Source organism: Diadema antillarum, unplaced genomic scaffold (genome assembly GCF_040938485.1).
Source record: "Diadema antillarum isolate AM-2024a unplaced genomic scaffold, OU_Dant_1.0 scf00000183, whole genome shotgun sequence".
NCBI classification, from domain to species: Eukaryota; Metazoa; Echinodermata; class Echinoidea; order Diadematoida; family Diadematidae; genus Diadema; species Diadema antillarum.
The window spans coordinates 1,905,591-2,193,948 of NW_027271072.1; the positions used below are offsets into that span (position 1 = coordinate 1,905,591).

General features: G+C 39.4%; 11 protein-coding genes and 1 pseudogene across 11 annotated transcripts; 5 read left to right on the plus strand and 7 right to left on the minus strand.

Moving 5' to 3' along the window:
* Positions 1-3,779: 3,779 nt before the first annotated feature.
* Positions 3,780-8,741, minus strand: LOC139723208 (serine hydrolase RBBP9-like). Its single transcript, XM_071634469.1, has 5 exons — positions 8,335-8,741; positions 6,855-6,894; positions 5,998-6,103; positions 5,227-5,312; positions 3,780-4,316 (listed from the first exon to the last, which is right to left on the minus strand). The coding sequence occupies exons 1-5, from the start codon at positions 8,434-8,436 to the stop codon at positions 4,090-4,092; spliced, it is 561 nt and encodes a 186-aa protein (XP_071490570.1). The 5' UTR covers positions 8,437-8,741; the 3' UTR covers positions 3,780-4,089.
* A 2,453-nt stretch (positions 8,742-11,194) lies between these two features.
* LOC139723257 (actin-related protein 2-A) lies at positions 11,195-40,994 on the minus strand. The gene is made up of 10 exons (XM_071634516.1): positions 40,878-40,994; positions 35,487-35,597; positions 30,044-30,259; positions 26,941-27,013; positions 26,205-26,341; positions 20,957-21,042; positions 19,984-20,047; positions 18,838-18,963; positions 16,174-16,326; positions 11,195-14,477 (listed from the first exon to the last, which is right to left on the minus strand). The coding sequence occupies exons 1-10, from the start codon at positions 40,923-40,925 to the stop codon at positions 14,307-14,309; spliced, it is 1,185 nt and encodes a 394-aa protein (XP_071490617.1). The 5' UTR covers positions 40,926-40,994; the 3' UTR covers positions 11,195-14,306.
* A 225-nt stretch (positions 40,995-41,219) lies between these two features.
* LOC139723209 (neudesin-like) lies at positions 41,220-44,105 on the plus strand. The gene is made up of 4 exons (XM_071634470.1): positions 41,220-41,378; positions 42,401-42,461; positions 43,075-43,178; positions 43,983-44,105. Exons 1-4 carry the CDS (start codon positions 41,220-41,222, stop codon positions 44,103-44,105), a joined length of 447 nt encoding a protein of 148 aa, XP_071490571.1.
* Positions 44,106-49,225: 5,120 nt separating this feature from the next.
* On the minus strand, positions 49,226-59,813 carry LOC139723236 (JNK1/MAPK8-associated membrane protein-like). Its single transcript, XM_071634495.1, has 8 exons — positions 59,644-59,813; positions 58,354-58,454; positions 56,296-56,450; positions 54,351-54,433; positions 51,590-51,710; positions 50,453-50,622; positions 50,028-50,104; positions 49,226-49,426 (listed from the first exon to the last, which is right to left on the minus strand). The coding sequence occupies exons 1-8, from the start codon at positions 59,759-59,761 to the stop codon at positions 49,226-49,228; spliced, it is 1,026 nt and encodes a 341-aa protein (XP_071490596.1). The 5' UTR covers positions 59,762-59,813.
* A 5,906-nt stretch (positions 59,814-65,719) lies between these two features.
* Positions 65,720-80,398, plus strand: LOC139723258 (protein yippee-like 5). The gene is made up of 3 exons (XM_071634517.1): positions 65,720-65,813; positions 67,683-67,846; positions 77,145-80,398. Exons 2-3 carry the CDS (start codon positions 67,706-67,708, stop codon positions 77,373-77,375), a joined length of 372 nt encoding a protein of 123 aa, XP_071490618.1. The 5' UTR covers positions 65,720-65,813; positions 67,683-67,705; the 3' UTR covers positions 77,376-80,398.
* Positions 80,399-83,403: 3,005 nt separating this feature from the next.
* LOC139723210 (protein yippee-like 5) lies at positions 83,404-87,943 on the plus strand. The gene is made up of 2 exons (XM_071634471.1): positions 83,404-83,504; positions 86,942-87,943. The coding sequence occupies exon 2, from the start codon at positions 86,976-86,978 to the stop codon at positions 87,339-87,341; it is 366 nt and encodes a 121-aa protein (XP_071490572.1). The 5' UTR covers positions 83,404-83,504; positions 86,942-86,975; the 3' UTR covers positions 87,342-87,943.
* Positions 87,944-97,265: 9,322 nt separating this feature from the next.
* On the minus strand, positions 97,266-178,896 carry LOC139723259 (uncharacterized). Its single transcript, XM_071634518.1, has 15 exons — positions 177,598-178,896; positions 171,669-171,769; positions 162,466-162,535; positions 157,101-157,298; positions 150,903-151,061; positions 135,439-135,474; positions 133,915-134,034; positions 129,687-129,782; positions 128,400-128,511; positions 123,521-123,682; positions 116,115-116,138; positions 111,946-111,974; positions 109,226-109,324; positions 105,569-105,647; positions 97,266-105,024 (listed from the first exon to the last, which is right to left on the minus strand). Exons 1-15 carry the CDS (start codon positions 178,816-178,818, stop codon positions 102,323-102,325), a joined length of 5,208 nt encoding a protein of 1,735 aa, XP_071490619.1. The 5' UTR covers positions 178,819-178,896; the 3' UTR covers positions 97,266-102,322.
* Positions 178,897-189,144: 10,248 nt separating this feature from the next.
* On the plus strand, positions 189,145-190,940 carry LOC139723237 (P2X purinoceptor 7-like). The gene is made up of 2 exons (XM_071634496.1): positions 189,145-189,288; positions 190,668-190,940. The coding sequence occupies exons 1-2, from the start codon at positions 189,145-189,147 to the stop codon at positions 190,938-190,940; spliced, it is 417 nt and encodes a 138-aa protein (XP_071490597.1).
* A 14,495-nt stretch (positions 190,941-205,435) lies between these two features.
* Positions 205,436-222,032, minus strand: LOC139723238 (uncharacterized). The gene is made up of 9 exons (XM_071634497.1): positions 221,788-222,032; positions 218,499-218,603; positions 217,915-218,013; positions 210,383-210,487; positions 209,806-209,856; positions 209,385-209,432; positions 207,659-207,775; positions 207,295-207,464; positions 205,436-205,542 (listed from the first exon to the last, which is right to left on the minus strand). Exons 1-9 carry the CDS (start codon positions 222,030-222,032, stop codon positions 205,436-205,438), a joined length of 1,047 nt encoding a protein of 348 aa, XP_071490598.1.
* A 24,378-nt stretch (positions 222,033-246,410) lies between these two features.
* On the plus strand, positions 246,411-247,739 carry LOC139723240 (uncharacterized protein F54H12.2-like). Its single transcript, XM_071634498.1, has one exon. It carries the CDS (start codon positions 246,411-246,413, stop codon positions 247,737-247,739), a length of 1,329 nt encoding a protein of 442 aa, XP_071490599.1.
* Positions 247,740-251,943: 4,204 nt separating this feature from the next.
* LOC139723241 (uncharacterized) lies at positions 251,944-254,010 on the minus strand. The gene has a single exon (XM_071634499.1). The coding sequence runs from the start codon at positions 254,008-254,010 to the stop codon at positions 251,944-251,946; it is 2,067 nt and encodes a 688-aa protein (XP_071490600.1).
* Positions 254,011-255,487: 1,477 nt separating this feature from the next.
* LOC139723212 (uncharacterized) lies at positions 255,488-256,866 on the minus strand (annotated as a pseudogene).
* Positions 256,867-288,358: the final 31,492 nt, after the last annotated feature.

Below are 288,358 nucleotides of genomic sequence, written 5' to 3' on the forward strand. Positions count from 1 at the left end.
TGCAACATGATAGGTTATTCATGAAGGTGCTTAGTTTTGTACAAGCCAAATTTGTATAAAGTAAAAAATGGTCATATGTGTTAGTTTTTTGATAGATATATTGATGATATGATTCTGTTATGAAAATGATTTTGTGAACAAAACTTATGTTTTGGAATATAGTCATATCACTTTAAGAAAAACACAGCAGGAAACTCAAAATAGTTATGTTTAGCATTTAATAGGTACATGTATAATAAAGACATTCAGGATTACAAAATAAGTTAATTCGAATAACTGAGTTCATATTTTGAACAGTGTACATGTACATATAAGTGGAGTAAGCCAGTAATACATACCTGTAGTGTGCATTATGTATACATTTATGGAAGCAAGTTAAAGAGAACAAAGTTAATATTTGGAACTACTTATTAACCAATACCAAAGTTATGGTTATTTGTTATATTGCCCAGCCGGCAAGTATTTTGAACCCTTCCATTCATTTAAAGGGGAGGGATGCTATGTATCGACTTGAATGTAGACTATTGTGACGCATCCTATGTAACACACATGTTGCGTGAGTTGTTCGTGATCGTCAGACGCCGACCGAACCGAGTAGAATAGAAGTTATGTTTCAACCTTACTTCTTTGTGTTCTTGCAATTATTGGAGTGAGCCTCCACAAAAGTAATTAAAGAACATAACAAACAATGAAACCCATCCTAGGAAAAACACGAGACGATGGCAAGAAGAAACCGGCAATCTACAAATTGTACGATTTCACAAAAGGTGGGACCGGCATAATCGATCAGCGAGCACAGAGCTACTCAAGTAAGGCAAAGTCCAAGAAATGGACCATGGTAGCATTCGCCTTCCTACTTGACACCTGCCGTGTGAATATAATGTAGTGCCACTATTCATGCAATGAACAATGGCCAGGATCCACAGAGAGTCGACTCATTCGACTATGGATGGTCCCTCTGTAAGAGCCTTACTGTCCCGTACATTCAACAACGGTCACTTCGAGGCCTGCAAGTGTCAGTTGTGAGAAAGGTACATGTCATGACTGGACAGCCTCTGCGTCAACTTCTAGAGCGCCTCCTGGAAAGCAAAGCCGATGAACGACGAAGATGTAGACAGTGTCTTGTCGAATCACATGGTGATGGACACAAGCGCACTAAGAGAAACATGAACAAAGTCAGCACTAGATGCCAACACTGGTGAGGCCTATGTGTCCCACCCATGCAGTCCTCATGTGCATGTCGTGCTATTCGGAGTAGACTCTACATGGATAACTATGATGTGGAACTTAAGTTTGAAACATGGTATTCAAAGGACTGTCAGTAATGATCATAATTGTGTCATCATGCTTACTGATTTGAATTTCAGGTGGGTTTTTTGTTTGTTTGTTTGTTTGTTTGTTTGTTGCTTTATTGGGCAGGATTGCTTTATGATTATGCCATCTTTTTTTTTAGTTGACTTATTTTAGTTCTGTTTTTACCCAAACAATAACATTGATGACTGTCTTGAGAGCATATGTGACAGTATGTGGTGTAACTGCATATAGATCTAAAACTGATCCATCATTTATTGATTCATGTTACAAACCTACAATGCAGAGATTTGTGTTGAGGTAAGAAGTACATAAAGGTGTGCCTATGATAGTACATCCTTTTGAAAGTTTTCATGTGTGTATGACCCACACAATGGTATGCAGTGTAATTGGTAGATAATTAACACATTTACATAATAAATAAATCCAAGGAGAAGTTTAGAGCATTTTTGCTAGTCAGGTAGAAATTTCTGTCCTTACATTTTCCATATAAATTCTCCTATTCATGACTCCATAGGTAAAGTGGTAGGGAATGCAATACTGATGTAATAGGACCTACACAAGTTTGTGGTTGATTAGCATATTTGCATAATTAATGACTCATTAGAAAGGTAAAATATCTTTGCTGCAAGAAATTTCTGTTCCATACATACAAGTACTATGTTCACAGGGTATGCCATTTGTATACTGAGGGAATACACAGGTCTCTTTATTATAGGTACTGGCATGTATAAAATTATTCATGCTTTCAGTATAATTTATGCAAATTACATGCAGAATCATCTTGAATCCTGAGAGACAGATCATGGTAATAGCATAAAAACATGGAATTCTATGTATGTGTTCCGGTTCAGTGAGAAATTGTGTGTACTTATGAACAGCTCATCAGAATCATACTTTATGTTGATGCATACTCATCTCATTTGCATAATGAATGATATGACTGTATTTTGTTAATTAGAAGAAAAGAAGAGACTCAAATGTCATTAGAAGTATATCATGACAACTCTTACTGTGTCTATTTAGCTCAAAGATTTGCTTGGCTAACAGAATAAACACGGTTTTTCAATGTCTTCATTCCCATGTGTGTATGGCAATATATGCAAATTTTATGCATATTCATGTAAATATGTAAAAAGATGACACCATGGTAAACAATATAAATACCTTAATGTCAAAATTATCTATGTCCATGATTCATTTGAGTCCGTGTGAAACTTTTTACCCATTTTCTTTGCAAAATAGCAAAAATTACCATACTTCGCTAATTAATATGCATATAATTTGCATATTTTACATTCTATCTTCTAAACGAAAACATGAATGCCTTCCTAACACTTAAATGTATGTCCATGCAAAATTTCGCGTGAATCGGACAATCGGTCTCCGAGATCTTGGGGGGGGGGGTCAAATTGACCCCCACCCCCAGTAAAAACTTGGTCTGAAATAGCCCAGTTAAAACAGGGTTAAGTTATTGTGTTTGTTTTTCCTTTTGCAAAGTCAGAATGATATGGAACTGTTTATCACATGAATATCGATATCCTACTGGAGGCTGAAATTAAATATCTTCATGTACACTATAAATCAAGAGATATTTAAATCTATTACAGAAGAACCTCAATTGTAGTACATGTACGTATATTTCACTGCAGTGATACTTTTTATAGAGAATTTGTGATTAGTGTAATGTCGTATATGTACATATGATGTTTTCATTTATTTGTGCCATTTCAATAGTAATCCAATACCTGTACAGTGCACTCCCGTTATAACGAACACGGTTATAACAAAATTCTGGTTACAACGAAGTAAAAATTTAGGCCGAAACATTATCTGCTCTTATGTATTTTTATTGTTTATCTGTTCGATATGACGAAAGGAAACTGCCGGTCCCGAGGACTTTGTTATAATGGGAGTGCACTGTATTTCTGCATCTGGTAAATGCAGACTGAAACCAGGACTGCCCTTCAAAGTCAAAAGGACACTGGTAACAAGAAAAAAGATTTTCTGTATCTGGAGTCTATCAGCCTGGTACCATCATTAAGTGGCATTTGGATGCCTTAATTTAAGCTTAAATTTTGCATTGGAACTGACAACAGCAAAGTCATCAGCAAAGTGGAGCACATTCCTCAGAACAGAGATGGAAGTAGATTGACAGTCTAGGAACAAAGCACACAGATTCCATGTCGTCATGGCAAATAGAGTTCACCTCATCCCACACCTCTGTCTGGGATGGCATTATGGGGTCATCCCACAAGACCGACACCCATGAGTCATACAGCCCACGAGTTCGACGCTATAGGCAAATAGGCAAATAAAGCCCATGAGACCGACACTAGGTAAAAACAGCCCACAAGTTCGACAGATACAACATGGGGTTTAATGTGTCGGTCTCGTGGGCTTTGTTTGCATAGTGTCAAACTCATAGGCTGTATGACTCGTGGGCTGTATTACTCGTAGGATGTATGACTCGAGAGTGTCGGTCTCGTGACGTACACCTGGCATTACATCCAACAAGAAAGAACTGTGGAAAGGCAAGAGAGATATTGCAAGATTTGTACACAGTTGTACCTGCATTTAGATATTGTGTTCATCCCCTTCCATGCATTTCATGAAAGTCATATGTTTCTACTCTGGATACATGTATTTGAACACATAGTCCTTCTACACACACACACACACACACACACACACACATACACATACAAATACACACACAAAATGAATTATATCAAAATATCTATATATTGATGTAAATGTCTTCTAGTGCTCATAATCCTATACAGTCTGTAGGAATTTTCTCACAACATCCAAAAGTTCAGGAAATGTACGCTCCATGAAATGACCACGGTGCGGAATTATGTGTGTTTCGTCAGGTTGGAGATTGTCCACCACCTCCTGAATTTCTCTCAGAGGAATGAAGGGGTCCGTGTCTGATCCAAAGACGGCGATGCAGTTTGTATTTTCCTTGATACTCTGCCACTCCCAAGGGCGACTGTAATACCCTAAAAGTCACATGAGATGAAAGTAGTTCCAACTTTGGTTACTTGATCATGATACATTTTAGACGAGTTGAAGAAATTCAATGCTCTCATATATAGTAATCTATCCATCAAAGTAACTGAAAGCCCTGATATCAAAAGCAGTAAAGACAATATCTGACTATGTAACAGAAGAAAATATCTCAATGCAACGATTAGAATATTCATAGGCGTAAAAGGTCAAAACCACTAAAGGTGAAGACATAAATATACATTTATCTGTTGGCTAACCTATCATCAATATTGTTCTGGCAGAATTTTATATGCATAAATTTGTTAAAATTGCATCAGCAAATCTTGACATTTTGATTGTAAAATTTGACCAAGTACCATACACTTGAGCTGTTCTGCTCAATGTGATATGAATGAAACTATGTTGCAGTGTTTTATGAAAAATGTCCTTATTTACAGATGCTTGCTCTAATTACACAAGTCTGAATCTATAAACTATTAAACATGCACCTTCATAATGTCTTTGACTGACAAAACAATTAACAAATAAGCACAAATGTCTACATGAACTTTATCTCTAAGCAATACCTACCCCTGCCCCCAAACAATAATAAAATGTATGTACAATATAATTTACAGTACTCTTGAGTGTGATATTCTACAATACTCTTTACTGCCGTGCAATTTTACCTGAATATATAAGGGTGGTATTCATGATCCTTTTTGTCTCTTATGTTTCGAATCCACATCATTAAAGGATATTTCATAGACTGATATGACTGGAAAGCAAATATACTGACCTCACCGCTTTATCATTGTCCACTTACTTTATAAATAAGGAGCATTTTAACATTTATAAACATATCTTAACTGATTATTCTTGGATGAATTCATAGAGACATTCCTTCACTTTTCAACTTACCACTCGCCCTTTCGTTCTCATCTCCAAGATCTGTCACACAGGGGGACACCACCACAATCCCATGCACTTTGTATTTCTCAGCATACCTGAAAACAGAGAAAGAGAACAGTTTTAGTTTTCTTCCATCCCTTGAAAATGGGCATTCCACTACTCCTTTTAGTATCATAAGGACATTGACTCTCAGTGGAGACAACAGCCTTTTGCTTCTCAGCTGACATGCTTTTATGAACTTATATTTAATCAGTATATTTACGCAAACAGAAAGAAAACAAGTTGTTCAATACGCCTCCATAAGAAATCTGTTTGTTCGTAAATGAAACAAGATGAACATATGCCTTCTACTCAAAACTTAGGAAGTTGAAATGAATGGTACATTGTAATATCACACTACTAATCAACGGATGATGTAGTAATGCCACTTCAAAGGTGCACAACTTTCACTCTCATTTCAATCTCTTGCAAACAAAGTCATGCACTTCCATGCATGCCCTACCAAGCAGTTATATACATTCAAGGTTAGGCTGCAGTGTTGCCATTAAACCATGAACAAATGGACAATGCTGACAAGCACTATAGGAAGATCACTACCCATGACTGAAAATTACATGTTTAAAACCAAAGTCCCACAACACCAGAGCATATAATTACAATTCTTTGTCATTTTCGTCTCAAACTATGAAAAAGTGTGATTAAAAATATCATCTAAAGAATGACTGAGAGAAAAAAAAAATTGGGAAGAAGATCAGAAAGAAAGAGAGACAAAGGACTTGCCTGTTTGCAGCAACTGCTCCAGAACTGTGACCAACAATCACAGTCTTTTCATCACATCCCATCTCCTTATGCATAAAAGGAATCCAGATGCTCTCCCTGGCTACTTCTGGTAAAGGATTAAAGAAGAATTGCGATTTATAGGATGACTATCGAAAAGATATTCGAAGTCAAAGGTTGCATTATCTTTTGTAAGATATAAATATTTCTTCAAAGGAATTTACTACGGTCACCTAATGTTGTTGCACCTGCTCACTTCATGTTTTACTCACAGGTTGATGACTTACACATCCACTACCCAAACAAACAAACAAACAGGCAAACTGGATAACTGAACAATGTGTGCTGGTGATATACTGAAAGAGTGATATCTAAAATTTTACATTATTTTCTTTACCTTACATGTCAGTTTATTAGAAGAAAATAATTTCACTATTTCTTACCACTTGTCCCTTATTATCCAGAATTGTATGCTTTAACATGAACATTCCATAGATTATTCACCCAAGTAATGTATTGAATACGTACACATAAGAATGGGAAACTTCATGTATGTTGACATCGCATTAAAAATCCAAAAACAAACAAAAACAAAAACAAAAAACAAAACAAAATCACAGAAGTCGATGTAATGAAGAAAGTCCAGAATTTTCCTTTCTTTTCTTTCGTGATTTTGTTGATTTCCATGTAAGTCAACATTCACAGCAGTCAACAGATTTTTCTCTGGTCCTTTTTCTCTAAATTTAATGTACATACATACAACTTGTATTATATTATGAAGTCCATACTTGACATTTTGAGCAAAACTCTTGTACCTAAGTGAAATCTAGAAACATAACTACAATTAGTATATATCCCACCTGGATCTGGCATTGACCTCAGTATCACTTGAATTCCTTCCTGTTGGTAAAATATAAAGGAACGTAATATAACAAATCATATCTTCAAATGCTCAATACCCTTGACAACATATTTTAGTTCACAAAGGCTGAAAGCTGATGCCAAACAGATTTGCAGGATTGACCCGTGCACAAGGAGTACATGCATTAGCACCACCAAAATATTAACTTTGTCATTATCTTTAGTACTGGTATTTTTGTGTATGTATGCAATATGCGTATAAAAGGTTATTAGGTAATGTTAGGTTAGATTGGGTTAGGTGGGTAGTAACTATACACAGCTCAGTGCTTCACACAGCGTCTGTTCAGGCTACTAGGTGGGTAGTTATACATTTAACAGTACAGCAAAGTCCTCATACAATGAAAGAATTACATTGAATGATCATGTCTTACAAATTGATTGATTTTTAGATTGTGTGTGTGCACGAGAAATAATTCACCCTTTGCAATTTTTAGTTCACCAAGGCTGAAAGCTGATGCCAAACAGATTTGCAGGATTGACCCGTGCACAAGGAGTACATGCATTAGCACCACCAAAATATTAACTTTGTCATTAATTGACATTTTTAAAAATAAATGGATTACTGATTGAAATCTTTATAAATACACACACACACATAACAAATACACACACAAACAAGTGTTTTCTGTGTCAAAATAAATTCAGTCTAGTTAATCGCAAACATTGCATTGTACAGGACCTCAAAGAGTATGTCTGCTTAATCATTTTACCGGTATTTAAATTATCTTCTAAGAAAGTTCATTACCGGTATATGTTGGGGCGGAGATCTGGAAGTGTAAGCCGCCAGATATTCTGCTTAATTATCTCATAATAAATTATCAATTATCTGCTTAATTATTTTACAATGTTGGGGCAGGGATCTGGAAGTGGAAACCGCCAGATATTCCTGGGTTAATTGTAATCTAGCTTAAGGCATTTGTATTGTGACAAATTTCTTCTTCTTCTATTAAATTCTTCTTCCGTGAGAGTGACCACAATAAACTTGCTGATTATTCTGTCACTTTCAGGGAGGTCCAAGTTATGTGAGTCTTCAAAGCATCCAATATAGCTGCAGAAAATGATCATCCAAATAAGTAGAACTCTAAATAAATAAATAATGAATAAACTGGCAAGTCCATAAAATAATACTAATAATAATTACAAAAATGAAAATAATAATTTGGAACATGTGACATTGTTGATGTGTTCCTCTTGAACCTTGTAAAAATTATGAATAATCCCTGCAGCAGCTAGTAGAAAGCTAAGCCGATCTTTATTATAATACTCAATCTTGAGTGATACACGCCATTAAAACCAGAACAACAACAACAACAACAACAACAACAATTATGCATGTCAATACAGCAATACAGGTGTATGTTGTCTTACCACGAAGATAACATAGGCTAATGTCCAGTAATGAAAGAAACACTGACTTACCTTCAACAGCTGGTCCCTCAACCATGCATACCAGTTTGCATTCTCAACATCTCCACACCCATTTCCCGGTACTATGACCACCTTGGCATCAGAAGACGACATTTTGGCTCTGTGACACAACACAGGATGAAGCAACGCTTATACGCTGACGTATGCGGCGACTAGTGCTGCAGCAGTGGTGGTGGTGCGTGGTGAATAGTCTCGATCGGTGGATAACACCAATATGTACGCGTGGGTCATGCATGTATAGCTCCAAAGTCCAAATGATGAGGAATGCATGCAATCATTCTATAACTCTGTCCTACCACAAGATTGAATTACATGAAATCAATAGCTAAAAGATAGCTGTACAAGTCAAATGTCACTGATACAGTTTGGCTTTTCCTGGGTATATAGTAAGGACGATATTAAAAGAGTAAGTTTGCGTTCTGCATACAGCAGCCGAAAATTAGTCTTGAACCCAGACGTACATGTGCATTGTTTAGTGAATGCAGGGAGGTACAGGTGGAAGACATCAGAGACGACCACTCCTTGGTGAATGTATGAGAACTCACTTCATTCATGATATTATGGGAAAAAAGAATGGTTTATGTCCAGCTACATGTATATAACAAAGCTTGATGCTATGCTTTCTCTTTTCTTTTCTTTTAAAACTTTGTTGATTTGGCCTAAACATATTTACTGGTGTTGCAGCAACTAGTGAAACACTTCTACCGTTGACAAAATTGACAACATCGTGAAAGATATATCGTTTATGTTTGTTACTTTTCTGCTGTCTCAAAAATATTGCAAGCACATGACTGGCATACTTTCAATTCTTAGCTGTACTCTCACAATCACAAGCTGTAGACCTATATGGTTGTTATGGTGAAAGAGTAGCAAGATTTTTTTTTTTTTTTTTTTTTTTTTTTTAAACCTGGAAAGCTGTTAATGGCTGGTTCTTCAGTATTGACTGTGGTTGATTTGATTTCTGAATACATCTTCCCTCTAGAAATCTCTGATCACATTGGTGTGGCATGTTGGTTCCACACAACAAATCAAATCATATGTTGGAAATAGAGCATTTGTTGCATTTGCTCCTGTCTTGTGGAATTTGATGTCCTCCAGAGTATGCAATCAAGGCCCATATGATCATGTATTTCAGACAGCTTTGAAAACATTATTTTTTCCTTTACATATAATTAATTACTGAAACAGATGTATCAATTTGTGTTGGTTCATCATGTTGAGTACCCCTCTGTTCCTCAGAATAGAGACACTAGAGTTATGGCACATTATCAAGTGATTTGTATTACTATCATTATCATTACATGGAGATTAATATGCAAATGATACATATCAGCCAGAGCATTAGTTGGAATCACCCACTCAAGGTACCTTTGTTAACAGTCTAACACGCACATTAAGGCGATAGCTGAGGGCATTTGGACTGTTTTGAAGGGACAGATATTGGGTAATTATACTTAGGACCAAACAAAGTGTGTTATTTACTTTATAAAATGATGATACAGATCCTTGTATGATAAATTACCCTCATCGCAATCAAATAAAACATCATTATAATTCACTAACGACCAGTCATAAGTAAAATTACGTGCTAGGCAAAATGAATGCCTGGTGATATGTGTGCTCTCATCAACCAATCATCCAATTAGAATGTGCTCCATTTTTTCATAACAAAAAGTTCCACCCCAAAATGGTGTTCCTCAAAATGTAATCTGTTGCTCCGACACAAACCCAAACTCAAACACAAACACACACTAACAAAGATGCACTCATACATGCAAAAATACACCAACACAAAATGAAACTCCAGTTGGTTCAAGGTAATTTACTGCTTTTCTTTTCTTTCTCTTTTTTTTTAATCATTAATATACTTCTGCAATATGAATAATATTCTACATGATCGTACAAGGACAGAGGTAACTATACTACATAATGAAGTAATTTGTTTGGTAGTGTATTTAACCTTCTCCTTTTTTTCCCCCTCAAATTTTCCTGCTTGGTGGCTATGGTGATGTTGTACAGAGCATCAAGCTCGTGTTAATAAACCTGATACAATACCAAATCTTCTTTCTACCTACACCACTGGACTCCTCTCGCCACTGGTGAAGGCACATTTCACTCCTAGCATAATACTTTAGAGTAAAAATCAATAATGTATAAAAACACCATATATGATCTCGAGACAAAAATCAAGAACAAATACACACAAAACAAATCTGTAATATGCTGAAAAGGAAAAGGGAAAAATAAGAGGGAAGAGCAAAAGGAATTTGTCATACATAATCTACATTTTCCCCATTTTGCAGGGAAAGACACTTTACAAATAAACAATCTATGTGCAAAATATATAGCAAAAGATTTACATTTATTTCATAAAGATTTACTATATTTCTACTAAAATGCCACACAATTATCACTCGAGTATAATCCATCAGTGGTTTGGTGAAAATTTCTCATCATGTAGTGAGATATAAGAATGAAAGAATGTTTTGCTGACGAGAAATTCCACGCAATACTGTCGGGAATTACCATTACAGATGATTTGGCAAGTAGTAAATATAGTATGCAGGGAGTGTAAATGATCTTTAGAATTACCTGATGAGAACCTTTACAAAAGAAGTCCTTAATATAGTGTTAATATCTTGCCTTTTTCATGGCTAGGCTGCATCAAAATACATTTCAACCACCTTTTGTTGTTATTGTTGAGGAAAACGTGTTGCACATGTTCAGGGAATGTGTTGATGGGTGAACAATGCCACCTCACTGGTACACACCACATGTAGCCTGGTCCACAGTTGTTGCACTTGGTGATAACCATCCAAGCACCTGCGAGTATTGATAAATGTGCTAGCAGTGAGGCACACAGTAGATAAATAGCCGGGTAAAATCACAGGAGACAGGATAGATGCATTAATTGAAAAATTGAGTAGGTACACACATAATTCTTCCTCCCTCCCCGAATGGAACATAGTGCCAATAGTGATTATTGTTTCAACATACAGTCAACCTCGCCTAGGCCGAATCCAAAGGGACCAAAGAACATTCATCGACTTACATGAATTTCATTCACACAATAGAATAAACACATGTTTATGTTTATATCCATCCAGGATAATTATTATTTTTTTTTTTTTGACTTAGCCAATTATCCCACTTGTGCGATGTCGACGTAGGTTGACTGTATTTTCTCTACTAACAACAATCTTTGATTTCTTTCCCTGTCAAAGTCTCAACCTAAAATGATTACAGACTTCTTGTCTTCCTCCAATCCCTCTGCTAAACTGTTGAGGAAGGACGTAGACTCTGGCCTTCGGTATCTCCAACAAGCTAAGGAATCCATGCATATGCTTGTAAGACCAGAAATGTTTGCAGGCATTTTGATTTTGCAAATTTGCGAAAGCAAAGATCTGCAAAATTAAAATGGCCATAAAAGTTCCTGTCTACATTCATTAAATATGCATTGATTGCCAGTTGGCAATTCGTGAAAATGTCATGCTGTCAAAAAGGCCGTCACCTCAAATTCATGAAAATTTCATGCTGCGAAAATCACTTGCTTTACAGTAGTCCAGTCTTTTTTACAGTATATGCCATAGCCACAAAAGGCAGGGGAGGGTCACACAATAAATTCTGTGTAGCAGCCCCAGAGACAGGAGGGAAACATGAGATTGTATGTATGGGACTGGTGATTACAGCAAAGACACACAAAGGAATGCCTAGATAAAGAACTATGTCCCTCTCATCTATACCTGTGCAATATCACATCTCATCCAAGATGAAGACCAGACTGTCTTCTACTACCAAAGTCCCATAAAGACTCACCATCATAATGGCTATAAACTTGAGCAATGTTTCAAACATGTCCCACATACAAATCTCTGATACAAAATTATTGAGCAATTTTTTTTTTCTTTTGATCTGATGACATTAGTTTTATTTTGTTTTGCTTAAGCTTTGTTTGTTGGTTTTTGGTACAATTCCCAGGTATCAAAACATACATAATTCCAACTTCTACAATTTACATTGTGGGGGGGGGGGGGCATTTGAACCATGAATTTGCTTACATGCATTAATTCACAGATATAAATTCATTGATTCACCAATCAAAAAAAAAAAAAAAAAAAATCAAGATTATCTCTCAGTATGAACATAGTTACCACCATCTGACTCAATAGACATGTGAAACAATTACAGACAATGCATAGATTTAAATGTTCAAAGGTTTCCATTACACAGGACTCACAATATTTTGCCTTGCACGTATCATTTTCACATCTTATACTCGGCAGAAAGTGCTGCCTTTAAAAAATGTGGCAAATTGCAGGTTCACACATGTACATAAAACTGAAGAGAAATAAGAGAAGCCATATCTTTTTTTTAAATACAAAAACTTCAACGCCCGCCATCTTTGGTGAAAATGCATCACTCCGAGTGCACGTGAGAAAAGTAGCTTTTTGTGTATTTGTTTGTTTGTTTTTTTACAATCTGTACAGCAGAAATGCAAGGAAGCAAAAGTTTGACCCTCTTCTAGATCACTGCAGTGGTGTGCTTCACAAGCCATGTGAAACACAAGAACAACAGAGGGCGCTACAGCTGTCTATTTCTTTCAAGTCTCCCCCAAACAGCCTGGCTCTGGTAAATTTTCCTACCTAAATATGCTCTGTCCACGTAACTTCTACACCGAGTAAAGTGAGCATTACCAATCATCATTTGCAATTATCATATGTGCTATCTTCTGATCTATCCACACTATTATTCCTTTATGCAGAGAAACAAGAAATTGTTCATTTTGTGATTTTCATCAAACAAAACCAAAATGAGACTGCAAAATTACAGTCACTTTCTGACATCTTTCCAACAGAAGTTTGTGTGAATGCACTAGCATGTTTGTATAATAAAATAGAGCTATAAGATCCATCGAGCCCACAGCAAAAAAGGAGTGTCTAGAGAAGCAAACCAAGACAAGCAATTTCTTTTCTTGTCATACGTATCGTGTCTCAATGGTTTCAGGCACTGCCACAGAGCTACAACTGCCTACTGTACAACAGAGCCTCACACAATGGAAGTAACAAATAAATTCCCAGCGATGCTGACATGAAAAAAAAAGAAGGTAAATAGAGTTAGCAATCTTCCCACACTCCCGAACAAACATTATCCATGGAATGCTGAACATGTGTGGCACGATGCGTCGTGTGCCTATAATCAACGCAAGGGTGGCAAGAACGTCAGGAACTTCCCCTACAACGCTCACTGAAAGAGAGCATCAGCGTCAGAGCTTGATGCCGAAGACTGTTTGAAGAACGACGAACGTCAATGTAACATGCATCTCGGAGATTTTTTGTTTTTTGTGACCATACACGGGGGAAAAACCATCCCTTCGTTCTCCTTGAGCAAAGATGTTTTGTACTTCTTTCAATAACCTTTCCTGCAAGATGGGCAAAGCAAGGGATCACTGCTTTGTGGGTAAGTATGCATCCCTTCTAAACAGCAATGTGTGGAATTGCCACCCTCACATGCCATAAACAATATCACAAATCAAACTGTAATGTAATACATTAACTGACATAAGAATCACTAACAATCTCAGTGACAGATGAAAAGATATCGTCACCAGTTGAGAAGCAAAAGAGTTCATATATTTGTACAAAGTTCATGCTCTTTGGCCTCTATGCTGATGACCTAATACAGTAATTCCCCTGCAAACAGAACAAAACTAATCTTTAAGATCTTCCATTGATCTCCGCTGTGCATTTATTCTCATCACATGAAATTGATCAAATCCCATGGACCTTGAAAGTTGATAAATGACTCTGAAGAGCCCTTTTTTTGTGTGTTTTCTTCTGTGGTTCCTTTCTGTTAAATATTCTATCTTCTTTTTGTCCGTCCTGTGTTTTTTCCTCCTTTCTACACTCGCTCATCGCGACAGGCTAGGCTGGACTGTCTGTCTGTCTGACCGTCCCGACTCGACCTCATTTTGGGCTGACTCCTAGCTTCTCCAGACAGCGGACTCCCTTCTCCTCGTACTCCTGTCGACTGATCCAGAACGAGTCCTTGTCTTTCATGATGTCGGCCAGCACGGCTCCACCCAGGAACACCATGTGCTTACGGCGGGGAGGGTCCTCAATTCTCAACTTGAATTTCTGGGGGTGGATGTCGGAGATTTGGAAGAAAAAAATAAACAAGACAATAAAGAAAGAATTATAACAGATGCCGGTAAAGAGGTGACTTCAAAACATTCTGCTACTTGGGCTAGAAAGTTTGTGAAGGCACTACTCAAACAGTTGGGGTGAACTAACTATGTACATCTAAAACAAAGTGGAACTAAACTATACATTACATGATAGTTGAAGTGGTAATCCACTGTACTATGCCAAGGTGCACTAAGTGTTTCTTCGTTGATCCAGAAATATGGACAATGTTTGCAGAAAATTACAGCGATGGGGGATTAAAAACTCCCTTACTTTGCACTGCTACATTTAATGCTTCATTGTCAAAGACATGCAAATAAAAACAAAACAAAACAAAACAAAATAAAAACATAGTAACTTACTGCAACCATAGGCGCAGTCAGACTGGCAAAAGATCAAGAAGTTTAGGATCGCAATCTTTAAAGGTTGTATCTCATCAACGGAGACGTCTCTGCGACGTCTCCATCTATCAGTCGCAGCAGTCGCGGAGACGTCTCCAACAAAAAAATGACTTGTGGTCTCACCAAGGAGACGTCTCTGAGACGAGTTACGACAGGTGTCAAAAAATTTCAAATATGATAGAGCCGTTGCAGGATCCCCTGACTTGATCTAGGCAGGATGTCAGCACGCAGATGGTCGCATGGTTTCTAAAAGTAAGTCAAACAGCGTCAAATAGAGTCGCGGAGACGTCTCTGCCAATTCTCAAACCAGTTTTTCTGGTCTCCAGCAGGTCTTGGCAACGTCTCGGAGACATCGCAGAGACGTCTCAGCAGTCGCGGACATAATTAGTCTCCGCGACGTCACAGAGACTTCGCGAAAAAATCAAACATGTTTAAATTTCTTGCGACTCCTCAGAGACATTTTCAGGAGACGTCTCTGCAACTAGCAAAACTTGGAGTCGCGAGCTAGTTTCAAGCCCGGTGAGATACCCCCATAAGATCTTGAAGTTTTGCCAGTGTGACTGCAAACTTCCTGCGAAACCTCTTGATCTGTTTGCGAGCGGTGCCTCTGAAGCTCGAGGCCATTGTCATGTACAGATGTGCATTGTTACGTCACAAACACTAGCCATCGGACGGCGCACTCTTGCTTGCGCGCGTACCAATGGCCCAAACTTCGCGATCTTAAACTTCTCGATCTTTGCCAGTCTGACCCACTCATTTCATTAACATCCACAAAATAAATCTCTTGCCAAGAGGAATTTTCACTGAGTAGCATCCCCAAAACCTGCATTCGAATCTTCATCACCAAAGTATCAGCAAGGCGTCACAAAATCAGGAAGTGGCCTACCAAATCAAAGGAAATTAAGGCCACATGCAATTCCAAAGCTCCTGAAGAGTACAAGTTCTGGTGACTCTTAGTACTTTGTAGACCAAGACAATCACCTAATGATTGACGAATGGTCATGAAGGTTACTTTCAAAATTTTATTGTATACCTGGTGTTCTTTGGTACTAGGAAAGAAATGATGTGACTCTCCTGTGAAGAACAGGGTAGTTCTTGGGAATTTCTTTATCTTAATACACTGCAAAGGGTATGAGGCAGGTTTTTTTTTGTTTTTTTAAAGCTTTGATAGTAGTTTTCATGGGGTAGAGAAATGAAGCTTGACGAAATAAATAAATGATGGATAATTAGCTATGAGTAGAACTTACCGATAATCTTGACGTGTCACCCTTCAACACTCTCTCAAGGTAAAGCTGCTTAATCTCCCTCTCCAGCCTGGAGGGGAATCCAGGGTACATGGTGGACCCGCCCGAGAGCACGATGTGTTTGTAGAACTCTGACCTGGTATCAATGTCTGCGGCCTATTGCATGAGAGATAAATGATTCGTGGGACAGAGGAAAAATGCAATTAGACATTTATCATGGCGATCATAAAGGCAAGTCATTGCTTGCAGTCATGGAAACCAATTTTGTGCTAATAATTATCATAATTACCCATCATTATAGTCCCCAAAGTTGTGAAGCTTTCTACAGCCAATTACACACAGTAACTTGGCCAGTATGTTTGTTCAAACACAGCTGGCAAGGCATGGGAGGTCTATTTTCATCCCATCAAAAAGCAATAGCTTAACCCTAAAAAGAATGGGGGGGGGGGGGGGCCTAAAAGGCCCCCCCTCTACATTTCGCGCGATTACTCTGCAACACGCAATGCTCTCGCCGCGATGCTCTATGACTTTTTTCTTTCGAGTTTCCCGCACATTTTGACACCAAATTTGTGACGCCCGGGGGTACGGTTATGAAGTTACATAGCTTTTTTTACATGCACATGAGGCCGAAAATGACTCAAAAACATGATTTTGTGTACAAAGTCAATGCAAATTGAGTTTTTTCACATGGTTCATACAAATATACTTATTTTTACTCTCAATGGCTAAAATTAATTTGTTTTAGGAGTATTATACTTCAAAAAGTGTCTGTCACAAATTTTGTTAAAAAAAACAACAAAAACAAAAGGTCGAAAAAACAAGGAAATACATAAGAAATTCATAAAACAATAAAATAAATAAGAAATTAATTTTGATACCAAATTTTTTTTCAAGTACATTTGCTAAGAATGCCACAAAGAATAATTAGACCAAAAATGAGCACTTTTGGAGCTTTATTTACTTATTTAGATCAAAGAGTCTGATTTCTTGCATAAATTAGCATAATTAATCAAAATAAGATAAAAGAAGACTATTTTGGAAAATTGAAATATACAATCTTGTAGATTACATCGCACACTACCATTGTGCAAATTTCCGCGGCGATCGCGCGACCCACGGCCGAGATCTTAAGGGGGGGGGGGGCCCTTTAGGCCCCCCCCCAGTCTTTCGAGCTACCAAAATAGCCCAGTCTTTTTAGGGTTAATACAAAGATTGCCAGAAAAACTAGAAACGTGGCTATGGCGACTGGTATGCCTCCGCCATAATGCATGATTCTCCCAATAGGTGTATAGTACAATGTCTTCACAATGTGTGAGGACAGTTTCACACAACTGGCAAAATATTGAAATGACAGGTTTGTCAGAAATGTCTTGAATGTTCACTTTCCTTGAACTAGGTTTGCTATAATTGTCTAAGAGTGCAGGTACATGTATTGGGGGAATTGAGGAATTTTACTAGACTTTTGAGCGACCCTTTTATAAATTTATGCATTGAGTAGGCCTAATTTTCAAGGTATGAAGAAAAAGTGTAATTACAGTATAGAATGTAATTTTTTATTTTGCATATTTGCCTGGCCTTTGACCCTTAACCTTTGACCAGGCAGGAAATTTCCCAGAGAATCTCCATTAGGTAATACATGTATATATTAAGTTTCAAAAATAATCCTGCAAACATTAACATATACTAGTACATGAGGGAAATAGTGAAATTTTGAGGTGTTGACCTTGACCTTTGACCCCCTGACTATTGACCCATGACCCCTAAATTCCATAAATAATCCCTGCCAGTCAGTACATGCCTATGTACCAAGTTCCATGCCTATGTACCAAGTTCCATGAAGATGCACTGAATTGTAACATTTTCACCTGACCTTTGACCTTATGACATGAAACTCTCTCTGGAGAATCTTTACACAGTAGCACATATCTACACTGAGTTTCAAGAAAACACCTTTAGGCATTGCATAGATATGGGGTAAATAGCAACATTTTCACCATTTGACCTTGACTTTTTGACCTTTGACCTCTTGCCAATTTCACAAAAAAAACTACTCAACTAATGGCCCCATCATATGTCATCCTTGGACCAAGTTTGGTGAAAGCTGGTTCATCCAGGTTTGAGTTATCACATAAACAGATAAATTTTAGGATTTGACCATGATCTTGGACCTTTGACCTCTGATTTCACTCAAAAAGTAATTAAGTAATTGTCCCATCATACATCATCCTCGGACAAAGTTTGGCAAAATTTGCTTGATCCAGTCTTGAGTTATGGCGTAAACAGATATAATTTCATGATTTGACCTTGACCTTTGACCTCTGGCCTTTAGCCGATTTCACCCAAAATCTAATCAAGTAATTGCCCCAGCATACTTTATGCTTGGACCAAGTTTGGTAAAATTCCAGTTAATATTACTCAAGTTATTGTGTAAACGATTGCAGACAGACGTACGGACGGACGGACAACCAAAAAACAATGCCTCCAGCACTTCGTGGCGGAGGCATAAAACAGTGATTATGGCTAATGATCATGGCTGAAGAGCTATGAACAGCTGCAATAGTGTTGTGGATAGTGTGGCTACAGACAAAAAGACCTCCATCGGCTTTCGCTGCATGCTAAAACAAGACCGCTTGGAGTCCATCATTATAGATAAGGGTGTGGTCTAACCTGGATGGTGTTAAAGAGAAGTTCTGAGATGCCCACTCCCTCCAGGTTGATGAGATGGGGCTGGAAGAGGGCTTCAGGGGCACCAAACCGCTCCCCTCCGACCTTGATCACACGGCCATCAGGAAGCTGGAAATAAGACAAGAACATTCATCACCATGTACTGAATGTAATACACATAATCTGGAATACAAAAACACTTGCAAACTGAAGCCTGATTCATGGTGTCAAAGGCAGATTTTTAACACAATTCCACAAGAAGTTTCCCTTCCTTTTCAACTGAGCGAAAAAAAAATGTAATATTGATAGCGAGCTCAACATTAGTGGTGGCCCTGGACCACTAAAAATCGGTGTCGGGCCATGAAATTTACCATTTGGTGGCCCAATCTGACAACCGAGACTCCAAATGGATTGTTATGCTTGTTTATTTTTGGCTAAAACATATCCTTTTTGGGCCATCAAAATTTTAGATTTAAAGATTTAAGTGGCCCAAATGGGCCACCAGAGAGAAAAGTGAATGTCTAGCCTTGTGTTAATAATAAAAATAAAAAAAAGTTTAGAGGTGTTCATGGATTAATCTGAATTAAACTGTACAAAACTTTTTCTGCACCTCGTACAGTGCTTTAGACTAATTCAACAGGAATTTGAAACATTATTCATGATGATGGCAAAACATGAAGCCTGGTCATTTTTTCCTTTTCCATTATGAACAAAGAGAGACAAGGCAAGACCAAAATATACTCGAACAAAATTAGGATTTCATAAACTACTTTTATACACTTAGTCCACTTTACGTAATCTTTCTTCCTTGCAGCAAACATTCAGAACTTCTTAGAGGTATTCCATTTATTCACCACACATGATCGTCTGGGAAGATAGAAAGGTCATCCTCATGTCTGCACAGAGCAAGGGCTAAGAATATGAACAACTAAAATAAAGTAATAGACTTGCCCCTCAAATAAAAATCTCAAATCCAGCACAGTGTAAGTGCATTTGATTGCACAAACATTACAAGTTAGTAGGTGTGTTAGATAATTAATCAACAATGTGGTGGAAAACTGGTCACTCAAAAGTAAAATCTTTCACACATATGGACAGAATTTGTTTGTTCTGAAATGGTAAAGACAAAAAGACAATTTGTTCACTCACCGTGTAGTTTTCAACCAGTACTGTGGTCTCATTTGCCAAGATCTGCTCTTGCTCAACATTGTATCTGCAGATTAACCAAGAAAATATTGCTAATTTATATTAATTAAACTCTTGTTGTAAACCTGAACTAGATTAGAATGTTGAAAACCTGTACTAGATTAGAATATACAGTATATGAGTAATACATGCTTCCTGTAACAAAGGAGTACGTCACATCAAGAAGAGCTGAAGCTAACAAAAATATAAATCATGTCCTCTTTGAACTTCCAATACTTGCAATGACTAAACTGTACATGGAAGAGAGAATATAATCTAGAGATCATTTGGGAGTAATATAATGATAATTACCTCCCACAAGGAAGGAGTTTATGATTTCCTTGGTGTTGGTTTGTTTGTTTGTCTGTTTGCAAAATAACTCAAAAAGCTGTGAACGGATTTGAATGACACTTGTATGAAAAGTTGATAATGACACAAGGAACAGATGATCAAACTTTGGCAGTGATCCAGGAATTTTTATGGAGTTTTGAAGGATTCAAGGATTTTTGATCCTTTGGCAAACAGGGTCAATGAACTTGGAAGTTCAAGCTGCGCATATTTGAGGTTTGCTCACACGCACTAAAGCATGTACTCTGCTAAAGGTGCCACGCAACATGCAGGAAGCTTTGTGATGTAAACAAAAGGTTTCTACATTGGAAAAGTTAGCAATTCTCAGCATGCGAGTATGGATGAAAATGAGCTGCTTGGCGGGGGTCAATGCTCTCTGAGTGCTTTTCTAGTTTTTGATGTTATCTTTCTTCATGGTTCAAACTTTTTTTCTCTCTCTCTAAAGAAAGCATTTCCTGAATCTAAGTTTATCTCTGTGACTACATCATGCAAATGACAATGATGAAAACATATCATGATTTTGAATAACAACATTTGCAATAACAAGGTTCATGTAACTAAGTACAATGAATTCAAGACACAGTCTTACCCAACATAGCACAATTTCTCCTTCATCTTGCGGACAGTCTCAAAGTCAGCGGAGTGGTTGAAGGCATACCCCCTCAGGAGCAGAAGCTGTGTACAAAAAAGAAAAAAAAACTCTCAGTTTCAATCAATGCACTCCAATATTTTGAGTTTAATTCATCAGACACCTATCCTTTATAAGGGAATTCAAGGCCAGTTACAAGTTACTTAGGAAAGAAAGAGTAAAATGTCACAAGCAAAAGAGTGAACATTTCAGCAAAATCAGAGAAAAATTAGGGAAGTTCTGAAATTTTTAAGGTATGCCCTTTTTCACGAAAACAGTTCTTGAACAGTCAATATGAATATGCAATAGAAAGGTTATGATGTCATCACCTCACAACTTGCCCGTTTTTTGGTTCAAAATAGATAAGCCACAGTGTCAAATCCTAAATATATCTAACTGATCACAAATTTTGAAGTTATTCAACCAGGAATATTTTACACTTTTATGGCAGAACAAATTCAATTTTTGTCATTCTTTCTTTTTTTGATATATGATCAACAGGAAATTGTGAGGTAATGACATCATAAGCTCACTTATTTGCTTATTCATATTGAAATGTAATACTGATAATAACACTCCTAGTTATATTCAAGAGTATGATGCTCGTATTGATGACCCCATAGATATAGCCAAAGTTTTTAATGATATTTTTTGTGAACATTGGGCCAAATCTGGCTGATAAAATCCCTGAAGCGCAGCGGGAACTTCGCTCTTTTCTGGGTGATAGGAATATGGAATTTTTATTTTTTGTACCGATTGTTGGAGATGAAATAATAAAGATTGTTGATAGGTTGAACAATAGAAACAGTTCGGGATATGATGGAATCACAAATTTTTTGGTAAAAAATGTGATTCATGAAATAATTTTGCCTCTTACTTTTATTTTCAATCAGTCTTTATCTAGTGGTAAAGTTCCTCACAAAATGAAAGTAGCAAGACTTGTTCCCATTTTCAAAAATGGAGGAAAAAGACCTTTTAATAATTATCACCCCATTTCTCGTTTAACTTCCTTTTCAAAGATACATGTACTTGAAAGACTTTTATATAGATGTACCCTTAATTTTCTTCTTTAGGCAAAGATATTTACTGAATCTCAATTTGGATTTCAGAAAAAATATAGTACAACTCGTGCATTACTCAAGTTTATTGATAAGATAGCTCATGCTATAGATGATGTGTCTCATACAGTTGGTGTTTTTCTTGACTTCTCCAAAGCGTTTGATACAATAGATCTGATATTTTACTTTTGGATTTCGGAAAAAATATAGTACAACTCACGCATTACTCAAGTTTAATGATAAGATAGCTCATGCTATAGATGATGTTTCTCATACAGTTGGTGTTTTTCTTGACTTCTCCAAGGCATTTGATACAATAGATCTGATATTTTACTTTACAAGTTAGATCATTACGGAATCCGGGGAAGGGCTCTAGAATGGTTCACTGATTATTTAACAAATAGAGAACAATTTGTAAGTATCCACGGTCACTACTCCCAGCCAAAACTGATTTCTTGCAGTGTTCCACAGGGTTCCTTGTTAGGCTCACTTCTCTTTATTTTATATATTAACGATATCCAGCACTCATCTAAGATTCTTTCTTTCGCTTGTTTTGCAGATGATACAAATTTGCTCTTTTCTCATCACAATCCTGATGCACTTATAAACATAATAAATAAAGAACCTGTTTCTGTTTAATCTTGGATTTTTGCAAACAAATTATCCTTAAACATTGATAAAACTCATTATATGTTGTTTAGTAATTCGCCACCTATTTTACCTCTCTGTCAAGATAAACGACATTGATTTGTCACAGGTCAATAGTACAAAATTTTGGGGTCTTATACTCTTTATATCGATAGTGATTTATCTTGGAGAACCCATGTTACTTATGTAAGCAGAATCATTGCTAGAAATACCAGGGTTCTTGACAAACTTAGCTATTTATTTTCCATGTAATGTTCTACAGAGTATATATTCAACTTTGATATCTCCCTATCTTAATTATGGGATTCTGGCCTGGGGAAATGCTTCGAAAGACCTTATTGTTTCGTCATTGATTGTGCAAAAATGGGCTGTTAGAATTGTAAATCATACTGGATATATATCCCACATGAATAAACTTTTTGTGAGTAACAAAATTTTGATAATTCCCGAGTTATTTCACTACAACATTGACCCGTTTATGTTTCAATTCTCAACTGGCCAATTACCAGATGTATTTTCCCAAATGTTTAAAAGAAATTATACAGTTCATGATTATCCAACCCGTCAACGTTATGCGTATCACCTTCCACGTACCCGAACAATTTTTGCGAAAAAAACCATTATGTTCACTGGGCCCAAGTATTGGAATGAACTCCCCGCGGAACTTATAAGTTGTACCACTGTAACCTCATTCAAACGAAAATTAAAGCAATGTCTTCTTTAATAGCAGCTACGGCATGCATAGTGTATAGTACTTGTTGCTCTTTATTTTACCCCTTGTCTATCCGTTATTAGTAGTCCAACAGGATCCTAACCATGAACACTATTTTTGATCAGTCTGCCTGTTGCACTTTTCAGGCAACTATTGTTCCACTTGATTATCGAAATTCTCGCGCGCGACGGTTACCATGGTCACATGGCTTGCATGGTTTTAGGACCCAAGCTGGAATGTGACTCATGAGCCCTATTGCCTTTGTACGTATTGTTTACATTTACGACAAATTTCATTATTATCCCACCTTCTACTTATGTATTTATGCCATATTGTTACGCCATTATTTATACCTTTACACCCCCTGAATCTCTACAATCTAAGTCATTGTTCTCCCAATGTCCTTACTTGTAGTAGGTTATAATATTGTTGCAACATGTGACCTTTCTGTATTCTATTTAGTAACACTTATCTGGTTGGACTTTTTTTTTTTTAATCGGTTCCCTCAGTGTAGTTTGGTCTTAAAAAATATCTGTATTTCAAACTTCCCCTAATCTGATTTATCAGAGGACCTGCGACTGTACAAGCTAATGCTTTTACGCAGGCCCCATCATATTTTTTCACATCACGATCTCAGTTCAATTCGCATGTATACAGACCTTGTGTTATACCAAAACAAACTTTTGTACATTCTGATGAAGTTTCATCTTATCTATGTTTTGTATGATTTTTGTATCTATATACTTTATTGTGATATATGTGAGAAATATGAAAATAAATTGAAATGAAAATGAAATATTAACTGTAAAATTATTCTGCAAAAGTTAGGAAATCCATTTCTCACCTTTAATCCAATTTTGATCAAATTTTCACTTTTGTGCTTGACCTTTATACCAAATTATTCCTTGATGGTGTATAAAGTTAATCACTGGAAAATTATTAAAAAGCAGGTACAGAGAGATGATTCACAATATCTTTTACTTTCAGAGTACTACTGACTTTGTCTAATGTCTTTTTTTGTCTAATCCAACATCCTCTCGTCCTGTGTAGATGAATGGGTTCAGCTGCACTGATATAAGACAATTTGGGAACTAGAGCACCCGCAATCGAGCACATGTATCCCCCGAACCCGTCTCCCATACCCCATCTGGATTACTTTTCAGGCCAGAATGCCGTATAATATGGCGACTGTCGCAGGATACTATAACATCCGACAAGAAATGAGGCTAGTATATACAGCACATACAAGGAATATGACATGTCATCCTATAAAAGTTTGAACAATGAGAGCACTGGCAATGAAAACTTTTGTTACCTAGAAAACTCCCCATAAACCTCCATAGCAAGTTTGAATGAAATCCGACAAGAAATGTGACTTATACAGCATATACAAGAAATGTGACATGGCCTCCAAGTCGGAATACTGAGGGCGCTGTCACCACAAACTGTTGTGTCCTTCATGTAGAATGACCATCCACACACCTCTTTAGCAAGTCTGAGTAAAATCCAGTAACAATCAAGTTATTGCCTAAATAAGCATGCATTTTTGCAAATTTTGACATCAGGGTGACCTTTGACCCTGTAAAAGGTAGAACAGTGAGGGCAGCATAATCAATAAGTATAGGTGTATAGATTTGACTGTGATACATAATTACAAACAAAATTTGAAAAAAATTGGTCGAGAAACAAGGCCAGCGTCGCACACACAAGCAGACCCTGTTAAATTTACCTTTTCATGTATAAAGACGGAACAAGCGAGGGCACCACCACCAAAAACAATATAGGCATCTTCATTTCACTATAATGCACCTCTTTGCCAAATTTGAAGAAAATCTGATAAGAAATGTGGCTGATAGGGCACACACAAGAAATGTGCATTGGCATCCAAGTCGGAACACTGAGGGCGCCATCACCACAAACTGTTGTGTCCTTCATGTAGAATGACCACCCATACATCTCCTTAGCAAGTCTGAATAAAATCCACTGAGTAACAATAAAGTTATTGCATAAATAAGCACTTCTGCAAATTTTGACATGATCAGGGTGACCTTAGACCCTGTAAAAGGTGGAACAGTGAGGGCAGCATTATCAATAGGTATAGGTGTATAGTTTTGACTTTGATACATTTACACACCAAATTTGAAAAAAATCGGTCGAGAAACAAGGCCAGCGTCGCACACACAAACAGACCCTATTTACTTTACCTTTTCATGTATAAAGACGGAACAAGCAAGGGCGCCATCACCAAAAAACAATAGGCTTCTTCATCTTACCATAATACACCTTCATGCCAAATTTGAAGATGATCGAAGAAGAACTGCAGCCAGTAGAGCGCTCACAAGAAAATCTCTGTGGCTGACGCAGACGCGGGGCAACGAGGCCAAATCCATACTGCAAAAGTGGAAATTTTCACGGTGTTGAAATTTTCATGGATTTCGCGCAACCAGAAGCTAGCGCGAAAATTAAAGCACGCAAATATTTTTGCATGCCATATGTTCCAGTAGCTGATGTCTTGATTTTGCGAAATTAAAAACACGCGAAACTCTTCTTATCTGGCCAAGCGCGGAAAATTAGTCATGCGAAAATACCCACTTTTACAGTAGTATCCTCCGAACTCTGTTCGGGGGATACAATTAGACCAACTGGTATTAGACCAAGTGACAAGGAACCCTTTCAATAGACGTTTTAAAGCCTCAAGGAAAACAGACATTGTATAACTTGCTTGGGGCTCCCTCCCCCCCCCCCCCCCCCCCCACTCCTCCCCTGCCATGGTGGTCCTCCCTGAGCTCACCTTGATGAGGTACCTGGTGATGTCCCGCCCGGCGATGTCCAACCTCCTGGTGAGATGTGGGAGGGCGAAACCCTCATAAACGGGACAGATGTGAGTGACACCATCACCGGAGTCTATCACCACACCAGTAAGGAGACCTGTGTGATGCCAAGACGACAGGTGTATTAAAGTTTTCTTGTACAGTTCAGCAGCAAAACTGAAATATCATCCTTTTGGTAATTTCAAAGTTGGCAATTAACAACACACAATTCCATGTTTTCTAGTGTAAGGTTGTCTTTGATAGAGCCCAAACTGATTGCCAAAGTAGTATACTGTAAAACAATTAATTTTCATGTGCATGGAACTTCTGTAAATTTTGCAAAGGAGCAAGAATTTATGAAAGTAAAATGCATGCGAAAGTAAATTGTCGCGCATGTCTGTCTCGGCTCTTTTGTGTAACGTACCCCCCCCCCTCCCCCAAATTAGTGAAATTGGGAATTCTAAGCATTCATAAAGGTTTGAGAAATCATTCTCCTATCCCCCCCACACACACACTCACGATATTTCCACACACTCTGCATGTGTCAAAACAGGCATTCTTTCAAAATTCCTCCACACATGTACAATGTACTTCTTCCACATGTTCTCCCCCCCCCCCCCCCCAGTGATGACATACTACTTCAGTACATTGTATTGTGATTATCACATCTACTCAGTTGTGTAAAGAACTGACGGTTCCCCTACCAAACCAACTCACCTTGAGCGTACAGAGTTAGCACTGCCTGGATTGCAATGAAGAGTCCACTAAACTGATAGGTTTCAAACATTACCTGCCGCAGGAAGATGAAAAAACAGAAACAGAATAAAGTTTGCAGCATTTTTCTTGAAAAATAAAGACAAATGCAAGTAAAGATAGAGTGAGTATATATATATATATATAATATATACTCTATCTAAAAAGGAATGAAAGGTTTGTAAAGCAGGTACATTCAGAACTTCTTAGAGGATTAGATACTTAACTCCTCATTGATTTTCGGGAGTAAAAAGGAAGTCATCCTTATGTACTGCTTTGTATGCACACAAGCCTCATACTTAACAGACAATGTACATGAATATTTACTGTAAGAGCAGGTGCAGCAATTTTTTTTTTTTTTCAATACAAATTTTGCAAGTCCATTGACATCAACACTATTATATGTATGAGAACATGACAACTTGCAAAAATTTTGCTTCCAGTAAACATTAAATGCAATGTGAATCATTCTCAGGACAGGCATTGCTAAGTTTTCTCTTAAAATGGTAATACTTATCCCTAATCCCCTTGCAGCAGATTTCAATGGCAAAGTTCAGCACTCACAACACTTAGACCCCGTTTACAGTGCGAGGCTCGGCCGCGGCTCTGCCGCGGCCCAGCCCACCTTCATTTCGGTGTAAACGCGCAAAAGGCCAAATGCGAGGCCAAAATTGGCCTCGCATTTGGCCACGCTCTGGAGGTGGTCTCGGCCGCGGCCGAGCCCGGCCTTTTCTCAGTGTAAACACAAACTGGGCCAAATGCGCGGCCAATTTTAGTCTGGCTTCCAAACCCTCTGCCTGTACTACATGTATTTCGCTATTCAGGATATTAACCCCCTCAACGTCGAAAACTAGTATAGTTTAAGGTGGTTTTGTCTTGCAAAGGATTTTTTCCTTCGGCAAAGGCCTTTGCCTGAACGGCGACTTCGTCGCCACGGAATTCAGTTGGCACAGGGTCTGAAAACCAGACAATACCAAATTGCGTTTGTTTACAAGCAGAGCGCCACTACGACAAAATATTGAAAGGTTTGAATCAAAAGCGCGGCCGAGCCCAGCAGTGTAAACGGACAAAATTGCGGGGCTCGGCCGCGCAATTGAGGTCGGGCCACAAGAGTTCTGTGGGCCGGGCTTGGTCGAGCCCGGCCCCGCACTGTAAACGGGGTCCTTGAAGTCCCAGTTCGGGAACAATCATACAGTGTACGCTCACAAAATATATGGCCTAGTATATAACATACAATACAAACGGAAGGTAATCAATAGCTTGTGAGAAACATCACTATTTTTTATATCACTGTAATGAGAAAGAACTACAACACATAACTGCAGAATGATAAATGGCCAAACATTCCTTGGGAACAATAAATCATAATTATCGTCAGTCAAGCCAACCTTGTAAAACAGCCTTGCAGAATTCTGAGGCCTGAAATGGCATTTTTGGGGTTTGTGGAAAAATACAGATTTTTACCTTTCCTGCAATGGACATATGTGTAGTAACACATTGTGGAAAAAACAACAACAGTATAATCTATGAAACCTGCAGTATTGTTTGCCAAAAACGCTGCCACAAAATAACACTTGGACTCTGTTTTATACTAACATCGCAAACCATTAAATTTAGAACAAATTAAAAAGAAGAAACACATGCATGTACACCGAATAAGACTGAATAGACCAATGTATACATTTGTATGTATCATCACTATTGATGTGACAACAAAAATCATGTGGAGTTCCCTGTATATCATGCTCTAGTCGCCATATCATATCAAAGCCATACATGCTACACACATAGATGGAACACACTGTACTGTAAATCAGGGCTGTTCACACCTATTTTTATTTCTTTCTTTTTTCTTGCCAAGCACTTCCTCATTCTATGTCTGCGAGAGTAGCAGGAAGTACATTGTAAATCACAGGAGACATATGGCAGGGCAAGGCCCGAGAGCTGCCTACATGCCTTGCCAGCATTCACTTTCACAGACTGATCACTTCCCACAAATCTTTCTCTTTCCAAATGTTTACTGTACAAATTATGCAGGAACTGTTTTGAACAAGAGCTTCGAGAGAGACCACAGACATGGACTGACCATACAGTCTTGTCAAGGCCGGAGTCTGACCCGAAACCTGCACATGGACTAGACTCTGCCATGGTGGGGAGTGTGGCACTTTTGGAAAATGAAGTAACAAAATCCTTGAATCTAAACTTACATGAACATGTAATCATTCACTAAGGACAGGTACATTGTATATGAACTTGATAGAAAAACAAAGATAAAACAACAACAAGTGCTACAGTGTAAGTTTAGTTTAGTGCTTGCTTATTCTTAAATGCATAATTCTATTCGTTTCTTTTTTTCTTTCTTCTTTTAAAGAGCAAAGATTAATCAGGGAAAAAGAAACTGAGGATGACACTTGGCACCCAAACTGCAAGTACATAATTTCTATTCAACTTTCATGGGAGCTGTGCAGAATGAGCACTCCTTGAATCTGTGTTCACCTTCTTTGCACACATTGCCAAAATTTTGCTGCCTTCAGAGAAAAGAGTTTATTTTGTCAAGACTGATTCAACTACGACCATAATACTGAGAGATGTACAATGTAACATCTTGCAAACACGGGTTGCCCTAAGAAGCTGCAATGACCAAAGTTCTATTCAAGACCCCCTTCCCGCATTTGGCAAATAAGAGTATATTACATTAGTATAACACACTACATCACTTGGACACATGTTTCACATGATCCCATCTCCAGGAATCCTTTCTTCATATTTATTGCTATAGAGCAAATGTCTTGAGATGGACATATTCATGTTTGTATTAACTGGTCTATGCCTTAAACCAGGGCCTGACATTAACTCATTTTTTTCTCTGGTGGCCCACTAAGACCACTATAATCTTTACATTTGACAGTTTGGTTGCCCAAAATAAAAGGAAATGTACAACAATCCACTATAAAACTTTGTTGCCTGATCAGGCCACCAAAAGATAACCTTTTTCGAAATTTGTTGGCCCGATATCAATTTTTAGTTAGTGTCGAGCCCTGCCCAAACCGTGTATACTAGTACTCACTTCAACCATCTTTTCCCTGTTCTTCATGGGATTCATGGGCGGTTCTGTCAGCAGGAGCTTGCACTCCCGCGGGTTGATGTTTAGCCGCTGCTCACCGAATGTGTAGTCCCATACATGTTTCATGTCGTCCCAGTTCCTGACGATCCCATTCTCCATCGGGTAGTTGACCTCGAGCATTGATCGAAGCTGGCTGGCCTCATCTCCAACCATCAAGTCCTGAGTGATCGGACAGAAGAGGAGTATTACATACAACTCATTCAAAAAATCGAATTCACCCAGGAATGTAAAGTTTTCCTCTTTAACATATCGTACAATGTATGTCACATTATTTCAGTGAAGTGAAAAACATGAAACATAAAAAAAAATTCCAAGGAAATACTTTTCCCCCCTCCTTTGGTTGTCTCTGCACACGTACTGTACAATGTAAGATGTTTGTGTGTGTGTGTGTGGCGCTGAACTTCCTCATAAACAAGCCACAAGTAACATACAAAACATCCGCAAATAATGTCCTCACTTGTATAGAGGAAACTGTTTGAATGGATTTTAATTGCAAGGATATGCTACACTGTACATTTAATTATTTTTTTAAACATAATTTTCATGATATTCTTCTCCTATAAATGGCCCATATTTGTTGGTACATGTATTACATTCTTTCAATATGAAATATTTTCTTTCCTAAACAGAGCCAGCATACACATGATGTGCTTTTCATAGCAGAGAAACCTAAATATCTAAGAAATCTTCAGTTCACTGGTAGAACAAATCTTGGGTGGAATTTACTGTCTTTTGAGGTTAGTTGAAATTAAATTTATTATTAAAGCTTTTAAAGGCACAAAGTACTTTCATCCTGAATTCATTGTCCTGATGCATCTTTTTACATATGTTTTGTCATTGTAGCCATACCATAAAAAAGACACCCTAAAAAAGAAAACATGCATTGTACCACGCATTAGTCAAATACTCCTACCCAACGTCATAAAAATTCACTTTTGAAAGGGGAAAATACCACATAATTTCAGTACAATTTTATAGCATAGACAGCTATTACCTTTACTGTCACTCTTGTAATACATGTATACATATACTGATTTCAAATTTTTTTCACATCACTGACAGTAAAACTGCAAGAATACACAGTGTACATTGTATATTCCTTGATATGCTTTGGATGTTTTTAATTAGAATTGATAAAAGGAAAGAAGCTACACCGCATTCTCACTGGACATGTTTTCTTTGAAACAGCCTCGTATTTAAAGAGCAAAGATACAAACATATCCAATACAATGCTTAATGCTTCTTTGTTTAAATAGCTTGGCATTTCCTAAAACCTGTTGACACGAGGCTCTTCAAAATTAATTTTGATGACAAAGTTACACTTCCTAGCTACATTGTATGTACGATACTGCACAGGTGTCAAAAACTTCAATATTAGTTGTGTATACTCATGGTATGCCAGCCACACTGGAGGATTTGTTGAGCACTAAAATTGTACAATTTTGTACAATCATGTAGTTTGCAGGGCATCAGTATGCACTTATTTTCCCTCTGACGTAAGTCTGTCATTTGTCAAAAGTAAAATATACCAGTCCTGTATGAGATCAAATTGCGTACATATATAATACAGCATTATAGGGAAGTGTTGGTTACTAAACCGGTTGCAATTAACAATTAATTACAAGAGGAAGCAAACACTTGTGCAGGGAGAACCAAAAGTCACGCCGACAGAATAAAAATCTGAAGATTTGCACATCGCAGAATATTACAGCAATAAATCACAGCACACTATTAGGAAACTCCACTAGACTGAAACTCATGCACGTTGTAAGCTGTTAAAAAGGGCAAAACTACAGAGCAGGACAAGTGACTGTTCTGATAGTGCCAAAAAAAAAGGGGGGAACAGAGAAGAAAAGACATAAGGCTATAATGTTGTGCAGGCTTGTGTATTGCTTCGTAGGAGCAAACACATTACAACTTCCTCTTACAACAAAAGTACATGGGTTCTGCATTAGGCAAATACAGTATAAAAAAGTAATATATCATTAGCAAACACGGCTGGTGTGAAACTGAGCAGCAAACAGTTGCAACTGTATGTGGATCACTATTTAAACTTGGCTTACATATTTCTTCTTTTTTTTTAATTCTTACCTCTGACATGTGTGAATAAATACAAAAATATCAACACTGCTACAACACAATCAACTGTTAAAATTTACTTCATACATTAATGCAGTGACTGTACCATGTGTTATAAATGAGGTACAGTAGCAACTGTTTATGAACATGCCATACATTCGTTTCCAAGACTCAGAACAGTCATCCAATTGATGTGCAGGTACATGTACACAGAGATCATTCCATTATGATTGCAATACATTCGTGTAAGCAAATACATGTAGTGTTGCTACTTCAGAGTCTTGTCTTCTTGTTATAGTCTTCTTCTTCTTTTTTTTCTTTTGTGGGGGGGGGGGGAGGGAGGGTAGTGTACCTTTGTACATTGTACATGTACATTCAAACCATGAAACTGGATCAGTAAATTATGCCAAGTTTTACTCTCACCTTTTTTACAACTACATTGTATGTGCTTGCCCCAAAAGATAATTATCTAAATAAAGTTATTCAAAGAAATCTGTGAAGCCCTTGGGCTTCAGAAAAATACAAATTGGCAAATTTTGCATGTAAATTGCTTGTTCCCTTTTCCCTGTTCCCAATAAACTTCTGCTCATGGTAACGGAGAATCAAATTGCACCACACTGAACAATGTGATTGAATTTGGTCTGAAACAATCATTTATCAGGCACTGACAAAAGCCTATTTATAGCAAACTAGACTATGCTAAGACGAGTGATGGAACTTTTAGTTCAGATTTCAGCCAAAGTGAGATACAGGAGGAAAGAAGGTTTTGTTGGGGAATGCTCAGCTAATGATTCAAGTGTAGCAATATATGTACATTGTACATACTGTTAAACACTCAAAATATGAGTCACACAACTATTTTTAGTGCCATCTACACAGTGTACTTCCTTGTATTAAAAAGTCTGACTTTGGATGTCGGGTAAAAGTTTCAAAGGCAAAATAACCATAAATAAACAAACCAAAATGCACTCTTCAACTTTTCAATGTCATTGACAGGGAAGGTTGAAAACTATAGGTATGTAAAGCCAATACAACTGGATTAAGCATACAGTCCAAATATGTATTTTTTTCATGAGATGTACAATTATCTTAACATTTTGTTCTGTGAATGGTTCATAACATGGGTATACTTTGTGTGTCTCACAATCTGAAAAATAATAATAGAACTGTTCTGAAATGCATGAAATGAAAACACAATAAAACATTTATATTAAATGAAATATGAAAAGAGATACACTTTGTATGTTGCGTAAGAAAAGAAGACAAAAAAATCAAGAACATTGGAAAGAGATGTTGGTTATGCTGTTGACCAACCCTCTTTGTTTAGACAAGTGACAGGAAAAGCTGTCATATTGAATATATTCTTATTACTTGTACGAGTCAAATTTGGGGAGGGCGGCATCTTCAAGAAGAGGAAACAGTAACGGATGGTAAAATGTATACTGTAAAACACAATATTTTCGCGGCATGACATTTTCGCGAATTGCCTCTAACATTTAACGCATACAAGAACTTTCGCATGCATTTTAATTTCGCGAATTTTGGCTTTCGCGAAATTCGCGAAATTAAAATGCACGCGAACATTCCTTGTTTTACAGTACTTGTATCCACAAAAATGAGATAATAGAGATAGTTGCCATGTACTTAGTTTACAAGGGTCCAGCACATTGTCCAACAAATTTTGTTTTCAAGCAATTCAGACAAGTGCATATTGGTTTACACCCAGAACAATTTGTTGACACTAGCATGCTACACATTCAATTCGACCAACGGCTTCATGCATTTAAAAGCAACGAACACCAAATGATGACACATGCTTAGACTCAGTCATACATTATGTAGTACTGAAATCTGCTCATCTGTACAAGGAAGATTACTTTTAAGGGATACAAGTGTATTATACTGCACATGTACAATGTATGAAATGAACCGTATTTTGAACAACTGTAGTGCCAACTGGCAAAAATAATGTTCAGTGAGCATGGGACAGCAACAAGGGGATATGTCCAGTATTACAAATAGCATTAAAAAAAAAAAGAAAAGAAAGGAGACATCATTGACAGCAAAAAAAAAAGAACAAAAAAGACAGCCAACAATAACGCTATGAAAAGAGATTGTTCCAACACCACAAAAAAAAAAACACCAAGAAAAACAAATCAAACAGAAAACCAAATGAAATAAACCAAGTAACTATACCTTATTAAGCTGAAAGTGATGAGAAATGATAGCAACAAGAGTTGGTTAAGAAATCATGAAGAAATCAAAGGATGATTTTATGATGTTTGATGACAGACAAGACTTATCAGAGCACAAAAGTTATATCAGCATGAATTTCTGGAAAGATACCTATTCCACTGTTATTCCATTCTAAAGAAATGTACAAGATACAAAACACATATTGTGAAGAATGTAGAACTAGAGTAAACTTTATCCAAACATCTGTGGAAAAAGTGACAAGATATATAACTTGAAATACTACTTTTTTGTCAACATTTTACTCCTTCTCATACAAGCTGTCCTTTCTTCCCTCAGATAACAGGTGCACCCATTAATTACTACACACAACAGGTCACATATTTTCATGGGTCATTTACAGAAGAAAGCCACAATGTACCCAAGACCCTGTCAGTAAATCAGTTCAAACATGTTTAATACAAGCACAGGATTCATCTTCAAATCGATTTACAGCACAAATTCCACACCATTTTCATGTTGACTTTGATATCAAGAGTTGGTGAAACTGACAAATTGATATCTAGAGGTTTTATGAAAATCAAACCTTCAATGTAAAATAAGACTAGATGTCTACATGGAATTTTAAAATTCTTTTACAAATCACAAAGAGAAAAGGCAGGTGGTGACGATATCATTTTAAAAGTCTCTCTTTTACCTATACATGAATATTTTTTTTGGCTAAATATTGACCCCGAACCGAACTTTGACAACATTTTTGTGTATTATAAAACCAATTTCACTTTGTAGAAGTGGCAGCAAAATACCACCAGTTAAGAGAAAACTTGAGGAACTTTGAATTTCTGAAAGTTTTTGTCTCTGGTTTTAATGAGTCCTCTACTATTCTGTTTGCTTAATTTTGATCTACATAGTATCTATTAGTCAACATGAAAATGTTGTGGAGTTGCATTTTCCAGAAATATCTGTATCTTAAGATGCCGCAGAAGCAGTCAACAATTACTGAAATGCTATCTGCTGGCCTATATTGAGATAGACACTTACATGGAAAAAGAAAAATCCAATTCATAATTTCTAGGCATCATTCACATGCTTTCTCATGTACTCTTCCACTTACCTTGATTTCTATATCTCCTATTTTGGCTGAAGATCTGATGATGGGACGGCCCACCAGTGATGGAAATATATGGGAAGGAAAGTTGGTGCCAGCAAAACCACACTTGACAAACTGCAATGGGATATTGAAAAAACAAAATATGTACAGTGTATTGTGAATAAACTACAATTCTGTATGTTCATTTCAAATGTATTTACCCTGCTTATTATGGCATGAACTAATGGAATCAAGTAGAAATTTTTTTGGATGATCCAGCCAGCTTTCTCTGCTCGGTCCAGCAAAACAAACTCACACAAGTTGCAAATTCATGCTTTCTATGACTGTCAAACGCCAGTGCAAATTCATGTGGACAAAATAGACATGTTCAACCCAAGTCACATCATTAAGAAACTAGATATATCGCTACGGCTACTGATATGCCTCCGCCATAATGCATGGTTCTCCTAATAGGTCTATAGTACAATGTCTTGACAATGTGTGATGACAGTTTCACACAATTGGCAAAATATTAAAATGACAGGTTTGACACAAATGTGCTGAATGTTCACTTTCCTAGAACTAGGTTCAATTGGATGAATGATTAAAATGTCAGAGTGCAGGTATTTGGGGAACTGATAATTTTTACTTGACTTTTGACCCTTTTATAAGTTTATGCATTGAGTAATTTTCAAGGTATTGAGAAAAAGTATAATTTCAGTATCAAATGGGAAAATAGCATTATCTAAACCTGGCCTTTGACCTTTGACCTCACAGTTCCAAAGAGAATCACTGTTAGGTTGAACACGCATAAATATGTAAGTTTCATGATGATACCTTGAGTTACTTTCGAGATATGGAGGAAAAAGTGCAATTTAGCACTTTCACTTGACCTTTTAACCTTTGACCTTTTGGCAAGAAACTTCCCCAAAAATATATATTGGGTAATACATGCCATACATCAAGTTTAAAAAAAAAAACCCTTCAGCCTATTGCATTTTAAGGAAAGTAGTGATATTTTGAGGAGTTGACCTTGACCTTTGACCCCCTGACCTTTGACCCATGACCCCCAACTTCCCTAGATAATCACTGCCCATCAGTACAAGCATATATACTAAGTTCCATGAAGATACCTTGAACCATTTGCGAGATATGGAGAAAAACATGAAATTTCAAATTTTTTTTCACAAAATAAACCTGTGACCTTTGACCTTTGACCCTGTGACCCTAAAATACACACAAAGTATTATCCCCCAAGGATATACCCTCATACCAAGTTTGATGTAAAACCACCACACGGTTCTTGAGATATCGACAAAAACAAAACGGGACGGACGGACGTACGGACAGACGGACGGACGGACGGACGGACGGACGGACGACCCGAAAACATAATGCCTCCGGCCACTTCGTGGCGGAGGCATAAAAATAATAATAATAATTCGCTTAATTTCAATTTTACACTGGTATCACGGAGTGTGAAATGAAAAACATATTTCTGCATTGTGATATATTCCATGTTTACTCCTCTCTCCTTAATGTATGATATAATTTTTTTTTTGTTTTTTTGATGCTGTAAATGATACAACTACTGGTATGTTTTTTTGAGGTGTACATGTACATGTATGTTAATGGCATTAGATCTACTCTAAATCCCACACCTGTACACGTACATGTATGTAATTTTAGTATGACAATGTTTAATTTTTGATTTACAGTTCTGTCACGTCATGTACATTTGAGTTCAGAGAGCTAAATCAAGCATTGAGTATATTTCCTAAATTACCCTCTAGAGCTTTCATCCTATCCCTACTCCACCCTAAATCTTTGCTGGTTGAGGAAGTAACCCACAGAACTAGCAGAATGGAGAACCTCCACATCATCTGGTGTAATTGCATAGGCCCTATACAAAATGGGATTTCAAGAACTATTTTATAGTGGTGCAGTACTTCAGAAGAATGAGTTATCTACATTAGTACAATACAAGTATTAAAAAAAACAATAAAAGGAGGACATGCTGTTTATCAATTCTTGATGGTATGTTTTTACTTTCTGGTGCTTGAGCCTTTATGCACATCAGTTCCATGTAATCTGCACTTCCTCATTGCACGGAACCCTTCTATCAGATAAATCATGCATGTTTCTCAAGCCCCACTTAAATACAGTAGAACCATCTGAATCTCACAACTCAGGAGGATCAGGTTTATATTGTAGAATGTGTGCTAATGACCACTGGTTTAAAAAAAAAAGAGTCTTACTGTGGGAAGGGGAAAGAAACTTGGCTAAATCTATGCAGATGCTGTGATGAACACACAGCTACCATTTGCATACACATGTATCACAGTGGGGGAACAAATGGATGCTGTGATGAAACCTGTATGTGAGCATTATATAATATTTGGGCATTCAGTACGGGTAAGTGTGGAATATCTGGCAGTGATTTCTTCTTTTTTTTCTGAATTTCATGTTTTATTTATCAAGTGCACATGCAATTATTGTAATATCTTTTTTTTTTCATTCAGTATTTATTGGTAAAAATTATATACACAATGTATATTTGATATGGATACAATGAATATGCAGAAATACTCTGAACTGCAGTCAGAAGTGAGTGAATTTCCTTGAACTTCTCCAAGCACATATTACACACACATACAATGTACAGTATATGAATTACAGTAAGTGGGCAATATTTTCCACTTTCACGGTACAGGTTGAATTGTAAATCTAGAAAGTCTCTGTATCTTTTGTAGGTAGGCAAAAACAAAATGATAATCTCAAGCAGTTTTTTTCAACTTGCATTACTCATTGTAAAGTGATCTTTTAGCTCCCAGGATACTTGAAAGATATCACATATTTATTTAGATGGCTAAATTCTTTGGGAATTGAAGGGACTTGCGAAGAGAGAGTTGTTTTTGAGCGGCAATGTGAAAGTTGATGTTGATACAGTGCAGTCCCATTATAATGAACACAATTATACTGAAATTCAAGTTACAATGAAGTATAAATTCAGGCTGGAGCATTATCCAGTTATTTTCATTGTTTATTTGTTCGGTTATAACAAAATTTTGATATAACGAAAGAAAACTGCTGGTCCTGAGGACTTTTTTATAACGGGAGTCCACTGTATCAATCCTTTAATCCTGGAAACTGATTTGACCAGTTCAAATTTATGTGAATGATTGGAAATATACTGCTATCAGGTGTTTCCCATGGTTTTATAAATGTGTGGTAATGACACAAACACAAAAGTACATTTATAGCACTTGCACCCAGAGGTGCTGCATGCGACAAAGACATGTGACATTAGAATAGAAACATCACATGCATATGATAGTGCCTACACAATTGAAATCACGTAAATTTGGTTTCAATTATACAAATCACTCTATAAATTTGGCAATCCAGGAGTTTTGGGCCACCATACACAGTTTTGACCCCTAAATGAGTCTACATAGTTGATATTTTGGGTGTACATAATTCTCCCATGCTTCAGCTTGTCTATGATGTACAGTGTACATATATGATGCAACTGTGGACAAGAGTAATTAAATTATTGTACTAAACATTGCAGAGTACCAGAGACTCCAACCCCAAGCACCTTCTGATCTGGAGATTCTCCCGCCGGAAACCCCTAGCAAACGGGAGACTCCAAGTTGACGTGTGTGAAGCGCGAAGTTCCTAGGATTCTAGATGTTCTCTTGTGCTATCTAAGGCTTATTTTTTCAACATACTATAGAAGTAAGTAAGAAATCCTTTCCACCGGGAGACACAGAGCCAGGGCGGGAGAAATCAAATCTCAAACGGGAGAACGGGAGATTGTGCAAAAATAGGCTTTCGGCGGGAGATCTCCCGTCGAAAACGGGAGAGTTGGAGTCTCTGGAGTACATGCAGAAATAATGAATACCAGTTCCAGACTTGCTCACTACTCATCGTATGCGCATGCGCATACAGTTAGCCTGGTGGAGGTGATGTTCTGCTGAAATTAGCCAGCAAATGACATGGGGAAAAATCAGGGTACAGTGCATGCTGGCTTCTGCTAATAGTAATATAACACTTCTGGTACATGTATGGGCCCCATGGTGTTGCTGGAAACTTGAAATGCAATCAGATCAAACACAACTTCACATCAAATGCAAGTATTGGCCACAACTTTGCATATGATCACAATCAAACGCAAAGTTGCATTAGATATTTGCGTACAAAGTCAAACGCAAGTCCTTTCAGCAGCAGACTTGCGTATGATTCGGGGGACTCGCGTTTGATATACAGTCAACCTTGTCTAAGCCAAATCTATTTGGACTGAAGAAATAGCTTCGACTTAGAGAAAATTTGACTTATGAGGGGTTAAAATCAATAGAATATAAAGGGAAGAGGACATGAAAAGACCTTAGACTTAGGCAATTATTTGACTTATGCGTGGTTGACTATAAGCAAGGTTGAGTGTATTTCAAGTTGTGTTTAAATGATCAGTTTCTAATTCTAGCATCAAGGTCAAACCGACTTAGGAGCATTAAATTTATATGATACTGTAGCTTTCCATCAGAGTGTATGGCTGGCTAATTTCAGCAGATGATGTGTTTACGCAAGACGTTCGCGCATTCGTATCAGGGCGGGGAGTAGGCCTAGTGACAGTAGTGTCACTGTCAGTAGTGACTGAAGTGAGCGAGTAGTGAATCGGTACCACTACGTCTACAGTGTGATTTCTTGCATCCATATCCAGCAATATATAGTCAGACCAGACCCCATGGCAATTCTTTCATTGATTGCCAAAGCTGGTTCTCAGTGAGTAGCTTCGCTGAGAAGCTGAAATGTATCAGAATACATTTCTGTGAGAGTGTAAAACAAAATGTAAAAACCTAAAGTAAAATATCAATGTGCAATTGTATTGTTTGTATGGAATGTCAGGTCATAACACTACCACTAAAATTACCATTACCAGTGTGTCAGTGGTCCCTACGTACAATTTGTATCAGTCTATCAGTTCCCCTTTTGCCTTGGCCAGTCCATGATGGCCCTGGATGAGCCGAGCTGGATTGCTTTAACTCTAAATTTAGTGTAATTTTACTGGTTAGTAGGGACAGTTAGTTTAATCGTCTTGATCTTCAGTAGCTAGCCGGCCGATTCCTAGCCTTGTAACATGTGAAAGGTGCCTTATTCAAGTTATTGCAATGTAATGCTGCCGAGGGTCGTTTAGGAAGAGAGGCTAAAACTAAAAGCCAGCTATCACTGTACAGGTCCCCCGGTGGCCCGCCTGTCGCGCGTCGGTGGCCGCCTCATACCCTCGCTCTGGCAGAGCTCATCCTCTCCACTTCAGTTCACTTCCTGTTTAAGTTCACAAATTTATACGACGATTTACATTCCAATTCGTACAAAAGACAATAAAATACTGAGCAAAATCACATAAGTACTTACTCCTGTGCCATTATCACACACTACGACTTTCCTTCCTTGGCTATCCATTTTGGATTTGGGTCGATATTCTGCCCAGTTCGGCAGCCCTCCCTGTCACAAAATTACACCAGGAAGAATATTCTGTAAGCAAGGCACCGCCTATCCGTATTTCCTTGTTGAACAATTTGAGTGTAGATAAGATAGTATCTAATTTTTAGAAGTAAAGAGAAAAATAAAATAAAAAATTACTTTAAATATTTCTAAAATTGTAGTTTAAATTTTTAAAGTGCTATTCAGAGAACACGTATTTTAGTACATCAGTTTTATACTCTATAGCGCACGAAATATAATTTTATTTTCAAAATGGCTGCGCCCATTGCCATTTTTGGATTGGTTACGTGTGTGGTTTTCAACAGTGTTTTGTGCGAAAACCATGATGGCGAAAGCAAAATTAAGGTATCAGTAGGGAGTCCCATGAAGGTTTTCACAAACAAGGAGATATCCCGATATGACGGCACAAATGTGAGTACATCATACTTCACCCCATGGTTCCCCATTCAACATGTTCAACAGCCTCTGCTCTTCAGCTGGACTCGACTGCAGGGCCGGGCGGCGCCGCGCCTCTTAGCTTGCCGTGGGTGGTGCGGTGTCTCACCGGCAGCGCGGTGTCAGCATCACGGTCGACGGGGCGGGGTCCAGGGACTTTGAAATTGTGTGAACACGACCCGAACGGCATAGTTTTATTACATGCATGTGTTACCATCACCATTACCTTATAAAACAACAACAACAACAACAACAAAAAGCAAAACAACACGAAACAAAACAAAAACCTAACTGGGCCGGGTACAGTGTACGCTTTGTAGATCACTCCACCACGGTATCTCATTGTCTACAAAATTCATCATTCTAAATCCCTTCACCAAAATAAAATGATAACTTGTTATCAATTTTAAGTATTTCATAGTGTAGAGTCATGAGAGTGAACAATCATCCAATTTCCTGTCAATAAAGGCCTATGGCATTTCACATTATTAATTGCTTACCAGTTGCAGAATATTTCTACACCTAAGTACCGGTAGTAAGTTCTCTGACTATGCTAAATGGGTCTAGCTAATCCCTGAATTGAAAAAAAAAAAATCCAAGCAGTTTGAGATTAATGTAATCTGTTTCTCATATTGGCAAATTTGCACATATTTTCCCTGAATATTGTGTAAATTTCATGAATATAACCAGTTCCATCTGATCGAATTCGAATTCTCCCAAGAATTTGATGGGTTGAATTAATAATAATAGTGGATATTAACACTCTGCTAATCATATTATGTTGAGATTGATATGTTCTTACATTCTTGCTAAATGAAACGATACTGATGAAAATCGCAATAAAACTTATAATCACAATAATGTCTAATGTCTTGTCATAGAATGTCTTGAGTTTTTAACTTTCATATCATGACATCACACTTGAATTATGTGCATTCTAGGCATTCTCATTCTTCAACGATTGTGGTGATGTCGTTTGTCCTCTGTTTTGTTTGCAGCCTGATCTTCCAATATATATGGCAGTCAAAGGGGTTGTGTTTGATGTCTCCACAGGAAAAGGTATTCTGTTAAATATGAATGTTTAACACTGTGATAAAAAAAAATAAAAAACTCACAAAAAAAAAAATAGAGATGAATATTTTTGTTTAACTCTCTCTCTCTCTCTCTCTCACTACAGTGTATCTTACAATGGACAGATAGAAGTTATGCAAAAAGTTTTGTGCATATTACCAGCCAAGCAATGTCAGATATCTTCAGTCATAGAATGAATCTTCTTAACCATGATTATTGTTACGATACCACAATTTTTATCAATATTATTGGTCAATACACTCTAACAATAAAATGGCAGAATAATACATGCTACGGTGTACATTCATCTCTGTATTGGACTGCCTCGATAGAGTGTCGTCAAACATAGACATAAGTCCCATATAATCTCATAACAAAGTGGCGGCACATTGTGAACGTCATACAAATGCCTGAGATCGTCATTGCCTGCTTCATAGTCGTATGCAATGTATCTTCATCATTTGACTCAACATTTTGTCCACCACAAACAAAATATGTATTTTGAGATTCACATCAGTGTTGTCAAAGATTGGCTTTGTCTTACCTTTTACCTCTAAGCCATAGCAGTCATTTGTTGTTCACATTTCTTTCTTACATTCAGAATTTTATGGCAAAGAAGCCCCTTACAATGTTCTTGTTGGGAAAGACTCTACCAGGGCAGTCGCAAAGATGTCTTTGAAACCTGAAGATCTTACTTCAGATGTTGTAAGTATCGTATATGTGAGTTACTTTTCATTTGAGCATGTCGTCCGTACATGTACTACAGATTCATGAAGTATACAGGTAGACATGAGGTAGGTTGTGCAAGTCTGCATGATGGTAATAAAGCTCCCTCTGTTGTTGGTATCAGAACAGTTACACTGTTAGTCCTGTAGTAATTAGGCTTGGCAAACAGACATGAGAAAACCATTGTATGTCACATTCATAACAGCTGAAGATGAGCTTAGTGTTTTAACCCGTTGAGGACGGGCTGATTTTGCTACAACACGCATTTCCCATAGACACCTGCCCGAGTATGCTCGGGACTCGTCTTCAACGGGTTAATGTGTGTTGAATGTCATGCTCCCCCCCCCCCCCCCCCCCCCCCCCCCACTGTGATATCTGTCAAAATTGTCTGTGAAATTGATATGTATAGCAATCCTCATAGTCTCAGTGCATATCCCAGGTGGTCCCTTTACCATGGGGTAATTTACTCATCATATTACAAGTACATAGCTTTTCTTTTGCCAAGTGCCTTTTCCCTCACTCTCTTCCAAACTGTGATACATGTACAGTAGAAACGCAATGTAAAGAGATCTGATGAAATACCTGATATAACAAACTGACTTCCCCTGTCCAAATGAATTTATTTCCTTTGTTTTGTATTGTTTATTGACTACTGATGTTACAAAATATCTGATATAAAGAACAAATTGTCTTGGTCCCAAGGATCTTGTTTACTGAGTTTCCACTGTATTTATGTATTATGGTAATGTTCTAGCGTTTTGTATCACTTTGTTTTTAATGCAGACGGGCTTGAATGACGCAGAGCTGAAGTCCCTCGAGGACACGTTCCGAGACGTCTACAAGGCCAAATATCCCATAGTAGGCCACATGGATTTCAACAAAGTTCACAGACACAGCGACCTGTGACACAGTTTAGTGAAGTTTAATATGTGTCAATCTAAAGCCTCAAGTTTTCCTGATCTTGCAAATTATTTTTTTTTCCTGTTCTTTTTGCTGTTTTTTATTGAATTGGATTTATTCCCAAGATCTCGTAGAAGACTCCCTGGAGCTGCTCTGCTAGAAAACACAGAACATTATTTTTGTGGTGGCGGTGACTCGTTGGAAAATGCATACAAACCTGATGTAATGTTACACATTGATAAAATGCATTGTGCAAATATCCATCTACAGCTGTAGCAATGAATTCCAACATTTTTTTTTGATACAGTCTTTAAAAGATTTATCATTTGTCTGCCTTACACTCGTCATTTATCGTTTTCTGAATATCCTCTTGAATTATATTTGTAGAGATGATGCACAAGCTAATTGAGTTGCCAACGATCTAGTCATGTGTTGATACATGTACATGTATTTTGTTAATGGTAGTGCAAATCAATTTTTGTTTTCATTCTAAGAAAGATATGAAATTAAGTACACTGTACTGTATAATACTAGGAGAGATACATTGTTATACAGTGGATTTTTGCCATAACAACTCATTAGGACCAATGAATTACAGTGTATGTTACATCAAACTTTTGTTCTACCTACTTTACAATTGGGCCCCCCACTTGTTTTACCCCGGAAGAATAAAAACCTTGAAGTGAGCGTGGTGAGTCCTTTGTTTTTGCGCTGGAGACCTTTTTTTTTTTTTTTTTTTTTGCTTAGCAGCTGAGGAAACCCGGAAGTGCTGCAGACCTTTTTTTTTTTTTCTTCTTTTGCTTGTTAGCTGATGAAACCCGGAAGTGGCACCAGAAGTCTGAAGTACACCCCCCCCCCCCCATTTTGCACACGTGGCGCCGGCCATGAGACAGACAATCAAACAAACAAGCAACAAACGGGAAAAATCCACTCTGGTCCAGTGTATTTGCTTGTGCATTTTTGTGGTTTTAAACTTCTTCTTTTTTTTCATAAATGTACTGTATTCAAAACACCTCACTCGTCAGTGGATATGGCCACTAGTGATTTTCATATCAATCAGAAATCATGATGCCTTTCCTGTACATAAATGGCTACAGGGTACTCTTCCTGATCTGTTTGATCTATGTCATATGTATATTTTTGCTAGGAAATGTTTCTATAAAATTTTGCAGGCCATTCATGTAAGTAGATTGTGATTTAAGACATTCATATTGATGACAATTTTGTTGACAATGTATTTTTTTTTTCTGTCTCTTTTGTTGCATGCACAAAGCACAGAGTAATGCATGAGGTACACAGAACATGTATTGGCAGAATGATATTACAATTGTACTGCAGTACTGCTGCTTAAAGTGACAATGGGAATAGAATACCAGGTACACTGTACATGTGTATGTGTATGATAATTCAGTACATGTGTGACATGCAGATGGCTGTAACTTTATCGCCATTTGTGATTGCCCCCCCCCCCCCCCCATCAAAATCTTGATTACTCCTGAAAACCTAAGGAAGGATGTTGGAGGAAGTGAGTCAGGATTTGCCAAAGGGCCAAAAACTTGTGTGTGTGTGTGTATCCATGCTGGCACCCTGTATAAAGGTTCTCTGACATACAAATGTAAGTTGATTTGTGTTGATTTATGATACCCTCAAGATCACTTTTGAGGTGAAACGAATATCTAAAAACATGCCATATATGTACATATTTTAAACTAATTTTTCGTCAGATTACTTGGATACGCCCAAAAAAATCCTTCCAAAGCAATATTCCTGTTGTGACCTCATCTGTCAACCATTGATAAAATACTGATATGTTTAACAAAAGACATTGGAATGCACCTTCCCCTCGACTCAGCATAACTTGCATGTTTCTGTGATATCAATGTGACTAACAAAAAACGTGGCGAGGGAACATGCGAGTTATGCTCGGTCTCGGGGAGGGTGCATTCCAATGTTTTTTGTAAATCATATTACGTGTAGTACTGGTACTTAAACAATGATTGACAGATGAGGTCACAACAGTAATATTGGTATGGAAGGATTTTTTTGGGGGGCGTATCCAAGTAATTTGCAGAAATATAGAAGAAAAATTGGTTAAAAACATATGGAATGTTTCTAGATACTGTATTCGTTTCACCGCAAAAGTGATGTTGAGGGTATCATAAATCAACACAAATCAACATGCATTTGTATGTCAGAGAACCTTTAAGATTAAATCTGTTTATTTAAGGGCATCAGCCTTGATAATATGTTAAACAGTACAGTGTACACTGTATCAGTTTCCTTTGGAATCCCACAGCCACTCTGTCCCTTGGACGACGGTGCCACCTCATTCTAGTTTACTCAGCAATTGTCATATTTTTTTTTTCCTACGATAAAGTGAAATACATGTACATGTACATATACAACAGTGTCTCGCTCACTGGCTGGACACATCACCATGCCCAGCATCAATTCACAACCATCAAATCAGTAGTCAACATGGCAACATGCTTTTTAATATACACTGTATTTTCCATCCTGTGGAACATCTTTAATGTACATTGTATCAGTATTCAAAGATACCATACTCATTTATACAAAATTTAAGCTAAAGATAGTGATGAATTTAATACATTAATTGCAGTCTCTCCCTCTCTCTCTCTCTCTCGTTTTTTTTTTTTTGTGTGTGTCTAAAATGTCAATTGTGGTTCCTTTTCATTGTGAGCTCAGCAATATGGAGTTTTGGGAACATCTACCAGTATACCAACTAACTTTAACATACCTTACCATATTTGAAACATGAACATAGGGTCTACAGTGCACTCTCATTATAACAAAGTCCTTGGGACCGCGCGGTTTTCTTTCATTATACATTGCATGTATTGAAATTTTATTATAACAAAACAGTAAAGCATATAAAGATATATAGACGATAATTTTCGGACCTGAATCTTCATCTCATTGTAACAAATTTTGTTATAACCATGTTCCTTATAACAGGAGTGCACTGTAAGTTTGCTACATGCATTAAAATGTTTTAGCCTACATGATGAAATCTCAGAAAACATATTCTCTTTCTTTTAAAAATTGTTAAATGAATACAGTCGACCTTGCTTAAAGGACAAGTTCACCTTCATAAACATAAGGATTGAGAGAATGCAACAATATTAGTAGAACACATCAGTGAAAGTTTGAGGAAAATTGGACAATCGATGCAAAAGTTATGAATTTTTAAAATTTTTGTGTTGGAACCGCTGGATGAGGAGACTACTACAGCTTGTGAGTCATATGCGTACAACAGTATAAAGAAAATGTAAAAGAAAATTCAACATATTTTCACTTTTTTCGCATAATAAAAGAGCTCTTGACTTGCCTCTTTCTAAAGGCAGGGGGAATAATATTACCCATAACATTTGTCGGTAACGAGTCAGGGGAATGTGCACTTTTTTCAAAAGATGGCATTTTGTGAAATTCTCTTTATATTTTCCTTATATTGTTGTACGCATGTGACATCTAAGTTATTCATACACTGGAGTAGTCTTCTCATCCAGCGGTTACTGCACAAAAACTTCAAAAAATTCATAACTTTTGAACGGATTGTCTGATTTCCCTCAAACTTTCAATGATGTGTTCTACTAATATTGCTACATTCTCTCAATCCTTATGTTTATGAAGGTGAACTTGTCCTTTAAGTCAACCTCTTCGCTTTATATTTTATTGATTTCAATCCTTCATAAGTTTAATTTTCTCTAAGTCAAAGCTATTTCTTCGGTCCAAATAGATTTGACTTAGGCAAAGTTGATAAATTTCTTGGGATTTTCACAAAAATCACACTTAAATGCAGCAAAAAGAGAGAAACAGTCCTGAAAGCTTTATACCTGTTGCCATGGTTACTCCAGTAGTAATTTCACCTGGCATTCAAGTCAAAACTGAATGGACAAGTCAACACTGAATTTACACTCATTGTCTTCATGGTAAGATTTTCATTCTGCCACAATCCTGGAAATAGTCACATTCTTTCTATTTCAAAAGCCTAAAAAAACAACACACACACACACACACAAAAAAAAACAGTTCGTAATGTGGGTCCTGTTCATTGAGCCCAGAACCATTTTTGCAGTACTGACTACTTTACAGAAATGTACACAGTCAAAGAAGAAAATCAATACACTGTATCAAGAAACGATTCTGGCAAGTTTGATAGATGGACTGATTTACAGGGTTTTCAATCATCCTGAAATAATAACCCTAGCTGGTGTAGTTTCTAGCCAGTTAGTTTTTCTTTTCTTATTCTGGGGTACCTGGTGCATGACCAAATTCTATGAAAAACCCTTGGTCTCCAAGGCTTCAATTTTAAACATAAATACATTGTACATGACATAAACTTCCTGTTTCAATGCATGTCTCTTTCAGTGTACAAAATACGTCAGAGATATGCACTCGAGGGAACCCATGTTCTTTGGTTCCCTCCTGAGTGTATATGAAGGGTTTGTTCACGAAACGACTAACTCCATTCTTGCTTATTTGAGATACATATTTGCGATTAAAGCTGCTAAAAAACAAGGAAAATGATAAGAGAATATGGGACATTTTTCGCCAGCCAAGTAAGGTAATATTTTTGTGATCTCCTGACTCTTTTAGACTCATTAATCAGATGAATTCTCTCATACAGGATGCAATGTTTGTTAATGTTGTAACATACATTTTCACATAAGGACAAATAAGAAAAAAAAAATGCTCCAACACCCTTTGGGTGAAGGCATTGGAAAAAAGTGACTATGAACATGCTAACATTCTGAGTTGATCTTTAGATAAACAACACATATTCAAGGTCATCTTAATCGTTAAATGTTCATGCCACCAGAACTTAACAAACAAAACAATATCAAAACCACAAGGAGAACAAGTCTGTGCAGTAATAAAATTGTTCTCTGGCTCCATCAATTCATGTGTAGAGCCTCAAAAGTATTGCATCTGCCATACTATTTACACAAATGTGTCTATTGCAAGTTAGTATTAAAAAAAAATAGTGACTTCTCTGACTTTATTCTTCCAGTGCATCGAACTTTCATTTTCAGTTCTGAGTTGCACCTGAAAAAAAAAAAAAAAAGAACAAGAAAAAAGAAAAGAAAAGGTGGAGCTAGAAGCTATACGTGCAGCCTGCTTGGGTGGGTGAACTGTGCCGTTACAATGTAAAAGACAGCTGGGGCTGGAATGAAGGCTAGCATTGGACCATAGATGACAGGGTTCTCCAGCGTTGTCAGGGCAACGATCCCGTAGGCGTGTATCAACCAGTGGGAGAAAAGGATGATCAGGTTGCGTTTCTTTGACACCAGCAATTTGGGCGTCTACAGCGATTGTGATGTAAGAAAAGGGAAAGCATATATGTAGCTCTTTGAAAATATGCATCCTTTATTTATCACACAATTGTATTTGACTATCTTGAACTACATAAGACTGAATGCGATTCCCTTGTCATGTTCAAATGGGCTTTTAGAAATACGTGTACAGTAAAATGAAACAAACAGGAGAGCAAGGTTTCACCAACATCAGACCTACAGTAATGGTATATCATCATTGTTTGCTTTAGTCACCTTAAATATGCATTCTGGATCAATGTTCATTTGGAAGTATATCTTGTTGGTATATTTCATATTTTCTTGCCAATGTGCATCTAAAAACACTACAAAATATACACATCTGACAAAATTAACACATCTGCCAATGCAGAGATGGACAGTGGCAGTTTGAAGCTTCACCACGAACCAAGGCCATTATTATGGACCATTATTATGAACTGATTTATTATTTGACAAAGAAAGAGAAAGTAGGATTAAGATTGAGCTCCATTCACAGATTTGTTAACAGGTAGCAGTCCTAAATGTTCCTCTGTTCAAATGCTCTAGACATTCTAGTCATCAATTTGCATACTACATCAATCAGCCTTACCTCAATCTCTTCTTTCGCAAAGTGGACAGCATGCGTCACCAACGATATGATGAGTGTCAGGTATGGATACGAATAATCTGAAAATCAAAAGTAAAAATTCTGTAAAGTTAAAAACAACTAAAAAAGATACCAATAGACTCTGTCAAAAGAACGAGCAATTCTAAAAAGACTGGATATAATTCATCCCTCATCTCCATCAAAGCAATTTTTTTTAAAAAGTGATATTGAATTCATATCTAACCACTCGTAAAGCAGAAACCCTCCTCTAGAAACCAATAAATATTACATTTGATTCTGCATGCATTCCAATTTTCAATTTTCAGGAATGAACTGAACATGGTGTCACAATGCCAGCAACATGCTGAAAGCTGTTGCACAAAAAGCTACACACGCATTTAAACAAAAATGATGTTGTCACTACTCACAAATCAGTCCTGCAAGGACAGCATGTGCCACGGTCAAAATGGGTATGAAGTATAGGGCCGCGTAAATGGAACTTCTGCCGAGGTTGTCAGACAGCTTGACCGACAGGGCAGGCCGGACAATCATCATAAGGAGGAGATGGATACTGTAGTAGATGAAGACGGCTGTGTACCTGTTGGGCCAAGGGAAACATAATATATGGAGTTGAAGAGACTGTTCTCTGTCACAAAATGTTCTAATAGTAGTACCATCCTGGTCGCAGCAATAACCATGGTCCATAGTCATCATCAAATAAAAATGTTCCTCTATCTATCCATTTTCCCACAACTAAAATGCGGTATTTTGCTTTTTGATTAACATATTCCCAAAACACTGAATGAAGAATTGAAAAAATTCTGTACACCTGAAAATGTGAGGAATGTTTCTTTTCACATTCATGCCTGCCTCCATCAATCCTACAATGAATAGAGGCATGGAGTGTGATGTTAGCATCATGTATGCTAGTCCATACACATTTGTGTTTTTTTTTCCAAGGATCTCTCATCATAGCATTGGCTCTTATGATGAAAGGCTCATCTGTGTTCTCTGTTGTAACTTGAAAGGCTGCCAGTATCCTGGCTCTCGATGTACAACAAGCAAATGCAGAACTAGAAAACCACTTGGAGAGTGCCAACCTCTGTCAAGCAGCTCATTTACATCCATATACACATTTTTTTTTTTTTTTAAATGGCCCTATTTCTCAATGATAAAGAATCCTTTCTAGTGTTTCACTACCTCAGCTTCCTGCTGCGCATTGAGCACATGCTCAGTGTGGGTATACGCACCTTCAATCCCCTCATTTGTTTGCCTATTTCCAAATGATAAACAATCCTTCAGAAAATTCAAAAACATTCCTGGAACCAAACAGTGACCCGGATAACTACCAAAATTTAATCATCTCTTCTTTGATTCATTATCAACTATTCTTGAAAATTTCATCCAAATCCTTTCATAACTTTCTGGGTTATTTTGCAAACAGATGAACAAACAAACAAACAAACAGACATACCAACACCAACAAAAAAAAACACAAACTCCTTGGCGAAGGTAATAGGAACCGCATAAAGCCATGTCACTCTAGTACCCCATGAAATGCTTACAGGGGGAAGACGGCCTCCTGAGTGCAGTGTAGTGTGGTGCTATACTGGGGCTGGGGGTTCTTCAGCATGGTGTACCAATCAGACAGCTGGAGCACTTGGCAGGATCGGAGCTGGGGTGTGCCTGACAACAAAAATTGAGAATCGGTGATGCCAGTTAGAACAAAATCACAACTGCAGCACTGAAATCTGAAGAGATTGACCAATAACCCAAAGGATAGTGTTTTGCTTTGGTTTTTTTTTATAGTTTTTTTTTTTTAATAGAGAATTCAGAGTAGTAAAATAAGCAAATAAATGAAGTTATGATCACAATCTGGCAGATGATATGCAAGTTAGAGCTGGGGTGTGCCTGACAACAAAGATTGAGAATCGGTGATGCCAGTTAGAACAAAATCACAACTGCAGCACTGAAATCTGAAGAGATTAATCAATAACCCAAAGGATAGTGTTTTGCTTTGTTTTTTGTTTTTTGTTTTTTTTTAATAGAGAAATCAGAGTAGTAAAATAAGCAAATAAGTGAAGTTATGCTCACAATCTGGCAGATGATATGCAAGTTAGAACCACTTAAAAATCAGGCATTTATCAACATAGCATCCTGAAGTCATTGGTCATCCTCGACACAAGTCTCAAAACATTCATTTTCACTATACATTGCAACAAATGTTTAGACCTATATTTATATACACATTGTATTCATAACTACATAAAGACAAAGTTATACAGTTAAACTCGCATAAGTCGATCTTCTCGGGACTGAGCAAAACACATCGACTTAGGCGAGTTTCGACTTGTGCGTAAGTCGAAAAAAAAATCGACTTACAGTTACACCACGCGTACACGTGTATAATGTACATGTATGTTGTCTACTTTGGAGCCGAGACCTGGAGCGGTGTGCCCGATATTTGCCCTTCAGCAAGACGCTTTATCCACATTGAATATTACCGTTATTCATTTCTAAAATTAAGAGCAAACATCTGACATTTATTCTAGCATCTTATGGAGCCAAGTGTTACCGCTGTTCATTTCCAAAACTGAAGGCAAACATCCGGCTTTTTTGTTGTTGTTGGCACGGCGTGCGTTTTTGGTGACCCCGGTCGCATATTAACCATTAGCGAAATCGTGATACGATTCGCGAAAAGACTCCGTCAAGTATATAAGGCATAGATCGCTACACTCGGCAGAGGCGTGCCGTCGTCCTTTCACCAGGTCTGGGTAACAGAAACCAAATTCTCGCGTGAGTTCTTGTGTTACTATCGTTAATGTCAACGAAACATCGTTAATTTGCGCTTGGGATCGTTACTCATCGTTACTACAAACGTTAATTTTCCCGCTCGTTAGTTTGCGTTAATAACGATTCAGGTGAAACCGCTTGCGTAAATGAAACGTTAATGTTTTTAACGCAAAGTTTCTTTTGGTATATACTGTATGTAAACAAAAACTGGCGTCTCATGATTTTGACAGTGACTTATTACACAATAAACTTTTCTTCGACTTAGGCACAGTGAATTCAATGGTTTTTCCGTGAAAGTGTTCTTAGAATTTCATCGACTTAGGCGAGTATTCGACTTTAAAAATTCGACTTGTGAGTGAATTAATACACGTAAGTCAATGGGGAAAAATCAGGACTTTTTAAAATCTTCGACTTGCGCGATTATTCGACATATGCGACGTCGACTTAGGCGAGTTTAACTGTATTCACATCTGTATTCACTATGAACAATTTTCACACACTGTTGGTTTTCAGGTCATTGTTCAGGTCATTACATGACAGGGAGAAAAAGTTACATGCATGAACTTTCTCAAAGCTCTACAAGTACAGTAATTTTAACTTCATAAGCCTACATTCTATGAAACATCAGATTAATGTTCTTGTCACTCAGTGAGATGCTATGCTCTTTAAACTTTTTCGCTAATGTACCATAGGATCTGGTCAGCAGAAGTTTGTAGCACTGATACCCCATTTATGAATAGTCCGGAACAGGAGCAGTCCTATAATATACAAATGATGCACAGGATCGAGTGCGTTAGTGGAGATCCACTAACGCCACGAAATAATCCTGTGCATCATTTGTTTTATAAAATGGGTCGAAAACTAACAGCATTTTTCACATACCTTTGTGGATCAAGATGTCCAAAGATGTTCGTCCCAAACATTTACGCACGTCGCACTCGGAAATCCCGCACATATAAGTACTGTACGTATAAGAGTATACGTACGCCACACATTACGTTATGCACACAAGAAAGGCCGGCCGGCAGCCCGAACTAGAAGTTGTTTACAGGATTGACAGCGCGTATAGTAGCGCGCGACGCACTTGTAACAACTGATTGAGTGCGCACTGCTAATGCAAACATTGTGACGTCGGCCGTGGATGTTAGTGAGAAATTAATACAAGCACACGTGACTCATTTCAGCGCTTCCAATTAGCTACATTCTTGAACCCATTTTATAATGCTTTATAACTCATGCTTTGGTGAGTTTGTTCAGACATGTGAGTCACCAACCGCCATGACCGAACATGAATAGGCCGAGAGAGGAATAACCATCATGGTAACCTTCACACATGCAGGAACTTCGGACATACAATTTATGTATACTGCATACTACTTCCAGAGCACTCTAAACATTGGTAACTGTTAATGCAGGAGTTAGAGTGCTTCAGAGCCACTCTGTCTGTTCATACAGAGTTCAGAGCACTAGCACTCTAAATGTCCTGTGTAAATGGGGTATGAGTTATGACTCCACCTGATTCTAAGAGCTTACCCATGGGATCAAGCACTAGGAGTGTGATGATGCTGGCGATGCAGCACTCCAAGGCAGCTGAGATGTGCAGAGTGATGACCTTACTGTCAAAGGGAAAAAAGGAGAGTCAATACAAGATGATTACCTATTCCACTTTATACCCTTTCTGAGAATTCACCACTACAGATTTGTTCATGTAAAGCACATTAACTAGCATCTATTTTCCAGACATTCTGACTCTTACAGTATAAAGCATAGAATCATTGAACAAGCTTGCAGTGCTTGAAATGAAAACTATGTAAGAGAATAAAGACATTAACTTTGTGGCAGGAAAAAATAAATAGTGAAGTGGTAAAGTAGTAGAGTACATAGAAGGGACAGTTGAATTAAAGCTCGGTCCAGAAAGTGATACTGGCATTAAAACAAAATCTCTTGATCATGTCATACATGTATGTAGATCTTTTACACTATGCAGAAACCCATTATGAAAACAATGATCTATTCACAGCCCAATAAGGCAATGAAACGAAGGAAAATAGTTCTGAACAAAATCAGAAGTGGCAATAACCCTAGAGTGCTGAAGAATGAATTGTCAAAAGAACTAGATTGTTGATCAGTTGCAATCTTCCTCTCCTAACTCAATTCAGCATCAGCACTCAAAACAAGCATTATGCTGAGCACCGTATAATCAATGAGAATGCACGTTGTGTGCCCAGTGAGCGCTAGATGAAAGCTTGTGTTATTGCATTAAAGGGTGTGGACAGTTCTGATTGAGGTGAGGATTTAGCTTTTAACGTTTTGCAAGATATTCAGAAACCACTCTCTGAGATGTCAAAGAGCATGCAATTCTAAGGGGTACGGTATCAAAAGTTTATTTGATGAAAATCGGTTTTGAAATGGCTGAGATATCCAAAAACAAGGTGAAACAAAGAGATCCTAATAAAAGGCGTGGCCTGTTGCCTTTTATTATTATCACTTTTTTGGAAATCTCAGCCATTTGAAAACCAATTTTCATCAAATAAACGTTGAATCCTTCTTAAAATTACATGCTCTTTCATATTTCATTAGAGGTTTCTCATTATCTCACTTAGGAATGTTATAAACCTGAATCCCCACCTCAACCAGTACTGTACAGTCCCTTTAACTATATAAACTTCTACATATTTCTTCTGCAAACTGATCCCATTGGGCAAAGACTTTCTAATGGTTTTCTTGTTTATGGTTTTCTAGTGGGAACAAATGAATAGACAGTTTACAAGGTCCTTGATGGAAAATATCCATTAACTTTTATACATAAGGACACTGTATCCAATTCATAGTTTTAGGCAAGTATAAGATAGCATGATCATCCAGGTACTTTATCCAGTAGTGACCAAATGACTCCTTTTCAAAAAGCCGGTAGGCAGACCATCATGCACCTGGTTTCATCTCTCTTTTTTTGTTTTTCCAGACTACATTTGTTCTTGGTAAGATCATGTCTTTGACAATGATGTCATTACAAATGAAGTGTTTACACACATAAAATCTGGATGAAATTACTTGCAAGAGTATTTATTGAAAGAGGGTAAGCACTAGTCAGGAATAACTATAGCACAGAACTTATCAAGACCCCACTCCCCTAAAAAAAAACAAAAAAAAAAACAGAAAAACAGAAAAAGAAACCAAGAACACATTCATATGGATGACAACAGGGCGGCCATCCTCTGCAGATTTAAAAAAAAATCCCAAAATATCAATGAACAGTACACAAAAAATAATTTTCTAGTTTAAAAAGAAAGAAAGAAAATTGCACATATCAAGCATGCGATAATCAAAGGTCATGAAAAAAAAAATATTTCATCACCCCCCCCCCCTCTGAATTGTTCTGTGTCAAAAGAAAACACACACACCCACACACACAAAAAAAACATACCATGTAGAACTTTGCTGGCTATGTGACCAGAAACGAATAATCTACAAATTGTACCTCTTGCCATCAGAGAAGTAGTCGATGAAGAAGATGTGGAGTGTGAGAGAGAGGAGGACCATGAAGCCAAGATACATCCAGTCATAGAGGTCAGGAGCCCATTCACACGGCGTGCAGATGGAAGAGTTGTTTGGGCGCTCCCCTCGTCCGCATGCCTGACAGTGCAGTGCAGTGGAGAGAATGAAACTTACAAGTGTGCATACAGATTCGAAGTCTTCACAACATTAGTGTTCTTGAGGCACTGTCAATCAACACACCTTCTTTTGATTTGACTACTAAAGATCTTTACTTACTGACAGTTTTCCTTACATCATTACCCCCCGACAGGGAAGTTAGGAAGGGCTGCAAACTAACCCATTTTTTCTACTGGTCTGACCTGTCTGTCGAACCAATAGGTACCCAGTTTTTATGCCTCCGCCACAAAGTGGTGCCGGAGGCATTATGTTTTCGGGTTGTCCGTCCGTCCGTCCGTCCTTCCGTCCGTCCGTCTGTCCGTCCGTCCGTCCTTCCGTCTGTCCGTCCGTCCTTCCGTCCGTCCGTAATAAATTTTGTGGACAGGGTAACTATCAAAACCTTTTAAGGTATCCTAATGAAACTTGGCATGTATGTGTATTAGGGGGTGAAGTTGTGCCTATCAACTTTTGGGTGCACATGGTCGAGGTCAAAGGTCAAAAGGTCAAGGTCAAATACGTAAAATTTCACTATTTCCTCCATACAGTGTGTATCTATGCAATGCCGGAAGATATTTTCTTGAAACTTAGTGTATACATGTATTACCCAATTAAGATTCCCTGGTGAAAGTTTTGGGTCATGAGGTCAAAGGTCAAAGGTCAAAAGGTCAAGTCAAAATATTAAAACTTCGCTTTTTTCTCTGTACCTTGGAAATTGTTCAAGGTATCTTCATGGAACATAGTATATGTACATGTACTGACTGGCAGTTATCATCTAGATAATCTAGGGTTCATAGGGTCAAAGGTCAGGGGTCAAAGGTCAAGTGCAACACTTCAAATTTGTACTATTTCCCTCATACATATGTATTTATGTAATGCCTTTTTTTTTGCACTTGGTGTATGCATGTATAACCTAGATTATGTGGAAATTTTCTTTTTCTCTTTTTTTTTTGGGGGGGGGGGATTTGCCTCAAAGGTCAAAAGGTCAAAGATCAAGGGAAAGTGCTGAACTAACTTTTTCCTCCATATCTCAGAAGTTGCTCAAGTTATCTTGAAACTTACTACATATTTATGCATGTTCTGCCTGACAGTGATTATCCTATGAATTTTAGGGTTAAAGGCCAAAAGAAAATGGTAACAGTGTACTTTTCATTACAGAAATTACACTTTTTCTCCATACCTTGAAAATTACAGTATTCATACACTTATGAATGGGTCAAAGTCAAGTTAAAGTCCTTGAATCCCCAAATACATGCTCTCCTATTCATCTAATTAAACCTAGGTAAAGGAAGGTGAACATTCAACACATTTGTGACAAACATGTAATTTCAATATTTTGCCAGTATTGTGAAAATGTAATTATACATTGTCCACATGTACTATAGACCTATTAGGAGAACCATGCATTATGGCGCAGGCATAGCAGTCGCCTTAGCGACATTTCTAGTTCTATTTTTTGCTTGTCCATTCCTGGAAACGTTACTGGTCTGACAGTGATTTTTACTGGTCCTGGACCGCCGAACCAGTGCCAGTGTGCAGCATTGAGTTAGGGTTCGCCAGAGTTTGCTTGTTTGTCTGTTGGCAATGTTATTCAATGTTTGAATGAATTTAGATGAAATTCCAAGAATAGCTTCATTGTGATGAAAAGAATATGACAATAGTTTCTCTTTGTTGCCATTTTTGGTGGTGGTGGTGGTGGTGGTGGTGATCCACATTATGACCCAGATCCAGGATTTGTTGAAAGGGTGTACATTTCTGGAGTGTCACCCTTTGCAGCACTCCTAATGCCTCCAATGTTGTGCTGAAATCTGGTTCGTCACTCAGACCTCACTGCCTTTACAATATATACAATGAGTAAAATAGTTCCAGTAGATACTCTAGTACTCACCCCACAAGCACTGTATGTAATATTTCCAGCATCATCTTGGATTACAGTCCTGCCACAGTACAATCCGGGGCAAGTCTTCTGATCAGGAACAACTCTGTGGACTAGTTCAGATTAGGGTAGATTGTCAGAACATTTATCAAGTAAAACTGTCAAAGTACGCATCTCTAAAACAAAAATTAATAATAAATTAATAGGGTCTATACCTGCACCAAAGACTAAAACCCTCTCTTTGCTACCAGCGCAAAAATTGGAGGTAGATATTGTTTAAATGCATGTTACTTTAGATGAAATTTTGATGTAAATGTATGCTAATTATGTTAGGAATAATATGTACATTGTAAATTCATGTGGGTTTGTCTAGGAATTTTGTACTACAGTGTAGTTTTAAATCCCCCTTTTCCTATAATAATTAGATAGAAAACAAGAAAATCACAGCAAGAATGCATCTGGATAATAGAGAGATCTGGATAAAGGGAGGCCGGATAAAAGAGGTCGGATTGTACGTTATTTCCAATCGCTATTTAAATTTGAACCATATCAATCATCAGGAAGCATCGATATGGACGTCAGCTTTCATATCATTTCAAAACCACTCGCTCTTCTTGGGCAATCGAGGCATATACACTTGCGTTGCCTGCCGTCATTATCATCAATATGCGACGAATCTTTCAAGTTACCAAGAGCACAAGATGAATGTTCAAATGATTTGGCACGTTGAATGAAATGGGATGAGAAATCCAGTTCCTAGACCTAAAAGATCACAGACAGACACACACATGCATTTCTTCAATTACCGACTTCTTTCAACATACACAGTGATACAAACAATCATTGCAAATATGGCATACTCGTGAAATAGGCCCAGCCACTACGTGTCCATACTAAGTAATACTACGGCATCTCACCTGTTTATACTCGTGAATTCAGCCCCACCATGTGGGGTTCATCCAGGGAGGTGTCCCACCTCCCTGGGTTCATCGGTACATAAGCACGGCTTCCACGGCTAACTAACTTCAGTTCTCTAGATTGTGCAGGCAGCGTAAACTGCAATCTCTCGCGAAGAGCGAGTTTATTTTGAGCGACCAAATCTTACTCTACACCTGTTGACCATTGTTGACACTTTCCACGGACCGAAATGGTGCAATTCGGAACAGTGGAATTTGAGATCTCTAAAGTGGGCCCTAAAGTGTAATTTACGTGGACACGAAAGTATACATTAGCATCCCCCTTGTTTTAACTTCTACTAACAATGTTTTAGGTTTTTAGGGACCATACCAATTACAAACTTACGTGGTTCGAAGGGGCTGACTACGCCGGTTCCTTGTACCAATACACACCAAGTTACAATCAGTATCAAAACGAAAGCTACTCTGCTTGGTGGCTGATGCGACTTTCCATTTGGATCCATAGTCGTTTCTCGTGACCATTGACAGGGCAGAGTTCCCAAAGCAGTTAACTACTTATCTGGTTCGTAGATGTATTCACAAATCTATTTCCTCTCTTTCAGTGACCACCGTTCGCGTTCCCCAGTTCCACAAACCACAATAATAGTCAACAGCAAGCACAGAGTCCTTTGCGTGCGTGTGATTGAATGAAATGAATGCGACACAGGATTGCGATCCCGTCGATCCGAGTGCAGTGTGGCATCAATCGACGGAAGAGGGCGGGCATCGTCGTCCAGAAGATGGCAAGGGAAGGGGAGCCAGGGATGTTGGACAGAGCAACATTTCAATAGAACAATGTAGAACATTTATTTCCAGATCAATTCGTGTAACAGCAGTAACAATTCAGTAATGACAAACTGGAGGTGACAACTCAGAAAGCACAGCTTGAAGTGAGTGCACCTTTAACATTTGAAAATGTAGTTGAATCTGATTGAAACATAGCTAAAAAGACATTTTTGTTTAAAATACACATATTTACAAGACGAAGTACAGATACACAAGAGACTAAAGCTAGGGATGCAGGAGGGAAAACAGATAGGAAGAAGGAAAAAAAGAAAGAAAAGAAAAGAGAAGAAAGAAAAAAAAATACATTAAGGAGAGGTAAAGAGAACCTAAAACACACACTTGTAATACTATAACAAACAAGGCAACATTGTACATACATGTACATGTATTTCATTTTAGTATAATCAAGAGAAATTTAGCAGCCCTCACTATAAACTATATGGATGAATACAACTTTCTCTTGAGTCTTATTTTAAAACAATTTTGAGATGGTGCATTTCTTATGTCTTTAGATAAATTGTTCCATTTCTTGGGGCCCACAAAACGAATATTATGTTGGTAAGACATGGTTCTGGGTCTGGGCAAATGCATTAATGACGAGGAGCGTGTATTGTAATTATGCACATTCTGATTGATATCAAACAATTGAACAAAATGGTCAGGCATAAGTTTGTTGACACACTGATGGTGGTGATATTTTTCAAAGTAAGCAATTTTAGTTTTGAATATAAGGGGCCTGCTTTAGATTTCGGGTTCGCTCCATGTATAACTCTTACTATTTTATTTTGCTTTGAAGTCAATTTCTTTAGACTGGACTGAAAAGTACTTCCCCACACCATGTTGCAATAAGACAAATAGGGCAAAACAAGAGTGGAGTATAACATCCGTAATACATCAGTAGGTAACATATAGCTTAGTCTGGATATAATACCAATGCTCTTTGATATTTTTTTCTCTGTCTCTTGTATATGAGGCTTCCATGTTAATTTGGAATCTAAAATAACACCAAGAAATTTAGTTTTCTCTACCCTGGGAATTTGAACATCATTCAATTCCACTTTAACAAAATCAGTGTCGTATGATTTGTTACGATTACTAAAAACAATAAAGTCACATTTGCGGGGGTTAACAGATAATCGATTTGCCTGAAACCATGTACACAATTTTGAAAGGCTACTATTTACTTGATCTTGCAAAATCTCTCTCAAATCTCAATAATATTTTTATGTAAATGAAATACATAATTGATAGGTTGACTAATAACTAATCAGTCAACCTGACTAATCAACCTATGAATTATGTATTTCATTTACATGAAATTATTTAGAGGGATATGGTATGAAACTTGTGCACTTGGGTAGAATATCATCTGGAAATTTTCGACGAAAAAAGTAAGATGATGAGTTGGTTAAAAAACGACGACCTAAATTCTATAAATGCTGCTTGCACTCACTCACTAATGAATAGGTCCTATAGTAAAGAATTTGAAAACGTATTACATGATTATATCTAAAGCGCATGCAACCCTCCTTGGGGGGGGGGGGGTGGTATAGGTCCTATCCTTTCCACGCGAGGGCACCATTGCATTCTTAGAACCATGCTTGGAACTGAAATTCAAGGATCTGATCATGGACCTATGGGTCCATGATCTGATGCACATTTTAGAGAAATCTTTGATTTTTTTTTTTTTTAAGTAAGAAGATAAGATGATTAATCGTTTAAACTGCAAGAAAATTGCGCCACTGGTATAAATGCTGCATGATATAATATGAAAATCTTAGTAGCACAGCAACCAAGTGGGAATTGGGGAGTATCTCCCCACACCCACATTGAAAATGCTGCATGGAGCTATTGCATCATTAGAATAATAATAATTACTAAAATTCAGCGATCGGGATCACTCACAACAGTCACTTTGTTGAAATAATTAATGGAAAGTTTCAGTCAAAAAGTAAAAAAGATATATAATCAGGGATCAAAAATTCAGGGAAAACATATGAGATTGGTAATCGTAATAGCTGTTGCCTTTATTATTCCACGTGTGCGTCTTCATTGCAATTTGTGTGTGTGTGTGTGTGTGTGTGTGTGTGTGTTAGTCTTACTGGGTGTGGCATGTACTGGGGTATTATTATCCTCTTCCCCCCACTCGGGAACTTCTGCATTTTTATGATTTAAGTTCAAAGATCTGGTGTACACTTTTGTTTAAATGTTGGATTTTTCTATTTTCGTTATTTTTTCAATATTTTTTTTAGTTAAGAAAAACAAACATTCTGGAAAAATGTGAATAGCTAAATCGTATATTGGTGGTATAGGCCTGTCAGCTCTTGCTCCGTGTGCGCATCTGCACTGTGTATAAGTCTCTGGTCATGGATAGCGCTGACCTGCTGTATAGTACAAAACAAAGAGCAGTGAATGTAGATGGAGAGGTGACAGATTTCTTGACAATACCACTTTTCGCACTAAGAAGGAATGTAATAATTAGCAAAATATAAGAAATAAAGGAAATCAATATACAATTAAATAATTCTTTTATTGTTAAGCGATTTGCATTTACTGATCATAAACATATTTGAAAATGTGACATACCAACAACCACCCACCTGACATGTAATTTCCACCAACTGCAGCTCCATTCTAATTCGTGTGTGTGTGTAAATTTCACTTCATTTTTGCTTCAAGTCATTCACTTTTCCCAGGGAGGTGGCCACCTCCCTGCTTTTCCCACCCTGCATATAATAAAGAGGTAAATAAGCCTACTTTGAATATTCAGGTTCTATCAAAGATCCCATGATTACACTATACATAGTCTATAGGAACTAATTTGGTTATAATATGGGAGAAAGACATGGTGAACAAACAGGGCATGGCACCTTCTACAGAAATATTGAACCCAAAAGACAACTGATTAGGCATTTTTTTTTCGGGGTCGGGAGACTTGAAGAAGATGAATAAAGTCTAACTAAACAATAATAATTATTTCGAAAGCAAAATCATCGAGAGGGAACCGGCATCTTGAAAAGAAAGCACTGCAGTGAAAAGAAAGAGGGAGTGCGGTGAGATCATTATGTTATAGAAGTTGAAGTTGCACTATAATAGTGGAGACGGAAGAAAAGGGGACAATGAAAGTTGCTAGAAAATGAGTAAAAATAAGGTGATTCAGGGCCTGGAAATCGTTGGGAGACGAAAGATGACAAAGGAAGAAGGGGAGAGGGAGAATTGAAGGTTGTATTATGGAGATATACAAGAGAGAGAAGTGATAATAACTTATATAGATGTGGAATTCCGACATGCGAATGGACTGCATGCAATCAAAACGACAAAATGAGGAAATAAAAGAGAATAAAAGAGCTAAAAAGTCGAAGAGAGATGACAATAACTGTAAAAACATTCAAACAACACATAGGAAAAGGAGTACCTATAAGCTTATTATTAGTTCAAATAACAATTAAACGGCGGAAAGTGTATAGATGCTATATACGCAATTAAGATATTTTAGCATTAATGCACCCGGCACCTTTTAATCACAGTTTATATGGAGTTTAAAGACCCTGTCACACCTTTCCGGGCAAGCCTTGCGTGTGATTTGCGGAAAGCAATTTTTGCTACCCGGAGATCTCCTCAGATGGCCCGTATAGTAGGCATGACAGTATCTAGCACGTATCTCGCCCGTAGTTGCCCGGAGGTGCGGACGAAAATCCTATTTACCCGCATATTACCCATGTTTAGGCCCTGTCACAGCACCTTTCCGGGCAAGCTACGCGGGTTTGTTGCGTGTGGGGATTTTCCAGCATACCGGGCAATTTCTGAGGGCGGACCAAGGATTTGGGCGAATTTTGCATGCGTCTTACCTACTGGATGCATGCTGCTTGAGTTCTGCTTGCGGGTATTTTGAGTGACCTGCGTGCCAGGCGCGTGGGGGCTGACAATAATGAAGGAATTCCTCTAAAGGGCAATCTCCGCCACTCACCCAGAAATGAGTTTTGGTCATGCTCAAAACTTGGCTGCGAGTAAATATGACTTGCGTGCGCATCTCCGGGCAACTACGGGTGAGATACGTGCTAGGTAGGCTACTGTCAGGTGCGGGCCAACTGCCGGGAGGTCCGAGTATAGATAGCATTTTTTTACCCCCGCAAGTTAACCCGCAAGGATTCCCGAGACACGGTGTGACAAGGCCTTGAGCATGCTAAAAACTCGTTCCGGGTGTGTCGCAGGGGTTTTCCCGAAGAGGTACACGCAGAACACCCGTAGGGGGCACTTAGCGACATCACCTTGCAGGTAACTCCCACGCAGGTACTTCGCAGCTGTAACGCAGGTATACTTCGCAGTCCCCGCTTGTCGCTCGTAACTGAAAACGAATCGGTTTCGAAGCTCTCACATTGCACAGGTCACACGGAAGAGGCCTACACGCAAGTAGCAGGTTAGGCAAGTAGCACGCGTCTAGCAGGTACGCACCACGTACGGAACTCGCCAACATCCTTGTCCATCCGCAGAAAATTCTCCTGCGTGCTGGAAAATCCCTACATAAGGAGGTTCAAGAGCTGTAGATTTCCAAGATGGCTATGATTTTTCAAACAGCGGACAAAAACATTCACAGGTAGGGCTACATTCAGTGGCGGATCCAGGGGACGCACCTGGCGCGCCCCCATATTTTTCGTTTAAAAAAAAAAAAAATAAGATAAGAAAAAAATGAAAGAAAAATTGATTTTTTTTTTTTTTTTTTTTTTTTAAAGAAGCCATTAATTGCGCTGGCCTTTTTTCTTTCTTTCTTTTTTTTCTTTTTTTGCTTGTCAGCCGGAAAATTGCGCCGAAGCGTTTTCTATTTCTTTTTCTTTTTTTGCTTGTCAGCCGATAAAACAACGGAAAAAAACCCCGGAAAAACCGCGCTGAAGCGAAGCATTTTTTCTTTTTCTTTTTTTCCCCCTTTGCTTGTTACTTTTCAGTTTTGATTCCGGCAAATGTCTGAAACTGATCAAGCATATAATTCTCTATAAATGTCAGACCCCTGAGGGCACGTCCGTTTCATGAAAGTCTTATAAGAGACTTTTCACTCCCTAAGACACACTTATGAGAGACTTCATGAAATGGATTTGAATATTTATTTTGTGTAATCTCTATAGCTACTATGAGCGATTTTTGCCATCTGAGATTTGTGTAAAGACTTTTATGTGGTTACTATTGTTCACATTTTGTATATTTAACAATACTTATTTGATCATATTCAATAGCTTTTTTACATTGGTTGTTTCTATTCCTAACTGACCGTGCACTAAAACTGGGTTTTATTCATAGAGTTGGATTATTAATAATACAGCTCTATGGTTTTATTTCATCTGAAAGGTAAATGATAAGTGCAGAGTGTTACATTTTACACTACACAATATTCATAATGAGCGCGCTCAGCTGATCCCATGGGCCCATGGGCCATGCACCACAACTCTCGAGGGAGATCGCTGGGCTGGACGCTGGTCACATGCACATCATGCGCGCGCTCGAGCCTCCACTGTGTTTTTGTTTTGATGGCTCAGCCGTCAGTGCGATAACTCCCCCTCAACTCTGTGCTCTGCAGGTGCTTATGCTGTGCAGTGGTTACGTGTGTTCTCTGAACGACGTGTATCACGTATAAGTACGTGCGAATGCGCTTCAAAGAAAATACGGCAACTTCGGAGCTTCGTGAAATACAGGATCGGGACTGTCTGCAACGTCAGCTTATTAGAAATTCATCTTAATGTGGTATGTTTCCTTTCACATATTGTTACCATGCTGTTTTGCGTATGGATGGCTCTTGTAATCATTTTTAAAGGGGAAATGTGATGTGATTTGTTTTGGAAAGTGTCATACATAAGTTCGACTCCATGACCATGTGCATTTTGTTTTGTTGTCATTGGCCGCCATGATGAATATTAAATGCCCCATGGTGAGACGTTTGGACAAGGAGAAGACACCTACAGACCGCTTTTAAAGTATGATAACCACATGGATTTAGTCTAACAACCCTTCGTTTATTGTGTGATAATAATGACACGAAGCTACACGGCGTATTTTTAGATCTATCCTTGGCACGACGTGTTAAATAGGGTAACCGAGTACACCGAGCGTAGCGTAAGGGAATGCAATGCCAAAGCTATGCATGGTGTCTTGGTGAAGTCGCGGACATAATCGAGCAGCGGCATGTAAATGTAAACACACTGCAATAAAACGCCCATCGCATCGTTCCCTCCCCCTTTTAATTCCGCCGTAACTGTTAGACTTCTACTTCTTATTACTGTACCTTCTTTGATACTCGACAGGATTCATCACTAACTACTGAATGTGTGAAGGAGTTCACATTTTTGTAGTCTAAATTTACACTGTAGACATAAAAGTGTATCTCATGAACAATTTAAGCAACCAACAAGCAAGAATCCAAGGCAATCCAATTGGCAATAGACATGATTTTTAACACCGAGTGCAGCCTTTGCAGGGCTGAACACTATCCAATTTTCTTGACTGGTCCATCCTGACTATGTTGCCGTGTTGGGCCAGTATATACCCAGTTTTTCCTTTTTCACTGGTTAGAACTTTAAAAATTTACTAGTCGTTTTTTTTTTTTTTTTACTGGCCCCGACAATTTTACTATGACAACACAAATGCCCACTGCACCGGCCATAGGCAATTTGCCACCAAGCCCCTCCCAATGGTTGGAATGCACCTCTCAAAATCAAATTGTTCACGGCCACAATATTTTGTTACTTGTGCTCCTTTTTTGAGTGGATATTTGCGCCCTCAAAAATAGTGGTCTTGATCCAACTTTGATGAAATTTGAGGCCTGCTATTACAAAATACCGTACTATTTTGACTATATTGACAATGTTTATTTTGTTGTTTGGTAAATGAATTTCATTTGATTTCATTATCATTAATATTACATTAATTTACCTGTCATGTCGGGCCAGTATCAAATTGGGCAATTCCTGAAAAGTTACTGGCCTGACTGACAGTGACTTTAACAGGTCTGGGGGGTACCATTGACCTTGACCCCCTCTCCAGTCCAACAGCCCTCTCACCCTGAAAAACATTTTGTAGCCCCTGGATATTTGTGGAGAGTTGGACTAGCTTTTGTTTAGTTAATAATACTCTTCTTGACAATGATTTTTTTTTTTTTCAACAGACGATTGCATTTAGATCTTGGTCATTAGCTATGAATGAATTGCAAGTACCTTCATGATGGAACTTCTAAAAGAGCTAAAATCAATGAGAAATAGCTCTTTATGTGATATTTCATTCAAGAAATCATGAATTCAGATGTTTTGATACAATAATGGTAGGGTTGCTGAAAAGATGATTTTTTGGTCATTCTAGTTGTGGATCATACTTGATAGCACTGAGCTCATTCTTGTGATAGCACTGACTGGTGTACAGGAAGTATAGAGACCATTTTCTGTGTGATCGGAAATACTGTAAGCACAAACAGGCCTACTGGCATACTGTGAATATGCTGTAGAGCTTGACAGCTTTCCAGTTGGTAAGTTATTCCATGAAAGCCCGACAGGAGATCAAATGACGGAAAGGTACAGTGTACTGTTAAGTGTTATGTCTGTTATTTATTTATTCCCTTTGCAGATTTGACGATCTCTCCAGCCAAGATGGGTCGCGTGTTTCTCGATCATATGGGTGGCACCAGGCTCTATTCTTGCGCAAACTGTGACTCTAATCTCACCAATCGAGCTGAACTCCTGTCCACACGGTTCACCGGGTCAACAGGCAGAGCTTTCCTCTTCAATAAGGTAGCAATTTCGACTGATTTTGAATTTGATATTGCATCAGCAGTAAAGTTTGTTTCTTGATAATGTAAGATAGCTACAGGGTTAGGGACACAGACTGTAAACATGAGGCCTGCATGCTTCAAGTCCTGAGGAGCACACTGCTTTATTATCAGGCTGACCTGCCCTCAGCAAAACTCAACATCATGAACATGATCTGCATAAACTGTATTTACATATTTACATATTTAAATGAACTAAGAGGACCAATAGGAGTAGCAGAAATGGAAGAGACCAACTAAAATGAAGGAACCCTATTCATGAAGACAACCAATGAAAACACACTGGATGACTGTGGCTAGAAGCTGGGGTGAGAACTGCAGACATGGAATAATAAACAAAAGGATCAGATGTGACAACAAGCAAGGGTGATAACTGTAAACATGAATGGGGAAGGAATAACATGGATGGGAAAGGAATGAGAATGGTGGGACAGAAATAGAATACAAGTTAATGAGATGTGGGACTGTCTAAGAACCTAACCCAACTGAGGTACATGTACATAACAAACTTATACTGGAAAGAAGGAGATAGACTTTGCTGTCTCACATAAACATTCTCCTTTCAAAAAATTGTCCTCAATTTTAACGACAAATATCAATCAAATGTAACTGTGATCAGGCAAAAAATGCTCAACTATGGGCAAACTACATTTTATACCATTTCTTGTGAACTGGAAACTAAAAAAAAATGCCTTCTGCTGTACTCTCTTAAAACTAAAACAAAAAATACAAATGTTTGTACAAACTACTATGGAATAGACTAAGAAATTGTAATACTGACATATACACTGTACCCTCTGTACCTCTGTATTTGCCTATCTGTAACAAATTTCTCTCTTTTTTTTCACTTTTGAACAACATATCATATTGATGGTAAATTTTCTTTGAAACAAATGAACACATATCCGAGCATACAACTACTTAAAATATTTAACTTAAAGGAATTACCTTATCCCCAATTATACACTCTGTTTCCAGTGTATCTAAATATCACATGTGCACACTGTATCCACATACACTATATACTCGATATGACCAATCTATCATTTTAACAACATTTGCCCTTTGCCATTCTCTCAAACCCATAAACAATATTCAAACTTGTTCAAACAGGATTCACCTTTTCGAAATTATATACCTCCTATCTATTCTTTTTTTCTTTCTTTTTTTTAACAATTACTCATCAATAAAGTCTACAACTTCATTACACTGAAAATGTTTTTACTCAATGAAAGTTGCCAAAACCTTATAACATGAATACACAAAATAATCATTATCAAAATTTATGACACACTCAATTCAAAACACAAAAATGTATAACTTAAAAAAATAATAAATACAAAAACTGTTGACATAATAACAATGATAATAATAAACCCCTTTGTAGAGCGCAAATTACATTCAAATCTCTAAGCGCTTGTTTTGAAATGAGAAAAGGCAAATACGTGTGTAAGAACACCCAAAAACAAAACACAAAATTACATGATATCAACCTAAAACACATCAACTAAACCAATTTACAAAACAATAACAATTACTTTACAAACAAATAAAGCGTCCATAAAAACATAAACTGATCTGATGATGAACATTCTCTGATATCATTAGGGAGCTAATTCCAAAATTGAGGGAAAAAATTTTTTTTTGACAATATAACATAGTGGTTACACTAAACGGTTTTAACAATTGTTTGATGCTTGAACAAAATTGTCTAAGAAATTGATATTCCTGAAAAAGTGAACATTGCAAATAATGAGAAGCTAACTGATGTTAACATTTATATGCAATTAAAAATAACTTATGAACTGACCTGTCTGCTGAAATTTACTCTTTCAATTTTTTTTTTAAACACTTATGAACTTATAAAATTCCCTTTTTTTTTCCAAAAAACCTAATAATGCTGTGTTTCAAATACTGCATCCCACATTCAACTACATTGTAAGTGTCTTCTACAAAATAATATATATAATTCGTTCACATTTCTCTCAAAAAAATGTTCTTCATACTACTACAAAATACTACCCAGATGCATTTATACCAGGTGTGATGAATTTAACCTTTTTGCCAAAACAACATATATAACACTTTGCTATACTTTTATGCTTATGATCACAATCACAAACTCAAAACATTTTCTCTCTTCTCTTTTTTTTTTTTTTATGTACATGGGTGTCTTTCCCAAAGGCCTAAAATACTTGTTGGTATCTTCTCAGTCTCTACAATTTGTAGTCCTTCAATTTCGATGGCAATTTGATTTGTCGGCCATATCTAGAGTGAATTTCTTGCCTGCTTTGATTGTTCTCTGGCAATTGTTCACTGTCATTTACTTGTTCACTCTGTTGCTGTTGTTGTTGATGACTGCCAGGTTGCGAGCTACTAATTTGGGAGTCCGATGGGGTAATTTGTCGTGATGACCCAGGTTGGTATTGCTCAGCAGATGACGACGAACGGAGTTGATAATGTGGTCTGAGTTGGAGTTGGTCAATCGATGATGGCCTGTGACTGGGTTGATGTCGGGGATGGGGTTGGTCAGCTGATGATATTGGCTGCTGGTCAGTCGGCGATGACCCATGGGAACAGCTGGTCTGGTTCAGCTGCCGCTGGCATGGGGCTGCTGCATCTGACCGTGGCTGGTGGTCAGAATTCGATGACTGCTGCCGGGGTGGGGCTGCTGCATCTGACCGTGGCTGGTGGTCAGACTTCGTGGAGTGCTGCCGGGGTGGGGCTGCTGCATCTGACCATGGCTGGTGGTCAGAATTCGTCGACTGCCGCCGGGGTGGGGCTGCTGCATCTGACCGTGGCTGTTGGTCAGATTTCGTTGACGACTGCTGCTGGGCACCATAGGGTTGGTTGGAGGTCTGGTACCTAACAGACAAACCTGACCGTGGCTGTTGGTCTTGGTTTGACTGTCGTTGATGGACGTGGTTTGGTGGTCGGGGTGACCACATGACGTACGAAGGGCCATAAGAGGCTGGCTGGGGTGGAAACATCTGCCTCTTAGTCCCATCTGCTACTGGTGGGTGTGGCGTTGAACCTTTTCCAGGCCCATCTGCTGGTGATGACGATGGTGGTGCTGTAGGGCGGGGTGCAGACAGGGATGGTGAAGTCTCATGTGAGGCTCGAACTCGATACATTTTCAGGCGATTATGATGTACAGTTCGCTTGGTCTTTTCATCCTGGTTGTTGACGATGGTGTAATTCAATCCATCTTCAGATGAGGAAATTACCGTGAAAGGACCTTTCCAGTTCGGTTCCAACTTTTTTCTGCTGTTGGTCGGGTCGTCTAACCAGACAAGGTCACCGATGTTGTACCTAGATGTGCGAGTTCTTTTGTCATAATGCTGTTTCTGTTGTTGTTGCTGCTGTTCAGTTTTCTCTCTTGTGAACTCCCATGCTTTCCTGAGTCTATCGGTCAGGTTGGCGGTGTATTCCAGCATGGAGCTTCCCATTGATGGAGGGGGAGCTGAGCAGGTGATGCTAGCTGGAATGCGGGCTTCCCTTCCGTGCATTATGAAGTAGGGGGTGAGACCTGTTGTAGAATGGGTGCTTGTATTGTATGCTAACTGGAGCTGGTTGATGTGGGTGTCCCATTCTCCTCCCTGGTCAGAAATGTACTTCGCCAATTGATCTTTGATGGTGCGATTACATCGTTCAACTATACCTGCACCTTGTGGATGGTATGACGTTGATCGAGATTTCTTAATGCCCAATTTGTTGCATAGTTCTTGAACCAATCTCGACTCGAATTGTCTCCCCTGGTCGGTATGTAGAATCTCTGGTACACCATGTTCTTTCACATAGTCCTCAAACAGGTGCTTGCCAATGGTTGAGGCTGTCTGATCTTTCATCGGGTAGATATTGACGTATTTGCTGAAATGATCTGTTACAACCAATATGTAGCGAAAGCCTCGTCTTGTGATGGGTAGCTCGGCGATATCCGCGAAGACCATCTCTAGAGGGCGTGTAGTAGAAATTGGCTGTAGTGGTGCTTGGTATTTCGGGTTTGGTAACCGGAACGACTCACAAGCAGTGCATGTGTTGCAGAAATCAGTTATTTCCTTGTTCATAAATGGCCAGTAGCACATAGATTCTGCTCTCTGAAGTGTTCTGTGTGCACCAAAATGTCCGGATGATGGATCACCGTGCAATTCTTGGAGTACTCTGGGGACAAGTGAGCTTGGCACCACGAGTTGGAGCCTGTAGTTGCCTAACTTGTCTTTCTTCTTTCGGTAGAGGATGTCATTGTGAAGAACTAGCTTGGGGTACTGCCACAGCAAACGTCTGATTCGAGGGTTGTGACGACGAATCTGTCGCTCACTTGGTCGCTTGCCTTGGTTGACAAACTTGATGACTGTTCTGATGTCATTGTCTAGTTGCTGCTCATGTTGTACATCGACATCACTGTTGAGGATTACACCACTGTAAGGCTGGGGTGATTGCACTTTTGAGAGATCTGATGGATGGTTGTGCAACGGGTGACTTGGCGTTGGTGCTGATTTTTGTGAACGGGTTTCAACTGCACTGCACTTGGGCTGGGCGAGGATAGACTTAATTGGCTGTTGACTTGTTGGTGTGGAGGTGGCTTGGATGTCTCCTGGTCGTCGAGATAGTGCATCAGCGTTCCCATGTGATTGACCCTTCTTGTGTATTAAGCTGAATGTATACACATGGAGTTCCACTATCCACCTAGTTCTCCTCCCTGATGTATCGTCTTGGATGGGAAATTTCGTCAGAGCCAGGAGAGGCTTGTGATCAGTCTGGATTGTGAAGTGCTGATATCGGAGGAAATGACGAAAATGGCGAACTGATGAAACGATGGCCCACAGTTCACGATCATATGTTGACCATTTCTTCTGGGAGGTGGAGAGCGTCTGGCTGAAATAGGAGATAACTCGTTCCTTGCCATGCTGAATTTGTGAGAGGACTGCCCCAACTGCATCAATGGAAGCATCAGTTGATAAAATGAACTCCTTGTCAAAATCTGGATAAGCGAGTAGTGGTGGATTGGTTAGTGCCTCTTTCAGGTGAAGAAAGGCTGTTTCACACTCTGCTGTCCAGACAAACCGTTGACCTTTGTGTGTTAGGGTCGTCAGGGGGGATGCAACCTTGGAGAAACTTGGAATGAATCGTCGGTAGAATGACGCTAGACCGAGGAAAGAGCGTACCTGTGTTGGAGTTCTTGGCTGGGGCCAGGACTTGACTTTGTCAATGTTGTTTGGATCTGGTGTAACTCCATTGGAGGTGATTACATAACCAAGGTATGTGACCTCTTTCCTGAACAGGCTGCACTTTGATGGTTTGAGTTTAAGTCCAGCATCTCTGAAGCGTTGAAATACTTCTTGGAGGTTTTTGAGGTGATCGTCAAAGTTCTTGCCCATGACTATACAGTCGTCGAGATATACCAGACATCTGGACCAGTGCAGGCCGTGGAGGACAACTTCCATAAGACGCTGGAACGTCATCGGTGCATTGACCAATCCGAATGGCATTACCGTGAATTGGTAGAGTCCTGTGCCTGTGGTGAAAGCAGTCTTTTCCTTGTCTTCTGGGTGGAGCTTAACCTGCCAATATCCACTTGACAGGTCCATGACACTGAAGTACAAGTATGTAGATGATGAAAGAGAGTCAATCGTGTCATCTTGCCGTGGGATAGGATGTGAATCCCTGACCGTCACTGCATTAAGCTTCCGATAATCAATGCAAAATCGGTAAGTATTGTCTTTCTTTCTCACCATTACTATCGGGCTAGCCCACGGGCTGTAGCTTTCTTCAATGATGCCTCTTTGAAGGAGATCGTCGACTTGCTTCTGAATTTCTACTCTCATGGCTGGGGAAGTTCTGTAGGCTCTCTGTCGTATTGGAGTTTCGGTGGACGTGTTGATTTGGTGATGAAGGAGATCAGTCTGGCCTATGTCATGGGGAGTTGCACTAAAAATGTCACTATAGGCTTGGAGTAGGTGCTCGGCTTTCTTGTACTCTGACTTAGAGAGGTCAGAAGAAGGGAGAACACTGGGTGCTAGTGATTTGTCACTCAGTTGTGTTTCTCCATCAGCAGCTACATTCATGATCTCATACTCCTCTTCCTTGTTTCCCGTCACGGAGAAAAACTGTCCAAGGCATGTATCCGCAGACAAATCCACTGCTTCATTAGAGGGGTTAATAAGACGTACCAGAATAAGACCATCCTGAGGCTTAAACAAAGATCTGGCACCAATGACAGGAATGTGATCTTGGGTAGCCAGTTCAAAGTAGCCCTCATAGTCTCTAGGTATGATGTCAAACTGCGGAGAAGCCAATTTTCCCTGGACATGGATTTCACACATAGGTGGAATATGTGAGTGTCCCACAAGAGAAACTTTACACTTCAGTGGGGCTTGGTACTGCTGCCGATCGATGAAAGGGATGGTGGAACCAGGCATGTTGAATGATGCAGAGGATATTGATGCATTCTGGTTGGTGATGAAATCCCATCCGAGGATGACTGGATGCGTGATGTTCCTCGCAACAAAGAATTGGTGTTGAGTTGCCTTGTTCCCTAAATGTACTGATGCTACCACTGTTCCAATGTTGTCTACTGGCTCACCAGTGACGGAGGATGCTATGATCGTGGACTTTTCGAGTGGGCTCCTTTGTGATGCAGGAATAGATGATAGAAAATCGGCACTCAAGAGAGAGATGTGAGCTCCGGTATCTATGAAGGCAAGTGCATAGACATTGTCGATGATGACTGGGATGTAGGGTGAGTTCAATGAAGAAACTGAGTCTACAGGAATTTGGTTTTGGGCCTTGGCAGGTGGAGTTGATGAGTGGCCCTCCTCGTCAACTACCAGAAGTTTTCCGACGGTGTATCGTCAAAGCGAACTTGATGATAGGGAGCATGTCTAGGAGAGTCGGCTTCACGGGAGGGATGGAGATGTTGATATTGTCGAGCATACTGAGGACTTGGAGATCTGTTATTACGTCTCCATTCTTGGCTGTGTGGATGTGGAGACTGGTACCGGTTTTGTTCCCTCGAGCGGTACACATGCCGGGTTGGTGAAGGAGAGTCGTGGCGACGGTGATATCTGTCATCGAATCTCGCTTCTGGGCTGTTGAGATGTTGTGAGGCACGCTGAGGACTTGGCGATCTATGACGACGTTGCCATTCTCGTCTGTGTGGGCTTGAAGACTGGTAGCGATTTGGTTCCCTTGAACGGTACATAGAACGGGTTGGTGATCGGGAATCATGGCGTCTCTGATATCTGTCATCGAACCTCTCTTCCCGGCTGTTATGACGTTGTGGAGATCCGGGCTTCGATCTGGGATGGATATTTGACTTGGAAGCAGTTTCTAATTTCAAGTTCATCCTTTCAAATTTCTGCTCCATTTCATTCAGCCTTTGTAGGATGAGCTGCATTTCTGGTGACTGTGCCAGCATTGTGTCATTGGTTGGTTGGCTTGTCACTGCTACTTGTACGCTGACGTCTTGTTGTGACTGACTTGCTCTTTCTACTCGAAGAGCAATTTTCAGGGCCTCCTCAAAGTTGCTGCCTCCTAGTTCACACACCTTGACCTGGAGAGTCTTTTCGATCCCTGCAATGAAGCGCCTAAATTTTTCTCCAGCTTTGGCTGCATCGTCGTAGGCAGGAAAGGCTTCCTCGACCATCGACGCTATAGCTGCTGCAAAAACTTCAAGCGGTTCACCTGGTCGGCGAGTGCGGGCAGTGATACAGGACTTGAAAGTATCTAAGAATTGTGTTCGACCAAAAACTTGCGAGAGTTTATCCTTCACCTTCTTGAAATCCTTCTTCTCGGAGTCAGGTATGCTCTCCCAAACAGTAAATGCTGATCCAGCAAGTCTTGCTGGAAGAAGGGAGTGTAGCTTAGTTGAGCTATCCGGAAATGCTTGTGCTGCTACTTCAAATCGACGTACCCACTGGTGGAAGTCTTTTCCATCTTCTCCGGTAAACACTTCGGGTAGCTCAAGGCGAAAGGATGTCATGTTGTGAAGATGATAATCCAGTTAATAATCCAGAGTTTTAAATGAATCCACATATATCAATCAGATATCACCACATGAATCCACTCATTGACCAGATATTAACACAGCTAACTTCAAACAACAGATGTGAAGGAGGGTGAACAATTCTCATGCAGGTCACACAAACTTGTTAAAGCTTGATCCAATTAGTACTGCTTGATCCCACCTGTATTACTTAGCTATCCCACCGCTGCCACCAGTTGTAAGATAGCTACAGGGTTAGGGACACAGACTGTAAACATGAGGCCTGCATGCTTCAAGTCCTGAGGAGCACACTGCTTTATTATCAGGCTGACCTGCCCTCAGCAAAACTCAACATCATGAACATGATCTGCATAAACTGTATTTACATATTTACATATTTAAATGAACTAAGAGGACCAATAGGAGTAGCAGAAATGGAAGAGACCAACTAAAATGAAGGAACCCTATTCATGAAGACAACCAATGAAAACACACTGGATGACTGTGGCTAGAAGCTGGGGTGAGAACTGCAGACATGGAATAATAAACAAAAGGATCAGATGTGACAACAAGCAAGGGTGATAACTGTAAACATGAATGGGGAAGGAATAACATGGATGGGAAAGGAATGAGAATGGTGGGACAGAAATAGAATACAAGTTAATGAGATGTGGGACTGTCTAAGAACCTAACCCAACTGAGGTACATGTACATAACAAACTTATACTGGAAAGAAGGAGATAGACTTTGCTGTCTCACAATAATAAGTTGCACAGTGAACATTATATACTGGTACACACCAGTTTTCGTGAAGTGAACCTCAGACATACTGTTCAGTAATAAGTGAGTTCAAAGAACATTTTGATAACACTGCATTTGTATATTTCAAACATTATGTCAGTTTGAGTTGAATCGTTTTTGTATACTGGAGCACAGATGTCTGAAAGTGACCTGTACTCAGTATTTGCCTTTTACAATTACTCTTAAACCTTGAAATTATTTTTCTCATTGCAGTTATCACTATATATACTTTCTTCTTCAGAAAATTCAGAGTATGTTTATGATAATTCAATATGAAGTACTAAAAATATAATTTGAATAATGACAAGCCACAATGGTATATGTACATGTACGTGTATGTAATGTGTTGTTCTAAACAAACAAAATACAGAGAAATGGAATAGAAATAAGTAGAGGAAAGAGAAAGTTACATGTTTGAGGTTACAATGACCACCATAGCAATGAATGACCTGTGGTGCCTCTTTGCGATGCGCAGGTGGTGAACTTGTCGTACAGCGAGGTGCAGGACCGCATGATGATCACTGGCCGCCACATGGTGCGAGACGTCTTCTGCAAGAACTGCGACACCAAGCTGGGCTGGATGTACGAGTTTGCCACCGAGGACAATCAGCGCTACAAGGAGGGCCGCACCATCCTAGAGAGGGCGCTGATCACGGAACGAGATGGCTTTGAAGAGCCCAACACGAGCGACACAAGCAGCAACTGAAGAGGACGCGAGTGGGGAAAGTGGATTCTAGCTGAGCTATAAATCCAGTGACGTGTGTACTATACAAAAGGAGGATACAATACATAGGTGGAAATCTGAGTGTGAAAAAAAAAGAACAACAAAAGACATGGTTTCACCATGAAACTAGTAGTACTATGGCCTGAACAGATGTTGCCAAAGTACATGTACATCACGAGCAGATAACCAAACGGCAGACTATGTAAACAAATGAAAGTTTGATGGCAACATTGTACTTGGTCTATGTACTTGCCTCAGTAAGAGAAGGCATGGTACTTTTCATGCATACAGGAAGGGACAATGAGGCTGTAAATAGTTTATGGTCTTGCATGGTGGTCGTATACTAGTAAGAGAATATCCCAAAGATGTTATCCTGTAGCAGGTATCAAGTTCATGGTATTGTAGTGAAAGGCCTAAAAAAAAAGAGCTGCTTCGGGGGTAAAGATATTGGGTCAGAATTGATGAGATGTGCCGCTGGAAGGTCATCTGCTGAGTGGTTAATGAATAGATAGTATTGATACTGGATAAGTGATTAATTATTGTTTAATAGGGGAACATGCAAGTGTGACTAAAAACTACAGGACTGTGATTACTGCAGAGTGTCTTAGATGGAAATGGCATCATGAGTTTGGTTGATATACAGTAACATGTCCTACATGTACAAGAGGAGTGCAAGATAGTGTGATTTTTTTTAATGGCCGAGTGTTCAAGTCCCCATATGTATATCAGAGATGTACACATACCTTTTGACAGAAATCCCTGTCACATATTCCACAGCTCCTGTTAGCAGGCAAATGTTAATAAAATCAGAGAAAATATAAAAATGTGTGCTTTAAGAGGTCTATATACTACTTGGACCAGTGTGAAAGAGGGCCTTGTTCCCCTGTTTTGAATAGTTACCATCAGACACTCATGTCCTTATTTAATCATTTTTCCCCCTTTTTTGTACTACCCTCACATGTTCCAGGTGATTTCTTCTCTCTCTCTTTTTTTTATGTGGTTGTGAAATAAAAGCTTTTATTGGTGATATTCTGATAATCTTCTAAAACTCTCCTCACCTATGTATTTAATGGATTGAAAAAACGAACAATAACGGCAACAAAAACATAGACCACTGAAAGCTGTGATGGCTGTTTCAGTCTCATTTCATTTACTAGCAAAGATCTGAATTGATCTACATACATGTATATTTACATGTATATTTACATGTATATTGAACTGTAAGGTGATGGTTTCAGGGGCATACTCCTTGAAAGAAAAAAAAAATGAAAGTAAACGAGCTGTAATACCAAGTGATTGCTTGAAGCTGATCTTGAGTTAGAACAGCAAAGTTGAGTTTATGTTCAGTGGACAATACAGTGAAATTGCTATTGATGTTATTGATTCATTAATTCAAATATGATTTGAAATGATTAGAGGAGAGAAGTGAGTGATGAAAAAGGAATGAAAGGAGACTAGAATGTATACTTTATTTTCTTATTTCTCTGTAGATATATATATTTTTATGGAAAGGATGAAGCATTGTTCCAAGAAAATGACTTCAGGCAAGTAAAAGTTCATTGAGGCATTCAACTTAATTTGCATATTGATCTTACAGGGTTTCACAGTGCAGCCACTAAAAGCTACCAATACTTGAGATATGTAACAATTCATCCTCTGTCTCGAAAATGAAAATAATTATTCATTTCCAAATCCAGTACTTAAAGCTATGACCACATACAGTGAAAAGTGGCTTCTGAACATGGTGGAATAAACACAACCATTTGCACGCACCCAACAGTGTGATTCTCTCTGTACAGTTAAATGTTGACAGTTGCACATAAATGTAAACATTCGTTACTTAGATGATGTTAAACATTGTTTAAGACAAGCTCTTCTACTTTTACTCCGTGTACCATGGCATCTACACAATGTATGTACAGTGTACATATGAAATCTTGTAGTCCAGAAGTTGTAATCTATTCAGGAAGTGAGGAAATGTTGCCAATAAGGATATGAAATATACAAAGAAGCCAGTGGATACAAATGAGCGGCACAGCATTGCATGTCCATTGCAGAGAAGTACATATGAGAGTCACCAGTGGTACATGTATATGATTGTACCATGCGGGAAAACTTCAAGCAACTCAATAAATTTCCACACATCCCCATTAACAACCTTCACAAAAATGATGCTTGAGCTTATACAAGAATGCTGGCTTTACACACGAAATATTTTTGTAAATACAATGTACCGTGTATATCATTGGACATGAGCTATGCTGATATTCACACGTCTCATCAATGCAGGGGACGTGTAGATTACATCATTCGAAATACATTGTACATGTAAGTTCTGTCGTGTGGTGACGTCAAAGTTCAAGCATCTTCTGTGTATCATGATTGTGTGCCCTCTACCTGCACATAATTTCGCAAATCGTGTTAAGATGAACTGATTTTGCATTTTCCATAGACACATGACTGAGTATACTCAAGACTAGTCTTCAATGGACTACGGTATTGCTGGTATACATCTGTAGATAAGGAAAATGACTGATGTGCAGAGCCTTTAACAAGACATCATCACATTTTGGCGCAGAGAGTACTGAAAGAGTATTGGTAAACATGATACATAGCCAAACTCTCCTGTGTGAAAGAAGTCGGAAGCGTAAACTGATGACGTACATGTACAATGTACCTGGTATTTTGCTCCGCATGTTAGCTCCCTTCAATCTCACAAGTAGCTAACCAAGAATTTTTCTTCTCTGCAGGAATTCTTACAAAATACATGTACCTTTATATTAATGTGAACATTTTGAGATGTGCCTTATCATTCCCCATGAAATTTGTTAGACATTGTGGAAACTATAGTAACTCCATTTCAGCATAGAATGACTTTTTCACATTTGCATTTGAATTCATCTATTTCTGTGCTAAAGCAAGTATCTTGAAAAAAAGGGGAAACATAAAGAAATACTCTGAATATTCCCAACTTTATGTTCTGGATTTTCATCATGTAATCAGAATTAATGGCCACACACACTTTTTGGGAGGATGACCCTGCCAAGTGGTTCTTGGGACCAGAATGTAATCCAACTCCAGTCCCACCCCCCCCCCCCCCCCCCCCCAGTATGTGAACTGATGTACATGTTTTCCAGTTTCAAGCAGCAACGGCAAAAGGCTTACATGTAAATATCCTGTTATAAGTTATGTCTGGCACACACTCTACATTTAACAGCAATATCCCTACTTGGTACATATTTCTTTTGTCCTGCTGTAGTTCAGCAATGTATTCCTTTCTTCCACAGAGTTGGTGATACAGAATGTATTTAACAAACCAATTTTTGCATTGTTGAACACTGCTTGTCAATTTTCTGTAACCACAAAGACCAATAGCTTGGTAAACGGGAGTGATTTTGTATTGAAGCACAAATCTTTTTATAAAAAAAAATGCAGGAGCCATTACTTTTAAATTTTCATCATTTTTTTTTTCCTGATTAGAATTTTATTCATTCTAGTCAGTACACACAAAAGCACAAGATTCTTTTAGATACAGAAATTAGCTGATCAAATACAATGTGTATGATGCATGGTACATTTCTGCATGATAATACTGCTTTGTGTTCACTGTTTTTTGAAGCAGCAAAGCTATCTCATTATTAATCAGTGGCACATTCTTGGGTTCACAACATCATGGGGAGTACATGTAGGTCTGCTTTGAGACTTGTACATTGACACAAAATGTGTTTTTGTGTTGTGACCTTCCTAAAATAGGATATGATGCTCATTGATCTGTAAGTGGTTTATTGTGCTCTTTGTCATAAATTATGGTATGTGCCTCCTCGTTACAGCGAATGTGTATTTTGGAAAGGATGAAAATGTGTTGGTTTATTGGGATGAACAAAAATGGCATGATGTACCGCTGGTGTGAAGCAGTGCAGACATACATTGTACAGGGTTATGCTATAAAGAGAAGCCACACTGTTTTTGTGTGCATGTTGACGACATGTTGACAATAATACCATATTTATCGTAATAATAAGGACATCAGTGCGTAAGGTTGACTTTGTGTTCCCTTTCACATGCTCACACTTGTGATGTAGGGAGTGGGAGGTGGCCACAGCCCCACTTGGTTACCTGTAACGTGTGATTGCGATGTTGTTTGTCTATCAACGAATGTAAAATGAGCTTGTACATACCATTTCTCTTGACCTTTGCTTCAGAAATAAACATAACTTGCAGCAGTAATGTTACTTGTTAAGTTGGAAGTTGTTGCCAGTAGTTTTGTTTTCTTTGTCTTGGTTTGTGTGTGTGTATGTGTGTATCATGTGTATCTGCGTACACAATGTATGTCAGTTTAATACTGAAAGAGAAAGATGGACAGACAGAAAGATTGACAGATTCCACTATTTTACTTTTGTGACACATCTTTAAAAGTGGATTGCATAAGATTTGACTGACTAGATGTGAGAGTTTTGTGATGAGAGCAAATAATGTTTGCATTACAAACAGTGTGTGTCTTTTGCAAATCATTTCATAATACATGTATGTTATGAAACTTGTACTTCATAAAGAAAAATGTTGAGATAAAGTACTTCAGTGACTATTGAATGAAGCACTGCATGCAAATAACCAGACAATAATGATATTCATCATTCTTATCATACATGGTACAGTTTCACTTTAACCTTTTGTGTATGTTGATGCCAAATAAAGGGAATGCACTCTGGGAGTCCATTATTCCATTGTAGAATCGGAGATAGTTTAACATTTTGATGGAGATAAGAGTTTTGAAAAAGTGACCATTATGAGGATTGGTACACCATCTCTTATGGCACTATTAAAAAAATATATATATATATATTTTTCACTGTGACAATTCGAGCATATTACATATCCTTGGTTTAATATTATCTATTTTATCGTTGAATGAAACATTGTCTTTTTGTATTCTTTTGCAAATTACTGCACAATATTTGCCAGTACATGCATATCAAAAAGAAAAAAAAAAAGGGGGGGGGGTCATTTTTCGGACAAAGGAAAAAGGCACTCTTTTAACCTATTGTCTGTAAAACACATGATGAGTTCTAGTTCAGTAAAGATCGTAGGAATGTGACAAAGACAACTATACTGGATATGGTAGTGGGGATTGAATGACATTTTAATCTATGAAACTATCTTATTTTTCAGAGAATAGTATAATTCTTCATCTTAAGGTTTAATGTATGTTGGATCCAGTTCCCAAAAGCTATGAATTCATTGCTACCAAGCTGTTCATAATATTCTTGAATACCTGTGTGAGTTTGACCATGTGTTTGTTTCAATGATGTCACTGAGAATAATTTCTTGGATATCATGACCCTTAAATGGTGCTTAAATTTTATTCTTAACAAATTTTGAGAGGAAAATATTATGTAGGGCTACTGATATCAAATTAATGTGTGAAAAAACCCTTCTTTTTTCTTTTGTTTCCATATTCCATTAAAAAAAAAAGTTTTCATATAATGTAAAATACAGTTATCAAGTATTTGACTGGAGTGATAAAAAAAGATACTGCATATGACTTCTGGCAATCAGAATTATTAGGCAAGCAGAGTTTGAAAAATAGAATTGAATACATTGATTTTTCATTCTTACAAAACAGCCATTTGCTCTGTTTGTACTACTAATAAACCGTATCAACTGTTATACATTGTGCAGCCATTTATTTTGTGTTATCTGCAAGTTCAGATTACCTAGATAGATGCGGCAGAGGCATATAGTGAGGCATACACATGTGGTTGTTCTGAGAAAAGAAAGGCAACAAAAATAATTAGTGGACTGTACTATATAATAGAGAAGAAGAAAAGAAAAATAGTGGGAGTCGTGTAGTATACAGTAGTACACCAGAATTTAAAGGCTTTTGTGTGCATGTCAATTAGCCATTTAAACGCGCGCTATCATGCTGCTATTGGCGCGCCAATGCACGTGGTATTGTTATTAGTCGAGCAATGATGACGTCAGACTTTGTTTTCTATGCGGAAGAGCTCCTTCGGCCAGAGGACGGGAAATTCCGTGGACACAGATAATCACGAAAACAGAGACGAAAGCTAAACAAATTCCTTGCTTTGATCTGGCGTAGACATCGATAGGGTGAGTATGATATACTTCTCTACATGGTTAGGAAAAATATGTTTTCTGTTTATGGAGATTAAGGGTGTATTTAACGTGGCAACTTTTACGGGGTACAAAATTTGAGAGAGACCATCGGAAATAGTGCATAGCTGTACACTCGCTTCGCCCGCACTCTAATGCACACGGCACTAGCTAGCTGCGGACTGAGCTGAAGCAGCTGATCGCTCGACCTCCCAACTCCGTAATCGTGTCAACCCGGCGCATTTCCATAGTTGCCTACACGTACCACCTCGCTTTTAACAAAGGACAGGCATGATCGATATGATGAAAGACGTTTTTCCTACCGCAACCTATAATACACCCAACAGTATAGTGAATCCTCAAATGTTCTGTCGAGTTATATATCATATACTAGTAGACTGAAACCTGTAGGCCTCTGGCTCTGTTAGTGTTAAATCTTGTAATTTCCAATGAGGCAATTTGCCATCGTTAGAATGTATATAATATATATATATATATATATATATATATATATATATATATATATAATATAATTAATATGCTGATTGCATGCTGAACATGTTGAATTTTGTGTCTCCAACAGCAACACCCAGTCTCAAACCATATGAAACATTTTTCTTTTTTTAAATTGTGTTTGCATCAAATTATTGAACTTATCACAAGCAGAATGTAACACTATCCTGTGTATACACCGAAAGACTTGATTAGATTCTTCTTCTACTTCTGCCTTCTTTCTTTCTTTCTTAGAAATTCTTTTTTAACTTGCTCAAGAGAAGACTGTTTATCATATAGTTTTGGTTGAGATCTAACTTCAGGTTTCTAACATTTTTGGGTGAGATAATGAGAAACCTCTTATGAAATTTGAAAGAGCATGTAATTCTAAGAGGAATTCAACGTTTATTTGATGAAAATTGTTTTGAAACGGCTGAGATACACAAAATAGAGCAATCCTAATAAAAGGCAGGGATGCCAGGTTAAAAAAAAAACTTATGAGTGAGATTTTCATGACTCAACGTCTCGGCGCTCGCACGTGCGCACGAGCGAGGGTGTGGGAGGGGTTAGTAGGGAGCTTTTTTAATTTTTAGCTATTAATGGTGCGATCAGGTGCATACTTAAGTGACTATTTTTTACTTATTTTGAAAGACAAAAGGGAAGTATACCTTGAATTGCAACTATTCCTTTAATCCTTTGAGCTGTGCTCATTATTAATAGGCCCAAGTTGCAGATGCACCCAATGCGTGAGAAAAATGGGTGCCATGCGTGAGATCGTGAGACAGACCCTAAATGCTTGAGTCTCACGCAGAATGCGTAAGACTTGGTAGCTCTGAAAGGGTGGGACCCACTTTTATTATGATCACTTTATTTTACTTTGTTTTTGGATGTCTCAGCCATTCCAAAACCGATTTTCATCTAATAAACTTTGAATTCGTCTTATTAGAATATAATGCTCTGAACTATTTCATAAGTGGTTTCTTGGTATCTCACAAAAAGTTAAAAGCCTAATCCTTGCCTCCACCAATACTGTACCATCCTTTCAACACCAAACATTATCGGGAATATAAATTGAAATACTGTAGGTCTATATGAAAGAGCCAAAAAAGATTATCACCTTCTGAGGTGGTTGTTTCTTGCATGAATAATTAAAAGTTAAAAGATGGGAAATCCTGGGGTTTACATCACTTTATGTTTATATTTATGTTAAGGGCATATTTAGCATCATAAACTGATTAGATTTGCTAAATAGTCCTCTGGTTTACTCTTTGCAACATTATTATATGGTCATCCCTTTATGACAATCTAATTATCCTGAAAGAGACTCTCAACTCAATTTCTTAAATTTATGCAGCCTCTTTATATACAAAACTAGACATAACCCAATTTTAGCATTTGCTCCATCTGGTTTGTGCTGTCCATTTGTGTCACTAGATATAGCTTTCCTCATGCTATTCTGTTGGAAATTGCAGAGAACTCACAAGTTGTATTTCAAGCACAGCATTCTATAGCAGCAGTAAAGAAGAATTAAGGAAGAAATTGACCAAGATGCTGGTGATATTGGTATACTGTAATTGCTAGCATTTGTGTAAATGGTTGCGTTGAAAAAAAGAATCAACAGAACTAGTTAAAATTATCTTATATCATTCTTACACCATGTTAACAAGTACATAGCACATGGGCATGAACACTGTATGCAGGCAGACATACAGAAATACACACATAGTACAATTCCAACAGCAATATTAAGTGTTTAAGACATACACTTGTAAATGTAACTGAGTAAACATGTCAGATCAGAGGTGCACCTGTTTCATTCTCATACACCCACTCTTAAGAAGCAACAGTACCCTGTAAGGACTTTAACTTGGCACCATTGTACCCTGAAAGAAGGTAATTGATCGGTACACTTGTATGATCCTTAATGCAGATTAAAGGGACTGGTTAGTTCCGAACAAAACCAGGGGGACATCAATAGTCATTGTTTTCTACAGAGCTTATTCAGACTGGTGGTGGTAGCAGCAGCAGTGTATTTAGTTGTGTTTGTGTCTGTGTGTGTAGGGGGTTGGGGGTGGGGATTGAAACAAAAGCAAGCTTTGAGTTCAAGAGTCAACCCTCTTTACCCTACTGTCAATGCCAATCAATATTCTGTACCACCAGAAGCAGAGACTCCAACCCTAAGCACCTTCTGATCTGGAGATTCTTCCGCCTGAAACCCCTCGCAAACGGGAGACTCCAACTTGATGTGCACGAAGGGCATATCATGAGCACAAAGTTCCTTAATTGTGCCATGGCCGGGGTCCAGGGTCCACTTGGGCCCTGGAAGCTCTAATAATTAGGGTTCTTGATGCTCTTTCGTGCTATCTAAGGCTAATTTTTCAACATACGAAGACAAAAAGTAAGAAATCATTTCAAACGGGAGACACAGAGCCAGGGCGGGAGAAATTAGATCTCAAGTGGGAGAACGGGAAATTTGGCAAAAGTGGGCTTTCTGCGGGAGATCTCCCGTTGAAAGTGGGAGAGTTGGAGTCTCTGCAGAAGCACATAAGTGTCATCTTTACAGGGTTGTTACATTTTTTCTCATTGGTATATGTAGTTTTGCTAATACTGGCTGTGGTTTCGTGGAGGCAGTGTATCTATGAAATGCAATTGAAGATACATGTGCTCCCTCAGATCATGTAGGACCTATGCAACAGCTTATAATGACAATATAAACCAATCTGACATGAATACTGGATGGAATCCATGCTCCTTTTTTATTTTTATTTTTTAAAGAAATTCAGTTTATTCATAGGTAGATCTTAATTGGTGTTTAGTTTTGCCTATTGGTTTTCCCAGAGTTTTTGTATATATTCTAACATTATAACATTCTTTCATATTCTGTTTTTCTGTGGAGAACAAGTTGGATGATATCAAGTAGAAATCCTTCCTCTTTTTCACAGAAATCCTGGGCTCAGCTTTAGACATTGCTGCACCATGGGTCGAGTCTTTTTGGAGCACATCGGGGGCACGCGCCTCTTCTCCTGTGCCAACTGCGACACCGTGCTGACCAACCGGGCGGAGCTCATGTCCACGCGGTTCACAGGGTCGACGGGCCGGGCGTACCTCTTCAAGCGGGTGGTCAACCTCTCCTTCAGCGAGGTCCAGGACCGAATCATGCTGACGGGAAGGCACATGGTGCGGGACGTCTTCTGCAAGAACTGTGACTCCAAGCTGGGCTGGATCTATGAGTTCGCCACCGAGGAGTCGCAAAGATACAAGGAGGGCAAAGTGATTCTAGAGAGGGCGCTGATCACGGAGAGTGAGGGCATGGAAGAACATGTGGTTGTCGGAGATATTTGATGCTATCCTCAAGGCTTTTTTTTGGTAAACTGTGACTTTTTTAAAAATGCCAGATTTGGTCTTTTAGCTAGATAATGTGATATGATATTTATATACCATTGTAAATAGGAACATTCTCTTACTGCATATACTCGTAGTTAGTGTCATTGCATTGACAATTATTGTATTAAAAGAGTGAATGCAGGGAATATGTGAACTGCAAGAGCAACGTGTGAGGTTTATGTAGTTGTCTTTGTTGAAAGACTCGGAAAAATACGGTTTAGCAAGCAGCAGCTGGAGCACTATACAACTTGAGTATGGATTTATAATGTCCACGCACAAATATTTGTTTCACGTCTGTGTATAGTGCAATAAGTACATGAATGTACAAAGTGGCAGAAAAGAGAAATATGCACCCAGAGGCTGCAAGCCCAAACATAAATTGATGATAGGCACTGAAAACAGCGTGTCTGTAACAGGTTAGAACTGTGAAAATCTGACTGGTTTTTAGTATGGATGCATTTGCACTGAGCAGTGATGGAAAGCTCATGTACAGCGATGCGTTCCTATTGCAACAGGCAAAAATTCAAGCTCAGGGCTAGCTCAGGTGATGGTTCATTACGATGAAGTGTACATGACATAAACGTACAATTGTATATGCAAAATATCTGGAATTTCACCATTTTTTCTGGGGGGGGGGCAGGTTGTTGGTGTTGGATTACACAAACCATCTGGATGACATACCTTGATTAAGAAGACGACACCAGCTGCAGAGGTATTGGTTTTCTCTGGCATGAGCTTTAGGGCAGGGATGTATTTGAAGGAAGGAAGGAAGGAAGGAAGGAAGGAAGGAAGGGGGAAGGAAGGAGAAATCACTGTTGGACCAGTAACTTTTTCAGGAATGGACCTGTAAAAAATTGAAAAACTGGGAACCTCTTGGTCGAACAGACAGGTCAGACCGGTAGGAAAAAATGGGTTAGTGTGCAGCCCTGCTAATGTATGCATATATATTGGCTTGTGTGTTGCAGGCTTCATAGAAAACCAGTGTTCTTATAATTACTGCAACATGACTGAGAGAAAACTTGTATGGTGTGTGCAGACATCATGGCTTAGGAATACCAGCCAAAGGGGGGGGGGGGGGGGGGGGGGTCAAGTCAGCTTTGATTTATTACTTAGAATAATATGCATTGGCAAGCCATTTCATTAGTACCATTTCAAAGAAAGACATTTCTGTGATACATAAAGACAATCATACAGATACAAATGAATGAAAACATTCCTGACTACTTTGGAAGTACATAGGATTTGACATCAAGCATAGGGCTGTACATAATGAACCTAAGAAAATCAAAGTAAAATGTGGATGTATAAAAACCCATAAAAAGGGCTTTTCTGGAATGGATCATAAGGATCAACTTGATAATGAATCCCAATAATCTTGTCCAAAATGTTTTAAACTTTTTCACGAACGTTTGCCGTGGAAGCAAATATTTGAGATGAAAACTTTGTGCACTAAGTAACAATGGGTTCCGTAATGGCAACTTGCCACTGGGTCAAACCCTGTACCTGTATTTTGTACCCTGTATTTGACCAATAGCTGGACAGGAAATGCCATTCCTGGTTGATCATGCTGCCCATATTGCTGCAGTCGATTCTTGATCATTTTTGTTTTTGATATCACCCTTTCCTCTGTGAAAATAGTAATTTTTGTCATAGGTGTCACTGTGTGACCAAGGTTGCTATGTATCTTCGATCCTATGCATTGCATATATATGCTTGTCAAATATGCATTTGATTTTACACATCTATCATATAGCTGGCTGGTGCATAGTGATGTTGCCTTGAGTGAAAGGTTTGGTGGGCTTTATGTTCAAGTGTATTGTTTGTCAGATTTTATGATAATGGCATGAAGAAGGAAGAGAAAAAAGAAGAAAAAAGAAAGGGCCAGTGCATATTTCCTTGAACTCATTTATCAGAAAATACCCCTAAGTCTGAGATTTTAAGTTCTTAAACATTCATCTTTATTTGAGTTGTCTTCCATTTTCTATGTTCTATAATTCCCGTGACTTAAGTCCTTATGTCAGTGTGTGTGCGTTGAGAATGTCCTGAAGATATGTAGATGTATGTATCATCAGCTATCAATATCACATCAACCCTTATTGGAGTGCAATAGTATGCCAAATCTCGGTTATTTTATATGTCAAGTGTCCATTGCATCATTATGTTGAATATTCATTCTCCAAAATTTTTTTGGTGCTTATCCCGGAACTCATCTGCAGTTACTACAGGAGGAGGATGTAATGGGTTATGATATGTGATCCCATACATGTTTTAGCCATCTGTGCTTATATGTTGAAATGCTGAAACAGTTTTTTTTTTTTTTTTTTTTTAGGAGGTCCAAAATAAGTGCCAAACCCACCTAAGTGAACTAGTTTGTATTTTCAAAACATCATTTAAACCCCGTTGAGGATGGGCTGATTTTGCTGCAACACATATTTTCCATAGACACTTGCCCGAGTACATTGTATACTCAGGACTTGTTTTCAATGGGTTAAATGTGGAATTGTACTCTGTGCAAAGTGGGCATGGTCATTGTGATGAAGATTTCTGAATTCTTGCTTTTCTTTTTTTTTTTCCCTTTCAAATTCCCATCCCATTAGATACCAAGAAAACATGTATGAAATAGTACAGAGCATACCATTCTAAGAGGAATTCAAAGTTTATTTGATGAAAATCGGGTTTGGAATGACTGAAACATCCAAAACAAAGTAAAACAAAGCGATTGTAAAAAAGTGTGGGTCCCACACTTTATTAGAATTGCTCTGTTTTGGATATCTCGGCCATTTCAAAACCAATTTTCATCATAATAAACATTGAATTCCTCATGGAATTACATGCTCTTTCATATTTCATAAGAGGTTTCTCATTATCTCCCCAAAAAAATGTTAATAGAAAACCTGAAATTAGGTCTCTACCAAAAACTATACGATCCCTTTAATTGGCAGTGGTTTGTTGCCTTCCTGGCAAAGTATCATAGATGTTAATTATTTGTATGATACTATAAGAAACATATCATTGGAAAGTAAAAGCCCATCATTATTACCCCCCCCCCCCAACATTCCTTATATAAATTATGTTTTGCATTGGTGTTTAGGTAAATACTACTCATCATTTTATGTTCTTTCAAATGCCAACTATGTGTACATTGTCGAAAGATGTTTTACGTTTGGAAAATATATCCTAACCTCAAAATCATAAGTATTGCATTCTTGAATGGCACCCCATGATAATTATGTCCCCACATATATTGGATGGATCTCAAAATAGACCATTTCACTCTTTTAGGCCTGAATTCACAAAGGTGCTTTAAACTTAGACCATGGTTTAAATTTAGACCATGGTCTTAAATATGTGCATTGAAATAATTTAGGCATAGGGCCTACCTTTGACATGCGCTTTATCAGCGGGCGTTTGTTACTTGATGTCTGATGGCGCACGCAATCTGTCAATCGTATTTGCGCTGAAGAAATTTGCATAAACCATGGTTTAGATTTAGACCACCTTCGTGAATTCGGGCCCTAGAGTCAGTTGTAATAGATCTACAAGATATGTACAATGCTATGTTAATTTCTGTATGATCTTGTTCTTTAATAACCTCTTGCTTCTTAACCCCTTGATGTAATTGTAGCTGATGTAAATGATGATCTTTTCCTTTCCTTTACCCTTACCATCCTTCTTGTTGTATTTTCCATCTTCTACTCTTCTTTCCCTCCCTCTTCTTTCCTCTTCTCTCTCCTCCTTCAGTTTTGTTTGTTGAAGTTTGCCAAACTAAGCTTTGATAAGAATGATTTCAGGCTGATGATAAGCAGAAAACCTACTCAAATGTTCGTAGTGCTAGACTCGCACAAAAATGCACAAAAGCTTACTTGTCAGTTGGCTTTGATTTCATTCCTGCCTACAACTCTGTTAGAGATTTGTCCTTGTGATCATTGTATAGTTTATACTGGAAATACTGGGTGCTGAAACTCCCCCTCACTGTACACATAGGTGCAAATTATGTTAAGTCCAATATAACTACTAAGGCAATGTCTTATGCATCCATGGTAATGCTACATACAATGTGCAGTGGCAGCTGTGTTGTGGAACTACACATACTAATTGTAACACTTTTTGGTATCAAAAGGCTCAGTGTAAGTCAGTGACTACTGTAAAAGTGAATATTTTTGTGCAAGTATTTAGTTATTTATTTATTTATTTATTTTTGTTTTTTTTGCTCAGCCAGGTGAGATGAATTTCATGTATTTAATTCTGCACAGTCAAGACATTCATTAGTATGAAGAGCAAAAAATGATTGTGTTTTTTTTCTCGTTGTTTTCTGGTCACGCAAAATGCATGAAAATTTCCACTCTACAAAAAATTTCAACTTTTACAGGAGTTGTCTTGATTCTCTTATCGATTTGTATTACAATTAATAAGTTGAAGGGATTTTTGACTATGTCTCCTGTGGTTCTTGAGTAAAAAAGGATTTATTATTTTTATGGCTGTTATCATCATTAGTAGGCCTACATTATTTTACAGCTCACAAAGAATGTGGCAGAACTACCATATGCAGGATGTAGATTACTTGTTTCCTTGAGCAAATTTGTGTTGATGATAGATGTTGCTGTGAGGAGAGAAACACCTGCACTGTACACAAGCTTTAACCCTAAAAAGACTGGGCTATTTTGGTAGCTCGAAAGACTGGGGGGGGGGGGGGGGGCCTAAAGGGCCCCCCCTTAAGATCTCGGCCGTGGATCGCGCGATCGCCGCAGAAATTTGCACAATGGTAGTGTGCGATGTAATCTACAAGATCGTATATTTAAATTTTCCAAAATAGTCTTCTTTTATTTTATTTTGATTAATTATGCTAATTTATGCGAGAAACCAGACTTTTTTATCTAAATCAGTAAATAAAGCTCCAAAAGTGCTCATTTTTGGTCTAGATATTCTTTGTAGCATTCTTAGCAAATGTACTTAACAAAAAAATCGGTATCAAAATTAATTTCTTATCTATTTTATTGTTTTATGAATTTCTTATGTATTTCTTTGTTTTTTCGACCTTTTGTTTCTGTTGTTTTTTTCAGCAAAATTTGTGGCAGACCCTTTTTGAAGCATAATACTACTAAAACAAATTGATTTTAGCCATTGAGAGTAAAAATACGCATATTTATATGAACCATGTGATAAAACTCAATTTGTATTGACTTTGTACACAAAATCACATTTTTGAGCCATTTTCGGTCTCACGTGCATGTACAAAAAGTTATGTAACTTCAGAACCGTACCCCCGGGCGTCACAAATTTGGTGTCAAAATGTGCGGGAAACTCGAAAGAAAAAAGTCATAGAGCATCGTGGCGAGAGCATTGCGTGTTGCTGAGTAATCGCGCGAAATGTCGAGGGGGGGCCTTTTAGGCCCCCCCCAGTCTTTTTAGGGTTAAGGGTCTTGTTGGCAAGAAATTGACCAGTAGAGGGCAGCATACTGACCTTTTAGCCAGGGAAGAATCGGCAAGTTATTCCCCCTTCAAATTTTTGTTTGGTTGTCCTAATTGATTATATAAAAATCAGCACATCCGATTCAACCTCTGTTTTCCGTTGCTTTAATTTGCCATGGGCAGCTTCTTTTTTTCTGTACCGGTAATTCTTAACTGCAGGAAGTTAAACACTGCTGTTCTTGCTCTGATAACTATAGATTAAGAAATTATTGAATTTTAGAAAATTTGAGTACTTTATGGTATCTTGGTGTCTTGACAAGAGGCAAGTTTGATCCAAATATTGACACTTGCCTACTTGATACCAATTGTATCCACACATCAAATTTTCTTAGAAATTAGGATTTAAAGAAAGAAAAGAAGGGGGAGGATTTATAATGGGTGAAGCCTTTTTTTTTTAAAGAGTGTAAAGGGTACTGTATACGCCATATATTTCGCGAGTCTAAATTTTCGCGAATCGGGAATTCCCGACGATTTCGCAAGTGGTTAGATTCGCGATCGTGGAGTCCTGTAATGAACGGAGAAATGTACACGCGTACGTAACATTCACGTTGGGATCAGAGTCAATATTTTAGCGTGTCTTTAATTTCGCGAATAGCACCCGACTCGCGAAATTTGCGAAAATAAAAACCTCGCGAAATATTTGGCGTATACAGTACTTGTTATGTGGACCACATTAAAAGCATGCAATCTCATGTTTCACAGGGAATACAAGTCACATAAGGTCTTACGCCCAAGTGACCCTTCAATTTTCTTGGCACGTGACTGAATTTATTCTTTGAGATGCTGACCAAAATCTAATTTTTTAGCATCAAAAAGATTAATTCTTAAGTGAGTTGATAGCAAAAGCATGATTTTCCCCTATCTGTTGTACATTTATTAGATATGACATTTTTAATGTACTGTCAGCAGGTTGAGAGCCGAGATGTGATAGTATTTTACCCACATTGATGTTTTACATATTTCTAAATGCAATTTAAGCAAGGTGAACACAAAGATGTGTTTTTAACTCTATTTATTTTCTCTTTAATTTGCTGTGTTATTTTTTTTCCTCATCTCATATTTCTCAGGTCATGTCAGCTCCAAGCAGAATGCACTGGACATGTTGTATTTTCATGAATGTATTTGGTGTTCCATGGTTCATATGCCAAGTGATTTTCTGGTACATTGCCATGTCATTTTTATAAACACCATATAGCTATGAATTCATACACTGTGTCCTGTCTGAGGGATATTTAGAGTACTGTGCAGTTGCAGTGGATGTGTAAGTGGATGATGGTGTGTTTGTAGTCAGATATCATAATTCTCCGATTGAAACAATCTTGTTTAGCTACCACTGCAGTACATTAAAAAACACAACTAGCACAGACCTGCTAGAATAGAATTGTCCATCAGCGAATATCAGCATCGAAGCGCATGCTTATCGATTATGGTCAGCTCTAGTCGAATGAGATGTGTGTAAAGCTGTGCACAATTCATAAGAGGGATTATGAGCCAAGTGCAAGAATACATGATCGAGATGTATTATAATGCACATGGTCCAGCCATGCAAATTTTGCAAAAGGTACCGTATGTGATGCTTTTTAGGGTACGAAGGTATAATGTTTTTACAGTACAGGTGCGATATGCCACTCAGTGGTTCAAATTTGATGTGGCGTACACATGCCATAGTTTAAAGGGATCTTACAGTTTTGGTTGAGACCTAATTTCAGGTTTCTAACATTTTTGGTGAGATATTGAAATACCTCTTATGAAATATGAAAGAGCATGTAATTCTATGAGGAATTCAACATTTATTTGATGAAAATTGGTTTTGAAATGGCTAAGATATCCAAAAAGAGTGACTATAATAAAGTGTGGGACCCACACTTTATTACAATCGCGTTGTTTTACTTTACTTTTGGATGTTTCAGTCATTCCAAACTCGATTTCCATTAAATAAACTTTGAATTCCTCTCAAAATGGTATGCTCTGTACTATATCATAAGTGTTTCTTGGTATCTTGCAAAAAGTTAAAAGCCCAATTCTCATCTCCATCAATACTGTACCATCCCTTTAGTGGTGGGGCCTGTTTATCACTCTTAGTGATGTAAAAATGGGATAGATAACAAAAACTTGCAACTTACATTAGGTACTGGAGGCTTCTGGCCTATAGGCCCTACCGCCCAAAACTTTCAGTGCTAGAAACCAAGGCTGCATGATAGCGATGCCTGCCACACTTTACAATTCACATGTATAACCACTGGGCGTGTGCCTTAGTGTGCTTGGTGCCTGCATGCAATTCCTTGCACACAACTTTCATGCCTGGGGGTAGCCTGCTTACAAACTGCTTCTAGCACTTTATGGAGTCATCTTCCTAATAGCCTACCCAACCTGTCCTGTCTCATTCCCTCAAATTCAAATTCTGAGACTCACACTTGTGCACAAACACAAAAGCTCCCATCACACACCCAAAGAACACTTCCTGCCACAAACATCCAAATGCTTGGAGCATTCACACCAACTTAAGGACTGTACAGTACTGGTTGAGGGGAGGATTCAGGTTTATAACATTCCTAAGTGAGATAATAAGAAACCTTTTATGAAATATGAAAGAGCATGTAATTTTAAGAAGGATTCAATGTTTATTTGATGAAAATTGGTTTTTAAATGGCAGAGATATTAAAAAAGAAAACAACAATAATAATAATAGGCGACAGGCCACGCCTTTTATTAGGATCTCTTTGTTTCACCTTGTTTCTGGATATCCCGGTCATTTCAAAACTGATTTTCATCAAATAAACTTTTGATACCCCTTAGAATTGTATGCTCTTTGACATCTCAAAGAGTGGTTTCTGAATATCTCGCAAAACATTAAAGGCTAAATCCTCACCTCGGACCACAACTGTACAGTCTCTTTAATACAATGTACTTGCCTACAAGGGGGAGGAGGGTGGGAACCTCATCATAGTGAGCTGCTAGGGGACCAGCAAAATTTCCATGGAGTTTCATGTGGTGTCTCATTTTATCAAAGATAAAAGCAAAAAATATATGGGAATTGGACCTGCAAAATCACTTCAGTACACTGATGTCTCACTACATCCAACTTTGTTACAATGAGGTTCCACTTTAGGCGTATTTACATTGTGAGTGTGTGTGTGTGTGTGTGTGTGAATTCATCTCTCATCTTGTACGATATTGACTTTCTCACACCATATTCACCACTTCCCACTGGTTGTGTGTCAAAAGATCATCAGAATCAAGTTGTATTTGGTAGACATCTTCAAGGACAGGTTCACCTTGATATAAGTGTGGATTGAGTAACAGTAGAAGACGTCCGTAAAAGTTTGAGGAAAATCAGAAAATCTGTTCAAAAGTTATGAACTTTTAAAGTTTCTGCGCAGTCATTGCTGGATGAGAAGGCTACTACAGTGTATGATGTCACATATATAGAATGATAGGCTATTAGGAAAACAAAGAGAATTCCACAAAATTGTTTGTTTGTTTCTTTTTTTTTTTTTGGGGGGGGGGGGGAGTACACATCCCCTTGGCTGGTTACTGACGTATGTTAAGGGTAATATTTTTACCACTGCCTTCAGAAAGACAAATCAAATGCTCTTTTATTATACAAGAAAAGTGAACATTTGTTCCACATTTTCAATCCACATGTGTATTAAGGTGAAGTTGTCCTCTAACATTAATATGTAACAAAGCTCTCCTCGCATCTGTAAAAATTCTCATTGCTAGCTTACTGCACAATAATTTGATGCGAAGAATGCATATTTTTCTTTATAGACTTTGTTAAAAAAAGAGGAAATTTAGTGAATATTTTGTGTGTAGTTTGATAGTGTGTTTGTGGCTTTGATATCAACTATAAAATTACATTTGCACATTGCTTGCTAAAGATATAACTATTTTTGTGAAAATGTGAGAACTTTGAATTTTCATGATTTTCTTGTGTCACACTTGATTTGATGAATTCAAAACTTTTATGTTGGCCTTTACTACTACTTTTACTGCAACTTTAACATGGTTTGGAAATGTGCTTTTAGGTGTATACATACCATATCTAACTGGCAGATACAGTGTGCAGCCAAAAGTTTGAGACTGAAGTAAATAAATGAATAGATAAACAAAGGTATTTCAAAAGCCAGTTTCACGTCACATTCAAATTCAAGCATATTTCACAAGCAGTGGTCCAAATGGTATCCACTGTGCTTGCTTCTTCAGTTATTTCTGCTTCTATAGGTGGACTATAAGTTTGCAGGTGCCAGTAAACTCTAGGATTATTGGCTGGCCTCAGGCAAGCCTTTAGCAAGTTTTGAGTTCTGCTCAGAAAAAACAAACAAACAACAAAAATTCGTGAAGGAGGAGGAAATTACATGCATGAATTTGATTTTGTGAGACTGGCTTAATGCTGCTCCACAAGAACCATAAAAAAGACAGGAGTGACAGACTTTAATTTTTTCCATCGTGGATGCCTCGACTTTTATTGTGTGATGCTGGTTCCACTACCAAATTAAAAAATAAACAAAGAAAGGAGGTAGTGATGTTTGAGCCAAAATACACCAGTGAAAGTTAACTTAAGTGTAAAGAGGATGGGACATAATAACTTCTGCTGACAGATAGATGTACACAAATTGTTAATCACGACATCCGATACATTTATGACAAGTTCATTCTAACGTGAGCACGTCCGTCCCACCACACAGGTTTTTATGAGTTGACTGAAATAGTTGAAAAAAGATGAAAGCAAACGTGCAGCTGAAACACAAGAAATCAATTGTAATTCTGCACATAAGTACATCTCTTAATGTGTTGCACAAAACAATCGATGCTGCTTCAAAAAAGAAATTATACTGACAAAGAGAATCATGTACATAATGAAGAAAAACACCTGCACTGGTGGGTGCAATATGCCAACCAATGGAAGTTTGAATGCACGTGCACTTTATGTTGCACATACCATGTTTGCAATGTAGCTTGTTGTGGTACACAAGGACAATTGACCTTGGGATTTTAATAGCACTGTGGATGCACCGATGAATAGGTACAACATTCGTCATATCCACCAGTGCTGCAGGCAATGCCACATAAACTGTGATTTAATGAACCATTACCACAACTTACCAGGGTACATGTGCAACTCTTCTTTCTTTATCATACACTTTTCAAAACATACCTGGGGTGACACCCATGGTCATGATACACTGCCTGCACTCCCTAACTACAAATGTAGATTGATTGGTTCAATTACACAGGTCAGAGGTCAAAGGTGAGACAACACTAACCAGTTTGTCATTCCTTAAACCTTAAAACAGCCTCAGTGCCAAACAAAACTTTTTTTTTCATTCTTCCTTGGCATTTTATGGTGTGATTTACTAATGAAAGAATAGAAAGCACACATGGCAAATGACTTTGTGATGCTGAAGATATATCAGACATCTGAATAATTTGATCTACTTGAGAGAAATGTGCTTCTAATGTAAACTGCACATTCTTTCTAATGGGAATTGTGAAGGATACTGATACATTGTGATATGGCATGCTTTGTTCAGTGTAGTTTCTGTGAGCTATATACCATACGACTATATAATATTTATATCTTTCTTTGGGTGTGGTCATTATTGGTCTCCTACACCTTCCAGCCCCTTCAAAAAATCTGTAATTCTGTGGAGAATGCAAAAAACATCCCACCACAGATCTAAATATGTTATCACTGGTAGCATTAAGAGCCATCTGTGAACTCTATCTGAAATTCTCAAGAGAGAGGTCACATGAACAAAGCAATTGGATCACGTCACCAATATTATGAAAACACCTACACAACAAAATTTATATCATATAGCACCGTTGCTGTTCACCGAAACACACAAGAAAGAAACCAAGAGTATCTTTATGCAAAGAATCTTGACATGAAATATACAGCACCACATATTTATTTGTTTCCCCTTCTGCTCAAACATTATGGTATTGATGTGACGGCACAGACACAACAGATTAGTGTCCCAGTTTCTTATTCTGCCCTTTTCCTTGGCTTTACAAGAATATCGTTCTTCCAAGAAACACAACTGTGCTGACTATAGAGGCACACACTCGCAAAAGCATACATACATATTTCAAGCAGCAAACGGATCCGAGTCAATATGACACCATATCTCTCGCAGACGTCACAAAAATCACAAGTAATGCAGCTTTCCATTTTTTTTACTGTAAATTTGTGATGCCCCTACACAGTGGTATCTATGTAGCAGTGTGACACATTTCATCCAACTTAATAAAAGACGTGTTTAAGGTTTCTACAACCTTAATCTATTATAAATATTACATTAAGGGATAAAGAAAGAAAATAGATTTTCTCATCTTCGTGCCAGTTGCTATAAATGTACATTACTCCAAGCCCTGCAAGGTTAAGAACACATATGGTAGCATATCAGATTTGATACCTAACACATCAAACGTCGTAATCCAGTTACCATACAGAATTAGTGTTGTTTCCCTTATTGTAACATTACCATTAGAGTCACTTTTCCATAAGTACAATTTGCTCTGTTGTCACTACACTCCGGGGTATAACAACTGACAGACATATATTTAGGGAATGATTTCTTTCACACTTGCAGTAATCCCAATCAAAATTTCACAACAATCAGAAAGAACATCCTCTGATATCTCACGGCGTACTTTTCTCATTTTGCATAAATCACAACCATTTAATTTGGCAAGAAGAGAGAGAGAAAGAAACCGCAAGGAGCGTTCATAGAAAAAAAAAAAAACGCTCTGTCTTATTTACTCTGAAACATGCTCGATACATTTACTTGCACAACGCCATACAACTTACTACATGTAATATACATAGTGCACATAGCAACATAGAAGTATACATTTCAACAGATTAAACATGTACATGCCAACGCTTGGTTAATCACCACTATATTCAAAGCTTAATGCTTACAAAGCTTGTAATCTGAATACAAATACGCAATCTATATATATATTAAATATTTCCTAAAGAGATATACACTTGCGCTCCTCCAGTCACCTTTGTTTTCTTTCATTCAGCGAGGTGGAATTCTGATGTTCAGACACACAGACATACAAATGGGGCCTGTGCCTACATAATCCTACTGAAGATTTCTATTCATGTGCATCCACGCTTGACAGGTATACAAAAACAGTTTGTAAAAATATATTCTTTAGATCTCTAGGGAAAACAAAAATGGGACTGACATTTTCCCATTTGTGAAAGTCATTGAATTTGAAATATTACAAGCATTCATCATTCAGCTTCCTCCTCTATGTAAGGAATAAAGACGTTTCTTTTCGTCTTGGTATAAGAACACCGTCAACGCGCAGTTTCATTCAACAGCGTATGAGTGAATTAGAGTGCACACATGTAAAGAACATTTAATGATTGTAATTGCACAGGGGTAAGTGAGAAAGCATTACAACTGGTAATCACTTGTGTGAGAGAGAGAGAAATAAAAAAATGAAGGCACTTGGTTAACATTAGAGACGGCAATACTACTCACCATGGGTTCAATACTGGTTTAATAGTTTGTGCATTCTGGATTAGGGATCACAGAGTTAATCTGCTCTATGAGCTTAAAAGTTGTATCTTCTCAAGCTCATAAGGTTCTGAGAGTAATTCTGGAGAAAAAGCGTCAAAGAACATCAAATGTCATGGAGCAAAACCTGCACATAGCAGCCACCAAGGATGATGTCATTGAAAAAGTCCAGAGTTATTGCGTGTTTGTCCACAACAACTGGAGTAATTCACATGGCATTTTAATCTCATTGATACTTCTTGCAACCACACCATTAATTACTAATGGTCACAAATGTGTGTACTCAAACCCTTGATGCACCTACATTTAAACTTTTTCTGTCTCTCTTTCTCATTTCCTGTTTTATTCAGGGGGGGGGGGGGGGGGTTGTTTTCCCAGACCCAATACACGGTTGTCGAAAGTTTTCGTAGTCTGCCAAAGTGTGGTGGCTGCATACTGTTCTGTCAGGCAACTGAAAGCCCGGAATGTGCATGATGATGATGACTGGCTGAAGAGACAGACTGACCCAACTTTGAGATGAGATGTGTAAGTCAGGAAGCCACAGATGCAAATCATGTTCAAAATGAACAACACACAAAAAACAGCAAATAAATCAACAACTAAATAATGGTGAAAGCATCTTCATTCTACGCCTTTCAGTGGCACTACCCCACCAAAAATCTGTGCTGATATACAGGGCACACGACATTGAAAGAAAGTGCTTTCACCATATTGAGTGTCATTTATGTGTCAATCCTGAAAGAGCAGTTCAAAACCCTTGCCTACACAAATATGGCATAATGCCTGCAAAGAGATAGTTGGCACAACCATTCAAAATGAGCCACTTTAATTTGACTCTGTGGAGCTAGACACAAACATGACAGTCTTCAACAGATTTTGTTAACACATAGAAATGAAATCATAAGATGACTAATAAAACTGAGTAATCAGCGAGATGGCAAAAAGATACTCAAGAAAAGGCAAGCAAATGATCTAGTTTTTGCTTGAACAATCTGGACCTTATGACTTCCCCCGCGTCAAGTCACATGACCAACGTGTGTCATGTGACCAGATCAGGCAGCGTCGAGGCCAAAAGCATTCAAACTGCAAAGAATGTCATTGCTACAAATGATGTGGCACTATAATCCTCTTTGACAGTTTCCCTGAATCAATGTGTACCAGGTACAGTTGGTCATACAGCGCACATGGGTTCTATCTTTGGTCAATGCTCTTACAACAGATACACATTGCTATTGTCATCTAAACAGACGAACAACATGGAAGAGTCTGGGGTGCTTCTACCAGTTGAGTGGCACGGTGACAGCTTGAGTGATAGAGTGGGAAGCATGATATTCATAGACTTATCCATTGGGAATTTCAAAAGCATTTGGAAGTTAAATCTGACCACATGCTGACATCTTCATTTAACAGCACTGAAACAAGCGAGCGTGATGTTAATAGTCTGAACAAAGTGCTGTATGAAAATTGAACAAATTACCACCTGATCAAGCGTCATGAGTCAATTAACAGTCACTGTCGGTTTGCTACAAAATTCTCTGGGCTTACAGAAATTATACTGATTTTGTACAGAAAGCTCCACTTCACTTCATGTCATCATAACAAGAAGATGACAACAATTACAATAATAATCAACTGTTTTCCAAGGCACTATACATCTTGAGAGTTATCATTGAATACAAAATGGGGTTATCCACTCCAGAAGCACTTTGTAACTGGTTTTAAAAAATGTCTTAGAAAAATTCCCTTTGGCAAATGGAACATTAGAATTGATGAATGCTGAAAAACACACTTCACCGGGAAAAAACAAACTAGTGAATGATCTTACAGATGCACTAGATTGCAATCAATTTGACCTGTTGCTTGGGATGGTATCGAGGAACATACTGACAGGAGCCGCAATAACTTTCACTATTCAGTGTTCAGTATTCAATGTTCTTCAGCAGTCACATACTCCTCAGATGTCGGTGTGTTAAGGATGCCTTTCTCTGAGACTGCATCTTTGAAGCTGCTTTCAGAGGAAACCGATCGGTTGAGGGGCGATTGCAACAGCTCTGCACCATGCGGCTCCTCTGAAGACAAATCTCCATACAGGGCCAGAACGTCCAGGGTGGTTGGCACCGTTGACGCCCTTTGGCTGACCGGGTCGATGGAAAACTCAATGCTGACTTGACTGGTGGTGGAGGAGGTCTTAGTCCTTGTTACCGTCATGCTGTTCAGGGAGAATGGAGCAGCGCCATCGGAGCTCACTGGTGAATGAATCTCCAGCGTCTCAATCTCTGGGAAGACTGGATCAGATGATGATGACAATGAGATTTGCTTGGCATCTGATGTGGAATTGTCACTGAGCAGCTCAATGGCATCCAGGTGAGTGTTAAGTGACTCAGACTTTGTTGCACCCATGGACAGCTCACTTGAAGATGTCTCAAACACCTCTGGAAAGGGTACACTGAGCTCCTCCTGTTGCTGAGTGGATTCAATCGTCTCACCTGCCTTGTCTGCCTGCCTTTCAGACTCCACTAGATTTTTTCCACTTTCATCTGTTTCAAGGGCATCCATCTCAACCTCAACAGTGTCTCTGCTGGAATCGTCAGCATCAGCTTTGGCCTTCATCTCCTCCTTTGGATCGGTAACAGTGCGTGGGATGGGTTTGTGAGCAGCTTTTTCTAGTTCCTCAAACCTCTCCCTGATAGATTTAAACATGGCTGGTGTGACTTCTTCCTCTGTGTTGCTTGCAGTGGATGCTAGTCTACTGATTGATTCCAGGAGACCTTCCTTGATGGCATTAATGTTGGCGAGGCGAGCCTCAGGACATGGTGAGCTGCGGCCACTGCTATGTAAGCTGGATGCGTAGCTGTCCTGGTAGCTGCTTAATCCAAAGGACAAGTCTCCGACATCTGACACACTGCTGCTGATAGATGCGCCATCTGTGGAATCTTTACCGTCGGAGTTGTGCCTGGATCGTGTTCTTGGCTTTGCAACCCATTCCTCAAGCTCTTTCCTTCTTTCACCCAGCGTCTTAAAGCCCATGCTGGATCGGTGCTGTGGGGATTTGTTTGGTTGTTTGGTTTCATGCTGGAAGCTCCTTAGCCTCTCCTGGATTCCAGGCTGGACAGGGGTAACCACTTTGGGCTCCTGCCTGCCAGAATTAGTCACCTCAAACTTGCGGACATAGTCCCTGACAGACTTTCTGCTCTTGGATGAACGTGCGAGAGATCGCCGAGAAACACCTAACTTCTCGTCTTCAGAGTCAGTCAGACTTCTGGTTGGTGTTGAGGTTTCTGAAGATTTGGGATCACTACCAGAGTTGTCTATCTCGAAGCGTTTGATGATTGTACCACTTTGGCTGTGCGTGACTGCCCATGCAACCTGTTTGCCATCACTCTCCGAGGATGATTCACTGTTTTTTCTTGTTACGACAATGGTGGACTGCTGCTGTCTTATAAGACGACTATACTTTCTGGCTAACCTTTGAACCTTCTTTTTGGCATCGCTCATCTCCTTGTCTTCCTCCTCCTCCTCCTCATTTTGAGAATCAAGTGCATTATCCTCATCTTTGGTTGAACCGGTCTCTTCGCTTCCATCTCTCTTTGCAAGGGCTACATCTTCTTTGTCAAGATCAATGATCTCTTCATCATTGATGATGATGGACACCTTCTCTTTCCTCTTTGCAGCACTTGGGTCTTTGACAGTATCCATGTCTGTGTGAGGAGTGGACGTTCCACTTTCACTTTCACTCTTTGCTGCATACTTGGCCCCTAGCTGTTGGAAGGCAATGTTGATGGAGTCTGCAAGATTTTCGTGAGAGGAAAGAGACGAAAGGTCCCCGTCGACAGTCCCAAATGTGGATGCAGAAGAACCTAGCGCGTTCTGCTTGTCTACGTTGCTCTCGATGGAATCGCCCAGATCGGACTTGTGATCTGTGATGTTGGGATCAGAGTGACACTTGGCAAGTTCTGACCAAGCGTGAAGGCAGATGTCATCACTCCTCGTTCTGGACAGCCGCATCTTGGTGAAGTGTGGGTGCGTGCGTTGGTGAGCAATGTCTGCACTCTGCGGCCTGGAGGGGATGTGGGAGAAAGAGCGGTTCCTCATGAAGGATGGCTTGTCAGGCATGGGCACCCACACGTCGTGATCCTTGCTGAAGCGGTCGTTGAGAGGACGATACTCTTTGAGGTCCACTCTTCGCAGCTTGAAGAGCTCCGCCCCACCCACAGTGGGCAGGCTCCTCCTTGGAGGTCTCGGTGACAATTCTATGTCCAGGATGGGATCTCTGTCCAGATGGTTGTCATCCGACAGCTGCTCCAGTGCCTCTAATTCATCAGGGCTCTCCCCCTCACTACCCTTGGCAACCTCTCCCTCCTCTTCCTCAGTATCATCCAGACCCTCCTGCCTCTTGAAACCATTCTCCAGCTTCCGTACAGCCCCGTTCTTCTTCTTACTCAGCTTGCTCTCCCCTCCTTTGGCCTCATCCGCACTGCTCTTGTCCTCGGAGTCGAGCTTGAGGTGTTCTGACAGGGTCATGCTCCCGATGCCGGAATCTCTGTTGGACTCTTTTCTGTCTCCGAGACTCTTTGACAACACCAACTTCTTGGTCGAAGTGCTTGGAGAGCCGGACTCTTGCTTCACATCTGTAATGGAAAATGACAAGTGGGTGTAAGAATAATATGCACTAAGGAGAAATCTGTGTCGAGTCTATCCAGGAATCCACTTGTCAAGCATGACAGACTTGGAAGAAAAGATCCGAGAATCAATTTTGTTGGAGAAAATTTCTGTAGGTGTTTGTGTTTCAACTATGCACTCAATGAAGCATATTTACATTTAATCACTTTAACCCCCTTTGTCTACAAATTTTACAGTCCTATTACCCGATAAGCAAAAAATGACATACAGTCACCTTGAAAGAAAATTTTATTCAAGAATGATTTCTTGATGACACAGAGAGGTACACTTGTACTGCAGCGTTCTCTGCAAACTTCTTGCACCTCACGTTATCACAAAGCAAAATTCTTACAAACCTATTTGTTTCCAAGCAATGATACAAATTTTGTGAAGGTGCATACACCTCATAGTAAACAAATGCATCACATTATTCTTCCTCTATAATAATCTGATACAGACGGAAGTCTGGTAATCTTAAAGAGAAGAGAGCACGAGCCTGGGACATATACTGACCTTCTTCACCAATCAAGTCCTTTTCCTTCAAATCTTCAGGCTTTGCTAGAGGTGCTAGGCTGCTCTCTCCCTTATCAACCTGCATAACATAACAGGAGCAAGTCAAAAAGAGAGTAATTAATAATCTTTGATGAAGTTTGTGCTCTTGAAAACAAGGAGGTGGTAGTGATGGTGCACTTTCACCTGTCTCAAAATTGAGTATCTCTCAACATCTGATACTGAAGTGAGAGAAAACTGCCAATGTATACTTGGTTGAAGTCAATTGTACTTTGTCATATACCGATAATCAAACTTCATGTCAGGGGGGCATTTCATGAAGGAACTTGTCGGATAAAATATCTGACAAGTCAATTATATCCGACAAGTTTTGAGAAATTCTTTAGTCTGATTGGCTGATTTCTCTGAACTTGTCGGATATAATTGACTTGTCAGATATTTTATCTGACAAGTTCCTTCATGAAATGCCCCCCTGATCTCATAGCATCATGAGTTCACACAGGTTCCATAATGCATCAGCTGCATTCTTTTTTGATGATGAATCTCGATTGGAAATGTTTGACGAACTGTTCATTTCTAGCATTAAAGTATAAAATTGATGATACTTTTTCATTATACTGTATAAGCTGTTATTTTCACGTAGATAATTTCATGAATGGGGATGTCGAAAACATTTTCGAGAGACGTTGTTTTTGTGATTGTGACACAGAGGCTGTCGTAAGTGCACTGATGCTTGTCCATTCGTGGTATCTTCGCATGTTGTTAAACTTGCGGCCCAACAGTGATTCGCAAAATTTGCAAAAATTAAACCCTTGTGAAAATGATAGCTAATAAAGTTCTAGAAATAGAAAGGATTCTAAACCAATCTGTTACTTCCCACAAACTTCTGTTTTCTTTACTGAAAAAAAAAAAACAAAAAAAAAATGGATGGGAATACTCTCCTAAATGTAGGATGTCTCCTTCTGGAAATGATCAAATAATGAGATTTGATGATTGAAATAATATGGATCTTGATCCCTGATTCTACTGAGACTTGGCCAAAATTCAAGCCATAGTGCAGGCCTCCAAGAAATGCAAGCTAGTGTGTAATGCAGTCTGTCCCTACATCTTTATACATCAATGAAAGTTTTCTGACTTCAAGTATGAAAAAAAAAAAAAATTGGTGTGTGGACACAATTACATAACACCACTGTTCAGTGACTGCTTATGACTGTATATCAGTACTTTTTCTATTAATTAACTGCTGCATGAATGATTAAATATATCCTTCATATCAGATCAGGGACAATGTACCAAAAAGCCTCTTCCTCTCCTATAACAGGCCCTCCAGGGTAGTTAAATCATGACATATTCAGTTTGGCACTTCCAGGGCAACAGGGCTTTTCAGGATTTGTCGTGTGGATAGATCGGTGGGGCCATATAATGCAAGGAAAACACAAGACATCATGATGCATACTGTTGACCCTACAAGCCAGTAGTTCCCGAAGGGATTTATCTTGAAGAGATAACATGCCTATGACAGTAGACCCACATGTTTTTTGTTCTTTTTTTAATACGGCAGATATTTCTGGATGGCCAGATTGATATGTCCTGCAGCTTCACCACCAACCACTAAGAATGAGGCTTGATGGGTTTAGGGGTGGAGGAAAGATGTGACAGTTTATCATTCTATGACAGCCTTCACTGATATCCAGGGTTTGAGGGTCTAGAGGCAGAGAAGAAGCTTGTGACAGTTTAATTGCTCTGTACAAGACATGCTGCTAGTATTGTCTATAAGACAGATTCTTCATCTTGCCTTTTAAACCAACAGTCTATAAACTTCTCTTTCTTTTTTTTTGGTATTGTATATTAGATATAATCTTACGCCCGCTTGGCAGAAATTCATCATATTGGATCATCACCTTAATTCTCAGATCTTGTATACAAATAATGACTGCTATGAGGGGCACAGTTAAAATTATGGGCCCAAGGTGATGTGAAAACCGTAACTATGCCCGAAGCGAAGCTGAGGGCATGGTTATGGTTTTCACATCACCGAGGGCCTACATAATTTTAACTGTACCCCGAATATCAAGCAGTCATTATTTGTTTTATATACCGAAAATATAGATTCCGAAATATAGATACCGAAAATATAGATTCTAGTCCCTTTTACAGCACTCGTATCAATGCTGATCGACAGCGCGGTGGTCGTATCATTGGTGCGTACAGTGATGTGTACAGTGTACGTTACGTGTACTACGGGGTTGCGATTGTCTCCAAACCAGTCCGCTAGTCTCTTTTACAGCACGCTGATTGAATGCGCGGCGGTCGTATCATTGGTGCGTACATATGAGCGATCTACATGTACGGAGTCGCGACTGTCTCTACAACCTATTTACTAACTGTGCCCGGGCCCCGGTCACAGTAACTCAAAAATAGGGCACAGTTATTTTCATGACTCCCCTTTTAACCAATCAGATGAGAGGATTCTAGAAATGAGGTATATAATATCCTCTGGTCAACATTTTCAAAGTTGGAATGAAGAGTAAAAAACAAAATGTTTACCCTCATATACAATAACACAGAAAAATGGTGTGTTACAATTGTCGCTGTCACTCAAATGGCTGAAAAATTCAAGGTGGGCTGAAAATATTAAATCTTTTGAGTTTTTGCATAGTTAGAGATTTATCATCCATTATTTCAGAAATTTGGTTTTGAAAAACTTTGAAATAATGATTTCTCCCCCCTTGAAATGTGATGTTGCTGTTTTTATTTCTCAGAAATGTTTGTCAGCTTTCATGCTACTGTTTTATGCATTGAAAAAAAAAAGAAGACAATTACCCTAATAGTGCCAGATGTTAATTCATCAAAACTGTGCAGGATAAACAGACTCGGCATGTTGAAAGCATGGGGCAAATGTCAGTCTTATTTATCAGCCTTTATCATTCCTGCCATCCCATATTGGATATATCCAAGGTGACACCATGCTTGATAGACTATAAGGAGTCATTCTTTATTTTCTGGTTACCAGTGAAAATGGTCCTGTATGTTCTCTCTATACTATATGCTGGTAATGTGGGCCTGATTTTAATGGCCATGTTAGATGAATTACAATTAAGTCTGAACCTTTCAAGATAATGAAAACTAAACACAGGTGAAGTTTCAAACTTAATGATTGTTTTGTGGTGGGGGTCACATCCTCTATCGCAGCTGAAACTAACTTCCCACTGGTCTAATTTCACGCCCAGGACCAGGACAAACCGATTTCAATGTCAAGACAGTGTCATAAGGAATGAAATCAGAAGCAGACCATGTACTTCTACTCAGCAGAAATAAATTGGAGGTAAAAATCCTACGTTGCAATCCCGACAGGCTTGTTTTATTCCAAAGATTCTATAAAAGCAGAACTGTTCAGGAGACCCTCGGTGGACTGAACACACACTCACTTGAGAAAACCAATTGTAGCTGGGAATCTCACCCCAAACCAAGGGACATAAATTTCCTACTACAGGAAAACCTTTAATTCAGCCTAATTTACAGCCCATTATCCAGGGGCAGTAATGGCAGATTCTCCCCTGTTTTTCCTTGATTTTTTTTTTTAACTCTTTAACTTTTATTCTTTAAGGAAGGATAGTCTATCATGAGTCAGCATGTCGGGATTGACCGCAGCGAACTCACGGGTGTCATGGGGTCATTCTTCCTCGCCTTGGTCGTCTCAACTTCATCCAGCGAATCTTCGGTTCCATCGTCATGGATGTCGGTGGATTTCTTGCTTGCCTGAGAGGAGGTGGGGGGGGGGGGGAGAAGGTCAGATAGAGGAAACAAGACATGTCAATATTGAGCCTACTTCACACCTTGCCTTTAGTCAAGGAAAATGAGATTTCTAATTATAAACATGCCAATATGTGTGGCAAACAAATGATATTGGTATGAGCTACATTTCATACAATTATAGGCCTACAGCTGTTTACTTTTCTTGACTTATGCAGATAGTCACCAGTCCAAAATTTTCAGGGCAACCAACATTGCAACACAATGAAAAAAGACAAGATTTGAGACTAAATATGTACAAAGAGATAGGTTGCATGTTTACACATTTGATCTTTCTCGCAGTTTTAATGATCAAATCAATATCTGGGTGTGATTAGGCAGGGCTCCACTCTAACTTTTATTTTTGGTGGCCCAAAGGCAAACATCCGACCTTTTTGGGTGGCCTGATCAGGTCACCAAATTCTTCATTTCTGAAATTTTGGTGGCCCGACGTGCGTTTTTGGTGGCCCTGGGCCACCGTTAGTGTCGAGCCCTGGATTAGGTCCAACACAGAGTAAAAGGCACACTGCATCATATTTTGAAGTATTCAACGACAAATTGAATTATTGTTCATTTTCACAGCTTCATTCTTACACAATACAAGATATAGGCATACAGGTAGCATGTGTGCCACTGCTGGGCAGTTTTCAGAGAAGAATGATTATCAAATAATGCCTCTGATGTTTAATGCAAAATGCAACTTCTGACAAGACTCTTGGATTTTGTTGCCCAATGGTGAATAATCATGAATACAGCCAGAAACCCACTGGCATGCCAAGTAAATCTCTCTGTGCCAATGGCGAGAGCAAATAATGCGCCTGTTCAAAGTCTTTGAGAAGAATGCCAAAAACAAAACGCCACAAACAAAAACAACACATACACACGTAGGGACCGAAAGGAAGAGGTACATCACGCATCATGAGGTAAACAGTGACATCATGGAATCCGTCATGCATTAGTCACGGCGCTATCAGGGCCACAATCGCACGAGGCCCACTATAAATACTGCCACCCTCGGATTTCACTCTCACATTTTGGCACTCCCCCCCATGGGACCATTCCTGGGGGAACAGACACAATGTGTCGGTCAGGCAGTTTGAAATGCGATAACAATCCGTTTACTTCTGGTTGTCCGCTTTTGACTCCGTAAAAGGATGCTCACATTCTCAGAGGGACAGTACCACAGTGTTCCCTATTTCTTTCTTTTTTTTGGGGGGGGGGGGGGATGGGGGAAATGTGGTCATTCTGCCAGGTATGATTTTAATGTGCTTTAAAGCACCTCTAGACACGCGAGCAAGTCAAAAATCTTTGCACTTATTTGGTGTTAAAATGATGTTTGTGAATGTCTGCATAGAAGTGTGTGCATTAAAGTGTGTTTGTGAGTGTGTGTGTGTGCGTGTGTCTGTGTACCCATCTATTTCAAACGGATTGTCTGTATATGACATCATCAGCTCTACTCCATCAAGTCTTCATCCTAGTGAGGATGTGGACATGGCTGATTGACTCTGAAAGAGTACGTCATTCCGCTCTTGCAACTGTCCTTGCATTTATGCTTTATTCTCTGCCTGAACCTACTCAACACCTTTTGGAGTCCATAATTCCGAATGAGCAGATTGTGTCTGCCTGCTCTGCTCGTCTCCCTCTCTCCTCTCTCCACCCCATGGGGGAGCTATTACTAAGAGACATTATCTGCCGAGGGCAATGTTAGCCTACTTCCCGTCTGAATGCATGCCGCTAAAAGCTCGCGATGACAGCACGAATGCAGCCCTGCACTAATCACAGTGCACAAAAACATGTCACCAAAAAAAAAAAAAAAAGACAGAAAAGAAAAAACAAAACCAGAAATTCATCTTTCCAACACTCCTTTCAGCGCCTCCTTGCTGGTTTCTCCATGAGGCCTGGGGTCAACTCATGCATCCCGACGATGTGACGAGCGGGGTTTTACTTTTCTTCGTCAGGGGGAAATTGTTCCAATTGTCTGCATCCGACTTTGGCGCACTTCGATAAGAGGCAAAAGGCCTTAGTTCATTACAGGACAATTGTATCCAGTGTCTCTTGTTGTACAGGTGGAACACAGACGCAAGGTGGAGGGGCAGAAAAAAACAACAAAAAACATCCAACACACACCCACAGAAACTCACAACTAGCCATAAATAGATGTGCGTACACATATATTTGTATATCCTCAGAAAACGATCACCGGTAAAAAGCCGTTGGGAAATACTTTCGCCCACTACTCAATCCTCGGTGGACCTTGACATTCACAGAATGCCACGATGCAAGGAATGACAAGCAAACCCGAAGAATATCAAACAGAAAGCAATCTCCTGGATGAAAACTCCCTTAAAATTATTTTGAGATACACTAAATTTGTGTTAACACATGAAAAGGCAGATACTCGCTCTATTTTTGAAACATGACCGACTTTGATTTTCTTTTTTGTTGTAAAACCCACAGGTCAAAATAATCAATCTAGTACACAATGGGATTTCCCGTCAATGATGCACAACAATGTAATGCAGCCAGTAACACAAAACTAACATCACACCAGTAAAGTGAGATAGAGCACAAATCTACTGAATACTCACCAATTTTGAAAGATCTGGTCTCTTCATACCTACAGATACAAAACAAACAGAGCAAAGGATTGATATTAATCAGACGAAAAGCAGAAAACAACAAGAACACACAAAACAAAATAAAGTGACATTTGTCAAGGTATTTGGTCTCTTGAGAAAACAGACATGTGACTTATCCAAGGATGCATGATCACTGATATATCATGCAACTTGAGTGGCTCGGTTTCTGTGAGGCCTGCCAATATGGCCATTACCTCATATGCCATAGTTTAAAGCTGAAAGGGGGGGGGGGGGGAAGGGCGACGACAAGAGAATACGCAAACACATTCCACTAATATCATGCTTGACTTTCATCTACAACACAATCCAAAGATCCATTTTTAACAAAAATCCTGGCAACAGTCTTTCAATGCAATGCTGGGATCACATCTGTGGCCTGCAGATAAAGAGTTTGCATATGGCACAACAAAATATCAACTCTCACGTAAAAAAGAACCAATCTTTAAGTTGTCTAAATTAGGTTTTTAAGACATAATATAGATTAGTATCAATCATAATTATCATTATTATGACACATCTGTTCAGACAAGCATGCACATGCAGAAGAGAACAAGCATGATATTGTCAGTTAGAGCCAGAAGGGCACTAGGGAATCTGCGGACTCTTAGTACAGCACCAACACCTTCTTTGTCCTGAGCTAAATTGTGAATATTTCTTGAGAGAACAGAGGAGAGAGCTCTGGGGCGTTGGTGCATCAGGTACACACAAACCATAGTTTATCACCTTCCCCCCCCCCCCATTAATTTTGCAAAAAATAATGTGTCAGTCGTATTGACCGACTTATAGTCTCTTGCCAACATTTTGAGCCACCATGAAAAGGATGTAGAGAAATCACAGGGCTGCCAGCAATCACCCATTAAAATCAGGGAGACTTAAAAGAGCAAAAATGATATTCCTGAATTTTAGAGAGATTTTTATATTCTTTTTTCCACATATCAAAAGACATTGATTTCTTTGTTTGTTGTTGTTGTTTTTCAGGAAGCCTCCTACAGAATCACTATGCAGCTCTGACACCAAAATAGGGTACACATGTGACATGTAACCTTTAAAACAAATAAAAAAAATAAAAAAGTAGGGAGGTGAGATGAATTGTTCCTCATCAACCTGGTTAACAATTTACATAAATCTGGAATTCTCACAGAAAACTTCTTGCAAGATATGGTGCAGAGGATGAGAATAAGGCAATCTTACATTTGCTACCTTTATTTGCAGGAGGGAGATTTTTGCATTATTTGTGCTGTCAATGGAAGTGAATGAGGCAAGTTCAAGAGCACTTTTTAAAGCAGCTGATATTATGATGAGATGAAAATTGGTCAGATCATTTTTTTTCCTCCATTGATGACTTACAGGGTCGTAGCGTCACATTACAAGTTCGTTTTCAAGTTTGATGAGGGGAAGGTAATCGGATCTGGGCCCCGATGTCATATCGAGGGATGGAGACCTTTGAGTCACCCTCAGCCAGCGAATTAGACTACTGCGCTTTGCTGCTAAGCCACTGCCTCCCAGATATGACAATTTCCCATTGGTCTAATGCATGGCAGAGCCAGTACTGTAAGCAGTGACTTAATGACTGCATTGGTCCTCTGACTCACAAGAAGAGTCTCTGACAGGATTATCCGTCTCACCAGCTAATGATGTCTGTCTCTTCACTTTCACTCTCTGTGTTTTACTTCATGCCACCTCAATCTCTTGTTTGTCTAGTCCTAACAGCAATGGAGGATAAATTCTACGAAGTGATAATCTAATTTGAGGAAATGCCAGGATCTATAATGCAAATGAAATCAGTGAGACTTTTCAGCTTGCTACATTGCATCAATACCCAAGTTTTGATTGAATGAATAGTGGCATGTGCACAATTATTTTTCTTTTTTCTTTTTCTTTTTTTGGCAGACACAAAATAATTCTTCAAAAATGATTCTGATTTGTACTTGATTCTCTTGTGCTTAGTAGCATGTGCCAACTGTTACAATTAGAGGGTGATTATCAGATTAATAAAAATGATTGCTTCTGCACATGTTGGCGTGAAGCCTAACACACGCAGGGGATAAAAGACACATGCAGATTTTCTTATCTTGTGGGGCATTTCTGTCATAAAATGTAGCTCAAGAACACCTGCCTTCAAGATGACTGATTTATCTCTTGTTTTAAATCCTTTTTGTTGTTCTTGTTGTTGACAATGCAGCTTGACAAAGAACAGTGCAAATACCAAGCAGAGTAAAAACCTCTACCCACCCTACGTGCAGAGACACCACATAAACCAATTACTCTCCAAATTGGCAATGCCTGCTGAGTCACAGGAGAAGCTAGCCTTTTCCCTGTTTTGCAGAGTCATTTTACAGCAGAGGAATACAGCCGGGCAGAAAGTGCTTCACCCCTCACCATGCAATTACTGCGTGCAAATTTGGGAGCATTGTCCTGCGTTGCAAGTTGGGGAGCTCCGGATTCTACCATGCTATTTGTGACACACACAAGCTTCTTTTACAATATCAAAAATTCTACACTAACAAAAACAAGAAAAAAAAAGAGGAAACAAAGCAAAGTTTCTAACTAAGTAATTTTGACAAAGAAATATCTTTGTTCAACAGAAATTGTTCCCACCTATTTGGGCTTCATTTACATTCAGGTTAGCAACACACCATGCATCAGTTTCATCCACTTTTGCACGTCAACTAATCTAAAACACACTGTGCAGTGAATGAACACTACAGTTTTGCATTGCATTTGGTTTCTGATAAAATGTTAAAAATAAAAGTGATACAGTCCAGGTGTCTGTTTGCACACTAATAAATTCTCACTTGGCTCTTTGTTACTGCACTTAGCTGGCCAAAAGGGCACAGATGATTTCTAAATTTAAGGTACACTTTGTAATTTCCTGCTGAAAAAGATGGAGTCTCTATGCTCAGACACAAAAGTGCAAAGCTTTCCTGATTTTTTTTTGTTTGTTTTTCACCAACTCTGTTACAATACAGTTGCATTCTAGCCACTTGTAAGAGAATCATGCACACACTGAAAAAAAGAGACACATTTGACATGCACATATGCAAGACGGAAATGCAGAAAGATCTAGAGATACTAACACTAGCACATCACAAAAGTGAAACCAACCAACATTTATGTGCAGAGATGAAAAGTGGGAATGTTCAGGTTGATTCTCTTCTGATGAATTAAATTTACCTCCAAACTTATATCTTTTTCTTTCTTTCTTTTTTAAGTGACCCTCCTCCATAGCTAAATATGTCACATAATCAGCTATGAAAAATTCAAGTAATAATCTACCACTTTCAGATCTGGAGAGTAGTTTCTTGTTTACTTCTCAATCGCAAGGGATTCTTTGTTGATTTCAAGTGAGACGTGATGCGATGTTGGCTGGAGAATCATAAAGACCACTTCATTGGCAATGTTTGGTTAATGTGATGCTGTCAAGACTTAATTATGGGCACACAGGTGGTGGATGAGAGGGGAAGGAGGGTTGGGTAGTGTGGTGGGTTTTCACAGTGTTCTTGGTAATTAAATTGCAGGTCTGACAGAATATTGTTATGTGTAAATGTGAGAGGTTTTTCAGTGGGTTTGTTCTCATCTACGTGGTTATCAAATGCGGTTACGGTCAAACTTTTTAGTGCAGCGACACTTTGGGGCATGGCATTTATTCACAAGATTGTGGTTCTCAAGTTAAAGCTCCCCTGACTTCAACAAAATTTACCCTGGGATGTGAGGAGTTCAAATCATAACAGCATATGTCTATGTGCACACATATTCACTGCTGGTTTGAAAAAAAAACAAAACAATCCCCCCCCCCCAATTTAAAAAAAAAAAAATCTTTGATGTCCTTTCATTTTCTTTCGTGCTGAATGCATAGTTCCAACTATCAAGACAACCACATTGTGCTTATTCTTATGTAACCACAATGCATAATATTTGCTTAGTAATTCAATATTTGTAAGTAGCTAATACAGTGTTTTTTCAGAGAACTCAAGTAATGCTGTGCACATGAGGACCACAATCTTTGAACGCAAGCCCTTGGAACAAGACTCCAGTGAAATTAGTCGAGAACCATATATGCAGTGCATTCATTCCCTTTGATGGGTGGACGGGTGGGGTTCGACACCATGGCAACTCACCTGTGATGATGTTCTCAACAGCCGCTGTGAGATGGAACAGGAATTCAGATGTTTTTGGGGGAAGGAGGAGGTGGTGGAAGGATTGGGAGACCAAGGTGAGAGTTTGTAGAGGGAGGAGGATGGAAAGTAATGGAATGAGGTAGAGGGATGATGGAGGGAGGTGATGCGGTTACCATAGAAACCATAAGGGAGTGGGCAAAGATGCAGAGGCATCATCATGTGGGGGCAGAAACAGACGAGACAGGAAGAACAACATCCATACACAGATGAAGAGAAATAATATGATCAGGGATGAGGCAAAATAGAACCAGAACAGATGAAATAGAGAAGAGAGAGAGAGAGTGAGAGAAGAATTTGAAGAGAAAAAAAAATGGAATAACCAAACATTGAGTTAAGCGAAGTGTATAGAGAAGTTAAGAAAGATGGACAAGGAAAAGAAAGAGAAGAAAAAGCAAATGAATATATTTACCCACACGTACCAAGGAGAGCAAGAGAATGGACACACCACAGACATAGAGTACAAAAAAACCCCAAAAACATTACAACAAATATAGAGAAAGCGAGAACGGAAGATCAGGGCACAAAGTTGGATGCAGAAAAAATGTGTACACAGGGAAAAACGGGGATCAGAGAGAACACCAAATCACAAGTGAGTGAATGAAAAATACAGAGGGGGTAAGGCAGACCCAGGTTTACAACCAACAGCAGGGATAACATTATTATAACCCAATGGTGTAGGTATATACAGATACACACAGAGTAATGTATGATATAATACATACACATAGAGAGAAGGATTAAAGTTTACAGGGGAGGTCAAAAGGGGAGTGGAGAAATGGAGGAGAAAAAACAAACAAACACATATTGTCTGAATCACTATATGCCACATATAATAACAATGCACATACACGTATGTGTGTTGATATGATATCTATATACACACATATGTAAGTGAAATGTAGGTGCAAAGGGCCAATGCTTGTTGATCATAAAGCAGTTATTAATACTGTTTTTGTTTTTTTTATATAACTCTGAATTAATTTTCCTTCATCACCATGATATTTTCTTTTTTTTTATATATATAGTGGGATTAAATGCAAATGAAAAATATACAAGCTTTGATGGTATATCTAATTCAATCAAATCCACAACATCAGTTGTATTCACAATGCACATACTGGTAATTTGTATGATTATTTCCTATCGAGCAACATAGGTTATGAAGCATTTCAAACATTCAGGAATATTACTCTTTTTTTTTTTTAAATTACAGAGTGAATTCATTTAGAATACATGCATACTACAACAACAAATGTAATGGTATTCTCAGATTTGCACCATTGTTTGAAAGTTTTTAAAGAAATCATTTGTCAGTTTAAGTATGAAGGTTCCCATATTTACTTTTTAGTGCAATGGGATGAAGAAAGCGTTACAGTAAGAATTCATGTTATCTACATGTAATTCAGCAGAAAGAGCAAAGAGATATGTTTGAACAAACTACACTGGTTTTTACTTTTGATATGAGGCTGCCAACCAACATACATTTGGTGGAAAACACCTTATTTCTTCTTCATTTTTTTTTTTTAGAGCAAGCTGTAACAAAGTATTCATCTAAAAGCAGCTAACATTTTATAGCATGAAGGAGTAAGCTGTTTGCAGTGAATAGTTTTTAACTTGTATATTACAAATATTACAAAGAACAGCAACTGACAGAAAAGAGCAGTAGAATGTGTAGTCTGAAGACAGAAAAACAAATGCTATAGTACCTATAAATAAAACACAAAAACAAGCTCGTACATATGGATTGTGGATTTAGCATCATCTATGAATCAGAAGCTAACCCACAAAATTAAAAGAAACACAGAGAGAAACACACACACATACTACGAAAAGACATTCTCTCCCTATAGAACCAAGCAGAATCAAGCTTGGTAGCAACTTAACAGCTTTACAATCTCTATCATCATGATGTTTATGAGTGGAATATCAAATACTCATCATCATCAAAATTGTAACTATCACAAATGCCTCATTCAGAGTCATCATGATCCATGATGACATCACTCATCTCATCCATGTAATAAATACTAATGACGCTGTTTCATGCACATATAATGACCACTAATGCACCCTTGACTATACAGATGAACTTGAATAAATCATCCCCCACAATTAAGAGCTACTTAACACTTTTGCATTAGGGCATCTATTCTCGATATTTCATAAAGATAAAAGTTTACTTTTTTACCCCTGCCCCTAACCTGTGCAAGGGAGCGACCCCCCCCCCCAAAAAAAAAAAAAATTGCCGCCCAGACTTGCGGCATGTTTGTTTTGTTCGACGGAAACGGCAACCCCTGGCAACGGGCGTGCCAGACCATGATCATTGGCTGCCGCGGCCCAAGCGAGGGGGTGAGGAGTAAATTGTCTGGGAGGAAGTTGTGTCACAGCACATGTCCCTGGGAGAGTGGAACTCCTCTTCAAAATGAGAAGTCAAGATTCTGCTCAAGCTACTCACCACCCCCCCTCCTTCTGACAACTGTCCTACCAGCTCCCCTCCCCTCACCCTATTTCTTCCTTGCTTCTCCACCTTGACATAAACCTGACACTTTAATGTGAGCTATCAAAATAGTTTCCCCTTCTGTGACTAACCACTCACATGATAACACTTTACCACACGAAGGAATCATCTTTTACTAACTTCCTCACCAAATTTAACTCCTTTTTCTCCATATTGACTGGAATTCATTACATAATTCTTCTCCTTATATCACTGAGGCAAGAAAGAGCTTGGTTGTCTCTTCAATATATCCTACCCAAATCTCACCTCTGTATCTCCCTTATCCACTAACCATCTCACATACCTGTTTATCTATTCTATCTCTCTCTTTATCTTTATATTCATAAGCTTGTAAGGTTAATATTTACTTTCTATCTATGCACACTTGAAAGTCTCTCAATCTATGTATGTCTATGCTTGTTCTGTCTTCCTATCTAATTGATCAATCTACCTGTGTTTTAATTAACAATCAATTAACATGGCATTTTCCCCTCGCCACATAACTGTAACAGAAAAGGCACAAACTCCTTGATTATAAATGAAGAGCATAATATTCTATTCATAGGTGCATTCTCTTGCCTTGTGCATCCACTATGCACAAGGTACATAAAAGGCAGGTTTGCTATTAAATCCATGACTTTGTCTATTTAAGGCACACATCAGCCAGTTCATGACCACCTCCTAAATAGAAGGATGGTAATTGCTAAGACCTTTAAGGTGATCAGGAGTTGTGACAGACAGGATATGGCTAATAAGGCTACAACAGATAGACTATTGGAGCGATGCCAAGAGCTAGTGTAGTCCTGAGTTCACATAACACAAAACAAAGCAAAACAAAAATCAAAGATGACAAGACTTTTTAGTCTGAGCTTAAACTTGTCAGAAGAATATTTTTTTCTGGCTTATTTTGCAAAATGGGGATCTGTTTTGAATTACCAGTAATATGGGAACTTTAATATGTTGAATGTTTCCTGGTCATTACTGTAATTTATGCAAAGAAATGCTGAACATAATATCACACAGCCTTCACAGCTTATATTCCTGATCTACAGAGAAACAACAAATCCCTGGACAACATATTGAAGATAAGGGAAATCTGTTCTTTTTGGGGTAGGGGTGGGGCACTAGGGTTAGGATTAGGGTAGCTACAAACTGTGCTATATTATTTCCACAATTCCCACTTGTAGTCTGTAGGTAAACAACAAAACTTTGGACAATGTCATCAAAGATGATGATGATGGTGGTGGAGTAAAGGCTGGGGGGGGGGGGGGGGGGGAAGGGGGGGAACACTGGTACCTTATTGGGTTATGATGTTAAACAGTTAGCCAGACCTTCAAAAGAGAAAGGGGTGGGGAATGGGAGGGAGGGGAGGAGCCAGTAGATTTGTAAAGGTTTCTTGGGAGTGTCTGGCTGCCTCCTTGTCAAAGGCAATGGGAGCTGACTTCACCCTGGTCTAAATATTGGAGTTTCCAGACGCAGAAAAACCCACACAACAGACTGCCTAGGCAGGCTGAAGGGAGAAGGCGATGGGGTCTCAGAAGAGCAAGGTTGATAAAAGTTCAATGTCATCCAGGGATACTTTTTTTTTTCAATGACAGAAAAGGGACAGGGAGAGAAAACAAGAGACCCGCGGGTCTAGCGCTCACCTGAGTATCGCAAGTTCACCTTTCACGCAGTCACTAATCTAAATTATTCACAGCTCTACCAAAATTTGACGAGGCATTCTCAAGTGGAAGATGAAAATGTACAATAAGGGCCCAATTTTTTCAAGATTCCTTAATTTGGGGGAATTGGGGCCCCCTGGGGCCCTCTGGGTGGGGCATGGTGCCCAGTTTGATAAATTGAGATCCTGACCACCTAGGGATGCTACCTGCCAAGTTTGACAAAAATCCATCATGAGGTTTTCAGGAAGAAGATGAAAATGTACAATTCAGGCCCCTATTTGGACCCTTCCAACCACCCCCCCCCTACCCCCAAGAGAGGCACCCCTGGATCTCCTATGAACAAACTTGAAACTACAGTCATTAATGTACTCACTCATAGTATTATCTCAGCTCTATAACTTCTGATTCTAGAGAAGATTTTTAAAGATTCCTTCATTTGGGGGGTTTGGGCCCCCTGGGGCCCCCTGGGCAGGGCATGGTGCCCATTTTAACAAATTGAGATCCTAACCCCCTAGGGATGCTACCTGCCAAGTTTGGTGAAAATGGGTCATGGGGTTCTCAAGAAGAAGATAAAAATGTACAATTTAGGCCCCATTAGGACCCCTCCTCACCCCCCCCCCCCCCCCTGGGTCCCAAGGGGGGCACCCCTGATTCTGCCATGAACAAACTTGAAACTACAGTCATCAATGTGCTAACTCATAGTATTAACCTAGCTCTATCACTTCTGGTTCTAGAGAAGAAGATTTTTGCGGATTCCTTAATTTTGGGGGGTTTGGGCCCCCTGGGGGCCCCCTGGGTGGGTCATGGTGCCCATTTTAACAAATGGAGTTCCTAACCCCCTAGGGATGCTACCTGCCAAGTTTGGTGAAAATGGGTCATGGAGTTCTCAAGAAGAAGATGAAAATGTACAATTTAGGCCCCATTAGAACCCTGCCCCACCCCCCTCCCCTGGGTCCCAAGGGGGGCACCCCTGATTCTGCCATGAACAAACTTGAAACTACAGTCATCAATGTACTAACTCATAGTATTAACTTAGCTCTATCACTTCTGGTTCTAGAGAAGAAGATTTTTACAGATTCCTTAATTTTGGGGGGTTTGGGCCCCCCTGGGGGCCCCCTGGGTGGGGCATGGTGCCCATTTTAACAAATTGAGTTCCTAACCCCCTAGGGATGCTACCTACCAAGTTTGATGAAAATCGGTCATGGGGTTTTCAAGAAGAAGATGAAAATGTAAAAAGTTTACGCACGACGCACGACGGACGACGGACGACGGACGACGGACGACGCACGACGCACGACGCACGACGCACGACGCACGACGGACGCCGGACGAAGGGCGATCGCAATAGCTCACTTGAGCCTTTGGCTCAGGTGAGCTAAAAAGAGAGAGTGAGAGGAAGAGAGCGAGGGGGAGAGAGACAGACAGACAGACAGATAGAGAGACAGGGAAAGACAAGGAGAGAGAAGGAGAGAGAGAAAGCATCTGAACCAAACAAAACAAACCAGATGCTGTTGAGGGGTGTGAATATTTGCACCCAGGGACAGATGGGTTCATGCTCCCTTTTGGTGAGGTATTGAGGGCATTAAACAGAAAAAAGAAATTGAAGATGGAAGACCAAGGGAGTCACAACTGCAAGATATCAAGTTTTGAATTCTACCATAATTGTGACACTGCACAATCTTATATACAGTCAATGAAAACCCAATTTCATGATTCCTCCCAATGTGTGTGTAAGTTTCTGTACACAGAAAAGAAAGTTTACAAGAAGTCAATCCCGAGAGAGGTGAATTCAGTGAAAGGAGGAGAATTCTACAAGTCTAAAAACGCCTCACATTGTCCTATCACTGGAATACTAGTATTTGGGAGCGAATTTTAAGATAAGAAGGCCATTGATTATGGCAAGCGTTTATTCAATCTTTTCCTTCCTAATGCATTACATCTTTTTGGAAGCATCATTTCTCAGAATGTCTGCATTAACGGCACATAAAAAAAAATTCTCCTTCTTTAAACATAAGGACGGCATCTGCTTGCTCATGCCAATGCACACAAGATTTCTCAATTAAACATGACAAGCCTGTTCAGCCTCTCACTTCAGCCCAATTTCTCTTCATCGCTGTCATCATCCAGGGGTCTGTTCTCCTGGTGTCATCCTCTCCCTGTTCCTACCTATCACATCTCAGTCCCCCCCCCCCCATACCTCCTCCTCCTCCAGTTCCTGAGCTACTAGAAGTTTGTGTCCAAGGTTTTATTGATGAACTCGAATTTCCTGCCGCTCCCAATTTACTCCATTCCCCTCCACCCCCCCCCCCCCCATGCCGGCTTCCTCCGTCCCAAATTGACTAATGATTGATCAAAGGCAGAAGGACCAGAATGGATAGAAACTACTGATGGAGTAAGAAGAGCAGAATAATATAGTTCAGTGCTCAAGAGGATGTTAGCCCATTAATTTTGGACAAGTGGTGTGACTGCATCCAGCGTCTTGAAACTGTACTGTGAATTTAATAGGTCAGATGACATCGAGAGACCTTAATGGTTTTTAAATTCAACTAGGTCAGTCTTCTGGTAAGGGAGGCCTATCAGGATGAAGCTGCACATTCCAATGGACTAATGAAAAATAGATACATAACTATAGATAGCAAGAGAAAGACAGACAGACAGATAGACAGACAGAGTAAGAATGACAAATGAAGGGAAAGAGAAGAAAGAAAAAGAGAAAGAGAGAATTTCCTACCAGGAAATCAGCTATAGAACCTTTGCAGAAACAAGAATGAAACAAGAAACAAGAATGCTTTTATGAAGCTAATATCCAATACCTAACCATCTACACCTAAAACTACCTGAACAAAGTGTCATAGCTCTCCTAGGAAACCCATTAAGAAACAAACAGGAAAAAACAACCCAACAAATAAAAACAAGAATCATAGCATCATAAAACGTAAAAAAATAAAACTTTTTCAGGGTGAGTCATACATTTTTTTTTTTTTGCTTTTGCAAATGCTCCCTTTTCAGCTGGGATCATTCCCTAAAAAGTTAAAATGTGCTTTATCTTTAGCACAAGTCATATTGGAAGCTCAGCTATGCTTAAGAAGGGTTACATTTTTTGATTTAACATGACAATGTCACATAACTGTAACATTCATCTTTTTTTAATGACTTTTGCCTTACATCCGACCTTTAGCCCTCACCTTTGACCTGCTTCTGACCCCGCTGCAGCTTGCCCATGGGCTCTGAGTTGCGGCGCTTGTGCTTCTTGCGCGACTTGCGCTCCTTCCTGTCCCGCGACATCGACGGCTCGGGCGTGGCTGACGTGGTCGGCTTTTCGGTCTCAGTTTCATGGTGAGCTGCTCCTATCGAAAAAAAAAACATGATTGGGATGAGCTGCTCAGAACGCATCGTCAATGAAAACAGAAGATGTGCTGACTAAATCCTTTAACATGGACATTGAGAAAAATAGCTTCATTTTCAAAACAATACGTAACTCTGTGAGATATCTATCCCATGAGGAATGACCATCTGACTCTCAGTTCACACAGGCAAAAAATACCAGCTGAACAGAAATGAGTATGAAATTACATAGCATGGCAAACTATCTTCTCATCCATATGAAAGACACAATTTTTCTTCTTCCTGCTGAAATCTTGCTGAAACACACACCATGAGACTGAAGTCTACCACATAGTATCTGGCACTAGAGGTATCACAGCAAATCCTGATAAAAAAGTATTTCTCCATTTCTTCTCGACTCTGAAAATGTTTGTCATCACAAGAAGTATACTTTCATCTCCCATCCTTCTCTCTGTCTCATCCTCTTCTGCAACACTTTAAAGGTCCTGTTTACCTTTGGGAGTAGTGATTTAGAAAATATTCAACATATCACTTTTGATGCATATGTGTAGGTCAGCTGTATCACAAAACATCCTACCATATAAAATTTTTGCAATAAAGCCCGAAATATAAGGAGATATCACCACTTTTCTCATTACACCATGACTATAGACAGTTTAGTCTGGAAGCATTTTTATTATAACTATTGTTCAAACTTTGTATATTTAACAATACTTAACATCGATTATACTGGTTCAAATTTTTACATTGGTTGTTTCTATCCCTAACTCACATTTTAGAACTATTTTGAAGCACTAACGCTGGGTTTTTGTTTTATCTGCAAATGGTAAATTATGCCTTTAACATTCTTTATCCCATCTGTCTGTCTGTCTGTCTCTGTATCTCTCTATGCTCCCCCTTTCTCTTCCACACACTCTCTGTTTAAGTTTCAAAGTTGTTGATGACAAATACATGTTTGGCTGCTGGCCATGAAATCTCTGCCATATCCCTCATCCCCTCCCCTCCCCTCCCCTCCCCTCCCCCAGAGACTTAAATCTTCTTGGTGCAACCGACGAAAGTGACACAAGTTTGTCTGTTCTATCTCTCTTGATGATGAATTTGCAAAGACAATATGGCTCCTACTCAATAACCAAATAACAAGGGAAGAAAATGACTTTCTTTTTTTTTTCACATGGTGAATTACCAATAGCTGAACCGATAAATGCAATTTATGAGAAGTACATGGTAACTGCAGGTTTCTCCATTTTGTTAGGTGGTGAGTGCTGCATTTGTGTGAAAAAGTTTCCAACTTTCATCCCAATCTCTGGCTGTGTAGGATGCTCAGTACTGCTGGAAACACAATGTCATTCACAAACTTCAGAATGGACAAACAGCGGGATTTGATGAAATCCTCAGTTTGCCCTCAGCGTCGGAGCTCTCCCTTACGTCCTTTGCGAACATCTGCAAAAACGAGCATCTTCCACGCAAAAAGAGAAACCACGTGGTGGTGGTGGAGTGCTTGTCGATCCTCCGTATCGCTGCCGACTATCAGAATGCTTCCCAGACTTGTCATAGGCCAAGGTCAAAATCACCACGACATATACTCAATCAGATTTAGGTCCATCCTGCCTATCCCACATCAATAAAGGAACCTCTACAAGCCAATCGTAATTTCCGTACACCGCTCCGATCTCATCTCGATGAACCGAAGGAAATGTACCAAGGACGCAAGCAGTGGCGGGAAGACCGTTGCTTGGATTAATTTGTCAATATAAACATTGACAGCTTTATTGCAGTGCTGAATAAAATAAGTAAATAACAAAAAAAACAAAAAATATAAAAACACCCTTCCCAGATTTCCAAAGATAAGGTCTCACATTTCCCACTGGTAACATTAATGATTCTCGGGTGATGCTAAATAAGCTAAACCTGCGTCCCCCCCCCCCCCCCACTCCCATCCTCAAAGACTATAGAGAGATACTATAGAGTTTCATTAGCTCTTGGTCTTTCATTTAGGCATATGGCTAAATCCAAGAGAAACCACTGCTGTTCACCAACATGTGACACATTTCAGCAAACACTTTAATACACACAATCATATACATGAGCATCTGCAATTAAGTCTCACACTTGAAATTTGACTGGGGATCTCACGTATGGATAGGATTTGCAGCTTTATCATCACTGGATCAATTCATGGATGCCATCTATTTTGCTAGGAAACTTTTCTGGCTAGAGGAGACATTTCATACAAGTCCCTGATCAAGAGAAGATACTAAAATGCGCTTCTGCCGAATAAAGCAATCATAACCAAAAAAAAAAAAAAATTTTTTTTACTGATCTCAAACAAGTTTGCTGCTAAAAAACATTCCATCTAACCTTCTTTCTCCATGCAATATCCTTTACCAACACTTCTAATCCATCAATGTCTATTATCAAACTCTTGCTCAAAAACAGAATTTCACATCAGCTGTACGTAATCATTGCTGTAACTTCTCACTGATTATTTTTCTTTACAAATTCTTCCAAAAAAAAAAAAATAACCAAAGACGGGTGGAATTTTTCCCCACTACATCCCTCCACAATAAAACATAAGCCACAATTGCAGACAGTCCATCAGAAATTAAGTGCTTCGTGGGCATATCCAGACTCCTCAAATTGGCAACACGTGACAGTCACGGTCTGCAGAGATGAGGTCCTCCTGCAACCAAGAAAACAACTCGAACCCCAGGGAAACCGTGACAAATTGCGTTCCAATCCAGCCGCATTTCCCTCACTACCTGTCTTCTATGTCCCCCAAGAAGATGCAGAGTTGTGTTTGGGTGGATTCTTTCTTTTTTGGGGGGTCTTTTTTTTTTCTCTTTTCCCCCAAATTTGTCCCATGACCATGATGATGTGTTGATCATTACAATCCGGAGGTTGATACCATCAGGGCACTGTCACAACTGCCATATTTCTCTGCAAAACTTTGCAAAAAAAAAAAAAAGAAACACACACACACACACACAGACATCAAAAAAACAAAAAAAATAAAATAAAAATAAAAATTGGCAGGCCAACATGTTGGGAACATTTGCGAGGCGGAAAAGTGACTCAGTGAGTGGGAAGCGTGGATTTTGCGACAAACAAGGCGAGGCCCCCACGACAGGTACTACAGAACTCAAACGTGTGCACACACACACACACACACACACACGTATTCATAATTACAATGTGGAAATCCTTTCCACTTCATATCATTTAAGAATTGGTATTCCTGCGAGACAGCTTCTTCGACGGTGTATGGATTTGCTCCGGCAGTAACGATGCTATCTCATTCATTAAAAAAAAAAGAAGAAGAAAGAAAGAACGAAAGAAAGAATGTGTGTGATCTTGGATTTTGATCTTTTATGTGAGGTTTTCAGGCAAAGTCTGATAGCGATCATTGCCAAGAGATTTTCGTAAGGCACCTCGTACCACAATTTCCTCACTTTAATTGATAGAATCCCTCATGTAGCAGACTCTTTATGAGTCATTAGCACTACCTGCGATGAATCCAGCTCAACATATACCCCACCTTTCAAAACAGATTAACGATAGCTTTCCAGCTGTGGTCATCCGATATCTGGACATTCGTTTAATTTCACTGCCCATGTCCCTACAAGCAATCCCTCACTTCCTTCTCTCCCCACCCCACTCACTTTGTCTGTCTGTCTGTCTGTGTGTTTGCACATCTGTCATTTTGTCTGTTCATCTCTCTCTCTCTCTCTCTTGTTGTCTACCTATGTATGTGTCCGTCTGTCTTTCTCAACATACCACATAACATTCTTCTATCAATCCATCTATTCATATTCATCTTTCTATTCATCTACTTGTCTATCTATCTTTTAAGTATGGACATGTATCTGTTTATCTATCTATCTGACAAGTTACTTGTTTATTTGTATGTGTCTTTGTCAACATACCACTCAATATAAACAAACAATCACAAGTATTTCAGGAATGCACAGAGTCATCAAAACATATTCTATGTAGAACACATTTTGCACAATCACACCTATTTTTTTTTTTTTCATCTGAACATCACCACACCTTGAATAGGGTCAAAACACGAACAGAAATTAATGACAATTTCATGGCTATTTTGCATCAGCTTCAAGGATTTGGGAATACCCTTTGTTGCAGTACTCCACAATCGCAAATACCCGTGTCACAGGGTCTGAAAATGGAAGTATGGCTTTGTGCGCAGAAAGATTGCCACCACGCTATAGGGACCCTGTTCAGTCAGCATTTGGAAAACTAATCACAACAACTCAACCACATTTCCAAACCAAGCAAAGTGAGATTGGGTTTCTTTCAAAGAGGCAAGCACATGAATGCTACATACAGAACAATCTCTAGCAATTTTGACACTTCTTTTCTTTTTTTTTTTCTTTTTTTTTTTTTTTGGGGGGGGGGGGGGGGGGGGGGGGGGGAGGAGGTGCAGCTTCTACTTAAATGCATTTCCCGACAAATAACTGCTACCAATTAGACATTTTTCTTCCTAGTTCGAAGAGCAGAGTATGTTAGAAAGGCATATTGGAGTCACTAGCACTCTGTAAATGCTTTTAAGTCATTTGTTACGAGTCTCATCGTCATAAAGTCAGCGTGTCTTATTGTGCACACGAATGGTATATCACTATAAATGTTTCTACTGTACTCAATAGGATTGGTCTCGAGATGTAAGCATCCCAAAACAGATTTATGGTTGGTTTGCCTTACTTGTGCCAAGGATGAGTTCTTTGACCTTGGTAGGAATGTTGCTTTCGTAGTTCTCGAGAATTAATCTCTTGATTTCATGCGTCCACTGCTTCTTCTGCTCCTGAGTTTTGGCCTTTGGGGGAAAGCATGAGAGAAAACGAGGTGTTCACAAGATATTTCTGGGTGCATATTCACAAGAACAGTCAAAATGCAAAACTTATCATTTGAATCAATTGCTAACAAGATTAAGGTATACTAGTGGCAACAGGTGTATAATCCTATACACTTCAGTGCAGTAAAAAAATGCATCGGTCAAAATACACATGAATTTCAAAAAGGACAACTTATAATTCATCTACCAAACAATACTATCTTTGACAAGAGACACCTTTCAACTCACATATCACTTTGAAGAAAGGATAGCAAACTATGCTCGATTCTTTACTACTTTAGATTTTATGTAAGGCATAAACCCTGGATAAATCATACTGTTTGCTTTAGCCGCTATTCCGGATGTGTTCTTATTTTTTTTGGCTCTAATGATTAACATTTCCTTCAGGGTTAGTGAATCCGCTGTCGGTAAAGATTAACATTTAATGTTCAGGCCGGTGGTATCCCCTTTGGCATGACCTATCCACCATACAGAACACTGATGACACATAACCACAGAAGAAAGGGGGGGTGGAGATCTTCCCCCACCCCTCGCCCCCAAAAAGAAAAAATGAATAAGAAATTCTCAGAGAAAAACAAGTTAGCCTTGACATATTTTAACATGAAGCATAAAAGGATGTCGCACGCCATCTTTTGTCATAGCCCCAGGGTGGGAATGAGTAGAAAACATCAATTGTCACTAACCACATTTCCAGAGAGTTTTCACTTCTGCGTCATTTTATCACTTTTTTATTGTATGTTTTCTTGGACAGGATGCACCTTGTACTATGGATAGGGACCAGCTTGTCGAGTTTCCTTCCCCACTCTTTCATGATTTGTTTTCCTTGCCTTAATTGTTAAAAAAAACAACAACAAAAAAACGCCTGTAAGTCCTTTAGCTTTAGGAGGAAACTATGTTATCTCCTCAATACAAGAGTAACATACAAAGTGTGCATACCCCAATGGATCACATTTGAAGGTCTAGTGGTCTTTCTATCTTAGAAAAAAAAGGAAGAAAAGGATGGCTTTGATATTCTTCAAACATTGAAAGAAACAGCAAAATGTTGAGCTGGCCCATGTTGCCAATTTGCAGTGATGAGAAAATAATGATTTGAAAACATGGGTCCAGGAAGAGACAGGTTTTCAAAGAAAACTTACTATTATGGTGTACTGTATGTCTGCATTATCAAATGGAATCACGTTGAAACCTAGGGGCTCCTTAGGTATACTCTCGATTAGCATCAGGTTCGAGCACTGCGTGTGAAGAACAAGAAGGAAAGAGAGAGAGACAGGAAGAGAAAAAAATTAGATAATAATTCAATATCAAAATGAAGTTTGAGGCTTTTATTTTCATACAACATTTTTTTTTCATACGTCATGAATGCTTCAACAGGTAATTTTTAAGGCAGATTACACTTCCCAATCAAAAGAGAGAGGCTGAGTTTTATTGTTCATGACATGCGATGTCATAACATGACATAGGAGTTAAAACCACAGTTAATCCAACCATCTGATTCACTTTCCAAAAATTATCCAACTGCTGTTAAAATTTCATTATCCTCTTTTTTTTCCCTCTTGTAAACAACCCTCCCAATTTTCAGAGAATTCACTTATTTTTTTTCTTCCAACCATGCACGGTGTTGGCACTCAATTCACATTGCTCAAATTACAGATCAAATGGCCTCTCCAACCCCATACTTGGTATTGAGGAAAGTCTAAGATAAAAATTCACTGAATTTCCCATCCTTTTCTCTGCGTTCCTGACATTTCAAAGTCATCATGGTCCGTGGCCGTCTCCCTGTCACAGATGTCTAATATGGTAAAATTATTGTACAAATTTCTGTGATAGGACCATGAAAAAAACAACACACAAATATGTCGCACAGCTCACAATGTAAGTCAGTAAGGATACGACAACCAAATTTCTTTAGAAGAATGATGCTCTACAACCAAACGATACACATACATACTTACAAACACACACACACACACACTATCTCTCTCACACACTCTTATTACATAAAAACACCATACAGAAAGTACACATTGCTTTGCTAGTTTGGGCTACTAACTTTCAACAGTTGGGGGGGGGGGGATGCAAAACTTTTTGTTGTCATCTATACGTGCCCTTGTTTACTCATTGGGCATAGCTATGTCAGAATGAAGCAGGCCCTGGGGCAAAATGTAATGTGAGGAACATATTTCATAGTGATTGGAATGTTACACTGAAAGCATGAAAATGTGTGTGGGGGGGGGGGGGGAGGCAAGGAAACATAAGAAAAAGGATGTAATAATCATACACCCTGACTGAAAACGAAAGGAGAGTAAAGAGGTCTAGAAAAGGAAATTAATGGTAATAAAAAGACATCATGGGTATGCAGCAAGTGCCAAACAAAGAAGAACTAATAATGATACATAGAATTGATGAAAGAATTGCAGAGGGAGACAGACAATACGTAAAGTGTAGAAAAGAGAGCAAGTGACCAAATAAGGAAGTTGACCAACCAGCCAGGACAATTATAATACTTCAGCACACAGATATCATCATAGTTCTTTAAACTACATGTATGCAGAAAAATAATTAAATTTATGCTCTGTTGACACTCCAAGCATACATTGCACTGTGATTTGCATAAGTCTCTTTTGAACAGAGCACACATATTCTATAGAAAGCCTAAACTATGTGACACATGCTCCACATCACATTCCCTATATAACAGCATTTACATAAATCAACAGTCTGCAGCCATTGTGCAAATGCACACAGGGGCGTAGAACACCACAATAGATGCTACAACAGAAAAAAGAAATAGATGAAGGGTATTAGGAATGTTATTTATGCTGCCCCAACAAAATGCACCTGGATAAAAATGTTAGGCTATACCTGAACAAAGACAACATTCCAATGTCCACCTGGGGACAAAAGTGTTGTTGTGCTGTTGAACAGCTGGCAAACATAGGACTAAGGGTTGTTATGACATGTGTCACAATGGAGAACTGGGGGGGGGGGTGGGAGACTCTTATAATTCATCTACTTATCATTATGTTGTTGTTGTTTTTTTGACTTGTTTACAACCAAATAAAACACTCTTCAATGTAAAGTGAAAATATGTACCATCTGGATTACATTATCTATGAAAGGGACTTGATTAGTGCAGTCCTTTATGTGTGTGTGTGTGTGTGTGTGTGTGCTTTGTTTTGTTTTTATTAGACTGAATTAATGAAATCTAACATTTCGTCCTTGATGAATTCCTTGGTTGTATTTTGCAGGGATCTATCCAATACCCAATTGTATATAATCTCAATTCTGTGTAATCAGAGAAAAGAAAGGAATGTAGTACAGGATGGTACAATTGCTGCAGTTTAAAGCAATGTGCTTTTTTTGAATGCTCTGTAGAAAGTATTTACAAGAAATTAAAATGTTATTGTATGAAATTGTAGACAGTGATACCTAATCCTTCTGTTTGCACTTTCTTTTTGTGTTGCGCAGGGATGTGCCAGGCAGTGTGATCACTCGGGAAGAAAAATATATTCATCCTGTGCACAAATATCATACTCTCTTTGGTGTAGTGCACGGCAGTAACTATATATGGTGCACTGAATCCATGAACAGTTTACGGTTTAGACTGCTGTACAACCACACTCCAGTTTAGCATCAGCCACCGTTTCCCTTCTGAAGCTGACGTGAGGGCGGGTGTTGGCTCAAAAGTTATTTTGGTCGATGTGTCAATTGATAAATTTGTCAAAATTCTTGTCAATTAATGTGGCCGTGACCACAAAAGAACATCTTAGTGCTGACCTTAAACATATCAATTGTAATGGGGTGATTGTGGTGAAAACAGGAACTTGCTTTTGGGTGGAAATTTGAGCCCACGAGATTCCACATGAATTAATAGTGCTCATGTTTCATGTTCCAACCATTTTAAACATGTTTAGAAACATGTATGCAATGCAAACCAGAAATGTTTGGGACTGTCTTACAGAGGAAAATTCTTATCAAGCAGGTTTCTATTTCTTTCTTTTTTTGAGCACTTTTTTTTTAAGGAATGCTAGAAAGACTAAAAGAAAACTTATTATTAAAGAGCTAGACATTCTGAAATGAGGCTAGCACCATGAAAATTTTGCTCAGTGTGGGAAGCCTCAAGAACTTTCATGGCCTGCATGCTGACTATGGCTATGAGAAGAGCAAGAAAGAGAGACAGAGACAGACAGACAGACAGATAGACAGAAAGACAAATAGATGGATAGACAGAAGGAGTTAAGATAGACAGATAGAGGAGGGGGAGAGAAGGAGAAAGGATTAGAAAGACAGACACAAAGACAGCCATATACATGTACAGATAGATCTGGAAAAAGAAAAGGAAAACAGACAGATGGATGGATTGAGCAGTAGATGAGACAGATATAAAGATAGACAGATAGAAAGATAGGCAGAAGAGAAGGTAAAATAGAAAGAAAGGAGCTTGACCACCAAGAGGAGGAAGCAGGGTATCAAGCAAAATGTGTCTAGACCCGTAATGGCACCTCCCTCCAGCTGTTTGGGTGCCCGGTTCCTGCCCATCCCCCCTCTACGAGGGAAGGATGAGGGGTGAGGGAGGGGAGGTGGAGGTGCAGAGTAAGGGGACTTTGGGTGAGGATACTTTTTATATCTGATGATACTTTCTGTTTGATGCAAATGTCATTGGGGTCTACTGAGCAGGAAAGGGGTAGTGGGAAAGCATGTATGAAGGAGATGAGCATCTGGCAACAGCAAACTAGGGCTGGTAATGTGACACCAACACAGTGTGGAAATCCCTCCTGGATGAGGCTAGCTTGGGGAAAAAAATTTGACACATCTATCTCTTTTTGTCTGTTGAAATTCATGCACTATATCCATCGTTGACAACATATCCATAGCATGATCTAGACATATTTGCGGAATTTCCTATATCAAAGGCTCTTAAGGATTCAAACTTTGGATTTTAACCTCCGAATAGGTCTATTCTCCAAAGTCAGATGCATTATACGATTCAGGATGGAATTATTCAAGCTGTTTCACAATAGAAGCTGCAGGCTACAAATAAATCCATTATAAATGCAATCTTAAACTTGATGGACTGAGACAAAACTTTGAAAGTCAGTTTTCACTTCATCAACCTAGGAATTGTTCACATATAAAAGCATAATTAGTTTGAACACTACGAGAAGCTAAAAGGCCCAAATAGAAGCTGCTACAAATGCATTCCTGTGTTCCATGAATGAATGCAATAATTCTGAAGTTGAAATTTACTCGGTCAGTCGGAGGATATTAAGCCTTTCCGTGCCAGGGACTTTGGCTAGTGTGACGGGAAAACAAAAATGGGTATACTGTCAGCCATTGTCACCAGGGGTAAGGGTTCATCCTCACCTTAATCTGAGTCTTAATACTGATGAGATTCGTGTTTTCGTGCTTCTTGCCGATGAGCAGTGCCTTCTCGAACAGGTAGATGAACCGGTCACCCCTGGCGCCCTGCATGCGCATCACGCCCTGTTGACATGGATACAAACAAGATCAATCTCCATAATTCATCATTCACGGCGCAATTAGAGTCAGACGATGTGTGACATGGAGGGGGAAATTGGATTCAATTGCATTATGGCATCACTGGTTGATTAAGTCGCTGAGTGGATTAATCAAACCTGGATTGTGATACGAATTGTCCGCTGTAAATCAACATTGACATCTCTTAACGAATAATTTGTGTCCTATATGGCACCATAACTAGACAAAATGGGCGTAATTGGTATGTAATTTACATCGGCTCCACACCGCATGAAAAACAATCCCTTAATCGACCATGTTTTTACATCAATCATCTCTCCGTGTGCCTATCAACAGGCAGATATCATTCAACTTTGGCCATTCACGACTGGCTGTGCCAACTCCCTGTTTAATATTTAGCCATTTTGGTGCAAGATTATCTATATTTGACCATAACCTAGCCACAAATAAAACAGAATGACACCAAGTCTAAATGCCATATATCTTAAAAAGTCACAGTGTTGCTATTTGCCATGTGCCATTGTTTCAGACATTATGGTTTACAATACCCCTCCACATAAGGACAACACTTGATGTGCTCTGGGGTGGATGCCTCCGTGAACAGTTGCTTGGTGCTTCACACGAGATGGAAAATTATTTCAAATTAGTGCTGTCTGCGAGGGAATTAAACAATGGCACTGTGGTGACACGCAGAGGAAAGTTTGGCTAATTGTTGCCCGGCAACAAAGGAGAGTTTTTCATTATCACAGGACAGCAGAGAGGGAAGAGGAACACATGCCGGCAACGTTTGGGGAAAGCCCCCTCTATGGTTTCTGACAGGTGAACCGCATTGCTCATCACTGGGCCTCTCAGGATACACGGTAGCTCACGCTGTTTACTCTGCCGATGGGATCTAACTCATCAAGCGTCAACACAACAACAATTCTTGTACACTTCTAATTGAGAATTCAAGCTACATGAATGTTAGACTTTTAAGAGACAAAGCAAAAAAAGTTAGGCTGACATCTACAGGGGTTTGACATATTTTCAGTGTCATGTATTTAGATGAGGGATTTTGAATGGCAAGCTGTAATATACAGAGCAATCATAAATATTTATCAGTAGTTACGGAATATGCCTCATGGCTAGTTTCAAAAGAAAAATCCATTATCATCCAACAATTAAAGGAAAAAGACAAGAAGAAGATAGTTTGCAGTCAGTTGGTTTGGATGAATTTATATATTGATTTTCCTATGGGGGGGGGGGGGGGGGTCCAGTTTTGATTGATTCACAACTGTTTTATCAGTCACCAACAACAGTGAAAGCAAAATTCATAACAGTTCTGTTTGCGATGTAACATGTGGCTATAAAAATACGCCCTTGATATTAAAGGTCCACATCACAACTTACCTCCAACACAAGGTCTCCGTATGTATTGAGGTCATCCTGTGGGAGATAAAGAAAGAAAACAAAACAAACATTTAGTGATGTGTATGAAACATTGCATTATCCCACTTATTTTGATATTTGCTGACAGTTCATATCACAGGGCATACTACAGAAATGTATTGATATTCTCTCTCTCACATTTGATTGTAAGCACACACAGCATATTAGATTAGTGGGGGTGGGGTAGGGAATGATATGGACTTTGACCCCATGGAGCAAAAAAAAACCAAACAACCATAACAACAACAAAAACTGTCACGTGTGCAAACGAATGACGCTAAACAGAACGCCAATTCCTCACAAAACATGAATAAAATGTTATGAGTAGGTATGCAGTATCCCATTCAGGTGGTATTTACATGGTTAGCAGTCTAGTACAGATCATTCAGGAGATTTTGACCACATCATTTTTGTCGTTTTCATTTTCAAATGGGTTCCTTACAGTCCAATCTATGAAAAGAACTTCATCTACAGAAGATGTGAACTTTATGACTGCAACAAGTATATCTCGCAATTCCTCAGCAAAGACACTACAGATTTCAGATTGCACCTTCACCTGAATGGATCACAGAAGAATACATGTACAAGCTTTCGACATGAGAAAGAACTTATAAACTTCTTGAATGCATAGGACATAGGACCAAACATAAAAAGAGCAGTGGCATTTGATGGGTTAATCCAGACGGGGAGAATTTTTGGCCCGATTCCAAACGAGTAGCATCCTCCATGAGTACCACCATGTCACTCTTGTCTCATTCCCCTCGTAAATGGTGCATATCACAGATAATCATCCAAAGCTGATTCTCAATTTTGATATTCATGGAGGAGGTAATAGGAGACCACTCTAAGACAGGGGCAAAAAATGGAAGTAAGAGGGGTCAAAGACATGCAGGGGGGGGGGGGGGGGGAGAGAGAAGAGAGAGAGAGAGAATGAAGAGTTTCTGACATACTTCCTGACCTTGGCATTTTTGTTTTAGTGCTAGCAGGACAGCAGGCACTCACCTGGACAGATTTGAGGATCGACCTACTACAACATATAATTTTGGGGTAGTCCATGATTTGAGGAAGTTTTTGAACCCATCCAACTGTGGGAGTCAGAGCTCACAAAGTCCTTACAAACACCATGATTATACAAAAGAAACGTAGTTCATTCTTTATGCCTCCCCTGTCATGAAATATGATGCTTAATACCTTCCCTTCATACCACCACTTATTCAAGATTTTTTTTCTTCCTTTTTTTTACAGTGTGTTTGCTTGCTCCTTTGTTACCCTCTTCAAGCTTTCTTTTCTGTTTCATTTGAGAGATCTTTTTTTTTTCTCTCTCTAACTCTTCTCTCCTTTTGCCAATGTCTATAATTCATCATCTATTTTTGAAAGCGTTTGCATTAGAAAAACCATCCAGTTTTCAAATGAATGATAAATCATAATTTCATGCGTGTTCATTTTAAATATGACACACATTAGAATTCTTAACACATGAAATTGATCTGTGGGATTTTTAAAATCCTGTCATATCGTAGAGTGCCAAATCAATTGGTTCTTACACATGTGCACACACACATAATACACGATATCACCTACTTTCTCTCTATTCTCTTCTCCTTTTCTCTTTTGAACTCATACGCATACACACATACACACACACACACACACACACACACACACACACACACACAAACATAAACCGAGTAAAAGAACACGCTTCACATTATCATCCTGTCAAGCCAAAGAGACAGATAATTTCCCAGTGTGCATCATCTGCATTCATGAAGTTCATCATTAATATAAGACTCTGCAGACAGGTCAAAAACATGCAATAAAAATAAAACAACCTGCCCTTTAAGGGAGCTCGGGAGTGTAGACAGTTAAATATAAGTATAAGTATCACAAAAAAAAAACTATATAAGGATAGGAAGAGGAAAAACCCCATGGGCTGGCAGGCAGCTGCTTGCGGGGGATAAAAACCGTCCCCAGACCACTTAATGCTTCCTCCGGCACGGGGGTCAAGTCTTGCGACATCGATTTGGGTTCCTCTAAGGTGATGGGCAAAAGCAGCAGAGCGGACAGGGACTGTTCTGACTTTTTTTGGAAAAAAATCACAGAAAGTGTGATCTATCACAGATATCACCACCTGTACATTAATCTGGGAAGCTTCACCTCGCACACACACACACACACACACATAAAGTGTTGGTGAAGAGATTTCAAAAGAAACAAGCACTTGGCTTCCATAACCTGATATTTATGTCATTTGTCATAACAAATAATCCCATTTACACCCACATGTATCTCCAAAGGAATGAAAAAAAAAAAAGGATGACTTTCATACCATCGGGTGACTACAAGCAGCCTCCAGCATTCAAAAGCAATAAAGGGCAATTAGAAAAAGTGCTTTACAGGGATCAAAAGACTGCCGGGAGATTCATTTCATGGACCTCTTCAAAGTTATTGTCAGCACCCAAAGTTGTTAGCCTTTCACTACACAGGAAATTCATCTGAAATCTCAATGTAGGAAAGGTGACCAATATGACAGAATAATACCCTTGGGTGTTTTTGTTTTGTTATGTTTTTGCTACTGGAAGTGATGGCCGAGTTTGGATTCAAGTGCCTTGCATGTAACCTGTTACCTTTTTCTGTTGCTTTTTTATATTTTCTTACAAACGAATGGCTGAAAAATCATCATTGGACAATCCTGACTACTGAAAGCAACTTTTTGTTCCACATATAAATATTGCTGTGGACCATTTCGATTGCCAATCAACTTGACAGGATGCAAAGTAACACAAGATGAGGAAGAAAAAAAAAACACACCTTGAAACATTGGAAATGTTCTGAAACATCACTGCACCAGGCAGCAATCCTTTCTAGATGAGAGTGTGAACACAGCCACATGCACAGGCCTATTTCTACGGAGGAAATCTCTCGCAAACGAGACCGTTTTTGTTAAAGGTTAATCCACGATCCTTCATCTGGATTACTAGAAGTTCCTTCCCACTTGCCGAGGAGACCAAGCCACAGAGAAAAAGAGAGAAGAGGGAGAAAGAAAGTAAGAGAGATTGAGATTGAGTAAAGTTCACGGAAGAGGCAGCCTGTCACAATAGATCACCAAATCTGAGCAGATATCAGGGTATCTCCTGTTCACAGTCCATTTAGTTTCGTATTACGATGGACAAAATCGCATTAGATTACGGAGCATCAGAAAGTGACCAGATCTGTATGAGGACGGCCAGCCGTAGTCGCGACTCAATATATGTCTGAATCAATCTTGCCCCGTGCCAGGTACAAATTGTATTTCCAGTCGCCCATGTATCCATTACTCTCAATAAGGGTTAAGTTGAGCATTTACTTTCCTGCTCGATGATCAGTATGTCACTATTTGTAAAGATGTCCATTTGGATGTGTTAAGATACCATTACTGTCAGTAATACCGGGGAGGTACATACCACGAGTATAGCAGCATGCATTTTTTTTTTTTTTGGGGGGGGGGGGAGGGGCTGGGGATGGGGATGGGTATGGGGCTGGGGATGGCAGAATCACATAATTCTCTTCCCTTTTGGGAATATACTTTGAGTAACATGATGGTATCCATGTTGACTTGATGACTGGATATTCAGAACAAGTGGAATAAGCTGCCGAACTTTCAAGCTGATTTCTGACGCTGCCAACATTAACACATCTATAAAATCCTCAGGAAGATTCCAACGAGTCATGAGGGAGATAATTATATGTCACAAGCATCTGAAAAGGCAATAATCACTGCCTAATCAGAGAGGCTATGATTCTTCAATCAGGGCATGAAGAAATGGTGAAATCTTCAAGGAACTCCCTGTATGCAGATTTAGGAAGGCTCTGCTTTTCAAATATGCTTGTAATCTCTACAGGCGCTGAAATGTGAGATGATATGTCACAGCTGACATGGCACTGTCTTCTGATTTTGCAATATAGATATTTCTTAAGTTTTTTTCCCCTTGCTTCGTTTCTTTCCTGCTTGTTGTTGTTTTTCTGTGAGCTCTTTTGACTATTCTCCCAACATCTCTTTCAGAGTCCTGTTGCATCTCATGATTACATGTTACATCTTTGATGCCATGAATTAATCATTGTGCCGCCTATGATCACTAGATGAGTCAAAAGATTCCCGCCACAGTAAGCCACAGTCTGTTTCGAGAGTACCCACTTGGAATTACAAATGAGGGATCTTACATGTCTTGACACACCCATTATTGATGATGATGCCTGGCTAATGATAATGCGTTCCGACTGAGACACATACACTCTCTCTCTCAAATAGATTATGGTGCAGAACAGCTATTGATCATGCTCATGTATCAAGTAGCTCTTTGAACATTCTACTCATAAACTCATCAGAACTTGGAGATTCATCTCTTATTCTCTCTTTCTAGCAAGGCTTTCCTCCTTTCTATTTTTTATCCCTACACCCTACCACAAGTCTTCAAACTATCAATCTAACTCCATTTACACCTCTCTCTAGCTGCCATGCTGTATTTATTCAGCCACTCTTGCTGTTTTCCGCCAGATTCTTGTGTCGAGGTGCACCCTCGCATCCACAGCTCGTGAGGAAAGTGGTAAATTTCCCCCCTTCCTTCCCTTCCCCGGGTTTCGGTCACTGTGTTTAGCTTTTCTATGATTTGTTAACATGCATGCCTGATCTAATGTTTTGAAAGAGCACACTGAGTGTTGTTTTTCATTCTCCATAAAGGGATATATTACAATGCAACAATGGAATGCAGATGTCTTACATCTGTTTGTTCATCTCTATTTTTTAATTGCAAAACAGGCTAAGTGGCATTTTTCAACATTTCAAAGTAAGTCCATCATCAGATAGAGCAAAATAAAACCTTTGATGCCTTACTTGTTACATAACAAGGAATACTCTTAAAGTTAGGTCCTATATCTAACCCGTGGAAGAAGAGTTGATTTTTGGTATACCATGTATTTCCACCTGTCTGAGAAACCTGCCTGAGTATACTCGGAACTAGTCTTCAACAAGTTAAAAATATCCTACATTTTCTTATTACTTTCTCTATCTTTTTACATCTTTAATCACAAATACCTCAAATTAACATGCATGGAGTTCACTCATTCTGCAATCAAACCCTTCATATATCAAAATCTAAAATTCTATTCTCTTTAATATTCTTTATTCAATTTTAATGAAATGCTCACAATCCTGCTTGTGTTAACTCAACTTTTTTTAATGTGTGAACTTGAACATGGAGGTAGAGTCCCCCTTTAAGAGAGTGGAGTATTGATGGGCACTGGAGATAAGGAGTCCAAGCCCACTGGGGAGACAGTGAGTCAGGGAGAGGGGGGCGGAAGTAGCAACAGAAACCAAGCCCAGCTATAAGAGTGGGGGGGGGGGGTAAAAAGACGGAGAACCCTTCCTGGGATAAATTGGATGTGACAGTGCGGAGGAATCTTGTATTAGAAGTCCGTCTTTGATGGTTTGCTTTGGCCGTTCACTTCGAGGGCAACTCCCCCCCCCCCCCCCCCATAACTCCCCTTCACCCCAACATGCTGGGATGCAAGGAGTTTATCACCTGGAAGAATGAGGCCAGTAGAATAAGCCTCCAAAAACCGTACTCCCACATATATTGTATACAAATCGGACATCCATGGCAGTGACAGAGATAATCTGCATTCAATAGCGACTCCTTGGGTGCCATCCATTGAAACAGGTCTGTGATGCTTCTCCGTGCTTTCCACAAAAGGGGGAAAGAGTCTTACTTGAAGATGGCATAACTGATTGCTAAAACTAGTTCAGGGGGAAGAAAAGTGCAGATCTGAATCGGAAAGAAAACCTGCTTTACAGTTGTGGTAACTGCAGGCCTACATTCAGTGTTTTCTATTAAAGGACAAGTTCACCTTCATAAACATAAGGATTGAGAGAATATAGCAATATTAGTAGAACACATCATTGAAAGTTTGAGAAAAATCGGACAATCCGTTCAAAAGTTATGAATTTTTGAAGTTTTTTTTCAGTAACCTCTGGATGAGAAGACTACTGCAGTGTGTGAATAACTTAGATGTCACATGCGTACAACAATATAAGGAAAATATATAGAGAATTTCACAAAATTTCATCTGTTGAAAAAAGTGCACATTCCACCGACTCGTTACCAACAAATGTTGTGGGTAATATTATTCCCCCTCCCTTTAGAAAGAGGCAAGTCAAGTGCTCTTTTATTATGCGAAAAAAGTGAAAATATGTTGAATTTTCTTTACATTTTCTTTATACTGTTGTACGCATATGACTCACAAGCTGTAGTAGTCTCCTCATCCAGCGGTTCCAACACAAAAATTTAAAAAATTCATAACTTTTGCATCGATTGTCCAATTTTCCTCAAACTTTCACTGATGCGTTCTACTAATACTGTTGCATTCTCTCAATCCTTATGTTTATGAAGGTGAACTTGTCCTTTAAAGAGGTCTGAAAATTTCATACATGTTCATGGAACTAGATGCATTTGACATTCATACAGATAGTCAGAGCAATCTTTTGATTCAGTCATCCTATCCATCAAGAACATAAAGGAATGGGGAGAGTATACTCTTGTGATCATGGATGGAAAATGAAAATGAAACACACTAACTGGAGCACACTAACTGATTCAAACACAAGCAGACAATGCAAAAACAGTCTCATTCTTCCTGCCTCTGATTGCCCTTTTCATCCAATCAAACAGCAAGATGATATGACTTGCAGATAAACCGGTACAAAGAGGTCGTTTGCATTTCAGGGATTAGGACTGGAACGACATGAGCACAAAACAACTGGATTCAGTTCAACAACATCGTGTCGGATGGGAGTCAGTTTTGCTTAGCGAGATCATGTCTGCCTTCTCCCACGAAAACTAGTATCGGAATAAGGCAAAAGGTACCCTAATTTGCCTCCCTCAGCTGTTTCTTTTTTCTTTTTCTTTATTTAAAGGCTGAATGCACTCGGGGGCAAAGCTAGTTAGAATCTTCCTGCACTGATGAGTCTAAAGTAAGATCTCTCTTGAGAACCATAAGTCACAATGCATTCATTACTGAGGACCAATTTGTAGTCTCTTCCATTTTGTTGGAGGCAGCCTATGAGACATTGCCACAGCTGCAAGGGGGAAAGAATTGGAGGTAGAGAAGAGGGCATTCTAGATGTTCCATCCAAACTTAGACCCAGACAATTAGATAATTGGTTAGTTTGAGTGGTTTAGTTAATATTGAGCCCCCAAATAGAGCTGGCTCATGAAGTAACACAATAAGGCCTGCACTTGATGTTACTTTAAAGAACATAACACTAGAACACTTGACAGAAAGACATGTAGAATGAAAACATTAATAGTGCACTGAATATCTATACGCATTAAGACAACTATCACCTCATTAATCAGAAATATCAAAATTTGAGGATACAAATAGCATGCATGATGTAAGTCATGACAAAGAAGAAAACTTAAAAAACTGTGTTTAGTCATCAGAGATTTTTTTTTTTTTTTGGCAATGTTCACTTGTTTGTATCCACAACCAGAATTCTGGATAGTATTGCTTTCTGCAGAAAAAAAAAAAAAAAACAATGTGGTTGAAAACATCAAGGAATATGAGCCATGTTGGCAAGACTTGCCCATTTCCTCTGTGTTCCCTGAAATCAAAGAAGGAAGTTCCTTCCTTGACATTTATTAATATTTTTTTTTCACCATCGTTCAACTCTAAATTTGGCTTTTTGTAGTTTCCCCTCCCCGTCACGTACTGCATCACTCAGACCCACACAGCAGGTATGCTCTCGAATATATGGGAAGAGTCGCCGCGCAGGCAAAATACTCGGGATCATCCACGACACGAGTCGCCAAAATGGCGAACCGTTGAATGATGGCTCCATTCGAGGCGCTAATAACCATTTCACGAGCAAATATGTGTGGCAGATAGCCATGTTGTGTCACTTCAAAATACTCTCATTAGATATTGAACAACTCCTCTCTCATCAACAGTAGGAGACTCTAATGGATGGTGCACGCTTCACATGGATAATTTACACTTGTCAATTGAGATTAATCAGTTTGTAACAAAAGGAAATACTCCATCATCTTCTCTTCTCTCATCTCTCTCTCTCTGTCTCCTCATCTCTCTCCTTCTCCTGATTTAAATCCATCTTGCACATTTCCTCCCGATGTATCAGCTTCTTAATACCTACAATCTTAGATTTATCTCTATCTCAAACTTTCTTGTCAGTGGGACATTTTGCTTATTTACTAAAGATTACAATGTCTCTCTGCTCCTAACAATCTGTCTTTTTTAATATATTATATCAAACCTGTCTGTCTGTCTGTTTGCATAGCTGTATATGTCTCTCCATCTTTATGTCTTTCTATCTCTCTATCTCTTTCTCCCTAGTTACCTTCCTATCCATCTCTATTTCTCTCTCTTTTCCTGTCTCTTTCATTACATTCTTTCGCCCAAGTTTATTTTATCTGCATCTCCCATCCATCTCCCGTCCCAGCAAACCATCTTCATGTTGGCAGATAATGAAAGCATCCCTCTATCATGCTTCGGCCTCTGACTCAGGGTCCCGCATCCAGACGCTCGCCAAATAAGGCATGAATCCATGTCATCCGCACTTTCCTCCCTTTTCTATTTTTTTTTTCTTTTGTCGCTGTGTCTGAAAAAAAAAAAAGATGTGCCAACAAATAGAGGGAAAAACTGCTTTGTATGGTCATGGAAAAAACTTCTACGTAAGCTGATAATTGACTAGTGCGTGTATGGGCGTATGTGTGTGCAAATGTGATGAGAGATTGAAATTGCTCACTGTGTGTTTATGATGAATGTGTCTGGGGTGTTAATGGTCTAATTGGATAACTTGTCTCCTGCAAAATATTGGAAGGGGGAAGGGGGGTGAGAGGGGGCTGAATAGTCTCGCCAAATTTCCACTTCTACATGTACGCCTCCAAAAAGAAAAAGGTGACTCAATTGTTTACCATGCATGGCCATCACAGTCTCAGTATACCATTCTTAACCCGTTGAGGATGAGTCCTGAGTATACTCGGGCAGTAGTCTATGGGAACTGTGTTTTGTACCAAAATAAGTCTGTCCTAAACGGGTTAACCCACCTTCTTGTGATGGCATTGACATCATGCACAAGCAAATTGGCAATGGTAATGCAAGGGATAAGCTCCCGGCCTTTCCCTCATTACAGCTCATCACATGTACACAGCATCCCAGTACACATGTGATGTGCAACTTTAAGCTCATGATACACTGCACTGAGCAGAGGCAGAAGGTGTCTTCTTCACACCTCAGTTAATTGTCATGATTTTTTGACAGTTTGGCATGAACTAGCATCAGAACGTCAGGAGTTTACCTTGTTATCAAACTGCTCCATGGCTCGACATTACTAAAATGTGATTGTGGAAACATTCATGACACTTTCACTTTCGTGAAGTATTTGATGTGTCTGCCAGTTATCTTTACATGTAAACATTTTAAGTGCTTTTCTTTCACTTTATGACCTGATTGTGGCGATGAGGCATCTGCTGGAGCTGCAAAGACCCTCAGTCATTTCAAGGGACCCCATCAGCAATCAACTTGAATATAAGGACCATAAGATCAAACAGATGAGGGCAAACTACTGTATAACTTTGCCTTGAATGACAGTGAAGGTCACAACACAGACAAGATTCTTCGCATCAGCAGACAATATGCAGTAAAAACTGTTGATAGAGATGAGTGGTAACCAGTCATTCCACAGTGCAAGGCATAAAACTCAACAATGGATGCGGCTGCCATGACAACCTGACCTCTGGCATAGAGAAATGCACACACTTGTTTGCATTATCATCTAACAGAATCACTAAAGTTATCTCTCTTTTTTTTCTATTCATCACTCGGCTTGCTCCCTCGTCAGCCATAAATCAACATTGAACACATTGCAAGAACCAGACACGTTTTAAACAAATCTGATACCTCCTGGAGAAGGTCAAAGGAAAGGGCGGGTGCTAGAATGACCCCAATCGAATCTCTCCCCTCCCCCTGGTGTCGCCCCTTTCTCCCCTCCTCCCTATTACCTCTTCCCTCATCGCTCCGTCAGAAACACGAAAGACAAGTCAACCACTTTGGAGGATGACAGGTTTAGCGTACGGAGGAAGTGCAGAATTGACTACTTTTAAGAGCTGCTGAGAACACCACGAAAAATTATTTCCATCACCAGGGACTGCCCCTGCTTTCACGGGGTTTAATTGCCATGGCAACAAAGTTGTCGGCAGGGCGCACAACATCCTCCCTTCAGGAGAAATCTGTCCCCGTGATGTCTTCAGAGATAGGATTCACAGGGAGTGAAATTGCATCAACAATCATTTCGCTGGTGCTGCTATTCTGTGTGTGCGTGCGTGTGTGTGTGTGTGTGTGTGTGTGTGTGTGTGTGTGTGTGTGTGAGTGATGCGGTCACGTTGGCAGCAAATCAATCCCTTATTAACACACGTTTACTCGTGAGCAAAATCGTTATCTCAATCATCACCCTGTACTACGCTGATAAGGACATTTGCTGCCATAAAGCCTAACTGCAGAGCAGAATGAACTTCATTTGCACACCACATTTCTTACCCTCTTCTTCTTTCATATCACTTGACACTTTGAAGATTAGCCACAAAGGAAGCATCATACATATAACGGTTGGGTAATATTCTGAACAACGATTCATGTCCATCGTTCTTAATCTGAAACGCAAAGACTACTGGTGCAGGTAATTGACAAAGCCCTTCTTGAAGTCTGGGCACTACTCCTACAAAAATGATGAAAGTCATACTAGGATTAATAATGAATGCACTAACACTTTTCTTCAGGCCTACCAATGATGTGCTCGCACAAACTCACATACTTTCGTCAGCACGTCATACCTAAGTTCCTTCGTGGCTGTTGTAGGTCCACTCTGTTCTGTAATACCAATATCGAATAAGGAGTGACAGAAGTCCCTACCATTTGATTACAACAAAGATTCTCTGCACAGTAAAACATACTTGTCACTAAAGCTTTTTACAAGCTGATGATTCAGAGAGACATCTACATGGTACTTAATGTATGATAAAGTCCTGGCACTTTTTGCAAAAACTAATTTAACACTGACCAGCAGGGGCAAGTTTGAATCTGTACAAAAGAAAAGGAAAGAAAAGAAAAGAATATAATATGAATACTTATGCATTGGATATCATCTCTCCCTAACTTTATCCTAGTCTATTTCCTCTTATAATACAAGACATCACACATGAGCTGACAAGAATTTTGTGGGTGTCAATGTTGTTGCAAAGTTCCCAGGGGCTTGCTCATCCTCCTCCTTCTCCTCCTCCTCCTCCCCCCCCCAGTCCTCCTCACCAAAGCTAATACAGCTTACATCCGGAGGAATGTCTGGGAGAGATCGACACAGCCACCAAGCAGCCGCCCTCTATGATACGACTTTTAAACCCTCCACTAATCCTCCTCAATGCTAAGGATGTTTCCTGGGGCTCACAACAACTGTAAGATAGGCATTCGATTGAGGTAACTGGGTTAAAGAGCCTAAATATTATGTAGAACTTCCAAAAATCTCCCTATGCAGAGAATCAACAGATTTCTGGAGCCCTAAGTGATACTCCCTTTCTATGTCTCCCTAGTGAGATCAATTTCTCAACCATTTCATTTCGAAGTTCTCCAATCACATATCCACCTTCATGTGGACAGGAAGGGCGAAACATGGTCACCTTATCACAGCAAAATGACTTGAGACTGTCGACTTTGCCTGCTGCTTTTACCAAATCTGTGTGACTGCTAAACCAGGCGGTATCAATCACAACCGATTTATGTCTGATTCTACTTACTCCTTCCCAGTGCACTAAGATATTTCTGAAATCTCCCCAGTTTCTCAGTTTCAGCACTTTGGGAAGAGAAAAATCGGGCAGCTGCCTCTCTGCTATGGAGCTCATCTGGGTAAAATATCCTGATTACAAGACATTCATTGTAAACTTGCATGAGTCATAGCACATTTGAGTGTTACAAGCATCCCTAATCTTCTGTATGGCAAAACAGACAAGATTCTACACTTTTTAAAAACCCTTTCCCACACCCATTTCTTCCTTGCCGATTAAAGAATGAAGGAAACACAGGAAATAAAAAATACACAAACAAACAAACAAACAAACAAACAAACAAACAAATAAACAAACAAACAAACAAATCTAGTTGTAGGGCCAGCATCATCAGTTTCATAGCTTTATGCTGCACATGTACTTGACTGAAAGATAAGTTAAAATATTTGATTCTGAATTGGCTATACTATGGTACTTAATGCTGGAAAATGGTATCTGACTCAACTTCTCTGGAAATCTTAGTGTGAGCACTTCATGTTTAACACTCTACATTCTCAATATCTGACCTCATTTCTAGCCTCCCTGTCCCTCCCAATGAAATAGATATACATGTGTTTGTTTGGTCTTTTGTGCATTCACAGAATATGACCTAATTTTTATTTCATCATGAGGCATCAAAGTGTTTCTTTCCTTACATATTTACCTTTAATTTTCCCCACAGAGGTGGATACATTTACCCCTGTTAGAATGATAATAATAAGAACATTTTATGGGTACATAAGCATTAACACCACTGCCAATCACTTATTTCGTGCAGCTAACAGGGACTGTTCGGGCATATCACACACACCTGCTCGCTTTAACTTGGACTTTGTCTGTTACCTTGCGAAAATTATCGGAGTCCACAACCTTCACAGGAGATCACATGACCAAACATGTGATGACAACTGTATGACGTAAGATAGGAGACTATCAAGGGCTGGCTACCTTGTGGTCGCGCCAACATACCAGTCACAAACAAACCATGTCTGCGCCTGCATATCAGGCTTGGGTTTCTGCTATCTTACAATGATTTCTGAAAACACAAACAAACAAAACAAAACATAGCCAAGTTCGATGGCCTAATCTCATGACTATTGTATTAAATGATCTGTGCATTACTAGGAAAATTCTTTTAAGAGCTGTATAACATATCTAGTTCTATGCTCCTATCTAAATTTCTGGGAATGTACTAATTCCTAACTGTAGTGCTTTGCGCATGAATGCAATTCTATTTGGATCCAGAACCATTTGTTCTCTGCTTCTGCTGCACTGTTTGATTTTGTTTGCTTTGTATGATGTCATTGCAAGAAGAAATGTATACCACAGTGACTGCACAGGTATCTGCAATGCTTCCTTCTCTTCAGGAGCCGCTCTTGGTTTCCATGATTGAAATGATGTTGATGCCATGTCTGTACTAGCCAACAGCTTCTGAGGTTGGGTGGTGATTGGGATGGGGGATGGGAAGTGGGGGGATGGGGGGGGGGGGGGGTGTGGGAGAGGCTGGGGAGAGACTAAGATGAATGTGTGACCGCAGATGCCTTTGCGGTGAGACATGGCCACGTGATGTGAGGAACGTACAGATATGTACATGCCTCGGGTGTTTGTGGGGCTGAGTGGCGAGGGAGGATCAAGCCTGGGAGTTTAAGGGTTGACTGTGCTCCGCTACCTCATACAACCTCCCGTTCGTATCTCAGTATAGGAATAATCTCAGTATGAGACTAACGTGAGCATTTTCTGAGCGCAGAACAATCTTGCTACTGTACTACCACTGCAATAGCTGGCATGCAAGCAGTATCTTTTAAACTCTTGAATTTTCCTGCTCTCTGCGATATAACTTGATGATGTTTGGTAAAGGCAGTCCCTCTGTGTAAGCTAGAGGGATGGCACTCCGAAGGAACAGCTCCCTCTATGTTGACACTTTCACCATATTCAAATCAATGTAATAGTTCTGCGAGATTCTATCGCCCAGTTTCTACATGCAAATGATTGTACCTGGAGATTACATTCAGGCCTAGAAAATAATTGAAGGTGCTGCCGGCGCCTCTCTGACCTATTCAAAACCAACTGAGCTGCCTTCTTTGCACCTTTGAACCCAATATCCTAAGCATGTTTGGCCACCAGGTTGTGATAAAGATCTTATCCAACTTGGAGAATATTGAGGAAGAGGGATCTATCTGTCTGTATCTGATTGAGACAAAGACACTCTCACCATTTTCTGAACGAGAAAATACTACGCCAAAGACGGAGAGACAGCTCAAGCCGATATGCCTGAAACACATCATTTGCACCTTCACCAACACCATTAGCTCAATAATAAATCACAGAATTTTGCCACTGCTTTATCAATAGTGCAGATCTAACCTGACGAGCTTAGAAAGAGGAAAGAGAGAGCTAGGCAGAGAGAGGTGAGTGATGCAAGATGCGTTTTACAGTGCTTCCGACTTTGGGAGATAAGCTCTCGCAAACTGTGACAAACCATCTTGAATCGGTCACCTCAGAGACATCAATCTCTCCATCCCCGCTGTTCAGAGATGGTTTGACCACAATGACATGGACTGGAGGAACAGGCCTGGGAATGCCCACAATCCACAAGAGGTCACTTAAGGTCACCTGCTACTGTTCACTTTCTCCTGACACTGATCAAAACAACAGCTAAGTACCTGCATATGCTGAAACCTAAACTCTGACCCCCCCCCCCCACTCCCCTTTCATTACCCCCACCCCATCCACCCTTTACCACATACAGATGCCATCAACTGCTGTGCTGGCAGCAATACAGCGGTTTATTACAGGAAATGTGATGGGGTTTTCTGGGGATTGAGTCTAAAATGCAGATACCTCCGACTAACAGAGTATTGCTTTCAGTAAACAAGATTCACAGCATGATCTAGATGTGGGTGGACAAATCTCTGATTCTTTGACAGATTTCTGCATCATTTCCACATGCCTTTCATTTCTACTTTGTCTTACACTTGTCTCCCTGATGGTTTCTCTAACCACAAGAGAGAGAGAGAGAGAGAGAGGGAAAAAATAATGAGAACAAGTGATAGACAGAAACAGCTTGCCTCAAACAGAGACAGTCAGCACTTGGGGGGGGGGGGGGGGGAGAGAAAGGGTGGGTGAATGGAAAACCCCCAAACCCAGGATATGGGAGATGGGTGGGGAAGGAAACAAGGGGTACATCGTCACCTTCACCATCATCATTGTCATCATCACCGTCATCACCACCACCATCATCATCACTATTGTTGTCATTATCATTGTCCTCATCATCATCATCATCATCAGTATCATCATCATCATCATCATCAGTATCATCATCACTGTCATCACCATCATCATCACCACCATCATCACCATCATCATCATCACCACCATCATCATCATCATCACCATCGTCATCATCGTCATCATCATCACATCATCACAATATCATTATCACTATCATCATCATCATCATCACATCATTATCACTATCATCATCATCATCATCACATCATCACAACATCATTATCATCATCATCATCATCATCATCATCATCGTCGCATCCTGCGTACCTGCCAGCCGTGGAGCTGACTCTGGATCTCCTGGACATGGACCGACGCCTCATGCTTCCGCTTCATGTCGTTGATGTGCCAGGCGACGTTAGTCATGGACGTGAGCGCCAGGGCAATGACGTCCTGGCCCTTCTCCCCCTTGAAGTGCTTCATCATATCCTGGCCAGACAGGTAGGGGAAAAAAGGCATAGAAGGTGAGAGGGAGTAAGCAGGAGATAGGGTGTAGGACAAAAAATGGGATGAATACAGGAAATGATGGAGAAATTGAACACTAAATGTCAAGGTTCAGCACTTGTTATCTTATGAGTCATGACGAACATCATTTTAAGATCAACTGTGACATCATTCAAAACACAACCAAACATGTGTTTTTTTTACAGATTTCAAGTAGGAATAACTCTTATACTTTATGACTTGTACTTCTTACAATGGTTAAACAATCTAATTTGTCAAATACATACCTCGTATTTGTCACATAAGCAACCCTTTTTTTTGTTATTTACTCTGCTACTTTGACACGTAATCATTCAAGTCGAAACAAATCAAGTACAATTAAATCAATGTTTTTAATAATAATAATCAAGTTTTGGTTTTGTTTACAAAGTTGAAGATTTGATATCAACATATCAAATTCAAAACACCGTCACTTTTTTTTTTTGTGATTGTATTCTGTGTAATGGTGTGTATGCTCTGTAGGTCTTTTTTAAAGACACCACAGTAACATACACTGTACCATGCAAAGCCCTAAAATGGAACATTCTCAAACATATTTGCCATAATGTTAGCCAATTTTTGTAACTAGATGGGAGAATGCTACATACAGCAGTCTGTGTTTCTCATCAAAGTGTCTGTCATTTGAAAAAAAAAAAAGTATCTGTCATTTCATTTGATTTGGAGACTGACTGGTCAATACGGCTGAAGAGTGGAGACAAATGCTGCTGTGACAACTTCCTTCCCTTTCCTTTTTCCTATTGGTACTTTCCAGCAGAGTGGGGGTGAAGGTGGTTAACTGTTAGCTCACATGACTATAACCTTGAGCTTCATTGCATAATTACGAGAGATTATTTCTTGTTGTTGTCATCAATTACAAAGCTTTCGTCTCATTAAGGTAAGGACCTAGGAGGAACAAGAGCAGCCGACAGGAAATGTTTTGGTGAGGACGACCACTTCCGCGACAAGCATGTGATGTTATCTCAGCCCAATGTGACTCGCTCTTGAGCTGGGCTCTTCACTAGTCTGTTACCTCCAATCCTTAGCCCCCCCCCCTCCCCATCTGTCACTTCTCCATGTTATTCTTAAATCCCACAATCTTCCTGTTGAGGGAACATTCCCCATGTTTGTTTTTTTTTTCATAAATTTGTAGCCTTCGAAGGTGAGACCTCTTTCACATGATGGGGGGGGGGGGGGAGACAACTACTGATTTGAGGTTTAATATGTACATGTTGATGAAAAAAAAATGATAGAGATTCAGATTTGTAGAATGAGTGGATGATCTTTAGTTAATTAGTGCTACCCCCAAAACTTTACAACTTTCACGTTTTTGATGCTCAAATTATGAGGCTGTTTTTTGCTGGAACAACATCCTCTGCAATGACACATTTATACTGCTAGCCCTTCACATCTGAAGAGACCTGGCATAATTATGTGGGGGACGTGCAAGTGTGCAGAGTTATAAAATTCAGCGACAGTAAAGCTGTAAAATGTTATCACCATGTGTATGATGTGCTTTGCTCATTGCAAAGGCTGACTAACCCTTTTCCTTGGGAAAGTATGTCACTCAGCATGCAACATGTTATTTCTGTATTGAGTGGATGTGTCTCAGATCATGGCTGCGAGGAGTCTAAAAATTTTTCTTTTAACATGGTGTGTATATATAGCCTAGACTTTGATATTAACGCTTCACGCTGTTCTGGAACATTGATAAGTTGACGGTGAATATCTTGCCATTTGCAAAAAAATACAGATCTGCTTGAACAAGCCAATCACAAGGCATTAATTACAACAAGACATGTCCCAGCATCTCAAATTAGGGTCGTACTGAAACATCATCACCCTCAATCATATCAGTTGGTTAGAGTAATAGCAAGGAATATCATAGCCAAGTCCCATTTTCCAATATATTGTGACCCATATGTTCTTTCACAATATGAGATCCTAGGAAGATAGCCACAGTCTATACCATGGAGCTACTAAACATAGCTCCATGGTCAGACATAATAAATGGTCAAGTGAAAAAGTGTTCTCCCTCTTTTATTGCAATCTATTAGTTCTCTTTTTGGCATCTTCTCCAGATGAGGCACAGACTAAAAATTAAAGATCATTAACAAGAGGAACAGATTAATAAACAAGTGCTGGAGGAGAGGACAACCCATACAGGAAGTCTTGCGATAGTCATGGTCCGGGCGCAAACCAAATGCGCTCAGAAACCTCCCCCAAAGCACCACCCCTGCTAAAGACTTTTGCAAGTCCCCCCCCCCCCCCCCCCCCCGCCCCCCTTTACTCTATGCCCCACAGGGGAAGGGCAGGCCTGTCATGGTCTGCAGATAGATAAAGCAGGGAGATTGGATGAAAACCTCCCTATAAAGTGTGTTCAGAGATTCCCCATGTTTTCTCCTACGTGTGTGTGTGTGTGTGTGTGTGTGTGTGTGTGTGTGTATTTGTGAGTGTATTCCCCATTCCCCTATTCTTCTTCTGAAGCAATAGCATGAAGGAACTGGCAAGACTGATAGCAAATACCTACCGTAAAACAAGAAATTTTTCTTGTGAATGATAACTTTGCGAATTTCGTGAGGAGCCAGGATTCGTGAAAGTAAAATGCACACAAAAGGTTTTGTGTACACAATACACATTGTGGCAATTTGCGAACATTTCATGCTACGAAAAAGGCTGTCAGCTCTAATACGCTGCGAAGGTTTCTGGTTCTGCAGCATTGCTCTGATAAATTTCTATAAAGTCCTTTCACACAAACAAACAAGCAAACAAGTAAACAAACAACAAAATAACCTTTTGGAGAAACTTTCCAACACATTCAACTCAAAATCTTCCCCCACCCCATCACCAACTCCCCGCTCCCCCCCCCCCCCCAAAAAAAAAAAACCAACAAAACTTTGCCACTCTTTCCTCCTTGCCCTGGACAGCCCTAATCCCCAACGTGTAACCCAAAACTGGAACCCGGCAGCAGCTCGCCCATGGTTCCTGGCACTTTTTGACGTCAATAGATCGCAATCGCCTCGGCACAGTCATGTGCCAAGAGAGGAAACATAACTCTTTTCTCTCTGCGGCATTATTTCTACTGGCCGGTATTTTTCCATCTGACCTCCAGAGCTCTCCCCCTCTGCAGCTAAACTTGAGAAAAAGTCTATAGATATATTTCACTTCCTTTTCCTTCTTTCCCAACTCTTATCTGCTATCACCACTCTGATGGCATCAATATTTATATACGAACACTCTATATATATATGTATATATGCACTGCACTTACATGTTTGTGTATATGTATACACATACATACATTTATATGTGCTGTGCCTGGCGATACGCTCACACATTGATTTTCTCTCTCTTTTTTCTTTTTGATGTTAGAGGGGAAAAAACAGTTGCTTTATTTTGATGCCATCATCTTAATAGACAAGGACTATGCTTTGATAATGATAAATAAATGTTTCACTCTCAATTATTCTTTGACAGACTCACAATTGTTTCCAGAGCTAGCTTTTACGAGTTTCACTTCTGAGTGCTTTGAGAGTTCTCCTTTCTCGGATGACACTGACAGATTGCATGCACATCAAACTTGAGGATCTTTAAATGAGGAATAATGGGCATCTAAACCTATTGACTTGACTAATTACAAATGAAAACATGCAATAGAACCAGCTTCTATGTTAAAACACCCTTCATCTCTCTATGTATATATTTATCTATTCATGTATCGATCCCTAGCATAAAGTATCAATCATTGTTAATCTGTTCATACACCCCATCTATTCATCCACTTTGTTTCACTTCCTGTCTGCATAGTTTTGATACGGATATCAATCAAACAATGAGCGTCCATTCTGAAATGAAGATAGGAAAAAAAAATGTCTTTTCGAGGACTGAAATGCTAAAAGCTCTATTACTTTACCCTGGTGAATTATTCATGTAACTAACTATTCTACATGTTACTAAGAAAAAAAAAGAGATGCAAATAAGAAAAAAAACAAACACAACAAAACTAATAGGCACATAGATGGAACCCCCCCCCCCCCACAAATCCTTCCCACAAACTCACCAATGCTTGTCTGCTTCTATCACAACATATAAAGCACAAGAAAAAATTCATACTTTCACTATGGGGACCACTGTAAAGATACTGATCTATTTCCTTATTTTTTCCATTCTTATTTGGAATAGATATTATCATCCAGATGTAATTCTGATGCCCTTTGTCTGTTCACCTATGTTTTATTTTTTTATTTCTCCCAAAGAGGGACTATTGGTGGGTAATGCCCTTCAATGTACAACTCTAAGCACGTAAAGGGAAGTTGATGGGTGATTTGGGGGTGATGGTGAGAAATTGAAGGTGGTTAAGTTTCACAAGGGAAACTCCAGATCTTGGCCTTTGGCATATATCAAACGGATTTTCTGACATATTATGAACTTGGTAATACACCTGCCCAGCCTACTTACTTGTGCAAATATGGAAATCATGACAGAACGGTAAAATCCCCCTTTTTTTATCACCCCTTTGCCACGTCGAGGCACAACAAGACAGCGACAAGATCTCACCTATTGGCATATCAGAAGGTTTACAGTCAGGGATTTCACCTTATTGGAACCACTAGACACAGGCTGCATTATTCAAATTTCCCATGGTTGAAACACATTTCAATTCCCCCTATCAAAAAAAAAAAAAAAAAAATGTGTTTGCAAACAGCTTTCGGATCGCATTTCTTGAGTTGCTGCATTTATCAACTCTTAAACTCATATCTTATATTGGTACTAGTTGTGACCACTTATGACATTTAAGATGAGGTAATGCCACTGGCCCAGAGCTCCCCCACTGGCCTGCATTAAAAAAAAAAATCTGGACAAAACTTTTTTCATTTTTGTTATCAAATCAGTGTGAATGCTCTGTATCCTTTGCATCAATTTATTGCAGTGTTGTACTAACTTTGTTTTGTCACTTGTAAAATATCTTGTCACGGATTCAGCTTTATCCAGCTAACATGGAGCACACCTGCTCACATGAATGAAATCATCAAAGTTAAGAGTGTGGTGAAGATATTTTGTTGTTTAACAACTATCACTCTCACACCATACATCCAATAGGTGTAAAATGAAAATGACCTCCCTGGGAATAATAATACGTGGATTAACCAAAGCATTGTCCCAGTAGGTGTGGAGAACGCAAGCTAAGCCTGCCACTACCGCAGAACGGGAACACCCCTGAGCTTGTACCTGCCAAAAATATGCCCCACCATTGATTTCTGCCAACAAACATGGCAGTCAGAAAGAGGGGGCATTTCTACTGGTTGGTCTTGCAATTCTGTATGCCCTTTTCCAAAATAACAAGGGTGGGGAAACAGCAGGAAAGGGAGTGCCCCTCCCCTACTTCCATCGGGCGGAAAAGCCAGGCCAGGGCAGATGAAAATGATCTCTATTATGCTTTCATTAGGTTTCACTTGCACTCATTTCTTTAGGTTTATATTTTCGTTCTTGTTTTTCGCTACGTACACACAAGATGAGCTTATCTGTTTGTTTGTTTTGTTTTTTTATGGGGGGGGGGTGCTGTCGTTTCTTTATGCTATTTGCTTATTTATCAACAGCCTTCTGCATTCTAATCCCAAAATATATTCAACCGTAATTCAGTCAGATCACTGTTTATTCCTTAATCCCAAATAGCTTTAAATCAACATCATGTCTTTTCATTTTGTTATCAGTCTATTGTACATGTAAATTTTAGTTACATTGACTGTACTGATAGTATGTCTTATTGTTTTCAGCAAAGAAAAAGATTGTATTTCATTTTGTGATATGTTCCATTCAGAAAACTCTGAATGTATTTGAATCTGAATTTGAATGTGCATTTCTCTCATATATTGTTTTTGATTATCCGATCGATTGCTTTTTGGCCGTGGTCTGCTGGACGAAAGGTGTGAGGTTTAAAGGGATAGGAGTAGAGGAGGACTGAGAGAGAGATGTTGCAACTTCTTATACCTGGAACAAGAGGTGGTACTTGAGTATCCGCTGGACCGGCTTGAGGAGGTAGGCACCCAGAGCCAGGCCATGGTTGAGCTGGGCCTGTTGCTCCTTGAAGAACCCCGATATGACCGGGTCCTTCATGCACTCGGTCATCACGTCCACCGCCTTCGGGTAGTTGGTGCAGTACCGCGTGTAGATGCAGAAATTCTCCTCCTGAAATTGTAAATGTGTCAGAAGAAGAAAAGATTACTGGTGCTGCAGAATGAATATTAGATAAACAAGAAATGCAAGATACTAGATAGTGGGCTTCATATTCATTTCACATTCATACCACGAAGTAAACAAATGATATATTAGTACTACATAAGGTATACTGACAGATGATTCATAACTGTAACATTTTCACAACAGCGGAATAACCATTCTCATAACTTCCAATATACAAATATCTACTGAAAGTTTTGAAATTTGCTTGATTTAACACTGACTTTGCATTATCAAGCCTTCAGAACTAACTTTCACAGTTTTTCTTGAAGAGATATGATTACAAACACTGCTGTGGGGCTTCATGTGAAGTACATGTACTTTAAAAGATAATATTATATTTTGTTGATAAACAAGATCAAACTCTCAAAATATCTATACTTAAATACTCATATGCGCATTTATACTAAAAGGCCCTCATAAAAGTCTCCTTACTTTTGTTAGCACAACTAATTCCGGCCCATATTACGACAGCAAGTGATGGAATTTGGTTTCAGAAAAGCGTACGTTTAACTTCAACTCAAACTGCCTCCGGCTCATAGGAGACGAAGACTCCATTTACATTCCATGGTGTTTTCTCAGAGCACATGATGTATCTTTCAATTCCTCTATTAAGGCAATCAATTTTGCGGGTTAAAGACCCAATTATGATGAAGAATGGCAGAATCGAATTATTGTGGCAAGCCGTATCACCAGAATTGTCAATTTAGGCTACGATGAGGTCATACCTGCGTGAGACCCCTAGGGTGAACGGCAAACATGAACTGCAATGTACCCCTAATATCTGATCATGTGTTTGTTTGATTTAAAAAAAAAAAAATTATACTGGAGCTCAACTTCAGACATTCAAACATGGCGAGTTTTAGCTTCAAATTGATAGCAATCTTTACGGCATCATCAATCCAACAACCCTCACACTTCAATCGGACCATGAAACATCTAATGAGCCTGGACGAATAGTCTGACGCGTGAATGCCTCCAGCGTTCCACTTCCATCAGGGACTGCTATTCATTCATGCAAGTATAAAGACTGTGGCTCAAATCAAGTGGGGCATTATATGTCAATTTCCCCTCCACCGCCCCCCCCCCCCAAGAAAACAAGACATGATTGTATCCATCATCTGAAAGCTATAATACAAGTTTTTTTTTTTAAATGAAATACTTAAATGAGGAGAACTATCCACAATGTATTCATGACGGTTATATTGTGATTTGCATGTTGTAGATATGTTGAATCTTTGATTTTGATTCAGAACTGTCATTATACTCATGTTCACATGTGACATGACATCGTCTTCTAAAAAAATTGTGGGATAGCAGAGGGATACTTTGTGCTCAATCTTTTATCCAATGCGTGACATGGCCTTTAAAATAGACTTGGTCAGTGGCTTGCCTGGCTCCCAGACCATGACAACCAATCAAATGAAAAAGAAAAAAAGAAAAAAAAAAAAACCCAAGAGTTCACATGTCGGCTACGCTGCTTGATGCGATTTGGTGGGAGCCAAATTAACATTAATCACCGCCAGTAATTGATTCCTGATAGCCGCGCTCTCGCTGGCATTTGCATCATCATCATCATCATCATCGGCGCCGGAAGAAAGAGATGATGGGAGGGCAGGGAGGGGTGAAAGAAGGGTGATGGAAGGGGAGGGGAAGGGGAGGGAAAGGGGAGGGGAACCGCTGGGATGTAGAGGAAGCCAGTATGTTTGTGTAATGAGGCAAAGTGCTGGATAATACTCGCGGGTAATGACAGATAGGAGCACCATGACAATCCCGCCCAAATGCTTCACATTTGCACATGTTACAACACAGGTAGCAGTGAACTTCAAGTTACACACATCACAAAGTTTAGATGGTCGACTTGGGGCCCCCTTTCACAAAGAAGTTTGCAATAGCTGCAAGTTGCAATATTCAAAACTGATGTGGTGTTCATTGAAAGTAGGGTAGCTGGCAAAATTTAAATCCTCTTCCTGAAATATGCTCCTGGAGTGTTTTTCTTTTGTCATTTGTATCTTTAAAAACAACCAAAAAAGTCATTGTTGCAATTAAAACACAGCATGGTGCTATGTATCTGTAATTTTCAATAAGACTTTTCATATTTCTTCAATAAGTTAGACAGTGTTGTAAAAATATTGACAAGAACAGTCATGAAAAAGAGAATATCAGGGCTCTCGCACAACATCAACCATTGTGGGTGGTGACTGAATAGTAAAAGCAGTAAATGACTAACTTAAAAAGGGGGGGGGGGTAGTGAAAGCTGAGCGGAGACAACTAAAGTGATATGGAAATATGACATGTCACATTAAATGACCACTACAATCCTGGAATGACTTCCATACGGCCTTTCATCGTTCCCCCGGGAGGCATAAACCCTTCCCCTTGGCAATGGAAGCTGAGGTATGCAGACCATTCACTGTCTGGTTGCTGCATCGTCTTTATCCCGACCGACCGTGACAAGTTCAGAGTGCTCGACCCTGCCATTGACAGAGGAGCCAGAGTTCACTCAAAGTGGTGTTATTTATTGGGAAAACACCATCAAAATTTTTAGGGTAGAAACAAGAGGGATCGTAATCCCTCTTGGCACAAAAGGAACCACTAATTTTTTAGGGATTCCTTCCCCACTTTTTTTTTTTAGGGTCGAGGGTAATGTTATGGGGTGTGATTCTGAGGTGGGTGGGATTTTTCAATGAGGGAATGGTAATTGCACTCTTGGTAAAAGAGGCCACAACCAGCCATAAAAAGAATTGGGCAATCTGTCCCTGCAGATGTTGTCCTTGGTGGTTTGGAAGTAAAGTACAAGTTCAAATGACAGACAGTGTAAAATCCAGGAGACAGTTCAGCTGAATCTTTTCTGCCGTTGCCCCAACCTCGTTTCATACTTTTACAGCAAACATGGTGGAGTGCTCAATTTTGCCCTGAGTACGGTGGTACCCTCTGGTGTAACAAAATTGCTGACAAATTTCTCCCACTTTCATTCATTTCATTTCTTCTTTTGACATCTGAATAAAACATACACTCTTTTTTCTTTTCCAGGGGGAAAAGTTCTCTTACAGTTCATTCTCATCACTTCTGCACAGCTGATATAGATGTATTCTAACCACTTTTATAACCACAGAGAATGCCTGAATCAACTAAATTCTTCCAAATCCCGCTCGCTCACGAGAGGAAAATTAGACAGAATGCTAACTGGGTCATTAAATCTATGATCATGGTATTCGAACTGACCTTTGCTTAATGCCAAAAACACCTTCGAAAAGTTGCATTTTCCCGTTTTCTTTGGCTGCTTCAAGCCTGAATCAAGTCTGATTCAAGATCCGTGTACTGGATTGCACACAATCATAATTCTTTCAACAGCAAAACTTTTTTTTTGTGTGTGTGTGTGTAAATTCATTTGCACTATGCTTTCATCTCTTTTGCTTTACAGAAATAAACAAATGATTTTTTTTTTTCAAAAATCAAAAAATATTTCATTCATAGCTTCCTTAACACCATTCATACCTTGTTTTAAAGACAGTCTAGAGAAATACTGTAGTGAGATCATCACTTCTTTGATCATCCTTTTAAGAAACACCATGCAACGACAGTATGCAAGTCTGAGGCAGTTCTGAAACTAGCTCATAATTTCATTGAGAGATAGATTTTTACATTCCCCAGTTGATCAATGTATTCTAGGTCTTTTTTTTGTCACAAGAAGATCAAAAACACAAACAATTTTTCACTAAACCTTTTTAATTTGCATGTTTTGGAGCAACATATTCCCTTCGCACCTGTTCACCGTCCTCCTAGCTGCCATGTGATGTGTGTGGACAGATACCCCACGTGGACTTGAATAAATGTGCAGGTTTATAAATTGGAATGTGAAGCAAAAATAAGAAAACTGCTTACTTTCTCTTCAAGTATCCTTGAACAAGTTCTTTGACTGACTAATGGCTAACAAAACAGTTTGTATGCTTGCTGCTTATTCATCAAAACAATTTTTGACCCACTGTTTTTCATTCAGGGGCATTTGGTTCACCATGGTTTCAAGCACTCAATCAGCAACAATTAAAAAAAAGAAATATTATGAAGCCTTCTCAGTTTATCCTTCTATTTGATTCCATTATAATGAGAGCACATGGCATACTCTTTAGACTAAAGTGCAATGAAGAGTTCTTTGTCAGAGTTCGGCTATGGTTTCGAATGCCACTTTGAGTTTAATATCAGGTGGAATTGAGACTAATTTCTGTGTGTGAATGCTCTGCATCTCTACACACAATGAGAAGCATGTTCTGTGGAACGTGATTACATTCAAGGTCGTTTGTAAGTGTGAAACCTCTCAATGTTTTTTTCCTGGAAACACTTCCAAGGACTTTGCAAATGCCTACTACATTGTACTCTTGACTATGGGAAAGACTTTAGGCATACATGATTCCGATGTTGTAAAGTGGTTTGGGATATATTTCTCATGCGATCAGTAAGAATGTGGCATATGTGGTAGGTCAATTTAGGATGACAAAGTATGAAATTATGACAGAAAAACTTCTTACCATCATTTTGCGATAAAAAGAGAAAATTTTCTTCTGCATTGAAGCCATAAACATATAGGCATTTCTTCTGGTTTTCACACATTTTCAGACTGTTCATGAAAATGATTATATATTATAAGAATGATGATGATAATAAGATTAACAATACCACCACCACCAATACTACTACTACTACTACTACTACTACTACTACTACTACTACTACTACTACTACTACTACTACTACTAATTATCATCATAATTGTTATTATCATTATTATTATCATCATCATCACCATTATTACCCTTATCATTATCATCATTATGTAACTAGTAATTGTGGTAGTGGTGGTGGTGGTGGTAATTTAGGAGTAGTAGTAGTAGTAGTAGTAGTATCATCAGCGGCATTGCCATCATAATTAGACTAACATCTTAAACAACCACATTCAAAACGTCACGCTCTATTCAGGTAAACATCGTAATAAGTTCAATAACTTGGCCTGAATACTTGCACCATTTAGGTCTTTGCAGGAACATTGCTTGGTATATATATCAATGTCTAATTTAGGACAGATGACGAGTCCTGATTTGGATGACGTCAACAAACTTACCACATCCAGGAAACAGTCGGCCAACTTGACGGGATCTTCGTCGCACTGCTCAAGATCTTCCAAGAGTTTCCTGCATGTAATGACATCGTACGGCAAAAAATAAGTCATTTCCACGTTGATATCAGATGCACGCATACACATGAGGCATTGGCTGAGCATCCTCTGGCTTACCATGACATGAAATGGCTCATTCTTACTGTTTTTGTTTTTTTAAATAATATCAACACTAACTTTGTTGGAAGATTACTAAATCAGTTGTATAGCTAAAAAAAAAAATCAAAGTAGAGACAAAGATAAAGAGAATCAAATAGATTATTTCAACAGATGGGGAAAATCATACAGTGATCTATTTTAACCCGTTGAGAATGGGCTGATTTTGCTACAACACGCATTTCCCATAGACACTTGCCCGAGTATACTCGGGACTCGTCTTCAGTGGGTTAAATGGATGGAAAGAAACGGAAAAGAACATTCAAGTAAGGAGAAAAATGGAAGAAAATGACTGGACAGGAAGAGAGGTCATTTAATCTTGGGTTTGAGTTTGTGGAATAGATGAAAACAAATGAGCGAGAAAGGAGGAGGAAGGGATGCATGAATAGAAATGAGAGCACCAGTGATGAATGAAGAAGAGATTTGGGCATAAATAGAGGATGAGGATGAGAACGAGAGGGAGATAAGGAGAACTAGAGAGACAAAGATATAAAGATGAAGAGATGGCAGAATGGGCTGCAGGATCATTAAAGTGAACTCTGAAGAAGAATAACATATCATCAACTATGAACTGTAGATCCAAAAACATATGACAGTTTACCAAAAAGGCATGTGATAAAGACCTGTCTTGAAGATGATACTGTGAATAGAAGATGTTAATAGAACAACGATAAAGACCTGTCTAGAAGATGATTTTAATATCATGCAATGCTCATTTCTATGGTGGTATCAGTCATTCTCATCCATGAAACTGATAGCAACCTTCTTTTGACATAATTTCAAGACAAGAGTGGGGGGTTTGACTGCACAAACAGCAAGACATCAGACACTTGGAAACCCCCCTCCCACCCCCCCCCCCCCACCCACTCCCCACCGTTGCCTGGCTGGAATTCATAAATGTCACCGTCTAATCAAGTGATGCGATCTCTCTCAAGCCGTTCCTCCTATCAGTGGAGATATCTAATTCGGAGGAAGATATTGCCATTGTGACCCTATGAATCATTCTTCCCCAGGAAATAAGATCAAAATGTTGAAAAAATAAAAATTACAGAAGAATCTCTCTGAAAGGGGAATTGTAAGAAAATTCCCTATCACCTGCTTTTTTCTTTTAGCTATTTAAGCAACATTACTTGACTTTAAGTTGTGGTCTGGAACAGGTGGCTAGATCATCAAAACAGGAGAGATTAGGAGGTGGCCACTATGATTCATCTTTCATGAATTTACATTAAAGAAATATCAATCAAGTTTAAGTTTGGCCCTTTAAACCAAGATGCTAACTCAAACATCTCTGACCAAGAAGTAACAAATATACAAATGTATCCAAGAAACAAACACACACATGTACAAACCACAAACAAGCATGAGTAATTTACATACAACTGAATATAATCTATTACAAAATTGTGTTAAGAGCTCTTGAGGGAAAATACTTGTAGGTCATTGAAACATAGTCATCAAATGATGATAAAACTACTAGTGTGCAATCCTGAAGGCAGTGAAATGTACAACTGATAGTTGTTGTTGAGTTGGCTGATGGGGGGATGATGAAATTTGAGAATGTTTATTTCATCACAATGTGAGAAACTCGCACTTCAATAAACTTTGAAAGCCTGTGAAGAGAGGCATTAAAGCCATTGCCATCCCTGGATGATTATTGCTGGTACAAATAAATGACTTTCCCCAATCGGCGACGGCAGCATATTAGGTGTTGGAGCGTGAAGGCATTGTCAAAACTGTACCATAACACAAGCACCAAGGAAAATGAAAAGTTGGTGGGATGTCTAAACACGTGCAGGACGGCGTGAATGGAAACATAATCGCTATTCTCAGGCCCATTAGCCTCACATGAGTGACAGTACATACAAATGAGACCATGAGATCATAGAGACAGAGAGAAAAGAGCAAACACTACAATCCATGGTTTTCTAATAGCTTCCCTATCTTTGTTTTTCTTGCTTCCACAATGTATCTGTCATAATGTTGATGTTTAAAAAGGAAGATATTGAACAACTTTCACTAGCGTTTGCACTTCTTTCCAAATTGCGCTCTGCATGGACCTCTTATGTACACATTCTTTTCTCAAACTTCTGTCATTATTTGTCTGCTTTTGTACAGCATAATATACGATGCCTTAAAATATCTACCTAAGATCTCTCTCTCTCTCTTTTTTAAAGGAAGCGTGAGAGTTGCCTGAAATTATATGCATCATTTGTAGTCATCGACGGCGTGTCTGGAACTCATTCCAGCCCAATCACATCTCCACGCCTGTGTGAAGCACCCTATCCAATCCTTCCACGCCTTCATTGTGGAAATCACTGCCACATTTCCCCAATCTGCATCTGGCTCTCAGTTTCGCTCTCTGGTGCCCCACCTCATGGACTCACTCACTCACTCACGGTTAACTCTACCAGTGCCACTGGGAATCCCTGTGCACACAAATGACAAACAGCATTTTGCCATGGTAGTCCCAAAAGGGTTAAAGAGAGCTAAGAAGTGACCACTAGGCAGCCACTTATCCTTTCTAAAACTTGAACTGCGGCACACATGAGGCTGCATTTCACAGGAAAACCCTTGTCAAACTTTTGCATGATGTCATTGCAGCTACCACAGTAAGCTGACATCCTCATCAGCTATGGCGATTCATTGTTCTGAGGTAATTCTAATTTGCAATTTACAATAAATAACTAAATCTTTTGGGGGAAAAAACAAATGAATTGCTAACTTTTTTAAAGTCATTACATCTGAAAGAGCAAAGTGGTTCTTGAATTTTTTGTTTTCATAGTTGCTTAGCTTCATTCCAAAGCTGCAGATTCACAAGGCAGACATCTGGATGGGAATTATTACAACTAGATTTCTGACTTATAACATCCCTACAACTTGGGCTTGGAAGAAAACTCATTTCACGCCTCTCTAGTCAAGGATGCCGCACGCAAGATTTCTGCCAGCACTCAGGCAGGGGAGATGGGGCGATCGAGGGCGGCTTCTATTCCACTACGACTGTGACAGGGTCCAGACAACATTCGGGAAATTGTGTCACTCCAAGCACGGAGGTGGAAGACTTTCTGCTTGCCAAGAAATTCTCAAATTTAGAAAATCCCACGGGCTGCCGATTCCTGTCATCCTGAACTGGAGACGGCGGCATGGTACGGGTGTAACAAATTGATATGTCTCACCATAGTTTCTCTCAAGCATTCATTTTGTGAGCAAGCATAAGCTGTTTCATTACTGACTGAATTTTTGTGAAGCTGAATAATCACAGCAGTAAAATGCATTTGCTGCTGTTTAAAGTGCTCCACGAAAAGGCTTCATGCATTGAATCGAAATCCCCTCACGGAATATATCTTATGCCTCCACCCTTCCACATTAATTTCACAGTGATTGGGTTTTTGAGCAATGTGACACTTGTAAAGGCAACTCCATCCCAACCATACAATTAGCACTTCCTGAATCAGCAAAGAATTTGCTAAATCTGCAGCGCAGAAATGATTCGCACGTCAGCTCGATTCGTCACTACAGGCTCCTTTAGGCGAGATTAGAAGAGGCGTGGAGAGATATATTTCTGAAATCATATGATCCAATTCATTTGCCTTCACTTGAAGTCATACACAGTCTAGTAAAAAGGAGGATGCACATCCTGTAAGGCCCATATCAAATCGTTTAATCTGGGAGTTTTCTGAGGATAAAGAGTATCTCATTCCAAATAATGTGGAATTTTTCCCCCCTGAAAGTCTGAACTAAGATATTATCTTCCTTTTAATCATAGATGATTATCTCACCATCCCTGTTTCATGCCCAAGTTTATGGAAAGTGTAGCAATGTATATATTTAATGAATCATAACAAATCTCATGCAGTAACCAATGCAAGAGGCATAGAAAGAATACTTCTTTGGTTGTGCATCTGCATACAATGCACTATGCAGTTACAGTTTTTTGGTTTTTTGAACAAACAATGATATTATAGAATCAAATGAAGATAATATGACAAGTTTAATGCCAGGTATCCCTGAATTTAGTGATATCTCTGATCATTTGTGTGTGTGTGTGTGACAGAGGCAAAAACAGGGTGTAAATACATCCCAGCTGATGTGTGACAAGGTCGAGTATGTTTCCTTTATATAATATGTGGTCTTGTGATTTACAATAACGTATCACAGAAGTTTGGGGAAAAAAGGGGAACAATGAAATGGCAGAAGATTTTCACTCCCCCCCCCCCCCCCAATGAAATTTGCATGGTTAATGGATTCCACTGACAAGCATTCAAACTGACGGATAACTGGAGGAATAGTTATGAATCAATGCAAACGAACGGACTGATTGAGACTTATGACAGCCCATCATTACAATCCTAGTTCATACTGGAGATTAGAGGGAGAGAGAGAGAGAAAGAGGAGGAAAAGCCAGGCATATATTCTCCATGTCCATCATCATTGAATTTGGGCTAAATTTAGCATCCCCCTGTGCCCGTGATTTCTCCTTGAAGTCAATGATTCACTGACACAGTGTTCCACAACACAAGAGGTCCCTGTCATTCAAATGCTTCTAAGGTTCATTCAAAACGTTATCTAAATAAGAAAAAATATACCATACATTCACTTTCTTGTAGCCACAAAACAAAAAGGGATCATTCCTGCATGACTAACTCACAATTACTATGAGTACTGCATCTGAATCACTGATGTGATGATGTTATTTTCATAGTCGCATACTACAGGAGGTAACTGATCTATTCCTTGTACTTTGACCAGGTAAGAAAAATATATTTCTTCAAAAGTGATTACGTGATCTGAGTGAAATAAAGGTATACATGAACACACTACCAAACACACAAACTGTATGTATAAAGAATGTGTAGATATCTACATATCTGTGTGCATATACATATAAATAATGTATACATTTATATAAGTATATGATGTATATACACATGTATCACTCCTGTTCATATCAGTAATGTACAGTGGTACATATAGCCTATGTTAGATGTTTGATAAGGGAGACTTGACAGTGGCACAGTCCTGTAGTATGTCCTTATTTTGTACGTGCCCTTCATAACGACGACAGGATAGAAATGTGCCCTCCATAACAGACTTGAAAGGAGTCCCAATTATACATGGCAACAGGAAGGAACTCAAAAATTTTGTGCCAGTGTGCGATAAAAATGTCCTGCTTATAGCCTGACTTCCAGCAGACTTTCGGCAAGAAATACACACTTTTTTATTTTTTCTAAAGAGAAATCAATGCAGTTTGTTCAAAATCTGAATACAGAAAATATATATTTTTCTTTGCACTCATATCCCTATATAGAATATAATGATAATACAATAATATGTAATTATATACACTGTAGGGCCTACATAATAATATCTAATTCAAGTGGCGGAAATAATATACCAGCTTGCCAATTGTCAATCATCTCTCCACAGCAAGAGATAACTGAAATTCAGTGTCCACCCCCCCCCCCAAAAAAAAAAGGTATATCGTATATTTTGAAGATATAAAAAAAAAAAACATCTCTTATTTTGGGGGAGATTGCATAAAATCCCTATAACTTCGTGTCTGGCATGAACTCACAGCCAATCAAACCGTTTTCCTGATTCATGCAGCTCTACATTCACCTCATCTAGAGAGCAACTCCACTCTGATAGAATTGCTGTCTTTCAAAGGTTTATTTCCTGAATTTGGGGTTTTTCTTATGGGGGGAGGGGGGGGGGGGGTGCCGTTGTTGTTATTGCTGTTGTTTCCTGGCAGCTAGGCAGACACTATGCATTATTCTACCATCATAATACAAATCAAAAGCAGAAAGAATTGCACCAGTTGCCATGCAAAGCAGGTGGAAAAAAACAAAAAACAAAAAACAAAACCTTTTCTGCTTTATTTCGGCACAGTCAAATGTGACAACTACAGACACGGAAATTGCCCATTGAAACACTTTTAACATCGGTTGTCTATCATTGGTCTTCTTCCTCCTTACTCACTCTGGAACCGTTAGTGCAATGAATAATCAAGGTTATCAAATATTGACGGAGCTAATGGGGTGTCACAATTCAGGCAATTGGAAGCACGCCACAACATTGTCAACACCACACACTTTTTGGAGTGCTTGTCTCGAAAAACATTGCCAATTTGCATGCATTCTTCAGAAAACTGCATATACTGCAAAATAATGAGTCTGTTATATACTACATATATGCAGAACATGAAGGAAAAAAAAACTTCACACAGCTGGAAAATAAATTGAATTTATAAGAATATATTGATGTGTATTATAACTTCAACTAACACCTTAATGATGATCAAAAACACAGTAACCATGACCTCTTATGAAATGAATCAATTTTCAAGTAAAAAAAAAGTCCATGTTTATTTATTCAAAGATTCAAGAGTTGCCTACTTGCAAATTATTTTCCAGTCAACACAGCAGGTTTTTTTTTCCCAATAAACCTGAAGTTCAAATATGTTGTACTTTGGCAGGTTAACAATACAGACCCACCCATCTGATACCCCCCCCCCCCCCCATGAGAAACAATGAATAATGTATAATATGTTTTTTTTTTGTGGGGGGGGGGGGCACTTTGATCATTATAACTTAATGTCTCCAGGAACTTACTTGTTGAAAATCTAATTATCACTTAATTGTTTGTACTTCTGTGATTCTTTTTTTTTTCTCCACCTCAGGTATGGGTCTGCTTGTGTGTTGACAAAAGTTTATATGGGGGCAGACAGAATCTAAAGAGGGTGAGGTCACGAGGGTCAATAAAAAGGTGCAGGTCACTAACCTCATGTTTCACTTATTGCTGTGGGGTAAGAAATTGAATACTGACTTCAGCAAATCTGCACGGATATTGTTCAGATGCTGCTACACTTACCGAGTTGGCCTAAGCATGAAATGGATGAGGCCAGTCTGGCTACACAAAAGTAAACTAGAATTTGATATTCTTATCACTTTGTATAGAAAAAAGAGATGATTTACACAACTGGTGGTCAAACATTTCTTTGAGCGAAGTGTAGTGGACGCCTAAGAGCTATGCCTGTCTGTTAATCATATGATATTGAAATATCACATACAATAAAATGCACTCTGTAAAATTACAAATTCACAATGATTTTCAAGGCAATATCAATGAATAGTTTCACTCAAGACAAACTTATCAGTTTCCCTTTTAGTGTACCCCTTAGCCTAAAAGAGAAATTTTCTGATCATACTCGCATGATGAGTAAATTTGGTAGTGAATCATCTCTCTGTGCACGCAAAGTGGATTAAGGCCTCTCTCCTCTCTTTTCCCCTCCTCCTTCTTCTTCTCTCTTTTTTCTTTTCTTTGTGTCTTTTTTTGGTCCATTGTAAAGCAAGATGGCATGACTGTCTGGTCAGTGATTAAAGGTGCCATGCCAGTCCATGCGGTCTTCATCCACGTGCCCATCGTGGCAGGCCTAAAGAGCCGACATCCCGTGTCAGTCCCAACCACTAATGGTCCCAGTGACCAGTGATGTATCCACAGGTGACTGTCCTGTTAGTCCCCCCCCCCCCCCCCACGCCATATCAAACATAATTGGCATGGGACTAATTTGATGAAAAGGATCTATAACGACAGACAGGAGGGGAGGGGGAGGGTGGAGGGTGGGGGGCTCGGATTCAAAGTACCGGTACATTGTTTGGTCGACAAAATATAGAAATCATCAATTACTGGGTTATTTCTGTCCATTCTAACGGGAACAAAAACTGCAGCATTTGGATCACGAGCGACAGCCCGGTATTCTGTCCATGTGAACAACACTAAAGTTAACCCTCCAACTACCGATGGCAACAAGAAATGTCAACAGTCTGATTAAAGTCATAGAGCACTGCTAAGAGTGGATCAAGTTCGATCCAAACAAACTGGGTGGCTGTTGGACCTCTAAATATAAGCATTGCTAAGGTGGTATCTATACATCAGAAGGAAACCGACACATGGTCAACTTTCTGCTCCAATTACATGTTGATGTTCCTCATTCCCCACCACAGCTGCTGCCTATATTTAGCCATTCAGAAAAACAGGTGCCGAGATGGTCATTCCACTTCCAGCGCTGCAGAATTTAAACTCTCACAGAACCGTACATCGCACATCGCTCCATTGTGGGAAATGCCAAGGAAAAATCAACCGCAGCTAAGTATTTTGCAGTCTGGACGTTGCCTCAAGTTGGGGGGAATGGCTCGTGGCCGACACAATAATCTCAGCATGAAAAAAAAACTAAAACAATAACTTCATGTCAGCAGTGCCAAAAAAACAGACCAATAAAATAGTTAATATTGAAAGTTAGCTTGGACATTAATGACAGTGGTTTTCTTACAGACATGAGCATGACGAGGTAAAAATTACTTGCAATCATACCTGTCATCGCGCAGTTCCAATAAAGGATGGAAATATACACTTAGGGTCCATTTTAGGACAGGGAGGAGACAACATGGGCCCACAGGAACTTATACTTGATTAAATGAACAAAGCATTTCTAATATCGACATTACAAAGCTGAAATTGTCTGACAGGGAGAGAGGGAAGAGTACAGGGATGATGAAGCTGATTTCAAGGACAAAAGTACCACCACACAAAAGCAATACTCTGCCAAAGTCCAAATATCAAAATGCATCAGACTAAAAGAAGACTAACCAATTTGATTATCTTCAGGCCCATTGAGCTGTTAGAAGCAACAGCCTATGTTCAAGACTAGCAGATGAGCTAATTGAGCACTTATGGGCTTATCTGATAGAGCAAAATGCATGAGCCTGATAGAAGACTTTGTGTGAAGTACATAAGGTTAAAGAGAGGAAAAACATACTTGAAAGACATAGCCGTGGATCAAACTTAAGACATAAAGAAAACGTGCTACAGAAGAGTAAAGTGAGAACAGAAGAAAATAATGGTTAACAGAAAAGAAAAAAAAATCATGGACAACACATGAAGAGAAATCAATGAATATTGCTGGATAAAGAGGGTCATCTAGCTGTCTGTCTACTCACCAGTTGAATGAATGGATATCCTCCAGGTTACAGAAAAGGGTGTTGAACTTCTCCTCGCTGAGATGAATGTTTGGATTGTTCTCCATGGTTCTCATGTAGCCCTGCAAATCAAAAATGTAATACAAAGGGGATATGTGTCAACAAAGTGACAAGCAATAGATGAATTAAATCACAGTGATAGCAAATAAATAGGCCCTACATCTAAAACTGATATGTTCGTCAACAAATCACATCACTGTTGCTGAGATTAGGAATAGTATGTGTGAGTGGGTCTATTTTCAAATCATTATTGTCATCATCACATCTGTCTCCACCCAATGATCAAATCTTTCACCACATGCTGATTTAAATACACAAAGAGTCTATTCTCTGTATACTGTGAGACCAAATTCAGCCTGAGTCGAGTTAGTTTGGTAGCCTGGGTAAACACCAGGCTGTCATACCTCAGGACTGCTCTTTTCCTAAGAGATAGTTTAAATCATTCACACTCCATTCCCTTTTAATCACTAACAAGACTAAACAATTCCAAATGTCACATCTCATCACGAGCAGTCACTCACAGGGCCTTTTCGATTCTAGACCCAGCAATTTCTCAATAACCTCATTTAACATATATGAAAATATAGGAAGGAGCTTATCTTTCATCTACTGGATGTACGATTCTTATCTCTCCATTACAAAGAGGTGTTAAAACACTTTAAACTTGCCTATCAAGTTCATCTATCATCACAGACCCAGTGCTCTGGCACGCTAGCTGCAGAAGGAGTTTGAAGGTCCTGAAGGTCTATGAACTTGGGTATGTTTTACAATTTGTTTTTTCTATGTCCCCACTTTCCCATAGCCCCCTCCCTACCCTCCCCCTCCCCTCCCATCCTCTCCCTCTCCCAACCCCCAATCTCTGCCCCCCTCTTTTTCTCTCTCTCTTTCACTATGCTCTGCATTACCTGCCCTACCCTGTTGATTCAGTTGCACTCACTTTAAATGCACTTAAAACTTCAAAAATCCTGCCAAGGGGGGCAGCCGCCCCTCTCCAATCATAACAATGCAAGGATCAAACAGAGTATTATGGAACCAATTGCATCCAGGTGCGGAGAAAACCGCTGCACTATCCATCACTCCCCACAGCACCTCAAGCGATCCTGAAGACAGGTACGTAAAAACCCTAAACTCTTCTATAGATGAAAAATCAAACCTACTTCCACCAAAATCCAAGCCATCATATATTTTGCATTCCTCACTACCAGTGACACACTGTGTAGAATTATAGCCACAGAACCATGAATTTCTTCTTTTCAAATCTGGGTATATGCAGTGATACGATGCAAATCAGTTTTGTTGTTTCTTCATGTGTATACTCATATTCCCAGAAGTGCAAGGAAAGCACTCATGACAATAAAGTTCTATGCTCTTTACATCAATATCATCTTCACTTTACATCATTAAATTTCTCCGGTTGAAATTCATTTCATACATTACTCGTCTCTCTCTCTCATGCAAGACCCTTGACATTTGACTAGTGATTAAACTTGACTTTAAAGAGGCCAAGCAACCCAAAAGTGACAGTTCCTATTTGTGGAGTTCCCAGCATTGATATGCTTCACATAATTTAATAAATCATTATGGATCGTGAGATCTACCATAACATCCTGAGCATATCCAATATATAGGCTCCTAACATTTGAAGAATGGACCTTTTTTTTTTTCAATTACAGATCACTATGGAAATTCCTAGATTACTGCAAGATGATGCGAGAAATCAAAATTTTATTCCTCCCTGCGGCTGCCAAAATATCCTGACATGTTCTACTGTGATACAGAAATGCCTTCCTATGAGGAGGAAATTGGGTGGAATCTGAACGAAAATGGCAGTGACCCGACAGATATTGTCATCTAGAGAATCCTGCTATCTACCAGCCGACCCTGGGCGCTACTTATACGAGTCAAGCTCATGCCTTTCTACCTCACCCCAAAGGTTGTGGTTACTTGCTACAAGTTGAGAATGATTAACTGTTGAAATATATCTCATATCCCCTCCCCATCCTTCCTTTTATGTCTCATGTTTGAAACATTGACTAGGACTGCAGGTAGAAATATTTCCAATGTCATCACATTGCATACTACTGGCATCGTACATGTATGGCTATCCTCAGTACATAATGTTTCATTGATTACAAAAAAAGGTCATCTTTAAAAGACTATTTTTTTTATTTTTTTTTTTTTTTTTGGGGGGGGGGAGTAAAATATCATAAATGATACTAGCTGTATATAGTTCTTGCCAGTGGTTTATGTCATGCGAACTATAGTATATATCACAAAAACAGAACTGTCAACCCACATCTGTTTGTGATTCTGCCCAACCCAATGTCACTGGAGGACGATAATACACTTCAGCTATAAAAATAGTAATGCCTAGTCTGCAGAAACATTAGAAAAGTGGTATCACAAAATTTTGAGGGTTTTCACACTTGTGTAGAAATCACTTGTATACATGTTTAAAGGGCAGGTTCACCTTCATAGACATGTGGGTTATATTAAGAGAATACAGCAATATTGGTAGAACACATCAGTGAGAGTTTGAGGAAAATCGGACGATCCGTTCAAAAGTTATGAATTTTTGAAGTTCATGCTCAGTCACGGCTGGATGAGAAGACTACTACGTATAGCTTGTGATGTCACATGTGTACAATGATATAAAGAAAGAATAAAGAAATTTAACATATTTTCACTTTTCTAGCCTTGCATAGGAATACTCGACTTCTCTCTTTCAGAAGACGGGGGAATAATATTACCCTTAACATATGTCAGTAACAAGACGAATAACTGTGCACTTTATTCAAAAAGTAAAGTTTTGTGAAATTCTCTTTTTATTTTCCTTATATCCTTGTATGCAAGTGACATCATACGCTGTAGTAGTCTTCTCATCCAGCAGTGACAGCACAGATACTTTAAAAATTCATAACTTTTGAACAGATTGTTCGATTTTCCCCAAACTTTCACTGATGTGTTCTACTAATATTGTTGCATTCCCTCAAACAACATGTATATGAAGGTGGACTTGTCCTTTAACACTTTCTACAGACATCAAATGAGTTAGTATTTTTTTTTTTAAAGTCAGACAGCAAACTTGACTCACAATTTTCACAAGCACATTCTTCAAATCAAATCTTGCCAGTTGTGGTCCAGAGGTGTTCTCCAGTGATGATTTGAATGAATTTGGAAGCACTTTTGGGACTCTGAACAGTTTGATCTGTCAAAGGGTGATGCTTAACTTGACCTTCATGGTGTGTGCATAGATATACATGTACATACTCTTTACATGGGAGTGTACCAAGAGTAGCATCTTTGATTGACATGCCACGGAGTTAATGACACCACTGTTGCATAGAATTCTGTTTGTAGTTAGGAGTACACGAGGGGCTCATTTTAGGTGTGTCTGACTCTTAGTATACCCTCTAGAAAAAAAGTTTACAAACACGTTTCAGAAAACGTGATTAAATAAATGCTTTGGTAATTATGAAGCCCCTCTTAGTCTACAAAGATACAGCTCTCCTACAACCCTTTCACATTGTTAGCCTACACGTCAATGTTATTCTTCCTTAGGTTTCACCAGTCCTTTGAATGATCACAACAAATTTGCAATAATTGTGCTCCTCAACTGGAAAATCATTGGCATTACCTCTCAATACCTCCATATCCTTCAATAAACAGTCTTTTTTATGAATGCGACTCTGAGCTTGTAATTGGCTTATGCCTGCAATGTGAACACAATTACTCTCCAAGCTTTGTGAGGGAAATTTAAAAAAAAATCACTGCAGAGAAGTTGCTCTCACCAAGGAGGTACTAGGCAAGCTTGCCTAGTACCTCCTTGCTCTCACATAACACGGAGACATCATTTATGCGTGACAACACACAGAAGGGGAGATTTTCTCAACCAAACAGTTAATCCACAATACCCAGTACACAACATGAGCTTGTCCATGGCACCAAGTATAATGTTCATTTCAAACCCGTGGTACAAAACCATACCACATCCAAAGGTCTCAAAAGAATTCCCACAAAATATAATAGTAAAGTGAAACAGCATTCATCTCGAAGTAAACATATGCAAACTGACAAGAACTTTTACGACTTAAGTCTCCGGCCCATATATGCCCAAGTAGGCGTAGCTGGCTCAAAATTCAGATGCAAATCGGAATATTAATTGCAGTTAAAATCTGACCTTCTCTGCTAACACCACTCATTTCATATTGCCCTACCTCTTCTTAGCCTCTGGACTTTTTCAAGCTCATGAGAGATATGTAGCTATTGAACTATCACAATATCCATGGATACCAAAACACAAACTATTTTTTTCTTTTTTTTTGGGGGGGGGGGGGACACTTTTGATGTGAAATGGGTTAGCCACATGACTACAAAGCTGTAAATGTCATTAACTATTCACTGAGCTTCAGAGATCAACTAAAAATAAAAATATCCTCATGTAATGTCTATGAAGATTTGTTTTACATTTCTGTTGGATGGAAATAAAAGCTCACTTAACTTGAAATTGAATTGAAAGATTTGAACTTCTGTAAAAAGTATGCAGTAGTTGCCACATTTGATAAAAACATTTCAGAATATGCAGAAACTAAATTTCATCAAAAAACCTTCACTAAAAAATCTTGACATAAAACCTGCTTTTGAGTCACATTCTATCTGCCATAGTTCACACAAAATGAATAGACATAGTCAACATCAACAATCATCTCAGATATTTTGCTATAACTCCATGAAAAGAAGTGCCATGCCTGATCTTGTGCAGACAGATGCAGCTTTGATTATGCATTTCTTTTCATGAAAACTTGACAGTTCTAGAGAAAAATATCCTAAAAACTATTAAACTCTTGAATTGGTTAAATAATGCAGAAATCATAGCACTCATATGGAAAGTAGTTCTAGAATTTCTGTAACATTTTTTCTTGTATTTGTTTATTTCAAAGGACAACTGATAGGCAAAGCCCCATAAAATCAAGCGGACAATGTATGGACGCTAGAACTTATTCATGTATGGTAATTTTCATGATTACATGGAAATGATTTGAAGAGAACTATTGGCATACTTGTTTATGTTTGTTTGTTGTTGTTGTTTTTTTTTTCATTGAAGGGTTGCATTTTTTGAAGGAAAACTGATACACAAGATCTGTAATACCAAGAGGACAATGTTTGGACACTGAAACTTGTGAATGCATGGCAGTCCTTCTAGATCTGACTCAAATGGACATCATAATCTCAATGGTGATCTCTTTCACACCAGAAGCGAGTCTTTTTAGTGATAATTGTGAGACCTTCCTGTTCGTTATGATCTGCATTGATTGCATGTTTGTTTTGGTGAGAGTTTTATTTTGTCCCCCCCCCCCCCTTCAGTCTGTTGCAAAGTATGTTATCCCCTTCGTGCTGGTGGCTGTGAGGTCTCGTATGCATTGTGCCAACAGATATCTAAAGATCTGTATCTCAGTCAACATTGACTCCCTTTGAATTCTACCCACAATGAGAGAGAGTTTGAGAGAGAGGTTATAAGATTGAAACTAACATCAGTTTCAGGAGTAAGCTCAATTTTAAATGAAACTAGTTTCTCTGAAGGCTGCAATGTTGTCTAGTGATCCTAGGCTTGAATACACAGGAACACGTTTTCTCTACCCTAAAATGGGCATTCATCGCTTAGAAAAGGAATTACATTTACTACAATTCAGTGTGATTGCTACAGTGCTTTCTTGCAGTATCTAATGTTTAGATTGGGCAGATTTGAAATGTCTTGTTGTTTCATATGACCTTGTGTCTCTTCGTTAAACTCAAAAAGGTAATTTTGCAGTCATCACCTGCCGGATAATGCAAAAATTGTAGCAGAAGATAGTCCATTTTCCTAAATGATTGATTGAATAGACAGCTTTACCTGGATGATGGCACCTAGATCCCTGACATAACTCCTCTCTGTGTCTATGATCTCCTCCACGATCCGATCCACATAGGGTATTCCTGGTATGGCAAAGACCGCCTTTGGTCTCTTTAAGGTGGGGCTCATTGGGGGTGATGTTGGAGGCGAAGTGGGCGGAGACATCGCCTCATGCTGGAGGGGTGCATTGGTGACGAGGATGGGCGGGTTTATCCGAGATGAATTCTGCCTGACCGGGGAGCCGCTCCCATGCGGCTGGTCGTCCTTGTGAGCGACGGTCTCCGACGACGGGCCCCCATCATCTGTGTAGTCCACCGAGGCAATCTCGGCACTGGCAGGTCTCTGCCTCTGGCTCCATCGCCTGTTATCTGACAAGAGATCTGCGCTCTGGGCCCGCGGTCTGCAGTCATTATTGCTATTGCTGTTGAAGTCTACATCTATTGCCATATTTTCCGGACTGTCACTGCTAACCATCCTACTGGAATCTTCCACGTTGTGGTTAGCGTCGCGAGCTCCATTCAGGTTCACTTTATCCCGACACGGCATCGGGGATTCCATATTTGCACTTGAAACGCTATTGCAGCCGGCTGAGCCATTGTCTCGCTGTGTTTCTGTAGTCCTGTCAAGATATGAATCGATATTGTCACCGTCCAGGAGTGGCACTCGCAGTCCCTCGGAGTGCAAGAAGCTGTGATTGGCAGGAGGGATTGGTCCGTGGACTGTCCTCCCCTCTCCAGCCGCCTGCTCGCACACCCTGCCTTCCCGGGCCCGCGTGTCGCCAAGCTCTTCAGCACTACACTTTCCCTGGGTTACAGGGGTGACATCATCGGCGGCAGGCGCACATGCTTCTGACCCTCGCGGGCGCACCGCAGCTAACGTTGTCGGGGTCTCCACAGAGGCAATTGGCTCTTCCTTGTCACGTGACTGGCAGTCCTGCTGCAACTGAGCCTGCACTTCCTCCTCCTCCTCCTCCCCTTCATCCTTGGCCGAGTCCTCTGGCACCTGGCTGTTTGCTGCTACTGAGTCGTACAACGTGATCAGCGTTGGCGCTATATCCATCGAAATATCTGCATGAAGGAGATATAAAGACAGACAAACTATTTCAGGGGATTTTGATTTAACTCTACGGCTGAACTGAATTGCTAAAGGTTCGTTCCAGAGGTGTATGGGAGACTCCTTGGAAAGAGTCTGTGTGTCTCTTCTTGCTAGCACAGCTAACATTCTGTGTGGATATGAGGACAATCAGATCATTAATAGAAAACATTCACTCTTGTCTATTTTCAACTGACAGTGACCCATCAGGTCTTGAGCCTCTTTTTCAAGGCTTCTGAGTTCCTGACGTATCCATCACCCTTCAACTCTCAATTCACTTGTGACAATCTCCCATCAAATCACAGCTGTAGAACTAGTACCCAAGTCATTTGTCTCATCAATCTTTCCTCATCATTACTACCGAGACAAAGAGCCATTAAAAAAAAAAGATTTGCAAATGGACACAGGACAAGGCTTTGAATGACCTCTGCCCAGACTCTCTTTAGATTGTCTCACCTCCGCTCCAAGAAAATGGACTATGAGTTGGATGAGTACGGCAGCCTTAATAAGCTATAAGCACTTCCTGCTTATCATTACCGTTAATTCCTGAGTCATTTTTTCGTAATTGATCCTTCACACCACGACCGGATGGCACTAGATTTGCCACAGAGAAGAAAACCTCATTGACACTCCAACGGAAGAAAAGATCACGCCGAAGATATCATATTTCAAAACACGGGCAGGTGTCTGGCATTATCTCCTTCTCAGAAATGGGAATTCTTCTCATTCCTCATCATAGGAGTTTTGCGCTCATTTGCTGTTCTCGATGTCACTCTTTTTTTTAATCCTCATGGTTGCACTTTAAGCTCAAATTTGATTAGCGTTGGCAATAAACAATCAGTAATAACTTTATAAACATCCATATTGTTCTAATAATCTGTGTCTCTTTTTTTTTCCAGCAGCTTGCCAAATGATTAGTGAGGATAGGAAAATTATGTTCTCGAAGTATCACAAGAGAAATTGATTTTACAGCCACAAACTTACGTTGGCACAAATATATCTGTTCAGTCATCATCTCCCATTGACTAGACAGAATGATTTATACACATGACATAAATGACATAGTCAGCACATATTATACAAGTTGATCAAACCTGTAAGACACGACAAATGTTGAGGTCATATGCAAAAGGACAACTGTCTGATATAGTGGTGACAGAAGACTATTTCATACTGTCGTTTTGCAAATGCAGAAATTATTAAATATTACAGACTGACCTGTATTGCGATATTCAAAGGCACAAAAAACAATTCAACACAGAAAGTTTTAGGAATCATACCATCACTAGCTAAACATCTATGAATAATTCACAAACCATTTACTGGACAGTTTATTCGACAATACTGTCTAGTAGGAAATGCCATATAATTCATCTCGTGTTAGTCAGCTGACAGATTTTCACTTTTTTGATGCAAACATAGTATTTGGATCACGATCCACATCTCGCTATTTTTGTCTGTGTGCATGACACTACTTTCAGAGGCTAGCAGCATCCACGTAAAAAATTGTAGGACCATGTAACTTCAGTTTTTGAAGTTGGAAACATCTGTTAAACAATCCCCACATTATTCAAGCCAAAAGTATTGACCAATTTGGTGTGGGTACTGTTTTCTATGGTAATTTCTAACTGGAGGCTTCAAGTATGCCAAACGAAAGATAACTTATGCATTGACATGCAGTAACGCACCTGGCTAATTGCATAACCCATTGAAAATGCTTTTGTTCTTCTTTGGAAGCCCCCCAGTCATGGCCACCATAAGTTACAGTGCTCGGAAGTCAGATTTGATAGTCTGCCTTCTTTGCGTAGACTATGGCTGCGTTCATGCGAAACTAGAATTGCGTTTCTAAACACGTTTAGTCGCTAAACGTGTTTAGTTGTGTTGCGTTCATGCGATTTTTCCATTTAAACGCGTTTCAAAACGCCGATCTGAAACGCGGAAAAAAGGGCGTTTTGAATCATGATTCTGCCAGAATCACGATCGCAGAAACCGCATGAACGCAACCGTGATTTCAATCATGATTCTATGACGTCATTGTGCGCTGTGCGCATGCGTGTTTCTTATGGGGTATTCCACAGCTTCTTGTTCTGTTCGCGCGCTTGTATACGTCTATTGAATCGTGTGTTTCGGTACCATACTTGCACTTGTTTGTTTACATCAACGCCATACACCGATTCTATGCTAGTATCTAGCTGTTTAATATAATAATACATGTAATTACTCTCCGATGAGTTGATAATAGTAATGGCTGCAGCGCTGTGTCTACCAAGGCCTATGGAAACAATTGGAGAGACGAAGAACTAAGATTATTCCTCGATTTGAGGGCAGAGCCTGAATGCCACAGCTTATTGGAAAGTATTCACCGAAATAAAAACGTAGAGGCCTATAATGAACTAACTGATCTCTTGGCATAAGGAGGTCTGGCTCGAGTTGCAGAGACAAGGTCAAACTGCGCAGTGCGCTGCGCAATGGCAAAGGATGAGCAGAGCCAGAATCAGCGTTGCGAAAGCCCGCATGAACGCTCTTCCGCTGAGACCGTGATTTGAAACGCCGTTTTGAATCATGATTCATGTTTGTGATTCTGGCTACGAAATTCGCATGAACGCGGCCTATATAGTCTTTTCTCTTCCTTGGAAATGAAATCTTTGTTTGTCCTTTTTGTTTTCTTTCATTGAAGGCTAGACTGGAAGGAAGGCCTCTCCTGAGGGTGACTCTGAACTGACCACCCATGTAATAATAACAGTTCATCATCTTATCTCCCAAATTAAGAAAAACGAGCTCATCAGGGCAGTAGGTATATTGGAATGCGCTAGGCGGGGCAAGAGCAACCTCACTAGAGGCTTTTGAGATGTTTTGGACACCAGAGGAGAAAGTGAGAGAGAGAGAGAGGGAGAAATAAAGAGTTTATAGAAAGTATATGTACATTTTCTTATATATAGAGGCCTATTGCTGTCAGGACAAATTGTGATATTCACAGTTGCAATATTTCATAGTTTAGATTCATGTTGCAACAACAACAACAAAAATCAATGTTAGGTTAGTGCACTATCTGAAAAAAAAATACAAATGTATCAATGGACTTTTCTTTACTGTCATGTGAATGCAACAACCAACTTGACAGTCTGCATGTAACCATAGCAACATGCACTTGACTCTCAAAAATCACATATCACACAAGCAGTCATGGCTAGTTAGATGTAGGGTGATTATTCTTACAAAAATTACACTTGGGTTGGGTTTTCTTCTTTTTTTTTCAGTGTAGGGCTGTAGGTGCTCAAATCAAACCGGTAAGTTAGAGATATAACAGTTCAGTGTGTATTTTTTTTTCCTGTGATATTTTGGCTGCCTTTTGGCACAGTTCTTTGCCAAGTTTCACCATAGATAGAGTGACGCATTTCTTTAAAAAAAAACAACATGTTTACACACACAAATGACTACTAGTTTACACTGTGAGCGTGAATGGCCCAACAGCGCTGCAGTTCATTCTTGGCCAGCTATAGCAATGTTATGAATATGATGGTGGTGTGGGGAGTTCCATAACTTGACTCAGGGACACTCATCAATGTTTGGACAGGAAACACAAACATATGAGGCAGAGGCCTCTGGCTCAGGAGGAGGTCGAACTTTTCAAAGGCACCCTTTTCTTCTTCATACAAGGCAGACATTCATGACATAATTATGACGCTAAACATTGGAACCTTCCTGCTGGCAACATTGCCTCAGTTTTGCACTCTGCAGTCCATCTCTCCCCCCCCCCCCCTTCAAATTAAATACTGTAAAACGAAGAATTTTCGCGTGCACTTTAATTTTGCGAATTTCGCGAGCACTTGAATTTTGCAAATTTCGCGAGCGCCAAGATTCACGAAATTAAAATGCACGCGAAAGTTCTTGTCTACACTATATGCATTGAATGCCAGAAGCAGTTCGCGAAAATTTCATGCCGCAAAAAAGGCCGTCAGCTCCAATTCGCGAAAAATTCATGCCACGAATATATCATGTTTTACAGTAGACACATTGCATGCCACAACTTTGGACAGAGAGACAGAGCTACATCCAAAGAAATCACATGATGGATAACATTTTCATCACTGATGCTAATTATAAAACCCTATATTAAGTTATTGATGAATATTACCGGTATACAAACACATCCACAATAATATGTACGTATCTCGTTGATGTAGGATTTTATTCACAATTCTTACAATCATAATTAGCATTAGGTATACCTATAAGGCACTCAGGTAATACCCCCACGAGTTACCATTGTCAAAACTGTGAATACAGGCCTACTCAGAGTATTTTGACAATTTAATCCCAATATCAATATTCATCAAACCTCCATTATAAGTTCACTGTAGGTCTACAAGGTACTGTGATTGCCCAAAACTGCAGCTTGGCTTGGGCTATCTAGTTACCTTGCTTGAAGGGTTTGGCAACTTTTTTCTTCTTTTTTGTTTTTCAGAGAGGGGGGTCTTATTAGGCCCGTTCACACACAAGGGAAAAAGTGAGATTTAAAAATCGATTTTCTTATCGCGATCAAAATTTCGAAATTTTTTCCTGTGTGGACAGAAAAATCTCACTAATTTTCGCGATCCTAATCGCGATCCAACTCGCACTATTTGTGCGATTTTTCAGAAAAATCGCGATTATTTTGCCAAGCGTCGTGTGTGTGAGCGCGATCGAGATTCGGAAATCGGTATTTTTTAATCGCGCGCGAAACTCTATTGGGACCGCGGGGTCAGTCTTCGGTCATGCAAGTTTCGCGCATGCGCAATTTGGCCACTGATCGTTCTTTCCTTGCTGCGAAGTGCGATTTTTTTCCTGTGTACGAACGGTCGAAAAAAAACCCCGAAATTTGGATCGCAATTGTAATTTCGATTTTCGTTGTGTGTGAACAGGCCTATTATCTGACACTTTGCAAGGTTTGTTTTCAAAGAACACCTCACTCATCCCTGAAGCTTGCCAAGATAACTCTTACACAAACAACCACAACACAGGCTAACTAACTGCTTGCTGATTGCACATTTTGCCTTCTGCTTACAATCTGATACAGATAAACATGGGCATTATGTGACTACCATCACCAGTACACTTTTTATGGGGGGGGGGGGGTGGGGGGAGGGGGAGTGGTATCTCAAATTATTCAGACTTTGTACAAGAGTTGAGGCTATGCAGGGTTCCATCTGTTCTCAACAAAATGTAAAAAATGGCAATTTGCGTCACAGCAACAAACTAATTTCATAATTCCTGAAGATCATACAAACAAACAACTGGCCTCCTATAAGTTACATTGTTGTGAATAGAAAAAAAAATATTGATATTGATATTGTTGATCCTCTTGAGATATAAATAGCTTGAGTATGCACCACATATTGCTTTCCAGTCATGCTTTCAGCTCTTTGCATGGCTATCATTTCTCTCAATAAGCATGCAAAACATCTCTCTACCTGCTATGGCCGATTGGCTGCATAGTCCATGCAGGCATGCAGAAATCCCCCCCCCCCAAAAAAAAAAAAAAAAAAAAAAAAAAGAATTGGCAAAGGCTTGATGGTACTCTGTATCAAAACTTCAATTTGTGGTTACCAAAGTAAACTTTCACCACCAGATGAAACCAGAAGCATGTACTTTTGTGTTATTTTCAGAGATGTGCATGCATGAATAAGTGGGTATCTGTCTCACCCAATAAATGGTTAACCACATCATTACAACAAAATGATGATTTAATTCACGTGCAAGCAGTTCATCAAGACTTTTAAAAAACTTTCTAGGCCACCGTGCATAAGTAAAAACTTTTGGACAGCTAGCAAAGTTTGAAAAGTTCTGTGAACCAGGACCACAGCAAATAAATATTGCTTAATATGTTTGGAAAATGCTGATTCAAAGTCCCCATTCTCTATTCCCCCCCCCCCAAAAAAAAAAAATAACGATAAATGACCAAAATATAAAAAATAAACAAACACAATAATGGAATTAATTCATTGATCCTAAAAGCCATTTCACTAGTAACATATTGCTTCATATGTGTATCTGAGTTTCACACACTCTATGTATCATGTTTTGTTTTGCTTTTTGTTTTTTGATTTTCAAAAACAAGCCTTTTACATTCCACTGGAAAGTGATCTTTAATTTCAGCAATATCGTTGCAAATATGTCATTATTTTGCATACTATTGGAAAGGCCATTCTTTTCCAAGAGAATGACACCAAGCTCTTTAATTTCAGTTAATGCGTTACGATTTTAGGACCATTTTTGTCAACCCTTGCAATTTTCAAAATGTGATTGTTTTGCACTGTCAGAGACACCGAAATCAGCGAGAATTTGGCTTGCCATAGAAGCAGTAACGTTCACAGTGTGTGGAATGTGGCTGTCATTGTCCGTTACCATTGTGAATGAGACGACCTGACGACAATAACACTGTCCGCCCCACATTCCGCACATTGCGAACGCTACTGGTTCTACGGTAAGCCGAATTCTCACTGGTTTCTGTATCTCTGAGAGTGCAAAATGATCACATTTTGAAAATTGCAAGGGTTGACAAAAATGGGCCTAAAATCGTAACGCATTTACTGAAATTAAAGAGCTTGGTGTCATTCTATTGGACAAAGAATGGCCTTTCTAATAGTATGCAACATGATGACACGTGTCATTTGCAACGATATTGCTGAAATTAAAGATCTTAGGCGTTCCGTTCTTTTTGGGCCACCCTGTATATATATATGTATATACTGTGTATATATATATATTTTTTTTGTTGTTGTTGTTTTGGGGGTTTTCTTTTTGCTATAGCTTATCTGGGGGACCATGAACGAGATCTAAATACCCACCTGGTAAGAAACAAAATTTCAGCCCGCCCTTCCAGGGGCGTCACCAGCTTTTTTTCAAGGGGGGTGCGTTTTGACACTAAATGTTTACGAGATTTTTTTGGACAGACATTTGGAATATAGGAAGCTCTCAATCCCTAGACTTTTACTGTTTTTTGAGGGAAACCAAGCGGGGAAAGGGCAACGGCGCGCCGGTAGCTAGGATTTCATCGGGAGGGGGGGGGGGGGGAGGGTGTGGAAGTGCCGGAGAGGGTTGCATCCCTTATAAATGAATTATGGAATGACGGTGTGAAACGACAAATTACTGGCAGCGATATCAGGGGAATGGCATAACGACTACATACGAGCGAGCGGAGCGAGCGAGCTTGGAAATTTTGACATTTGACAGTCCAAAAAACTGCCGTTTGTAGCCATATTTTTTTGCTTTGTAAATTAAGGGGGGCGCACCGAGCGCAACTGCTGGCAATTACTGGCAGCAATATCAGGTGAATGGCATGATAATTAAATGCGAGCGAGCAAAGAGAGCGAGCTTGGAAATTTTGACATTTTACAGTCCCAAAACTGCCATTTGGAGCCATATTTTTTCGCTTTGGAAATAAAGGAGGGGTGGGGCGCTACGGGCGCAACTGCCGGTAATTACTGGCAGCAACATCAGAATGGCATAACGACTACATACGAGCGAGCGAGCGAGCGAGCTTGAAAAATTTGACATTTTACAGTCCAAAAACTGCCGTTTGTAGCCATAATTTTTTGCTTTGTAAATTAAGGGGGGTCGCACCGAGCGCAACTGCTGGCAATTACTGGCAGCAATATTAGGTGAATGGCATAATGATTAAATGCGAGCGAGCAAAGAGAGCGAGCTTGGAAATTTTGACATTTTACAGTCCCAAAACTGCCATTTGGAGCTATATTTTTTCGCTTTGGAAATAAAGGAGGGGTGGGGGTGCAACGGCCGCAACTGCCGGTAATTACTGGCAGCAACATCAGGAGAATTGCATAACAACTAAATACGAGCGAGCGAGCGAGCGAGCGAGCGAGCTAAAAAATTTTGACATTTTACAGTCCCAAAACTGCCGTTTGTAGCCGTATTTTTTTGCTTTGGAAATCAAGGGGCGCACCAGGCGCAACTGCTGGCAATTACTGGCAGCAACATCTGGTGAGTGGCATAACAATTAAATGCGAGCGAGCGAAGAGAGCGAGCTTGAAAATTTTGACATTTTACAGTCCCAAAACTGCCATTTGGAGGCATATTTTTTCGCATTGGAAATAAAGGAGGTGGGGGGGGGGGGGGTTCACCGGGCGCAACTGCCGGCAATAACTGGCAGCAACATCAGGAGAATTGGGTAACAATTAAATGCGAGCGAGCGAGCTTGAAAATTTGACATTTTACAGTAAAAAACAAACTGCCGTTTGTAGGTATATTTCTATATTTAAGGGGGCCCATCGGGCGCAACTGCTTGCAAATACTGGCAGTAATATCAGGAGAGCATAATGATTACATTCGAGCGAGCAGAACGAACGAGCTTGAAAATTTTACATTTTACAGTCCAAAAACTGCCGTTCTTAGCCATATTTTTTCGCTTTGGAAATTAAGGGGGCGCACCGGGCGCAACTGCAGGCAATTACTGGTATCTAGCAACATCAGAAGAATGGCATAACGATTAAATGCGAGCGAACGGAGCGAGCGAGCTTGAAAATTTTGACATTTTTACAGTCCCCAAATTGTCGTTTGTAGCTATAATTTTTCGCTTTGGAAATTAAGGGGGGGGGCGCACCAGGCGCAACTGCCGGCAATTACTGGCAGCAACTTCAGGAGAATGGCATTACGACTAAATGCGAGCGAGAGGAGCGAGCGAGCTTGAAAATGTTGACATTTTACTGTCCAAAAACTGCCGTTTGAAGCTATATTATTATTTTTTTTTTTCGCTTTGGAAATTAAAGGGGGGGGGGGGCGGACGCCCGGTGCGCCCGGCGCGCCCGGTGCGCCCCTCCCCCTGGATCCGCCACTGGTAGTCAAGGGTGTGGGTTTATGTTCATGACTGGGGGAGGTATGACCAGCGAGGTGGCGTCGAAGTGACCAAGCGGGGAAAGGATGTCCAAAATCTGCACTTTAGAGCATCCCCTAAACTAATTGTGCGTGTTTGTTTGTGTGTGTGTATTATATGTACATGGAAAAGTTAGGAATTAGCCCAGGTCAAGTCTTTTTATTGGCAATGCAAGACATTTTTACATAGACTAATATGTAAAGCAACACTGCAAAAGCAATGATCTAGCTTTGATACAACGAAGCGTAAGGTACAAAGGTGCTGTACATTCTACATCACATTGCGAACCATTGTAGCGACTCTTCGTTCGGATATACTGAGTACACTGCGCACATCCTGCTTATATGCAGAATGCCAACTAGGAATCACGCTGAATCACAATCTTTTGTCGGGTCCGGGCTTTTTGAACAATGTTTCACACTATATACCTATCTAATTATGGTTAAAAGAAATCATAGAAAAATATCTTATTTCTTGATCACCCTTTCATTCAAAAGCAGTTTACTAACACTTGAATTACTATTTCGGTAAGTCTTTTTTTTTACCAGCGGATTATGAGGGGGCGCACCCCCCCCCCCCCGTAGTTACGCCACTGCTTTTGGGTGAAATAATTGGACAGATTTCTTGAATTCTAACAAAAAAGCAAGACAATCTTTTCATCGCGGGAATTATGATCATGTGGGGTGGGGCAAATGGTGCGCTTGCCTTCCAATATTTTTATGGGGGCAACATTTTTGTTTTATTTCAAAAGCAAGAAAATTTCTCATTTCGGGAATTATTAATTATGGGGGGGGGGGGCAAAATTAAAATATGCTTGCCCCTCCAATATTTTATGGGGGTAACTTTTTGTTTTTCGGTCCAAAAAAAAAGATAAGAAAATCTTCTCGTCTCTGGAATTATGGAGGGGGGGGGGGGGTATAAGTGCTCGGTATCGTAGGGATGTACAGTACGGTCGATAAATAGTAAACACTGTAGAATACTAATAGATATGTATAAAATCAGTGCTGCCAGAACCAGGGGTGCGAATTGATTTTGTGTGTGTGTGTGTGTGTGTGTGTGTGTGTCCCTGGTGCAAAATATGAAAAAAAAATAGAAAAGAGTAATTATTTAGCGTCCGGCATTGAGGTCGCTCGCAGACTGATTTTTTTTTTTTTTTAAGGATCTGAAGGGGGGTGCGTTCGCACCCAACGCACCCCCCCTGGTGACGCCCATGCCTTCCCTCCCGCTCATGAGCTTTTCTAGGACTTGTGACTGACTTGCTCATTGATATACTGTTTTTTTTTTTATAAGTATACAATTCGAACTGTTTTCGGAATTTGCTTTCTATCAGTAATGGGTGTTATCACTTGAATAACTATACAGCACAGTTGATGTGTTTCTATTATACATCAATAAATTCTTTGATTGTTCATTTAGAAAATACTTCGCCGATCCCCGTGTCCCTGCTCATCAGTAATTTCCTATCATAATACTGTATCTCACTACGTTGTATATAGGAAGACATACAAGGACTTGGGGAAGAGGAAGTTCGGCGCCTGCTGGTGCAAGTGGCAGAACGAGAGCCAGGCATTATGCTCGATATTTTAATGGCAGCACAACCTCAGGTGCAAGTGATCGCCAGGCTACCTGGCTTGTTTTGGTGCTCCTGTAATCACTGCCAGGACATGCCGTCGGATGACGAACGCCTCTGCTGTGGATTTGGTGTAAATGACTGCCTGTCGCGCCATCCGGTATGAATTATAATCATATGCCATTTCTTTTTTTCTTTTTCTTTTTTTTTGGGGGGGGGGTACTTAACCCTCTAAGATTGGAGGTCAATATATGAACTATATAAAATGAAACACCCCCCAAAGAAAAAAAAATAATAACAAAAAGAAAATCCAATGAAATATCAAATTTGCTATTGAAAACAGTAATGGGCAAAACAGATTTACATCGCTTTTTCTTTATTTTTGTAACAATATCAAGACTTACTACTATTTAAAATTCCCACAACCTGTTGGTAAAACAATATGTATCTATAATTTATATATGAGAACCAAAACCAAGGACTTGTATGCACCGATTCTCATTTATTTCTTTCGCATATAATTGTGTGTGTGTGTGTGTGCGCGCGTATGCGTATTTATATAGTTAACTCACTGACTGTGATTATTATGTAGAATATTTGATAGAAAACATTTCTAATTTTATTTGCACCATGATCAATTTTCTTGCAGGTGTTTTATGTTTTGTTATGTTTTAATTCTTATGAAAAGTTGTGATTTGCATATTTTGCTGCTTTTGCCACTGAAAATATTCATGACTGAGCGAGAGTGATGCGTTACTTGTAGCTTCTGGTCATAAGCAGCAGGAAGGGGGGGGGGGGCATTCCCCCCCCCCCCCCCCCAAAAAAAAAAAAAAAAAAAAATCAAACCAATGCATTTTTCTCTTTGATTTGAAACATTCAGATTTTTCACATATTTCACACAAACTGCACCAAATCGCTCAATTTCAATTTTGAAAATGAAAAAAAAAAAAACACAAATAACTCCGTTTCATTTGTAGTGTCCCACAATTATAACCCCCTCCCCCGAAAAGTCCTGTGTACGGCCTTTTGTTACATAATAAATGCTTTATATTCGTTTTCTAGAGTTGGTGGATTACCGATATGTGAAATGCGTCGTTCTAGTTCAGTCAAGTAGGATTTCAATGCCCCAAGTGGCAGATTTTGAATCAGAATTACGCATCAAACTTTAATGATCTTGATGTCATTCTTTTTCGAAGAAAATGTTTTATCAGATGCAATTAAAATATAAGGCAGTTGTTATTAGCAAAGTACATGTATTAAAATATTTATACCTGTATATGCATGCAATTGACATCAACGTACACAATTAAAAAACTTAAAATTTTCAGTGTTGAGATTTTACGAGGATATTTGCATGGCTTGTACATGATACTGTACAAGTATGTTCAATTTCATAACTTATGGGGGGGGGGGGGATATCATGTGCTGTGACATGGGTCCAAGAGACCGGACTCTTTTGGGACAGGCATGGAATGAACATGAATGCTGAACTGTTACATATCTACTGAAAGACTTTCATTTCTCCTTTATAACTTTCAGACGCTGGAGAACATAGTGGATCCGGTGGCCCTCGGCTTGCAACGAGCATTGTGGCAGGAACTGATGGTCGTGGAAGCTCATGCAGATGAGCCAGGGGCACACAACAGACAATGCAGACACACTGCCTACCGGTGCTACGTGCTATGGCAACATGGGAGGCTCGGGGCAGGCAATAGAAGAGTCATACCAAGCTGTGTCGTAACACGCATTCGGCAACTATTCCCGAGCCCCAATGGTCACTACACAGGATATCGGCCAGGTCGTTTTGTGTGAGTGTTGATGCAGACCAAAGTACTTTAGTAGGTTGATGCATATATGAAACTTATCTGAGTGAAGGCCTACCATTTTCATGTAGTTTATGTAACCCTCTCTTGCTAGGCTTTTATCTGTACATTATACTCTATTATGCACAGCTTTCTTCATGTGTTATGTTTTTCAATCAACAGTCATAATGATCATACATTTAGTTTGGTTTGTACAGCTGTAGTACAATGTAGGGAATGTGGTCATTGTGAACGGAACTGTCTGCATCTAATTTCTTTTATTACCACATGTAAAGTTATATGGAGATAATGTAAGGAAACTTGTAGAAATGGATTATATGTATATGGCCATGCGTCTTGAAGTGAGGCCTGTTTGCGTTTCGTCCGCAAATTTTGAGTGTCATGCACCATTTCTATTAAAACCTCTATAACTTTTTAATTGAATGTAACAAAAACATATGAAAAGTGTACATCTTCTGAACGGATATTTCCATTCTCTCCAAGTATGTCATCATTACATATATTGCAGTAGGGTGATGTTAAAAGATCATGTTGACTCAAATATTTAAAAAAAAAAGTCACTGAAAACAAATTAGCAGTACGGCTAAGAAGCACCAAAGCATTTGAATTATCATTAATAATAATAATTGATATGTAGCGCCAAATCTACTCTGCAGAGTGCTCTAGGTGAGGAAGGAAGAGAAAGTGAAGGAGATAAAGGACATACACATATCAAATACATGTAATGAGTAATCAAATGATTACAGTATGGTAATCATTTGATTACTCATTACATGTATTTGATATGTGATTACCATACTGTAATCTGTGTGGTACATTTGTATGAAGACCTACATGTATCATGAAGAAAATAATTATACTACTTAGTGTGGGTATAAACTAAATTTCCTTTGAGATAGGTGTTCATTTGTAAGAATTGACCCACAACAAAGTACTAAAATCATCAGGAGTATGTTGAAATTCACTTAAAAACGAAACAGTTACCTTCTACAGCAGGCCCCAATATAAGACACATGGCCATATGTACTACATCCAAAGTTCTTGCCACTGAAATTAAATGTTTGTACATACACACACAGTAGAAGTAGTAAATACATGTATAATCAAAATGTCTTGCCATTGAAATCACAGATGTATTGCACAAACACACACACACACACACACACGAAATAGTAAATATATCCCAAAGGTCTTGCCACTGAAATTACAGACATATCGCACACACATACATGTACACACAGCAAAAATAGTACAGGTATATATATCCAATGTCTTGCCACAGAAATTACAGATGCATTCAATAGCACACACAGTTGAAATAGTTTTTATATCAATGAGATCTTGCCACTGAAATTATAGATGTATTGAACACACATCCTTGCACCCACACACACACAATCACCTTCAGATACATGTGTGTCTTCAATGTCTTTCCCAGTTATGTTGATACTGTATTTATCTGTAGTTTACGTTCAAATAGATATAAACAGGGTGTCCCCAAAAGAATTGAACCCTTATATCATTGATATTTTTAAGATTGTAAAACAAAGGCATTGCTTTTTATTTCAAATGGTAGAACATTAATCATTTCCCCCAACAAAGTGATGATACGATAACTGACTGTGGGTAGGGGGTTTGAATACTAGAGCTATTTTTCTGAGGCAATGCAATTCCCCAAATTATCTACATTTTTTGTCTCTAGCAATTATTGGAAGACCTGAATTTTTCTCCTTCACGGCCGGCCATACAATGACAGAGAATAGAGCTACACAGACAAGAACCACTGTTCACAGTTAAAGGCATAAGATCCCTAGTTGGCACAGCTTATTCTCCCGCACTGTATAGCAAGCTGTGAAGGAAAAACTTTAGGTCTTCTGATGATCGCTAGAGGCAAAAGTAGCAAATTTCTGGAACTGCCTTGCCTCATAAAATGTCTCTAGTATTCAAACCCCTTGCCCAAAATCAATGATTTAATATGGAATCACTTGGTTGGGGGGGGGGGGGGGGAATGTTCTACCATTTGCAATGCAAAGCAATGTCATACTGCTAATGATGTTTGAAATATTGATGATTGCAAGTCTTACGTTTCATTTCGAGACCGGTACATAATTACAATGTATATCATTATGCACCTTTTTGTATTACGAAGATCATTGGCATTTTTAGTTATACATGAAAACAATACAAAATATCATCTTATGAAGAATGCATTCATCATGCCACCATAAAAATAATATGAGTATTTTTATTGAACAAATTGTTGTAATACAAGTACAGGTACCTATCAGTAAGAGTACAATGTAAGAGTTCATGTATTACTGTTTCTGAAATTACAATGACTTGTATGTAGTTTCACATCAAGTACACAAGTACATTTCAAAACATTGGTTCATTTCCATGTATTGAAAATGTTTATCTAGAAAGTTAGTCTACTTGGCAAAATCATATGACACATATTCTTGGCATAAATAGCATATATACTTGCATAACTACATACTTCTTTTAATTATGTTCTCTCATACAAAGTATTTCAAAAAGCATTACATAGAAGTAGTAACGTTACATTCCAATATCCTAGCACTGCAACAGGTTACCTTAAAATATATTTGTACTGTGCTCATGTACTGTAGAGAAGAGTTCATTTCTGTGATTACTTTACAATTACAATCAACACTGGAAGATCATGCATCAATAAAGAAGCATGAACTTGAAGTACAAAGGTGTATGGATTCCTTCATTTCATGTAGTCATAAGGATTCAAATTTTAGCTCGCCGACATTTACCTTCAAGCAATTTCTTTCAAATTTATGTTGAAATGATCAGATCTGCTATTAGGGCTGTTCAACATTATGATACATAGGCATATGTTGAATTCCAGATTTTAATCTCATTATTATTTCTATATAACGTAGAGACACGATATCACAAAAGGTATTGTTGAAAATTAATAATTAATGGGTTTTTTTTTGTGTGTGTGTTGACCAAATATGGTGTGTCCTAGATAAAATGAAACCAGAATTCAATGAGATTTCCTGGTATTATCATAAATTTGCTTAATAAAATGTACAAACCGGTAAATAGAAAGGTTTGCTACTCATATTTCAGCTCCTTTACAAATCAATCCATAATTCATGCATGGGTTAGAACGATTGAATGTGGCGCTACAAAAAAATCATTTGCATGAGCAAATCACAATTTCAAAGGATTTTTTTCTGCAATTTTTAGCAAAAATTGAAATTAAAGCTTGTATACTCACAATTTTATCTTTAATGTGACATCTCATACATCAAATATGATTAACGCATATTCAAGCAAACTTTAATTTTAACCAGATGGGTGAATAGTTGAAAAAAGAGCAATTTAGCTCTCCCCGACTTGGCAGCTGATGATAATTTTTTTTGACTTCAATGAATTTACACAAACATGGGGGTTAGAACGGAATGTTAGGGCCCTATCCCACAATAACGTTTTTTGTCAACTTACTTGCACAGACATTTAGGCCAGGCATTGTCTGCTGCTAAATCAAGAGAACTGAATGTTTGTTTTTCATTGATCCATGGAATAGGTAATATGAAGCCTGTTTTCGTGCAACTTTTTCTTAAAAATATATAATTCATATTTAACATATTCTTGGCATATATATCATACGTACAGCAAACCTCGGATAAGTCGACGTCGAGTGAGTCGAAAAATCACTTAACTCGAAGCAAAATAAAAAGTCCCGATTTTTCCCTATGTATTTTCTCTAAGAAATATTTGGATAAGCCGAGGTACGAGAGTCGAATTTCGACTGTGTCAAAGTAAAACATTCAGTCCCTTCTGTACAAAATACACGTAGTTTACATCACTTGAGCCGAAGAAGATTTGTTTGGCATTCTCATGACATTTAGAGGAGAAGAAAAAAACAGAACCCCGTCCCTGACCTGCTGCAGGTAAGCACTCACCATACCGCTCCGCACGCATGTCGAATATATACACATGTATACACACAGCACATCGATCCATACTTTATCCATATGCACAGCACATCCATACTTTATCCATGTCAAGCCAGAACTATTTGGTCAACCAATCGCTGCTTTAATATTTTAGTGACAGGCCAAGTGGGCGGAGCTTGTTTGTGCGTGCCCGGCTGGCTGTATAGTTTTGTTCAATGGAGGTGGGATGGGCCTGGGAGAGTGTTTGTCTCAGGGTAGGTTGACAGAGATGGCTACCTATATTGCACCATAGACATAGCACATGCACATTGCTACATTAGCGCAGACATTCTCAGAACTACAACTGTACGTTTAACTACTAGTATTGATACAAATTCCATGTTCAATTTTAGAACAAAATAAGAACAATATCTTCAAGAACAGATTAATGCAAACACACATACGCATGCACACACACACACACACATGCATGAATGTACTATAATACATGTACATAACTGTGAGTCGAAAAAAAAAATCGACTCTCGCGAGAGTCGAAGTTCACTTAAGTCAACGCATTTTTGTCAGTCCCGAGAGCTTCGACTCATGCGAGGTTTACTGTACTTGTATAATTACATACTTGTTTTAATTATGTTCTCTCATACAAAGTATTTCAACAAGGAAAAGTAGAAATTACGCGGTGCGTAATATATGTCCCCGCCGGAAGTAGCATTTTGTAGCAAAATGTACAATATAGGTCAAAAAAAGGTCAAAGGTCAAAGAAGTCAAAGGTCACAATTCTGTGTAAAAGTTTTGTAGCCCTCACCTAGTGCCATCACAAAGCAAACAGAATCGAAATCGGGTTAGAAATGGCGAAGGAGTAGCATTTTGTAGCCAATGTACAATAAAATGTAGGTCAAAAATCAAGGTCAAAGGTCAAAGAAGTCAATGGTCAAAATTCTGCGTAGAAATTTTGAAGTCCTTACCTAGTGCCATCACATCAAGCAAACGGAATCCAAATCGGGTTAGAAATGGCGAAATAGTAGCATTTTGTAGCCAATGTATTAAAAATGTAGGTCAAAAATCAAGGTCAAAGGTCAAAGAAGTCAAAGGTCAAAATTCTGCATAGAAGTTTTGAAGTCCTTACCTAGTGCCATCACATCAAGCAAACGGAATCGAAATCGGGTTAGAAATGGCGAAGGAGTAGCATTTTGTAGCAAAATGTACAATATAGGTCAAAGGTCAAGGTCAAAGGTCACAACTGAAATTCTGTGTAGAAGTTTCAAAGCTCCCATGTAGTGCTATCATATAAAGCAAACAGAATCAAAATTGGCTCATAACTGACAGAGAAGTAGCAAATTGAACAGTTTGATCACACACGGACTCACACACGGACACACACACGTACGGAGCCCGTTTCATAGTCCCCTGCTCGAACTCATTCGGCGGGGACAAAAAGCATTACATAGAAGTATTGTAGTAACCATACTTTCCAATATCCTAGCACTGCAACAGGTCACCTTAAAATATACATGTACTGTGCTAATGTCCGTAAATTGTGGACACTATCTTAACCAGTTCTAACCTGTAAGTCATGTGAGCTCTCATATGCTATTTATCCGCTGCTCTTTGCACATGCTCAATACATAAATGAAATGCAAAATCTGGCATGTGGCCTTCCAATATTAAGAAAACATGTGGGAGCATAGGCAAGGACACACATTATGAGTCCAGTCTGCACATTGTACGATTGTTTCGGCACAAGAAAGTTCTGACACACTATCTCATCGGAGACAATCAGTATTCTCATCACTTATGCGTCCTGTTCGTGCTCAAACCTTCGAACATGTCTCCTTTGGAGAATCTCTGCTATTGGAGGAGGGGAGCGTGGAGCAAGCCTTGGAGCAACGAGCTTTGGATCATCAGCCTCTGGTGCTTGCAGCTGCTTCAGAGGCGTAGGGTCCTCCAAACGCTGCCTCATGATCTCTGTCATGAGGTCTGGCATGTAGTTGTATGTCTTGGGCTCTTTACATTTCACGGGTACATAGTCATTTGCCCTCTTAGACCACTTTGCCACATACCTGACATGATAAATAACAAAATGATATTATTGCACAGAGGAGATGTAAAATAATGTGATCAGTTGTACCAACATCCAAAAGTGACAAAATAAAGGAGTAAAATGAGTCCAACTTTACAAAATCATATATTTTCATTTGATTTTTTTTTTCATGTACTATCCACAAGAAATCATCACATGTTGAGAAAGCACAAATTACATGTATACTAATTATAGAAGGAAAATCACTGTCAGAGGCCATCAAATCTTCCTTCCTTTCTGCCCCCCCCCCCTCAAAAAAAAATTAAATTAAATTGTTTTAAAAAAGTATTCTTGGTGAGACTAGTTCCTCTTCCCAGGCAAGTCCAAGTACTACATGAATGAAGCGCAAACCAAGTATGTGTCTTGTGCACATTAACTATGTATACAGGTGAGGCACATTGAAAGTTGAATTTTTGTTTGCATTATAATCATTACCTTTTCTTATTTTCAGAATTAGTATCTTCATAATGAACAGGAATGGCTAATACTGTACAAGCTTTTAGCGGTGGTTTTTAATGGTTTCCAGAATTTTTAAGGTAACAACATCAGCAAGATTGAACATTTAGCCCCTCATGAATAACCCCATCTAATCCAAAACAGCACAAACAATGGTGCATACAGTAGTCGAAAGCCTACAATGTTACACATTTTTCTTGCAATTTGAAAAATATGTTATATGCTATGATGCATCCCTGTTCATCACGGTGTGACAGTGTAGACATTATGACTGGCATGTGGATCACTTACTTCACATTCCCGTCAGCATCGAGGAGTAGTGGTCTGTCCTTGTGGTGCTGGTAGTCGATCAGTGCAAGTAAGTTCCTGCACTTGTAGGCTGGGTATCTGCATTGAAGGAAAGATTTTTTTTTTTTTTAAATTTATATATATATATTTTTTCATTTCTTTTGCAAGAATGTTTCACAAGTCATTAAGGAATACAAGCAGTGGCGTATTGATTACAGAGTCTGTTTTCATATTACCCTTCTAATACCATGCAACATCAGAAAGACTTCTATCCTATTGTTAAACTAAGTAGTTGACACAATAATAAATAAAATGCATGAAAACATTAACACTAATCAGGCTGGGCTTTTTAGGCTATGCTATATCGGGGGGGGGGGGGGGGGGGGGGCTCTATTGCGCGAAACGTCGAGGGGGGTGGCGGATTCCGCCAAGGTTGACTTTCTGTGTCCATGCTTAGATGAAATTATAAGAGAGAGAGAAAAAATTCATCTTACCCAAAGGAAAATCGCTTCGAGCAGTACATGAGTATATGGTTATTCACCGATTCAAGCTCTCCTGTGTGCCTGCACATGTAAACAAAATAAAAAAACGAACATACCAGGATATTGTGTATTTCAACTACATCCATAGTATACCAGATGTATAGTTTACTGGAAAGCAGAAATTCCTATGCTAATTTAGTAGAAGCACCACGAGAAGTACATGAAAAATAACAGTCCAAAAAGATTATGGAACATCCTAGGATAAACCTCATTTGGGCAATTCAACAGCATATTGTTTTGTTTGTATGGTTCATGCATTGGAAATTGTGCAGGAACTATAGGAGCTGTCATATGCCACCTTCATTTTGTTCTGTGACGTCTCTGTTTAGAAGATTAATAACAATGTAAAATGGAGGATAAATAATCAAATTCTGTTATCAGGACAAATCTGGGTAATTATCACTTGCACATCTGAATCTCTCCCTTTGGATGTTATTACATAAAAAAAAAAAATGGGATATGAGATATATTACATATTGATTCCTCCATGGCTGAATGTGGAAATTCTATAACAGTAAGCATATCATCAGTTACTGTCGTGTATTCAGTAAAGTGCTCATAAAAAAGTGATACATATGGTTTAGTTATTAATTGGTGCATATACTCCTTAGAACCTAGGTATACTGTAATACCATAAGTCAGGAACGTGAGATATCACAATAAATACACAATAATTTTGCATGCTTTTCGTGTACGCAGTTACACTTTTTTTGCTTGGTGTTCTGTTAGAAATGCACATTTTATTTTCCCATCAATTTCTTCAGCTTCTTTAACCCTAAAAGGGCAGGGTTGAACCCACTCTTCGACATGTTCTGCCACCACTCCGCCACGCAAACTTTTTTGACAGCCTTCACTGACCTTTAACTTTAAAATCTTGCACATCTTTCGACACCATTTTCACGAAAATCAGACATACCGATGCAACACCACATGACCTTTCAGACATGCAAATGTAGTTTTCTTACTTATAAAGATAAGATAATTTTCACATTTACTGGCTGAAATCAGTTCATTTTAGCATAATAATCCTTGAAAAAGATTCTGTGATAATTTTTTCAAAAATAACATACCAAAAACAACTAGAACTATCACTCATTGTGATTAATATACCCCCACCCACAACTGAGGGAATTAGATCAACCAAGATTATTTTTTTTTTACTTTTTCATGAAAAAAAATTACCATGGCAATGCACTGTTCAACAGTGAATAAATGTATTGCTCACTGTTAGTCACATATCCCACATTTCAAGTCAAATGCTCAAAAAATGAGTGAGCAAGATAAATTAACTGACAATTTCTATGGTTTTTATTACAAATTTTGTAACCATGACAACACAAATGTTGGACATTAAGAAAAAAAAAAGAATTTTGCACAACTATATATCACAGCCGTCACATGTGCCAAGTTTCAAGCCAAATGAATTTACAATATTAGTGTATCATTTTCATTCAAAACATACTGTTACCATGGCAACACATTTTCCACACTGACAACAGATTTTTTTGCACATCTAGGTAAACAGAGAGAGTTGAGAGAATCAAAATGTTTGTATGATTGTCATTCAAAATGCACTATTACCATGGCAACACATTGTTCAACAATGATGAAACATGAAGTTCGCATATTTCTGTACTGTACTATAATGGTAGCATGTGCCAAATTTCAAGCCAATTGCTCAAAAGACTGAGGGAGTTACCTGAATCCATAATATTTTTGTATGATTTTAATTCAAACTATACTGTTACCATGGCAACACATTGATCAACAATGCAAAAAAGTACAGTAAGTATGCACATGTACATACCATAGTGGTCACATGTGTCAATTTTCAAGCCAAATGCTTGAAAACTGAAGGAGTTAGGCTAATCCACACATTCTTGTATGATTGGTTAAAAAAACTGCAGTTTCCATGGCAACAGATTTATTAACACAAACATTAAAGGTGTCTTGCACAAATATACACTACATTGATCGCATAACCCAAATTCAAACTGAATTGCTATAAAACTGAGATAGTGCAATCCACAACATTGTGTAAGATTTTTATGAAAATCTTCCGTTACCATGGCAATGCATTACGAAATACTCATGAAAAAGGTGTCTTGCACATCTGCCTGTGATAGCGGTCACACATGCCAAATTTGGGGCCAATTGCTCAAAAAATGAGAGAGGAGTTCGACCCACAAGATTTTGCAAAGGACCGACCGACCGACCGGCCACCCGACCTCAGAGTGATTCTTATAACCCCCCCCCCCCACACTATGTGTGGGTGGGGGTATAAAAAGCTGAAAAACAAAGAATGAGATAAGAAATTCCTTAACAATAGAATACAAAAGAAATTCATGAAATGATAAAATACATAAGAAATTATCTTTAATAATATCTGTTTTTCAATCCCGTTGTTGGAATGCTTCAAAGAGCATTTTCACTAATAAGTAGGCTTCTTCGAGTTTTATTTCCTAATTTATAGTACAACATCATACAAATGACGTACAGGTCTGAGTGTGTCAGTCGGAATTGTGTGCATAAGGTAACTATGGAATGCTTAACCCACGAGGCGAAGCCAAGTAGGTTTATGCTAAATTCCATAGTTACCGCATGCACATTTTATTCCGACTGATGCACGAAAAGACATGTGCGTCATCTGATTTATAGAATGGGTTATTTTCTTGTCAAAAACCCATTTTTCTATCGTGTTACCCGATGACAAAATTACTAGATGCATTTCCTTTTGGCTTGCACTAAAGGAGCATGCATCAGTCTTTACTGGATGCATGGCCGGCCGTGCATTAGTTTTTACTGGACGCAATGCCAACCTGAGTACGCGAACCTTTGTTACAAGTACGCGTACTCTTGCTACAAGTGCACGATAACATGTTTACCACTGTGACTCAGCGTACAGCCAGTAAAAATCAACACATAGCTCTCGACCAATCAGATCGCAGGATTCTCGCTATCCATTCTATAAAAGGGTTTATGCATAAACTAGCATAATTAATTCATGTAAAAAAGTAAATAAGAATATGGGAATTTTATTATGTTTTTTTTCTAGAGTTTGGTAGATTTTCAAGTTGATCAAGCGATTGGCGGCCGAGATCTTGGGGGGGGGGGGGGGGGGGGGAGGGGGTGTTGATTCAACCATAATCCATTTTACATAGGTGATTGTTGTATCATGTTTCCCTGCATTTCTAGTTTTACATGGCATATTTAATGAAGAAACTATATAAATGTTCTTTGTTACAAACATGTTAAAACCATATTCTCACCTGAAGTTCACATAGTACGGCACTTTTTTCAGCAGAGTTTTATCCCACACCTGCTCAGCCAGTGCTCGGTGAGGAGGTGACCCCTTCTCAAGGTAGGACTTCTCCTGCACCAACTCCCCGTGTTCACATTGGCCTGGACCGACACCTCCTCCAGATCCCCATGAGTGCTCATTCACCACGTGGTGGAGTACACCACGCCATTTCTCCTACAAGAACAAAGTCATTCAGAAAAAAAAAAAGCATTATAAAACCACATGAAGAGAAGGAAATAAGCTCTCATTGTTTGGACAATGTGAAGGTAATGGAGGGCTCAGGACCTGTCACTGTTTCACCCAAAATAAAAAGTATTTCAGCATAAAAAAAAATCAACACCCCTCCCCCTCCCAATATCTCTGCCTTCCTTCTTTCATTCGCCATGAAAAACGGCATATACATTACCTGTGACGTACTCTACGAAGCTTTTGAAATTTCATGTATTAACACCAACAACACTGGGCTATTTTGACCCATTGGGGACAAAATGTCTGATAACTTGTCGATTTACAAGATCTTCCTGCACTGAATCTGATGGCATGAGAAACCCTGATCCCATTGGGTTAATTTGTGGTCTTGAGTACACGAACCAATTAACTTGAAAATCAGCACATACATGAAACTAGTTGATAAGAATAATAATGCCCCCCCAAAAAAAATAAAAAATAAAAAAATAAAAAAATAATAATAATAGAAAATAAATGAACAATTCCTATTGGATTTAAATATGCAGTTTTTGGATGAATTTGGGAAAAGATTCATTATTTCCATCCAAATTCAAGACAAATTGCACAATTTCATCAGGATTTCTGTTTACAAAACTTTGAAGTTCATTATAACTATGTTGCAAAGCACATTCAAGAAAAAAAAAAATGAAGGGAGTCAATATCATTACAAATACCATACCTTGAACAATGCGCTGTCCCCTTCGCATGTCTGTGATGAAAACCACCAGTGGTTTACTATGTCCTTCAGCCAGGGGAGCAGGGGACGGTTTGCAGCTTTGCTGCAGACCTGTTGCATTGGATAAAGAAGGGGGTTATAGCTTACTCAATTTTTTTTGGTAAACTGATTGAACAGCCTCACTAGTGTTAGAGAATTGTAAAAAGATGATAGCAGTCATGTTCTAGAGCTTTTAAATATTAGGTGTGTTGCAAAAGCAAACTAAACAAGGAAAAGTAGAAATTACGCGGTGCGTAATATATGTCCCCGCCGGAAGTAGCATTTTGTAACAAAATGTACAATACAGGTCAAAAAATCAAGGTCAAAGGTCAAAGAAGTCAAAGGTCAAAATTCTGTGTAGAAGTGTTGAAGCCCTCACCTAGTGCCATCACATAAAGCAAACGGAATCGAATTCGGGTTAGAAATGGCGAAGGAGTAGCATTTTGTAGCAAAATGTACAATACAGGTAAAAAAATCAAGGTCAAAGGTCAAAGAAGTCAAAGGTCAAAATTCTGTGTAGAAGCCCTCACCTAGTGCCATCACATAAAGCAAACGGAATCGAAATCGGGTTAGAAATGGCGAAGGAGTAGCATTTTGTAGCAAAATGTACAATATAGGTCAAAAAATCAAGGTCAAAGGTCAAAGAAGTCAAAGGTCAAAATTCTGTGTAGAAGTTTTGAAGCCCTCACCTAGTGCCATCACATAAAGCAAACGGAATCGAAATCGGGTTAGAAATGGCGAAGGAGTAGCATTTTGTAGCCAAATGTACAATACAGGTCAAAAATCAAGGTCAAAGGTCAAAGAAGTCAAAGGTCAAAATTCTGTGTAGAAGTTTTGAAGCCCTCACCTAGTGCCATCACATAAAGCAAACGGAATCGAAATCAGGTTAGAAATGGCGAAGGAGTAGCATTTTGTAGCAAAATGTACAATATAGGTCAAAGGTCAAGGTCAAAGGTCACGACTGAAATTCTGTGTAGAAGTTTCAAAGCTCCCATGTAGTGCTATCATATAAAGCAAACAGAATCAAAATTGGCTCATAAATGACAGAGAAGTAGCAAATTGAAGATTTTGATCACACACGGACGCACACACGGACGGACACACGGACACACGGACGGACGGACGGACACACGGACACACACACGTACGGAGCCCGTTTCATAGTCCCCTGCTCGAACTCGTTCGGCGGGGACAATTAAGGGACAAAATACCTGAGCAAAAGTTTTCTTGACAACTTACCTTTGTCAATTTCTTTCCAAGATTTTTCCCACCATGCCAGACATCGTGGGAATGCTTGATGGTAGGGTGCTTGGTTCCTAATGAAAGACAAATATAACGATCGTTAAAAAATCTCCTTTTCACTCTGTAACAAGGCTGATAAAACTGATCACATTAATTCATATTCACTGTGCCAACTTGCAATTGACTTGACTGTTATAAAATAACTTGACATTGTCAGCATTCTTTACAATGAATTTTCACTAAAATGTCCAAATGTGACCCGCTACAACAAAATGATCCTAAAGTCGGGCGAGGTCGATTATTTGAAAATTGCATGACAAAATTCCCTAATCTTTCTGCTTTAAATTGATATATAACTCATGTTATGAAAATAATCGGCTGCGGAGATATCGATGTTTAAAAGAGAGCATGTCGAGACGTCTGGGAAATCACTGTTTCGAAAAAAGCGCCCTGAAAGTTTTCCTTGCGACGCAATCGCGATCAAGGGACGCGCAAGTTAGTTTTCACCTACGGACAATAGAAGGTAAACCCTAGCAACCCCCGAAATGCTCATTCAAGCACAGCGTCGGCGGTCTCCTCACAGACCAATCAGTGACCAGGATGCCAGGAGAAGCGGCTGGGCATAGCGCACCCCGCCCGCACGCTCCAGTCGACTTGGCAGTGTGCGAGCTTCACGCTTCGGTTAGCGGCAAGCAGCAAACTGACCAATGAGATCACTCCGGTCGTTGTTAGGGGCGGAGCCTATCTGTGGCGCTCAATCCAAATTTTCGAACCAGTTTCTGCTTCATTGAAACGCCAAAAAACATGGCCCAGAAAAACGCTATTTTTTGGTCCTTCCTTTCATCATTTTGCTTCAAAATTTCGACAGATGATAGAAGACATGTCAGACTCCAATAATATGTCAAAATCAGAAAATCGTAAGTTTTGACCAATTATGACAAATATCTTGTCTGGTATTTCCCATTTCTGACTTGATTTGCTTTATTTGAGGATCAAATAAAAAAAAAAACTGATGACTCAAAGTTAGAAAATAATTCTAATACAAAAATCTTACTCATTTTAGCTGTTATTTCAGGGTGGGCATCGGTGATGATTTCTTTCACCTTGAGTCCCTTCTCCTCCAGACGAGCCACGCTCTCGAAGAAAGCCACAGGCTCCATTTTGTTGCTGGATCCTCCGGTCTGGCGCTTGTCCTTGAAGGACGCATGAATTATGTCTCCGCTGGATGCCTCCATCACCAGATAGGTCAGGTATTGTGCTGTGTGTCCCGGGCTATCATTACGCCCATCACCTAAAGAGAACATATGTATTGGAATAGAAGGACACTGTCAGGGCACACTGGAAATTCTATGAATTTCCATTTTTTGGATCTGTGCAATAACTAACTAATCATTTAGAGAAATAAGCATATTCTCATTTATCAAAGAAAACAGGAAGACTTTTCTAAATGTTGCAGATGAAATGTAATAGACATATATATATATATATATATATATATATAAATATTGGAATATTTACCCATCAGCACAACACCATCTGGTGTAGCTGCATGCTTAGCTACATTTGCAGCCATCAATCCTTCTGCGTGCTGCTGCACGGTTTGGCACACATATTTATTTTGTATGCGCTGGAAAGTCGACTTGTTGACCATGGCCAACCCAGCATGTCTTGCCAGCAGCTGTACTTTGGCAAAGTTATTGCCAGAGAGCACGATAGAAGAGGCAACCTTCATGTCTCCGGAGTGAACCCGGTTCACTGTCCTCTGAGTGCAGGATTGGGTTGTGTGGCCATCTGGGCAGGTCTACGAAAATGGAAAGACAAAAAGAAACTTAATAAATTGGCACTTCATATATTATAATGCATCCCTGGTTCAGCAGCTGCTGTACAAATGTATTTTGATATCTAATTCTTTTTGTTGGGGAGAATATTTCATCTTGCATGAATTGTAAAGTAAAAATACAACGGGCAAATAAGACAGACTTAGCTCTGTTCAGAAAAATTTACAAACAGCAGTATTTTTCATCAGTTTTGCACTCAAACATACAGAAACTGTAAACATTTTTTAAGCAATTGCCTGCCTTCATGCAATAACAAAATTTCCCATGACATAACTATAAGAGTCTCAAATTTTACAACCTTGATATCTAAGAATGCAAAAGACATTAAAAAAAATCAAAACTCATGAATAGTACCTTTATGTTATAATTTGGGTGAAATTGATACCACATGAAGGTCATGAGATCCCCATCTCCCTTCTGAATGATAAATTAAACTAGAAATGTTATGCCTCTGCCATAATGCACGATTCTCCTTATAGGTCTAAATAGTACATGAGAACATAGTGTGATTACATTTTCACAAAATTGGCAAAATGTTAAAATGACAAGTTTGTCACAAATGTGTTGAACGCTCACCTTCCTTGACCTATGTTTAATTGGATGAATATGAGAGCATGTATTTGGGATTTACGGACTTTGACTTGACTGTGACCCATCCATACGTTTATGCATTGAGTAATTTTCAAGGTATGGAGAAAAGGTGCGATTTCTGTATTAAATAGTAAATTGTTACCATTTTCATCTGGCCTTTGACCCTACAATTCATAAGATAATCACTGTAAGGCAGAAGATGCATGAATATGTAGTACGTTTCAAGATAACTTTAGCCACTTCCGAGATATGGAGGAAAAATTAGTTCAGCACTTTCACCTGTAGACCTTCTGACCTTTGAGGCAAAAACAAAAGAAAAAAAAATTTCCAGAGAATCTCTATTAGGTTAAACATACATAAACCTAGTGTCAAAAAAAAATAATAATCCTGCCGGCATTGCGTAAACATGAGGGAAATAGTAAAATTTTGAAGCGTTGCCCTTGACCTTTGAACCCTGACCTTTGACCCCACGATCCCTAAATTCTCTAGATAGTCACTGCCAGTCAGTACATGCATATGTACTATGTTCCATGAAGATACCTTGAACAATTTCCAAGTTACAGAGAAAAAAGTGAAGTTTTAATATCTTTACTTGACCATTTGACCTTTGACCTTTGACCTCATGACCCAAACTTTCACCAGAGAATCCCAATTTGGTAATGCATGTATAAACTAAGTTTCAAGACAATATCTTCAGGCATTGCATAGATATGGTGGAAATAGAGAAATTTTATGTATTTGACCTTGACCTTTTGACCTTTGACCTAGCATGTGCACCGAAAAGTTGATAGGCACAACTTCATCCCCTAATACACATACATGCCAAGTTTCATGAGGATACCTCAACAGGTTTTGATAATTACCTTGTCCACAAAATTCATTACGGACAGAAGGACGGACGGACAGACAACCCGAAAACATAATGCCTCCGGCACCACTTCGTGGCAGAGGCATAACAACTACTTCTACCAATTGTTCAAAAACGAAAAAGAACACAGTTTTAAATGCATTTACCCAGTAAACGTGTGCTGCAGTGCCTGAGGGTTTAATTTCTATGGTGAGAGGCTCTTTCCCACATGCAGTGCACACTTTCTTGCTTTTCCTCGCAAGATCAGAGAGCACACTTTCCTCGATGAGAAAAAAACGTGCCGAGGCCGCAACATCTGCCTTCTCAACGCGTTCATGTAGGCCAGATCTTGTGAAACTTCTCCCTGCATCATCAGCCTCATCCTGCTCCTCACTGATGGTGTGCACTTCGTCTCCGACAAAGAGGACAGGAAGTCCTGTGCACTTGCTGCAATGAACAAAACATTAATTAATTGGTCTCTGCAACAGAGTTTAAGTTCAAGAACACATTTATCTTACAATATGTACAGCATGAATGACACAACTTGAATTTGGTATGGTAATGACAAGCGACCTGTTCCTCACTGGAACCGGGTTTAAGCTATGGGAATTTCAGCATCTTGGAAGCAACGGATCAATTACCTCTGCATTATGGATAACTCTGCCTCGATATCGTAATCGTCATCTTTGTCATCGTCGTCAATCTCCAGTTCATCGAGATAAACAAAGTCTCCTTTGACTTTGTAAGTAACACTAACACTGAAAGAAAAGTAAATAAAATATCAATTAGTCCAAAATATCAATATGCAATAGCCCATAAAAATATTCCTTGAAGTATTTTTTAAAAACTCTTTATTGTCCAGTTACAAAACTAAAAAAGGACGAGCCACAGACGCTAGCCCCTCACCTGAGTATCCCAATCGATACACTTGACACAGTATTCCCCACACCCCCACGCCCAGGGCAACATGTCCCATATCAACAACTTGGGTCCCTACCTCCTAGGGATTATCAGTTGAAATCCAGGCACTGATTCTGAAGACAATGAAAATATGGTTTTTCCCCTTGGCCCCCCCCCCCCAAAAAAAAACCAGAAAACAACAACAAACAAAAAACACAAGGAAAAGAAGAAATTATGCGGTGCGTAATACAATGTCCCCGCTGAAAGTAGCATTTAGTAGCAAAATGTACAATATAGGTAAAAACTCAAGGTCAAAGGTCAAAGAAGTCAAAGGCCAAAATTCTGTGTAGAAGCTTTGAAGCCCTCACCCAGTGCCATCACATAAAGCAAAAGGAATCGAAATCGGGTTAGAAATGGCGAAGGAGTATCATTTTGAAGCAAAATGTACAATATAGGTCAAAGGTCACAACTGAAATTATGTGTAGAAGTTTCAAAGCTCCCATGTAGTGCTATCATATAAAGCAAACAGAATCAAAATTGGCTTATAAATGACAGAGAAGTAGCAAATTGAACATTTTGATCGCACACGGATGCACACACAGACAGACGGACGGACACACACACGTACGGAGCGAGCCTGTTTCATAGTCCCCTGCTCGAACTCGTTCGGCGGGGACAAAAAAACAAAACGAACCTTCATCCCCTCTAAAGGCCCTAGAAAGCCACCTAGGTCTTGCCATGAAACCAAACTATATTCCTTATGTATGAAGGTATCTTGACTCTACTGCTTTTGGGTCTAGAGAAGTAGATTTTTAAAGTTTTACCCCTTTGGCCCTCCTGGGGGCCACGTGCCACATGAAAAACTTTGGGTCCCTACCCCCTACGGAAGATCCCCATCAAGTTTGGTTCAAACCTCCCCACTGGTTCTGGAGAAGATGATGAAAATGTAAAAAGTTTATGCATGATGCGCGGCATAGGACGGACAAAAACAGATGGCAATAGCACACTTGGGCATTCAGCTCAGAAGAGATAGAAATTCAGATAGCGGTAAGAAGTTAGACTGATGGATCACCTAGTTTATGTATCTGAGTTTGCCCTGCTGGAGTACTGTTAAAAAAAAAAAAAATAATAAATAAATAAATAAATAGATAAAAATAACTCATTAATTAAGAGGAACATTAGTGTGTAGATGTGGGTGTACTGGAAATATGATATAAATTAGTAGACTTAATTCATTTTCTGGATAAGAAAAGTTAGCGATATTAGTAGAAAAACATTATATGTCAACTAATTCAATCATTATTTTGCAATTTATTTTGATTTTACAAAAAAGCCAACCAAAGAACAGCTACGGGTATTTCTGCTATTTTTTACCTTATAAGCAATTGATTAATAAGAAAAATTAGTAAGTAGCATCAAAGCATACACTTTAAATTGATAAACATTAATCAATCACTTGATGCTCACTCTAGTTTGTCTCCAGTTTCGTCTGATTCTCTTGGACCTTCCTCACTGCTGTGAAGAAAAAAAAAAGGATATGAAGAAAGAATATCATTTCAGGGTTTTTCTTTTTCAATCCCCTTATCCCATGATAATGTGAATAAATGCAATATATAAATAAATCATTTATTTGTAAATGTGTCATAAAACTAATTCACAAATGACAGATTCATCATTGATGAAAAAATTTTGGGAGGCTACAATGTAGGTAAAAATGTGTGATATGTGACGTCATCCAAATAAGAAGCACAAAATATCATCCACTTCCAACACACTACAGCTGCAGAATTTTGTGTCAACAGTGTCATTCGCTGAAAAGTTATCAAACAACCACACCTGGCCCCTACATGGTTCTACACTGTGATGGATCAGAGCTTTCTGTGCATACCTAGACACATTGGGAGTCCCTCCTATGGCTTCTACACCAGATTCTGCTGACCTGTAATGACAACATACATCGAAGTAACATAATGAAGATGGACGATTATGAATTATAATAAAGTAGAGAATCAATCATTGCAAAAACATAGACCGTTTCCTCAAATGACATTGCAATTTGCCTTTCTCTTGTGCTATAACATATTCAGTATCGCACACTACCGTGTGATTGCACGAACTGCAATACAACTGTAGTTGCAATGAACATGAGAATATAAAAGAAGTAGCAAATTTCGGGAAATCTACTGCCTCAGGAAAATGGGTCTAGTAAATTAGAATGCCTAACCCACAATCAATGATCATGTGGTATCACTTTGTTGGAAAAAGAAGAAAGAATGTTCCATACTTCCATTCTCTTTGGGCCACCTGGTATATGTATAGGAAAATGTCATCAAGAATGTATCTTCACAAGTTTTTCTTTATAGCACTGGACCTCTGGAATCTAAATCTAAGCACAAAATTTCAACTATTAGAACCACATAACAAGACCTGTACATTTTCATACAGTATTGTTTCTATTTACATACCGTGCATCTGAACTGGAGTCAAAATGAGTCATAACAGAAGGCATCAGAGGGACATTAGGGGTTGATGTGAAAGGAAGTCCTAGACCACGTGATGTACTAGGTGTGCTAGAAGAAAAAATTCACAGAATTTCCATAACTAATGATGTCAATCAATTTTTCCATTATTAATCTAAACTAGGATAGTACTTTCTTCTCTTCATCTCTACTGGCAAAGTGTGAACCTCATTTATATAAGCAGATTCTAAGTTTGTATAAAACATAGAAAGGTTTCATTTACTTTAGAGACAAGTCTAAATCACTGAACATCTTACAGAACTGAGTAATTACCAGTAACAGTATGTGAGAAGTTGAGTACATGTTTGTATGCAAACATTTTCTACTTTTGATATTTTTCATATTTAATAACTCTAGACTAGATTTCTTCATAATTCAATATAGTAAAATTTAGTTTTGTATTCAAAAGGTTAATCGATTAGAAACCAACTGTCTTCAGTCAAAACCGTTGCAAATTTAAGGTTTTTGAAAACCGTTTTGGTTAATTTTGAAACAAAAATATTGTTCATTTGTTCCAAAATCATAAACAATTTAATATGGATATCAGATTCTCATTAATGTGAGGGTTTATTTATTTGAGAAATAAGTAAATACATACATATCTGTAAAAATAGATAATTGAGTGACCAATAACAAGCATATTCGTGGTAGAAATTAGATGCAATGACATTTACAGAGTGTACTCATGACAAAAAAATGCCAGAAAACTGAAAAAGGTTAATTGAAAACCGACCGTTTTTTGAAGTAGCTTAACTGTTTTTGTAAATTTAACCGAAATAATACAGCTCTAGTAAATCTTTTGTACAATAAAGCAGAAACAAGTACAATTTCTTTTTCTGGCAAGACATGGTCAAACTCTCTCTTGTTCTAAAAATTGTGTTTACCATTTCTTTTAAATAATGGTTCAAGTATTACATGTAGCTCTCCCAAATCCTTCTGTGTTGTACAGATATGGGACTCTTGACAATGGCTGCAAGCTATTTCGGTACCATCACCTTTTGTGTACTTTTCAATTAAAGAATATATGAAATGCTAATGAGGAAAGCAGCTGGATATCCTTATTAGAAATTCTTTTGACGCAATAAAACACATGAGAGAGAACTCAAGCAGCTTGCTAAAATTTAACCATTTATTTTGTAAGAAATGGTAATAACACAAAAAGAAAGGAAATTTATGACACCAAATCTTGTCAGAACAAAATGTACAACTTGTACATGTTTCTGCTTTACAGTGCCAAAATTTTAGTATTATTATAAGCAAATACTATCTGCATCCGGCGCTTCATGCCAGTGTAGCCAACTCATGCATTTCCCTCCATAAGCTAATATTCTCATCAAGTCCATTTGTGGATCACACATCAAACACTCTTGTTTGGATAGATCTTAATTTGACCCATCCATTTCCATCATGGCGAAGGCTGTAACAACCTTCCTGTGTTAGACCTATTTGTTGAGGAGATATACAATAACCTACTCCGCCCCACTTCCTACCCCCCCCCCTTTTTTTTTTAACGTAACAATACAGTTTTCAATAAGAACCCTATTTTCATTATTATTTACAAGCATGAATAAACTGCTCCTCCCTCCCACAACCACCACCATTCCTCATTAACATCAAGCATATTGGGGGAGGGGGACCCCTTCTGCCCTCCCATTGCCTTCCTACATACTCTCATGGGACCATATTATTATAGAGTACATCTAGTTGATTGACCCCACCCCCGCTCTCATGTATTTTTTTCAGCATAATATTTGATTAGAATTATGGACAATCTCACCATTCTCTCCATTGCATGATATTGAATACATACATAATATTGCATGATTTTAAATATGGGCAAGTCCAAGATAAGGTCCCCTCAGAAGGCAAAATTTCATCTTTGCTCAATATTGACATGTTTGGTATTATTTTGAAGCTTATGAGTTGAAGTTTTGATTTCCATGGAGGAAAAAATTATATTACGTAAATTTATGCAAATTTCAAGGGCTTCATTTGCATAAATGTGAAACACAGCGTTACGTATGGGACATTTATAAAAATTCATATTAATTCAAAGGAAAGCAAATGATATTTGATTAATATGTGGACATAAGAAGTTCATGAAATAGTTTAACTTGGTATGAAAATTTAGGGATTATGCAAATGATTATGCAAATTAGCTCGTGTCCTACCATGACATGTCCCATACGTAACAAATTGAGGTCATTTTTTTAGGTTTTTTCTGAAATTGCTAAGGTTATATCAATGCCCTTTTGGAAAGTTCTAATTTATTGTTTAGAGAAATTAAATACCATAGAAAAAAGAAAAAACAGTGAAAGGAATATTTCTTATTAGGCATTGAAATAATGTTACGTATGGGACAAATGCGTTACGTATGGGACATCCTCATACATAATGCATGTGAATGCATGTAGCTAGCTGGGAAGGTCTCTCAGTACACAAATGGTCAATCATCCTGAAGAAAGCATCCCAACATTGTAGCTACTTTTTGAGTTATAGACACTTTAAACAATACATGTACTTGACTGAACAATTTTCAGAAAGGGGAGGGGAAAATGGCAAAATACACAATGAAAAATCAGCATTAAAGGGATGGTATAGTTTTTTGTAGAAATGGGGATTCAGTTTTCAATATTTAATGAGATGATTGGAAACCAATTATATGAATTACTAAAGAGCATACAATTCTAAGACTAGAGGAATTCAAAGTTTAGTGATGGAGATCCAAGTTGAAATGGTTGTGATATAAATATTTAAACAGAATATAAAGTAAAATGATTTTTTTTTTTTATTGCAAGTGATACACAAATTGTCCTTATTCAGGTTTCAATAATAGCCACGACAAAATTCATGGGTATACATACTGAGGTGTGACTCGAATCAATGACCTGACTGCTAGACAGACATCATATATCTACTCGATCACTGGGGTTCCACGCAGCAGGTATTGCTTATTTATAAAAATTAATATTTCTTGTGTCAAGTTGTTTTTTATTGAAACGAAATGGCAAACTGCCCTTCATCAATAGAAGTAAACACTTTAAACTATTCAATTTTTCAGTAGTAACTATCCTGATAAAAATAGGGCACACATACTCAGGTTGGTCATAAAAATATAGAATATGATTAAATATGATTATGATGGTAAATATTTGGGGAATATTGTTCCCTTGTCAATCTGGATTAGGATCAGTATTTGAGTAGTTTCAACTGATTCCATTTCAATAATTATGCAAAAATTTGTTTATGGGTATTTTGCAAAATTATTTTGCAAAATACCCATAAACATGTCTCTCCACACACTAAACGAATGGGGGACAAAGGGCATGCATACTCAGGTTGGTCAAAAAATATAAAAATATGATTGAATATGATTAGGATGGTGAATATTTGGGAAATATTGTTTCCTTGAAAATCTAGATCAGTATTTGAGTAGTTTCAACTGATTTTACTTCAGTAATTATGCAAAATACCCATAAACATGGTTCTTCACACACTAAATGAATGGGGGACAAACTGTCCCATACGTAACTGTCCCATACGTAACACGTCATGTCTGTCTTTAATTAGAACCTGTAATTAGAGCTTTTTACCTAATGACACGAAACTTACCTGTGATAATCTTGAGTGTTGTGACTTTCATCACAGTGAGTTACAAGTTGTAGAATGAAATACTTTCAGAGAGTTTTGAGGTTGAAAAAAATGTTGAAAAAAACAAAAATTTTCTGGTCCCATACGTAACGGCACATATTTTCTCTTCTAGAATATAATTGTGAAGGTCATTTTTCTCCATTTTTTGCATGATTATACTTCTCCTAGATATCAATCACCATGATAAAGTTTAATATGATCAAAAGCCATTAACACTATTTTTCAGGTCATAAAAGTCTCTGAATGTCCCATACGTAACGCGCGTGTTATCTTGGACTTGCCCATATATCAATTAAAAAACAATAAGTACAGTTGCACATCATAATCATCACCACCATCATCATCATCATAATCATCGGCATCATCATCAACTTAACCAATTTTTTGCTCAAGTCATCAAACTTTCAAAAGATGCAAAACGATATGTATACATGTACATTTGTATGTCATACATGTACATGTACTAAAATAAAATTACCATTATTGTTATTACAATTGTCCCTACTACACGATGTGTATCATGTCTATTACATTTTCATGATACTAACAGATCTTTCTAAAATGAAAACTTTTTGTCATGCTAAAACAGATTTTTGAAAAAAAACTTTTTTCCATTTGCAGACCCTTTTTTCCCCATTTGATTCCTTCCTCTAGTCCGAGTCTCTTTTACACAGCCTTTTTCTACCTACACACACACATACACTTGGTTTTGTTTGTTTACACATACTTGTGCTTATTTTGCCTTGCCTGCTTTTTGTGTACTTACAATGTATACAATTTTCTCTCCCCCAGTTTTTCATATGTGCTCTATTTTATTTCTTCTATCAATATTCTTTTCATTACTGGTATTTCATTGTCATTATTATTACTGTGTGTGTACATGTATACACTTTGATATGTTTGATTTCTTCCCCTTGTTGCCTCCTCCTGGTACACCTTTCAGGGCTCACTGTTTGCTCAGCCCCCCCCCCCCCCTCCCCTCCTTTTGCTGTTGCTTTTTTACTCTTTCCCTTTCTTTATCCCTCTGGTGTTCCCTATCTTCTTTGATGTTGCCTCCCTATTCATCCTTTTCCTTCATTGGTTGCCTCCTTGATCCTCATGATCATCACTGACCCCCTCTGCCTTTTGTCTGTCCCCTCTCCTCTGCCTTTTGTCTGTCCCCTCTCCTCTGCCTATTGTCTGTCCACCCTCCTGCTTTAATCCCCCTCCTTTTACCTGTTGCGCTCCTTGCCCATGACCTCCCACCCTCTCCTTTGTTTCTTTGTTCTGTGTACCCAGCTTGTCCCTGTCTGTTCTTGTTGTGAAAAGTCCTTATATGTGATTGCTTTCCCTGCATGTTTGTCATTTTGCCTCTGACTATAAAGATTCTGCTAGGATCGAAAGCTCAGGCCCCTTTTGACTCCATTTTACTCCATTGGCTCGCCTTTATTGGATAAGCAGTTTTCAGCAGCCTCTTTTGCTACATTTTGAAAAAAACAACAATGAACACTTTGCAATAACTTCAAACACATTTTGTCTACGCGTAGTTTTCACATCTCTCTGTCCCATAATGCGGTGGATTGATTAATCAATTGGAGGTGATCAAACCTTCACTAAGAATTCTAAGAATGCACCATACTAAATTATCCATTTATATATTTTATTTATTTTTTATTTTACAATTCATTTTCTTTTTATTAACATATTTATTTTTTTTACTTTCTCAATTCTTATTTTGGCAGTATCTTTCTATGACATGTAACTCGGAATGTAATTTATGAATGTCTTTGATTACATTTCACCCAAAATACTACTGCATTCTCTTACTGAACCTTTTTGAAAACATTTTCCTGCTTTAGAACAAAACATCACTCTTTGTGTAGTAAACCTCTTTGTGCATGAGCTTCAATTGAAGAGGAAATAAGGTTAAACAGTAAAAAAGGAGAGAAATAGAAGTAGAATAGTTATTATCTCGCGCTTCAAAGGAGAATCAGATAATGTCACAATCAAAATAACAACAGTGAGCAAATGGCAGAGAAATGCATACAATGTACAAGTACATGTACATTTGTATGGACGCGAGAATTTTTACAAAGAGTACTTGAGGGGTTGGGAGAACCACTATCAGTATGCCTGGATTCTGTAAGTAGATCTATACAACACAGAGCGAGCATGTCCGAGAAGTGCACAGAAAATATGAGTGTGTTCGCACGAACAAATGAAAGTACCATTTCCAAAGGCAAACAGTTAAAATTTCAAGAAACAAATCTACATCTGTAATAGAATTTTTTTCTGTGGATTTAATTTTTAGACTCTCGAAGCATTAAAGGTAGGGAATCCCATTTGCACGCCTTAAATGAAGAGTTGTATAAATACAGTGGTATGTTGAAGAGAATATCATTTTAGAAACTCCCATAAAGTATTGAAAGTGGAAGGTAACATTTAGTACATTTTTTTGACGGTTAGATTTTGAATTGAATTGTTTTCGGGGCTCACCGTAAATTCCAGTACATTACTAGGCTACCTTTGCAGACCCATGTATTGCATGTGTGTCCATCATGTATATTTTGTGAAGAAAGTTCATCAACACTTACAAACATTTCTACATACATTCTTACCACACACTCTATATGTTATTACATCAGCTCTTGTACTTTTAGATTTGTGTTTATAGATCACAAATACAGAAGAACGCAAGCAACAAAAAGGCTTAAGTGTGGCTGACACACAGAACTACTGAGTAGTTGAGTTTTGTGCATTATTCAAATTTTAGATAACTGTTGACTTCCAAATTTCTAAGCAGTGGCCTAAGCAAGTCCCCTGAGGTTCATATTTAATGTTTTGCTGCATTTTGGGAGGTCTGTAAAAGGTATCCCCTACCTTTAAACTGGCTTGTTTTCCTGTGGCAGCAACCGAATGAAATACAGAAAGTAGTCTACAGTTCTCACTTCTCAACTTGAGTTTACAGTGCCAGGGAGAATTTCAGTTGCATGAAAAAGAGAAACTTGTGCATCATTGGAAGCCACGCCGAGTCGCTCGGCGTGGAAAAAAATTGCCTCGCACCACACAACTTGCTGAGTTTGCAGCACAAGCTCTGCAGTGGACTCCTCCACAGACAACATGGACTTTCACCATTTTTTCGATCTTGGCCATCACTCAGTCATTCTCGGACTCGTGGGGACCATTTCTGACATGTGGTGGCCCCTGGGATCGGGTGGTCTTAGAGGAGATAGCTCCCATATGCCATAGCTAACAGCAGATAGTCAAGATTTTAATTCATTAAATTTTCAGAAATTTGAGGTTACTTTGATTTACTGAGTATTCATTATCACAATATTCAATAACATTATTTCTGTTTTTATCAGGCTTGGGGGGAGGGGTATATTTCCAAAATTGCTGACTGGGCACGAAGAGAGGCTTACATGTAAATTCCAGTGAATCAGTAAATTGTGCTGTAAATATACTGTAAATCCCTAACAAAAGCGTAAATCACTAAATCTATCTTGGAATGGCCAAACATGATGATTTTTTTTTTCTGTAATTTTCCATTTTTCATCTAGCCGTACAGATAAAACTAACTTACAAATCCATTGTACAATATAAAAGTTACAGAGAAAAGCACAATTTACCATTTTGAGAATACACGAATGGACACACACACACACACACACAAACGGAGGCTATTTCACAATACCCTCAGGAGGCTATTTCATAATACTCGTATCGTGAACTTTATAAGCAAATCACCATCTAATACCCCCTTCCTTGTGAGCTAGTAACCATGTATCTAAGTCTTTGTTTTGAGGGTGAGATACAGATACACTGTAACAACAAAGACATTTGATTACCTTATCTCTGGATCTAAGCCTGGAGTTGATGACGCAGCCTCATGTTGTACATCTGTTCCTGGCCCAACCATTTGTTGACTATATCCTGATGTACCTGGCCTGAAAGACAAGATCAAATTTGGGAATATCACAATTTGAGGCTCTATCATTCATGATTATGTTGGACAACCAGGTACATACATTTACAGATAAACCTATAGCTGTATACATTTCGGTTCGGGAAATTTATACAAAACTACATTTTAAAAATAAGTTAAGTGATGATAAAATATGAAAAACATCCACATCAAATGAAATCTAATCCAGGACAATAATCATTTACATTATTTGCTTGTTTGTTGATTTTGGCACTATTAGAGACGTCCTCTGACATTCTGATTTTATGGAATAAGACTAACAGTAACATTAAAAATGTTGTGCACTTGTGCGCACGATGGGTGCAAGTCCTAAAGTCTCTCTGCACTTCACAATCCCCTAAAAAACCCTTACTTCTCTTCCCCAAAATATCAAAAAATAATAACAATGTCAATAATAATGTTAACTGAAACTTGAGGGACTGAGGTAAAAACAAAACATTAAAATACCTTGTCTCTGGATCTGAGCCTGGAGTTGATGGAACAGCTTCCCGTGGCACCTTTACTTTTGTTATTGATGCAGCCACTTTTGATCTACGTCCTGATGTACTTGGCCTGAAAGACATGATCAGATTAGGGTATCAATGATACATACATATATAACTGAAGAACAATCATGGTACTGCTCACAATGACAATGGATGGCCATGAAATACTGTAGAATACAGGACTGTACATGTAGACCACAAAGCAGACTCAAAAACATGGACAGCAATCGCAGCGCCCAATAAGTAATTGGCACTTGACAAAGAGTGCATTACATGTGGTTATAATAAACAGTGAAAGGCTCTAGAACTTTGTTACAATTATTTTATTTGTTCAACAATATACTGGTGTTGGTAATACATGAAGAGTAAAATTGAAAAACAAAACAAAACAAAAAACACAAATAATGAATAGCAAGCAGTCACATTTTCACACAATGGACATTGCAGTCTCTGTTTCCACAGAGGGATTAGTCCCTTCATGCACTAACCAAGGACGAACTGAGGCCAAGAGTAATCCCCTTCTAGCTGAATGCCTGATTGACTATGTACCACTGTCACCATCTTGATCATGAGGATGGGTAAACCAAGGTGGAAACTTTTAGATTGGGGTCATGATATAAAGTGAATGGACATCATTTTTTAGTCAAGTGAAATGGTATGGGATTAATATTATCAAGGGGGAGGTCGTTAATCACTACGCCTACAGCAATGTAGAAATTGGAAATGGTTGGGTTAAAAGTCTATTGACCCACATTGTACCTATGGTGTATTGAGTGTACTGATGCAATGAATGACAAAACATTTTCTGTCCATTTGATTTGCTAAGGAAGTTTTGAACAGATCTGCATTGAAATGCAGATTCTGTTCAGCTTGAAAATTTGAAAAAAAAAAATTGAAGCCAATTATAAATGTATAATGATATTGGAATAATCAACATGAATATAATATAGGCCTATTTATAATTTGAATTTTATATTGCCGATGTGATGATTCTATTTTCAAAGTATCTTTTTTTTTTTACAAGGATTTTTTAGTTGTTGTTTTCATGCAACAAATATCTTCTAAATGTAAATTTTATGCTTCTAGTGATGGTTGGTGCTGCAGAGACAGTCAAGAATGAGGATATTCCACGGAAGTTATATTCAAACACAAAATTTCACATGAAGTTCAGTGAAGATTTGTTGTCAGACATCACACAAATACAGCTGTAGCCTTCTCTGATATTTCATCATCATGGCTTCAGTTTTTCAGAAGACAGACACTTTGATAACATAATTGACATTACATTTTTAAATTAAAATATGCTGTTGTTATTTTCAGGATGGGTAGATACCTAGTTGAAGAGGTATGATCATTATACATTTATTGACCAAATCCAAGATCAGAATGTCATATTTGCTTCTACCAGTACGTTGTACTTCCACCTAGCTCACGAGAGATGTGCGAATTCATCCATCAGGGATAACAAAGAAACCACAAAGAAAACTCAGCAAGAGATCTCAGCTGATTTTTCTTACAAAATCATAAAACTTTACGGCTATTTGTAAAGCTACAATTACAACTAGGTAACTCACAGAAAATTTGTACTTTGATATTTTAGCTTTGTACATCATTTCTTCATTATTACTTACTTTGTGTACTATCTCCATTGATTGCATAGCAAATTTACACCGGTATTTTTTCATGGAACCTGCATTTACAAGCTTTGCTTTTGCGGTTCCATCATATTTCACAAGTTATAGAAAATTGTCTTACTCTTATGTACATTATATGACACACTTTCTGTCCATGACCCGACTTATAACATATTTTGTATCTCACTTGGTTTGTTTTGTTTTTTTTTTTTTTTTAATGTATTTTGATGTCAAGTGAAATATGAAAATAAGCATGCTGGAACTGTTCACTGTGTCTCGAGTGCAAGACCAGTGCAGTTTCAGTTATTCAATTCAAATTAGTAAGAAGTACCCCAGGCTAAAGACAATTTGCGCCGACTTTTCCCCTTCATCCAGCTGCACACAATGCATCATAAGCCTACACATGGATTCTCTGGTGCATATAAAGGTGGCCAGTAGGGATACAAATACTACAAAGCCACTAAAGTCTGAACCATCTCGAACTAGTGTCGTGGCTTGGCGGTTGATCCCCCATACAGTAATAAGTATTATTTTTACTCCACTACCGGTACAGTACTTTGGGGGAACGTATAGTATTAGTATTACCGATCAATCTTTTTCTTTTATCTAAAATTATTGTTCATACAATTTTCACTGACTCTAAACAAGAGATGCTGTAGACTAGATCTAGATTGTAATTGTAGAACAAATTTTTCAACTGCATGTTGTTCCAAATGTCCCTTCTCAAAAATAAGTTTCAAACAATTGAGAACATTCAGTATCTAGATCTTGGCAGTATCACCCAGTTGTCTATGACAAATTGCATGTTCAATTTCTTCTCTTGCCACGAAACAGTTGCCGATATCAACCATGGAATATCTGAAATGGGATTAGCGACAGAAAAAAAAAATCCCAGCGTTAATTTCCTGTCATGCCATGGTCATTGGAAAGTATTTCCCCATCACTATCTCCACATGAAAAGACTGGTGCACAAAAAAAAAAAAAAAAAAAAAATATATATATATATATATTTAACCGCTAGACACAATTAACAAGTTGTAAGTGTGATATGACATGTATGATTGGGTGTCCTACATGTATAAACCAACAGTAACACCCTAAGTGTCCCTATGCTAACGTTTTCTCTACTAGAACTAACTGTTAGAAGATCTTAGGGACTTTAGCATGCATTACAATGATGTTGCGGTCAAGAATTAGCGCGACCAATTCTTTTCTTCCGATGTTCGCTTATTTTTGTTTTCTTTGCATCTCTTTTTATATTTGAACTTCAACCACGAACAGTTTCTAACTCTAAGCGTGTTGCGTATTTCTTTGTTTTGCACGTAAAGTGGAATTTTTCGCGGGGCCCGTTTGTAGTACGGCTGCGATGCGGCGGTACGGGCGGGCACCTACCCTACCTAACAGTTAGTCCATAGGCGCCTACTAACAAAAAAAAATGGTCTATAATTCCCTGACCTGGTGCAGTACCAGAGCCTAGACTAGAGGACCATTACACGATATATAATGCCAAACTCACATGCAATAATGTTAAACAGTATATTGGATGATAATTTGTACACTCAAAGACAAAGTCATTACCACAACTAATCGTCTAGAACTAATCGTCTATTTACTCACCTGGTTTCGAGCACAAGTCTCCCCTCATCCACTGCGTCGAGGAGGACCGACGCCAACTGTCGGGCAGTCACTCCCTGTGTTTTGGCTAATGCCATCCAACGTTCGTGAATCTCCACATGCATTAGAACCTTCTTGTTCCGCTTGCCCCGCTCTTGGTCTTGCAGTTTTTTTCTTTCTTTCCGTGCACTTTTAGAAAGGGCCGACCCTTCAGGCCTCCCAGGCCCCTTTCTATCGAGCTTTTCCATTCTCACGTTAGACAATCATACACCACGTACTAGTATGCGCGAACGATCGACCTCAAATGCATGTATGCAATTATCGTGCAACGCACGCATCGCACTCAGTACTGTAGTACCAAGGAATCGCCAGCTGCGCCTCCCACCCAGCTAGCCCGCATCGCATCGCATCGCATGCAGCACACGTAGGCGAGAGGGATTGCCTCTCGAGCTTTCAATCGTACCGTTGCGTAAAACGATCGGTCACATTCACGGTACATACACACGATGTCAGAAATTCCCAAACCCCTTCTCGATGTACGTTAGATTGCCGCAGAGGGAGCTATTCTGAAATTACAGCTTCTAACGGTCGATTTTTTAAAAAAAAAGCAGGAATAATTTTCGGGGCCCGAAAAGAATTATGTTGATTGAAACATTACAGATTCGTCAAGTTTAGGCCAGTTTTTAGTTTTTTTATTAAGGTGAAAGTTCTTAATAAGTATTCTCTTCAATTTAATACTGGATTCATTGAATCTCAAATATTAGGTCTGCAAATGGGACTCCCTACCTTTAATGATTTAGAAGTTACATTAGTAATCTTCTTGTGGGGATGGGGAATGGAGGTGAGATAGGTGAGGGAGGTTTGTTTGTTTTTTTTTTATAGATATAATGTATCTTAATTCACAGTCATCAACAATTTATTTTTTCTTTTATCACTTTGAGTACGTTTTGACTCGTGACCAACTGCCAGTTGTAGCAATCATCAGCACTTCTGCTACAAGCAACATAAGCACTTGCCTACATACACACAGGTGCTCCTTTGAATGAGTATCATTATTCTGTGGCACGAGTCCAGTGCAACATGAGATTCTCTATGTAGGAAGCTATGCCAGTATCAATGCTCACAAGATTCAAAGCTGTTTTTCGTTTCACAACAGATTACTGAGCTGGGCCCTGTTTCACTGACATGGGAAATATATCAAGCCAATCAGTGAACCCACAGTTGGGACAGATTCAGATCAGATCTAGTTGGGAAGGATACATAGACATTCTAGGTGTACTCTAGAATGTGGTAGATTGGCGCAAGATACCAAATAGCTTTAGTGAAACAGTTCCTAACTTCTTAGGACTGATTGATCCAAAAATTGTTCCTAAGATCAGCTGAATTGATCTTAGGATTGATTTTTAGAGCTTAGTGGAACAGGCCCTATGCTTGTCACTAATTTTGATTGTTCGATGATGGGAGAGAAAAAATGAACCAAATGATTTGAGTCACCGTATGGTATTTGCAATCATTGCGATTGGATCAATGCTGAAGGGGGTCTGAGGTGTGTTACAAGTCACTGCATTGCCTTGTAACGGCACTGTTCACAATTAATATCAGCCTTATTCACACAAGAAGCCAGATGGTTAGGCACATTGAGGAAGAAGCATTGAAACAGCAAAACAGTTCCTTTTTTTTTAATATCACATGCTTTCTTTTTTTTTTCATAACCTCAATGCATTAAAACTATAATCAATCAATTCTGTTTGCAATATGCTGGTTTGAGCATAACTACCCAGAAATGAATCACTTTTGCGCTGAGTGCAGTGCCGCAGAGATTTTGTGTTAAATAGAGATGCTTTATGACCATGGAGTCACGCAATTTGCAATATATAAGCTATGAAATTCCAGTTTTTATTTTGTGGATGCAAGTCCCAATTTTACCACTCGTTTTATAGCTTCCTGCCAGATTTTATTATCATAGCTCCTTTTCATCAATCATATTCCATGTAGACATGCTGTACCATATAATCATATACCACCAATGAAAGACATATACATGAAAGCATAGAGACTTCTTAGTAAGAGGAGTCAGCACAACAGCAGTAATTTTTTTTTTGGTGGTGTTTTTTTAAGACCTCAACCATTTCTGTTAAAGCAGGTGGAGATTTTGTTTTTCTTTATAGTATAGATAGTGTCTCTGTCGTACAAGCATAGAATAAACAGATGTTTGAATACGATTCTTCAGATCACAAACCAAATTCTTTAATGCAGAGCTCCTCCCCCCTTAAAGAAAAAAAAAATAGGAACAGGTCAACGACTTTGTGCTGAGCAACGCCCACATGTATATGTAGGTTAACACCATTGTTTGATTGCCGATGAGTTAGTCTGTTAACTGCTGACTCAGTTTACATTTTCGTTGAGAAAATTGGAAAAAATTATCTTTCTTACCTAAAGCATTACAAAAAACCTGTGATCAACTGAACCATTCTCTCCTGTGGTTTTACTGTATAATGTGAGGGAATATTTTATGGCTTGCCCCAATAGTACTTACTGTGATAAGATTTTGCATTATTCATACGTGTGTGTACATTACTTACCCTTTGATGTCAATATTTGTTGTGTAACCATCTATCAAAGTTTTTTATGCATTCATACAATCTTTTTCATGTTTCATTCTTTGCGCAATTCAATCTCTCGACTGCGAGACATCATTTATGTGATAGCAGTTTTTTAATTCTTTCAAATTACCAATTTCATGATTATCAATCAGTCTGTATGTATGACAGAAGTCAAAATTAGAGCATCAATAATGAAAAAAAAAGGAGAGAGAGAAAAAACATCAACAACATATAATGAACTTGGAGCATGAATATGCATGAACAGGTTCTCAAAAGATTTTGACCTGAAATTTCAGGTGTCAGGTCCTTCCATTTTCCTTCTGTCTGAAGGTATAGAATTGTTGTTTGAAATATATGTTGGTGCTGATCTGTGAATTGCGTGCACAGGAACTACATCAGGGGTTTGCTTCTCGATAAGCTGGTGATGTTGACTCAGGATAGGGCTAAAATTACAGCATTTGTATGTTTGTGTGTTTTTTCCTAACGGTAACGAAATGTGTTCTGTTTCAAGGTGGAGAGTCGGTGCCTTGAGATTTCAAAATCATGACTGCCTGCTTTGTCCATGATCTGTCTTGTGTCAGAAAGTATGGAAGAAAACTGGTTTTCTGTCCTTCACCTCACCAAGAACTCAGTTTCCTACATAATATACATGTGTATATGCATACAGAAGATGATGAGAGTTGCAGTTTTTTTTTCCTACCATAATTGTTGAGATTGGGCATACTAAGGTTCCCAAATTCTCATCAGTCACTGTCTAACAGTCCATTGAGGCCAAGATGCCATTCTTTCCTATTGTGCAGGAGATAAAGAATGCACTGAAAGCCACCCATTGAACCATTTCCAATGGGTGCATTTATCCTCTAAATTTCTTTCATTATTTATTCACCTTCTGTAACTCGGTGGTTTGTCAAAGAGAACGGCCATTGTTTGTTCAGCTTTATGTTTTCAGTGATGTTTGAGGTCTAATAATTCAGAAAATGCCAAAAAGAAAGACAATACGTTTGGGGGGGGGGGGATGTTATGGAATAGAATAGGAAGCGTCAGGATGTAATCGAACCACCTGGATGGCAGGGCATGGACTCTGTGGTATAGGAGATCTCCATCCAAGCATGCCGATGCCCACAAACACACAGATTCAGCCCAGCGGCTCTGTGCTTCCACGAGGTTGTCATTGATTAATGTAGCAAAACTTGAGCAGGCAGGGCTCCCTTCCATTCCACCTGTCAGTGAGCTTGACTTTACCCTCCCTTCAGGCTCCGTTGCACCACTGAGACACCCCAACCACAAAGCAAGCATGCCATTCTTCTACAAACTTGGTTCGCATTCTCCTTTTATTTTTTTCAGAAATTCATTGATTTGTGGTCGTGGATGAGCAGCTATGCAGGCCGTCCCTGCATGTGTATAAGACATTTAACTTCATTTGACCCCCCCCCCTTTTGTCCAAATGTACCTCACATAGTTCATGCTCTGTGTAACATTTTTGACCATTTTTTTCTTTCACAAATTCTGCCATTGTTATGTATTCTTTTCTGCTTAACTTCCTTTCTTTTTTGAATGAACACTGTCACTTGTCCCACTTCAAATCACGAGCCGCAGCACTGTCGGTGGCATGCTCAATAGGAGATGGGCTAGGGCGTCAGGCTTTAAGATAAGAATCTTTCTCTTTTTCTTCCCTATCTCTGTATGCACTGTTGTCCAACCCCTCTCAGATTCTAACGCTCTGCACTCGCTGCTTGGAGAATGCCTCGGTGCAGAGTGGCATGTCATGTCCCTGAAGGGCAACAGCCCTTGCCATGAAAGGGGGCAGATTCCCCCCCCCCTTTCTTTTGTTTCTTTTTTCTTTTCTTGGTTGTCAGAAGTTTGTACCAACTGTGAGAAAAACGTAACCTTGGATGAGAAATATTTCATTCACAGCCAGTCAGGATGCAAAGTTTTGTAGTATCTAAAAAGAATAAGGGGGGGGGGGAAAGAAAGAAACATAACCTACCAAAACAGAAACAAAACCAACAAAAAAAGGGTCGTAATTTACCAAGCTACCATTTAGAGTTTACCGAGGGCTAGTTAGTAGAGAGATGGCAATTGAAAGGCACTGCAAAAACCTATAGTCTGTATTGAGAAGTGAAGGCTTCTTTAATGTACCACTAGATTGGTTGGATCGATATGAGCTCTGAGAGGAAGATGAGCAGTCGGAGGCCTGAATGTAGAAGAAGATGCTTATCTAGATGAGATACGCCAAAGTTCTGTCCAGGTCCTGGAGCTCAATCAGCAGAAACTTCAAAGCCCAAGCGCCGACAAGATGTCCCCCCCTAATGATGGGAACCACCTCCCATCCCCTCATTTGGTCCAGAGCGCAAGCAAATTGTGCAAATTGTTCTCCCATTCATCTGGCGGGGGTGGCATGAGGTGTTGATCTTATCGATTCCTCCTAATCATGCCCTGCCGAGGGGGGAGTGTAAAGTTCATCGGCTATTTCAGTTTGACGAAGAAAATTGCCAGGATGAAAAATCACTAAAATTCACATTGTCTGCCCCTGTGGTTGCTATACCTTCTATCAAGTTCCTTGTAGAATTGGCAGTTCACCAAAATCTGTATGCAGAGAAAAAATACACTTTTGGAATGTTTTGGGATATAATGAAATATATGTCTCGGTGCAAATTATTCAGCTTCTTTTTTTCTGACCAATCAAATTTTGTTCTTGAATGCTAAAATAGGTTGATATATTTGAAACTCCAATTCTTATTCTTTCTTGTTGTTGCTATTGTGTAGTTTTTATCATGTGGTCACATTTTGTTGTCCCTGAATGTTCCACATCCTAAATCCTCTGACCATGATAAATGATATCTTCAGGTAAACATGTATGCCACATACCGAATGTATGCATGAATACTTTAATACAAGCACACATACAAATGCACAGACATGTGTACAGGTTCATATATGTACGTATATTCATTCATCTGTCTAAAGATAGAGAGATAGATAGATGAATAGAAAAATAGATATCTTGCATCTATGTAAATGTCATTTATGTGTGCCTGAGGATGACGGAACAAGAGGCAGGCTGATGAATCTGTCCCCCCCCCCCCCATGTCTTCTTGTCATTATATGACTGGCGTGACACGGAGATCTTTACCCATTCTTTGCATCATGTTTAAGGGCAGCCCAAGAGGCAGAATTAGCATCCTGATAAATGATTAGAGTGATTTGTCTCCTTGTTAGAGTACCACGTCTGTTCCTTGCCACCTTCGCCATTATCAGGTGATTTGTGTGGTGCCCGGCGTGGGGGTGAGATAGCGGAGGCGCATTTTTTTACGATGGCGTTACGACCAACAAGAGTACAACCTGTCTCCAGCATTCTTATACTCAATGGATGGTGCCAGAGGCTCAATTTAACTGCAGGCAAAGTGAAAAAGAACTAAATAGGGAGTCACAACCAGATGTTTGCATGACACTGTGTTTGCCATACATGTACATGGCATTTACGATTCTACTACTGTTTGAACTGTCAGCCCATGTGTGATTTGAATTCAGAAGGCTGCAATGACAAATGGGTATAAATTTGAAATCATTGTGTAGAAATTCCTCTATTTTTTGTGTTGTCCATGTCTTGCCTTCTTTTTTTTTTCACACAATAGCTGTTCTTCGTGTTTCAAAGTAATGTAGCTCAGTTCATACTGCTTTGTTGTGCCTCTGTTCCGTGGCTGAAAGAATGCATAATTTGTGCTGTGCTTTATACAGGAGAGTATGATGAGCCTTGAATGACAATGTTTAACATGTCCTTACTTCTTGTATTGAACCCCAACTTCTCAAAATGTTCAGAGATTGGTTCATTGCTCTGTTGCACCATATCTATATAGACTGTGATTGTGACCCCTCATCTTCTGTTGCTTATCAACCCCAGTTCGCTCAGCAAATCACAGTTAACTCTTGGGGAAGCATCCATGTCATTATTTTGCATTGAATGCATTAATAGACTTTTTTTCTACTATTATCATTGCCAAATACTAGTCTTAAAGGGACTGTACAGTACTGGTTGAGGTGGGGATTCATGTTTTGAACATTCTTAAGTGAGATAATGAGAAACCTCTTAAGAAATATGGAAGAGCATGTAATTTTAAGAAGGATTCAATGTTTATTTGATGAAAATTGGTTTTCAAATGGCTGAGATATCCAAAAAAGTCATAATAATAAAAGGCGACATGCCACAACTTTATTAGGATCTCTTTCTTTCACCTTGTTTTTGGATATCTCAGCCATTTCAAACCCGATTTTCATCAAATAAGCTTTTGATACCCCTTAGAATCGCATGCTCTTTGACATCTCATAGAGTGGTTTCTGAATATCTCGCGAAACGTAAAAAGCTAAATCCTCACCTCGACCAAAACTGTACACACCCTTTAAATGAACACTTTGTTGCTGTCAGATGGATGTGCTGGCAAGCACCATTTATAGTTATTTCCATGAATAATCATGCTTGGACCCATTGAAAAATAGCTTATGTCAAATAAGTCTTCCTGTGTTGAAATAAATAGATGATTGAAATGAATGACAGCACAGTGACACTACATTTGCTCCTGCAACAATTGCTCTGGTCTTATTTTCTCCAAGGACTTAGGGTTAGGGTTAGGGTTGTGATAGGGTTTTCGGTTTAGGTTGATGTGAGAATTAGGAGTAGGGTTACGTTTGTGGGTAGAATTTATGTTTGGCTCAGCGTGCAGGTATTTCATGGGAGCAAATGTCGCAGGAGGAAACGGACATCATCTCAGTGAATCTCAAAACCAAAATGCCTATTTTTACAAATGACCATTTTCTGTTCATGAACAGAGTGGAACTATGAACTGGCTTATTATCTTTACAGTGCTCTCCCTTTCAATCTTTTATTTCCTCCTGCAGGCCACAGTGACTCCTCCTCCTCCTCCTCCTCCTCTTTCTCCTCTGCCTCGTCTGTGGAAGCTGAGAAGACAGAATCCTGATGCAGACACATGAGTGAGAATGATCTGATGTTAAATGTAAACGCAGATTTGAAAGGAGAACTGTATATATGTCCAGGATCTTCTTTGCTGATTTGATTCTAAGACGTATGTAGAATTCAGTTGCTCATAAAATATAAAGTGCCATATATACACTGTATATGCTGCTGCTAACATGCAGGGTGTTTCTGCTGGAGGATTTTTTTTTTGCAATCAGAGCTCTTTCATGTAATGGTGTTATGAAACAAAAGAGACGGACTATTGTAATTACTCAGTCTAGTCTAGAGAAGTGATTATGTATGTGTGTGGATGTGTGAGTGTGTGGGTGTGCCATTATGGTAACCAGACAGGTGAATTCAAATCAAATATAGCAGAATAAGAACAGGAAGTGGGACTAACACAAGTCTTATTACTCTCCTTACTTATGGTGAATGACAAATCCAGGCTGTAACTAGGGGTTTTTGTTCTGAATGTCCTAGTGCAGTTTAGCGCAACGATTAACATTAGTGATAAATGTCCCTTCAAGAAATGAAGCCATCAAGGATTGTGTTTAAATGCGTTGCGGGTAATTACTCGTTCAGTGTGGAGACTGACTGTTTGTGAAGACCATGGTATTCAGAATTATGGGTACCATGAATTTTACTTTACTGTAGTAAACCCCCATTTAGCAACTTTTCTAATGTTGTAAAACATTATTCCTTCATTTATTCCACCAGCCATTGTAGCAGTAAAATGATTGATTGGATGCTATCCTGTCATCTACACTGGTGAACTTCTGAATGCTTCTGACACAGTCTAATGAATCCCAAACACCAAGTCTGAATAAATAATTGTACTTTGCAGATATGGGAAGAATGTTATAAAATGCAAATAAAAATCCTTTGTGCCCAAACCTATCACAGCATTAGTGTTTGACTGCAAAGAACAAATTCCTGTGTCTTGAAAAAAACAACAAAAAAACAAGCATTTGCAACTTATTCCCTACAAGGAGTAGAAAGGAAATTTCAATAATTTGCATGAAAAAGGCTTGATTGTTTTCCCCATGTAGATTTCCCCACAGATTCTCATGGTGTGTTGTATCACTGAAAGGTCAAAACTGTAGGTCATGGGAAGTAGGCCTATGTCAAACCATGCAGTTATGCAATATTGTGTTTCACAACATAAAGTAATAACCTGCAGCTGTAGCTTGACGATATAAGATAGTGACAAGTTTTCAGCTGTATCCTCAGATGTTGCAGCACAGTTGTTGTGCAGTGTGTTAAGAACAAAGAAGAGTGCAACTCTATGGCCTAACGTGTGATTAGATAAGATTCGTCTTCATTTTTTTATGTAGTGGTAGATGTATAGATCTCAAATCAATTGCTCAAGTGCTTCCTGTGTCAAGGGTCAAGACATAGTCCTACTTCCCACGACCTCTTACAGAGGTCATCTTAAAGTGTAGTCTGCCCGTCTTAAGAGAGAAGAATTTGGCAGATAAATTACGTTCACACTCGAAAGCGAGGTGTGAAGATTAGAGAATGCAGTGATTTATTGGGGTGGAACTTCCTGAGGTTATCAGTGCTGGCGTGCTATGCCATGTCATTTGTATGGGCTCTTGGCACAGTATCTAGAGTTGGAGTCTTCATTTTAGCATTGATGTCAACTTAAAGTTTATGACAGCTGCTATAAGATAAATGCTCTAAATCTGTTATTCAGTCTACTTCTTAGTTGATTGTGGGTTTGTTTTGTTTGTTTTTTTGTTTTTTGTTTTTTCCAGGGACATTGTTGCAATTTTGGACAGCCGAATTTTTAGAAAATATACTTTCTGCATCAGGTGGATATATGCTTGTTGGGTTGAATGGCCCCCTGAATCCCTTGTATTTCAAATGATAAATTAGAATCACCTACTGTTTGTGTGTTAAAAAGCAGAGTCTTTGCCTTATAAATCTTGCCAATTTTCAGCAGCTGATTAGAATACTTTCTTGTTGTTTCTGTATTTATGCAATATGGTCACTGTTGGGATCACAACCAGTCTATTTTGTTTTTTGTTTCAATGTGTTATCATCCTTCACAGTCAACCACAGAGATTGTAAATAAAGTCCTGGTGAAGGACATACTTGAAATATGATATCTCATCAACAATTGGCTGCCTAATTGGACGCGCTCTCCATGTTTAGCAGTTGGAGAATGCATATTGCAATTGGTTTGATTTGTATGGATATGAATTTGTTGTGATGATATTGGTGCAGATGTGTGATTGTTAGTCGATGGCGAAAAATCCTCCAATGCTTCATCGATAAAATGAGAGTAGGGCATTCATTGTAACATTACCCACATGAAAAACAAGGGCCTTGCTCCAATGTAAGCTCTGTTCTCCATCTTCTATCAGTGTCTCTCTCTCTGCAAAATGTATTATATACACATAATATATTTCCATGTGGTGCCTCTTTTCACTCCTCTCTTCACTCCTCTCTTCCGCGCTGTCTGGTAGCCATGGCACTTTTGAGGAGGTACCAGGGATTGTGAGGGGAAAAGGGCAACTGTATGCTACTGTGGATATGATGCATCTTACTAGCAGTACATGTATTTCTGTCAGTGCATGTAGCTTCTTCATGCTCCAAGTGGTGCTAGGTTGAGATCTCGATCTGTTTATTTGGGGGGGGGGGGGTGAGGTTGTGTGAGGGGAGATGGCTTCTTTAGGTCTGATACATTTTTATCTCGGAAAAGAGGTAAAATAGTTGCACATTGTTTCACATTTTATTTATTCTCATCTGAGGCGAAAATGATTAAGGTTTTAATGCATCATTTTGATTTACACCAATCCTCATCTTTTCCATTCTCACTAACCCAGGATCATCCCTTTCCAAAACACCACACACACACACACACACACCACCACCACACAAAGGCAATGCACACACCGCATACACAAAAGGAGACACACACACACACGTCACACACACACACACACACACATACACATAGTCTAAATTCACTCCTGCTTCCAACTTTCTAGATGTGAACAATGTGAACACGACATCTCCATCAATGTTTGCTGTTCCACAGGGGGTGTCCCATCCATCGCAGAGTCACAATGAGAATTCAACTCGACTTTGGTTGTCAGCCCGCGCGGAGAGCGCGCGCATCACCGGTTTAGTCTTCCCTTCCTGGTGCCGTTACAATTCGCAAGTGTTCAAAGGCTCGAGCAGGCGCCCTTCTTTTGACGGAGCAAGTTTAGGACTGATCTCTCAGACTAGATGTAGCTTTGTGACGTGAGAAGCGTCGCGGTTTACGCCTCTGACACCCAGCCATTTGTCACTGTTAAATCCCGTTCACAGCTCGCCTGTCACCTTGCTCAATTTCAAACGAGTCCCAAATGTGTCCAGAAGAAAAAAAAAAATACCCGAAATAGGGGAAAGGAAGCGGGGGGGGGGGGGGGGGAGAAGAGAGAGAAAATAGCCCCAACAGCCACGTTCCCGAACTGATGGTATGTCGATTACGTCCACTGCGATTATGGGGTCTGTCGACGCAACGAACCGCTGTCAACCCACAGGAGACATTGGGCTGTGAGCAAAGGGTCAGACGAGCAAGGGGTTTTTAGTTTTGCAGTGTGACGGCGGATTTAGCCGAACACGATTCGTGAGGCTAAAACTTGGGCCCGATGAAAGAAGTGGTGTCGGAAAACCAGCTCGACTGGTCCCGACGGCAGCTTAGCTAAAAGCAGGCGCTAATCCATGGGGAGGAGGGCTAGAGTACCCAAAGGCAGAGTCTTTGCCTTGGCCCCTAATCGCGCCTTCCAGACAAAACCACGAGAGTGGCGCCGTCGCTGTATAGCATCCCCGCAACTTCCTTCGCCATCTTTTTCTACCGTGCTATCATTTTATCTCATTCAAACCTTTTACCAGTTCCAGCTGCAAGATTCTAGCATAGCGATATAGATTGAGTCTGTCTTCGCACGAACTTCACCGGACCAGCGTCCCGTTTCCAATTTTTGTTATGCAGTGGAATGCATTCCGTAGAGTGATTAACAACATCATGTGTTTAGTGTGGAGTAGGCCTTCTATTAAAATGTCCGGGAGAAAAATGGAGGGGGGTGGAGATACGCATCGGACTTCGATGATTAATTATCTCAAGTGAAATCGTATACCTCGGCAAAATAACAAACATAATTCTTCCCGTGGCATGCGCACTTTATGGCTAAAAGAGGAAAGAGGCATTCTATCGGCCAAAAGCTAGGCCACTTGGCAGGCTTCTCTTCCACTGCGGCGACCCCGTCGAGAATGGCGGCAGGTCGGATGCAACACTTGGTCGCCAGCTGGGGCGAGATACGTCTCCGCGAAGAATTACGACCGATGAAATGTTGACACGAAAACAGCTCGAGACATCGACTGCTTACATCTCTTCCTTATCTGGTGGCGTCTCTCACCAGATAAAGTATCGCCACGACATCGTAAAACGTCTCCCGCGCGCTATCTATCGCCGTCGCCCATTGGCAAGCACGCGCTGATTTCTAATCTCACATTACCCCCCCCCCCCTCTTCCTCCTCCTCCTCCTCTTCCTCCTCCTCCTTCTCTTCAAGTCATATTCGGTCATAGTCTAACAGAGTGGGGTCAAGTAACACGTAAATATTTCTGTCCCGACTCCGTAACAAGCTCATTGAAAGTATGATATCACCTTCTATATCGCAAATGTTCAATCGACCCGAAAGGAAAAGTAGGTAAATGTCTTTGAGTGATCTTTGCGGCCGGCCTCTCCCAGTCTATCTATTAATTTTGTCCGTCTGTCTGTCTGTCTATCTGTCTCCCGTCTCCTAGTTATCATGGCCTCGTTTTTTAGTTTTTGTTTTTTTCGTCACTGAGACTGCGGCTAGCCGTTTCTTTCTGTGTCAATTGGTTTGCACTCTATTTAGTCCAGATCCCATTTCGAGGATTATTTACTCGAGAACGGATGCTCACCCAGATTTATTCCCGGGGATTTGTTACATAAACACACACACACACACATACACACACACACACACGTACACATACATACATACATACATACACACGTACACATACATACATACATACATACAATCTATCATGCATTATAGTTCTCTAATACAATCGGGAGTGTCTTGTTTCATTTCTGTCACATGACGCTGATCTTGATGAAACTGTGATTGAGGGGGAATTATTAATTAAAACACATTTTGTTTAGTTGTTTGTTGTTGTTTTTTTGTAGTGAATTATGCTTTTTTAAATATTTCCGTTGGAAAGTCTGGATTGATACATGATATTCCCGATTCATTTTTATGTACTTCCGCAAAACAAAACAGAACAAAACAAAACAGAACAAAAGTAACATCTGCTGTACGCAATCCCAGGAAACGGAGAGGCAAGTATAGCCTACTTTGTCAGTATTTTATTTTCATCACTTTATGGTACGCCTACATCTTCCGTGCTCTTTCGCCCTATTTGTGTTCTGCAGTAGATATGTAATCCTTCCTGTACACAGTTGTCCCAATCATTTACCCCTCCTCCTCGCCATCCCCCTTTTTCTCTCTCCTCCTCCTCCTCTTCGCATCAACGGCGAGATCCGTTAGTCCGTGACGAAAATGATGTAGCAGCGACTCGTGGGTTCTCCATGGAATGTGCCAGGAAAAGGCATTCCCGTACCAGCTCCAATGAAGTCCGAGTTACATTGACACATCAGCTTAACATTCGCAGGTGTGGGAGGGAGGGATGCGGAAAAGGGGGAAAGCCAACGAGGTTAACCGCCTCGCGGAGAGGTCGATGGCGCTATGTATTACACGTACACACTGTCATTACCCCGCCCGTTTGAACTCTGCGATGATGCTGGGGTTGTTGTTTTGGAACTCCGCGAGCCTAGCGCAGCAGCGTCAGTGTGCTCGCGGGCCAGCGCGGATGCCAGCGCGAAGGGGGAAGGGGTGGAATTCCTGGTAAAAGCGTGTCGGGCGGACGCCGCGCCACGCAGACCGCCTGCTGGGGTTGGTCGAATGCTAATAAACATTGACACGTGGTAGGCAGTGGCGCCACGGAGACCGTTCCCCCGTGGAATTACGCCGCTCGCCTTGCCATTCCTACGCACACAGTGCGCCAGAATGCTGCTACTGGCATAAACAACTCTGAATTCTCGACCTATCTTTCTTTCTCTATATACCAACTTCTGTCCGTCCTCGTCTTTACCCATGTTGTTTTCTTCTCACATTTTGATGTCCTCTCCGATCCCCTTTTCATCAACCAGTATTGATGTGTCATTTTTTAGTTCATAACAGCTCATTTAAAAATACGTATTAACGTTCTCCTTGTTCGACTGAGAGTGAACTCTTCCACGACCGTCAACCTCTGCTGGTTCTTCATAAGATTCAAACCTGTCCTTCCCTGCCTGTTTTCTAATCATTTTGTCTTCTTTTTTTACTTTCCTTCATGTAAAAACTCACCAATTAAAGAAATCAACCAAAGATATTCTGTCAGCATGACTCTTTGATGTTGGTCCACATTAATGTGGCTGCGTTAATGTCCGTGGGTATGTGTAGGCCCTGCATGTGTGTGTATTTATGGAATCTTATGATTGAATATAATTTATTGAAGTGTAGGATTGTGATGTGAGCGGGAACCCTAGAACCGCATGGGGGAGGGGGCTAAGGAGAGTATTGTGTGTGTGTGTGTGTGTGTGTGTGTGTGTGTGCACGTGTAAGTTTGTGTATAAGTTTATGATGTAAATAATGATTTTCGGCTCACGTACCAATATTGATTGTTTTTCGTTTGATTAATCATTGTTGATTGTATATTGTTTGCATGCATTCAAGATGAATGTTTTGTTATGTGTATTTATAGAAATCAAATGAATATTATTGGGGGAAAAAAGTATAGATTGGTAGGGGCTGTTTAAACGGTACAGGTGGCACCAAAGGATTTCTGCGTCTAATTTAGTCTATCCAAATCCGGGATCCAAATAGTGTCACTGTTTCACCTTTTGAGCGCATAAAGGTGCTATTCCTGATTTCACAATTCTTAATGCAGTAAATTCATCGTTACTGAAGTTGATATTTGAAAACTTCAGCTGGTCCGTTTGACCGAAGAAATCAATGTTGATATGCATCCACACAGAACTGATAGCTGTGTAATTAAGTAAGTCTAATTCTAACATTTTGGAAGCAGAATGGAAAGGAAAGATGATTAATTATTATGAGAAAATCGTACAAAGTGGCGAAAGAGACATATCGACAGAAGAAGCAAACATGGAGAGAGGGAATAGAAGTATAACGTATATCCATTGTGTTTCTAAAGTGTTTCCATTTCATTGTTCTATATATTTGCTTATCTTTTTTTTTTTTTAGTCAATTCACTCTGAGACACGTACCTTTGGAACGCCATACAGAAACATTGTCAACGGAGAATATGAGGACGATCTCGAAGAAGATATATTACTTTATACAAAAATAGTGAAAGGAATAGGAAAAAGTTTGACATAAAAGGAAAAACCGCCAGTACAAAATGATAACAACGATCATTCTTCGTCTTTTGTTCGAGTCATAAAGTATCGCTAAGAGGCCACTTCGCGCCTGCAATCATGCGAGAATGTTGGGAGCTATTTTTGACCACGAAATCGTGCAAACAAACAAATCTCATGCATGTTCAAAAAGTGAAGAGAAAGAGAGAAGGCGGGGGCGGGGTTGATGACATCTTCCGCTATAAATTTTGTGGTTAGAGCGTGAAATTTTGAAATACATACCCCTGTTGCTTGATGTTTTCCTCTTTTCCATTATCGCCGATTTTTTTTTTTTTTTTTTTTTTTTTTTTTTTTGTGAGAACACTTCTGTGACTGCGGCGGCGACCCGTGTACTCCACACTAACACTTGTTCCACATGTATCACCCTACTTTTCTCCACAGCGAATTACAGAATACATGGAATGTGGGCTGGCAATGTAGGCGACCCGTGAAATAACAGTTGTCCGCTTCGTTCAAGTACTCTGCTCGCACGGAATTTGATGGCGATCGTTAAAGTATGCAGTGTAGATATATAGCCAAAATTGCATTTTCATATTTCTCCCAAAATATAATGATTTATAAGTAATTTTCTAATGCGAATCGCATCTAATAGGTATAGATGTTGCCCTCCCAGTTATTAATTATCATACCCCACCCTCGACGTTTCCATATTAATATAAAAAAACCCAAAAAACAAAACAAAAGAAAACAAAAGAAAACAAAACCCGCACTGACAAACTTAACAAACGGCTCTCTAGACATTTTAATCTAAGGATTTCCTTCAATGCCATCTTTATAGTTTGATTCTCTATACGATGTCCTGGAGTATAGACAAAACTTTTTTCTAAAATTCTCAGATCATTAACGAAACGGCAGTCGTGTATGACATCATTAACAAATGATGCACAGGGCAGAAACTTGGATGTTTAAACCCACGAGCCCCGCGAGGGGTTTTTTAGACTGTTTCCAAAGTTAAACGAGAGCATCCAATTCTCACTGATCCACGAAATAGGCTTGTACATCATTCGTTTTATAAAATGGCCCTGTAAATTCGTGAAATTCAACCTTTTCACCCATCATGCGTCCGGTTCACCTACAACACCATAGAAGGCTTGAGCCATGCATTCGGATTTTACCGGACGCATGGCTCAATGTGGATCAGTAAAATCCAGCGCATGATAATTGACCGATCAGATTGCAGAGATTCTAAAGCCCATTTTATAAAATTGACTTGTTCACACCTATATAGAACTGACCAACCCGAATCATAGGCTGTCCTCAAACTTGGAAAAGATGAGGTTCGAAATACATGCCGCAGTCTATAGTGCTTAGACTCTGAGGCCCAGCACTTTTCTGGATGTTCTCGGTGTTGATACAGATAGTCAGATAGTAAAAGAGTGGTGTTCTTCTTTGCATGTGTGTGTGTGTGTGTTGGGGGTGGGGTGGCGGTTACGAGCTGAGCAGTTTTGAAGCGGATTCTGACACGTGCGACAATATTTTCATGTACCACTGCTATCAGTGAAGTGACCATGTATATACTTCGTAACCCTTTGTATGCTTTGAGTACTGATTTATATAAAAACAACCCAGCAACAACAACAACAACAACAAAAAAAAAAAAAACAACCATAGCGTTGTACGCACGGTCCAAAGTCCCTGGCACAGAAAAGGTGGAGAGCTCATTTTGTTTGACCTCGAACTTCACTGGCCGAAAAGTTCATGTTATTTTCAAATTCGGTCACTGCTCATTTACACCTTCAGGCAAACACACGCACATCTTAAGAAAGAATCTAAAGATTTCAACTTTGAAAAGCGCCAAAAGAAATTTCAAACGCGTTATGAAAGCAACGGATGACATCGTTTTAGAGAACATACAATGAAGGAATAATTGCAATTGAAAGTAATTGATTATCATCAAGCGACCCAAATTGATTCCAATTTTGATATGGGAAGTCAGGATGACATTCTTTTTTTCATCACTACTATTAAAGATTTGGACGTGTAATATGACTTAAGAGAATTCAACATTCTCAATTCATATCTTGCTAAGATTGATATGACAAGAAATATAATCCAAAGACCGAAGCAGCATTTTATTCATGACTGAGAATCGGAAGTACATGAAATCATCATTGTTGTTTGTTTACTTATACAATCATCAGTGATTTTAGCCCCGGCATCAACGAATGCTTCATTCAACTTTGTTGAATCCAGATAGCTTATATGGGATATAACTTTCAGTGTGATGCGAAAGGCGTCAGTCGAATGGTGGACGACGTTGTTGCACATTTGAGCACACGGTGAGTCTTATGTTGACGAGGAGAATAAGGTTATGTGGCTACTGCTCACTGGTGTCGTTTCTACAGTATGTCCCCAAAAAAATTACAACGGGACCCCCCGCAATGATATCTTTAAAAATAATGAATCAATCTAAATACAAATTCAGGGTATGAAACTATAACTCATTGTCCACATCTTACAGAAAACCCCATTTGATTTGCTTCAGTGGTCAAAGAGAAATGAGGAATTTTGTAGAGGATGTCGGGAATCTCTTTTGTCCAAGTTCTGTCTATTATTCACACACTAGAGCATTGAATTGCTAAAATTGGAAAAATTAGACTCATGACATGCTTTACAACAATCTACATTTCTCTGTGACCGCTTAACCAAATTGAATGAGGTTTTCTGCAAAATAGAGCTAAGATGTTATATTCTAAGGCCCCGAAGTAGCACTTAGACAGGTCGATCATTTTGGATGTTATCAATTCGAAAATTTGATTGTAATTTTTGAGGGACATATGCCTATTGCAGTATGTCCCACAAAAATTACAATCAGATTTTCGCATTGATAACATCCAATATGATTATTTTTTTCGATGCTACTTCAGGGTCTTAAAATATAACATCTTAGCTCTATTTTGCAGTAATCCCCATTCGATTTGGTTAAGCAGTCACAGAGAAATGGGGATTGTACTAAAGCATGTCATGAGTCTGACTTTTCCAAGTTTAGCACTTCGATGATTTTGTGTGTGAACAATAGACAGAACTTGGACAAAAGAGATTCCCGACATCCTCTACAAAATTCCTCATTTCTCTTTGACAACTGAAGCAAATCGAATGGGGTTTTCTGTAAGATGTGGGTAATGAGTTATAGTTTCATACCCTGAATTTGTATTTAGATTGATGCAATCTTTTTAAAGATATCATCACGTAGGGCCCCGTTGTAATTTTTTTTTGGGGACATACAGTATAGTACCGAAACCATGAAAGGTTGCAAATCTCGAAAGGCAACTAAGTTAATTTCGTAATTTATCATCTCGACAATGCAGGTGACGGGGTCCGTTCACTTATTCAATACTTATTCCATTTCATTTTGCTCATTTCCCAAATTCTGTACTTAAATACGGACTTCAGGGGGGCGTTTCATGAAGGAACTTGTCGGATAAAATATCTGACAAGTCACTTATATCCGACAAGTTTTGAGAAATTCTTTAGTCTGATTGGCTGATTTCTCTGAACTTGTCGGATATAATTGGCTTGTCGGACATTTTATCCGACAAGTTCCTTCATGAAATGCCCCCCTGATGACACTATGATTTCACGTATCAGGGCAGTTACCCCACCCCCAGGACTTTTATTACCCCCCCCCCAACTAAATGCTGGTTAGTGATAAGGTTGGAGTAAGGATTAGGCTTCGTAGGGTTAGGTTTAAGGTTAGAGTTTGGGTTAGGGTTAGGATTAGGGTTAGGGTCAGGGGAAGGGCCTGGGGTAATTGTCCAGGTGGTAATTGCCCTAGACCCATGATTTCAACATGGGGGGAAAAAAATCGTTCGTCATGGCCGAGTGAATTTTGTTGTTGAAATGAGAACCAAAAGATGATTTGTTGACTTAGCTTTCTAAAGATGACCCTGCAAGAATGTAATTGCCTTGGGCTTTGTTTTGATATAGTTCTAGATATGACTCCTTTTCATATTTGGCGTCTGTCGTTATGCCCTCGTGCTTTGCCGTTATTGTGCAATACGGTTTTTTTAACGTATTTTCATGACGTCATCTTGGGATAAATCTGTAAACTTATGATTGATAAGGGCCTCAGACTTGCAGGATTTTTTTTTCAACCACAATCTTGTCGGTAGGTGGTGCTTTGTAAACATTTTAGCCTAGCAATATAGCAATCCAATGTTTAATCTAATAATGGCGCATTGAAGAGTCTTAATGCTGTTTAATGAAACAAACGTTTAAAAAAGTCATTAGAATGCCAGAAGAGAGTAAAGCCTTTATAGCAAGGCAAGTGTGACTTCCGGCCTATTACTGCATACACCGGAAAAAGCAGAGGCAAGTGTGACTTCCGGCCTATTACTGCATACACCGGAAAAAGCAGAGGCAAGTGTGATATCCGCCATACTGCATACACTGGGAAAAAAGCAAAGGCAAGTGTGATTGCCGGCATACTGCATACAGCAGAGAGCAAAAATTGGGCTAAGTGTGATTTCTGGTATACTGCATACACTGGAAGAGGGGTAATTAGTGCATCTTCCTGTATATGTTTTGGAAGAGGGGTAATTAGCGCATTTTCATGTATATGACGGAAGGGGGTAATTAGCGCATCTTCATGTATATGATGGAAGGTGGGTAATTAGTGCATCCCCGGATGTTTTTCAACCGGAAGTTGTCTATCATCGTTTGTTTGTGGAGGAATAAAAGATACAAAAACAATGAGGGTGAATACCAACAAAATATTAACGAGTAAATGAACGATTCCTTACGGTAAACAATAGAAGAGGTAATTAATGCATCTCCCGGATGTTATGATTCGCAAGTCTGTGTCATTGTCTTAGATAGAAAAAAAAAAAAATGATGATGATGATGCAATGGAACGGGTATACAAGAGAGTGTGTATATGTAAGCGTGCGTGTGTGTGTGTGTGTGTGTGTGTGTGCTTTTCGACCAATGAGAAAACAGAGGATGGAGAAAATGTTGGAATGTTACGTGATTCTGATTGGTGGAGAGGAGGAGGGGGGGGGGTTGGGGGAATGGCGCATGCGTGATTTTAGTGGGAGGAGTTTTGGTGAGTTGGATGGTATAAAGTTCGACGCGTTTGGCCCATTATTTCATCATAGCCACTTGTGCAATTGACTAGTGCTAGCTTACTCCAGCGTTCCTACGAATTGGAAACATGATGGCCACATCATCACCATCTTCGGAATTTGATCTTGCAACCATGTCGACACCACTGAATACACCGTATGTGAGGAGAATTCCTAAGGACGACTTTGTTTCTGCCAGTAGGCCCATCAGCTATAGGCCTAAACGTGTCGCGGAGAGTCCATCACCGCCTACTTCTGTACCAGAGAACTTCTTGGCATTGAAGGTATGTACAATGAATCTCTTATATTATTATCTTTGTGTGTGTCGTTACAAGTATTGATTCTTTATCACTTAGAAAAAAAAAAGAAAAAAAGCATGAAGCGGACAAACTTTAAAAAAAGAAAAAAAAAACAGAAACAAAGGCATGTGGCATATATCATAGATTTGCTTTTTGTTGTAATTACGTTAAATATAATTTCTTTTCAATTCTTTTTTTTTTTATCTTTGATATGTGCAGGATGTAAGCTTCGAGAGTAAAGGCAAGAGGTTAAAGGTGCAGGAAGAGGCAGGGTGTCACTATAGTCATGAAGAGAGTTTGGATTTGTGTGAATTCGAATCGGGTTCAAAACCTTTCCATTTGGGTAAGAATCGTTTTGCGGTGGTTAAAACGTACAGAGGAGTAACGTACGTTGCAATACGTGAATACTACAAAAACAAGGACAGAAAGGACAATAGGATGTTACCCGGTATCAGGGGGATCAATCTAACCGCTGATGAATGGTGGAAATTAAGCAGATCTCTGAAGGGGATCAGCGATGCTGTGCGGGTGAAAGAAATGTCCAAGGAAAATGCTACCCGTTAGGGAGGGGTGTTTTAAGAACAGTTTGGGGGGTGGGGGGGGGGATATGTTTCACAAACACAAGTTCAAAAAACAAAACAAAAACAAAACAAATCTTGACTATTTGACACTCATACCCTGCCGTCTTTATACCACCTCTAGTCTGCCATTTCACAATTGGAGGGAGAGTTGGACAACAAACACCCAACCCCGGATGCCGCAGCACCCAAGGCTAGCACCTGGGCCCCTCTCCGTCGGACGTACCGTCGGCTGACCCGCAACGAACTGGACCCGGTGAGGAAGACCCTCAATTACGACGAGGGTGATGCAGAGCAACAACAACAACAACAGCAGCAGCAGCAGCAGCAAGAAGTTATCGTCATTGAGGATGGGGAAATGGAGGAGGAGGGAGAGCTGCCTATCATCAATGTCGAGGATGGGGAGTTGGATGAACTTGCGCAGAAGGACAAGGAGGATGACATCAGCGCCTCACTCCCCGCTGCTCCCATCTTGATGGCAGTGCGGGCACTGTCGTTTAATATGCACAACCTTGCTGTGGAGAACTGCATAGGGTGTATCATGGAGTACGGAGGTCAGATGGACCACCCGGAGTGCCTGCTGCTACCATGGGAGGAAAAAGTGGACAGATACTTTCAGAGAGCGGTTGACAATATGAAAGAGCAAGATTTCCTCTCTTTCTTCGACGCTGTGTACAAAGTAGAGGAAATGTTCGATGTTGAGCAAGACTTAGCTGTGGGAGAAGCGGTTGAGTTCTTCCACTTCAACATGAAAGAAGACAGAGTAGTAAATCACCTCAAACGGAAACTTTTGGAGCGATAATAACGGACAATTTACCCCCCCCCCCACCCTTGCAATACTTTTATTAGTCTATGTATCTCTGTCACACATTCTACATCGGTGCCTCAAATTTTGAAATGAAATTGTCATTTTTTTTCTTCCGAATGCTACAGAATTGAATTAAATTATGTTGGAGTGAAATGTAAGCTTATACTGTCTGATGTTTATTTTTTTTTTTGCGTAAGAGCATGCGTATTGATAATTTCCGCGGATGTCTGAGGATTGATTAGTGATAGTGATGACGGTTAATGTGAATGCATATATGTATATATATATAATAATAATATATACATATTATATGTTTGTGTGTGTGTGCGTGCGTGATAATGCGTGTGTGTCTGCGTGTGTGTTTGCGTGTGTGTGTTTGCGTGTGTGTGTGTGTGTGTGTGTGTGTGTACATGCGTGTGTGATTATGGATGTTGCGTATAAAATGATGGGGTAAGAGATAGAATATCGTCATTTAGTTTTAAAAAAGTGGTGATAGTGGAGTGGTCAAGTATGGATAAATATTTGAGTAATATTTATGGAGATCCAAACCACGAAGCTGGATTTAGTGGAGCTGAAAAGTTGTACCGATACGTGAAGAAAGAAGGAGTGTACAATTTGACGCGAAGACAGGTGCGAGAGTGGTTGGCCGGTAATGAAACGTACACCCTTCATCGTCCCGTACGCAGAAAATTTGCAAAGAGTCGGGTCATGGCCTATGCTATGGATGAATTATGGCAACTTGATTTGGTGGATATGGCTTCTTTATCGAGATATAACTCGGGGTACAAGTACCTATTGACATGTATCGATGTGTTGTCCAAATATGCGTGGGTCGTTCCACTTAAAGATAAAAAAGGAAAAAGTCTGGTGAAGGCGCTCAAGAAAATACTGGAATCTAAACGAGAGCCAATGTACATCCAGACGGATAAAGGGACGGAATTCACCAACAGGGTTTTTCAGTCATTTTTGAAGAAAAAGGGCATATACTTTTACACGACTCACAATACCACCAAAGCATCAGTGATTGAACGGTTTAACCGCACGTTAAAGGAAAAGATGTACAAGTACTTTACCCATCGTGATACCTCTAAATACATAAACGTGCTACCCAGTTTTGTGAGAGCTTACAATCACTCATTCCACCGATCCATCCAAACCAAACCCATACTCGTGACAAAAGACAATGAAGGGGACGTTTGGAAAACTTTGTACATGAAAAAAAGTCGCGAGAAGACGATTAAGAAACCACGGTATAAAGCGGGAGATCGCGTTCGCATCAGTAGAGCCAAGCAAATTTTTGAGAAAGGGTATCGTCCGAATTGGACGAGAGAGGTATTCAATGTCACGAAGAAAAAGATGCGCGACGTACCCGTGTATAATTTGGAGGATGATCTTGGGGAGAAAGTAACAGGCACATTTTATGAGCCAGAGTTGCAAAGGGTGAAGAAAGACAAAGAGGGTCTATTTAGAGTTGAGAAAATATTAAAGAGTAGAACCCGCAACGGTAAAAAAGAATACTTTGTCAAATTCTTGGGTTACCCACCATCCTTTAACCTTTGGGTAGATAATATTCAAAAGTCATACCACGGGCAGTAACATCCCCATTTCAACCAGCAATCATGGACAGTGAAGACCAAGTTTACATCACCCTACCGAGCAACAGCTCCATGGATTACTTTCCTCACAACACGTTGACCAGTTTTACGACAAAATTGGCAACCCCTCTAGTTTTACGCGGGGAATATGAAGTGGCATTGGTCGATATCATCTATCCACATTCATGGTCAAACGTCAACTTCACAAATAACAAATACAGCATTTCACTGGGGGACCAGGTCATCACGATAGGTCGCATTCCTGAAGGCCATTACAGAGATACGCAGAGCATATGTATGGCATTCAATGAATCTCTGCCACCCAATATGCGAGACAAAGCGCGTTTTAACGTCAATCCAGCAACGCACAAAGTCAGAGCCACGATACAACCCAACAGCGGCGTTTACTTGAGCGAGGGTCTGGGTCAATTGTTTGGGTTTCCGGAAGGAACCCTTTACTCCAGTGAGGAAGCCAAATTTCTTCCCGACATTAATGGTGGATTATTCGCCTTGTACGTTTACACCGACATTATCGAAAACCAGAGAGTAGGGGACATCAGCGCCCCTCTGTTGAGGATTGTAGCGGTGGACCATAAACGAGCTGGAGAGGTCGTCGACCGATCTTACCAAATGCCCCACTACCTCCCTGTGAAGAGTAAATACATCGACACCATACACATAGATATAAGGAGTGACTTTGGGGACAAAGTGCCATTTCAATGCGGGAAGGTGGTCCTGAAATTACATTTTCGTTCTGTACGGAGACATCCATTTAACCTGTGATTTTCACACTGTATTATGGAGTACAGAGGAGGAGGAGGAGGAGGAGGAGGTTTACCCATCTTCCGTGGAACTCAAATGCAAAGGGGCTATGGATTGGGCAGTATGTTAAAAGGGCTTCTCCGATCAGCTATCCCTATTGTAAAATCAGGGGGGAAATTGCTGGGGAAGAAAGCATTGCAGACAGGGGTAAATGTAATGCGTGACGTCGCGAATGGACAGACAATCGCATCCGCCACCACATCCAACCTAAAAAAGTTGGGTCGGGATTTGGCTTCCAAGACGACGGGCGGCCGGGTGAAAAAAAGGGGTAAAAGGAAGCGTCCCAAGAAAAAGACTGTCAGTTCGCTGCCAGCTAAGAGAAGGAGAAGAACTTCAGACATCTTTGACCGCTAGATCTCCCTCCCCATCTTACCACCCAACTTATAAAAGATGGAGAGAATACATCACATGTCGTGTGAATGCTCAAAGTCAGAAATTGACTTATTCAGCATCCCACCGACCCAGACGACGGTGGAGAAGGGGAAATGGGTGCAATTTTTCCCCCTAACAAACATATCAGATGCAACGCCAATCCAGTTCCATCTCCAAGGGTCGACGGAGGAATACACTGACCTCTCACAAAGTTTACTCCATGTACAGGCAAAAGTAGTCAATGGTGATGGCACCCCTTTGGCTCAAGATGCTCAAGTTGGGCCTACCAACATGTTCTTGCACTCCCTGTTTAGCGACGTGGACTTGACGCTGAACGACAGACTCGTCACGCCGTCAACCAACACTTACGCTTACAGAGCTGCCCTTGAAACGCTGCTTACCTACGGGCCCGAAGCCAAAGAATCTCAGCTCACCTCCGCTCTCTTTTACAAAGACACGCCCGGTCAGATGGATGATGGGAACCCCCTGCGCACGGATGGTGGTAACCAGGGTCTGAAGGAAAGGCATCGTTTTATACAAGAAAGCAAGACCGTGGACATGGTGGGTGTCCTCCATCTGGACATGGTCTTTCAAGACAGGCTGCTCCTCGGTGGTGTGGACATTAAACTTAAACTCAATCGCAACAAAAACAGCTTCAGTCTCATGTCAGCCGCCGAGAATGCCAATTACAAAGTTCTCATCACCAGTGCATCGCTGCATGTGAGACGAGTAAAACTAAGCCCCGAGGCAGCCCTCCTCCATGCCAAGACATTGGAAACGCAAACGGCCAAATACCCCATCCGACGTGCTGAGGTCAAAACATTTTCGATACCAAGAGGGAACTTGTCTTTCACCAGAGAAAGCCTCATACTTGGGCAGCTGCCAAAACGACTGGTGATTGGCTGCGTCAGTAACACGGCTTTCAACGGGGACTACACCAAAAATCCTTTCAACTTTCATCATTACGATCTGAACTTTCTGGCCTTGTACGCGGACTCGGAGCAAATACCTTGGAAACCTATCCGTCCAAACTTTTCGGGACGTGACTCAAACTACATCCTGGCATACCAGACACTCTTTTCGGGCATCAATTCCATGTTCCAAGACAAGGGAAATCAAATTACCCGCACCGATTACAACAAGGGTTACACGCTGTATGCGTTTGACATGACACCGGATCTTTCTACGGGAGATTGCTTCAACTTGCGTAAACATGGCAACGTCCGACTAGAGATGCAATTTGCTACAGCACTACCGGAAACTGTAAATGTAATGGTCTATGCAGAATACGAAAGCGTGATAGAAATAGACAGAAACCGCAACGTGATCGTAGATTTTGGAGGTTGAGACAGGGGGGGAGTGAAAACAAGGGGTACATTGGTATTCGTTGTTTGTTTGTTTGTATTTTTTTTTTCTAAAGTGTATACCATGGACACCCAGCAATTGCAATACATAGGGATGTTGGATCCAGCATTAAGCTGCGTCTTTGTAGGCGTTTTCCCCATCCAATCGTTTACCCTCGGTCGTGGAAACTTACCCCGCTGCATTGATCGCCAATGTAGATACGCATGACCAAGATGGAAGCCACTGGGTTGCCATCTATTTTACCAAAACCAAAATGGGAGAATTCTTCGATTCATACGGGAGACATCCATCTATGTGTTCTCCTCATTTCGAACCTTTTTTAAACAGGTTTTCCAAAGAGTGGACTTATAACCAAAGGTCCCTGCAGTCATTTTGGTCAGCTGTGTGTGGGCAATATAGTCTGAATTATTTGTTGCGTAGGGTCAGAGGAAATAGCATGGCCAGTATCGTATCTACATTCAATCAAAGTCGTGCTCAAAATGACAGAAAAGTTCACGCATCCATCCAAAGACTCTACCCTCGAAACAATCCACCCATTCACGATACAAATTTCATTCTTAATCAAATATCGAAATCTTTGAACGATTGTGCATGAAATGTAATGTTTGTTTGCATGAAAAAAAAATGTGAATGCATGAAATGTAGTTGATAGACGATGTATCGTAGTTTCTCGTAACTTAAAGAAAAAAAATATGTGAGACTTCTTTGTAATTTACTTCGAAAACAAGTGTGCAAGGTGGAAAATGTTTTTTTTTTTTTTTGGTTTGTTTGTTTGTTTTGGCCTCCTGATCATGCGTACGTATTTTTCTCGTTTTAGTACTTTATGTACATGTATAAAGTGTTTAAGCGTGTGTCTTGACAATCCACACACACACACACACACACACACAGACACACAGTCACATGCATGTATAGAGAAATAACGCAGTCTGAAGAGATAGAAAAAGAAGTCGTTCTTATCGTGTATACATCGATGTCGTATTTATTGTATCGATATACATTTCAATAAAGTTTCTCGGTTACATCGTGAAAAAAATATTTACATTCGTCTTTTGTCTTCTTTTGTTAACAGTTGTTGAGAGATTCTGGTATTACCATGGGGGGGGGGGTATATACAATAATGGATAATGGATGCATTTTCCAGTTACACCAGTAGAGAGAATCATTTCATAAACATACACATATGCTGAAACGTACAATTACAGACTGTTTCATTACGTTAAACTTCACAAACACAGAGAAGAATCCAAGAGATACTCGAGATATACTCGACAGTACAACGCGTAGACGTACATTTTTTCTTTCTTAAAAAGAAACAAAAAAAACATTTCAACGCATGAAAACAGATGTACATGGATATGCGCGTTAATCATAATGATATCGTTGAAAAGAACAAAATGTAGCAAAAATACAAACAGTGTGACAATATGCATAGCCAAACGTTTCCATATCATTCACATACGCTTAGACCCGTACACAATCGGTCAAACGATATATGCATCGCAAAAACTTGTTGGTATCAATCACATATATACCTAAACCAACATTTTCTTCTTTTTTTTTTCAATCGTACAGAAGAATGTGGTAGCGATCTACATAAAAGAACAAAGAAGATAGAGATAATGCAAGTATTGTTTTGTTGTTCTGAACAATTTCCATATGTTTGCGTACTCATCTCACAAAATTTGTCTAAAAGGTTTCCCATCTCAAAGAAGATTTCTTTGACTTTTTTGAGGGTGGGCGTAGAGGCGTTTTAGACCTCGTGGTAATGATGGGTGGTGTCTGAGGTAACACTTTGGGGGAATTCGCCGCTCTTGCACCCTTCAGTTTAATCTGCTGCAAGATTTCACGGCGTTCCTTATTCATGATCAAAGATTCAGGAACATTGGCATCTCGCAGAACGTGTAAAAAGTATTGCCAACCCGTAGGCTTGGCCACTTTGCGATCTTTCAACACGTCATACATCAAATCGATCACATTAGAACCTCCGATAACTCTACCATTGAAAATTAATTCACCTCGTGTGTTCCAACTCCATAAAGCATCTTCCGACTTCTTTAAAACATGATCCATCAACAAATTAGCCTTGTTTTTCAATGTCACGGGTAACATCTTTAAAATCTGCTCCCTCACGGAGGTTGTCTTCTCCCTGTCACTCTTTGGGAGTGCATCTTGAACATCATTTTCTGGAGAGGGCTGTTCACTGACTTTAAGGTGAATAGGCGTAGGTCTCGCCTCATGTTCCCGCAATTGAAGATACTTTTGCAAAGCTTCGTGATACAGTACCACTTTATCTTTGTCCGATAAGTCATCTGACTCTAAAATAGATTGAATACTCTGGTCCAATTTGGATAATACCCTACGTGCTGGCTGAGCACTTCCCACAGATGCCTGAACTGCGCGTGCCAATTCTTCGGGTACCAATGTCAATTTCTTTGTGTGCTCCATCTATCTAACCCCCGTCAACAGCCTCAAGATTGGACCAAGTATCGCGCCTAAAAATCCACCCTTTTGTAAAAAGGTATCTCTCCTTGTTTTATGACTGCTCCGTTTATTGGCAGCTTGACGTATATGTTTCTTATACCGCGATAAAGTCTTCTTTTGAGATGCCGTTAGAGGTACATTGCCTTTTAAAGTATTGGCGCAGCATTCTGATAGGCAAGTAATTAAGGACTTGTTAGCGTGCTGCAAAAAAGCTTTCCTCTGCCGAGGAGTGCACTTGGCCAGGACACGCAGTTCAGGCAAATGGGTCTTCACCCTTTGAGTCATGGTGATAGAATGAATACAGAGATGAAATCACATCTTACCTTATACTTTTTGGTACGTATACCGTGGTAAACTCATTTGGAAATACATTTGTTCGTAACCTGTGAGATTCTGGGGTGTTGGCTTTTAAATCAACCAACAAATAACCGTAAGGATTTTTAGTAGCGTCATAGTAGGCCTCTTGTACATATTTAGATTGACCCGGATAGAGTTGACGCCCCAAGTGCGTAATCTGCGATTTGTCTCTGGGATTTTTGTAAATGACCAAATACTGAGCATTTAAACTGATGGTACGTGTCTCCTTACCCCCGTGAAAAAGGTTTTGAACGATAAATATGACAGACAAATTGCGATGATGCGAACCCCGTGTAAACAGACTTGTCATGTTAGCGTCTTTGGTACATTCAGCCATCAAATCATCGACGACGATCAAGTTACGTACATTTGGATCGATGAGACTTTCGAAATTGCTCGGAAATCCATCGATGAATTCAATGCCTGGTATTTCGTTTAACATTTCTGTATAAGCACGTTGATAAACCCCGTAACACCAAATTATTTTCTGCGGTGGGTTTTCAATCATATCTTGATTGAATTTCAACAGCTTCCGCACAAATACAGTTTTGCCGCTCCCTGTAGGGCCTGCCACTATGCAGGTGAACGGATGCACAAATTTGATGGTCATGGTAACAGTCGTTGACAAACCGCCCACCCTCCTCGCAAGACCTTACCAACTACAAATGAAATGAATGTGGACTGTAAGGGGTTGATGTAGATGATGGCACGAGCGAGACACAGCGTGGTTCGACCAATCCACTCCATGAATTCCCTGCACATACGTACAGTATGGTTATAATAGATAGAGCAGAGGTGTAACCCTCTCCTGCGATTTATACACCACCCCATCTTACGGTGCAGTTGATGCAAACGTCTTTCGCTGGGTCAAACCCTCTGGCGCTGCAGACGTTGCGATCAAAGGAAAGTCAGTTGGTATCGAGACGAGCAATTGTTCCGTTAAATAGATGACCAATGCGACATTGGCTGTGCACAAAATGAATGAATGAATGAATGATAGATGTTCTAAACCAAATTAGCTAAGCACTACTCCACAGTCAACGTGCTTCTCGCTCGACTGTTGTTGATAAAACTGACACAATGCCCGATTACCCGGGGAATAAATAACCTCCCCCGAAACAAAACAACAACAACAAGAAAGATTGGAGGGGACTGAACGATAACGTTAGTAAAACAAAAACTCTTATCCCACATATCCGTATGGAACGGTAAAGAAATCTGGTCGGATAATGCGCTTGTCATACACGACTCTATAGTCTTTAGAACCGACACGAGTTTCAATTCGCTGTTTCTTACATTCCCTCGTAATTTGATGGGATTGGTGACGGTGATTTTTTCCGACTTGTCAGATCCTACGTTTTTTCACCATCTGTTTCATCGTGTCAAAGTTCAACAACTGAGAATTACTGTAGTTCAACGTAATTCCTTTCACTTTGCACGATGTCTTTCCATTATCGAGCTTGTACGCGTAGTTCTTCGGTCCACCGGATATGAAGGTAGTAATGTACCTTCCATCCAATTCATCGGTGAGATCTCCCAAGAAATCTCCGAGTGGCGGACACCAGTCTTGGGGTTGGTATGCTCGCTCGATGTAAATAACACTGTCTGTGTCGTAGTACAATACACGTTCCCCCAAACGATCCAAAACATTGTACAGCTTCAACCGTGCTTGGGCCGTCGTGAAAGCCGCAAGCACCACGTTGGACCGAGGACTCTGCTGTTCAAACTCATCCCTCTTGACTGAGCGAACTTCTACAACTTCATCGTTTACAAAGTTTAGATCGACCACTCTGATCTCATCCGAGATCAAAAGCTTATAGAGCTCAGCGGGGTCAGAAATCACCCTGATATCTGTCAGATTACTTCTCATTCCAAATCGTCCCCAAAACGAATTTAGCATCAGCTTACTTAGAGATCGTAGCCCCTTATTCTTCACAATCTTGTCTCGATCTAACTCAAAGCCCTCTCTGTCTCGATAATCACTGAGATACTTTTCGCGATCATTTTCAGTCTTGCACCAATCAGGCCAACCTGAGGCTTCCTGCTTTATCTTGAGGAACGTATTTATGTAGGAGGTAAACAAGCCATCGTACTTGCGAAGGTTGTTAAAATCTATTGGCATGTTTGGGATGTGCTGAGCCTTCTCAGGAAAGTGCCAGACGGACTCAATTTCAACCACCCTGTACCCCTTTTGCACAGCCTTCTCAACCTCTAAGGTAACCCACGTGCTGCGAATCACCCGCTCCTCCTCACTGTGCCTACAAGGCATCTGCTCGGCACGTTCGGCGCAAGCGTAGCAGAGTGGAAAGAGCAACTTACCATTGACCTTGCATGGTAGAACGGGATGCAGCAGGTCTTGGGGAGGCAACACTTTGCATCTTACAAGGCCGTAATATTGGGACACATCTTTGAAATTGTGGGTAATGATCTGGGGATGACCCAATGGGTAAGAACCATATTTATTGATGCTGGGGTACAGAGAGGTGAAATCCACGTATTTGATTTTCTCACCCATCTGACACTCGTAAAACAGACAGCTGGCATTGGTGCGACCGCCGTAAAAGGCATCTCGAGGATTCAGGGGGGTGGGATTGGGGAAGGTTTGTTTAATGCGTTGAGGAATGGACCCTTCAACTTTTGCCCACTCACACTCCCACATTGTGACGTACTTCCAATCCTTGAGTATGTTTTGTACGTACCTTTTCTTTTCGAGCGTGTCCAGGTACAGCTCTCCCATCGTCTTCTTGATGCCTGGCCTGATACTGTTTGTGTTGAAGGCATAGCAATTGGGGCATCCATGCCAGTAGCACCCATTGAATTCATACACCGTTTTATTTTCCTGGCAATAGCCATCCAAATAGTACTTACCCACTTTCACTTCACCTTGATTCCTAGCGTGCTGAATGTAGACACCATTCTGTTCCGCGACATGTGCCAACCAGCGCAATGCTTTGTTAGACTGAATGTCTTTGGGGGTGTATCCTAGAGGTGGAATAATACCGATGGTTTTTTCTCGAAGGAAATTCCTCCGAAAAACGAGATGACAGGCAGCGGCGATAGTGATGCAATTGGAGAATGGATCGACACCCCTATCCCCCGGGAAAGCTCTCGTTATCTCTCGAAACAAGTTTCTAAATTTTAGACAACATCGCCTCAAGATATCAACGTCACTCACGCAATAGGCATGGATTTCCTCCTCCATCACAAACTGTCTACCCAAAGCAACCTCCTTCTCATACCATTGAAGAAATTCTTCCCTCTTTTTCGGTGACATACCGGATGGATGGTAGTACTTCGCATCCGGCATGGGTCCTCGATATTGGGCATTGGCTGTTGTATTGAAGAAGTGTGGGAAAAATCCCTTCTTCAATTCTTCTACGCCAAACGTGGCTGGTAAAGCGGAAAGAGGCATGGCTAGAAAGTTCAAAGAGTCGATAAATTTGACACGATTGAAAGAAACATCCATACTCATAATTTTCCCTCCGGCAAGGACAAGCTTTGGGATGATGCAATTCCTATACAAGTAGTCTTGAATAAAAACGCCATCATAGCCCTTGAAATTATGAGCGATAAAGAGAGTTCGAGAATTCTTTTTGGATCCAAAAATCCACTTACAGAATTCATCGCCCGTATCTGGTCCTTTAAAAACCACTTGCTTTTCTTCAAACTTTCCACAGTATTTACACTCTTCTTCAAATGGCTTTTGCGCACAAGCAGTACACGCCCTTTGTGCCACGCAGTAGTTGGGCACGTGCTTACCCGTTTCCTGGGTGCACTCAAAATCGAAAAACACATATTTCTTGAGATTTCTTTGACCCTTGTATTTGTTGCCATCATCATCATCATTATCCACATATATTACCTCCCTTCTAGTCTTCTTCTTTTTTTTCTTCTTTCCCCTCTCTTTACCCCTTCTCTCACCCTTCCCACCTTCCATAGTTTCCTCCATTACCTCTTCTTCCTCCTCCTCTTCCTCCTCCCCATCATCATCATCATCCTCATCCTCATTATCAGACGGCTTATCCCGCGTTGAGTACTGGTACTCCGTTTGCATATAGCATTTATGTCCAGGATCAACAAACATGACGCATAATTTGCAAAACATTTGGCCACAAATGTGCTGGGTTTTGTGCTTCTTGAGTAGTTCTGTGCTACACAATGTCTGACACTCTACACATTGAAAATACATTTCACATACCCCATTTTGCTTGTGACTTATCAAACACTGTTGATTCTTGAAGTTACGATCACAGTCGGTGCATCGTTCGTATGAATCAGATTCATTGGTGACTGGGCAATTTTTTCCTCGGCAGAGTTTGCAAGCGTGGATGCACTTGTGTTCGAGTCTGCCATCATATCCTTTCAAACACTTTTCGCAAAAGTAGGATTTATTGTAGAAAGCGCTCATTGATGTAATGAGGTCAAAATGATTGTCATGGACGTAGAGGTAGATGGTATGTTGCCTATCTTCAGGACCCGTATATGTGACAAAATTCAAGTGTTCCCTGGAAACAAGCACCACTCTGTAATTTGCCATGCGTGGCGTATTCTCAAAGAGTTTTATCTCTTCGATACCACATCTGGTGTTGACGGGAATCCCAGCCTGCTTGTACAGGTCAATGGCATATTCCCTCTGTTCTTTGTACCCCTGTCTAATAGAGTTCCAATTTGGGTGCTTTTCGATACGAGCAATCCCCGTCACTATGGCCCTAGGGCAGCACATGTTGTCTGCATTTTTCATCCTAATAATACATCTCTTCCTAAACAACATGTCGTCGATCGATAAACACCTCACCGACGACCCACAACCATTAGGCATTGCCATGTGTATGATGTTAAACGAGACATTTTCATCTAGAGTTACCTCTTCATTTGACTGAATGGTATTCTCAAGTTTTGTTGCAAAAGCCTCGTGGTTCAACTGATCCCTCCTTACGAATGGCATGCTTACGGGTCTATCTAACTGTGGCGTATTAAATACAAGTCTGACAAAATCCCTGTCGTTCACCCCTTGAACCATCTCTTCAATAATATTCTCAAACATCTCATTCACTCGTGGCATCATATTAATTATGGGAACACTATTCTCTATGGGTTGAAATGACACTGTATAATCAGTAACATTGGCATTGTACTTGCGTACATGTTTCTGGCTCACTTTGGTGATGTGATGGGTAGGCAGAGGGGCACCTCTCGCAGGGATAGCATCTGCAGCACGCTTCTTGGAAGCTACGGTGGAAGACCCACCAACGTGCACAGAGGAGGAGGAGGAGGGTCCGGCCACTGCCGCTGCCGGTGGTTGGCCTCGGGAGGGTCCGGCCACTACCGCTGCCGGTGGTTGGTCGCGGGAGGGTCCAGCTACTGCCGCTACTGATGGTTGACCCCGGGAAGGTCCTGCCACTGCTGTTGGTGATTGGCAGCGGGAGGGACGGACTTCTACAGCTGCATAATTCTGATATCCATGCTGTCGTTGCTCTTCATGATTTTCCAAAAGCATTTCCAGCAAATGCTCATCTGGAATACCTGCGAATATGATTACACACACATACATACACTTAAAGCTGCATATAGATGAATACAGACCCATGTTCCCTCCATTAGATTTCCTTCATACAAAAAAAAAACAGAAAAAAAAGAAAGAAAAAAAGAAAGAAAACAAATGCAAAGTGTGTATTTTGTAACTTACCATCATCATCAAAGTCTGGAGCAACTTCCTCGTTTGAACAACCATGCTGCAGCTTTGTTATTGGAGGAATGTGAGGCTGTGGTTCTGGCTGATTTTCAACGTCCACACGCACCTCCAGCAAATGCTCATCGGGGATGCCTGAGGATATAACAAAATCAAAGTTAATAACTTTTAAGCATTGCAAATGCACTATACGAAAGGTTTAATATATGTATATATATTTCGTTTTAGTGGTGGACTAATGTTTGAACCAAATTGCTTTTTTTTCCAGATGGTGATTTATATATTTATATATATATATATATATATAGTCATACAAATATCTATTTCATAGTGCAATAATATGTACATGTCCTAATACTTTAGAGAGAAGCAAACAAACAAACAAAACAAAAACCAAAGTGAAAATAAACACTTACCATCTTCAAAGTCCGGCAAACTTAAAAAGTACGCTGTTCTGGAAAATACCAATGCATGCTGCTCTGGTTCAAGGTCCTCGTAAAGTTCCTCTCGGAGATTCGACACATCTTCCAAACATGTACACGCTTGAAGCTTTTGTATCAATTCACACATAGAAATCATGATGAAGTCCAAATAATTGTCAAACAAACATGTTGATTCAAGGACAGCTTGCTTGTAATATCATGCTTGTCCCGCCATGCCCTTTTATCCTACCTTTTTTCCTCTACCCCCATCACCCCTGCTCATATTCTCATTGGTCGAAATACACACATCCTCTACCCCCCCCCCCCATCCTATCCCCTCCACCAATCAAAACCACGTAACATTCCGACATTTTGTCCTTGCGCTTTTCTCATTGGTCAAAAAGTACAGGCTAAAACAATGCTCAAACACACACACACACACGCACACGCACACGCTTACATATACACACTCTCTTGTATACCTCATGTTTTGTTTTGTTTTTTCTATCTAAGACAATGACACAGACTTGCGAATCATAACATCCGGGAGATTCATTAATTACCTCTTCCATTGTTTTTTGCTGAAAGGAATCGTTCATTTACACATTCATATTTTGTTGGTATTCACTCTCATTGTTTTCTTTTTTCTTTCACTCCTCCACAAACAAACTCTTGAAGATGCGCTAATTACCCCCCTTCCATCATATACAACAGTGTACATGAAGATGCGCTAATTACCCCCTCTTCCAAAACATATACAGGAAGATGCACTAATTACCCCTCTTCCAGTGTATGCAGTATACCAGAAATCACACTTAGCCCAATTTTTGCTCTCTGCTGTATGCAGTATGGCGGATATCACACTTGCCTCTGCTTTTTTCCGGTGTATGCAGTAATAGGCCGGAAGTCACACTTGCCTCTGCTTTTTCCGGTGTATGCAGTAATAGGCCGGAAGTCACACTTGCCTTGCTATAAAGGCTTTACTCTCTTCTTCCCTCTTCGAACACGTGATGGTGGCTGTAGCCAGATCGTCTTTGAGCTCTTTGAACTTGACTTAGGTGCAACATTATACATGTACGCTAAAAGAACATAGTACAATGTACAACAAGTAGTACCCTTACCTTTATTCTGTCTCACTTATGTAAGTTTTCAGACGTCTTTTTCTTCTTTCCATCCATTTCCCCCTATATTTTTTCATCTCGGAGGGAAAGGGTTCATGGGCCCAGAGCCATCATAGATGCATTAGCGTTTTCTTTCAGGTCGTTCCAAGGGGCATTCCTCCCGTAGTCGAGTTGTTTGTTCAACTAAACCAGACTGGGCAGGTTCAATCCTGGGACTAGCCTCCGTGATCCTTTCCGGCACCAGCGGATCTCTTCAAACCGCTCTCCCCGGGCCACTCGGCATGCTTCGCGTTTGGCGTACCACCGCGGTAGCAGAAAGCCTATCTGTCGTCGCATTAGCACCATTGCTTTCTTCTACTCTTGCTTCCTTTTTTTTTCCCAGTACATAATCGCATTTCTTTGGTCTTTTTTGCTTTGGGAGAGAAATAAGAAAAATTAGGGCAGAGATTTGCCTTCAGTGACTTTCAAAGCCATAATCATTTTCTTGAATCCGCTGTGTTGTTTTGTTTGATGATGTTGCTCCTTTATTGACCCTGTTGCAGTAAATGTTAAGGCACAGCGGTGTATACATACAAATGTGACTTATACAAAGACGGCTCAAAGTTATGAAAGAGCAATGCACGATGTCTCCACCAATGTGACAAACCTCCAACTGCATGCTCTCCAAATTTCTTTATCCAGGAATTTTGATTTCTTCCTCTTCGTATTCCCCCGTTGCACCTTTGTTTATTCCAACAACAGGTTTAGTCGGGATTTGTCGACATGATTGCGACCTCCCAACGGCTAGGTATGATGGGTACAAATCCTTTGGCGCGATGGGAATGCTTATACAAGACATTTATCGCTTCATCAGGGTCCATTGGCGAAGTATGAGATATGCAGATAACGGTCAAATATTTCTAACGTTTTACACCTCTTAATATCATTTGATGAAAATGTTGATTAGCACGATGAAAATGTGTACATGATGTTCACTATTTTTAATGATATGCTTGTAGTGCTATTGGCTTTGTTTGTTTGCATTCGTTCTGCTTCTCAAGGGGCGCTGTGGCATAGTGGATAAGACTCCCGACTCCTAATCGGAGGACCCGAGTTCGATTCCCGCCCAGTGTTTACGTCCTTGGACAAGATGTTTTTACCCACAATGTCCCTCTTGACCCAGGTGTATAAATGGGTACCTGGCGAGGTTGGGGTAATAATCATGGCAGGGCCCTCAGGTAGAGCAGTGGCAACACTGAAGAGGCTACCCTCGATAAATAAGACCTTATTATTATTATTATTATTATTATGTCAAAGCAAAATTAGGATCAAGTCGTTGTGAAGAGTTACACAAAGCAAAACTAAATATGCAAGAAAAAGAAAAAAAGCAACTGTGCACACATCATGTCATAACTCCACACTCCACTTGTTAATCGTCTTTTGCCTATTGGCTATATAAGACGAATAACCCCATTGGATCCAACCAGTCCTCATACACCATGCCTGGCCAATACAGGAACTTTTGTGCAATCGTCATCCATACAAAGCAAATAACAACACACGTAGATGTAGTATCTATCAGGGGCGGATCCAGGAATTCTGTAAAGCAAAAAGGGGGGGGGGCGCAACTATATTTCTGGTGCCACTTCCGGTTTCATTTCTTTTTTTTTTTCATTTATTTCTTTTGTTTTTAACGAAAAATAAAGGGGGGCGTGCGCCGGTTGCGCCCCCCTCTGGATCCGCCACTGTCTATTAACTTTCTTTGTGTATCTAAAGTACATGTATTTTTGTTACTTTTCTCCTTTATTTAGAACATTTTATCCTTCCTATTGTCTTAACTTCATGTAAAAAGTAGTTCGAGTAATGATATGCATGCCGATGAAGATTCAAACGTTGAATCGAAGTTACAGTTGGTGGAGTTTCACAGGAACTTAGAACGAGGAGTGGATAACTTACTGGTATGTAAAGAACTTATGTAGACCGCTAATGGCACGAAATAAAAGAAAACATAAAAGTGGGAAGGTATTCGTTATTGCATTGTCATCTGTATACACCAGTTACATTTTTTTTTTGTTCCTTCGCTCCTCACCCTCCAGGGCTGTGTCACCATTCATGATTACCAGCTCTCTTTAATCCTACCCATTTGGGGTCATCCCACGAGACCGACACCCACGAGTCATACGGCCTACGAGTTCGACATTGTAGAAAGGTCCATGAATTATACAACCCATTAGTCATGCAGAGAATGAGTTCGACACTAGGCAAACAAGGCCCACTAGTTCGACACTATAGGCAAACTTCAGGCCCACGAGTTCAGCGTTACACACGGGACTCGATCGATCTCGTGGGCTTTGTTTGCTTAGTGTAGAACTCGTGAGCCTTGTTTACCTATAGTATTTTACTCATGGGCCTTATTTACTGAGTGTCGAACTCATGCTGTGTGACTCGTGGGCTGCATAACTCGTGGGTTGTATGACTCGTGGGCTGTATGATTCGTATAGGTGTCGAACTCGTGACATGCAACCACCCATTCTTCCTATTCAATGATTATAATCCACGGTCGAGACAACCTCTGCCCCGTCATACTATATCATACAAGGGATACCTACTGATAGTATTCCATTTGAATGAGATTTTGTTTGATAAAAAGGTCTGTTTCTATTTAATGTAAAAAAAAAGAAATAAGAAAAAGAAGATAATCTCTTTAGTGCGGAAGAGATTATTGTAATGTAAATGCAGAAAGTTATCCAATATCTCAAGGTAAACACAGTCGTGTCAGTAACATGATAGGCTTTGCTTCTCTCATTTCAAGACAGGTAGACATTGTAAATCAAGGTACACACCACTGTCAGAAAAACCAAAACTAAAGAGAACATAGCAAGCAAAAGTATACAATAAACAAAGAAGCAGACAAGTAAGATAAACGTTAAAGATACATAAAAGTACCCATATCAAATTTGTGGCGTTTTAAAATCAAATATTGATTCGTGCATTATGGATATAACGTCGGGAGAGCGAAGTTTCTTTGTTTGCCTTTATTGTAAATCAGTCGGTTTCATACTCACACATTCACGCCGTTGTACAAAAGCAGAAAATCCAACCAAACCAAAACGAAACGGAACGAAATTTAGCAAGAATAAACAAACAAAATTTATAGTCGGCAGTCATTGTCACTCCGTGAGCGATGTGATGATGTCAAATCTTTATATAAATATGGAATCCACCCAGAATCGCCTTCAGCAAATCGTTCGTTGAGGTTATAAACCCCGTGTGAGTGTAATGAAACCAAAGTCGCACAGACAATAACAATATCATGAAATGGTCAGTGACCAGAACGCGGCGCCACGGACTAAATCCCAAGAAATAATCAAACATTATACACACACTACAATGACTACATTCAAAACCAAAGTCAACAACAACAACAACGAAAACAAGACAACGGTAATACTTGCTCTAGAGTGGCGCCGCCATAAACAACAATAACTGTCGACCACTGCCCGTCTTAGCATCTGCTCGGATATCTTTTGCACTTTTAGTTGAGATTCAATTTGAGCTGTGTCTGAGCACACACGCACACACACCAACACAAACGCTTTGTCATTTTTTTTTTTTTGGGGGGGGGGGTGGGTGGGGATGGTCCGTTTGTGGCAAAAAAAAAAATGGTTATTGTATGTACAGGACATGCACACACATACGAAAAGACTTTGGCCAATGTATACATGAACTGGAAACGGAACCGATCGCGACGTTCCCACGCCCTCGCGCGTGCGCAAAAAAATGCGGGAAAAGAACACTTTTTTTCTCTCTCGGAGACGCAAAATCACTCGCGAACGAACTGGCATGATGGCATGGTAACCTCTGGAGAATCGTGGGGCAAAGTAGCAGACAGATAAAACTTGTCAACGACGACGTTGTTAAGAGCGATTCCCAGCACGGATGCCTTTAATATGAAGATGGCATTTCGCGGATGGGCTGCGATGGGCTGCTTCTGTCTGTCCATCGAGATCACTGTTTCTACCGAAATGTATAATCGCCATTGTAGTCCACGACAGAACGAAGGTGGAATAGTGGTGATTGTAAAAAAAAAAAAAAATGATAATGCTAGGGATATAATGTTTAGCGCTTGTATGATTTCCTATTCGATGTGTGTCTGATGTGTGTAATTTAAATCTACCTTTCCTCTCCTTTTCTAAAAATCTTTAGACTTGTGATGGGAATTATGCAAATACATGTAGGTCCTCCTACACTGTATAAGTGGCAACAGCAGCAGTAGCAGCAGTTTTCGTATGTATAGCATTGGTAGAGCAATAGTGGTAGTAATGTTATGCTAATGTTACTGCCGTTCTTACCGTTACAATGTTATTGATTTATTCTGAGAGTAAATGAGTGGAGTGGCTCAAGATGATTCCCTTACTCAACCTTGACCGCGGCGACAATGAACGTGAACGAGTCGCCCACCACGCGGACCGTGGTGCACGCGAACTTCAGTTCACACACCTACGCGAATCGGGCACAATCCTATACAATCGCGTATACACGAGTGACAATGAAGGTTTATCGAAAGCTATTCATATACCATTCATAGTGAAGCGTGACGCGCTGCAGTGGTGAATGAGTCTTTTATAATTGCAAAGTTTAGTGAGTTCATCCTTTTCTGCCTTCTGTAAAACCTTTAGTGCCATGGAATGTCGATTGTTAATTGTTTATTTGTTTGTTTGATACGTGTTTATAATCTGTAGTTGGAATGCATCCATGATAGCAAACAATCCTAGGCAAACCAAACGATGGCTCGCGCAATTGAATATTGAACGATTAGTTAAAAGCTGCTCCGTGTATGTTTATGCTTGCTGTTGTGCGCATGTGTTTGGGTTGGCTATGATTTGGTTTGGTTTTGTGTTTTCTGTCTTTCTTTTTCTTTTCCTTTTTTCTTCAGTCTACTAAGTTTCATTAGTTCAGTGCATACTGTAATTAGTCATCGCTCATGCTGATGGTTTCAGCAGTCCCCTCAACTTCCAACATTGTTTCTTCCGTACAGTAAAATCATATGAAATCACATGATTTTATTTCTTTACACTATATTTCCCCTTGTGAAAATGAGCCTCAGTGATTTCGTATAACTTTGTATATTCAGCTGTTATGCTGTCATAATACTTTGTTGGAAAGGAAATAGATGAAATGAGAAATGAATGAAATGTATTTTCGAGAATCAGCTGCGCTTTACGAGAAAAGGAAATTACAAAGAGAACTCCACCACCCTTCAAAGTTATGTTCAACCTATATAATGGTACATGCGTGTCCAGAGTATTCTGTTCATCAGATTGGAGGAAGTAACTACTGATTGAATCGTACAGGCACTTAATATGGACCGGTATCGAATCATGCTTATTTGTGGTCGCTTCAATATGCTGTCGAAAATCAAAGTGACAAGGAATGGATTGAAAATGGAGCAATTTCGTCGAAGCATTAGTCTTGACAAGACGAGAAAGTAAGAGTAAGGGGAGAGAAGGGGATGGGAGATTACCACCGACACGAGTATGCAGACGATGGAGTGGTGGTTTAGTAGTGTAACGAGCGCGTGGGTGCGGCGGTCGCAAACCGGAGATAAAAATATACATATTACTTGCAATCGTTTTGTTTTGCATCCGGGTAATTCCTCCAGTTGATCGCACAGGGGAACATCTGCCGGGGAGCATCATCGGGATCGTGGCGAACTGATGTCGCTAGCACTGCATGAGGTTTGAAAAGGAGGCAATAACGCCTCGTTACGGCCCATACTTGAGCCAAAAGTGAAAGAATTTCTGAGGGGATGGTAGGTGTTGACCCTGTCAACTTGAAGCGTGTTTTGCTTTGTTTCGTTTGTTTGTTCTTTCTTTTTCTGTCTTTGGATGTGACGTTTTCTGAGAAGTCACGAGAAATGGCGGGAGAGTCAACGACCGCGCGTGCATTGTACTTTCTATCGCCCTCATGCCACGCCTGAAGAAGAGAGTTTTATCCAAGTTCAGGCCATCGCGTTCACTGAAGTTGCATTATGCCTCTTCTTCTGCGGAGACTGCGAAAGGTTTTTGTTTTGTTTTGTTGTGTTGTGTTGTGTTGTGTTGTGTTGTGTTGTGTTTTGTTTTTGTCAGCTACATTAAGACGGGGACATGGCTACCAGCAGAAATACATGTAGACTGATATACATTGTATGTAGGCCCTACATGAGACATTAACACATGTGTCCTTGTTGTGAAGTACACTGGTCCCGTCGACTTCCCCGTCACCTATAGCAACTTCGGAGCCGCACCCTTTTAGCACCCCGCCAAGGTATCACTGTACATGCATGGTTTCATATTATAGTGCAGGCCACCACAGATATCAAACTTTTTTTTAACTCTATGGGAATATACTTTTTTTTTTCCCCACTGGGATATTTATCATTCTGCATCAAATATGTATCGAAATTCATCTAAACACAAAATACATAATAACAATTAAAAAAAAAACACTTTGAAAACCAAGCAATGAAATATCGTGACTCAGACCATCATATTATATAATTATATGAAGAAAACGGGTGTCTAAACAAACACCAATTTTTTTCAAACTTGTTTGCTCGTGGTTTCATTAGGAGGTTTGGGTTATGAAATGTTTCATCAAAGCAATGCCAGTGGGGTAGATTGCTGTGAATATCTGAGCCTAGAGTTGACCAAAGGAGATCTGTATATAGGCAAGTTGAATCATCACCAGTAGATCGCAGAGAAAACGGTGCATCCCCGATTCCATCAAGATCAAGGTCACGCATTCCGAAAGTCACAAAGGCCACCATGGACAGATTTTTTTTCCTCTCTCTCTCTCCCGGAAGTAAGGCAAAGTTGGAATCGTGACAGTCTCGCCTTCGACGAATCCGCCACGTCTTCGTGGAAAGTTGGCGCCAGCTCTTTTTACTTTTGAACTGGAGGATGGGCAAAAATAACGGTGGGGTAGGAAACGCTCTCTCCACGATGTTCCGGCTCGTAGACTTTGATTTCAATCCTCTCATCGGAAATGATGGCGTTTGTATAGCTGACAGCTAGTTTGATGCTTAGGAGAAACGATTATCTAGGTAAGTCAATACACCTCCCCAAGCAGCTACGATTATAACCTTAAAAACGTGAGCAGTTATTATTTTGTAGTTATCAGCCTTTCTCATTCATGATAATAGACATCGTAGTTATAACGTCTTATGTCAGATGTCACTGTATCTTCGTCACGTGTCCAACGCTGCCTTGAAATTTTGGTAGGAATAAAGATCATCTTTGCCTTTTAGTGTAAGAAAATTCGATAGACAGTGTTGACTACTTTACTTATTTCAGTTTATATTTTACATTTAATTGGAATCTATTCTGCTATACTTTCCATGATCAGTCATTTCGTGATCGATCCATGAATGTTTACAACGATGACGGAACATGTTTTCATGATGCCGAACAAATGCAGCAGACACTGTTGTCAATAGCGACACCGACAATGGCAACGATTCAAGGACGACAGAAAAGATGCTAAGGTGAATAAAGTGCATCACGTAATTGTGTAACTTATTAAATCGACCCAGAATTACTTGAGATCAGACTGAATCAACATATCTATACTTTTTTTCGAGATCAATGTCGCTAGAAAGCTCGATTTGTCATCCCAAAGGCCCGTACATCACAGCTGAGGGGGACATTCTTCCCAGACACCATCCGTCTGTGGTGGAACTCCTTGCTCCAAAGTGCCATCAGTTCACCGTCAGTCAACATCTTCCAGGAGAAAATAAGAGATGCTGACTTAAGTAACTAGTCATTGATCTAAGCAGGAGACATTTTTAATATTGTACATAAACCAACCAAAATATTATTGGGTTTTTGTTTGTTTGTTGTTGTTGTTGTTGTTTTGTTTAAACGCCGAGACTGTCTGCATCAACGGAGCCTGTCATCAGTAATGTGTGAGTATACTCCAAGGAAGTCTGCACAGTGTTTGTAAAAGAAGAAGAAGATGATGATAATGATAATGAAATAATGATAATGGAATATTAAATTACAAACGATGCGAAACAGTCTGCTAGATGTCAAATGAAGAGTCTTTTAAAACCAGCTTGTGTGAGAGCTCCAACTAGGCACTTCATCGATATGTCAATCCGTCTCAAGTCTGTGATTTCACAATAAGTGTTTGTGAGCTCATCCTTAAATGGATTTACACGATTGTCTGGCATAGAATCTTGGAGAAAACGGAGGAAGTCAGAGAAATTATTACGGCGCCCTCAATTGCCCTAAAAGGATTTGATGCAGTTGTGAGCATGTCGGAGTAGGAGGAACGCCAATAAAGAAAAGCCGCAGATTTTGGCCTATCTATGCAAGCCTTAAGATCAGCAGACGATAATCTTACGGAAACGCTGAACAGAATTGTAGTTATAAGACTACATTATGTTTGAATATCCGTTCGATCACTTTAAGGATTTCCTCAGTTCAAAGAATAAAACGTCGTTTGCTGTTCAACGCAGTGAAAGAAAAGGAGGCAGTAATTATGGTCGTTAGTATAGGCCTGCATAAAAATTACGGATTTGAAGCTTTGCTCTTGATGTTTTTATCTGTGACCAGTCAGAACTTTGTTTTATATCGCATTGGTCAATTTAAATCCTTCTGGAAGAACGCATGGAGGTGATCATAATCTTAGAGAAGACATTTAATTCTCTTTTTATACTGGATATGTTAATTCTGTCTTCCATGCCTTTGTCTCCAAAGTATTATTATGTGTATAAAAGACAGTATTTTGAATAATTTCATGAACAAGTCCATAATTTCTGGATTTGTCTCCCAAAACTCGGTTAATGTCGCATAATTATAGAAAGGCGCTTCCCACTCCTGAAGCAGTTTCAAACATCCAGCGTCGCGTTATGACACATCCTGTGTGACAAAGGAAGTTTTTTTTTTCGTTAAAATGCATTTATTGTCATTACATAAGTGAAACATATACATGAGAGCTGATATGCGATTTGCCACCCCTCTCTTCGTGTCACTGCCAGATGAATTTATTACTGACGTCTGAACTGTTGTATCTTCTCGTCCGATTTCTGTCCGAAGTTGCTGTAGTCCACAGCATAAATTTACATTTCAAGTTCATTTCGAACATTTTTTTTCCTCAGGGGTATAACAAACTTTCCTCTAGGCTCAATATGTAGATGCTTTTGTTACCCATTTCCGACCCCGCTTCTCTTCCTACCCGTTGAGGCGGACTGAATTTGCTACAACAAACATTTCCCATAGACACTAACTTGCCCGAGTATACTCAGGACTCGTCGTCAACGGGTTAAGTCCCCGGTCGCAGACTCTTCCGGTATACGGCGTCGCGACATTCGCATTTTGGCATCACGTTTCCTGTAGCCACATTAGTCTTGTGCTGAGCTAATCGGCCATTTCGGTCAGTGTTCCTCAATAATAATCATTATCATCGTGCTTACCGGAAGGACCGTCGATCTGCCCTGCGAGCCCTCTGGAATGCATACTTGGGCTCTTTTATATCCTCCCGACTATACCGCGCAATCACCGAATGCACCTGATCAGTAAGAACGCGTAGATCCGCTTTCGACCATTACCTCTGTTGGACCAACATGTTGGTACCGAGCCATCAGCGTAGGCAGTAGATTTGACACGCTCCAGTACGGTACCACAGGACTATGCGGAGGAGCAAAAGGGAGAAAAACAAGAAAAAAAAGGATTTTGCTTGCAAACAGATAAACAAACACACAAAATATTCCTGTGTATAAAACAGGGTGGGCAAATAAAGGGTGGTGAAGAAAAAAAATCGGATTTATGGGATAATCTGGTGGTTGGGTCGACGAACCCCATTCTAGCGGGAGCTTTCAGATGTAGACTTCTACGTGTTATAAGACGGTGAGCGATCCTCGAATGAAGTCAGGCATGTAGAGGTGTGAGGGGCAAGGGGGTGATTGAATAAGATTCAGATGGGGTAAAATATGTCGAGCAGTCAACGCCAGTTCTGCGGCAGAATTTCTCTTTCCATTGGTGCTTTCACTCGACTGAAAATCCACCCAAATCACACCTTGAAAATTTAGGGATCTATACCGCGTTACTGTTTGCCTCTACGTCATAGTAATTATCATATTGCCATCTTTTTTTAACATTCAAGACTTACAATAGGAAATGATATTCTTCATAATAAAGCTCTCGCTCTGACTTCTGTAAAAGAATATGACACTTTCAAGTTATCAAAACGTTCCCTTACAATTTTAGTAAATCTGACCAATATTTCACGAATAGTTTTCATCGTTTCTCTCTTTTCACAAATAAATTACGCCGGACTTGAATGGACCAGAGACATGGTAATCGCGTCTTTTCAATGAAAAATCGAAGATCCTGTATATCGAAATGGCTGACTGAATGGAGAAAACGCTTATTTAGCCTTTTTTTTTAAATTAGAAAATCCAACAGATTTGTTTCTATACATATACGTCAGCTCTCCATTTAGACGATAATTATAGTACATCAGACAAATGCGAATCGACGGATAAAAAAAAAAATCAGGGATGTGCCCAAAACGTACAGCCATTGAAATTTTGCCTTTCCATTACCACAACATTTTTCCTCTTTCTCCTCCTGTTTGTGTCTTTTTGATTGTCCTGTTAACGTACATGCTATAAACTGACTCCCTTCGGGACCGCAGCATACGTCACAATGATTTTTATGTCGTCATCATCAGTGGAGGTAACGTCAAACACTTCCAGGTAAAGGCGTTTATACACCGTGTTGATTGTCTGCGGATGAAACAACTCGCGCGCTCTTTCTTAAACCATCTTCAGAAGGCGGTAGACTACTCGAAAGACTTGCATTCTTGGGCAAAGAAGCTTGTGCAACATCGGAATGTTCTGGTTTTGTGGTGTGACTTGAAGGTCCTATAAGGTCCTAAGAATAACAAGATGGGTCAGAGATTGAACAATGCGAAATATTTACCATATTTGTAATGATAGCCAGTTCACGGTGCTATGGTGACTTATCTGCTCCTCAGTTTTGCTTCTTAGCATTGTGGGTCCAATATAAATACATGCACACGCGCGCACACACACACATACACACACACACACACACACACACACACGCACACTTATGTCACATGTCACAAATATAATTATGTACACACAAATCTAAACATTTTTCTTACTTTCCCGGCTTCAGTTTTTACCAAAGTTCCTGTTCCCATTCCTTTGTCGTTTGTTTCATTTCCGTCTGAGAAGATGGCTAGATAGCCCATATTCAGCTGCAATATCTAGTCTGCATGGGGTCAAGGAGCTTCAGAGTAAAGCTCCTAGATGGGGTCCAGTTGGATATAAGGTGTTACCACTTCACCGAGTTAAACACCCTGCTCTTTGCCATGAATAATGAAGCGGGATCTTTTACGTGCATGAGTTGTGACTCTCTCACACACGGGACCTCCATTTCGTGTCCTATCCATGTTTTGCCTCTTACTAGAGGGGACGGTGATGATTATACACACAATATTGCTCAGTGGGATCCGTGAATCGAACCGGGGTCCTTTTGGATCGTGAGGAAGACGCGCTACCGACTGAGCTAACTCCCTGCCCTAATGGCTGAGGAGAATATTGCTGTTCACCTTATGAAGTAATGCAATGCACAAATAGTCTGAAATTTGCGCAGTTCGCCAGTGATCGGGTTGTGATACAAATCGAGCACAAACACTGTGTTAAAGGCGGTGCTTCTCATTTTATCAAATTTCCTACCGCAACTAGGAATATCGGCTTGATTGAAGACGAAAGATGAAATTGCGCACAGTGAAGAAGCACGCGTCTGGGTATTAATGAAGTTTGCTTGAATGCATTTATCTAAAAAACAAACAAACAAACAAAGTCACTTAGGTTCTCATTTTCCTCATTCAGAAAATTGTTGGGGTTTCTCCCCCCCCCCCCCCCTTCCCCCGACATGAAACTTGCTCTTTCATACTCTGAAGATGGTAAGATTGTCTTCTCTCTTTTTTTAACGGAGGATAAATAAACATGGCTTACTTACGAAAATGTGAACTTAGTGGCGTCGAAGAAAAAAAAAATCCGTGAATAATAATATCACATTCACGAATTAAGGCGGCTAACATTTCAGCTGGTTTATAATTATGATCAGCATATTTCGAATATGATTCTGATATCGCTGAAACTTTACTTGGTCTGTGGCTTTTGTTTTATTATTACCATCTAAAATACTCTTTTTTATGACGATCTCGCATACCTGGTTGTTGACTAAACTTTGTCTCATTAAAACGTGCTCAGCTGAAGTAGTTGACTGCAGCCGTATATAATATCCCCTCCATTCAGCCTTCACTCTAATACCCTCAAACGCGTCAACGATCCTGGTACTCTACGAATTGGTACCAAAAGGATGAAGAGGGAAGAGAGAGGGTGAAAAAAAAAGCTTAAGCAGATTTATCTACTCATCAACAATCACCATGGGAGCTTCGCTTTTTGTACCGATCGGCCGGATAGCTCTAAGAAGTCAATCTTCAAACAACAGACAACATGATCGGAGAAGTTTGGACGCTCGCCGAAAGAAAAAAAAAGACGCAACATTTTTACTGAGTAGGGGAGAGCACTCGGCAGACACCGAGACGCTCAAAAAAGGCAAAGAAAGATAGAAAAAAAAAACAATGACAAAGCACATACATTCTTGAAATATGCCTCGGTATTTTTCTCAGAATGAGAGAGAAAGTTTAAGAAGGGGGGGGGGAGATGGGGGAGTGCAGATTAGGGATTTGTGTATTTGTAGACCCCCATACATCATGTTCTTACTTTGTGAGTGCTACTTTGAGATCCACCTCCTGAATGCACCTGCTCAGCTATTTGGCCTAGGTTGATATGGTGACAAATCCACGGCATTAGGACGCCGAGTACAGGGTGTCACACACGTGTACATGTAGCCTTCGTCGTGCCTTGAGAAACCCTCACGAAACCCTGAAAACGTACCGAAATAAACAATCAAATAACAAACTATAAGTAGATTTCGGATAAATACCCATTGCACAAACATCCATTACATAAAGCATCCAATCTACGTGAAAGCTTAAGAAACATTAGGCCAATAAATCTAAATCAAATATTTTAAACTTTGTTTTTAAAATTTCCATTCCATGATTTGATATCTTGAAAACAAATTTCTGGTTGGAGTAACCTTTCGCTTTTAATGCGACAATAATTATTTGATTACGACATGATACCTTGGAGCTTGTGAAGGGCATACTTGTAAATGTGGAGTTGAAGTATGTTGATAGATGAGCCTCCAATTAAAGGTAGGCATATTTAGGACTTGAATCTCTTTCTGAGAGACATTACAAGTCCGACTGACTCTACGTCAGTTGACAACCGCAATCGAATCTGCAGATTAATAAAGGTTTTGAAACCCTGCACATCTATATGTTTTCAGTGAGCAAAGATGTTTATTTGTACTGAATAGTTTTCTTTTGAGAGAAAAAATGATAACTGAGTTACACATGTCCTTATTTGGGTACCAATTTAATCTCCAGATTTCAACGCTGGAGATCAGTATCTTTTCGTCGATAAATTTGAATATTTTATACTCTCTCTCTCTGCGGTAATCTTAGGTTTGATATGACTGAATACAAAATGCAACAAGTTCTTTAGTTTTTGAAGTGAAGTTGGCACAACGGGCGCTAGATGAATTTACGCCTGTAAAAATTTAGGCTGGTGGTTATATCATAACCATCTCGACATACGCTATCTGGTGGAGATATCAACGTAGCCTATTATCCTTTTGTTGCACTGAACCGGATTTGCAAAGAAACCAGCGCCGTTTCCTTTCTGTTTTTTAAGTTAATCACAGCCGATACCTTTTCATTTCTGTTGAAGCATGTGCAAACTGATGTAATGATTAAGACCTTACGAGTAATCCGTTATGCGTATTTTAACTTGCGAGTAAGTGAATGTCACATGAATGAAGAGTTGAACGTATTGTACATCCTATTTCGAATTCACAGCTGACGTTATCTTAAGGCCGTGTCACACCAGCCTTGCGTGCGACTTGCAAAGAACAATTTTGACTACCCGGAGGTCCCCGTAGATATCCGCACATGACAGTACCTAGCATGTATCTCAGAAGTAGTCGCCCGGAGGTGCGCACGCATATTTTTTTACCCGCAACCGTGTTTAGGCCCTGTCACACCTTTCCGGGCAAGCTACTCTGGCTTGTTACGTGTAGGGATTTTCTAGCATACCGGACATTCCTGAGGGCGGAAAAGGATTTGTGCGAGTCAGCGCATGTGTCTTACTTGCTGGACACGTTATACTTGCGAGTATACTGTGTGACCTTTGTACCAGTCACGTGGGGGCTGACAACCTAGTGAAGGAATTCCTCTAATGGAATGGCTGAAATCTCACAGAATTTCATTATCTTGGCTGCATACGGCACTGCGAAGTACCTGCGTGGGAATTGCCTGGGAAGTACTGCCGCTAAGGGTCTCCTACTGGCGTTCTGCGTGGACCTCTACGAGCATTCCCGCGACTCACCCGGAAAAAGTTTTAGTCATGCTCAAAACTTGGCTGCGGTTAAATCGGACTTGCGTGAGCACCTCCGGGCAACTACGCGCTAGATACTGTCAGGTGCGGACCAACTGCGGAGAGCTCCTTGGAGTAAATTTGTTTCCCCGCAAGTCAAGCCGCAGAAGTTCCCCCGTACGGTATGACAAGGCATGAATGAAAATTGCAAACATTCTTGTTCGTCCGCTGAAAATCTTCTACGTGCTGGAAACTACCTCCTCGCCACAAGCCCGCGTTATGGTGTGACACGGCCTATAACTGATGCAGGGAAACTTCAAAACGTTGGGAATACTATCGGATCCAGTGGGATAGGGGCAGATTATCATCTTCAGGAGCATTAAAAAAAAAGACTTCGGTGGGAGGCCTATTAACATGCGACGAGAACAGGAAGGGCATGGGGCGCTGTAGTAGACAGCACACCATGGACAATAAAGGAAGTGAAAGAAAATAAAACAATGAAGAAAAGGGAAAAATGACAGAATAAATCATAGTATTTGTGTGGGAATATGGAAAAAAGGAAGGCAAAAAGTAGAAGAAAAAGAAAACAAGAGCAGGAGGAAGTGTCAAGAAACTCTGACAATCTACGAAAATAAGATTCCGTCTGAAAAGATTACCCCAAAATATTCGTCATCAATTTGATATTTAATGCAAACATAATTCCTAAGAAAAGCAGGCGGTGCGTGCATTCAAGTTTTTGAGTGTGCTTTAATAGGAGGTGACGCCATTCCACCACCATGCATGTAATTACGATAGTGTACGCCCTAGAACGAAATTCATTTTTAAACCACTCCATATAATTGATATGTTTGATGAAGATGCCGACAAATCTTTCTTTATGTGTGATTCATAGAGGCGGATATTTCCCCCAAGTCATCGGCATCGGAGCAAGCACGCGTATGCATACGAATGGTTGACTCTATAGTAGTCCTGTTGAAGCAGACTGTTCCCCATGCAACGCCGTGAACCGTTGCGCGACCATGACGCCAAAACGTTCACGCCCAATTTGGCACGTCGGAATCGATTCGGATTCTGGTGAACCGGCGCAAAGAGTCGTTCCCTTATTCTGGGAATTCCCTTGTATTTTATACAGTGTGCGCAGCGGGGTCTTCACTTCTTGTGTCAGGGAGTGTGGGCTGGTTAAGATGGACGGAGGAATGTGTCCGGATGATAGTGACATCCGGTCATTACTATAGTCCGAGAAAGATTTGTGGAAAGTGTATTATACGGGAAAGGAAATTGGGAATTGTGTCTAATCGGCCACAATGGCTGTAAACAGAAAGTCACCTCTACATGGATATAAGGAAATATTCAACCTCAATCGTCGTCCTAACATGTAGCTGAACATTCCTAACTGTTTGTATGAAATACCAACTATTTATCTTATAATCATAACTGTAACGTACAAGCACACTCATAGACACTCACTCACACACGCACACACGCACACACACACACACACTCACACACACACACACACACATATTAGTGCCTATACATACTATAACGCTTATGATGTAAAGAGAAAACTAAACAAATACAAATAAAACATGGGGACATGCATCACGTCGTTGTATTCTACATGCCAAGAAAATGGGCGTGACTGTATAGCACAATCATTATGACATAATATTCTAAGGATAATGCATTAAATATTGATTTATTGGGAGGTGCAAGTAGTAACCACTTAGTAATTTGATAAGAATTTGTTTACGAAATATTTTAACATAATTGTAGATTTAGTCATCATTATTCGATATGCCGTATCAACATGCCATCCGAGATGCCATCCACGAGGCCAAAATTGCCTCTGCAAATAAACACTATTATCAGAACTTATTCAAAGTATTCCCGAATGCACAAACAAGCGACAAGATAAATACATCATTATTTTGATCACTTCTGACGATTACATGATTCGACTTAATTCATATGCAGTGCATGGACGATACTTTTTACTCGGAATGAAACAAACCCTGAAACTGTGATTAGGAAAGGTGCCATAGCTGCGAAGAGATTTCGTCCGTTTTCATGAAGTGAATTTTGTTCTACATATCTACCACTTACTGTCTTCGGGTTTATAGGTAAAACATAGCAGGCCTTAGTGCTCTTTTGCGGTTATATTCGACTTTAAATTTCTCATTCATCAAGTATAATGCTTATCCATCAAAACAAGCAAACAAACACTCTTCTTTCTCTCAAGAGGTATGGTTATCATAAATAAAGGATAATACCAAACACCCGCGGGAGGAGCGACACAGAATCCTGACAAAAGTTGTTACTTAATAAGTTCGAAGGAGTCATTAAAACAAAATATGACAATATAAGCTCTTAGGACTTGGTGCTCTTTTCGATTACGTTTGACTTTAATTCAAAATGCATCAAGTATCATGTTGATCCTTCAAAACAAGCTAGCAAACAAACACTTTTCTTTCTCTCAATAAGTCTGATTAACATAAAGGATAAAAGTAAAACCCGTGTCTGGAACGACACAGAATCCTGACAAAAGTTGTTGCTTAATAAGCTTGAAGGATTGATTAAGTCGAAATAACACCTCGAGATTCAGCGATGATCCTTCCGCGAGGCGGATGTGTACCTGATTAGTTTAAACCGAATGCTGTCCCGTCACTGATGTATATTGAGGTTAACATTAAACTCGGAAGCACCGTTCCTCACTTCCGTTCTTTTGTTCCTCCAACCAAAAAGGTATGGTAGCTTTAAAAAAAACCAACAAGGATAGAATGATACTCTTGGACAAATTTGCTGGCGAGCACGTAGTTAAACATCCCCTGATCATGAAAAGGCAAACGACAGGACTGAAATTCAGTCTCTAATTTTTGCTTTAGGTTTATCTATACACTAACACGTGATTATTTAAGCACACACACACACACACAGACTCACTCACGCTAATTTTTAGTGTGCTTAGTATAAAGAAACTGACAGTTTACAGACTGAATGTCTACAGGAACGATTAAATACAACTGCCATGCGTTATTCGAAATAACTAAATACCATAATAACATTTACAATGGGAATGTTGCAAAAATCAAGTAGACCATATACGTATGGCCTTGATTAACACAATCAATGACTATGAAGAGAAGACAGAATAAGAATTAAAATGACATAAACTCTCTGATACGAATAAAGTGAAAAAACTTCGAGAAGCATTGTAGAATGATGGAAATTGATGGAAATAAAGTATGATTGAATTGAAATTGAAAAAAAAACACAAAGGCGGTCATAATATTCATGATTACACAGTTCAAACATAAATTCATAAAAGCTGCAAGCATTCATGCTCTTAACACTATCTTTTCTTGATAACGCCGTAAACTTTGCTGAAGCCTTTGTAATAACCTCTATTAAAAGTGACTTAACAAGGCGGGTATCCACATTTAAAAAGTGCATTGTGCCCACTGCGGCGCTCGGTGTATTCATCACAATATGTAACTTTACATTCTAAAAAAAAAAAAAAAATGTTTCTGAGAATTGAAAACAACAACAACATTAAAGATGATGCTTCCTGATTGGTTACTTGCGGAAGACGAAATGACTCGTGTGAGATGGGTTTGAGTTCCGCAACAAACAAACAAAAAAGTACAAAAAAGACCATTCAAAATAAAACATTCTACCTTTTCATGTCTATTTGACAGTGATAATTTTCTCACTGGCATCACTAGCATTTTTCTCCACACATCTATCACCATCTCTAAACCCATGGAAACAGAGGAAGAGGGACAGAGGAAGAGGGAAAAAAAGAGATCAATCGAACTTGATTGCTTCCTTTTGCCGTAATTATGTTTATCACCTAACACTGACGTTTTGAAAGTGATGAACTGTAAATGACGTTTTATCGCGCAATGCACGCAGCTTATAGCCAGTGCGACGTAAGCAACCGTTCGCATAAACTGCATTCAACGATGCCTTCGTGAAATTATCAAAGAGCAACTGATATATCTTTGGGACTTAAACCGCGCACCGCGATGGCGTTCAGGCCGTTGTGTAACAAACAGTAGTATACCAAGTAGAACTTGCACAACAGTTCTATTAACAGTACTCCTTTTCCATGCGATGCACATCACATGAGTTACGCATGCCTGTTCTGATAAACATGTCAATGAAATGACGCCGCTCAATGGTCAGATGACTTTAATCGTGACTTAGGAGTCATGGCAAAGCGTTTACGCGATGTTGTAGTACATAATACGCTGAGAAAGAGACGATTCAAGATTTATCTACTGCAGATTTCTACCGCCGTTACACCCGACCCCCAACCCTTCCGACCCTTAATGATGGAAAAGCAAGTCGAGGCACGGGTCCCAGCGAGTCGTGATGGACCAGACTCTAATTCTTAATCAAGTAGATTGATTACATCTGATGGCTCGGAAAGTCATGTAACGACCTCACGATAATTTAGTGGAGCGGAGACAGTCACAGCGCGCCGATACGGTGTCACGTCGGCCTAGAGAGGCAGCGAGACCCCGTCGATATGTCTACGTCCGCTGATAGATGTGGACTCTTGTTTAACAATCCTTTCGACAATGCACGCCAGTAGCTCCTCAGCTTCTTGAATATTCACTGAGCATCTCCTGCCAGCTAGAGCAAAAGGATATTCCTGTACATTATGTCCCCCCAAAAACACACACACACACACACACACACACACACACACACACACACACACACACACACAATCGGATTTCCGCATTAATAACTTTCAATATGATTAAATTGTCTGAATGCTATTTCAGAGTATAAGAATATAACATCTTACCTATATTTTGCAGAAACCCCATTCAGTTTGGTTGGGTGGTCACAGAGAAACGTGGATCGCTGGAAAGCATGTCATGGGTCTGTTTCTTCAAAGTTTAGCACATAGATGCTCTGGGAACTGCATTATTCATGTGTGAACACAATGAACAGAACTTGGATTCCTGACATGCTCTATCAACGATTCTCATTTATCTTTGACCACTGAAGCAAATCAAATGGGATTTTCTGTAAGATGTGGGTAATAAGTTATAGTTTCATTCCCTAAAACATTGATTCACTATTTTTAAAGCTATCGTTGCGGAGGGTCCCGTTGTAATTGTTTTGTTTTGTTTTGTTTGTTTTGTTTTTGGTTTTTTATGTTTTGTTGTTGTTTGTTTGTTTGTTTGGTTTTTTTTTTTTGGGGGGGGGGACATACTGTATGTTATACGAGTTGTGTGTCTTCTGTTATTTTGTTTGTGTGTGTTAAAGGCGACCACATGCCCCATTGCTACGGGAAGGATTTCAATAACTATTTAAAGCGAAATGAAATGCTTGATGTTCTAAGTGTTGCTAATCCTTTGTTCGTGTTTGATACCCCATAACATCATGCAACCTATTTTCATGCCTCCGCCACGAAGTGGTGCCGGAGGCATTATGTTTTCGGGTTGTCCGTCCGTTCTTCCGTCCGTCCTTCCGTCCGTCCGTAATGAATTTTGTGGACAGCGTAACTAAAAAACCTTTTGAGGTATCGTAATGAAACTTGGCATGTATGTGTATCAGGGGGTGAAGTTGTGCCTATCAACTTTTGGGTGCACATACTCAAGGTCAAAGGTCAAAAGTTCAAGGTCAAATATGTAAAATTTCACTATTTCCACCATATCTATGCAATGCCTGAAGATATTTTCTTGAAACTTTGTGTATACATGTACTACCCAGTTAAGATTCTCTAGTGAAAGTTTGGGGTCATGAGGTCAAAGGTCAAAAGGTCAAAAGGTCAAGTAAAAATATTAAAACTTCACTTTTTTCTCCGTACCTTGGAAATTGTTCAAGGTATCTTCAGGGAACATAGTATATATGTACTGGCTGGCAGTGATTATCTAGAGAATTTAGGGGTCATGGGGTCAAAGGTCAGGGGTCGAAGGTCAAGGGCAACACTTCAAAATTTTACTATTTCCCTTATTTATTCAATGCCAGCAGGATTATTTTTTTACACTTGGTGTATGCATGTATAACCTAATAGAGATTCTCTGGAAACTTAATTTTTTTTTCTCTTTTTTTTTTGCCTCAAAAGGTCAAAGATCAAGGGAAAGTGCTGAACTAACTTTGTCCTCCATATCTCGGAAGTGGCTCAAGTTATCTTGAAACTTTCTACATACTTATGCATGTTCTGCCTGACAGTGATTATCCTATGAATTTTAGGGTCAAAGGCCAGATGAAAATGGTAACAATGTACTTTTCAATACAAAAATAGCACTTTTTCTCCATACCTTGAAAATTACTCAATGCATAAACTTATGAATGGGTCAAAGTCAAGTTAAAGTCCTTGAATCCCCAAATACATGCTCTCCTATTCATCCAATTAAACCTAGGTCAAGGAAGGTGAACATTCAACACATTTGTGACAAACTTGTCATTTTAATATTTTGCCAATTTTGTGAAAATGTAATCACACATTGTCCACATGTACTATAGACCTATTAGGAGAATCATGCATTATGGCGGAGGCATACCAGTCGCCTTTGCGACATTTCTAGTTTTATACTTTAATTAAACAGCTTTACAGGAAAATTACTTAAAATTCATACCCTATAACTACATATAATTTGTTAGAACATTACTAATGATCATTTCTTTTTACCCTTTTTAAAGAAGTGTAGATGTGTATGATACGTTTTTATTAGTTCTGTAGTGTCTGAAAAAGTTGATACTTGATCACCGCGAAAGTTTATTTACCTGCCTTGGTTGTAAACGATTCACTAACGCTGAATTATATTCATGCATGAAAACGCCACTTTTTAATATCTTTTCACAAGTGGAAGAATTCAATTCCTATTATTGTGGTCACTGGTTTTCGTCTTTCCACACCTAACGCTACACACATGGAGCTTACCCCACACATATCCAAAACAAGCAAATATGTCATAAATAACAGTGAAACAAAACACTGAGATGAAACAAAACAGTTTATACCTTTCCACCCGCACGCATGCGGCGACGCACACACACAAGCACGCACATTTGACTCACTCCACTTGTCATCATGGGATTTTGCTTTTATTGCTTTACCATTTCGCGGGCGTGCTGTTGTTACGTGCCAAGTCTATAAATTTTGCTACGTGATATCCTTTCACGAGGAATTAATCCGAACTTTATTTCGCTGTTCCACATCTCTTTGTGTTTCTAGCAGGTCAGCAAACTGCCATTTTGTATAGGACGAGACGTCAGCTGACCGTGTCCGATGACAAACCATCTGAAATTATTATGGCACGAAATCGGAGTACCGAAATATAAGCTAGCTGACTTATTTTCCAATTTCCACAACACGAGGAAATATCACAAGCATTGTTTATCATTCACTCAGGAGCTGGACTGAGGTGGTCGCTTTACTTCGACATCAGCACGATCGTCCCTTTTTATGAGTGGGAACGAGAAGTTATGTGTTTGGTTTCAAATAATGTTAAACATCGTTGACTCATGATTAAAAGTGAGCTATCTTTGCTACGTTGCGGTGATTTTGTGGCATGCATTTTTTTTTCTTCAGCAAAGGTTGTTATGACAAGGCACGGGAATATAAGATACAGAGAAAACATACGAATTCATACGAATTCTCTTTGAACAGCTACTGAAATACAGAGCATCGCACACTTTCGCCACAACTTCTGTACAATTATCTGAAGTAATATAATGTGATCGCTTTCCCTTCCGTGCTGTTGCACTGATAAGTCTGATAAATGTGTTTTGTCTTCGCCATATCCAGTCTTTAATATCACTGCTGCTTCTTTCTTCAACTAATATCAGTTTAAAAAAAGACATCCAAAAAAAGCGCACAAGACGTGGACAAATTCAAGGGATGTTCGCAGAGGTCTACTCTCATGAATAGATTTGGTCGTTTCTTAATCAGAGCCAGAGTTAAAAAAGACTCTCTTAAAAAGAAAATCTATGAATGAAAAGGAGAAAAAAAGGCGAAACTATAGGAGACTAAAATATAAGTTATTTATGAAACCATCACAATCTTCTCGAACTGCATAAGTAATTGTCTCAACGTTTTTAAGAAAATCTTATGTTGTGTGTGTGTTAGTTCGTGTCTCGACAGATTGTTCACTTAACATTGTCTTTGTTTTAGCATGAAGTCATTCGAATGTTATGTTATCCGGTAACAAAGAGGAAACAATGATATCATTTGCATAATATTGCAACATTAGCATGTAGCCGGATAATCAAACCCGCAGTTCAAAATACAATAACTTGGGATCCCAGGAGCTTGCAACATCGCAGGAAATAAAACGACATTTAAAGGCGGAGTCTAATATTCTCCGTACCTTTCACATTAATTTATGAAATTGAATACGTAATAAATTGATGTTTTTCCCTTTTGTTTCCCTCTTTCACAAAATTCTGAATGGGTCCAGCAGTTCCGTCGACAGGAAGTGTCGAAAGACTAAAAAAGCGGGAACTGAAATAGGTCACAACGTAAATCTAAGAAAGATGTCGACATCTTGGCGCTTATGATCTTCATTACGATATCTTTAAGGGGATACTTGCGGGGATGATGTTCGTTTTTCCGATGGTTCGTCGATTTGAAAATGTAATAGGGTTCCATATTTCGAAGGTTCGTTATTCCGAAACACAGAAATTCCATATACCTATAGATGTTCGTGGTTCCGAAAATGAGATAAGGCCCCTTAATCCGAAAATGAAAAAAGGTCGCCTACTAACGAACCTTCGGATTTGCGACCCTTATTTCGTTTCTGGATTAACAAACCTTCAGAATAACAAACTTATTTTTGTCATTTTCGGATTAACGACCCTTCGGGGATTAAAAGAACCTTATTTAATTTTCCGAGTAACGAACCTTCGGAATAACGAACTTCGCCATTACCAGGCATCCATTTTGCACCATGTTCAACACGTTTAAGAGATGCAAGGTGGGTAAAAGGATTCAAATCCAGACTCTATTGTTTTCGTGTGTAGAACCCTATCTGCTACTCCACGAACCTTCGGAATAACGAACTGTATCCATTTGGTAATGCTAGAGTACGAGAGGTTACACATCGTTAATCTGAAAATGAAATAAGGTTCGCTATTCCGAAGGTTCACTAATTCGAAAACGAGATAAGGTTAGGATAACGCTTTTTTCCCATTTTTTCAGATTAACGAACCTTCGGAATGACGATCTGCATTTCATTTTCGGATGAACGAACCTTATTTCATATTCGGAATTACGAACATTCGGAATAACGAACCTTCGGAATAAAGAACCCTCGGAATAACGCCACAAAATATGTTCGGATTAACGAAACATTTCATTTTCGTATTAAGTAACATTTAGGTAAGGGGAAGTTTTGTCAGTTCGGAATAACGAACCTTATTTAATTTTTGGATCAACGAACCTTCATAATATCGAACATCACCCTTACCATTAGGCACTCATTTTACACCATGCTCAACACCGTTTAAGAGGTGCAAAGTGTGTAAAACGCCTTGTCCAAGGATTCGAATCCAGACTCTCTTGTTTTCGTGTCTAGATCACTATCTGTGCTATCTGCAATGACTCGGGGACATTATTTTGTCATGGTTTACCTAACGCTGTGTACCCTGGACATGTTTATTCTGCGTCATTGTTGGGTTGGAGTTGATATAAAAGGGCTTATTTTTAAATACTCTGACCTGTGCCTCATGCAATTATTTGTCAAATAACCTCGGAAATCATTCGCAATCCCCATTATAGGCGATCTTGATTGGTCAGTTTTAATAGCGATTAATTTTTATAATGATATATATTTCTCAATTGGTATTGATATCTTATTTTCCATAAAAACAGAGACGTTTTCCAGCATGAAGGTGAAAGATATTCGCAATGCTCATATATTCAAATCTTGCGTATTAAGTTGCGTATCAAAGAATCGCATGTTGTTAAGACTAATAATTTATCTCTCCTAAGCCATATCAGTAATCAGTTGTCGGCATAAAACATGACAGGTAGGCGACCTACGCGGATATTTTGCCTTGAGAATATTTCACACACTGGCAGTCAAATGGCAGTCATGGTCATATCTTAAATTTCAAACTGCATTGTCCTATTTCGCTCCAATACTCCGGACACTTTTGCTTTTGGGTCACCGAGTTACGTTTGTTCTTTATTATGCATTAAGGGGTGACTTTCCCCATAATGATTAGTTACTACTGTCGCTTGATATATTTCATGCTGTATATTTATTGTTAATATGAGGAATCGATAGCCGCGGCAACACTGGCAAAAGGTCGAGAAGTTTAAGATCGCGATCTTTAAGATCTCGAAGTTTTGCCAGTGTGCATGGCCGCGACTAATAAATACACGTCTCCACAGCGTTGTTGAGTATTGCGATATACGCAGTAGGACATGAATATTGCTTTCGGTTTTTCCGTTTGCACTTCATGCGCGCTTGTTCCCTCAATTTTGCAAACTATACATGCAATCAATTTTTCTTTCCAAACCTCTGAAATTAGAGACTGTGGGTATAGTTCAAAACGCCGCTAAAGGACCTGTTGCCCTATTGCACAGCAGCAGTCATGCGCAGATAGACCTACAGACACACGTACACACACATACATCTGTGCAAGCACCGAGCTTACTTATATAAACTCATTTCACAAGAACACAAACTCAGTGTACTAATACCCATTGTTTTCTTTCCCGTCCCTATGCGTTACGTTTAATGCTAAGTGTGAAGTCCATGCCATAGGAAACAGCGTTATCCCTTCTTCAATCCAGGCACCCTCTCGTTGTTTTCTGCACGGACAACAAAACAGCATGCAGAAGGAGCCAAATGGGGGTGGGGGAGGTGAGAGAATGGAGGGGGAAATGCCATGTTGGTCTGTCAGAATGAATTGTTCATGTTTCTTAACAAGCTAATTCACGGGAACCCGTTCTGACACGTTTTGTCGGCGAGTAATTGGTGATGGAGCCCGACCGCGCCCCGTAGTTCACACCCGCAGACAGCCTGGTCCCTAGCCACGGGGCATCGCGGCTGCTTTTCCCTTTGGCTCCCGAGGACAACGAAATGGAACCAGAAACTCTATCAGTTATATTTGTACGGTGTTTTTAACCCTCGTCTCGATTTCCCCACCCCCTTCTCATTGTTTGGTAGCTACTGTCGAACGCATTAGTTAACAGATTACGAAAACAACGAGCGCATGATAATACTATAACAGCGCTGTATTGGGCTTCGCCGCTTGACGTGGTAACCGCAAAACACTTCCATCGAAACCAACAAGTAAATTTGGCTCTTTATTGAGTTCGTGCTCTCCGAACTTTCAATAAGATAATAATTATACGTTTCCGGTACAGCTCAGCCAGAAGGAAAAGTTTTGAAATTGATTTTTTTCCTCACCTCGGTTTTCCATGTAGTAAAATCTGTTGAATCAAATTGTCTACTTCAAGACGACTGAAATCACTTCCTGTGAATCTAAGGGGGTGTTGCAAGAAAGTTGCAATTAATCGCAACTTGACTTTCTTGCAACACCCCCATAGTGTCACAGACTTGTAAAAGTGAATTACTGGATGGAAGTGCAACGATTGTAAAATCCATAAAACAATTTAACAGGGTATTGTCTAGAGACGTTCAAAAAATTGCTTAGAGATCGTTAGCGCACTAACTCTGTAACATGCCAAAAGTAATGTGAATCAATTAACTTTTTTTTTATTGTATCTATTAATTTTCATTCAAATACAATAAGCTAAACTGGTATTTCTGTACAACATAACAAAATATTCGCATCATTTGGACACATTAACAAAAGTATTTTTTCTTCCTGTGCACTGTTTTTTTTTAATATTTTCACACAGTAAAAGTAAAAATTAAAGGTTGACTAAAAAAAACCCCGAGCATCTCATTGATTTGATTACTTGATAACAATAATGAAATGAATATGCAATTTTACAGCAAAATAGAGTGGAACATATTACATACGGATCAAAATTAACACCCCATCTCCCCCCACATACACATACATAATGAATTATTTCGAAAACATAGATCTTATAGATATGGTTCGCGAGGGATTTTACACGTCTCTTTGGTTGAAGAATCGACACATTGCTGAAATTTATGGTCAGAAAGTGAAGTGTTGGAACTTGCAGGCCTACATGTAGAGCCGCTACGCATACTTCCATGTTTGACTTAATATTCAAGACTGTTAAAGAAATGTTTTGAAAGTTATGTTTCAACGTTCAAGATGAAAAGCGCTGACATGATTGTGATGTAGCAAATCATTACACTTTAAAGCGGAGTTAGAGGACAGCCTACGAGAAGCATTTTCTATACCCTGGGCGCCGCCTACATCTTTTTATAGTGTCTATTTTTCATTGTCGTAGGCGTCAGAGGGCTATCTCATACAAGCGTTAAGACAAAACAAGCGCTCGCATCATTCGCGCTGTGTCAGCTCGGATCGGAGGGAGTGTTTGAGGACCGGAGGCAGGTGCTGTCCTCCTTCCGACACCATGGTTACGGATGCGATCCTACGGGGTGCATCTCTTGTCTCGCTGACGGAGCAATCTCCCTCATCTCTAATGTGGGCCTCCTTGGCGATAGTTTACTATGAAAAAGAAAATAAAAACAACAATAATTTAAAAGATCCGTAATCTTCCATCACGAACGAAGCCAAAACTTACTGCTCTTTGTTTCAGGAAACCAGTACACCAAAAGAACACCATAAAAGCAGGGGGAAAATGTTTAAGGGCATCGGCCAGTTGTAATTATTATACAGTGAATTGATATACAGTATACGCTCGTTGCATACCCGGCAGTCCGGATCCTTCCATGATCTGAACTATACTCTCGTGAAACAATCTTCATTACTTATCAAGACATATCACCACTACCATCGCCACTACCAACTTTACCACCACTTTTACTCTAATGCCAACACCACCATTTTAACTCCTCGATGCCACCATCTCTGTCACTCCACACCACCAATAACACCACATCAAATATCGTCACTTGGTGTACATTCCAACCCGCAACAACCATCACTTTCACTCGATCATGAACATTGCCATTTCCACTCCAATGTCAACGCTAGTACCATCACCACCATCATTACTTCTACTCACACTAGACCACCACCACCACTACCACAACTGTCAATCTAGTGCCACCGATATTAACACCTTTACTCCATCACCAACACCACTCCTTCCAACCAAACACCTTCACAACCATCACTGCCATTCCAATACCACTACTTCCACGTCCAATCTAATACTTCCACTCCAACATGGCCACCATAATTTTTACTCCAACTTTACTAACTACAACCACCACCACCATCACGTCTTTCACTCCAACGCCACGACCTCTTCCACTCTAACGCCAACACCATCGTCACCTCTTCAATTTCAACACTACCATAACCCACCACCACCATTACTACATCCTTTCCACCGACCGCACATCCGCCATCAGCGTCACTGCGCCGCCACTTCTATGTCTACTTAGACAGTGTAAACATTTTTATTTACCACACCATTATACCACTGACATATATAATGGCTTCGTTCGATGAAGGACAGTTCCTTGCCACAGATCAACTTGGTTCATGAAGTTCGATCCATTTCAATCTCTCCAATACTTGAAACCACATCAGTGGGATACTCCAATACTTCATCATCCTCGATGAGTCAACAGAGCACTTGCCAGAGGAGAGTTATGTGTGTGTGTGTGTGTGTGTGTGTGTGTGTGTGTGTGTGTGTGTGTGTGTGTGTGTGCGTGTGTGTGTGTGCATGTGTGTTGTTGTTGTTGTTGTTGTGTCTTTTTTTTTCATTTCTTCGAAATTGTGAAGATGCGAGCGAAGCCTTGACCGTCTTCATAGTGACGCTATGGCGAGGACGAACGTGTCGGTCCACAGAAAGTTTTGTCACCGCATTTTCCTATCTGTCTCCTAGTGACGTGTGCAGAGCAGCTGATCAATGCAGTGGTTATATCAGTTATGTTGGCAGCCAAGGAAGGACCAGAATGACGAGCGATAAAGTGACACCCGAATAATTTTTGGAACATAATGCAATTTCCAACTTTATTTCACTTATCCCATGCTATATCAACTGAAAATACAAAACTCGTTTATGCAGTATTATAATACTACGTAGTAACATCACAAAGGGTGTGAATTCGATTCCAAAACTTTAAACCACTAGTGTTTTGACTCATATCTACGTGTAAATTCCTATAGGACAATTTACCTCTGACATTTTTTTTTTTACCTGTGATGTATTTACCTGGTACCCGTCATTTCCTCTTAAACCAATGACTAATGAATATGTCGAGATATTTATAATGTATATATAAACGTCCATCCTGCATGATGCGGCGACGATAATGATGAAAGTGATATTGGTATTTAAAATAACACAAGTAATATCAATCGTAATGTCGATCACAACAATCCTACAACTCGTTTGAATCGAAGCTGTTCTCGTGATGTATGTACATGTGCATTCATAATCTTTTTTTTTTTTTGAATGATTGAAATTTTCACCACAATATCACAGATGATGTTTGAATATTCGCAGTCATGATGACAAAACCGTCGTGAAGGTGACGCAGAAAACGATTTCATGCAACATAACAAAACTGTAATAACTAGAAGAAAAAAAATTAAATGCCCTTCACGAATATTGTCACAATCATCGAGTAAATGATCAGTGGTTTCACATTATTACAAGCAGTTTGTCTGTATGCCAGCGTCCATACCAGTGTTACGCCGTTATTCCACATCGTTCCCATCATTCATATCACGATACCAACCCTTCAAACAAACAAGCACACACATACATACATACATACACACATACACACACACAAACAAACAAACATACACACAAACGCATGCCAAACACACCCACATTCGCACACACACGCACGCCACACACACCCACCTTCACACACAGACAAACTCACAATCTAGATCTTCGACGACGTTTAGTGTTTAGCACGCCCCAATTCATGTCATTATGCCATTATCGCTCATTATATCCTCCATTGAGTATTTGGAGCAAGCCGCCATTCTCCAAGAAGGCCCCTTCCCTCCCCCATCATACCTCCTCCTTCCCCCACCCAATCCGCCATCCACTGAAAGTAGAGTACCCGGCACCAACCTCATTCAGGACCGAAACGCGTCGAATTGACAATCCCGACTAATATCTCTCTTAATACCCCCATAAAGCTTCCATTCTGAACTCTGTTAATGGCTGCCTGACAAGCTGGGGTCGAGCATTTGTTGCTTATCCAGGCCGTTGCCGACGTGATGTCCCGTAGCCGCGTCTGGTTAAGAAATAAGATTATGCTATCACAAAAGTCACATATACGCTGTTCTTTTTCGTAGATGGACTCATCATTTCATTCGTTAGGATGTTTTTCCTCCCTACAAGAATCTGGGTTCCGAACACAAATGAGAAATAAACCCAGTAAAAGAGATTTAGATCACAGGTTTAGCGCATGACTATGGCCGATAGTAATCACAGAAAAGTTGATCTGTCAGCCTCATCATCTTTTTTTTTTCTTCCGAAGTTGGGTAGAAAGGGGAACATCAAACAAAGATAAGTTAATCGCGAACGCACGTTCATGTTAAGGGAATAGTATATTTTTGGTTGAGATGGGGGATTTAGATTTCTGACTTGCTTTGTGAGATAATGAGAAACATCTTATGAAATGTTAAAGAGTATACAATTCTTTGATGATTTCAAAGCTTCTTTGGTGAGAATTGGTTTTGAAATGGCTGAGATATCCAAAACTAAAGAGGTCTTAATAAAAGGTGGGATCCACATTTTATTAGGGCCATTTTGTTTTACTTTGTTATCTTTTTTTTAATATCCCTGCCATTTTAAACCTCATTCCCATCAAGTACACTTTGAATTCCTCTTAGAATTGAATGCTCTTTAATCTTACCTAAGTAGTTTCTAATTATCTGGCAAAAGAAAAAACAAATATGAATCCCCCATCCCTTTAAGATTCACTGAGAATTTGAAG

Bases quoted from the DNA above. Each gene is read 5' to 3' on its own strand.
- LOC139723259 (XM_071634518.1), bottom strand. From the start codon at position 178,818: ATGTTAGCTGTGCTAGCAAGAAGAGACACACAGACTCTTTCCAAGGAG. The intron at 135,475-150,902 runs GTACGCAGGATG...TATCTCCCACAG, and splicing joins GTCAGCTCCACGGCTGGCAG to GATGACCTCAATACATACGG. The intron at 105,025-105,568 runs GTCAGTATATGT...TTTCCATTACAG, and splicing joins GGACTTGATTGGTGAAGAAG to ATGTGAAGCAAGAGTCCGGC.
- LOC139723237 (XM_071634496.1), top strand. From the start codon at position 189,145: ATGGCAGCACAACCTCAGGTGCAAGTGATCGCCAGGCTACCTGGCTTG. The intron at 189,289-190,667 runs GTATGAATTATA...TATAACTTTCAG, and splicing joins ACTGCCTGTCGCGCCATCCG to ACGCTGGAGAACATAGTGGA.
- LOC139723210 (XM_071634471.1), top strand. From the start codon at position 86,976: ATGGGTCGAGTCTTTTTGGAGCACATCGGGGGCACGCGCCTCTTCTCC.
- LOC139723240 (XM_071634498.1), top strand. From the start codon at position 246,411: ATGGAGAGAATACATCACATGTCGTGTGAATGCTCAAAGTCAGAAATT.
- LOC139723209 (XM_071634470.1), top strand. From the start codon at position 41,220: ATGGCTGCGCCCATTGCCATTTTTGGATTGGTTACGTGTGTGGTTTTC. The intron at 42,462-43,074 runs GTATTCTGTTAA...TCTTACATTCAG, and splicing joins TGATGTCTCCACAGGAAAAG to AATTTTATGGCAAAGAAGCC. The intron at 43,179-43,982 runs GTAAGTATCGTA...TTTTTAATGCAG, and splicing joins AAGATCTTACTTCAGATGTT to ACGGGCTTGAATGACGCAGA.
- LOC139723208 (XM_071634469.1), bottom strand. From the start codon at position 8,436: ATGTCGTCTTCTGATGCCAAGGTGGTCATAGTACCGGGAAATGGGTGT. The intron at 6,104-6,854 runs GTGGGATATATA...ATCCTTTACCAG, and splicing joins GAGGTCAATGCCAGATCCAG to AAGTAGCCAGGGAGAGCATC. The intron at 4,317-5,226 runs GTAAGTTGAAAA...TGTGACTTTTAG, and splicing joins TGAGAACGAAAGGGCGAGTG to GGTATTACAGTCGCCCTTGG.
- LOC139723241 (XM_071634499.1), bottom strand. From the start codon at position 254,010: ATGCCTCTTTCCGCTTTACCAGCCACGTTTGGCGTAGAAGAATTGAAG.
- LOC139723236 (XM_071634495.1), bottom strand. From the start codon at position 59,761: ATGGATCCAAATGGAAAGTCGCATCAGCCACCAAGCAGAGTAGCTTTC. The intron at 58,455-59,643 runs GTAAGTTTGTAA...AATCTGAACTAG, and splicing joins AGTCAGCCCCTTCGAACCAC to TCCACAGAGTTGTTCCTGAT. The intron at 50,623-51,589 runs GTAAGCATTTCA...TTGGCCCAACAG, and splicing joins CAGGAGGCCGTCTTCCCCCT to GTACACAGCCGTCTTCATCT.
- LOC139723257 (XM_071634516.1), bottom strand. From the start codon at position 40,925: ATGGATAGCCAAGGAAGGAAAGTCGTAGTGTGTGATAATGGCACAGGA. The intron at 26,342-26,940 runs GTGAGTTGGTTT...GGCATCACACAG, and splicing joins GCTAACTCTGTACGCTCAAG to GTCTCCTTACTGGTGTGGTG. The intron at 16,327-18,837 runs GTTAGACCACAC...CTCATGCAATAG, and splicing joins TTCTCTTTAACACCATCCAG to GCCGCAGACATTGATACCAG.
- LOC139723238 (XM_071634497.1), bottom strand. From the start codon at position 222,032: ATGGAAAAGCTCGATAGAAAGGGGCCTGGGAGGCCTGAAGGGTCGGCC. The intron at 209,433-209,805 runs GTATGCACAGAA...TTTTCTTCACAG, and splicing joins GGGACTCCCAATGTGTCTAG to CAGTGAGGAAGGTCCAAGAG. The intron at 205,543-207,294 runs GTGTGCTCTCTG...CCATTTTCGTAG, and splicing joins TTTTTTTCTCATCGAGGAAA to ACCTGCCCAGATGGCCACAC.
- LOC139723258 (XM_071634517.1), top strand. From the start codon at position 67,706: ATGGGTCGCGTGTTTCTCGATCATATGGGTGGCACCAGGCTCTATTCT. The intron at 67,847-77,144 runs GTAGCAATTTCG...TGCGATGCGCAG, and splicing joins GAGCTTTCCTCTTCAATAAG to GTGGTGAACTTGTCGTACAG.